Source organism: Trichosurus vulpecula, chromosome 2 (genome assembly GCF_011100635.1).
Source record: "Trichosurus vulpecula isolate mTriVul1 chromosome 2, mTriVul1.pri, whole genome shotgun sequence".
NCBI lineage: Eukaryota > Metazoa > Chordata > Mammalia > Diprotodontia > Phalangeridae > Trichosurus > Trichosurus vulpecula.
In genome coordinates this window covers 250,951,758-251,232,676 of record NC_050574.1, presented here as the reverse complement: position 1 = coordinate 251,232,676, position 280,919 = coordinate 250,951,758, and the positions used below count along the sequence as shown (strand labels likewise).

Below are 280,919 nucleotides of genomic sequence, written 5' to 3'. Positions count from 1 at the left end.
TTACCTGTCTTATCACTCTTCAGTCTCCTTTCCTAGACCTGGTCCATAACCTGGTCATCCAGGTCATAACCATTAGCCATGAGTGTCCCTCAAGGCTCTGTGTTCTGAGCCCTCTTCTCTTCTCCCTTTATACTCTCTTGGTAATCTCATCAGCTTCCATGGTTTTAGTTATCATCTCTATGCAGATGATTCCCAGATCTAACCAGCCCTCATCTCTCTCCAAAATGCTAGTCTCATATTACCAACTACCCCTTGGACATCAGAAACTGGATGGCCCATAGGCATCTCAAATTCAATGTGCCTCAAACAGAAATCACTAGATCTCTCTCCCCTCTTCTGAAATTTCTTATTCCTGTTGGGGGCATCTCCATTCTCCCAGTCACCCCGTCTTACAACCTCACCATCATCTTTGAATTCTCTCTTGAACTCATTGACTGTGTCCAATATGTTGCCAAGTCTCATCATATCTTCCTACCTTTATAGCATCTCTTGTACACATCCCCTTCTTTCCACTCACACAGCCACCACACTGGTACAGCCCATCACCTCATGCTTGAACTATTACAATAGCCTTGCAATAGATAATCTCCTTTCCTCAAGGCTTTCCCCACTCTAATCCAACCATCCATTTAGCTGCCAAGGTTATTTTCTTAAAGGACAGGTCTGAACTTGTCACCCTCCCTTTCCCCCCTCCCATACTTAATAAACTCTATTACTTCCCTATTAATTCTAGGATTAAATATAAAATCCTCTTTGGCTTTTAAAGTCCTTCACAGCTGTGCCTCTATCTTTCCACTCTTACATTTTATTTATTATAAGGTCATGTGTACTTTAAGATCTGCCTTCTTGCTGTCTTTCACACAAGACATTCTATTTCCTGCTTCCTTACCTCCTCGATGACTGTCCCCCATGTTTGGAGTGTTCTCCCTTTTTGCCTCTGACTCATGGTTTCCCTGAAGATTCAGCTCAAATCTGACTCCCAGGATGCCTTTCCTAGTCCCTAAACATTGTACTACCCTACCCCCTTAGCCCTCCATTCCCTCTGAGATGATGTTTATCCATTCTGGATATATCTTGTATGTACAGATTTATTTACATGTTGCCTTCCCCATTAGAATGTAAACTCTTTTAAGGGAAGAATTGTTTTGCCTTTCTTTGTACTCCCCTGCTTGGCCAATTCCTAGGAAATTGTGAGTGCTTGATGACTTACTGATTAACTGAGGCAGATAGAGATTTACATGATCTGCACAGGGTCATACAGCTAGTGTGACCTCTTCTAAGGTCCTTCTAGCTCTATTTCTTTGATCCTATGATTGCGCCCTCATCTTTTCATTGAATCCATAAGAATACTAAGAGAGATTTCTGTCAAATGCCTTCTGAAGCCCAGATTAAATAATATTTATAGCATGATATTTCCTTGATAAAAACATGTTGGCTGTTTTTGATCACCACTTCCTATTCTAGACATTCTCTAACCATCCCTTTAACAATATGCATAGCATTTTTCTCAGGAATCAAAGAAGCTTGCTAGCCTACAGTTTGGAAAAAATTTTGACAATGGGGAAATTTACTCCCATTCTGTCCTGTGGCACCTCTCCCATTCTCCCACAATTTTTCAAAGATCCCTGGCAGTGGTTCAGTGATCACAGTGGGGTGTAATTTGTCTAGTTCTGGTGATGTAAGCACATTGAAAACAGTTAAAAGTTTTCCTATTATCTCCTCATTTATCTTAAGTTTCAACTCTCTATTAGCCATTTTTGTTCAGTCCTTTCTAATCTAAAGATCTTTCTTCTTGGCAGAGGAAATAAGAAAAATAAATAATTCTGCCATCTCTCTGTTCTTTGTTATCATGCTCCCATCCACCCTGACCATCTTCTTTGATCTTCCTCTTCCCAATATTGCTTAAACAAAACCCAGACCCTTTATTGTCCTTAGCATTCCTCTCCAGCCTTGTTATCAATCATAGAGATTCAGCTCAGAAATTACCCTAGAGGTCAGAAGACTTGTTTCTGAAAAGCACTAGATTTTTATGTTTATCAAAAAGATATCTTTTTCTTATGAGAGTGTCCAAGAAGCTAGCAAGGACTCTAGTTTCATGTGATTCTGGGGGCTTGATCCTAAAGAGCCAATTTCTATTCCTTTGGTTCCTTGTTCCACACCTTGATTAAGCTTAAAGAGTTTCTAAAATAAAAATTAACTTGTGCCTAGAACATTACAAATGGGAATAATAGGGTCACTACATCATATATAGGTACTCAGTCTACAACATAGTTATTGAATATCATATAGGACAGCCTTTATTTCACTCCCACAGAAAAGGCACATGATATTAAGGAACTCATGGACAAATAGAGAAACATTAAATACTCAAATAATCCTTCGGGTTCCCATTAGGAGGGAAACAAATGTAGGGTTGCTCTTGGAGCGTCTGTCATTCTAATGAATCTCTCTTCTTCCTAGAACTCTCTTTCTAATCCAGTTAGTTTCCCCAAGACTTGTCATGTAACCCTCTATTGCCTCTTCCATTGGACTCTGAACATTAGACTCCTCTCAGAAGTAAACATGCTCCAAAGCCTTCTGAATAAGCAAATCTGATCTCCATTGTCTGAATAAGTTACCAACTTTGTTCTCCAAGTACAAGAAGTGGCAAGAAGTACATGTACTGTCTTATTATTTTTTCAAGGAGTATGTTGCATCTAGATCTCTTCTCTCTAGAATGTATAGCATCACATTTGTTTCATAAATGATTAATAGAAGTATGTATAGAATAATTTTACACACACATACATAAGCATATGTACATATCTATGTGTGTGAGTGTGTATATGTATGTGTGTGTGTGTATATATATATAAATATATATATATATATGTATATATTTGTGTCTAATGGTAGCCATCTCTGAGGCAGGGGAAGGGGGAGGGAGGAAAAAAGGGGGGGAAAAGGAAATTTACATGATAACTTTGTTGTGTATTTAAAAGGAATGGCAAACTGTACATAGTGATTTTGTGGTTTCATGTGCAATCATCTTTTTTATTATACTATGTTATGGAAATGCTCATTTTATTCCATAAACTAAAAATAAATAAATAAATTTAAATTTAATTTAAAAAAAAAAAGAAAGTATAGAATCTGTACTCTCAAACGCAGGAACTCTTGAATTTGGGTTATCCACAAAATAATTCCATAATTTGTGACCCCAGGAAATAGTCCTAGAGGATTATATTCTGGGGTTCTGCTACCAAGGGAATTAAAACTTCCCCCCACTCCCAACCCTTCTCGTACACAGTAGGTTGGAGTTTAGGACCAGTGTCCGCGAACAGTGTCTACCTCTTGGGTTTTCAGTGAGTAAACATTTGCTGTAGCCATGTGCTTCTGCTATGTTACCATTATTACTCCTGGCTGTGCATGCAAGAGAAATACCTTCCCTAGTTGCCGCAACCTGGAAGAACTGGGGAGGAGGGGAGGAATTACTGAAGAAGCTTCCAGAGAGTATCAATAGCTTGCTTTTATAATTCAAGGAGAGGTAGCTGATTCTCAGGCAGTCTGTTCTTCTGGAGTTCTCTGTATCCTGTCAGTTACCTCAAAAAAAAGTGGTCTATGCCTTGTAATCTGTTTGATTGTGATGGCAGTATCTTTCTCAAACCTTTCCATCCCTCCTCAAAACTCCCACAGCACCATTCCCCCTACCCTTTCTTCTATGGACCTTGTTTCATAGTTCACTGAAAAAAATTAGACCATTCACTGAGAGCTCCCTCTTCTCCTTATTTCATATCACTCAAATGCCTTGAGCCACTATCTCTACTTCACTTGTGTCTCACAGGAGAGGTGGCCTTTCTTGCCAAGGCAAACACCTGCACAGGTAATTCCCTTCCATTTTTTGTTCTGCAGCAGATTTTCCCTCTATCATCTCTACTCTTTCCCTAATCTTCAATCACTTTCTGTCTACTGGCTGCTTTTAAGGCCCATCATAAATAGGTCCCTTCCTTCCTTTCCAGTCTTCTTATAACTTGTATCAAAGGTATAAGACCTTGTATAAGGTCCATGTATTTTTTAGGCCCATTCCTGACTCCAGACCTGGCACTTTATCCATTGCACCACCCAGCTGTCCACAGGTCCATATATTCTGAGATCCAAGATCCAGAGACTTTGGTCTTCTTGCTGTTCTTCACACAAGACTCTCTACCCTCTTGACTGTGAGTTTTTACTCCTCTCATGCCTCACACCCTCTTTTTCCTCATCTCTATCTCCTTCAATGGTGTCCTTCAATTCCCAGCTAAAAATCCTACCACCTTCTATAAGAAACCTTTCCCCATCTCCCTTAATGTCAATGCTTTCCCTCTGTTGAATATCTCCAATTTATCCTGTATATCTTTTGTTGGTACATGGTTCTATTCATGTTGCCTCTCCCATTAGACTGTGAGCTCCATGAAAGAAATGACTGTCTTTTGCCTTCACACAGTGCCTTGCAGATAGCAAGAGCTGAATACATGTTTGATTACTCCATTGGGGACCTGTTCTATTTGACCTGAGACTAACAATGATGCCACACTCTATAATCTCATGGGATTAATCATCCTTGAGCTCCTGATCCACCTTTTCACAAATAGGCCTATAGAAATGTCTGCAGTGGGTTGATCTCATTTCAAGTCAGTTTAATAAATGTTTATTAAGTGACTACTAGGCACCACTTTTTTGAGGAAAAAATGTTTATTGAGGAAAATTGTTTATTGGGTCACACCAAGATACTGTAAATATTTTTAAATAATACCAAAATAATCCACAGAATAGATTACATGAAGATCAAATGATTTAAAAAGTTCTATTTTTAGTTTGTCCCAAATGCTATTAAAAGTCCAAAAGTTGATTTTTAAAAAGAAAGACGATTATTCTAATAACTTTGCATGTTCAACTCTTGCAGTGGTTGAGTCAGGCTTCCCTCCTTGTATAAACTCCTCCTGAAATTCATCATCTGCTGCACTAAGATATTGTTTAGTTTCTGCATTCTTATCCCCCGGCTGAACTTGGAATAGTTTAGTTTCACTTAGGGTTTCATCAGGGAGGGTGGCACTTGTCAGATACCAAATTACATCAGGATGTGAATGAACTTTCTTTATCATCATAGTGAACAGAGGTGTAACCATGGATTAAATTTCTGGGGAAGGTACAATACAATGTAATACAATACAACACAACACAATATAATACACATATATTAAGTGCCTACTATATGTTAGGCACCATGATAAATAGTGGGGATACAAATAAGAAAAAGAAAAACAATCTCTGCTCTCAAGGAGCTTAAATCTAATAAGGAACGTGAAAACACAGAAGGACACTGAGGATGGGAAAATGATGGTGGAGTCTGTTACAAGGAGGGCAGCCGAAAGAAAATGCAGAATTGACTGGGCTTCTGAGACTTCTCTAAGTGTATGCTTTGGGAGGAGTTTTTTTGCTCTTTCTTTAAGCTCTCCAATCAGAGGAACAGAGGTGATTGTGGGTACTAGTGAGGCGTGAGTACCAAAGCCGATGAAGTCTCATGATGATGAACTTTTCCTTGGGGTGAAGGAGGAGGGATAAGGGAGGGTGGAGAAATGATGATGCCAAGTCAAATCCAAGGAGTACAGCTGGTGGAAAATACCACATCTAATGACAAAGCATGATATTAGAAGAAAAAAAGTTAAAGAGGGCACTAATTTCCACAGGAAAAAAGTTAAAATTAGGGAAATAGTATTCCTGATGGGACAAAATTTTTACTGTTAATGCTTCAATGAGGTCTTTCAGTGACCAACGTTTGTATAATTGTTATGATGATATTGCCGATATCCCTCTCCTCATAACATCCTTTCTTTTCTTCACCTGGATATCTAAGCGCTTCTTACTTGGCAAATGAGGCAAGGGCAAGGGTTACCACACCCATACATTCTCTAGCAAATCTGTGGTTGTTTGTAAGAGTGATAGGGTGGGAGAGCATGAGATTGAATGGGAAAATGGTCCTGTGAGCTCCCTGAGAGCAAGAACTGTTATTTGGTTTTGTTTTATCTTGTTTTGCCTTTCTTTGTATCCCCAGCCTTAGCACAATGCCTGGCGCACATCAGATGCTTAATAAATGCTTGTTGATTTGTCTTAATTCTGCTGACATGCTGATCTTTTTGGAGGCCCTGAAATCTGTTTGTGTCAAGTAGGTGGTGCAGTGGATAGAGCACTGGGCTTGGAATCAGGAAGATTCATCTTCATGGGTTCAAATCTGGCCTCAGACACTTACTAGCTGTGTGACCCTGGACAAATCACTTAACCTCAGTTACTTATCTGCAAAATGAGTTGGAGAAGGAAATGTCAAACCACTCCAGTATCTTTGCCAAGAAAACCCCACAAAGAGTTGGACACAACTGAAATGGTACAGTGGAGGAAAATGGTAAATTCAAAGAGAAGAGATGGGGTTGGTAACTCGGTTGGTACACCTTGTGATTGATTGATTGATTGATTGATTGATTGATTGATACTACCTTGAGCCTGCCCAGAAATGGTTTCTAATTGGTTTTAGTAAAACATTATTCTCTACTCTCCAGCAATTAGAAAGCAGATAGGATTCCAAGCTCTGAATACAGGGAGTTGGTGAGGAGGTTGTTGTTTATGCTTTTATAAGGAATCAATGTTCCCTAGCTCAGAAATCACTTCCAGGACCCAAGTTCTCATACTCCCCATGCCCCGTACTCTTCTGGGAGACATAGTCTAGACGGAGAGTACTTACCCACCTAGGAAATACCTGTCCCTTATTAGCAACAGCATATAGTAATGTACTGGTCTGGGTAATCTTATGCAGAGCACAAGTACACAAAGATAAATAAGATCCTTTTCTTGCCTTGCAGGAGCTTACAATTATGAATCATTAAGTGTTTTACAAATGTGTACCATGATCAGATAAATTTCTAATGGTCACAAGACTACTTAATAGGGACAGTTGGACCAAACTGTATCCCTGAGGGTTTGATTGCTAATTTACTGTATATACTAAACCTGTTAAGAGGCAGTGGAGATTTTTACTTTGAACTTACTGATTTGAGAACCTGTTTATTTACCTCTTGCACTAGCTAAATAAAATACTGATTTCCTCTGATTGAAAATGAGTAAAGGCCAAGCCAGAACATGTGTCCTTTAAGATTATTTTTTTTCACTGTCACATTTGTTTCAATAGGTTTATCATTCCATGCCTGGAAACCATTTCCTTGGTTAAGTGAAGACAATGCATGTTCTGTGTGTCATTAAATAAACATTGGCTTTTGTATCATTAAGCTCATGATTAAAAATAGGAACTACTCTCAAACTCTATCAAGTATTTCTCAAAAGACTGAGAAAAGCAAACCTTATTCAATACCAGCTTAATCTCTTATTCTAAAGCATTGACTAGGTTGAATAAAGATATTTTAAGCAGCAGAAACCAAGTAAATTTTGCCACAGTCCCTGTTGAACATTATTTGTTGAGGTGTATGCAGAGCCGCCATTTTGAGACTTGAATCCTTTAAACTATTTTGAGTTCATAAAGACTTCCCTAACATGCCTGCCAGTTTTGTGTTTTGTTTTTATTTTAAATAAAGATATAACTAAGACAATAAATATTTAATATGACAGAGCAAGTTTGAATTTATAGTTCTATGAAAAACTAAGTCAACAACAGTTTCACTGAGCACCCTGTGTCTCTGTGTGTCTGTCTCCGTCTTTTTGTCTCCCTTTTTATTCCCTTTTAGGTCAAGTCAGTGGAAAATGGTGAAGAAAAACTTCATAGGGGTGGGTGACCTCCTCCTTCATGATAATCTTTTGCAAAGAGTCCCAGTGGAGCTACCCATAGCTACAGGAAGTGAAGAGACTTAATTCCCAGAGGCTTCTGCAGCTGTGGGGCTTGGAAAGGCCACATTCCTGGACCTCTGTTCAATTATCCTGACCAACAAAAACCCAAACATCTGAGTTTTCTTTTTTTAAAGTAAGGTTCTGACTCTTCACCCCCTAAAGAACACTTGCTGTTGTGTGATTCCATCTATTTTAAGAGCCAAACAAAACACTGTCCCCAGGTAAGCTAGCAACAGAGACCATTCTTCTCCAGCAGCCACAGTAAATAATCGGCACAAGGAAAATAGGCATAAGAGAAATAATATCGAACTGGAAGAAGGCCAAGATTTACACATTCTTGCTGTTTGCTATTTCCTGCTAGTAAAATTTCTTAACTCTCGGGATTTGAAACAGACTTGATAAAAATTCGTATTAATTATGCATAAGAAAATGTTTGCTATTTAGAGAAGCCCAAAGCCTTGGTTCTAGAGTTACAATTAGTAATCAGCTCTGTATTGTAAAAGTTATGTCGTTTCTAACACTCTAGGCAAACTGAACTAATAGATCAAAGTATGTCTACTATTGTTGCTCTTAAATAAGCCAAGTTGGCTTCAAGATCTTTCAGGAGAGGCAAAAGTTTTAAATAAAAAGAAACATACTAGATTGAAATACCAGGCCTTTTATTTTGGCTCTTAAAACCATCACACTTCTCTTTTACACTTCAGAGCTCAAATACAAAATAATTCAGAGCCTTCAAGGGAGATTTAAGGGCTCATCACTGGAAGGCACATTAACTTCTCTAGGTCACTAGGTACCATTAAGTAAATTACTGTTCCCTGAGCATTTAAAAGTACCCTTGGGGACTGAAAGAATTCTCCCCAAAAATGACTACATCTCTGAAGAGTTATGATCCACCTTATTCACTGGGAAGATCGGTTCTTATATATTTTAAACTAAATCTAATTCTTGAGTAGTAAGTATCCTAATTGCAACAGTGCCTTTGACAAATGTTTGCAGGATGGCATTCTGGATCAAGTGACCAGTAGTCATTGGGAGAAAGAGTTTTAACCCATAGACGAGTCTCTGTTCCTGCGGCTTTCTGATCTAAGGTGAGGATGTTCATTCAAACATAGCAAATGACCAGGAAATTTAACAAAGATGGGTTATAGAGAGAACCAAGTATACTTGTTAACTCCTTGAGAAAATCCCCAAGTAAATTATTCATTTAAAAATTATTTTTGCTGCCCCTTGTTTTGTGTGCTTACTGGGAGAAGTGATGGGTAAGGAAGAGGAGAAGGGAAAGGCTTAAACAGAGTGACAGTAGAAGAGAAAAGGACTGTGGGAGAAGATATGTCTGAGTCAGAGAGAAAACAAAAGATGAGTGAGAGCAGAAAACAAAGGGCTGAAAGTAAAGCCTGGAAAGAGTGATGGGCAGAGAATCAATCAATCAACACATAATTAAGCACCTAATATGTGCTAGGTATTGTGCTAGATGTGGGAATACAAAGAAAAGGCAAAAACTGTTCCTTATCAGAGTTAGATATATGAATTATTTCTTCTGCCCTCACCCCTTCCACATTTCAGTGACTTACCTCCATTCTCTGCTTCTAACAATGGCGGGCAGGCAGCTAGCCAGAGTAAAAAAATCAATGTTGGTTTTTTTTTCTTAAACATGTCTGCCAATCAGCTTCTAGATGAAAATGTCTCCTTCCCTGCGTTAGGTGACATTGTGACATACTTCTAGCCAATTGACAGCTTGTATTGGCAGTACTTAGCCTGGCTGAGTTGGATTGCTAGGTAACCTACCGGACATCAATCAGCCTTAGGGGTGGTTGCATCAATAAGCCACCTGCATTGGCATGTATGGGTCCTTCCACAATCTGTCACCCAGCATGGCACTCACTCTCCCCATAACTTTCTTATCCACCCACTGGAAAGATCAGCTCTAGATCACTGGAATCTCTGCAACCCTGCAATGATTCTCAAACCCCAGAAACCCAGCTTTGGAGATGGTGCTGAGGCAAGGTCTGACGACATGTGAATTCAAAAGAGCCTAACTTTGTTTTATCCTGAGGAATCTCCGGGCACTTTCATAGAATCACAGATTTAGACAGAAGGCACATTACAGGCCACCTGGTCCAATGTCTTCATTTTACAGTTGTGGAAACTGAGGTTGATTTGCCTAAGGTCATGGGCGTAAATGGCAGACGCAGAGCTATAACCAGCTGTTGTTACACCCGAGGCAGATAAGAAGTGTACCTCTCTTTAGGTGCAAGGAGGAGGGAAGGAAAAATGATCCAGACGTGGGGCTGTTTCTGGGCTGCTAAAGGGGGAGGAACATAAGGGAGGAGGAACCAGCTACCACTACCCTAGAGGGCAGGCCTGGATCCAGGCAAAGGAGGAAGTACTCTAGGGAAAAAGGTGCTTCTTCCCAGGGTTGAGGGGGTAAATGGAAAGGGTACCCTGAGGTGGTTTTAGAAGTGTCTTCTAAACTTCCTGCATGGGGTAAAATCCCAGTGGCCACATCCTTGTTATAACTTTGGACAGAGCTGGAATGGAAAACTAGATCTGCTGAGTCTAGACCCAACGGTCATTTTAACTTATTATGTTGTTTTAGGAATCCTGGACAATTCGAACAAACAATTGGAAAACCATTCATTTCTACTTAATCAAATGGGTGTTTAGGCTGATTAGAAAGTCACGGAAATACAAACTTAGAGATCTCACAGTGAATGAGACCTTAGAGGTCGTCTAGTCCAACCCCCTAATTTTGCCGATGAGGAAACAGGTCCAGGGAGGTTAAGTGGCATTCCGAAACTCACACAGTGATTAAGCGGCAGAGCTGGCATTTGAACATAAGTCTTCTTCAAATCTGTAGCTTTTTTTTCTTACTGCACTTATCTCTTCCCAAAGGTGGTCATAGGGAGCTTATTGTTATCCAGAATTGGCTAGACCCTTACTGGAATATTATGACTGGTGAAAGACTCTGTATTTTAAAACAGGTCCGGCCGTGCTGAAAGGGATTTAGGAGCTAGCTATGTGTCTATGAGGTGCTTTGCTTCTTTGCCTCTCTTCTTTATCTGTTTTTGGGGAATATTAATATATTTACACTACCTATAGGGTTGGAGTAAGGAAAGCATTTTGAAGACCTTAGAGTTATATAGACATAAGTTATTCTTAGAAGTATGCAACAGAAAGAATTAAAAGGATAGAAGAAGGGTCAGCTAGATGGCATAGAGGTTAAAGCACCAGCCCTGGACTCAGGAGGACCTGAGTTCAAATCCAGCCTCAGACATTTACTACCTGTGTGACCTTGGACAAGTCACTTAACTCCAATTGCCTCAAAAAAAAAAGGACAGAAGCTAGGATTATGAGGTAAGATTAAAAGAATTAAAAGTGATTAACTTGGAAAAAAGAAAAGCCAAGGTGACTTATAAATGCCCTTGTTTAGCATTATTATAAAAGAGGAGTCACCTACACTCAGCAGAGGAAATGGGTTTAATTGGTAGTACACTTGGTTGTGCTACACAGAGGACTAACTACTTATCTGTGAGGACAATCCAGAGACCTTAATCTCTATCCTTGAGAATACATAAAATTTAGAGAGAAAATAATACTATCCCTTATTTGGTGTTGCTAGAGAGCTACCTGATACAGGGGAATGGACAAGATGACCTCTTGAAGTCCCTTCTAATATTAGGAAGTAATTCCCCTCCCTGTGCCCCAAAGCTGCATAGCAGCAGCATAAACAGGTTCTAAAGGAGCAGTGTGAAAGGCAGTGGAAGTACAGTGGAAAGGCCACTGAACCTGAGTCAGGAAAGACTGGCCTTCATATGCCAGCTCTGGATGCTTGCTAGTTGTGTGGTCCTAGGCATTTAACTTTTCAGATTTTGTACTGACTACTTCATAGAGCTGTTGCTTTATCAATCAATCAATTAACATTTATTAAATGCATGCTAGGTACCAGGCATTGTACTAAACTCTGGGATTACAAAAATAGGCAAAACCCTTAAGGAGCTTACAATCTAATGGGAGAGACATTATGCAAAAGAAATGATTAACCAAGGGAAGACATTAGAATTAAGAGGGTTTAGGGGAAGCTTCCAGTAGAAGATGGGATTTTAATTAAAGGAAGCCAGGGAGGTCATAGGCAGAGTGGAGATGGGGAGAATTCCAGGCATGGGGGACAATCAGAGAAAATACCCAGAGATGAGAGATTGAATGTCTTGTTTATGGAACAGCCAGGAGGTCCATGTAGAGGTCAATAAAACTGAATCAAGGACTACATGTTGGGAAGTAAGGTATAAGAAGATTTAGGATGAAGGAAACTTTGCTGCCTATGGAACAGGCATTCCAGAGGGCACAGTGAAATGGCTTAGTGGCGTTTGGTTTAACTTGGGGGTGAGACGTTTGAAAGGGATGGGAATAAGGAATTGATTGATTGTTTAATCTTTTAAATGGAGATAATAACATTTGTATTAACTACCTATCAGGGCTTTTGTGAAGAAAATGCTTTGTAAACCTAAATGTGCTATAGCAATATGAGATGTTATTATTTTACACCGTAATGGGTGAAGGGCAGCTAGGTGGTGCAGTGGAAAGAGCACTAAGTCTAGAGTCAGGAAGACTCATCTTCCTGAAGTCCAGCTTCAGATACTAGCTGTGTAACTCTGGGCAAGTCATTTAACCCTGGCTGCTTCGCATTCCTCATTTGTAAAATGAGCTAGAGAAGGAAATGGCAAACCACTCCAATATCTTTGCCAAGAAAACCCCTAATTGGGTCATAAAGAGTCAGACATGACTGAAAACAACTGAACAACAACAACAACAAGCAATCTGAAGTAGAGGAATCATGTTACAACTGTTGAGGGTTGGGAGAAGAGGTCCAGCAACCCCAAGACTGGAGTTCCCAGACAGTGTAATTGAGGGGGAATACCCCTCAAGGACCCGAGTACTCAAACATTCTTCAAGTCAAGGTGGCAAAGATTTATTATGCTTTTCAGTGGGCAAGAGTTCTTAGGGAACCTGCAACCTTACAGGGGTGCAGTTAAAGTTTTTATATGAAGCTTTATATTTGATGGTAAAAACCTGCCAAATATGTTAATTTGGTGTTTTGGGGTGGGATCAGGGAGTGGTTAAGGGGTGGTCAGTTCTTCGAGAAACATATACTTTTTGTATCTACTGCACAGGTATCTTACCCAGAGTTCACTTGGAAATAGCCCAAAATGGGGCTGGAGGAAGGTGTGGTTTAAGGTCTGAAATATCACTAAGGCCACTAACGGTCAGGGCCAACTGGAAATATCCAGGTTGCTTCCATCAATGTCTTGTTAGACAAGATAAATGTAAGGGAATATGCATATGGCTAGGTCTAGCATGCACATGATAGGCCAATAAGTAGTGAATATCTTTATGACCCAGTACATGGCCAGTTCAGCACATACACAGGGAGTCCAAACTAATAAATTCTATAGGTACAGCTGGCCACAGTATGAGGAGGAGAGATAAGTATTTTGCTAGGGCGTGCAGCCCTTGAACTGGAGAAGAACTGAGACAGTATTTTGAGGTTAGGTAGAGATGTGATTTTAGAACTGGATGTGGTTTTGGAATTGGGATCCAGGCATAGACACCCAAGCAGAGGCTAAGGAGAAATGTGATGTTAGAATTAGGGTCCAAGCACAAGCACCCAAGCATCCCATCACAACCTCTATCTGAATCACAGAGATGCAATTTCCTTAAGTTCGGGTAAAATACAATGATATTTACTAAAAGCCATGATTAAGCAATGACTTGACAAATACAAATGAGATAACAACAGAGTCTTCTCTCCATTCCCTGGTAGGGAAGGAAACAAAGTAATACAGTCAATCCTGTCAATGTGGGGCTTTTAAAAATCTGTTTGTTAAGTTAATATAATGCAGGGGTGTCAAACTCAAAAGAAACAGAGGCTGCTAAACCATACAAAAGGATCCTTGGGGTTGCATATTGACTCAGAAAACTATATATTACATTATGTCCTATTACATTTTTATTTATTTTGTTAAATATTTCCCAATTACATTTTAATCTGGTTCCTCTGTATTAGGAATTGCTCCTGCTCCAGTGTGTGTTTGACACTTCTGATCTAGTGTATACAAAAGGTTTTAATGAACTGATGGAAATAGAGAAGGGCTTTTAAATATGAGACTTCTAAATTTAGCCTTCTCATGACCTCCCTGAAGCAATGTCTATACAAACCAAAGATAACATTTATCTGGGTGTTTTGTCTACATGAGCATTTCTCCCCTTGGTGTACTGAAGAAACTTAGTTGGTGTTTTCCAAAAAGTGGAACAATTGTCAGAATTTAAGATACTTGCCCTTAAGTACCTTCTGTATAAACATACCCATTAGCTTATGGTCAAATTCTGGACTCCTACATTCTCAGGCAAAGTTGTTTTTTTAATAGGACTATCTTATTCTTTGTTAACAATACAAACTTCTCTGTAGCTCCCAACAATATTGAGGCTTTTTGGACAAGATTTACACATGTGAAAAGAAAAATCAGCCTATTAGTAGATGCTCCTTTATTCTTGACCAGCTTAAACTTCAGTAATCATATTAATTAAACTTCAGCAAGGGAGTTCAATTGTTTAAAGTACAATGTGGGGGGGAAAGATTATAAAATAATTTAAGCAAGGCAGAAGTATGTACACTTAGGGCCATAACTAACCTCTGCTATATTCAGTTAATAGAGTAGGGGGGAGGGAAAGTGGCACATGGGTAGCTGGAGACAGATCCTTGCAAGGGTCAATTGCTAAATTTTCAATGTGGGCATTTTCATCTCAGCGATTGGCAAATGTTATAAATCAGGGCTTGATTTGTTGCTGTGTCGATTGTCTAGAACTAAAGTAGTAATGGAGAGAAATGGAGGAAAAGTTAACAATGCAGACATTTACCAGCATACCTCTGGGAGAGGACAAAAGACAGTATCATCATGGGTGTCATCACACAGGGCTGATCATCCTCCAGAGAAGGCCACAGGTATAGTTGTACCTGCAGGAACTTTGGGAGGAAAGGGGCAGAATTGGAACAGGGTCACCTCAAGGAAGAAGGGTAGAAGCATGAGCAAGGAAAATTATACCCTAACCCACCATGTTACCCTGGAGCAAAGTTCTATTCACCTTATGTTACTTATTGCTCTGAGGACACTCAATTTGTGGAAAGTTCAGATCTTCAGAAACCTAGATTTTTTATTTTTAAAATATTTAGTTTTTAGTTTCCTCACATTGAGCCTAAACCTGGTCTTTCTGCAGCATCTAGTTTTGCCCTTTAGGGTCCAAGGCAAGTGTTTGTAGAAGCATGAAGAACCTCATCTGTTTAGTATCAATCCAATCAAACTCAATAAACATTTATTAAGTACCTCCTGTATACTTGGCTCCATACTAAGTGCTAGGGATACAATTAAAAAGATAATCCCTTCCCTCAGGGATTTTCAATGGAAGGAGAGAACACAGAAAAGGAGACAGGAAAGTGGAGTGAGGAGTTGGAGTGGGAAGGCAGAATAGTTTGATCCAGAAAATCCATTTCTGCCCTCTATAAAGGAAGGCATTGGGAGGAGTTTTGTACTCTACCCTCCATTCTTCCAATCAGGGGGGAGAGAAGGCTGAGGGAGGTGGTATCAATTAAGATGAGAAAAAAACTCCCTTTACCAATGCAGGTCTGTACATTCCCTGCACTGGAAATAGAAAGACAAAAATGAAATGCTCCTTCCTCTGAAGCTTAAATTCTACTAAGGTTGGGGAGAGGAGGGTATGCTGGGTATAGTACATGGAAAATTCAGGAATGGCTTGAAGTCAAGGCCTAGTGATAATCTGAGGACCAGTCTATAAATGTGTAATCAATTACATTACCAGAAAAGCAAACACTGGGCACTAATTTTTTTCTGTATTAATATATGAAAAATTCCCACTAAGGTTTAGAGTGTTAAATCATCTGTGTAGCTGAAGGGAGTAGCCACACAGATGAGATCAATGATCTCTGAACCAGTGAAACAAATTAAGCATTCTTGCTATATTTATCCAACATATTTACTTTAGCTCACTAAAGTCAATATGTGTAATCACTATGAATTTAGAACAAAAATTCAAAATATAAGTTAACACATTGGCTTTATACAAAAAGTTGGTGACAGAATTCCTTGGAACTTGGAGAAAGAAACCCCAAGGAAATCTTGTAAGTGTGGTGGAAAGTAAGTAAAAGGAACTGGCACATCATGTCCAAAGTAAGTTCAGCAATTTTCCCAGCTTGCTGAATTGTGGGAACTTAGCTTTTCCAGGGAATAACTATGTTATTTTTAACATTTTTATTATACAATTTGTCACAGGCTGTCTCAAGAGAATATCAACAATCAGTTTCAAACAGAATTTTTTTTTTTACCACAAACACTTCTCCACATGTGATTTGGAACATCTGGCCGGCTCAAGTGTTCACCCCATGCCAGGATGATGCTGGGATTTCATTGTTACTGACTTAACAATCCGTGGTCCTACTACTCGTGCTGTAAGTGAAGTCAGACAAAGCTTAATCGAAGGTTCCTTCTCCACATTTACCCATCCTATGTCTTGGTCCCACGTTTATTCTCAAGAAAAGATGTTGACACTTTAGAGCCTGGAGAGGGAGCAGAGGACTGGGGCCTCACTGCCACATTCCTTGCATTGTTCTGATCTGTGATTTATATAGACATCGTACTCCCAAAGGTTAGATATAAAAATCTGGGCCTAGAAAAAATCTAACGGGAACCATTGAAAAGAGGCATTCATAACAAATATCCTATATAAATTGTTTTTGAAAAGAAGCAAAAATTCTCTCTCTCTGTCTCTGTCTCTGTCTTGTCTGTCTCTGTCTCTCTCTCTGTTTCTCTCCATCTCTGTCTGTGTCTCTGTTACCCTGTTGTACTGGCAAATATTTGTACATTATGAAAAAAAGGCTTATTATTGGGAAAAGAATAAAGAGAAAATGAACTTATTCTGTTTGTGAGAGATCTAAGATGATGTAAGGCTCTAAAAATAATATTCAGATGAAGTAGTAAAAATTAACAATTACTTTGTATGCATGAAGCTAAATATTATTTCATGCAAAAAATATCTGGAGGGTTTAGTAGACTGCAAACTCATTGGCAGCCAACAGCATACTATAGTAGCCCCCAAATAGGTTAACATGACCCTAAGGTACACAAAAACTATGCTTCTACACAGGTCAGGTGACCACTTGTATACTGTGTCCATTTCTGGGCCCCACATTTTCAAAGATATTTATGTTGAGCATTGTAACAATAACGTTGCTACTTGCCGCTACTGTGGCTATGTAAGGCCAAATATACCGGCACGCAGGAGGGCTGCTAGCACAGATTCTTTGATCTACTTTTCTAAGGAAAGCAACTTTAAGGGGTTAACAATCTTACTTTGATTAAACATACATATATCATTCACTTAGTTCAGGGGGAAAAGTTAGCACCCTGAACTTCAGAGAAAATATAAACAGAAATTACAAGCAGAGAAAAATAACACAAATCAACAGACAGGCTTCTAATTGTCTGACCATCTGACCATAGCAATGCGTACCAGAGAGAGAAGCACCAATATCTGGGTTTTCAAAGCCGGGGTGTGGGGGGCTTAACAGCTACCCAGAGTCTCCTCTGGTCAAATCACACAACACTCTTCCAGTAAGTAAGCCCCTAAGCAAAACCTCTTCTCCTGCAGTTCTGAGAGTTCTAGCTTAACACCTACCCTCAGTGTATATATACCCTTTTTCAGGGCCTGACGCCTTCACACCTCTCCAGGGCTTCACACCTCTCATGACCTAATTAGCAAAAGGGTATGGGCCTTCCTGCAAACAAGGACAAAACTCAGTCAAAGGTACTCGATTGCTTTAGTGCTGAGAAGCACTCCAAAACAAAAGACAACAAAAAGTCCCACTTTGCTTGCCATTACAGGCATCCTTAAATTGAAATACACCTTTAGAAGACTAGCAGGTACAATGGAGTGCCACTGAGATTCCCATGGTACCTTGTGTGTTTGTCATGTGTCTTCCCACCCTGTCCCCAATTACCTTCCCCACTCCACCTCAGCAATATAGCAGTAACATAATAGACTTTTGATGTTGTTCAGTCATTTCAGTAGTGTCCGACTCTTTGTGACCCCTTTTGGGGTTTTCTTGGCAAAGATACTAGAGTAGTTTGCCATTTCCTTTTCCAGCTCATTTTATAGATGAGGAAACTGAGGCAAACAGAGTTAAGTCACGTAGCTATGCCTGGGGCTAGATTTGAACTCAATAATGTTAGGCCCAGCACTCTATCTACTGCATCACCTAGATGCTCATATTATATATTACATATATATATATATGTATATATATATATATGGTTGTATATGTATATATATATATACACACACACATATACATATATACACACATTGTGTATATATAATATCCAACATTCATTGTACTTCTAGGAGTATTTTCTTTTCTCAATAATATTTTATTTTTTCCCCAATTACATGTAAAAACAACTTTTAACATTTGTTTTTTAAAATTTTGAGTTCCAAATGCTCTCCCTTCCTCCCCTCTGCCCTCCCTAAGAAGATAAGCAATCTAATATAGGTTATAAATGTCTAGCCATATTTTCAAACAAGGCTAAGTGCATTCTTATTTGTGATCACAGAAAAGAAAAGAAAGATCCTTCATCCTAACAGAAGCATGGGAAGAGACATTTCCCTACATTAAGGGTCCTTAACCTTTTGTTTGTAACATGGTTCCCTTTGGCCATCTACTAAAGCCTGTGCAGTGCTTCTCAGAATTGTGTTGTTGCTTAATGCATAACATAAAATATGTAGGATGACAAAAGAAATCAATTATATTGAAATACAATCAGTCAGACAATGAAATTTATTAAGTGCCTACTATTTTCAAAGGTATTGACTGCATTAAGTGCTGGGGATACAAAGAAAAGTAACAGACACTCCCTGCCCTCAAGGAGCTCACAATTTAATGGGGGATGCAACATGCAAACGATGATGTACAAATAAGCTATATATGGGATATATTGGAAATAATCAAAGGAGAAAAGGCCTCAATTAAGAGAGATGAGAGAGACTTCCTGTAGAAGATAGGATTTTAGCTGGGACTTGGAAGGAAGTCAGGGAAGCCAGGAGACAGAGATGAGGAGAGAGAGCATTCCATGCTTGGTGGACAGACAGATAAAATGCCTGGAGTTGGGAGATGGAGCATCTTGTACAAGGAACAGCAAGGAGGCAGGCCAGTGTCACTGGATCACGGAGTACATGGAGAAGTGTAATGAAGTTATGGAAGTATCTAGAAGGTGCAGTAGATAGATCGCTGGGCCTGGAGTTAGGAAGACCTGAGTTCAAATCCCACCTGGGAGACCCTGGGAAAGTCACTGCTTGCCTACTTTCCTCATCTGCAACATGGACACAATAATGGCATCTCCCTCCCAGGGCTGTTGTGAGGATCAGATGAGATAATATTTGTAAAGTGCTTAATACAGTGCCTGGAACCAGCAGGTCCTAGAAAAATGTTAGCTCTTTAGATTGAAATATTTATTAAAATCAAGTTCACTGACTCTACGTTAAGAATCCCTACTTTAGGGGCAGCTAGGTGGCACAGTCAGTAGAGCACCGGCCCTGGAGTCAGGAGGACCTGAGTTCAAATCCAGCCTCAAACACTTGACACATGTACTAGCTGTGTGACCTTGGGCAAGTCACTTAACCCCAACTGCCCTGCCAAAAAGCAAAAAAAAAAAAAAAAAAAAAGAATCCCTACTTTAGACTCCACCTTTAAGTGGATAAAAATGCTTGTTATTTTTGTTGTTCAGTCATGTCCGACTCTTCATGACCCCATTTTGGGTTTTCTTGGCAAAGATACTGGAGTCGTTATCATTTTCTTCTCCAGCTCATTGAATAGATGAAGAACTGAGGCAAACAGGTTAAGTGACTTGCCCAGGGTCACATAGCTATTAAGTAGCTGAGGTTGGATTTGAACTCAGGTCTGGCACTCTATTCATTGTGCCACCTACCTGCCTGGATAAAAATGATCAACACCCTGATCTCTTATGTCATGTAATCAATCCCAACTCATCTTTTCTACCAAGAAAAACCTATCACAAAGTTTTTCAATGTCTTAAGACTGAGGTATAAGCCCGTCTTTGAACAAATGTAGATTTCTGAATCATCTGAAGCATAATACTACACTCAGATGTTCATTTTTCTTTTAAAAACTGTTTAATTACATTTAAAGTTATTCCTTGGAATACCTGGTCAATCAATAGAAAGCTGAAAGCTTCACTGAATAAACTATGGCATATCATATTTGAAATCATTGCCTCTATAACCAGACATCTATCATAGCACCTCAGTCCTCCATCTAAATGTTGCCATGTTTGTGATCCTAAAGCAATTCTTACTTCACATAAACTACCCAGTGGTAATCTTTCAATATTTAGTAGGTAAGTGAACTTACTTCTTCCTTCAAGAGCAGAGAGGTACTATGGCATATTGAAAAGAACACAAGATTGGGGGTGGGGTGGGGCAGGAGAGGTCAGTAGACTGGAGTTCTAGCTGCTCTCTGCTTTGGACTTACTCTGGTGCCCTGAACAGGACACTTCTCTGGGTTTCTACTTGCATCCCTGTAAGGTAAGAAGGTTAAAAGACATGGTTTCTGAGGTCACTTCCACACTTAAAATTTTGTGGGAGACAGAGATCAGTCAATCGATGAATATTAATTAGAGGCTTATTATGTTCCAGGCACCATTCTAGAAGGTAGAGTTACAAAGACAAAAACGAAAAAGTACCTGCCCTGGAGTAGTTTATGTTCTTTTGGGGAAAACCACGTGTCTATATGGTTGGTTATTGTCCTTCATTGAAGGGGACTAAATTGACATCACTATGTTAAAGTCAAGTTGCAGTGTGTCTGACTGTGGCTGATCAGACCAATATGAGCTCAGAATGTTCTAGCACAGGTCAGGCACAAATAGTCCATGTGAACATTTAGGGTGCACATCATGCATTCTTTTGAGCTACTTCAATTCTGCTTTGCTCATAGAGCACAGTACCTTCTCTGATAAGGGCATGCCATGCTGGACAGTCCTGTGCCAGTATCTCCCATGTCATGCAATCAATTCCAAAGCTTTTAACAGAGACCTTGAGAGTGTCCTTTTATCATTTTTTCTGACAACCGTGTGAGTGCTTGCCTTGTGTGAGTTTTCCATAAAATAGTCTTTTAGGCAAGTATACATTTGGTATTCGAACAATGTGGCCAGCCCATTGGAGTTGCACTCTGTGCAGCAGAGTTTGAATGCTTGGCAGTTTAATTCCAGTAAGGACCTCAGTGTCTGGTATCTTATTCTTCCACGTGATCTTCAGAATCTTTCAAGGTCAATTTAAATGGAGTGATTCCGTTTCCTGGCATGGCACTGGCATACTGTCCAGGTTTCATAAGCATACAACAATGAAGTATAAGTATTTATAGAACAAATATGAGGCAATTTGGGGGGAGGGCATACTAGCAGCAGTGAAGGGTGGGGATCAAGAAATGCCCCCTATGTAAATCAATGTTTGAGCTGAACTTTATTTTTTTAAAGTATTTATTTAGTATTTTATTTTTTCCAATTACATGTAAAAACAATTTTTGACATTTGTTTTTAAAATTTTGAGTTCCAAATTCTCTCCCTTCCTCTCCATTGCCTTCGTTGAGATGCGATACAATGTGATATAAGTTTTACACGTGTGCTTTTTAAGCTGAACTTTAAAGGAAACTAAGGATTGATTCTAAGAGTCAGTGATAAGGAAGGGGTGGTTTCCAGGCATGGAGAAAGGCACGCAATAAAAAGTCAAAGAGGTGGCAGATAGAACATCCGGTGTGAGGAACAACACGCAAACCAGTTTGGCTGGACCATAGACTGTGTGAAAGTGAGTATGGCATAGTGAGGCTGGAAAGGAAGGTTGGAGATAAGTAGCAAAGAGCTCTACCTGCTGAACAGAGGGGTTTGTATTTAATCCTAGGAAGTAATAGGGAGCCATGAGTTTATCCAGTCACAGTCAGACCTGTGCTTAAGCAATACCACTTCAGCAGCAGTATAAGGGAAAGATTGGAGATGGAAAAATAAAGGGAGAAGCACAGTAAGTCACCCAAGGTTCTAGAAGTAGAAAGACTGGCATTTGAATCTCAACTCCCCATCTCTGGTTTAGCCCAGAGGCTCCCATTGCCTACTGATAATGTTGATATATGGTTTGCTAGTGACCTGCAGGGATCCTTATGTATCCTTGAGTGACCCCAATGTCTACTTGGGTTTGATACCACTGGCCTATAGCACTGAGAGAGTAAGTGACTCCTCGGAATGACACAGCCAGTGTCAAAGACCAGACTTGAACCCAAATACTCCTGGACCTAAGGCCAGCTCTTCATCCCTGAGGCTACGTGGCCTTTAAGCAAAGCAGTGCGGGATTCAAACTCAAAACTCCAAAGATAAATGGAGGGAGATAGTATGAATCTCTGTTATATTTTTCGAGGAATTTTGTATGATTTTGACATATGCCCAAGAAATACACTGTGGGATGAAAGTCTTTAAAGATGTATTTTGCCATAAGGAATATTTTCCTTTGTAAATTTTTAAATCATTTTAAACATAAATTAAAGTGAGAAAAGAAAAAAAAGAACATTTCCATGTACACAGCTGTTGCAACAATTCAGCTAGCAGCTGCTATGGGGGTGAAAGACCAACACAAGCCCAACAACAAAGATGCTGCCAGCATAGTTTCTTTTGATCTGCTTTATTAAGGAAAGCAGTGTTAAAGCGTTAACAATCTTATTCCAATCCAGCATACAAATATAATTCACTTGGTTTGGGGGGAAAAGCCAGCACCCTGAACTTCAGAGCAAATACAAACAAATTACAAACATACACTATAAACAGACCAAATACAATTCATAGTTACCAAGAAACCATCAATATCTGAGTTTAGGAGCCAGGGAGCTCATAACAATGGCTGGCCCAGAGTCACCCGCCACTCCTCCTGTGGCTCAGAGCACCCCCCCCCCCCAAATAGCTCTGTTCTCTCTTTTTATACAGTCTTTGGACATCTTCAAACATCATCTGAGTGACCAGAACTTAGGCTTCTACTATTGGCTCTGGTCTTAGCAACTCCCCTAAGGACCCCGAGGGCTTCACACCCACATAGGCTTAGCACCTAGTAAATAGAGGTTTGGACCTGGGGCTTTGCACCTAGTAAGGCTCTATCAAAGACACTTAACTAATTTAGCATTCTAAAACAGTAAAAAGAAAAAAGTCCCAACTTAATTAATATTACAACAGCAAAACATAAGAGAAGATTCAATATAAAACAATAAATTCCTGTTTCAAGAAATTTGATATAATAAATACTACACATTGTTTTCAAAGCTACTCCACTTTGCTTCCTTCTGGATTTTCCTTTGCTGTCTGCTGTACTTTTTACTTTATTTCTTTTTCTCCCTCACTCCTAATGAATAATTTTTTTAAAAAATCAACAAGTGATAAGCATAATCAGATCTTGTATTCTCTACACTTTTCTGGATTCTCTTTATTACATGGGTGCATACTATTCAAATGAATTGAGAGTAATAGGCCTTCTCCTCCAAGCAATTGGGTATGTTCCTGGGGGTGTGTGGGGGGGCCTACACTTTTTCAAGGTGGGGAAGAAAACCCAGTTGCCCTATCATGTCTTTCTTAGGGGTCTAGTGTCATGGTACTTTGCTAGGCCCAATGCATGGGTATAGTTCAACAGTGAATCATGGAATCCTCCTATTTTTCTTTTTAACCGCAGGGTTATGATCTTCTTTTAGGACAGAACATATTGTTTTTAAGGAAAACAGAAGGATGTAGTATCATGTTGCAAAATAGTTACAGAAATATTCCCTTTGCTTCCTGATTAGCTGCATAACAGTAGCCCCACATGTTCACAAGAAGAGGCCACAGTCCCAGAAACTACACATTGGGTCATAAAAAAAAAAAAACCACATGCTTAAATACACACCTGACTCATAATACTACTGAGGACTGGAGATTCTGGCAAATGTTTTCTTTTGAAAAACATGTTTTGTTTTGGATTTTTTTATTTTGGGGGGGGGAATTCACACATCATTTCAGTTATAAGAGCTACTGGGTGAAATGGTGCCAAATACTGAAAATAGGCTTAATTATTTTTAAACATTCTTTGGGGTCCATCTGTCAGTTACAAGCACATGAAGAAGTCATTAGCAATAGGAGGAAGCCAAGAGGGTTTCAATATCTCTAAATATCTAAATTCAATGCTCTGTCTCTTGTGAAGCATTAGGACCAAAAAAAAAAAAAAAGAGAGAAAGGAGATGCAGGATTTGCTCCCATAGGCATTGCTACCTCATTCTTAAGGGGAAAAGTAGCAAAGTACTCTTTAAGAAAGATAAATGAAACATAAATAAAACCCAGCAGATGTAGCCTTTATTTCCCTTTATAGTCCAAAGCACCAGCTGTGAAAGATCCAGACTTAGCTCCTGAGGCCATTTGCTAATTTCACAGGTATCAGCTGCCATCTCTATGATGTGTTGAAGGACACAGCTAAGATGCTAAATTAGCATTTGGCAACTCTAGCTACTGAGACTATTTTTTGGTGGGGGGGGAGGGGGAGCCTTTGGAGCCATTGCTCTTTTAAGAAAAATAGGGCTGATAAAATTATTTTGATTTCCTTCAATAACAGAAGTAGATCAGCTCTTAAATGTGATCCTTGAACATCAGAGGGAAGGAGATCAAATCTGTGTTGTGTTCTTGAGTGTTAGATACAACAGACAAAAAAACCCTCAAAACCCATCACTGAGATAGTACAGGATCACCTTACTTTTGCACAATCATAACTGACATTCATCTAGGACTTTAAGGTTTGCAAAGCACTTACTTCACAATAAGAGCTAGGAAATACAATGATCATTATCCCTGTTTTGTAGGTGAGGAAAATGACGTTCTGAGGTAAATGAATTGCCCAGTGTCTCACCACTAGTAAGCATCAGAACTAGGATTTAAATCCAAATCTCTTGATTCTATGTCCAGAATTCTTTTTTTTTTTTTTGCCAAGCTACATTGCCTGGATATGTTTGTGAAAAAATACAGACATATTTTTGAATTTTAAGAAATCTGCTTTTCTATCAAGTTAAATGACCATTTTATAGTATCACAGAATTTCCAATTTGGAGGAGACCTCAGCAGCTATCTGGTTCAACTGATACATGAAAAATTGCCTCCATAATACCTAACAAAGTGATTATATAAGCCTTGCTTTAAAACATCTATCAGGAAGGGAGAACCTACTACTTTTCAAGCCAATCCATTTCACTTTCAGATGGCTCTAATTGTAAAAATTCCCCTGTTCCCTTCCCAAATAAGTTTAAATATACATTGCCCCTACTTCTGCAATCTAGGGCCAATAGAAATTTTAGTTAAAAATGAGAACCCCAAAGTTTTGTCTTTTGTTAGACATAAGGATTAGAAACAGAGAAAGGAGGTATGGGATTAATTTCCTTATGCATCATTGCTTTGCTCTTATTAATGGGAGCAGCATTTTAAAATCTTAAATGAGGCATAAATAAAATCTAAATTACAATAATCATTTATTTTAGTTTGATTGATAACTGGCAATGGTTTCCAATACTCAGTCTTTAACTATCTCAGAAGCTTCACTCCCAACCACAGCAATTAGTGATACTATATAAATGACCACTTAATATGAGTTGGGAGCACCTAGGATCATAGGATTGTTGGAAGGGATCTAATTGTAGAGGAATGTTATAGCGAGTTCTTTTGTAAAGCAAATCATTCATAAAGTATCTGGTTTTGTAGGTCGGGACTTGTGTATATCTGTTTTTTTTTAAAATGGGTCAAAACTTCTAGGTGGAAATATAAGTAACTGTAAGGTCGTTCATAAAGAGTTATCAACCCTGGTACCCAACAGGAGAAGGAACCATAACATTGTATTCTCGAGAGATTGGTCTGAGGCTGGTACTTCCTCTCCCATCCCCCATTCATATTTTAATTGATTATCTGGATGGAACTCCTGCATTCAGTAAGCCTGAGTCTCTTCGATAGCAGTGTGACGATCTTCAGCCAAAAAATGAAGTGCTCATGGAGGCTGGGGCAGTAATGAGAGTTCTGGTTAAGACAACGATGTAAAAAAAGGATAAAGGAGCCTAACTTTTCCATTTATGCCCTGGCAATGATCCAAAAATGGTCACTAGGTAAAAAAAAAAGTTAAAGAAACCCACATGGAAACGTTCGTAAGCTTCTTCATCCAGCCCAGGACTATACAAAAAAGACGTTCAGAAGCTATGAGTGATGGGAGAAAGATCCCACCAGAAAGCCAATAGGGAGCTCAGGTGAACTGGTCAGGAGTCTGCAGCAACAACCTAGACTGTCAAAATCTCATGGGGGTTGGAAAATGATAGCAGCATCCTGATTGAGGAAATCCTAGGGGAGAAGGAAAATCACAACAGAGTACTGACTAGGTCACTGAAACCTGCTGGCAGGTTTGAGATAAGGACTAAATGCGTCCTGTCCACACCCTGTACAAGATTGCATAGTGCATGAGAAGGTAGAACCTAGCATTGGTAAAAAGACCCAAATAAGAAATTGAGGCAGGAGTTATCAACAAATAAAAGACACAAGCACTATGGAAAAATACGATGGATCTACCCAAAGTATTGCCCAAAATGAAAACGTAGAAAAAGAGAACAACTCAATAACAAGTGCAAGCAGAGATTCAGAAAAAAAGAACAGTGACTTGGCTGCAAGGACTATAGGAGTATTAGCAAGAAATGAAGTAAGGGATAAAAAAAAATAAGAGCTCTGGAGAAAAAAAATATATATAATATATATATATTATATATATATACATAAACACATACATATATATGACACAATAAATCACTTGGAATAGAAGATACAATACTCAAGTGGTAAACTCCTTGGAAATTACAAGAGACAAAGCAGAATACAATGACTCTAAGACAAGAAATATTAAAAAAACAAAAGATTAAAAGATGGAAGAAAATGTGTGATAACTGATATGTATGTATAGGCATGTGTATGTGTGCGTGTGTATCTCTGACCTGGAAGACAGATCAAAAAAAGATAATTTAATAATCACTGGACTTTCTGAAAACCATGATTCTTTCTTCATTCCCTTCAAAACCCTGGATATAATAATTCCAGAAAGTATAAATGAAAACTTCCCTAGACCTGTTAAAATGAGAGGTTGAAGTGTAAATTGAAAGAATCCACTGTTCATTTTCTGAAACTCTAAAATGAGAGCTCCTAACAATGTCATAGCCAAAATTCAAAGCTTCCAGTTACATACATGTGTGTATAGAAGATAAATAGATAGCAAACAACCAGAAAGAAATCAAGTTTCAAGAAAGTACAGTCAGTGTCACACAAGACTTAATAGCAGCATTATAAAGAAGAGAAAATCTTGGAATACTATAATCTCAAAGGCAAACTTTATTGTTTGTCTTGGAACTAAGAATTATTTAGCATGCAAAACTGAACATAATATTACAGGAGAAAAACTGGATCTTTAATGGAATGGAAGACTTTTAAGCATTCTTGATGAAAAATAATGCTGGAATCAAGAGAAACCTAGGTAAGTAAATAAATTTGAGCAAATGAAAAAGTCCAAAAAATGGTGATCAAGTGTTAACATTCTACTCAAGGGAGAAGTGACAGTGACCTTTCAGAATCCAAATGTGTTCTTCAAGGGTCGAATTGGGAATTGAACAAGACAGACAGAGAAACTGGGAATGGTTTTGTTTTGTGTTGATGGTCCTAAGAGAGAGAATAACAAAAAGAGAAAAAGAACAAAAGAGAAAAGGAATACTTTAGGGGAAAAAAATTTAAAAGGGGTAGGATTTACCATGCCTCATAAGAAGAGAATAAAAACATGGAGGAAATGGTGGAGGCAGAAAACATCACATGAACTTCACTCTCATCTGAACTGGACAAAAGAGAGTTGAACACACACACACACACATACACACACACACACACACACACACACAAGCGTGTATCCACATATCACTTTACTCTTGCCTTTCAGGATTTTTCCACCTTCTTCTCTTACCCCCTTCTCATCACAGTTAACCTATTCTCTCTCCCCCTCCTTTTCAGCTCCCTCTTATGTCCCCATTAGAATGTAAGCTTCTTGGGGACAGGGACTGTGTTTTTTACTTTCTTTATATCCCAGCAGTTAGCACAATGCCTGACACATACACTCTCAGCTCCTTACTTGCATCCAATCCATTGGCAAATCTTCCTGTTCCCACCTGCACAACATATATCACATACACCCCCTTCTCTCCACTCGCATAGCAACCTCCTTAGTTCAGACCTTCATCATCTCTTGCCTGGACTGCTGCAAGAGCCTCCTAATTGGTCTTCCTGCCTTGTCTCCTCACTCCAATCCAGCCTCTACTCAGTTGTTAATGTGATTTTTATAAACCATAGATCTGCCCGTGTTCCTCTTCTATTCAATAAACTCCAGTGTCTCCCTATTACATCTAGGTTTAAAGATAAACATCTTCATAACCTGGCCCTTTCCAGTCTTCTTACACTTTTCTCCCCTCTACCCACGCTATAATCCAGCCACACACTGGACTCCTTGCTGCTCCTCACAGACATTATTCGTCACCAGTCTCTGTGTTTCTGCACTGGCTGTCTCCTATATGTGGAATGTTTTCTCTCCTCACCTCCATCTCTTAGCTTACCCAGCTTCCCTCAAGACTGCTCAAACACCATCTTCTGCTAGAAGACTTCCCAGTTCCCCCAATGCAAGTTCTAATATTAATTCTATCCCCATCTATACAGTACATATCTTGTATGTAACTAGTTATTGACATGTCTTTCCCATTAAAATATGAGCTTCTTGAGTACAGGGAATGTTTTTGTTTTTTTCCTTTAGCACAGTGATTGACAAATGGCAAACATTTAATAAATGCTTGTAGGCTTGACTTTAATCACTTGGCACACAGTAAATGCTTAATTAGTGCTTTTTACCATCCATTCACTCAAATGCTGCTAGATAAATAGCTTCAGAGAACCTGCACTAATGGGTTCTGAGTTCTCATTCTAGGATTCCATATTCTGGCACAAATATTTTTACTTTTCACCCTAATGCTAACACACTGCTCTAGAATTGATAACCTGCTATAAGGTTCCTTCTAGCTCTGGTATTCTATGAAACTATGAATGTCCTTAAGACCTAAAATATCAAACTTTGCTGTGTCCCTTTGTAATATCAATTAAAGTGGGACTTACTGTTTTAAAATGATTAATTAAGTGTCTTTAATTGATCCTTACTAGGTGTTAAACCCCAGGCCCAAACCCCTATCTACTAGGTGCTAAGCCTATGTGGGCATGAAGCCCTCAGGGTCCTAACAGGAGTTGCTAAGACCAGAGTCAATAGTAGGAGCCTAAGTTCTGATTGCTCAGATGACCGTTTGATGAGGGTGTTTCAACAATCTGGCTAGCAGCTGCTGAGGGGGGTGAAAAACCAACACAAGCCCAACAACAAGAATGCTGCCTGCATGCTGCCAAAGCCCAAGTTCTTTTGATCTGCTTTACTAAGGAAAGCAATGTTAAAGGGTTAACAAGTTTACTTTAATTCAGCATACAAATACCATTCACTTAGTTCAGGGGAAAAGATGAGCACCCTGAACTTCAGAACAAATACAAACAAATTACAAAAATCGACGGACAGACCTTGTCTGATTCAAATCCCAATACATAGCTACCAGAGTTTAATAAAGTCCCAGCATCTGCATTTACGAGCTGGAGGGCTCTGCAACAGCACACCACCAAGAGTGAGAGCTCTGAGCAAATGGCTCTGTCCTCTCTTCCTATACCATTTCAGACGTCATCAAACGTCATCTGAATGACTAGAACTCAGGCTGCCATGATTGGCTCTGGAGTTAGCACCTCCCCCCAGGACACTGAGAGCCTCACACCCATGTAGGCTTAGCACCTAATCAGGGTTTGGGCCTGGGGCTTAGCACCTAGTAAGACTCAATGAAATACACTGAATTAATCAAAGGAAACAAAAGCCAAACTCTTCAAGTGCACTTGGTTGAACTGAGTGCTAAGAGCCCATTTTGCTTACCAACACAGACGGCTAAAGAGGGTATAAAAAGCTATAACATAGCTATTTGCGAGGGCTCTCACTCTTGGAGGTATGTTGATGTGGAGACTCTGGGCAGCTGTAGTTAAGAGCCCTCAAGCTTGTAGAGATGAAAGGAACCTTAGAGGCCATCAGGATCAAATCCATGATTTTACAGATGAGGAAATTTCAATTAAGGATGGTTAGCCAAGGTCACACAGGTGGGAAGCACATCAGATAGGATTTGAGCCTAGGTCTTCAGGGTCCAGATCTCTTCCCTGAAGGGTATCTCTTATACAACTGTCAAAGATATGAATTGATAAAGGACGTTGGCTTTAGAAACTTAGAGGTTTGGGGAATGTAATGGAGTAAGGTAAAACATCCAGAGGAAGTCGTTTACAGTTGCCCTATGTGTTATCATTTTTGTAGGTTTAACTTCTATTTGTTGGGGAACTTAGTTGAAGAATTTTCAAGAATGTTATCCTGACCATGCTGCCTACACCTCTCCTAAGGGCTTTCCCAATAATATCTATCATGATGCGTCTATGTCAGTGACTCTATACTATTTTCAATATGGATATTACTCCATGAATGATATACTTCACAACCCACCTATGCCGGCCTATGTTGTCACAAATTTTCCATGCAGTGTCCCAAGGACCTTCCTCACATTCGCATCACATTGCTAGGATACTACCAGAGAGAGCAGGCTGTCCATAGATTTTATATAAATTTATATAAATGACAAAACTTGGGTGCATATAAATCTAGGGGTTTAGAACAGCCTCATTATCCTTGCTGGTATCCTGCGGGCTTCTTGGTGAAAACTTTGAATTGTACCTCTTCATAGAAGATCAAGTCTTTCCCCTCTCCACTACATAATTCATTCTTACCACCCATAAATAGCCTGTAAATTTAGCCTTAAGCTTTCTATGAGAAAAACCCTCACAGACTATCTCACTGTCTGTTAGTAGGGGTAACAAAGTCTGAATGAATGAGTGAATGAAAGAGCGTTTATGAATGAATCACTATGTTCCAGGCACTGTGTTAAACACTATGGATAAAAGCATAAAAAAAAAGCAAATGTTTGGCCAAGCTGGTACTAAAATTGTCTTTACTCCACAATGCTCTATCCACCAGATTGCTATTTCCTGGCAAGAAAATGTCCCAAGATCAAAGAAAATTAATGCACATGACAGAAAAATAACCAGATGAAGGCTATCTCTGAGAGGCATATGCACCCAAGTGATAGGATTTTTTTTTCTTTCCACTACACCATGGCAGTCATCTTGAGTCATCACTCATTTTACCAATAAGGAAAGTGAGAAACAGAGAGGTTAAATGACATATCCAAAGCTACATAGTAAATTCGGACAGGATTTGAACCCAAGTCTTCCCATTCCTGAATTCAGCATCTCATCCACTCCCCACTTATCATCACTGCATATACTTTGGAAATGACTAACTTCTTAGAACAGAGGTGGAAATGTGTATCCACTTCTACAAAGCATTAGTAATGCCTGAAAAAAATTTTTAAATGTAAGTCTTGACTGATGCCTCATGTTGGCTGGAAAATTTAAACAAAACACATGGCATCTTCATTTGTGGTTTTTCACAGTGGAAAGAACAGAGTGGTTGGTAGATTTCCTTCCTTTTATAAGATCATAGCTCCCAACTGTTTTTCATTTAAAGTTGCCAGATTCCATTTATTTTTCAGATACAACTTGTGCCAGCAAGTGGGGACAATCATTACTTAACAAATTAGAAATAATCAAGACTAGACTCCACACCTCTCTCCACTTCCTGGATTTGGATGACTAACTGAGGTTAGGCTTCTAACAATACTGTTGTCATAGGGATGCCTGTGCGTTTCAATTTATAACTGCAACAAGAGGAAGATGATGTTTCCAATAAAAAGCAGCATCAGGGTTCAAATGCCTTTGTCTAGTTAGGACAGAGAATATTCCTTATATAATAATTTTAATGATAATTATTATTATTAGCATGTAACCACCCTGATTTTGAGGTCAAACAAATCTACTTCTTTGGGTGGGGAAAGACTTTACCTTGAAGGATAATTTTAACCAAAATCAGAATATTCAGGACTGATACACACTTTTATATTTTACTTCTGGAATTTTTGCTGGGAAGATTCAACTCTGTCACCCTCATTATCATTTCTAGACTTTTGCAATAGCCTAAGTACCTCCTCTCACTCCCAATGCCTCATACAAATACTGAAATAATACACAAAATAACATACAAAATCTTTTTTTACATTTAATTTTTATTTTTCTCAATTACATGTAAACAAAAATTTTTGACATTCATTTTTTAAAAAATTTTGAGTTTTAAATTCTTTCCCTCCCTCCCCCGACTCCTTGAGAAGGCAAGCAATTTTATATAGAGTATACATGTGCAGTCATGCAAAACATTTCCGTATCAATCATGATACAAAAGAAAACAAAGGTTAAAACAAAACAAAACCTAACCAAGAATAATGAAAGCTTTAAAAGTGTGCTTCAATCTGCATTCACACTCCATCAGTTCTTTCTTTGGAGGTGTGTAGCATTTTTTTTTATCACAAGTCCTCCACAATTGTTTTGGATCATTATATTGCTGAGAATAGTTAAGTCATTCACAGTTGATGATTATACAATATTGTTCTTACTGTGTGTAATGTTCTCCTGGTTCTGCTCATTTCAGTTTGCATCAGTTCATGTAAATCTTACCAGGTTTTCCTGAAAGCTTCCTCCTCATTTCTTATAGCATAGTAATATTCCAATGCAATCATATACCACAACTTGTTTAGTCATTCCCCAAATGATGGGCATCCTCATAATTTCCAATTCTTTGTCACCACAAAAAAACTGCTATAAATATTTTTGTACATATAGGTCTTTTTTCCTTTTTCTTTCATCTCTTTGGGGTAGACCTCGTAGTGGTATTGTAGAGTCAAAGTGAATGCACGATTTTATAACCCTTTGGGCATAGTTCCAAATTGCTCTACAGAATGGTTGAATTAGTTCTCACCTCCACCAACAGCGCATTCACTAGTGTCTCTATTTTGCTACATCCCCTCCAACATTGGTCATTTTCATTTTCTGTCATATTAGCCAATCTGATAGGTGTGAGGTGGCACCTTAGAGTTGTTTTAATTTGCATTTCTCTAATCAATAGTGATTAAAAGCATTTTTTTTCATATGACTAGATTCTCTGGATTATGGAGAAAGCAAGGGAATTCCAGGGAAACATCTGTTTTTGCCTCATTGACTACACTAAAGCCTTTGACTGTGAATCTCAACAAATTGTGGCAAGTCCTCAAAGAGACAGAAGTACCAGATTATCTTATTTGTCTCCTGAGGAACTTGTACATGGGTCAAGAAGCAACAGTTAGAATTGAATGTGGAACTACTGATTGGTTCAAGATTGGGAAAGGATTATGTATATTCTCACTTACATGCAGAGAACATCATGTGAAATGCCAGGCTGGACAAATTAAAAGCCGAATTAAGATTGCAGAAAGAAATATCAACAGTCTCAGGTATGCAGATGATACTATTCTGAGGGCAGAAAGTGAAGAATTAAGAAGCCTCTTGATGAGGCAAAAGGAGCAGGGGATGGCAGAGGATGAAATGTATAGATAGTGTCATGGAAGCAACAAACTGGGACAGACTTTGGGAGATAGTGAAAGACAGAAGGGCCTGGCATGCTATGGTCCATGGGGTCACAAAGAGTTGGACCCAACTATATTAAACTCAACAAGAATAATAATAAATAGGTTTGATTTCCTCTTCTGAAAACTACTTGTTCATATCCTTTGACCATTTATCAATTGGTGAAAGACTAGTATTCTCTTTTTTTGGAGGGGGGAAGGCAGGGCAATTGGGGTTAAGTGACTTGCCCAAGGTCACACAGCTAGTAAGTGTGTCAAGTGTCTGAGGCTGAATTTGAACTTGAGTCCTCCTGACTCCAGGGCTGGTGCTCTACTCACTGTGTCACTTAGCTGCCCCTAGACTAATATCCTTATACAGTTAACTAATATCTATTTGAGAAATGAAGCCCTTATCGAAGACACTTGCTGTAAATTTTTTCCCCATTTCCTGTTTTCCTTCTAATCTTGGATGCATTTGTAGTTTGTGTGAAACCTTTTTAATTTGATGTAATTAAACATCCATTTTCCATCTTGTAATGCTCTTTATCTCTTCTTTGGTTATAAATTCTTCCCTCATCCATAAATCTGACAGGCAAAATATTACATGCTCCCCTAATTTGCTTATGCTATCACCCTTTATGTCTAAATCATATACCCATTTTGATCTTATCTCAGTGTACATTTCAAGATGTTGGTCTGTACCTAGTTTCTGCCAAACTGCTTTCTAGTTTTCCCAACAATTTTTGTTGAAGTGATTTCCTGTCCCAAAATCTTGGATCTTTGGGTTTGCCAAGCACTAGATTACTATGGTTATTAACTACTGTGTATTGTGTGCCTAATCTATTCCACTGATACACCACTCTACTTCTTAGCCAGTACCAGATTGTTTTAATGATTACCACTTTGTAATCCTGTTTGAGATCTTATGCTGCTACGCCACCTTTCTCCACATTGTTTTTCAGTGATTCTCTTGATATCGTTGACCTTTTGTTCTAGTTGAATTTTATTTTTTTCTAGCTCTATAAAAATGATTCTTTGGTAATTTGGTTGGAATGGCACTAAATAAGTAAATTAATTTAGACAAAATTGTCATTTTTATTATATTGGCTTAGCCTACCCATGAGCAATTAGCATTTAGATTTGACTTCATTTGTGTGATGTTTTGTAATTCTGTTCATATAGTTCCTGGGTTTGTCTTGGCAGGTAGATTCCCATGTATTTTATATTGTCTAGAGTTATTTTAAATGGAATATCCCTTTCCAAGGCTTCCTGATGCACTTTGTTCGTAATATATATGTATGCTGCTGATTTATGTAATTTACTTTATATCCTGCAGCTTTGCTAAAATTATTTCAACTAGTTTTTTTAGTTGATTCTCTAGGTATATCATCGTTTCTGCAGAGTGATAGTTTTGCTTCCTCATTGTCTATTCCAATGCCTTCAACTTCTTTTTCTTCTCTTATTGCCACAGCTAGCGTTTCTAGAACAATACGGAATAATCATAATGGAAACCCTTGCTTTATCCCTGATCTTACTGGGAAGGATTATAGCTTATCCCCGTTACAGATATTTGTTGCTGTTTTAAGATAGATTTTACTTAAAGAAAGCTCCACTTGTTCCTGTTTTCTAGTGTTTTTAATAGGAGTGTTGTATTTTCTCTAAAGCTTTTTTTTTTTGCATCTATTGAGATAATGATGATTCTGTTGGCTTTATTATCGATACGGTCAATTATGCTGGTTTTCCTGCATCCTAGTATAAATCCCAGCTCATCATATGATCTTTGTGATGTTGTTGTAATAACCTTTCTAGAATTTTATTTAAATTTTTTACATCCACACCCACTAGGGAAATAGGTCTATAGTTTTCTGTTTTTGCTCTTCCTTTATCAGCATCATATTTGTTTAGCAAAAGGAATTGGTAGGTCTCCTTCTTTGCCAGTTTTTCCAAATAGTTTATATAGCATTGGATTGTTCTTTAAAAGTTTGGTCTGTACAAAAATCTCAAGTAGCTCCCTATGACTTACAGAATAAGTCTCAAGATCCCTTGCCTAGCATTCAATTTTTTTCACAGCCGGGCCCCACTCTAGCATTTCTTTTTTGTAGTCTTCTCTCATTCAGTCTCTCCTTCACTTTCTGCTCCAGCCAAACCAAAGTACCCTGTCCCTTAAACACGCTGTCTTGCTCCCCCCTGCCCCCCACCTTTCATCATATTGCAATGTCTCCCCTCCTCTTTCTTCATCCTGCAGAGTCCTACTCAAATTTTACCTCCTTCATGAAAAATTCCCTACTTCTCCATTTTAATGTTTTTTTTCCTGATTCTAGAATAGCTAATATTTATAGAACCAGAACTTTTACTTATATATCTGTGATCTTGTATAACATTGTTTTGCCCCTTTCAAAACTACTTATGTATTATCATTATCTGTGTTTGTTTTTGTCACTTTGTCTATCCCCTTATAAACTGACTGAAAGCCCAATGAAGATCAGGTAACTTTTTTTTTTAATCACCTCTAAGATGTTCTACATTTGGCAAAAAAAAAAAAAAAGTCTGAACTGAATTTCTCATTAACTGGACTCACAACGTAACTTTTTTTTTTTAATTTGGTAAATGCTGTTTTAAGTTTTCTCCAAAATAATGGAGTAAAAAAATGTCCCATCGTCTCCCCCAACCCCACACACACCAGGTTTGAAAATCTCCACTTCTGGAAAATGACGTGTGTGCCTTTTATGCCAACATTTTTTTAAAAGTGAAGTTAATCTTGGCTTTGTATATAGTAGGCAGCTAATTTAATTCCCAACATAAGAAAAGCTGAACTTGCAGATTGGTTTAGAGAAAGCAACGTCCTACACGTAACACACTCAGCAGTGGGGCATTGACTTGAATTTCTCAGAAAGGATTTGGAAAGATGAACATTTTTCAATAAAATGGTGGGGGGAAAGGAAAGGGAATAAGCATTTATGTGGTACCTGCCAGGGACTAAGCACTGTTTTACAAAGATCTCATTTGATTCTTACAATCCTGGGAAGAATTATCCCCATTTTATAGCTGAGGAAACTGAGACAAATAGAAGTTAAGTGACTCGCTCAGGGTCATACACCTAGCAAAGGTCAGAGGTCATATTTTAACTCAGGTCTTCTTAATGCCAGGTCCAATACTCTATCCACTGTACCACCAGCTGCCTCTGGGAAAATGAGTAAACCAATGTAGCCATGAATTTCACCTGTAGCATCTCTCTAGCTTCACTGATAAATAATGACAGTGAAACCTCAAAATAAAAGCAATTACCTCAGTTTCCTTATTTGTAAAGGGTAGTCAGTGCCCTCCAAGGCCCCAGTTCTAAATCTGTGATCTGATGATCCTATGATTTGATACATCCTCTGACAAGGAGTTAATTTTTCATTTTCCGCTATCATATCTGACCTTCCCCCCAAACGTGTATTTCATTACACCCCAGGAAAAGGCACCAGATCTAAAAAAGGGGATGGGAAGGGAATTCTATCTGAATGCCTGTGAAGTTTCACCCAATTTAGATCTGTCTAAGGAAGAAATACAATTTCATGTGCATTTCCAAGCTAGTAACTTTAGAGAGCCAACGTAGGAAAAAAAAAAGGGGGGGGGGGTGAGAGAGAAGAGAGAACTGTAATAGGGAGGTTAGAAACCACAGAATCCATGGAAAACCATAATGCCACAGAACAAGCACAGAACTCCTCTCTCCCCGGGAAACTCTTCTAATATTTTCCTTGCATGATCCCAACAAGAACACTCTACCCCAAAATGCCCCCTGAGGAAAAAAAAAAACTCAACTCCAAAACATGTGATTTTTATTAACGTTAAAGAAAAGACCTGATTCTATGCTCGTAGCTATAAAACTACTATGAAAAACTAGGTTTGCAAGAACATATCACATTCATTTGAATCGTGGAAAGTCAGGTCTGGTCCTTTAAGGCTCAATCCTTCATTTCTTCACTTCTCTGTAAGTGAAGGAACTGAAGTCTGGGGTGGTTGGTTATGTGACTTGCACCAAATTGCACATAGTGGAGGAAGCAGGATTTGAACCCACATCTCCTGACCGCCACTGACTTAGGGCCTTCCCTTAAGGTTGAAAGAGAAAATAAAAGTTATTGATTTCCCTTTTCAAGAATAAATTAAATCTATTATCAGTGAGGGGATAGGCAACCACTAATGTCCCCTCTGGCTCTAAATCTGTGAATTTAAGAAAGCAAAGGATAAGTGGGTTTCCTATTTGGTTGCCATTTTTGTTTGTTTTTCCTTTCACAAAGACAGCATGATATAGGGAAAGGTTCTGGGGTCCGAGAATTTGCCAAATCCTGGTGCTGACATTTGTTACATGACCCTGGGGAAGTGTCTTAACCATCTTGGATCTTAACTTCCTAATACATAAAATGATGGGGTTGGATTCAAGGTAAGGATCTATCTTCCAAATGATGCTCCAAAATATCCTCTTCAAGATCACTTAGAAGCTGAGAGGACTTTTCCTTGATTACAAAATAAAGATTTTTAGCTCAAGCTCCTGGTGTTATCATTCTAGGAACAGAAAACTTTTGAAAAAAGGTAAGGGTGGTTTTTGAAAGTTTGAAAATATTCATGCCAAATGAGAGTGTGTGTGTGTGTGTGTGTGTACACATCTGTATATATATATATATATATTCCCCAAGTCTTACACTGCTTGTGTATGAACGAGACCCTAATAAAGTATGACAGCCAAAGTCTGGCTACAGGACACTCTCTATTGAATGATAGCCAGCCATGATGATAGGTCAATATCAGACCCTCAAACAGACAGCAGATGCAATGATATTGACCTCCCCAAGGGATCTGCGGACATCCCAAATGGTGAGGTTTTGAACTCCTTAGCAGGCCACAAAACTGGAGAAGAGCCTAGTTGGTTTCTTCCATTTTTCCTGTATTTTACTGTATTTAAGCCTTCGAATGAGGAAATTTTGCAGGAAAATAACTGCTCTTTTTATCCTATGCTCTCCATCCCATTAATCCATATTTCAGGTAATGAGACTTCTTATTAAAATAAAATCATGTTTAAGTCTGGTATAAAGGAATAAATGCATTCATAAAAGTTAGTAATTTATCCCTGCACTATATTCTCTAAATATTTCAAAAAGCTTTACATTATAGATAACCATTTATCATGTCAAAAACAAAACAAAAAGATTAAATGAATTTTTGTAGTATGAAAAATTCTTGTATATGGTATGAACGGCATGGTAACTTGGCATATGCATTTCATGATAACAAGAATTCTAAATATCTATTTCATTACTAGCAGGTATTTCAATGACATGGTGCCAAACACAGCCCAAACTCCACATACATGTATAGAATTCAAACTGTAGTTAATTCAAACCCTTGGGCATGTGAGTCTGGGTCTCTGCTTTCCAGGATGCTGTTCTAACAGTCAAAGAGCAAAACTCCTAAAGGTCTTTCTTTTTCTCAGCCTTGTGGAGCATAGCAGAGTGTGGTCAGCGGTGGTTAATTCCAGCAGGCAGTTGTTGGTACCTAAACTTTGTTAACACTCAACTACCCCCCTATTCCCTTTTCCCACAGGAATGGAAACCTCTTTTGTAAGAGCAACTGAGTCAAGTCCCAGGGCTCAGGAAAGAATGATCTTCCATAGGGAGATTCTCTTCATGGTCAGAGAAGATTCCATAAAAATTCTGGAGCGTGCTCATTGCAATGTATCTCTCAGGTTCTTGCTAAAGGTAGGTATAAGTCTCTATGCTTGGCCACTGTAAGCACAAGAGCTGTTAACTATCTTTAGGGCTCTGCCTTGAACAAGCAGATGAGGTTAATAATGTGAAGAGTAGTTCCAGTCTTTTAAAAAAAAATGCTTTCTGGGTTGGCCAACTGGATTCTGGCTTCCCTCTTTATTCACAGTTCTGGTAGACTAGTCCTTGTCCTTCTCCAATCTTGTAAACCCAACATGGGGACCACATCCAGGAAGGGATGATCTGGCTAATTTAAGAGGCAAGCAAGCTTTAATTTAAGATAGGCCACAAACTTCTTATTCTTTTTACATGCTGAAAACTATAAAACGATTGCTTCAGGGGAATTTCAAGTTGGACTCAAATGTCTATTACATACATATGTATGTGCGTATATATACATATACATATATATATATATGTGTGTGTGTGTGTGCATGTGTTACACATACACATACACACACACACAAATTTGTGACTTCTTGAATCAGAGTCCCTAGGAGGCCATCTTAACTCCCACTCAACATTAAAGAGTATATCCTCCGGCAAGCTTGGACTAAAGAACTCTATGGAGATACTGATGGAAAACCAAGAGAAAGCTTTCCTGAGAAAGCCGAAAAGCCTCTTTTTGCCCAGCAAAGTCAAACATCACCATCCTGAGAATTCTATGGTTTTAAAAAAGTGACTAAAAACTATGTGAACTTTTATTGACAAGAATCTTTCATTCTACCACATTTGAAGCAAACAACAAATCTCTACTGGAGAAAAATCATTGTTAAAAACTTTTCTAGTTAGTAAGAAAGTGTCACATAAAAACATTCCACGAGGAGTTTGAGACTAAGTAGTTCATCTATAGGAGGTGAACACAGTATGGTTTGTCAATTTTCAGTGACATTATCATAGGATATGTGTGCAAAAAAGTGTGTGTGTCACACACATACATGTAGCAATAAAAGCCTTATTTTTTGATAGTATAAGAAATGACTTGAAAATAATGAGGTATTTAGTTGTTTTGAATTTAAGTAAACCAATGAAAAACTTGGATACTCCTGTCATTTTGGGCATAAGTATATTTATACCTATATTTCTACTCCATAATTCAGAGATCATCATCACTTCACCTATCACTGAAGGAATTTTGATATATCACACTGAAAAAACACCTCTCTATACATCAACAAGTAAAAATGACTTCAAGAATCTCTCCATGTAAATACTTCTTTCCATCTAAAAATGAAAAAGAAAACTAATATTTTCAACGAACATTTCTGGTTTATAAAGATAAGTGAAAAATCAGTTACACTGAAAACATAAAGTAAACTTTGTGAAGGTTTTTTTTTTTTTGTGCACACATATTACATCAGGCACAAAACAGAGAAAACAGTTTAAAATACAAAGTATGATTACAACATAGGAATACCAAAAAGCACCGAATTAGAACAACTTTATTATTTAACATAATACCAATTTATATACATCATCTCCCCAAATTAAGAAACTCTTTAATTCCAAGTATAGTTTCCAAATTGAGAACTTTAGTGTATATTTGAAAAAAATCCTACAGATTAATAACACAAATCCACTTTAATCCCTGCATAAAATATGCAAGCTGTACCAATCACCTCTCTTCTACACAAAAGTGTATTATAAATAACTTTCAAAAAAAAAGGTCTTGAATGCTTTATTGCACATCATAAGGACATATACCAGTATCTGAAAAGGCTCTCACCCTTCACTTAACTGTTTAAATAGCTACCTGAAATTTGATGATAACAGCACTCTGCAGGCATTAGCATTATGTAGACTCATCTAATGTTAACTGAAAACAAAGGAATATGCATCAGAGAAAAATATATTTTCACTGCACTGCTTTGGAAAATGAGAGGAAATCTACTGTCACTTCTTTTAAAATAAGAATATGACATTTTCTACAACTTAAAGGCATTACAAATAATCTGAATAAAATTCAAAAGTCCTTTCTAAACACCAGAATTTTCTTCTTCAAATAGAAACCATATGCACGGGCTTTCTTTGCAGTCTTACATTCCTTCTGCCTCATGGAAACAGTCCTTCTTGCACTATGTTCTATTAATGATCAGATTACGCAGCTTAATAATGCTGTTTACTATGAACAGAGTTACCATTTTTGTTTTCAACATTCCTAGTCTAAGAGTTAGCCAGCTCTTAGCACTAGTGAAAATGCCTGAAGGCAATGTGTTGGGGAGAAAAGTCCAAGTAAGGTTTCATTATCCTTCACAGTAGGACCTTAATCTACCTTTTAAGTCAGGTTTCTATGCTAACACATTAATGGTTTATCAGTCACATGTCAATTGACAGAATGTAGAACTAGCTGGTGAATGACTAATATAAGAGCACAAGCATTGTTAGTTTCTAAAATCCTGTCACTGGACAGTTTGCATTTCAGGGGTTAAAACTACGCCAGTAAGAAAAGGTTTAAAAGTTGATTAGTCAAAATATTTTGCCAAAGGTCTCTAACACTATTAGCCACTGGCAATCCCCAAGTGGTCAACTCTGCCTCCCCTCTGCCCCTGCCCCCAAATAAAACCCTAAAATTGCACTATGACAAAAAAAAAGAGTCTGTAAGAGACCAAGAGCGGGATTGCAGTTAAGGTACAGCCACTTCAAGGAGACGGTTGTTTTTTCGCTTGCAAGTTGGGACGCTACCATTTTTTTGGTTGCCCTGAATAAACTTCACACACACTTTGTCCTGCCTGAATTGAACCAGGAACCTAGGAGAGATAAGAAAACTGGTAAGTAAAGCACGCAAGCAGAAAACACAGATTATGCTAACCAATGATTTAAAAACAACACCCTGGTGGCGACCCTGGATAAAGTGAATAATTTCTCTTATGTCATTAGCACCCTGTTCTCCACTAGTACTTCTGATAATGTGATGTTATCATCAGCTTTATCTCTAATGAAAATTCTGCGTGCTAACTTATTTCATATTTATGACGTCCTTCTGAAGTCAGAAGGTATAGGGATGACTATTCTCACTTTCTGAGGTGGGGAAGCTAAACAGACAAAATACACTGTGTTTCCTCTGTGCAGTTTTTTTTTTTTGGCTTTAAATTTTGCACAGGTGTTTCATATTTAATAAACTGAAAATGGGGAAGGTTGGCACTTAGCAAATGTTTAGTGACTGATTCATAGGCATAATTCACAAATACATTAATAGGCATCTAGGTGGCAGAGTGGATAGAGCGCCAGGCCTGGAATCAGGAAAACCTGAGTTCAAATCTGGCCTCAGGCACTTACTAGCTGTGTGACCCTGGGCAAGTCACTTAACCCTGTTTGCCTCAGTTTCCTCATCTGTCAAATGAGCTGGAGAAGGAAAGGCAAACACCAGTCTTCATGACCAAATGGGGTCATGAAGAGTGGAACACGATTGAAACGACTGAATAAATGTGATTTTGTTTAGCAGATAAGTGCTAGTGAGCTGCCGGTTAAATGACTCACAGAGCGCTGCACAGCTAGCATTAGAGGCAAGTTCAATGGACCACAAATTTAAGAGCTGGGAAGAAATACAAGGTCATCTATTCTGATCCTTTCATTTTACTGATGAAGAAACTGAGGCCAATAGAAGATAAAGTGACTACAGTTTTAGGTCATCTGGAACTAGTAAGTGGTAGAGCTGGGTTCTGAACCCCGTTCCTCTGACTCCAAATCCTATATTCCTACCACTGCATCACAATGAGCCCCAGCCGGGATCTGAAGCCCAGCACTTCCTGACTCCAAGCCCTGTACTCTCTACACTATGGTAGACAGTCTCTATAGGCACAAGGCCGAATTAAATTTGATAGTATCTCCTATATGTTTCTTATGGAACAGTTGTATAAATGTTACTGATGTAAGTATACAGAAAGGAAATTGACACATCCACTGAGAAATCCATAGCAACAAAGAAGATGTAAACAGTTCTGATATTTTTAAGTTAAGTCTCAGTTTCAAAGGCTGGACAACCTAATTCTTTCAGACATTACATACTAGGATGAAATTTGATATGCCAGGCTCTGGCTCAGCTTTAATTTAAAAATACACCACTTCCTGTGGCTTTGAACGGGTTTTAGAAGCCAAGAGTGAAAGAGGAAAGGGTTTTATTCTCACACGCAATTCTGGACTACTCTTCCTGAAAAGGGTGGGGTGGAGGTAGGTGAACAATCTTTTAAAGTTCAATTAAAATATTGAAAGCAGTTAATTGACATCACAGACAGCAATACATTTTCACTTTTAAGGAATACTTACAGGGAAATTTCTGCTTAAGTCTAGGTGGGTTTGAACTGAAATGAACCCCAAGATCTCTTTCCAGCTCTGAGGTTCTATGAAATATATGGATGGCAACTGCTTTTTTTCCAACGTGTTTTTAGCAAAAGACCCCTTAAGAAGAGTGTATGAATTCTGGCAGGACTTATAAGTATGTGTCAGGATATAGCACAAATCTGGCCTCAGGCACTTACTAGCTGTGTGACCCTGGGCAAGTCACTTAACCCTGTTTGCCTCAGTTTCCTCATCTGTCAAATGAGCTGGAGAAGGAAATGGCAAACCACTCCAGTACCTTTGCCAAGAAAATCCCAGATAGGGTCAGAGTCAGACACTGTCGAAATGACTGACCAACAATAAAATATACACAGACTGATTGTTGTTTGAATTAGTAACATTTATAAAAATGCATGCAAAATTCATGAATCCTTAAAATCACTCATACTTGGGGCTTACAATAAACTCATTCCAAGTACTACTATATACTCCACAGATCAGACAGAAAAGAAACGTTCTATATATGTCAATTCTGTAGCTCAAGAGAAGCACAGGTAGCTGCGCAGTTGGGTATCTGCCTGCTGTAGCTATCTGCAGCCTTCCCTTGTCTCATCCGATGTCTACTTACAGAGACAACAACATTGTAATAAGAGATGGACTCGCCTTCTGCCATTCTCCCTGTAATTTGCCCAAACCATTGCTCAATGATGGTTACAGAAATTAGTGGTGTTGGAAATAACTGCTTCTACTTCCAAAAAAGATACTGAGTCCAAACCCTAAGGGTGTCTGTCTACAAAACAAATGATAAAGTGGAAATGAATCCATCTGAGAATTAAAAACACAGTGCTGTTCTGGGATGCTCGTCCCACCAAGTGGCTTTTGGGCAAATTTTTGTTTAAATCTGAAACACCTTCTAGATGGATCTGCTAACGCAAGGCCACAGAAATCGGTGGCCTTTGGAGAGGCCCAGAATAAACAGGAGGATCTCCACTGGCTCTTTCCTTTTTACAAAATGTTTCCTCAGGGAAAAACCAATTCAAAAATTGTTTTTTGAGGACTTAAAAATAAATAATAAAAACAGACATTTATATATGCTTTAAAGTCTGTGAAGAGTTTTTCCTTTATTGTTGCATTTGATCCTATGTACAAGTGATATACTAGGATGCCAAAAAATAAAAGCGATACCATCCTGGTGGGGGAAGGGAGCGGGGAGAGATGGGTGGGGCATTTATATTTCGTACTATAGGCAATGGATGGCCATTAAAAATGTTCTTAGAAAAAGGGCTCCACAGACAGAACTTTGTATTAGAAAGGTTCTTTTGGCAATGGTGCGAGGAATTAGTGAAGGGAAAAACTAGAGATGGACCACCAGGTTAGAGACCATTATAATAGTCTGGGCAAGAAGTAATGAGGGCCTGAATTAGGGTAGATAGTAGGAATGGTAATTCCACCCACTAACAACTACTGTATTCATTGGAAATGATGCACATAAAGTACTTTGAAACTTGTCTTATCATTATCACTAATGATGACGATATGCAGTCCTATCCTAGGCTCTGAGGTGACATGGACTAATTTATACCTTCCTCTGATTTTCATTTTCTTTCACATTTGATAGTTGTTCATGGTGTACAGAATACAGTACGGAACTCTTGGGGGAACGGGTGATACCAAAGATGATGATGATGCTAGCCAGCACGAACATAGCGCTTTAAGGTTTGCGAAGCACTTTACATCCCTCATCTTTTGCTCCTCACACAATCCCATTTTTCAGATAAAGAAGTAGAGGTCCAAAAGCCTGAACTCCTTTGCCCCGGGTCAAACAGCTAGTGTCTGAGGCGGGATATGAACTCATGTGTATCTGACTCCTAGATCCAACCCTCTATCCACTACACCTCCTACCAGTGTCTGAAAATAACAGAAGAAATGGCCCTTGTTCTAAATATGCCTAGAATCTATGCAGAAAGCTTAATCAGACGTTACTGAAGTAGCCAGAGTCTCATCCTTCCAGCCCTCTCTCTTCTTTGTAAGGAAAAGAGGCAAGTAAGGCAAACTACACAGTCATCTCCTGGCCTACACCAGCTCCAGTAGAATACAATGATTAAAGACATTAAAGATGGAGATTCTCAATGAAAAAAATTTGAATCAAGTTCCCTATATGCTTTATGTCCTAAGGGCAGGAAAGAGAAGGATATTATTTTAGAGAGATTTCCAGCAAAGATTGAAACACAGAGGTTCTCTGGTCAGCTCTTAGCTAAGCTGAAAAAATAAATTAACCAGAACTTATTAAACCTTGAGCTCTGTGGTTAATTTAGATTTAATTGCTGCTGGGAAGATTATGTACAGTGCACCTGCGTCCATGCACAAAAGTATGCACAACAAACCACTTGCTGAAGCAAGTAAAAATTAAAACAGGGATTAGCAGCACCTGTTATTTCATTAGCATAAGGAACTCCTCAATGAGGAAAATTCCCCTACCCAGGCAAGTTGGCATCTTCTCTACAACTAACAGTCTTAGAGAATAACCTGGGGGCACTGAGAGTTCAAGTTTTTGGGGTGAGACAAAAATTAAAACCGTAAATCAAAATATTTTTTTTTTAAAAATTACATCCATATACTTAACAAACAGGAGTCTTCTAACATTTCAACATTGTTCCCCCAAGTTAAAAAAGAACTTTCAAACGAATAAAAATGATGGTCCCTGCTTTATTCCCCAATTTCACCGGGTGATGAGTATTGACAATATTTAATTCTTAGTTTTAAAATCTTACTTATTCAGATTAATATAACCACTAGCACTCCAAAAAAAAATATTTTGGAAAAAGGATGTAGTTTGGAAGTCTTAACGGAGACAAAAGAAGCAAAAGAAAATCATCTACCAAGAGGAAAACAAACATACTCATCTGAAATTTCAATGTTGAGTTTCTGCTTGGTTTGGCTGAGAGTGGTCCGATAGAGTTTGGTGGCCATTTCAATGAGGTGGTCACTGCTGAAGAGGAAATCCCCTTTACTAGCTGCTCCTGAGCCCTGAAAGAGAGAGAGAGAGAGTGAGAGAGAGTGAATGAGAGGTTTTTAAAATGGCATAATTAGAGGAAGCTGCCAAAGAGATGTGACGGAGGTAAGTGTAAGGCTATCTCTGGCTTCACTTCAGAACTGAACAAAAGATCAAGAAAATTACCATGACAGTCAGGAAAGAACATGAGTGACAAAGAATATGTTTTAATAATAATACTGATAACACTAGCTAACATTTATATAATGCTCACTATATGCCAGGCACTGTACTTTATAATAATTTTCTCATTTGATCATCACAACTCTGGGAGGCAGGTGCTATAATTTTCTTACAGAAGAAGAAACTAAGGTAAATCACTTGCCCAGGGCCACACAGTTCTATCAAGTGTTTGTGGCTAGATTTCAACTCAGGTTTTGCTGACTACAGGTCCAGGACAGTAACCAAGGCACTACTGAGCTGAAAGGGACAGAAAGTCTCTTTATGTTGGGTCAATGTCATTATGGTTTACTGGCTAAACAATAAAGACACCGTACCTGGCGAAGGGGGTTCTTAATCACTTCTGTGTCATCGATCCCTTTGGCAGTCTGGTAAAGCCTATGGATCCCTTTCTCAGAATAATGCTTTAAAATGCATAATATATAATACGTGGGATTACAAAGGAAACTAATCATAGTGAAATAAAGATGTAATTTTTTCCCCATCTCAAGGACTCCTTATAATTTGGAGGTGTCTGTGGCATCCACATTAAGAACCCCTGACTTAAAAGATAAAAGGCATAGAATTCTGGCCCCTAGAGGGCAAGAGTAATTTTGTAATAGGTACTTGGGCAGCTAGGTGGCACAGTGGATAGACCTCTGGGCCTGAAGTCAGGAAGACCTGAGTTTAAATCCAGCCTCAGACACTTACTAGCTGTATGACCCTGGACAAGTCACTAACCCCTGTTTGCCTCAGTTTCTTCATATGTCAAATGACCTGGAGAAAGAAATGGCAAATCACTCCTCTATCATTGCCAAGAAAATCCCAAAATGCAGTCATGAAGAGTCAGACACAACTAAACAACAGATGCTTAGAAACTGCTTTTTTCTTGGGAGCAGACTCAGGCCTCAGACACTCTTGTATTTACAAAACCAGCATTTCTTCTAAGATGTTCAAAGTCCTAGAATGAGTTTACCCAGCATTCTCCTTCCAAAGTACTGAGAAGTAATCATTACATTTGCAAAAGGGAGAGGCTGGGGCAGAAAGAATCATGAGCTGAGATTACAAAGGATAAGATTCAGCGGTGTTATTGGTTCCTGAATTCATGTTCCTTAAAGGTCTAAGAGAGGAAGAACTAGTCAGTCATATGGTTCAAAACACAGCATGCCTGAAAAAAAAAGTGATTGTGGTAAGGCTTTCTCTCTTTGGCACTCCCTTATTCACATGTTCAACATTTGTTAATTGCATGTTGACAAGGAAGAAAAGGATATGTGTGTGTGTGTGTATTCGCATTACTTCTATCCACTAATCATACATACACGTATAAGAAAAAGTTATTCAATAAAGGAACAGTTAAGTGAACAACATATCATCAAACATGAGTAAAGTTGAGTAGTCATCTAATGACTAGAAAGGTCCACATCTGAGTCGTACAAGCTGGTTTCCATTCACCCAAAATGAGTAACTCAATAATGGCTAAATTCAGCACAAACCTCAAATTATACAATGAACCACACATGGAAATCAGACCTTCCTACTTCTAAACAATCAGCTTTGTGGCAGAAAACCTACTTCAAATTTACCTCTTTTAGGTGGACAGCAAAGAAACCATCATTTTGTGAGCTCATAGACACTTTTGTAACATCACCCAGAGGGACTTCCGATTTAATATGTCCAGACTTTTGATCAGCAAGAAGCAGATTATTATTTGTTAAAAGGAAAATCCTGGATGCACACTGAAGAAAAAAAAAGGCAAAATGAAAGACCAAGATAGAAATAATGAAGGATTTGTAACAGTAATGGATTGGCAACAGCCACCCACGTATTAAAAACCATAAGCAACACAGTTATTTCCAGAACATAATTTGATTCTATTATATATTACTTTGCATACAGATGTATAAATCTAGTGAACATGCTCCGTTGCATGAAAGGCAATGTGGTGTACTGAAAAAAAAAATAATGAATGCAGAATCAGGGAACTGGGTGGTAGCCTCACCTCTACCGCTAACTAGCTTGGGCGACTGACTTCAATTACCTAGGACTCAGTCTTCTCACTTGTAGAAACAGAGGGAATTATACTAAATGAACTCTAAGGTCTCTTAAAGCTTTAAAATTCTATCTTGGCTCTATCACATCGTCCAATCTAATGACACCAGGTGAGGAAAGATCATAGAATTCAGAGCTGGAAAGGACTTTAAAGACCATGAGCTCTGTGGTTCTCAAAGGATGGTGTGCCAGGGCAGACCGACGGGCCATTAAGTTTTGGCTAGGTATGTCACAAATGGTCTCTCAACTCCTTTGAATTGGGCCATAATTCCTCCTGGTAAAGAATAATGCTGTGCTGTGAATAAAAAAAGTCTGAGTTCCAACTGTTCTAATGTAACTCTGATGAAGTAGAGGAGGATAGAGAAGGGAAGGGCTTGCCCCAAATCATACTGGTTCCAAATCTCAGAGCCCTCTCCCCTACACCACACCGTAGCATCCTTCAAAGTGACCCTAATGAAATCCTTCAAAGTGACCCTCATGAAAGCCCAAGCAGAAATTTAAATCATTCATTAGTATCTAAGAAACCAGGTAAAAAATATTCTACTTAATTCACATTTTTCGGTAAGTCTTTACTGTTGGTATTTTTACCTTCCCATTAGCTCGGTTAACTTTGTTCACAACTTCAGCAATGATGATTTTTTCTTCAATGGCATCTTTGAGTTTCTTATACTTGGGGTCCTTACTGATCTCCAGGTAAGCCCCTTGGAACGGCTGGCCAACACTACAACAATAAAAAAGGAAACAAAATACTTTACTAATGGTTTTAAATGGACGTCGCACTGTTACAGGACAGTGGGGTTCAACGTTTAATTGAAACCGAATACTCCTATAGGAAGAGTGTGCCACCTTTATAAAAATGCAGACGTTCAATTTTTCGTATAGTATAGCATTTTATCACTTGCACCTGTGGTCCTCAACCCCCAGCTAGAAATGCATATTAATTCTATTCACATCAATTTTTTCATGTTGCCATAGCATTTGCTGGTGATAACAATTTCTTTACCCTATACCTCATGAGGCACTCAGCTGAGGAACATTACAGAGTAGGTGCGTGATGCTGCATGAAATAAAGAGTCGGACCTTGTCATCTGCTGAAATGAAAGCCTTACCCACAGCTGTCCCCAAAGCACTTATTAGCAGCTTTTCACAATGTGCAGTGACGGGAGAAAAGGTACAGATAATTACCACCACCTGACACAATGAAAAATTTAATTTTCAGTCTCCTAAAGGAAAGGAAATCAATAGGTGTTTCTGGGCATAGGAGTAAAATACATGTTAGAGTAACTCCAAGCAGAACAACTGATACAGAAGGAAATGCCATGCCTTTCCTCACCCTAGATCTTCTAAATAAGGCTCTGAATAGGAAATACATGAGAAAACTGCAATTCTATCCTCCTGGGACACATTAAGCCTCTTTCACAGAAAAAGAGACACAAGCTGCCAAAAGAAAAATGTTTTTACTTTACCTAACACATTCATTCTAACAACATATTCTGACAAAGTGAAATCATTTATATTGATAAAATTTTTGACTCAGAGTTAGAAGGGACCCTCAGAGAATATCTAGGCCAACCTCTCATTCTACAGAGAAGGAAACTGAGGCCCAGGGAGGTTAAATAACTTGTCTGATGTGAGAAGTAGCAAAGCCCAAAGGCAGAATTTGAATTCTACCCAGAGGCAGTTCTTTTGATCCTTTCCGTGTTCTTTCCGCTGATCTACAGCTGACTCTTAGATATAAAAGCCACAGGCTTACAGTGGCTAGTAGGGCACTGGAAGCCTCGATCTGAGCTGAAGAGTTCCCATAATTGCAAATAAAATTCTCCATGTTTGAGAACTGGTTGGGAGACTGAGCAAGAAAATTCTCTATCAGTAGTCATGAAACACTCGGTTCCCCCCAAGACTTGCAATGCCATAAAGAGTTTTGGGAGATAGGACAGCCATTCTATTCCTGTAAGTACTACACAACAACTAACTTACCAGCGACCAAATGACCAAGCAAAAAGTCTTAGGTTTTCGTTATTGTCATTTTGGCAGTTCAAAAGTTAAACCTCAAATTGAATTAATCAAAATGTTTTATAAATTCTGCTAATTAACTTCCTTAGCATTATTTGTTTCTAAATAACCACCCTTAACAAAACTTTATCAAAAATTCATTATCAATTTCCAAAGCATACTAACAAAAAATCAGTTTCCAAAAAATGACAAATATCCAATTTCCAATTTAAGTTAGTTACAATCCGATTATTCTATATCATTACTTTTGCCCTCTTTATTGCTCTAGAAGAGTGTGTCCAATAACTTAGGGAAAGTTCTGGAAGAGGAATAATATTCCAAACAAACTGATCTGTGTAATTCTCTCCGCGCAGACCTTCACATAACATAGGGCAATATATTTTCATTTTCAGGTGCTCTTTTTGGAGAAAATGATAAAATTGCCAAAAAAACATATTTAAAGACTTTACAAGGTACTTTTTTTTTTGCAATCACCAACTGAAAAAGTATACTATATAGTAGAAAAAATAACTGTAGAAAAGTAGGGCAAGGCAATAGCAGAAAAATGGCTTCTCTCTCTGCACCTGCAATTAGAAATTTGTTCCTTATTTATGAGAGCCATGGGCCTAGTACACAGGGAATCAGCTAGCTGCATGTCAATTAAGTAAGTTAGCAGAGCTAAAGGGCACCATTTATGGGGGCTCAGCAGCCCTCAAAAAGCTCCAAATTGATTCGCTCTTCTAATTTCATCACGTAAGTGCAATTCTGACCAATTTCATAGATATTTTAAAGCAAGACAATTTGAACAATAATTACTGTAAAAGAGCCAACAGAAATTTTATTTATTCTCCGGGAATTATGGAGACTGCCTCATAATCCAACATAAAGTATTCAATCTTGATGCTGAACAGCTCGTAATAATTAGGAGTTTTAAAAGATGGACCCTACCTAATTATTTCATAAAGTGTTGAGCATGTTACCAGTGGTATATTCAGTACCATTTCACTAATGTACTGCCATACATGCATACATATGTATGTAATAAATATTCTTATTTGTATAGTTAACAAATAATTCATAGGGAAATAATTATTTGCCACAGAACTAAAATACCTCTGGAATTACTGCCTCCACATCTACTTGTCAAACCTTTTGAATTCATTATTTTTGTGAGTAAAATAGAAACTACAGGACCTGGACGGGTATAAGGCCTTCTTGTCTTTGAAGAGTTCACTGGCTTCCAGTTTCTCTTCATAGATAAGCTTCCGTTGATCCGTGAATTGGTCTCTGTATTTTTTACACTGCAAGGTATCACATGAAAGAGAAAACCACACATGATGTTTGCCTTCTGGATTGTCAATCCCATTTAAATGGCACGGCAAGGTAATCTGAACAACCACCACCACAGAGATAAGCAACACAATGAAGTTTTGCTTTTAAGACCAATACAGCAAAAGTGATAGGCACAATGCTCTAGTGAATAGGGGTTGGCCTCAGAATCAGGAAGATCTCAAGTCATTCTCTAAGACTATAAGTCATCCAATAGTTGTAGGAACCATGAAGAACAGTAGTCAGCCTTGTTGGAGTCAGGAAGGTCTCAGATCTTTTTCTAAAGCTACAAGTTGCCCAACAGTTGCAAATTTGCATTGGTAAAGGGAGTTTTCTTACTGGGAGCTCCCTTTGTTATTCAGTCATTTCAGTTGTGTCCCACTCTTTGTGACCCCATTTGGGGTTTTCTTGGCAAAGGTATTGGGGTGGTTTACCATTTTTTTCTCCAGTTCATTCGACAAATGAAGAAACTGGGACAAACAGGGCCAAGGGACTTGCCCAGAGTCACATAACTAGTAAGTGTCTGAGGGCAGATTTGAACTCAGGAAGATGAGTCTTCCTGACTCTAGGCCCACTGTTCTATCCACTATGCCATCCAGATGCTCTAGGGAGCTCTGTACACAGAAGAAATTATAGATATTGCCTCCCCCTTTCCACCCCCAAAATTCTAAGTCTCTTGGGAAAAAAAGTAATAAAATATAATTATTTTCCCCCCATCAATATAATGCAGTTCTTTTCTGTACTATAGACAAAGTCCTCTCTCTAGGCATTTCCCCCCTCTCGGGCTCAGTTCACTCAAGTCATCAGCATTCCCTCATCTTTCTTCAATAATGTCAAATTGATGCTGCATGCAGACACTGGACATGGCTGGGAGCTGTACGAGGAGCCCTGGGGACCCTGAAGCTATGGCAATGCGTATGGAAGACTTCTTAATTTTAAATTACACCTGTGACACAGATGCCATTATGCAGCTCCTAAAGAGACTAACATTGGGTTGATGGCTCTTGCTAAGTTCACATATGGAGCTGGGAAGAGAAATCAGCCTGATTTTTTTTTTACATGCTGTTCTAATCCTATCTATTCAGTCGCTATCCCTGCACTAACAATAATAATTCACATATTAGGATTTACAATTCACAAAATGTTTCAATCGTAACAACCCAGGAAGACCTGGGATCCAATCTTAGATAAGACATGTGCCAGCTGTGTGATCTGAACCAAGTCCCTTAAACTTTCAGTGCCAGTTTCCTCATCTGTAAAACGAGGAGCTGGACCTGATGACCTTTAAGATTATGATCCTAGAGGGACGTGACAAAAATACAGGATATGAAGGGACCATTAAGATTAGCCAGGGTGATGCTGCTTTTACAGATAAATAAACTGAGGTCTCACAGTTTAACTGATTTACCCAAGGCAGGGATATGTTGGTAAATGTTTAACAACCAGCTCTCTGAGAAAAAAAAAGTATGAATAACAGTTTTAAAGTTAATCTGCATTATTGACATTTTCTCCATCACTTTCTTAAGTCTAGACAGTCAACAAAATGATAAACGAAGCCCCTTATTTGTAGCTTTTGCCAATTTCTGAGGTAGGAGTGCTGACACTGAAAATATACAGAGAGCATGTGGTGCGATGGACAGAGCGCTAAGCTTAGAATCTGGAAGACTCATCTTCAAGAGTTCAAATCTGACCTCAGACACTCACTAGCTGTATGACCCTGGGCAGGTCACTTAACCCTCTTTGCTTCAGTTTCCTCATCTGTCAACCGAGCTGGAGAAGGAAATGGCCAACCACTCCAGTATCTTTGCCAAGGAAACCCCAAATGGGACCAGGAAGAGTCAGATATGACTGAAATGACTCAACAACATTCTTGTATAAATGCAGCAGATTATACATTCCCCATGCATGTCGCCTAAAGAAGGCCTCTTCAAACACACATTTCAGGTTCCTTTTTATTCACTGCCCTAATCTCACCTTATCTGAGTGGGCCTTTCTTACAAGAAACACTTCAGTTACCCATCGTGTCGTCAGATAAAATGCAGATCTGAAAGGAGGTCATGTGGAAAGAGCCCTAGGTTTGGAGTCAGCAGGCATGGGTTAAAATCTTAGTTTGCAACTTCCTATCTGTGTGAGTAACCTGGGCGAGAGTCAACATCCTTATCTACAAAATGAGGGGGAAGAGACCAGAGAGCCTCTGAGGTCCCTGCAGACTTTACATCTACCTTCCAAGCACAAGATTATATAAAAATAGACTTTGGGGATTAACTTCCTTCACTTGAAGGAAATTTACACAAATGCAAGGGACTTTAAAGTCCTGTTGCCTTTCTGTGGCAGAGGTTTATAAATCCTATGATGTGACTTATACAATCTGAAAATCTAAAATGTGTCTTCTATGCCAGTGGCCCTCCATGGTCTGAATATGCTCTAATTCCATGGCTTTGAGGCCCACAGCATTCCTTCCCCCAGGCATATTCTTTGAAACAACTGCATTCAGCTGAAAGCAAGTGGAAAAGAGAAGCTCCGTTTATAATGTAGACCCCAATTCCTCCACTAAAAATAGCTAGAAATAAAAAAGGGCAGGTTACAGTGAATTTGTAAAAAACTGCCTAATGCATGCACTTCCTCGTGCCATAGGAACATGGACAGGACTGATTAGTTTCTAGACTCTGTGTTGTGTGTATGGAATGGGTCAGCAGGGAAAGGTGGGAAAAGGTTCAGTACCTATGACCTCATAGGTGTAGGGAAGCTCCAGTGTGGAAGATGACTTACACCAATACTTACCTGTAACCTATCACCTGAGAGATGCGCCTGGGGCACTTGCCTACAGTCACATATATTGGAGGCAGAAATGGAACCCATCTTCTTGACTCTAAGACACTCCATTTACTACCAATAACCCTAATTCCTTACAGAAAGAAATTTTAAGAGTAACTTGATTGTGAGGGCTGCACAGGGAGCTTTAAAAGGCAGAAAAAGGAAAAAGCAACTCTCACGTTCACACCGGCTAGATTTTCGCCATCTCCATGATAACATCTAAAACAAACATGAATTAGTTCACAAATGGATGATTGCTTCATCCAATTTTTCCAGGTGTGCAGAATATTAACGGACATGAAGATAGTTAAACTGAAACCAACCCACCCCACCTAGGGGAGGGGAGGGCATTTCTAATTAACAAGCAGCATGGGCTCTTACAATACCCTATTCTTACCATTAGCTGGACTATGTGGCTCCAGGGTGGCTATCAGACTGCTGCTATGAGGCGTGTCAGTGAATAAGCATTTATTAGGAATAAGCATAAATACTTCTGCACAACAGGCACTGTGCTAAGTGCTGGAGACTAAAAAAAAAATTGGAAGCACCGTCCCTGCCCTCAAGAAGCTCACAGTCTAACAAAGGAAAACAACATGTAAATAAGTATGTACACACAAGACATATACAGGGTAAATGGGAGAAGTTCTCAGAGAGAAGACACCAGAGTCAGGAGTGAGGGGTAGGTTATCATAGCAAGTAAATATAAAGAACAAAAGGAAATGGCAGCCTAAGTCCTGGGACTGTTCTCTGAGATTCTGGAAGGAATATTTCTCAAAAATATACATTTAACATAAACTCAACAGAAAGTCAAATTCTCTGAAAGTGGCAGCATATGGTACCCTACCCTCCACAAATGGAAAATCCTTTTTAGTTCCTTGTGAGTAGAATCCAAGAAGAGGTAAGGTCTTGCTGGCCAATTTTTGTCTATCGGGGATAAAGAAGGCATCTTATTTTTCATTTCCAAGAAGTATTTTTGCACCTGTGTTGAATTTAAGAGAGATTAGATCATTTGCGTTAACAGTGAAAATGCATATTTTCATATGTAAAACACAGCCAAATCTCTATATAGTAGCTCACGTTGTTTGCCTACCTTCTGCCTGAAATTCTTTAAGCCCTCCTTTAAAGTTTTCTGAATAGCTGTTTTAAGCATGCTTTACCAATTGGTTAAGGAACATTAAGGAAAGAAATGGAACTCCAGGCTACCTCTTGGTGATGCAGTGATAAGAGTACAGGACCTGGAGTCAGGAAGACCTAAGTACAAATCCAGCCTCAGACACTTACTGGTTATATGACCTTGCAAAAAGCCTGTCACTGTTTGCCTCAGTTTCCTCAACTGTAAAACATGGATTAAAACGGCACTTATCCTGCAGTATGGTTGTGAGACTCAAATGATACATCTGGAAAGTGCTCAATTAGCACAGTACTTGGCACAGAGAAGCTGATACATAAAGGTTTATTCCTTTCCCTTCCCCTTCCCCTTGCCCCCTCTGTATAGCCACACAGACCCCTCCTTTTCACTTGCTTTTCTCATCACACCCTTAACTTTGTGTTCCCACCCTCTACTTTTAGCTCATTAAGTTCTGCTGCCTAGGGCTAGTTTGTTTTCCATCTATTCTGTAAATACTTATACATATGCATGTCTCCCCTGAGAACACATACAGCTCCTTGAGAACAGGGCTTATCTCACTTTTCACTTCTTGTCTTTGTATCACCAGAGTCTAATCAGTCGGTCAGTCAATAACAGTTAAGTTCTTCCTATATTCCAGGTACTGAGCTAAGAGCTAGCAATGCGAAGAAAGGCAAAATCACGTCCCTGAGTCTGAGAAGGGAGCTCACAGTCTAACAGGGGAGAAAACATATAAACAACTGGGGGAATACAAGATATATATACAGAGTAGATGGAACATATACTTGGAGGAAAAGGCATCAGCTACTGGAAGGACTGGGGAAATCTTCCTATAGAAGACAGGATTTGAGAGGAGTCTGGAAGGAAGACAGGACTCAGGTGAGGTGGGAGATTATGCCAGGCATGGGGGATGGCCAAGACAAAGATTCAGGTGTGCTGTATGTGAAGAACTGTAAGAAGGCCAATCCAACTAGACTGTGCAGTGAAGGACGAGGAGTAAAGTGTAAGAAGACTGGAAATGTATGTTTTTTCTTTTAATATATTTTCATACATATTTTATTTTTATGTTTTAGGAAGAGAAAGTACATATGGGCCAAAATCTGTATTGGTGAGGCAAGTACCCAAGATCACTGTCTTTATAGCAGAAGTAATTAACCTAGGGTCCATGAACTTGGTATTTTTTATTTTATGATTTTCAAGACATTATTCTGAAAAGGGATCCATCGATACCAGGCTGCCACAGGGATCTAGGACACAAGAGAATCTTTGCTCCATTTGCACTGTGCCAGAGACCTTCCATGACAATGGTGAACACTTTGGGTATTTGTCTATTTCATGCCTAATTTCAAACTGATGATGAGAGGATGGCTGAACAATGTTCTCTCTGTCCTTGCATCTATCAAAGAATATTTGTACGATCTTAACATTTACATGGGACACACCACATTGGAACAGACCCTTTAAGGCTGCGTTTTTGTCTTATCCAGTCAAATGCTTTTTTGGAATCCACCAGTGATAAACACAGCTGTAGCTCATTATCTGCAACTTTTAGTCAGCTGTGTGACTGAAGTGGGTGATCATGGCCAAAGAATTCACCATGGAGTGGCTAATCTTCTGGTGGTAAGTCTCTCCATAATCTTGGTAGGCTGGTATTCAGACCACAGACAGAGGCCCTTGTAAGACTTTAAATCAGCAAATAACGTCCTACCTCTATTTCAATTTAAGTTCTGCTACTAGAAGTTTCTTCTACAGATTCACAAGTTGAGCATGTACACAACTCTCCCTGTGCCTCTTCAAGCAAACAGCACCCTCAGAGCTGGAGGGGAATGAACCCAGAGATCATCTAGTCTAGTCCAATGTGTATCTGGTTAAAAAAAAAAAGCCCTCTACATTAAATACTCCACCAAGTGGTCATCTATCTAGCCTTTGCTTACAGACCTCCATTATGAAAGAATGTACGAACTTATAAAATCCACTTTTGGATAGTTCTAATTATTAGGAAACATATCCTTACATCAAGCCTAAAGACACCTCCCTGCAACTTTCCTCCATTTCTCACAGTTCTGACATCTAGGACCAAGCAGAAAAAACATCAAGGGTCTTCTATGTGGATAGTCCTTCAAACACCTATAGGTAGCTATGGTGTCCCCCATCCCCGGCCTGCACAACCTGCGGCCCGCCAAAGGATTTCGGGTGGCCCAAGAAAAATATAGAGGATGTTTTTCTATCCTATCCTATCCTATGCCCAGTCTTTTCTTCTAGAGACTAATATTCCTAATTCCTTCAACTGATTCTCATGGGCCATGATCTTAAGGCCTTTTACCATCTTAACTGTCCTCTTCAGGGTATTGTCAGGTTTATCAAGGACTTTCCTAAATTGCTAACTGGCCAGGACAGAGCCCGGCAGAACGATCCCCTCCCAGTCTTACAGACTATGTGTGCATCTCTTAATGAATGCCAAGTCTGATTAGCTTCTTTCCCTACTTATCAAACTGTAGACACACTGAAAGAAGGGAATATGCATTTTTATACAGCATCTACTGTGCTAAAAAACGTGCAGCGGTTATGTCATCTGATCCTCACAACCACCCTGGGGGGTAGGTGCTATTGTTACACACATTTTACAGCTGGGGAAAATGAGGCACAGAGAAGTTAACTGGCTTGCCCTGGGTCACACAGCTCTATTAAGTGCCTGATGAGGGATTTGCACTCAGGTCTTTCTCACTCCAGGTCCAGTCTCTATCCACCGTACCACCTAGCTGCCCACACACTGAGCTTGCATTTCAACCACACTTCCAGACCTTTGTCAGATAAACTGCTGCTATCTAGCAGCACACCTCTACCCGCCCCTCAATTCATAACCGTGAAGTTGGTTATTAAAAAAAATTCAAATGTAATACTTTAGATTTATCTATTCCGACTTTAATTTCACTAGATCAAGTCTGAACTAATATTTTAGCCTAAGATCTTCTGAATTCTAACCCACTCCCACAGCTTTTTGTGACATATTTATACATTTGATAAGCAAACTACAGGGCCTTTCTCCCAAGTTATTGTTGAAAGTATTAAACAGGGCAAGAATATCTGCGAGGCACTCCATTAGAGATCTCCTTCTGGGATAACATCAAGTTATTAATGACTTCTCATTCAACTATTCCTGAATCTACCTAATTGTACTATAGTCCGGCCAGAAGAATATCATTAAAAACCATTATAACTCAAGTCGGAACTAACCAATATTCTTTATCCTCCCCCAAACCTGGAATCCTCTTATTTTACTGTTAATACTCTTTATCATTTATATGGTAGTCTTAATAAGACATAAAAAAAGTACAAATGGTCCGAACTTACGATTCTCTGAAGTGTGAACTCATAAATTTTCTTGCCAGCATTGGCCCGGAAGAATTTCCTGTATTCTCTACGTACCTTAAGAGAAAAGGTTAGGATGATTAAACAGATTAACTTCTGGAATTTGCTAATAAAAGGTAGCATTTTTCTACTCAAGAGAAAAATATTAGCAAAGTGTGAACTTATAGACATGCTTTCCAGAAGGAACCAAAATAATTCAAGCATACTAAAAAAGTGGTAATTAGGTTAAAAAGGGAGGGGGGAGGAGTTAGAAAAAATGTCAAGAGGCAATAAATACTTGATTTTTTCAAGAGTTTTGGTATTTTTTTTTAAGACCCTGATTAACTTTTTAAGAGTTCAGCATTTTAAAAATACTCTTAAAAATCAAGTGTATATATTTCAGAAAACAATACACACAATGGTGTTTTAATGTAACTATTCTCTAAAAAAATGAATGCTAGAAAACTACTTGGAATAGATTAAATAAGAATATTTAAATTCTAAGACATATACAAATGGCAAGATAATTACAACTCCAGTGAGCCGTATGGCCTCACCTAGAACCAAATTTTGACAAAAGTGAATATAAGTATTTTAAAATATACAAAAATACAGCACTTATAGCTATGCTATCATTACCTACTATAAGAGAAATTAAATTATTTAACCAAAAGGAAGAGATTTTCCTTCAAATATTCATCATCATATTGAAATGAATCCAAGAATCAACATTTAGATATTAAAATTTTGGCTTATTTAAGAACAATTAAAAGGAGAGATACCTTCCTTTATCTTTTTTAAAAATAAAACACAGTAAATTTTATAAGTCCAAAGTTTCATGCTCTAACCAAGAGCTAAATATACTTCTCTACATTTTACAATCACCTATCTTTTACTTTAGGTCCTAAGAGATTAATAGGGTAACAGAGTTACCGGATCAATAGAATTTTTTAATTTACACTCTCTAATCATTTTTGGCCACAAGAAAAACGGAATAAAACTGCCAAACTTTGAAATCTAAAGACTACTTATGAATAGCTCTTTTCACTATAGTACGGTTTGTACAAGTGGACAAGGCATATATGTTTAATTTAGCAAGAGGAGAACCCCATCATAACATAGCTCATTGGTACCTCATGTTATATAATACCATATGAAAACCATTATCCTTAAAACAGAAAAAAAGCCTGTAAAAGTTTATTAGAATCTGGTTAGCCTGCAAAATGAGAGTTAGATCTAAAATTTGATCCAATTTGTGAAATACAGTAAATTACTGACTTGTCCACTGTCACAAGATATAAAGGGGCTTCTAATATACTGTGAAATTATTTCCAAGTGGTACTAACTAAAGTAGCAAATCAATCCATAGAATAAAAATACTCCCCACTAAAGTAGCAAATCAATCCACAGAATAAAAATACTCCCCACAGGTTCTTTGTAAACTTACTCTGGATAAAATTCTTGAACTTGAATGGTTAGCTCATATCACTTAGATAACAATTATTTTAAAATGGGGAAAACCCATTTGATAGCTGTTATTTTTAATATTTCCATAATGCCAGGTGAAAAATGAATTAGACTACTCAGATGAAACAAACGAATCACATAATAGTGACTAGGAATGATTATACCTAACCAGCATCTCAGTTTAATGTGATTTCTTTCTTATTTTGAAAATCACTGATTACCCAGCAAGAAAATAAGCAAATTACAACATATAGATGAGAAAACAAATGAAAGGTTTAGTTAATTAATGAAAAACAAAATGATTGTATAGTTTATTTCCTGAGTATTCGAAAGGTAACATTTGTCAAAGATTTTCCTTTCCTTTCTTTTTTAGCTTAAGGACATAATGTATCTACAATGAGAACACTGGGTTATTTGTCAAGGCGTTTTGTCAATGCTCCTTAGTTAACTTCTCTATTTTTTAATTTCAGATATATTAATTGAAATAGTAATCTGTTAAAATCTTATGCATGGAACTAGTGATTAGAATCAGATTCTTCATAGTAGAGATTCAGAATTCCTACGGTTATTCAAATTCAAAAACTTGTGGATCTTACAAAGAGTGCTTAAGTCTTATTTTCATAATTAATTTCCTCTTCTTGAACTGGGCTAAAAGTAAATTGCAACATACTTCACTTTGCTGACAAGACGTAATTGTCAAATTATTGATAGAAAGATAAGAGGGAAAACAACCTATACCAGAGAGGGCAAAAATAGGTTGCTATGGCCAGCGGCTGTGTGCACCCACCTCACTCTAATGTACCTGGGGAGTCCTCAATGTGGGTATTCCCTCCACTGGTACAGAATGAAACCTATCCATGCCTTCTCAGCCAGCATCCTCCTGTCTATTTCCTTCTGGAATCCTCCCCAGGTGGAGTCTGCCCAGGATGCTGAGGGATTTTCCTAGAGCTTTTTAACACTGCTGAACATGAGTGGAGCATACTTACTCTTGCTCCACAATAATAATAACTAGCATTTATAGAGACAGCACTTTGAAGTTTCTAAAGGGTTCTGAAAATATGATTGCATTTGATCCTCCCAACAACCCTGGGAGGTAGGTATTATCATCATCCCCATTTTCCAGATAAGGAAATTGAGGCAGAGAAGTTAAGTGATGTGCCCAAGTCACACAGCTAGGAAGGATTGGAGGCCAAATTCGAACTCGAGTCTTCCTGATTCTAGGTCCTATGCCACCTGGTTGCCGACCTCATAACTAGCTCTTTTTACATTCATAAACCTCTGATAAATTTATTTATGACCTTTTTTAACATAAGATTTTTTGCTTGTATTTTGATATGGCCTAACCACACCTGCCATATATGTCTTCATGTCCTGATGGATGATAATTCTTCATTTTAAATTATTAAATTAATAAATTAATTAAATAATTAAATTATATGGAGACTGTGATGTGTCATGATTTGTGTTCGTGCAGAATTATTAGAATTACTGTTGTTAAAAAGAGAAGTCATTGGTTCTAGGAAATTTTTGATATCACTGAAAAGACTGCTATGGTTTCCTAAAGCTAATTCAGGTAATTCTTCTTTTTTTTTTCTCAAGTTCTGGGTCTAGCTTACTACCTAAGCCATATATACTGACCACAGGCATTCTTAATCTACTTGGTTTTGTCTCAATGGAAAGTTGGACCAAACTCTTCAGTGACGATGTATCTCCTTGAAGAGGTTCTGCAATGTTCCAGGGCTTAATTCAACTGGCATAATGACATCTGCAAAAATGATCATTTGGAATACCTCTGCATCTATAGGGAATTCCTCTTTTATTGATACTCGATGAAACTCTGCTAGGAGGGTGGTAAACGGTTCTGATAAGTATAGATTTATCTTCCTGTTTTAAACCTAATTTGACATTCATAATCAGAGGAACAAAGTTATTTCTGTAGTTACTAATTTCAACAAAGCTTGCACAATTCTGACACACAAGGAAGGAAAAATCCTTAAAAATGCCCCAGAGTGGATCATTTGGAAAGTTTTATGAAGTATAAAGCCATATTTAGTTTGTACACCATGATTCCAATGCCACAACACTTGCTCTAAAGCAAACACATTTTCTGAATTTAGTGTCCTGGTTTAACTTGAGTGGTCCATTAGCCAAGCCTCCAGGGTAAACACAGATTGCCTTTCTTTCATCTAAATGTAGAAATGTAGCGAAGCATGATTTGAATTACATATTGAACTTGCTCTCTGATGGATGTTTTAAGGAAAGCTGTGCTTTGGGGGATTCTCTTTCTATAAATCTTAAGGCATTAAAATCAGGCTGATCAAAGAAATACTATTAAAAGACATTGATTTAACTGAACTGATGTTTGAATTTTGATGAAATAAAAATGTCTCTAAAGATCATTCTACATGTGTCACTTAAAATAAGATTATCGAAATGTATGTTAAAATCAGAGAATTTTTAAATGGCTTATCTCCCCAAAAGAAAACAAAACAAATTAGGTAAGACTAGTCTAAAAGATAGTGCAGATCAACAGCAAGCACAAAAAAAACAGTTGTCGACGTTAGTAGGTGCCACGCTTTACTGAGTTCATCGTTGAGAGGAAGGAGTGGTTGAGAGAGTACCTTCAGTCCAAGCCAGTAAGCCCAAATGACAGCAACTGCATGCTTACGCCTAGCCTCCTCCTTCAAGCGTTTCAATTCCCTTCGAGCCTAAAAGGTTTAGATAGTGAATAAAAGAGACAGCCCAATGCGGATAGCACAATGTCCAGAAAAAAAAGGCACTCCCAAACAGAATAGCTGATTTATGAATGAAAGTTACAGAGTGATGGAAGAACAAGATATGACCATTTAAACCCAAAGGATCAGTGTGAAAATAGTGCAAAGGTCACTAGTGTTTTCAATGGAACAACTGTCTGCACAAGAGTCAACTTGGGGGACCTGAGGCCAAAGAATGGCGGCATTCTACCACTATTCCCTTTTTCTTTTTGTCTTCTACCTTCCCTCTTTTCTTTCCTTTCTTTTTTCCCCTTTATTTCTTTTTCCTTATTCTTTTGCATTCCTTGCACAACTACCCCTCAAAACACTGGGGACACTAGGACTAAAGAAGCCATAGATCTTGGGTTTTATTAATTAAAAAGTAAGATTTTTAAAAGGAAGCACTCTTAACAGTGACTGCAAGGGGGAAAATACAAATAGAGTCTGTTTCCCTGAAGATTGAACTTTAAAGTAAAGAAAAATTCTTTTCTATTAAAAATCTGAAGTGTTCTTTAGTCATTATAGCCAAGTACACAAAAGGAAACATACGAGTTAACTTCATACCTCAGTAAGTGTGAAATAAGAAAAAATTGAAGAAATTGCCCATTTTTACAGCTAACTATAAGCAATCAATTTAAAATTAAGATTCAAGTATTTATTCTGCCATAGAAATAAACAATGATGGACTGGTTAGGTGGAAGATGATGTTGGATATTTTTTCACGTTTCAATTTCATGTACTTCACTGAAATTGTACACAAAATAGAGAATTCTACTTCCCCCTTTTAGAAGTTCATGACATTTGTTTTAGCTTTTGAGACAGGTTTAACTATTAAATTGATTTATGTGTTTACGTATTTTTAACCATCAATAAGGTAGACCTAACCACGTACTTACACTATTAAGAATTATTTTCTTTTAAAATGAGTGGTTGACTTGTTTCTAACTGTGTACATCTCAAAAGAGGTATATATGCGTGGCTCAAGGAGAGAATCATGGAGTCCACTGAAGAATATAAGCCTCATGGACAAAAGCGTAACTAAATGAGTAGGGTTCCAATTACAGTTGGAATTTCAAGAAACATTTCCTTGATTGAGAAAATAGATGAGAATAACTTTGATTTAAATGAAGAAATATGAACTATTCGTTCTGAAGTTACTGGAATAACAGAACCTTGGACAATTTATTATAAAATTATTATAAAATTCTAAAACCAAACTAAGTAAACTGCATCGACTGGGCTGAGACACTATTGAAGGTTTTTGTTACTCTTGATATACGGAGCTCGGTCACTCCCTGTCTTCATTTTGACTTCCATTTATGTGATGTCTTTATCTATTAAGAATGGAAAATCCTTGAATGTAAGGGGCTGTCTTACTCACTTGTATGTGTGGACTCTGTGATTACACGAGCTGGTACACAGTATAGGCTTAATAAATGCTCTACTGATGTATACATAACACAATGGGTTGTGTGTAAATCTACTGTAGATAGCTTTGAGCTCTTCATGACTTTCCTCACTGAGTTTGCAGTGATAATAGTAATAATAACTGACATTTATATAGCATTTCGAAGTTTGTGTCAGATGTAGGCCCTGAATCAAGGTCTTCCTAAGTCCAATGCTCTTTTCATCATGTCAGGCTGCCTCAAGAGGGCCACACCAACAATCTTAGCTTTAAAAAGGAATCCAAATTTTAAGCAAAGAGACCTTTAGCTGTTTAAAGTAATAAAAATATCTAAAATATTGCTCCCTGGAGTATTTTCAGTGTTCACACAGCCTCCAACTCTAGTCTGGGGATTAGCAAGAGTATTTCAGGAGGACTTTGTTTCTGAAAACAAACAGCTGATGCTAAAATTCCAGGGATTCCTTGGGGGCCATAAGCCTAGTTCTGCACGGAAACAGCATTCTGTTAAAACTCAGATGATAATATTTTATATTTATAATGTTTCTTTCCCAATAGCTGGTAGTTGCCTCTGTAAGCCTGGTAAATAAATTTCACTCTTAAACTTCATTTAAAAGTTGTTTTTTTTTTTTTTTTAGCTTTTAGCATTTCCATTGTAAAAAGATTGCATGAGATACAATCCACGTTAAGAAAAATACCATAAAAAATAAATGGCTAGTAGCCAAGAGAAACATGCATGCTGCATTTTAGTTCAAACAATTTCAAAACCTATTCTTTTAAATATAAAACATTTTTTTAATCTACACTAGCAACTCATTAGTAAGTCATTAGTACTGTTTGTCTGGACATGCTTGAGTTTCCTACAAACACTATTGACATTAAAAGTCTTTTTGTGGCATCAAATGCATGCACCAATATTAGCCAACTTTAACATTAGTCATTAATCCTCTCTATATGCTACTGAATAGGTTTGGGGACCATCAGTCACACAGGGGAGTGATGGGATGTGTGCATGAAGTACCTTCAGTCCAAGCCAGTAAGCCCAAATAACAGCAATAGCATGTTTATTCCTAGCCTCCTCCTTCAGTCGTCTCAGTTCCCTTCGCGCCTGTGGTGTATTTGAAAAGGAGTTATAGAAAAGTTTAAGGCAGAAATGGTTACTGCTGGTTCTCAATGGAGAAAGAAAAAAAGAAAGAGAGACGAGTCAGTACAAAACAGTTAACTCGAAAGCATGTGCTGCTGTTCCACGCCCAAACTGCTGAAAAACAAGCAAGCAGCAAAAAGGGAAATCAATGCAAGTTTTGGGAGTGCGAGCCAGTGCCATATTTATCTGTTCCTCATTAGGGAGGGACCACAAATTCTGCTCCCCTGTCTCTCCCCAAATCACGGGCTTTGTAAGGCAGCATCTTGCCTACCTGTGTACCGTGCCAGAAAGCAGCGATGGTGGTGACAGCTTCCTGACAGCGTTTCTCATGTTTTAATTCTCGCAGAATCTTTCGAGCCTAGGGAGCATCCAAAAGAAAAAAGAAAAATGAAAAAGTAAAACAAAGACTGTCTCCCACCCCACTCAAAACTTAAACTGTTTGCCCCAGTTTCTTCAACGGCAAAGTGAGGATAATAATATCACCTATCTCCCAGGGTAGCTGTCAGTATGAAATGAGTTAATATTTGTAAAAAGTGCTTAGCACAGTGCCTGGCACCTAATAGGTACAACATAGATACTTCAAAAATAAAGATAATAATTTTAAAAATTTCAAGAGATGATCATTGCCATCCATTCTCTTTTAAAAGTCCCAAAACAGAGATGAGAGAAAATGCAACGCACCCCCACCTCCCTGCAGAGGTAGGGAGGGGATGATGGGTCCAGAAACACTGCATATACTGTCAAGATTCCACTGATGGGTTTACTTAGTTTTAAGTTGAACCACTTCCCTCCCTTTCTTTCATTCTTTGTGAAAAATGATGACTCTCTGGGTGGAGAAATATGTTTGGAAATTAAGATGATGGAAAAATGAAAGATATCAATAAAGCACTTTTAAAAATTAACTACCTTTTGAAAGTTTATTTTTTAAAAGAACTAATATCTATATTAATGTTAAGAAGTTATTTCATTGCCATTAGTTTTATATGAGTCAAAAAACGCAATGGCCAATTCCTCACAACAACTCTGGGAGGTAAGGAGTGCAAGTATTCTAATCCTATTTTACAGATGACTAAATGGAGGCTGGGAAGTGAAGTGATTTGTCTCTGGTCATTTAACCCATAAGTCCACACCCACATTCACACTCAGGTCTTCTATCTTCACGTCTCGCCTTCTTTTTAACATATCCCACTGCTTCTACTCCAGAGCAAACCGGCAGAACAGTCATAGATGACAAAACCAATACCTGAGAGAAGGATCTCAGACTACTCTATGGTAACACGATGGTTCTCAGAATGTGGGCTAAGGACCGCCAGTTGTCCTACAGGTCGTTAACAGTGTGATTCCATTTAGAAGTGATGTGTGAAATGTGACAATGTCTATATCTCCATTTCTGGCATGACCAACGCCTAGGGCATTTTATACAGACCCGAAACATCACCTACTCACTGGCATCTTAGAAAAAGCAATGCTCTTTTCCTGACAGGTCTGGGGCGTCCTGCTGGCTGTGATGATGGTAACTGAGAGCAGTGTCTCTGTCCTAGCTATACAACATGCAGACCAAAGGAATGTGACCATCACTTGAGCAGGGAAAGGAAGTTTTGACTAGCTCTGTCCTTACACATCAGACAAGCTGGGGTAAATAACCAGAACTTTTAGACAGATCATCTAAAGAAAGGAAGAATAACCACCATGAAAGGGATGTCTCCTTTGTTTGATGTCTCCTACTAAAATAAGCAAACAAAAAACTTGCTTGTGTAGCACAAAGAATAAAAGATTTGGCAGAGGTGGGGTAAAGGCATGACCTTCAACCAGAAAAGAGCTGAAAGCCAAGGCTGGGTTGATATGCGCAAAAAAAGGAGCTAGAACCACAGGGAGTGGGCCAAGGAAAGAAAAGTGGGTAAATGTGGCTATCAGGTGAGAAGAGAAGCTGTTGCTGGGACAAATAATGTCAGTCAATGGTGGTAGGAACCAGACTTAGGAATGACGGTAGGGAGGAACTATACGGTGTAGCCATTTATTTATTATCTGGACTCAGACTTCCACTTTAGCATTTACTATAATGTAGAGTATTTTGCTTTCAGGAAAATCAATCCCAGCAGTCCATTCCAAAGGCCAATCATGCCCACGGCTGGCCCAAGCCTTTGGCCCCTACAGAAATTCCACAACTTTGGAGAGAGCCTGCAGTGAACCTGAAGCGTAATCTCTGAGCCTGGGCCATTATCAGAAAGTTTTATCCAGGCCTGAGCCAGGGCAATTTGAGGCAAGGCAGTAGACAAGTAACAGTCTAGAGTGTCTTGGAACAAGGACGTAAGCCTTTGAACTAGCCTGGAATTAATCGGGACCCAGAACACATCACTCTATGATAGCTCAGGCATCCTTCAGCCTACACCAGGGCCAGAGAGTGAGGAGAGAAGAAGGGAAAAATATAGGTGTCCTATAGCCTGGCAGGATCAGAGGGCATGGCAATAAGGCCTTCTGAACCAGAGGTGTCAAAACACGCCTCAGGATGGCCAAAATCAGATTGAAATGTAATTGAGAAATACTTAACAAAATAAAAAATATAATGAAACATCAATAACATTACATTTTTAAACTGAGACAATATGGCACCGCTGCTGGGGACCGGAGCTTCCCAAGTACAGGCCTCTGGCCAAGCAATTTTTCAATCACCGACCTTACCGAACGAAGCCTTTCTCAGAGAACAAAAACAGTAAACCTGGCAATAGTGAAGCATGAGGTCACCCGCTTGGCCACCAACATGCATGACTGTACATCTGATTGATTAAGGGGGTAGATTTGAGAATAAGGAGACTTCCTCCTCCTCCTCAACCACCTCTAGGGCCTCATCGTTTGTAAAGAACGGGAAGATTACAAACCAGGAAATCACATTCCATCCAAACTTACCTTCCATCCTCGGATGAAAGACTGTACCACAATGGCAGAACTCTTTATCTGTTGATATTTCTTTTGTTGCTGCAGGTTTAAAAAAAAAAAGGTGTGAACACTTCTATTTACAGATCCATAAAATACACAAGCTTTAGGGCCGAACAAAGGCAAGTGTTGACTCTTGGGTAGGGGAGAAGATGAAAGGGAACTGGTTCCTCTGACTTCTAGATATGACTTCCCCCAACCTGTGCTGAGCAGGAGTGGTAGTAGGGCTACCAGGACTCATGTCCACAAAAAGGTATGCTTCCACGGTTAACACCAGACTTGAAGTCATATTGGTAGGCAGGCCAGAGGGTACCAACGATGCTAGGTCCAATGACCTTTTCTTTATCCTCACATCCTGATTTCTCTACTTGGCAGCATTTGACACCGTGGCTCTCCTGGATACTCTCTCCTTTGGTTTCCATAAGTGTGAGACACTGCTCTTTCCCGTTCTCCTTCTACCTGTCTGCTCTTTCTCAGTCTACCATGTTAATCACCAAGCATTTCCCACCCACGAGGCACAGGTGCCCCCAAAGCTCTGAATTGGATGCTTTTTTCTTCTCATTCTATACTCCCTCCCTCTCTCCTTCCCTCCCTCCCTTCGTGACAGAATCAGTTCTTACAGCTTCAATGGTCATCTACACATATGACTTCCACAGGTAATATCCATCCTTAATCTCTTCTCCACTCTGGTCCTCCATCACCATCTGCCTACCTGCTGGATAGCTTTGTCGCACAGACATCTCAAAACAGAATTCTTTGTCCTAAACCTGCCTATTTTCTATAGGAGATATCCAAATCTGCCACCTCAAAGTCATCTTTTGATTTTTTTCCTATCCCCCACCAGTATCATAGGCAATTTGTTCTCAAGAGTTACTAATTTTATATTCTCAGAATCTCTGTCACCCATCTCCTTCCCTTCACTCACATGATCTCAGATTGAGCTCTTACCACCTCTCACCTGAACTACTGAAATAGCTTAACCATTTCTCTCTGTTTTGAGTCTTCCCTATCCAATTCATTCCCACACAGCTACCAAATTATTAACCCTATAGCACAGATATGACCTCATCACACCACCACTCCAACCTTATTCAAAACTGTTCAGTGGTTCCTCATTAATTCTAAGATAATACACAAAGTTTAAGGTTTTCCATAATCTGGGTCCCATGTTCCATTACAAGTTTATTTTATATTGCTCTTCTTCACACAATTTACAAACGAAAGGTTCCTGAACCCTAATGAGCCTTTCATAGGCTGTCCTTCATGACAGCAATGTAGTTCCTCCTCACCTCCATTTCTTACAATCTATAGTTTCCCTTAGATCCAGGTACTTTGAATCCTTTCCTGATCTCTCCAGTTTTTGACGCTTCATCCTTTACTTAGCTGGTATTTGTTTATCTGTCTACACATGCTCCAATCTCTGCCCACCCTCAGAATGTAAGCACCTTAAGGACAAGGAATGTTAATGTTTTATCTTTGTATCTCTGGCACTCGGCACAGTACTAGACACAAAGTAAGTGCTTACTTAATAAACATTCTTTGACTTGATGCTTGACTAAATGTAAAAATGTACCAGGCAATATGTATTTGTGTATATATATGTGTATATATATTGAATAGAATATGTATGTATACACCTATATGAAAATATATAACACTCTCTGAATACATTTTGCAAAGAAATAGAGAAATTACTCAACACATAACTTTTGCTAACAAAATAACACTTTCTTATAATAGTTTTTTTTAAATGAAGAATGTATTTAAATCAGATGGTTTTCTACCAACAAAAGACAACATAAATGAGGGAGGGTTCTACTTTATGGTTGCCTCTCCCCTCCCTGACAGTCTCCAGCACAAAAATGAGGATACAATATTTTGCTCAATCCCTGTGAAATACTGAACACATCTGCCCTTCCAGTATACAGAGATTATCTACTTTCTCTAGCTCAACAAGGGTAAACGAGACACTTAGACTATTTCCCACAGATTCTACCTCCTCAGTATTCTCTTCCTTGAACTACTGAGAAAGCTTTAAAATTCTGTCATCTTTAAGGCATGCTATAAGACCAACTCTTTTTTTTTTTAAATCTCAAATGAATGAGCAAATCAGTGGGTATTTTTGGCTGTATGAAGACCACTCATTTACGTTTTAAAGTTTTTCTTAAGGAGCCATAGGACCTTATTTATGTACTGATGTTTATAAAAAATGAACTGAAATTTTATCCCATAAATTTGATTTATCAAATTGGTGAAAATAGTATCATCCCAATGGAACTAATAGCCACAGCAGAAGGAAAATATTTAATCTAATGACTGGAATAGACGAACAATGTGAGGTTTAGTTATCGAACCGTCATAAGCTCATAGAAAATTTAGTCTCCTTAGAGAATAGGCCATTCTTAGTACTTCTAAACCTAAAAACATCACTTGGACATCCAACCACTGCCTAAGCAATTAATAATACAACAGCCATAATATTATTGCGTGTCCTATTTTTCATCTCCAGTCATGATTTCAAAATAGGAAATAATATTATGGGCCTACGTAGATCTGACTCTACACTGTTATTATCTCAAATAAATACAAAGCACCACATTATAATTTTTAATCCAGTCAAGTGGAACTAGAATTCTCCCCAGTGGGAAATCCATTAGGGAAGGATCATCTAGTAATAATGAAGCCAAACAATCCATCTTTTAAGAAAATGCCATGAATGAATCAAGCATTAACTTGTCTACACGCATTCACATTTGAAGTTCTGCTGTGTTTGACTGCACTATATTAAATCAAACAAATACTCTGTCTTCAAAGGGCTGAAGATCAAGCAGATTTTCTTTTGCTGCCTAGGGTAAATCAATAAGTAGTTAAGTACTTCATTAATCCCACAAACTTCAAGATCATTTGTACTATACTAAAAGGCACTATGGGACTACGTCAGCAACATCTGTCATTGATTTAACATGGCCTTAGTGTTGAACATGTCTATTGACTAAAAATAAAAATGCTCCAAGGGAGATATATGCACTCTAATTTTCATTTTCCAACCCACCTGCTAAGGAATTAAAAAAAAAAAAAAAAAGATGAACAGGTACCTGAAATCTGATTAACTGTAATGACAGATCTTTAATCCATGAGAAAAGCAAATTACTGCAATTCTTCACCAGTTAGATAACCATACTTTTACACATATAATCAACACGATGAATTTTCTCAAGAACCAAAAGAAATAAAATCTTTCAGTCCAGGTTTGCAACCTGAGATAGCATGTGTGCAATGGTTTGCCAACCATAAAGCATTACATTATCACTATTTTTATTCATCCCAATGCACGAAAATGGAGTCTGCAACAGAGATTTTAAACCAGAATCATTAGGCCACCATCTACTGAAGGTTAAATGAACCAATGCAAGGTCAATGGTATTAGATTCCATTTTTGGTGTTGATTTCCCATGTCACGGTTTCATAAATTTAAGAGATAGGAAGAACATCAGGTAACATCTAGGACAACTCCCTCACTTTACAGATGATGAAAATGAGCACAGGTAAAAGTGAAGACGATTTATCATACAACAAGGAAGACCGCATGTTTAAAGAGTGCCAGCTCACCGAATATCTTCTGTACCAGGCAGCGATAACAATCTGACTTTTTTTCATTAACAAGAAATGTGTCCGGCACTTCCAACCTCGAAAAATTTTTTGAATGAGAGTGGCCAGGTCCTCAAGGCGCCGTTTTCTTAGGTCTTCTAACTTGAATAGCTGTTGAGTAGTGTATTAAAAAAAGAACTATTTAAACCCAGAATATCACATATGAAGGTAATTCTTAAGAAGCTAATATAATGACACAACATTCAGCTACATGAATGTTTAAATACCTCAATTTTACAATAAACTAGGGACTAGCTTATGCAAAAATTATGCTGGTAAATATAGAAAAAGTAAAACCTCTTTAATGTGGAATTTACCTGTTCTATGGCAATATATTGGGGATGAGCTGAAATTTATATTTGTACAATTTATAAAATTTAATGCATTGTACAGTGGTGGATTTAGAAATGGAGGACCTAAGTTCAAATCTCAGCTCTGCTACTTTGTGACCCTGAGAAAGTAATTTCCTCTATCTGGGCCTCATCTTTAAAAGTGAAGGAGTTGGACTGGGTCCTCTTTAAGGTGCTTTCCAGCTTGAAATCTTATGATCCCATGAATATTTTTATTAAGGACCTACTGTTTACAAATGTTGAGGAAAATAGAAAGCTAAAAAAGAATCTCAGCTCTATCACTTATAGCTTGTCTGTGACCAGAGACACGTCCCTTGGTCTTCTTTTATGCCTCAGTTTCCTCACCTGAAAATTGTGATAATAATACACAACCGTTGTGAACTAAGAGCTTTCTATATCTCAAAGCATTGTATACAAGTTCACAATTATTGCTACGCTAATTATATATCATTCTGATCAAACCATTAAGGTAGGCCCCCTAAGGATCTGGAATAGGCGATCCTTTGTTAGCCTCATTCCAGTTTCTGTATGACTTTTAAGTAATAAAACTCTATTGCAAAGTATTTCATAATTCTAACTCTCCATGAATAGACTGGCTTTTCTCTAGTGTTTTCTCTAAGTCACATGGCTGTGAGGCCGCCCAGTGATGGAGATGCTCCCAGGCACACTGAATCGCAGCTGAAATTTTCTTTGAAAAACACTGCTGGTTCGACATCGCTATTTACACAGTTGTTTTTGCTTTCCTTTCCTGATGTTCTACATATTCTAACTGGCCTATCAACTACCACTGGGTTGGCCCATGTGATCCTGGCTGGCCCCTGGGACTTCTCAGGAATTAAACAGGCAGTGTGCATATTTTCAAATAGAATGGAAAGCAATGATTGGCTGAGGTGCTTTACCAAGGTCATCTAGGAGCAGAAACCTGCAGCTATGTGAGAGACTCAGAGCCCCATATGAAGGTGAAGGTGACAGTATCATCAGGAAAGGAAAAACAACATTTTAAATAGTGACTGATGATGTGAACATTCTGATAAAATTCTACTAAATTTTATGGTACCATTCAACTAATAAATAAAATCAAAGCTATGCAGACTCTTCCATTTTCACTGGAAATATTCGTATTATGTATATTATTAAAAAAACTTTTAAAATGTGTTATAATCAACAGGTCGTGTAAAAATTTTCTGCTCAAAACAACAGAATATTTGTGTACCTATAAAAAAAATAGAAGAAACAATGCATTTCCTCCAATTAGCGTATTAGTAATATTCCAGGTAATGTTTTAGAGTTAGTCTTTCTTCATGAACCTGCCAACACACATCTATAAAACCTCCGAGAAGATGGTCTGGGTCACATACCGTTCTTGGATTCCGGATAAATATCTTTGATCTACCAAAGGAATATTCTTCCACAGGGAATTCTAATTCATTAAAAAGAACTTCCACACCAGCTCTAGAAAATAAAAAAAAAAAGAACGAGGCTTTTTCTCTCTCTCAGGTTTTAGCTACAAAAAATTCCTTTTCCAACACACTATACTGTCTTTTAGCATTTTGGTACCGAAAAAACAAAACAAGCAACAAACAAAACTTTCATGCTTAAATGTCTATTATTCTTATAAAAAACTTTCTTACAAGAAATTTCTAAAAACAATTCTATTACTTTTTTTTTTTTATAACTTGCAATGACATTTCTTCAGTGTAAGCAGCACTTCTTTCTACCAATACAAATGCTATACAACTTCAAATGCTACCTGGGCACCGAGGTACCCAAGGTCACATAGTCGGGACTTGAACATATGTTGTCTAAACTCCAAGGTCAACCCTACATCCACTATACCAAGACGCCTCTCTATTTATAAGGACTCAACTATATGAACAAGAACAAATGAATTACAATAGAAAATACGGCAAGCGAGCCAAAAAAAAATGATTTAAATCACTGCTCATGTGACCATGCATTATGTTATTTACTGAGTGCTAAGGGGAAAAAAAAATCTGTGTATCAACTTTATTTTTTTTTCATTTTTTGCTTTTTTAAAAAGGCCTTCTTTTAGTCCTTTCATTGTTATTTATTTTATTTCATTCCTCCCATGCTCTCCTCCCCCAATTTTCAAGGAGAAAGCCTATCAGAGACTTAATATCACAGATTAACTCAAATCCTCTTAATCCCTTGTATATACTATGTATTTAGGTTTATCATTGATTTTTAAATGGAAACCCAGACCTACAGTCAATTTCTTCTTGCATTTGGCCAGTAATAGCAATGCCCTGCATTCATGTACCCATATTTATGTACTATCCAGAGGTGGGTTTGCACAGAAGGGATTATGCAATGCAGAGAAGAGGACTGTCAAATATGTGCAAGGATTTATTCTGAGCCCCCTCAGTTAACCCACTGAAAATATTTTTAAAACATTCCCATCCCCTAGGGCATGAATGGGGAAACAAGGTGGTGGGAAACTCAGGATACAGACCCTACTTGGGCATAGTAAGTCCTAGGCATGACCTACACTATCTGCATAATGCTTACAATATTTTATTTCCATAGTAAGGAGTTGCGCAGGCAGAGGTATATGCTTTCATTGTTTCTTCTTCTTCATGTGTGTGTGTGTGTGTGTGTGTGTGTGTGTGTGTGTTAAACCAGACCTATGATTTCACTGGTAGAGGGTAATACCTAATAAAGAAGATCCAATTACCCAGAACCTACTCTTCAATTTATACTCTAATATGATTGCCTTGGGGGCACCAAGAGGCGATGTCTTGCCCAGGATTTCACAACCAATGTATGTCAGAGGCAGGATCTGAATCCAGTTCCTAATTCTGAGGCTAGCTCTATCCTCTCAGCCTTTGTTTCACAGGTGGGAAAAAATGAAACACAAAGAAATTAAATCACTTGGATACAGGGAAGGATAGAATTAACATAAAAAGTGACCTCTGAGCTCATTTAACTGAACTTCTCACCCTTCCCCCAATACAGAAATTTTATATCATAATACTCCGAAAATTAACACCAGAGTCTGATATGGCACCAAGCGTGCCAATCAATGGTGTGATGAACTCTTCACTAGACCACACCATCTTTCTATGGTTTTCTATCTCTAACTGTGAAGTTATCAACAGGCACAAGGTAGACATTCAAAATGAGGTTAAATGCTGATGGCAAGCTCCTTAAGGGCAGGTATTAGTCTTTGTTCTTCTCACTGTCCTTGGCACCTGGAACAGTATATATCCCTTACACGTGGCAGATGCTTGAAAAGGACTTGCTAAACTAAACTGAAGGAAGAATAACATAACAGAAAGAACAGTCTTTTTTTCTTAATAATCTCAAAGTTGTGTCATTGCCCATCTCTGTCAACAACTAACAGTGTCCATCTTTCTGGACTGCAAAGCCTCACCTGTAAAATGAAAGAGATGCTTTGTAAAGTCCTACTAGGAGTCATTGATCAGTTCTTTCCTCATCTACCACACGCCTATTTTAAAAATTTCCTGATAATATAACCCAAAATAGAATTGAATCCTCTTTGATTTCCAAAATTAAATGACAGCCTCAAGAAAGAGGGAGCAAAGTGGAAGTTAACCTGTTTTGGAGCATGGCATAATGGAGAGGCAGAGCCTTGGACTTGGATTTCTGAATTCCTTGTTTGAGACTCTGCTCTACCACTTGTGATGGCAAGCACAGTCTTGTGATGCCAGTGATTAAAGATTCCACACCCCCCCCCATTCAATAGGCCTCAGGTGGGGCTAGTTAATTGAGGCTTGATTAGAGGCAAGGCTACACCCTTTCACTGACTGGCATGAGGACCTTGGGCTCTAAGAAGAGTGTATATACCCAGAAGGTAGCCATTAAGGTCAGAATTCTGCCCAAGGAGAAGAAGTATGAACTCCGAGACAACAAAGCTGAGAATCTGCAGATTAGTGAGCTAGAGAACTCATGAGAGCTGTGGAGAGATGAGAGAGAATGGAGAGTGGAGACCAGAGAACTGAGGGGGGAGAGAACACAGGCAAGCAGACAGCTGGGATTAGTGAGTGTTTACGGGAAGGCCCCAGCAGGGGGGAAGGTTACAGGATCACTTGGTTCTTTGCTATAATACTGTATTGTAATTTCCTTATTGTTACATTGAGGTGAACTTACTGGCTTTGGGATACAACTGTTGCTATCTCAGGTTGGAGTTACTGGTTTTGGGATTTAATCCTCTGGTGTCTAAATAAATGTTATACTTCCCCTGCCTTCTACCTAGAGAATCTTTTATGATTTGCGATTCCAGACTATACAGGCATGTTCATGGTCATCTTCAAGGTCGTGAATCTTGCCTTACTGATATACCACTAAGAAGCCGTTTCACCTAATCTCTCTGAGCCTCTGCATAAGAATCATTGGCTACTTACCCTTCACAGTTGCTCTGAGGAGCAGACTCTACCTTCACAATGGTAAAGTATGTATAAATGCTAATTATTATGATTATCATAGTCAAAATCTCACTTTAACATTTTGGCTAACAGCATGAAGGGAATGATGAAATATGCCAATTCCTTACCTGGCGGGCCCTTTCCAATGAGGCCATGTTTGTTTACAAAGCATCTTGTACCTTTCTAGACAAGGCTCATAAGCCTGCCTGAAGGCATAGCCTGCCCTTCTTACACGGACATTCTCCAAGAGACCAAGGTATCTGATCTGGTGACACACTAGGGCATCATTGAAGATATGGGCAGCTTTTTTGTCATTAGGCTTGATGCACCTGAAGAATGAAGAGTATTTTGATTTTAATCATTCAACATTTCTTAAAAGAAAAATAACCTAATGGTACATTACACTTTCTTACAAGTCTATTTTTTCCATATATTGTAAGACAAAAACATGTAACTAAGAATGAGACTTTCTTACTTTATTTGAAATTCATTTAAAAGAACCCTATAATAAATCCATGGGAACAGCTACTGTAAAACATCTACCATTGCTTATGGCCAGGCTGGGATTATCAAATACATCTCTCACACCCACACACTTACCCCCACACACAAACACGTACCACTGATAAATATCCATAGAATTATGGCTCATTTCATTTATTCTGATATGCCAATTTCACCTTTTCCCCATTATGTTTAAAAATATCCGCTGTCAATCTAAAATGCCAACAGTATTTATTTACAGGTTTTTTTAAAAAGATCATATTCTTGTCATCAACGTATACATCAACATGTATATACATATATATACATATATGTGTCCGGATGTATGTATATAGATATAGATTTGCAAGAGGGCCCTTGACTGTAATGAATTAGGGTGCAAAGTGCTTTATCCATTAGTCCTGTCAGTACAGTAGCTTTATTAATTAAAAGTAATTAAAAGTATTAAAAGTAATTCAAGAGGCTGGATATTCGATATGATGTCTGCTCCACCAGAAATATCCCTTTTGGCACAAAGTTCACATATACTAGGCTTTACCGAATCCATAAGCAAGGGTGAATATGGAATAATCTGCATTTGTTGCTTAGGGGGAAGAAGAATGGGCAAACTAACTTCTTAAGGAAATTCCTTCTATTCCTGTGATGGGAATTAATTCAACAGTACACAAACTTGTCTCTTTCTACCCTCTTCTTGGTTTACAACTCTCACAGGAAAAATCTAGATACTTTCCCCCAACAAACTCCTCATCTGTAACTAGATCCAGTTTTGTGTTCATTTCAATCAACAAGTATTTTTTAAATGTCTAATGTGTGCTGGGCCCTGAGGATACAAGCACAAAGAATGAAATAATTCTTGCTGGCAACATGGATAAGGCTACTGACGATTACTATCACTGAAGCAATAGTTTCCCCTAAAGCTCTGTTCAGGAACAAGTTTAAGAATATATTAAATATGCAGGACTATGGGTGGACAAATAAGACATGACAATATTTTACCCTCTAGCACAGGGGTCAAAAGCAACCCAACCAGAAATTAAAATGTAATTGAGAAATGTTTAACAAAATAAATTAAAGTACAGTATAACACAGATAATGTTAATTTGTGGTTTAAGTCAATACAAGTCCCCAGGGACCTGTTTCTATTTGATTTTTGACATCACTGTAGCTTTACAAGTGATTTTCCAGAGTTTTTGATAAGCCTAAAGTACCTAATGTAGTTTGGATTTTTGGTCTGTAAATTCTTCATCAGTGTGGCCACTGAAGCCTTGAACTGGGATCCAGCAGTAGGTGGTCTCTTCAGGTTGATTTTGGCAGGATTTCCTTCAGGGAATAAGGCCTTTATTAGAGAGTGACTGGCCTTCCACATGGCTTGAGACAGATCACGGTAGAGCAGATCATTGTTCTTGTCAACAAATCCTTCTACCTGATACATAACCTGTAAAAAATATACTGAAGTTGGTGGCAGGCATGCTGAACCCGACAATGTTAAACTCTTTAAAGAAAAATTTCAAGATAATCTCTGTTTTTTGGATACCTCCCTCTCCATGAAACAACCCAATGCTTTAGTCACAGTATAATACCAAATTAGCTCCAAACATTCAAGAAACCTCTAAGTTTATCTCCCATCTGCCTAAATAGATATATCTCAAAGTATTTTTTTTTGCCCTCCAAGATTTGCAAGAACTCCAAATATGTTATCTTAACATTTTCCAAGTTTAGCTCTATTACTGCCTAAACACATCTTCTGAGGTTCTATTTTACCTGCTAAGTCACATGTGTCATAAATCTGAACCTCATCAAAAAACAGGAGAAGGGAGGAACAGTTCAGATATTATTTGTGTTTTCTTAATTAGGTATTCTGTACCATTATATACACATACATATGATATCAGGAAATATACTTTTGTCAGAAGCCAGGGGAAGAAATAAAGGAATGTCATAATATCTCACTGCTTTTTAATTGCACTAATTCACAATGTATTTTAGTTCAGACACAGAATACATGTTTCTGAGGAAAAAGTTCAAAATAATTTCTCCTCTAAATTTTTAGGGCCATATTTGTAAATAAAGAAAAACTGACTAAAATTAGTAACTTTCTTGAACCAATGGCTTCAGAAGTTAGCCAAAGAGCTGCCAAAGTTAGTTTACACCACCTTTCCTATATGAATAGCATCAAATCTTTCCTAATGATTGGTGATGAATTATGGATTCCTGTAACATGCCTTCAACTTCTGGGCCTAGAAATGAATTCTTGTACTCTATATTACTTTCTGAGTTTATACATTAGTGTTCGTTCATCTATTGTCATTTTCAATTTTTAAATTAGCATGTGTAGTTTATCAGCAACTTGTTTCATTTACTAAGTATTTATAAACCATCTATACATATGGCTTGAGATACATGGTTGCATCTGAGAGTAGCTGAATTTCTTTTTAAAAACCAAGACATTTTTGTTAAAAGCAGAGTGTCCAGTAAATAAGAAGGCATTATGTAAATGTTAGCTATTATTATTAAGGCAAACTGGCTTGCCTTCCAGTGCATGGTACATTAAAGGAATTTACCCTATATGGTAAATACGATTTTTGTTGAACTTTCAGTGATCTGAAAACTCTCACTATTCAATCATTTTCTTACTGCTATACTCTTTTACCCTCAAAACCTTGAAATCAGTCAACAGTGGTGAGACGAGACTGCCTAACCTGGAACATGACCTTACCATAGATAAAAATAAGGAAGGCTCACTAGTCAGGGGCTCATACAGTACCTTGCCCGCATAATGCTGAATTCTGAAACAGCTGTGAGGCAAAGAGGTATCATTTAGGAATCGTGAACACTTGCTCATTCTGCTCTCAAAATGCTGATGGGTGGCACAGACTTGGTTCAGCTTCTCCAAAAAGGTGTCATCGGTCACTGTGCCTGGCCTGAGGCACTCTTCATCCAGCATAGCCAGGATTCCATTTGTATTCTGTGGTTGTGAAAAAAAAAAGTTTCCTTCCTTCCTCAGTCAATTGTTTTAATAATTATTTGTAATGAGTACATTAAAAAACAATTAACTTAAAAACAAAACCATTCTACTAGAAGTGTTTAAATCTAAAAACACAGAAGCCATTTTTTTTTCAAGGTCAAAAGAACATAACTCATAGGACTTTGGGATCTTAACCCAAATTCATTCAGGGGAGAGGAATGGGTTTCTCCACATCTGGCAGATTAACACCATTCAGTTGGTTAAAAAAATAAGAAAAGCTTTATTTGAGACTTATTTTTTAAAAGTGAGGTAGCAATTAATCTAGAAAATGGAAATCAATGCTCACTGTTTTATTTTTATATTATGAGATTTCAAGTCACACAGCAGAGCTCAATGGGAATTAAGTCTATGAAAGACACTTTTCAAGTCATCATTTGATTTTCTCTTTGGGAGCGAAACGTGGGAAATTTGTTTCAGATTTTTACCAAACTTCCCAAACAGTTAACATAGAACATAATTCTCATTTTCTTTTAAAGAGAAACACATAAACACATGCATGTGTTTGTAATTGTTCAGGGATGAAAGATTGAGCTCTAAGAGCTCAATCCAACCAATCTAATAAAACCAATTATCAATCAACAAATGTTTATTAAGCAATTATTATATGTCAGGAACTTCAAATACAAAAATAAATAAAACTCCCTGCCCTTAAGGAAGCTTATACTGGTGGAGACAACATAAATATACAAATATATGGAAATGTATACATACACATATGTTTACATATGTAACCACACATATGTATATGTACTCAGTGTCCCAAAAGTCTTGGTGCAGTGTTAAGCTTAAATAGCCTAAAACCTTTTTCTCCTCATTAATATAAATGTAAAAATATTCCCCTTTTTGGATATGAGAGAACCACTTTTGTGTGCCTTCAGAATCTGTCACTTTTTCATTAAACTGAGACACAATACTCACATCCAAACTTAACAGGAAAACCCCAATTGTATACTTTATGAAGGGGTTCATGTGTCATTCCCTCCCCAAAGAGATGGTGATAGCTACCTCAGCTCCCAAGGGTACAGCCCTGTGATACTTAAAAGAAACCCCCACCTATTTCCATCAGTGCGAATTTCCCCATTCTCTTCAAACTTTCCCCACAGGAGTCAGGACATCCTTTCAACAGTATGTATTCACTCCAGATGGAACCAAGGGGAAGTACTGGCTCTCTTGAAGTACAATGTAATTACAATAGCAACAAGGATAAACAGGATTTCTGAACTTAATGTTGGAAGGAAATAGTTCCTGTAGGTATCAAGGTTCTTTCTTAGGTGAACATGCGTTTCTTCCATCATATGTACAATGTAGGTATTCTGGGCTGAGGTAACTTGATTGAATAAGCACATTACTACAGGGCTTTCCCTTCCAAAACTTAAAGGGAAGTAATTAAGTGTGATGTTATGTTTAAGAAGGGAAACGTGCTAGTCAGGAATTTCACAAGTTATGATTCCTGGAGCAAACCGACTCACTAACAAAATAGATGAGTTACTGTTTATTGTAAATAGTAATGAACCAGCATGAGTACCAACAAGTTGGGAACCCTTACTCATTGAATTTTAGGGCTCATGCTGAAGAAATACATCAACACTCATTTTAAAGGTTAATCAGAAAAAAGGGAAGGGATGGGCGACACAGAACGTCAATGAAGATTGCTCATCATTTTAATTGTCATCACTGTCAAGAATCAACAGACACAGGGAAAAGCTCACGCCAAGAGAACTAATGATCTTACATACATATTAGGATATCATGCTAGTATCTACCAGAGGCCTGATTTCCATATAGAATAAAGAGATGAATCTCCCATAACGCTTTCTACAGAAACATAGAACTTCAGAGTTGGAAGAGATGTCGGAGGTCATACAGTCCAACTCATAGAGGAATCCTTTCTCTATGTAGCCATCCAGCTTTTACCTGAAAACGTATAGGGAACAGGAAACCCCCTAACTTCCACAACAGCTCATCCTATTTTAGGACAGCCTTTCCAACAACACACTGAAAGAAATCAGACTCTTGGACTCTAGCAGCCCGAAATGGACACAGAAAGCTTTCTAAAACATATCATAGGGTGGTTTTGCATTCTAATCTCCTAGGAAATCAATTACCTTTGCATAATAAATATGTTAATGTTCTTAACATTTCACATCATCACAGTACCTTCAAGTTTTGAGAATTTTAGAACTGGTAGGAATGTTACACATAAGGAAACGGGCCCAGAGAGAATCAGATATCTAGACAGGCTTCCAAGGCTGGTGTGACTGGGTTAAGGTCCCCTGGCTTGGTCCAGTCTATTCCACTATATCTTGCTAACTTCTACTTATTGTAGAAAATCTAACAGGGTTAACAATGATTTGTACACAGTTTACAGTCTGTACAGACTAATGTGTTTTTACATGATATAAGTTTTATGGGGAGAGATGGGCTAAAATTGATGTCACCAAGGATGGCTTTTGGGTAGTAATAAGGGGAAGATAAAATATCCACCGATTGTTGTTTTAGTGATATAAAAATGACAGAAAACTGGAATGTTCCATGGCCACCAGATACATGGTTGGGCCTACAATGAGTATGTGCCACCAGGCTACAGCTTCCTTGAAAAGGCCATTCTAGTTCTGGATTGGCCTTGAGGTATATACCCAGGAGAAGTGAATGAAGGTCTAAGGAGGACAAAGAAAGTAGAAGTTATCTACTATGATACCACTTTCCACACTCTGCCTGGAACTTCACCATTTCCCAAGCAGAAACTCTAAAAGGGACCCTGAAACTAACCCATCCCCCGCAGATAAGCCCTGCAACTACCATGAAACCAAAGGTTTGATGTAGCAAACAGATGGAACTCACTATGATCTAAGCCCAAAATGTCAGGAGTCTTGAATTTGGCCCAGGCTCTAAAAAGGCAAGTAAGGGGTATTCAAAGACTTGATGTGCTGGAACGGAATGCTTGCCAAAGCAAATGATACCCAACAATTCACCTTGTTTTATATGTCTGTTATGGAGCCTCAAGAATTTTCCAGCACCTATTTGGATTCAAAAGCAGTCCTGCTTGGTATTTAATAAACATATATTGACTAATTCCTAGAATCAAGTAGTCAAAACAAAAATCGTAGAACTCAACACAATGATATCTTTCCATCTGTAATTAAAGATCATTATTGTAACAAAGGCATTTTCAGAAAGTCGTGTATCTATCAGGTACTCACGTTTTCTATGAGGTCACAAATTACAGCGTTATTGAAATAGTCAATGTGAGTCCATTCTATATCCTTAAAAAAAAGAAAATAATGCCATCATATATGTAGAATGCCATCAACAATGCAGATCTTGCTCCTCTCAGGGTATTCAAATCCACCTCATTTTGTTACCTTTAAAGAATCACTTCTATAAACATGGTTTTGGGTCCCCAAATGTTTATCTGAGTGAAGTGGCCCACCACTGACATGATCTAAGCAAAATGAATGCCCTTGAACTGTTTCCAGGCTTGCTTTCCATTCCATTCTCCAATCTGTGTCAATTTCCCATGCACTTCATTGGCAAGGGGCCAAATATTTATACTGAGAATCCTTGGCTCAATAATGCTTTGTGTATACTTACAATGTTTATAAGGAAAGAAGTCAGAATTAGAGCGCAAGTATCTGAGATCCCAGAGAAAAAATTAAATGGAGATACAATCTTACGAGTATATGCTTAAAAAAATCAAGGTTGATCAGATATTTTGGAATTTTAACTACACAATAACTAACTACTTCAAGTGTGAAATGACCAAATGTTAGTCCACAGTGCACATTAGAGGGTTGGTTTTTTTTTTTTTGGTGGTGGGTGGGGGGTTGGTTTGGTTTGTTTTTAAAGGCATGGAAAGCTATGAGTCTTTTCTATCAGGTCATAAAACCAAAACTTAAATGCAAGATACAATCATTGCAATCATCAAATCAAAGTCCACTTCCACTTTGTATATTCAAGCTTCATATGAATAAACATTTATTTTTCTTCCATGGAGATGAAATTTAATTCATACACCCCACTACAGTTACTTGTAAAAGTGTTCTAGTCAAACTATACAAACAACTTTAGGTTATAGATCAAAGCTTCACCATTTTCTTTACGATGGAAGACAGGAAGAGAATGGACCCAGGCTTATAAAATGTTTACACTGCCAGAAGGTGCCAGACACTTAAAACATATTACTAAAGTGTAAAGACTTCCCTGTAAAACAAAGACAAAATATTTATAATCTATCCTCAAAGCAAAAAAGTAGATGGTTTGCTTTAGGAATTCACTGGGGGAAAACTACCACAGTAGAAAAATCAACATGGGGGTGGGGGAGGAGTCAGGAAGGGGGATAAAATTCATATCCACAAGGGATGTGAACACCAAAGGAGGCTGAAGAGAACAAATAGCCAACTTTTGGGGGGCCTGAAGAAATAATAATGGAGAAGTTTTCCTGGCGATTTTTTTTTCACTGATCTTGTGATTTCATTAGGAGAGGGCACTTCTGGAGAGGAAACTCCCCCTGCCAATACAGACTGGCAGCTGCTATATAACTCAGCATCTTAGACAGTTGCTTGGGACACTGGGTCACATAGTCGGTATATGTCAAAACGTAAGACTTGAATTTAGATCTTCCTGACTTTGAGACCATTAAGCCACACTGCCCTCACAATAATGGTATTATTTAGTAAGCATAAGGCAAATAAACGGGGAAAAAATAAGAAATAAAGTCCCGGGGACTCCAAAATTTCTTCAAACTAAAACATGTTCATACTTAGAAAATACAAGAATATTGAAGTGCGGAGGGGTGAGGAAAGGGGAATCAAAATATTCTTTTTTAACTAAGGCTGAAAGCACCTGACAGATGTTACCTATTAGTGATCTGAAATGGATATTTTTAGAAAATGAATTTTTTTCTTCAGGAAATGAGCCAAAAGCAAGTTCTCAGGACGCTTTTCCAAATACTCCATTATTTCAGAGCTCTATGTATGAGTTCTTCCTGTTCCACTACATAATAAATAAATTAACAATAGCTCAATTCATATAGTGTTTTCCTCACAACATCCCTATAAGGCAGGTGGCAGCACAAGTATTAGTTTTAAACTGAAATTCAGAGAGTTTAGTAATGTGAATGGCACCATTAATAAAGAACAGAACCAGAATTCAAACCCACATCTTACTGTCCAAGTCCAGTGGTCTCAAACATAGTACAACTAAATAGATCATAGCTGATATTAACAGTTTTAAATGCCCATGTATTTTTTGGAACTGGCAAAAGAAAAAGAAATTTTTTAAAAAGTATTTGGACATTACTTCTCGGATATACTCCTCCTGCTCTTCTTTGAGGGTGAGTTCAATGAAGATCTGCTGCAGTTTTTCATTGCAATAGTTAATAATGAATTGCTCAAAGCTGTTGTCCTGTAGGAGAAGAAAAAAAAGCAACAGTGGTTTTTTTACAAAGCATAACTTAGTGTATTTATAATGCCCACACTCTGACAGTTCAGCTGATGAGGAACAAGCTTTTTAGATTTAGCTACAGTGGGGTAAAGGACAGTGACTTAGGCCCAGCAGGCACAACAGTAAATGTTGGTTGAATAAACTGGAAAAAAAAAAGGGCAAGCAAATGATGCCATTTGCAGGGATGTAGGTCAGCTTTTGGTCTTGCACAAGAGTGGAAGAAATATGAACCTTGGTTTTTTTGTTGTGTTTTTTTTTTTCCCTTATTTTAAAGGTCAGAAAACAGAGAGTAGAATTCATAATCATGTGGTCTAAAGTTCTCACACCATAGGCATTTCTATGCCTTCTAATATGAAGGATGTAAAACCAGCAGATGGGCGAACTGAGATCCTAACAGACATCTTATATGGATCCAAAGTCTTCCCAGTAGAGACAGCTACTACCTTAACCTTGACTAAGGTAGTAGCATCACTTGCTTTTTTTCCCTTTTTGCTGAGGGGTGATTAGCGCATATGGGATGGTGGTGGTATGGGAATAAAGAAGGCAGGAAGGTGCTCCTACTCTAACTAACCCTTATATATTAAGTTTATCTCCTCCACTCCAGGTTTGTTGGCATCTATTTATTAATCTAGTCTCACTTGTGACAATGGGAGCTCATCACAGAACTTCCATTCATTTTCTTGATGACAGAAACTCTGGTTCCCTCACTACAAGAAGGGATGAAGGTAGGAACCTTAGAACACTGCAGAAGCAGCTGGGGAAGGAACTAGGGCAGATGCTGGAAGAAATTAGAATCTGGTGCCTGAGAGGAAGACCTGACCTAATTTTTCTTCTGGAAGGCAGTCCAGGATTTCTAGTCACCACTGATGAGCTGGTGACAGAAAATATTCAGCTCTAAACCACAAATGATATGAACATGACATTATATAGTGTGATCCCATTTGGACTGTGTTAAGGAAGAAAAAAAGGAAAGGTAGAAAGATCCTAAATGCTAACTGAAACACTCAACTAAACAGGTGAGAGTCATTTTTAATGTTTTCTATGGATACAATCACAGGTTCATAGGATCAAAGGATTTAGAGCAAGAAGGAATCCTGGAGATCACCTGATCCTAACCCCCTAATTTTACAGATAAAGAGACTGAGATTCAGGGACAAAGCTAATATTTGAACCCAGCTCTTTTGGCACCAAATCCAGCAGTCTTTTCTACTACACCATGCACACTTTAAAGTATACTCTCCCTGACATTAATTTTTATGCGAAGTTTTAAAAGTGCTTCTAATTCCTATTTAAAAATATTGCTTTGGAACAATTATGTGCCCAGAGAATTTATTACCGTGATCAGCCCTACCCTAATAACACTATTTACTTCTCTGATAAGAGAACATTTAGAGTTCTTAAGTCATAAAAAGGGTAGCCTTAAGAAAAAAAAAATTCCCTGAAAGCTTAATGGAAGGGACAGACATTTGACTAACTCAGAAAATGTATTCACAGAATCTTATACAATGAGCCACGAAGGCCTTGATGTTATTCAGGAAGTCTCCATGAAGTAGCCATGATGCTATTTACAATACTCTTATTATGCTGACAAGTTTTAAGTGAGGTGGGAGAGGCAATGAGTTTTCTTAGACATGAGAATATAACCTTCTCTGGTTGCTAAGCTACAAAACAAGGAATATGAAATACGCACACGCAGATTAGAAACAAGAACCAAAGCTGCACAAATTACCCACAACAATTAATTAAGATAAAGGCAAACTAAATTTGCCCTTCAAACTTGAATGTATATGTGTGTGTGTGTATATATGCGTACACACACACACACACATATACATACACACACTTATTCCTGTTGGATTCAACGTGCCCTAATGGCTACGTGCTTAACTAAGGTTTATTTGCGGCAAAATTCACACAGCTGAAGAGATTAACATATAGCATGCAACAAAGTGGCACCGCAAACAGGTCATACTTACTGCATTCTGATGCAAAAAAGATAAATTATATAAGATGCTGTCAGTTCTTAAGAATAAGGAATTTCAGAAACAAAACAGTCGGTGGTAAGTTATTCACGGTGGCAAATACGCACATCTCAAACTTTGTCTATATTACACAGAATACGTGAGTATGTGTCACAGATCAACCAACCATTTAGGACTTAGTCCTACTTCCCACGCGGTAAGCACTAACAGCACGAAGATCCTATTGTGACAGGTCTCTCCAATTTTTTTTTTTAAATGGGTTTGACTGAAATAGTGTTGAGTGACTGTCTTGACGCCCTGAAGCATGCTCAGTACAGGAGGGTTAATGTCCTTCTATTCTTAGGATAAATGAAATCTATGTGACACAGGCCCACAACACAGCCCACATCCACCTGCAATAAGAGCAATAAGAGGAAACAGACACCACCAAAGGAGGTGGGATGCAACAAGATTCAGGAGCAAAGGTTTTCTTTTCCACCTTGCATAAGACAAAAACCTAAACAAAATGGAATTTTTTTTTCTCCAGGGTAGTTTCTAAGAAGAGAAATTTATAACCAATTGTATTCTTTGGGCTTAAAAAACTGAGCATCTCAATGTGAAATATAATTGACTATTATCCTCTTTTAGAATTACAGAGACACCCAATGAGTTTTGTCTCTGCGTGTGTTTCTCTCTAACACACACACACACACACACACACACACGCACACACAGCACTACAAATGGATAATATGAGATTTACTAATCCAATACATAACAGTTTTGATCTGAAAAATTGTGGTGAATTTTTATTCTAAATCATTATGCTTTTCAATGTAAAGCAAGACTGTACTGCAAAATGTAACCATGGTGTCTTCAGTTCCATCTAGAACATGACTATTTCCTCTAATTTGTACAACATTAAATAATGCCAAGTTTTTCACTGGATATCTCTTCTTTTTTAGGATGCAACTGTCTGTGTTTTACAAAAGCTATGAGTTCCAATCAATTTTATAGGGATCAATCAATTTGTAAATAATAACGACTCAGAACATGAAAGAACAAAGTTATTCATGAGCAGGGTACTTCTTTCCAGCCTTTCTGTCTCAAGGCCCAAATCCTAGGAAGGACTACGGTGACAGCTGGTTCCATTAATTTCTTCCTTATTCTTCTCCCTCCATTTCTACTTCAGTTGTATACCTGTAATTGCTAGTCACCTCTCAATTTATCCCTCAAGGCTGAACAGAAAAAGGAAATTAAGTCTTTAGGAGAAGCTGAGCCACACTCTATTCATCTACCATACACCCCACTAGATTTAGACTATTTTATGTTATACACTAGAGCCCAGCTATAGCTCTAGCCTTGGGATACATGTGATGGGAATGTTGAGGTCTTCTGGTACTTGAGTAATTAAACTCCCTTAAAATAAAACCCAAGACAAACTACCTTTATTTACTTTTGCATTTTAAATGGTGCCACAGCAAAGTTCCAGTTTACTATATAAGATTATTCTTGACTTAGCCACCTATAACCCCATATGAAGCCAATGGCCACATACACTCCTGACTCAACTGTGAGGCTTGGAATTTTCCTATTCTGATGGCTGCTGCCTGAGAAGCCTTTTCCCTTCCAACCTTCCTTCTTAGTCCTCAGAACTACAGCTAGTCTTTTGGTTTTAGCTCTGCTCTCCACAGTGTCTCCAGACCAGTCTTAAAATCCCAGACGTCTCTCCTCAGTCACACCAAGCCGAACTCTGACCCAGTTCCTGCAATGTTCATGATTAGGCAGAAAGGAGATTCATTTTTATTTCAGTCTTCCGTGCAAAGTCCCACAATTTAGCACCTACATGCTTATAACTTTTGGGGAGACTAAGTATCTACTGTCAGTGGCTCCCTACTGTTTAGCTAATGAAATATGAACTCTTAGTCCTGATATTCAAGGCTCAGTACAATCCGAGGTCAACTCACCTTTCCTGTGTTGTTTCATATTATTCCTCCTCTTAAATCCTTGAGATTCTAGTCAAAATTGACTTTACACTCCATCCCTACCTTTAAGGATCTCGCACTGTAGGGAAGTATATCATAGAAGGTATCTTTAATGTTCTAGGTTTATTTTTTTAGGATGGGTGAAAAGCAGGTTGGGGAGGGAAGAATATCTCCTAGCGTGTGTCTGTGGGGCGGGGGGTAAGCCAGAGTATGTTTTGCAGAAAACACAGTAATCTGCTCAAAGCTTCTTTTGACGTGTCAGGCAGACAGACAGAACCATTTTGGCAGAGCTGGCTGTGACAAAAAGTGAATGACCTGAGTGACAGCAGGAAGTGCCCACTGGCTATAAGTTGGTCTGAAACTAAACAACCACGATTCTTTTCCAATTCAATTCACTTTGGAATAACTGGAAGAGACACGAAAGGGGCAGCATGTTGGGTCAGCCTTTAATTTTTTTAAAATGCTTTTCAGTGGAAGAGATATGATAATCGCCATCATTATAATTTAATGTCAAAAAGATGTAAGTAGGTATAAATTGAGAGGCTGAACTAAAATTTACCAGGCTATGGCTAGCTTGAGAAAATCTGGAGCTGCAGAAATCATAACTGACAAAGCTCAATTCAAACCATTTGGAGAGAGAACTAAAGCATACCATGCTTGAATGTGCCTTTGATAACAAAAGCATATCAGTTTTGAATATTTTTGTTACAAGTAGCAGTTAAATTTATAAAGTAAAAGCACTCTTATAATGTAATCAACATTAATAATCATTCAAAAACAAATTACAAACCAGATCAACAAGACAGACACTGAATTTGACAGACATGGAGGTAACAATAAAAAATGAGATGACATTTTTATATTTCACAAATACCTGGGAAAATCGGTAGAGAAATGCAAATGACAACAAAATGTACTAAATATCTGGATGTTAACCTACCAAGACAAAACAGACATAGAAAAAATTGTTGACAGAAAGAGTGGAAAATAAATAATTGCAGGGATGTCCCATGCACATGGCTAATCCAAGCCAATATATTAAAAATATCAATAATTCCAAAGCCAATCTAAAGATTTTGTAATGTTCCAAAGCAGCAATGTACTACTCAGAATTAGGCAGAATAATAAAATCTGCACAGAAAAACAAATGGGAAAAGCTTCCCCTGTATGCTTTCATACACATACCCTTTACAGTTTGGGAGACTGAGGTTAAGTGACTTACCCAAGGTCACACAACTAATAAGCCTCTGAGGGTGGATTTGCACTGAGGTCTTCCTGACTCCAGGCCCAGTACTCTATCTACTGCACCATAACTAGCTACCTTTAATGATAAGGGAGGGTTTTTGGGGGGGAGTAGAAGGTCAGTAGTGTATGTGAAAGCATATAGGGGGAGGCTCTTAAATGACAGGCTGGAGTCTACGGTCTATTTTATCCTTATATACAACATTTCTGGAGTGCTTAGGATAAAACGAGACAATATTTGTAAAGCATTTAGCACACTGCTTGGCACACAGTAGGTGCTTAATAAATGCTTATTCCCCTTCCCCTCCTGATTTTCAATTACTTCACTCAATTTTGTAAGTTTCCTAGTTTTTCACTGTGTAAAAGCCCAGTAGAGGCTTCAGACAAACATGGAACAGATGAAAAAATTCTCGACTTTCATTTCAAAGAAAAGATGAAAGAAACAAGCCAAATCTGTCCTGGGACTTCCTGAAAGGAAATCAGATGACCCCCTCCCCCCGTTATTGAGCACTAGGATATCTGAAGGATTAATCTGAGGAGGCATAAAAACGGCAAATCACAGAACAATCAACTATAAAAACTTACATTTTTATGTTTCCCAAAAAACAAAGGGAAAAGAGGAGCAGAGAAGTCAGCTCAAAGAAAGACAATTAACTTCTATCAACCTCATGGTCTTTAAAGAGCTTTATGTAAACAATATGGTTTTTAGCCTTAGCTCATAGTTCTGATTCAGAAGAATCAAAATTGGTCCTTTAAAAATATATATACATATATGTGTATATATATGTATATATACATATATGTGTATATATATATATACATATATGTGTATATATATGTATATATACATATATGTGTATATATATATGTATATATACACATATACATATATACATACGTATATATAGGCACACACGTATTCACACACAGAGACTGTGGATGTTGGGAAAGGGTATGTCTTTTGGTCTAAAATGGAAGGAATTCACACTCGCAGAGGACAGATTAGTGCTGAAGGGAGGTCTTTTCAGAGAAGTATGAGCAAAGCCTTTAGAAATGCAGTGTAAGTAAACTAAGAGTTTGTCTTTGAAAAGAATCCCATATGCACGCCCTGTTAAGTGTTCTGTTCCCCTGAAGTTCACATATCTCTATGCTGTAAGGTTTTCTGGGCTGGGATTTTGCTTGAGGTAGTTTTGCAATAATAAAAGGAGAGTCATGTGCCTGGCTCACCCCAGGCCCATTTACTAACAGTCAACAAAACTTACAGGCTTGAGAAAAGGGTGACTTCATCAGATGCTCTAAGATGACAGCTTAAGGTCCGGAAAAAACAAGGGCCCCAGGTGAAAAACCTTGTTTCTACATCTAATCAGAAGACTGGTTCCCAGAATCACATGGTTAGAGTAAAGAGATACCTTAAATACCATCTAGTCCAAGCCTCCCCCACCCTCGTTTTATAGATGAGGAAAGTGAGACCTATAGAGGTTCAGTGACTTCCCCAAGGTCACTTGGGTAAGTCATCCTGAAGCAATACCAGGAGCTAAAACCAGGTCCTTAGCCTCCAAATGTAAGTATTTTCATCCCCTACACCAGGGTTTTCAGGACAGAAATATCCCTGAAGCAGAGAAGGGGATGCCACCAGTTAGCTGGATGAGATACTCCTGAAGCATATCTAACCTCAGCTGCCTCAATCAAGTAAACATATAACCTTCAGATAAGGAAGGTTATCTGAGCTCCTGAATGGACCCCCCACCTAATGCAGGAAACTGAACCCAATCCTCAGTTATCCGGACAAATTTATACATCCTTCCAGTTGGTAATAACCTTCCTCCAAGACTTCACATAACACTTCTCTAATGGATTTATCACGTAATAATTATCTGTATGGATTAGCCTTCCCCAGACTATAAGCTTCTAAAGAACAGGGATCGTGTTTTTATCTAAAACATGTATCTTCCCAAAGGTTATCACAATGCTTGGCAAACAGTAGGTATTTAATAAATGCCTATATGCTGGATGGCTGCTGGTTACACAACACTACAATCCCTAAAGAAGGGAATTTGAAGGTCATCCAAAGCACAATGGGTGAAACATATGATGGGTATGATTAGGTTGCAACACATTATAAATAAGGAATTACAGAAGAAGTGACATGAAGGATGTCATCAAAGAAATGTATGACCAGGAAAAAAAAAGGGGAGGGAAGAGTTCACATAACAAAAGGGAAGACAAGGAAAATAAAAATAAGACTAGATAGCGCTGTACAAATATCATTTCATTTTATCCTCAGAACAACCCTAGGAGGGAGGTGCCATAATTATCATCCTCTTTTACAGATGAGGAAATGGAGGCAGAGTTTAATAAATCACATAGCTAGTAAGTATCTGAAGCAGGATTTGAACTCATGCATTCCTGACTCCAAGTCTACACTGCCTGGATGCTTGCCTGTTTGTTCCACCGGCATCCCTCAGCCGCATCGTGAGATCAACAAACCACTAGGATATCCTACTATGTATTTGTCTCCTACCATAAACGAATGTGCTGCCTCTAGATATATAAGGCAATCTCTTCTAAGTTTGAGTAGTTAAGCCTGTTAAGAGCAGAGCTTAAGCTTTTCTCACTCCATCATCCTCTTAATTATAATAGAATCTGAAGCACTAATTCTGTCAAGAAGTTGAATCCCAGACCACTGTTCTGGAACAAATGAAATCTCTTCTTGGAAAAAGAGGTATCTTCCCTTCTTCCAATCCCAAGTAGGAAAATGAACAGTCTTCTTCCTTACTCCTGGTTCTTCCTCAAAGTCAAAGTTACCGCCCAACAAAGTAAATAACAAGGGTAAAGTTCAGTTGAAAGGAATGACTTATCTACATTTGCTTTAATGAACACAGAAAGGGGAAAACCTGGAGTCTGTGTGGACATGAACATAATGTACTTATCCCCGGCTAAGGTATGAGAAGAGATACCGATCGCTGCTCACACTCTGAAGCAAGGAAAAACTCTTGACCTTTGCAAGTGTGGACCTGACAAACAAGACCACGGGAAAGTTGATAGCACAAGGGATACACACAAAACACCTAGGAAACTAAAAGCACAATTTCTTTAAAGCTGTTCTTCAAGAAGCAATTATAATTTCCTTGTTATTTGTTTGAACAAGTAACTTGTTTTAAAAAGTTTAACTTTGAAAATAAACAATTTCAGTTGTGGAAAAAAAAATGAATGAAACTATCACATTTTCCATTAAAAGAGTTCTCCCGAATCTCAAATCAATCACTCAAAAACATTTCTTCAGTGCCTGCTTTGTGCCAGTCACAGTCAGGGAGCTACGGTTGGGTTAGAGCCCATATATTTCTCCCTACGTAGATTTGTTTTTACTAGATGTAGACACAAAGCACGTTAAACCAAAATTTAAACAAAAGACCAGAATGTGTCCATTATGAAGCTGTATGATAGGGTATAATGCAAGAAAATTCTCCCCAACTAATTCCAATTAAATTTGGGCTAGTTTAGAAAATAGGTCACAGAATCCAGAATTGGAAGGGATTTTAGAAATTATCTAAGAGATACTGTGCTGAGACAGCAAAGAAAATCTCTTCCAGTTTCCTTGTTTTCCAAAACATCAGGAAGCACGTTCTTTTCTTTCAACTTGCTTCAAGTGAGAGCTCTGCTCACCATCTGCCCTGTTATCAAAAATGCCAACATTCAGAAAAGCTGTATGCCAGGCTGAGCAATTCTATCTCTGCCAACTATGAAACACAATGCCTCCCTCATTCTTCCCATTTAGTGGGAGTGAGGTGAAGTCTTGCTAGAAAAGGGCCATGTTCCGTACGAGGCTTTGCTGGGGGGATCAATGCAGACAACCCAAATCTGCATCTCTAATTCTCTGCTCATACAATGTGAAGATAGCAATTGTTTCTTGAATTCAATTGCTTTACTGTCCTTTGCAAAGCAAAGGTCAGTTAAAGGATGATAGATCTCTAACTTAAGGAAAGATTATTCTGAAGTGCTTTATCTTTGATATGCTATTTAGGAGCTGGCTGGTAAATGTTTAACAACTGGCTCACCACGGGGAAAATATATGCACAGCATACTTCTAAGTTTAATCCACAGGATGAACATTTTCTCCATCACTTTCTTAGGTGAGAAACTTGCAAAACAATAAATCAAGCCCTGATTTGTATCATTTGCCGATTTATGAGTTGTAAATGCTCACAATGAAAGTCTAACAATTGGCTGCTGGTGTGAGCTGGCTATAAGATACCCCTGGTGCTCTTTCAACCTTACAGGATCAAAAATTCCAGAGCTCGAAGAGACCACAGAGATCAATTGGCTCAACTTACTCTCTTTACAAAGGAGGAGAGGAAAGTCTGGACATGAGATGGCAAGCAATACAAGACTGATCTGTGGGGGCTGGTCCCAAGCCGCAATCACAACACACAGCATCACCAGTGGGCAGGTTCTAGGTACCAGTCTAGGAGTCTGCTTTCTCACTCCCGGGGAGTGACCTAGGATTATGGGATAGCAGTTGTACTTTCCAACTTTACTTAGAGGCATGGACGGTAAGGGGGAGAGAAGTGAGGGATTAATACTGGTTTTATCTGTGTGTGTGTGTGTAGCCTGATGCAGTGGTTGCAATAAACTCTCTCATGCTAGAAAGCTCTTAGAGGAGGACCCCTGCCATGGACCAAGTCCATTCCATTCAACTAATCCTTTGAGACAAATATTAGACGGAAGTGCAATCAATACAGATAGAATATCTTGTCTTTGAAAGGTCTTTTGCTGACCCTGTGCAGTGCTTAAACAATTGTAGGAACAGGCAAATCCATGGGGGAAAAGAAGGTTATTTTCAAAGTTACAAGAGATGTTGAGGGACACACAAAGACTTCAGTCTATCTCACTTCTTTTTAAACAAGGAACATAGGAGTTCTTAGACTTTAATTAGCTATCCCATATCTGCATGCAAATTATTAACATTTAGTCACATAATGCTGAATTATTCTTATAGAATACTTATTACTGCATTATCAGTGTTGAACTGTGTATGAACAAGTAGAAGATAGTGTTATGCACTGTCATATTTTCCACAGATGTTGGTCTACTCGTCAGTGATGAATAATAATACATACAGTAGAAATTATTTCAGCCTTCATAGCATATAGAATTATGTCTATAGCATCAAACAGACCTAAGAAGGGATCTTAGAGATGATACAAGACTTTTTTACAGATGAGGCAATGGAGACTCAGAGACATTAGATGACTTTCCCTATAGCACGTAAGTCGTTAATGACTATAATCTAGGCCTACTTTTCAAGCTAGTGTTCTTTCCATAGGACCATGGACCATGGATTATGGAAATGCACACACAAACTAGCATGCTGTAAATATCTAGGTACTCAGTAGGTGCATGATCACAGTACAAAGTTTGAACTTATGCTTTTAAAATTTCCTTGCTATTCTAAGAAGGAATTAAGAACAACATTGCATTCAACATGGTGGTGCTCAACTTGAGGAAAATCCTACACTAAATCTGCATGAAGTTCATGATACACTCAGACCTGAGGCTAATGGATACTAAGGGATACTCTAAGTTTACCCCCAAATAATCTGATTCTCAGTCAACTTACCTCAAAAATCTCAAAGCCATAAATGTCCAAAACTCCCATAACCTTCTTTCTCACTTTTGTTTGTGCCTTAAGTAAGAAACAAGAGCTGTAATTTCAGCATGAAATAAATCATTACCATAAAAATAACAAAGCAAAAATGAGGTCTAGCGACAAATCACATGAATTCATTACCCCATGGTTTTTTTTTTTTTAACAAAGAATAGAACAGTAATGAAGGACATGAGCTTAATTTGTTGAGTATATGAAAAAGATTATAAATCAGCAATGATTGTTCCAGAAATTTTATTAGTAGCTAAGTCAATCCATGTGACATAAAAGTCTTTTTAATTTAATAAAACAGATTTATAGCATTTTAGAGCTAGAAGGGTCTCTCAGGTTCCTGGCTCCAAACAAAAGAGACATACAACAACACACATGCATGTCCAATAAAAGGTTTTAAGATCGTGCACTGCATGTTACTATATATCAGAGACGTTAAGCCTTCACCACAATTTAAGACTTATAAGATAAATTCCTCCTACGTGCCAATGAAGAGTAGACCTAGTAGCATTAAAAAAAACAAAATGTGCCTATGATAAAACTTGCAGCTTACTGCACCCCTCTCTACCTTCCGTGCTCTAGGCAGCAGGTTGCCTCTCTTTTTCCTACTCTTAGCCCTGAATAAAACTCCCTCCTCTCCTTATTTTATTCAGAAAAGTACAAATAAGCTCAATGATTTGCTAATGGTCACATAGCTGGTTAGCAGCAGGAAGAGCCAGTATCCAAGTTTTCTAAAACCCATTCAGTCTATTGCTTCTTTTACTAATTGCTTATTTCTACTGAGATATTTTAATATAATGGTTAATAATAGCTATTTTTAAATGTTTTGATATTGAAATTCAAAAATAAAAAGCAAAAGAGGATGGGATTATTTCAGCTATTTACCGAAACTGACTGGTATATAACAAGTATTTAATAAATGCTTTCATTCATATGCCAATCAAGTCTCCTTTAAACCAATCTCTACAAAATTCTTTTTTTTAAATACTACTGATCACTTAAGAAAATGTTAGGTTGAATTTACTTAAATTGTAATTAGTACTTTTAATCCATTGGTACCTTAAAGTTTTCATCGTTATAACAACAGATTTATTTATGTTTAAACAGTTATTACCTTGATGCTTTCATTAATTCGATTCACCAGCCAGGAGAACAATCTGCTATAAAGGTTCTTAGCCAGGGCATCTCGGGCATAATAAGCCTATTAAAAATACACATATACAATTATTACAATCACTACTTTCATAGGCATTTTGAGAAAAAAAAAACATGTTTAACTGTTTAAAACTAGGCAGAAGGATCTGGTGCCTTTAAAAAGAGTTTTATTTCCTTTCAGATGCATGAAGACATCCATGGTGAGGGAATTAGCAATAGCTCATGCAAACACAGTAATATGAGTCTCATCTTTAAAACACAATTCAGATCTAACAGGAAGTTAGTACGCAGACAAGCAACAACCACTGTGTTCTGCATCCTAGAACTTTGGTTAAGCTAATGCCAGGAAAAACTAGACCTTGTCTGTCTTTAGTGCTCATTTTGACGAGCACAGAGGAGCTAACCAGGTATTTAATACCTGTATTCTAACTAAGAGCTAAATATATGCTAAGCTATTAGAACTAAATAGATGCTAAAACATCCCAGCAGTAGCACCCAACAAATAGGATCTGTTAGAACAGCAAGATCTTTCAGAACAGAACTTGGAAGAAAGGTCAGGTGCCAATGTGTGTAAAGAGGGGGATAATCAGAGTTTATATCAGTAACAAGGTGTAACATTTGTCCTTGAAAGTTCTTATTTCTATAACATGTTCTGGGGGTGCGTGTCCTTCATAGTTATTAAGTAGGAAATTAATTTGACTAATTAATGTTGCTTAAATTTCTAAAGATTATTTTATTTCATAAAACCGTAAGTGAACATGTCGGATTTCCCTGTTTTTCTCAGTTATCAATGCCTGAAATAACTAATTGCTATGTGACTCTACTATATGAGGCTACTAATTACTTTTCCTTCCCTGCCTAAACCTAGTCAAATGCCATGTCTTAGCAGCAGCGGCGGCAGCAGCAGCAGCAGTAGTAGTGGTGGTAGCAACAGCAAACCTTTATTTAACATCGTAAGGTTAGAAAAGCATTTTACATATACTATCTCATTTGATTCTCACAAGAACCCTCTGCTATAATTATTCCCACTTTACAAATGAGGAAACTGAGTCTGGGAGAGGTTAAGTGACTTGCCCAGTTGCCACAGCTGGTAAGTATTTGAGGAAAGATTTAAACTCAGGTCTTCCTGATTCCAAGTCTTGCATTCTAACCGCTAAGCAACCCTGCTGTCTCTTCTACCTCCACAGTGTCTCTCATGAGTCCCTCCTCTCTCCATACCTAAAACAACTGCCCTAGTTCAGGCGATCATTACCTCTAGCCTGGACCAGCCATCTAATTGGTTTCTCTATCTCCAGTCTCTCTTCTCTAATCCACTCTCCACATAGGCATCAAAATAATATTCCTAAATCACAAGCATGACCATGTCATCCTTTGCTCAAGAAATTTTACTATTTCTCTTTGGCCTCTAGAAAGAGGTCCATGGATAGATTTCAGGAAATCCACATGCTTGGATAGGAACATGCACGCGCGCGTGCGCACGCGCATACACACACACACACACACACACACACACACACACACACACCCTTTCCATCAATTAGTTTAAAACAGGATTCTAAGAAGAGTCCTGCAGGCTTCACCAGACTGGCAAAGGGGTCCATAACATGAAAAAAGATTAAGAACCACTGCTTTAGAACAACGTGTAAAGACTTCTCCATTTGGCTTTAAAAATCCATTCACAATCTCCGTTCTATCTTTCTGGGTTGATCGCACATTTACTTTCCTTCATGTACTTTACATTCCAGTCTGCATAATATTCTCTGTAGAGGCCATTTCTGCCCAGGCTGTCCTCCAAGCCTGGAATGTACTCTATTCCTCCTCACCTCTGCCTCAGAGAGTCCCCAGCTTCCAAAGCTCAGCTGAAGTGACAGCTCCCATAGGAAACCCATCCTGATTCTCCTCCCATTCTCCAATTACCAGTGCCTTCCCTGAGGAAATTATTTTAAATTCACTTTGTATATAGTTTGATTTTATTTATTTGTGATCCTGTTGTTTTCCCCAAATAGAATATAAGGCAGGAGTTCCAGCTTTTTTCCACTTTGTATTCCCAGTGCATACCACAATGACTAGAACACAGTAGGCACTTAATAAACGTTCATTGAATAAATAAAATTGTTTAGTAGCAGCTACAACAAGAGAAGGTAGACTGCCTGCACCTGACCTTAACTTAGGTCACATCTCTAGGTCCTAATGTTGAAATAATAAAAATGGCTGACATTTATATATGTTACTACGAGTACACGATATGTTAATCATATACAGAAACCCTTTCCGGCCTATAAAAAAGGTAATAGATGCATCAAAGGTCTAGTACACAATTGTGAGACAAAGATTTCTTCAGAGGATCAGATTCTATCCATAGAAAACAAAACCAAAAGAAAACAAGAAGAGATAAAACTGTCTAAATGCAGCGGAAAAAGAAAAAATGAATAAACAACAAGTAAGCAAAGCAAACACATATACACATACACTCACTAGAAAAGTTTTAAAGAAATTTCAATTATATTTTTCTTTCCTAAACTTTTTTAGGAGCCAACCATAGATTCCTTTAACAGTTTCCTCTTCCTGAAGACTATTTCTAAACTCGTAAGAGTCTTGGTTTTTGTTTCTTTGTTAAAATAAGCCTTTACTACCATTCGCAGTTCTGATGCTAAGATTAGGAAGGTAGGTGGTACGATGAGTTAGAGTGATGTACCTGGAGTCAGGAAGACTTGACTTCAAACCCTGCCTCAGACACTTACTAGCTGTGTGATCCCAGGCAAGTCACAAACTCTCTCAGCTTTAGTTTCTGTAACACCTATATCACAGGTTTGTTATGAAACTCAAATAAGATGACACGCGCAACACTCTGCAAAGCTCACAGCATGATAAGTACTCTTCCTGTTGTTGCTATTACTAGTAAGTTTCAAAGGTCAATAATAGAAAAAAGGAAAACTAGGCCTATTTTACAGGTACTCGCTTTCCTTTTTCTCTATAGTTTAAAGTTTTACAAGTCCCCTAAAATGCACAGGCATTTTGGTTTTTTGCAAAAGAAATCTATACTCCACAGCTGAGAAAATCTAAAGAGCCGATCAATCAACTCATCAATAAACATGTATTAAGTATCTAAGATAAGGAAAGAGAGCAGCCTATGTAAAAAGTACCGGGACTCTTCTACGAGGTTAGAGCAATTCTGCTAGCTGTCATACGTACCAAACGGGTAACCTACTTACGGCAAACTGATATTCCAACGGGGGAACCAGGGAACACACACCGTACTATTGATGTCAGTATTTCCTGGTTGACCCTCCAGACCTCTACTCATCACCTCACCAGGCTTCACGTGTGCCATGCTAACTGCTTTCCTTGAATAACATCAGGAAAACGGGGCTAATATCTAGATGCCTTGCCTATCTTTCACTGTCGCTGTGAGGAGCAGCTGTGAGAAGAGGTGCAAAAGTGCTCTTAAAAGCATCAGGGCTGATTATTCAATCAAGGCCAAATAGAATGGGCCTTGTAGGTCAGAGCCGTCAGAATCAGAACTGGGTCTTCACAGAAGAAAGTTCAGTCATGCTAAGGTGTAGGGCTATAGAATGAGATCAAAGGTGATACATGTTGGAGACCTTTGAGTATATAAGAGGAACAGAAGAAACTACATAAAATAAAAGTAAAGAGTAAAGATATTCTAACAAAGTGAAAACTGGGAGAAAAGAACTTTGGGGCAGTACATTTGGGGAAGTATCTGCAGGGAACCTTGCAACATATTTGGGTCTCCTACTTCTGTTTCATGTACAAGTATAAGAGTGACTGAGTGTGTCTGAGTGTGTGTGCGACACACAATCAGTTAAATGCTTCCTACAGTGGAGTCACTGCCTTCCTTAAACCAGTGTTAGGCAGGAGAATTTTACTGTCAGTTTTTGTGTTAAACAGCATATTTGCTGCTCTTAACTGGCAGAGAGTGTACAGACTTGGGATGGTGAGAGTATGGCCGGGAAAGTGTTAAATGGAGGGAAAGGAGGAAGTCTGAGAAAGGAAAGTCCACTTCTCTGCTGAGGTCTGGAATGTCAACCAGGAAATATTGAATTAGAGGGTCCTTACTGGGAAATGGTGGGAAATTATCTTGGAGAGCCTCAACGTTCCAGCTTTGAGAATTGGTGAGAGGAAGCTGGACCATGGCTCAATATCATATTCTAATTCCGTATGAGTCACCATATCAAAGAAAAGATCTGAATACTTCAGGGAATGAAAGCCATGGGGCATTAAAAATGATAATAGTTTGGAAGAATGTAAGCTATGAGGAAAAGTTAGTAAATTCGACTCCTTACTCATTGGTGGGGAGTGGAGAGAGAAGAAACCCTCCATTTGACATGAAAGGATCAGTAGAAATATATATATATTTTTTAAATGCTCATTACACATTAAAAAAAAAAACCAATCACTATAACTGAGTTTTTCAAATAAAGCTAGAGAAGCTACAGACAAAAAAAATCTGTGTTTTGGGAAGAAAGCTGGTCTTGCTAAACACTGAGCTACCTTCCAACTCTAAGCCTATGATTCTATTAACTATTTCATACCAGACATAAGGAGGGGGAAATGTCCCTTCAAGCTCGAATTTCATGATCCTATAAGAAAAAGGTAACTACAAGACAGTACAAACTACGATAAAAAATAACTTCTAAAATAAGAAACAGCCAACCTTTTTTAAAATGGAAACTATACTGCTGACATTTCTTGGGGGTTGTTAGACAAGACTCTCCTCTAATTTATAAAAAGTATAAATTATACAAAGTACATATAACATATATAGCATATATTATATATCTATATATGATATAGTATGTATAATATAGAAGTATACATAAATTATACAAAGTATAAATTACAATACAAAGCATGTATCATGGGGGGGGGGCTTAAAAAGCAGTATTTACCTTTGTAAGGAATACAGAATCGTGTGAAGCTTGTGATCTGAATCTATCTTTACTCTAGGTAAAGCACGCGGAAGACTGACCAGTGGAGGCAAGCGGCCGAACCGCACCCTGCATTCCACTACTCTGCAGGGGATGGGCCTAAAGCATCCAAAGGGACTAAGAAAATGCAGTGTGTAGTAATGGAGAGATAGGAAATCCTGGGTCTAGCTCTGCTCTGGTCTGCTGACCGGTGGGAAACTGGACAAGAGACACAACCAGGATCCTAGTTTCCTTCATTTTAAAAATGGGGATTAGAATTACCTATATTCCCCCCTTTTTTTTTAACACAATAAAGATCAAATTATACCATGCATGTGAATGCACTTTGAAATACAAAAATTGTTCTACAAGCACAGAATATCATTATTAGAAGGAAAGAAAGAAAAAAACCCATTTAAATATGCAGTTAGTAGAGCCAAACTCACTGTGAGAAAGAATAGCTCAGTAGCACATAAAGGAAACATTCACTTTAACATCCTTTTTGTAAGAGAAAACTAAAGCCATGCTTACAGTTCTTGGTCTGATTAAGCTAGAAAAAAATGAAATGCAAAGCTGATTTAAATAAGATTTTGTTTAAACAAACATAAATAAAACAGACACCATACATAAAGGCTATGAAGACTACTACATCGGACTGTCTTTGCTGCTGGACACGGGTGTCCACAATGTTCATGAAAATTAAAGTAAAAAAGGGCAGTGAAACCATTCTCTTTACTCAGACAACAAGGGAATCCAGTTGGGATTTGGGATTTTACCTGAGCCACATTCAGCGTTGTTGAAACTTTCTCCTGTTTGGCTTCAACTGTTCGGAAGCTGAAAGCCCTTTCTAGGACTGACTGATCGATGCCAGTCAACTCACAAATTTCCTTCAGCTCTGTGGAGGAAAAAAAAAGAAAGAAACAAAAAAAACCCCAGAATGTGACTCTGAGTGTTGCAAAACACACTCTAAGAATTCCTCCATCAACTTCCACTACCAATTCATTCCAACTGACTTTTTCCCAAGCATTCATACGCTCAGAATTTACTTTGGATTAATAGGTGTAGCTTAAATACCATGTGAAGTAACATTCAGATGGAGCTACAGAAAAATACAGGTAAATTTCATGTTTGAGACTTAAAACTGGGCAGCAGTTCAAAGCAAACTTGCCACACAAAAGTTCACCGACTTACCATTTTTATCTTTGATTTTGCTTTCATCTAAGCCATTCACTCGAGATTCGGGCTTGAACTCAATGTTCCCCAGTTTTAACACTGCTGCTATTACTTCCAAGACAGACTGGGCTTCATGATCCATAAAGCCCACGATCTGCATGGCATTCTGGGAAAAGGAAGCATGTGATTTTTGTTAACTAGAGAAAATTGTTTTTAAAAGTCATTTGAGAAAAGAAATACACATTAGGGGCAAAAGCAATGGAAAAATATGAGCTTTCCAAACTTCTCTATTCCTGTCGAGGGCATCATCATCCTCCCAGTTACTCACAATGTAGGTGTCATCCTCCATTGCATACTCTTACCCACTCCACTCCCATATCCAATCTGTTGCCAGGTCTTGTCACTTCCACCTTTATAAAATCTCTGTTATTACTCTCCCTTGGGGATGTATCACTCAATTTTGATGATGAAAACATATGGAACTAAAGCATAGTTGAAACAGTGCTGGACTTTCAAGTCCAACAAATTTTGGGTTCAATTTCTGCCCCAGACACCTAAATATTTCAGTTAACTTCTCTCTGCCTTAACTTCACCTATAAGATGAAGGGGTTGGATTCTGTGGCCTTAAAGGTCCCTTCCACCTCTAAATCACTAACTGAGCCTATGATTCAATGCTCAATAATTCCCAAAGACCGGAACCTCAAGGTAATTTAAGAAGGAAATGTCTTACTCCTTTTTTATAGTGATAATGGTACTGAAATGTCAACCGTACGGCATGGAATTAATTTGAGCTAATAAAGTAAGGGAGAGAGGGGGCAGCATGGCAATGGATAGAGGCAAAGACTTGAAAATCAAGAGGTCCTGGATTCAAGTTTAGCCTTTGACAAGTTCTATATGAGTAAGTGTAGCAAGTTCCTTAACTTCTCAGTTCTCCAGACAGCTCTTTAAAACTATAGGTTATAGAGGAGCTGCTAACTTGCATGGGGGAGGGAGAGTGAATTTCACCAGTTCCATCACCACTGGTAAACCATCAAAAATAAATAATTTTTTAAAAACTTGAAGCATTCTTATAACAACTTACTACCTAGGAGTTTCTATCTTATGAAACAATCTTCATAGACACAGGGTGGGTAGATCTATCATTATCAATAGGAGTACTTACCCTAACTGTTCTGAAATTTGCTGCATCGTCCACTCCATTCACCTTGGCAGAGTCCAGGCTCAAATAGTTATATCTGCTGAAATCCCGCTCCAGTTTGAGTTTATCTAAAGGACCATAAACACAGAGATACAGGGGACATCAATAAGGTGCTTGAGTTCCACTCATTTCTACGATGCCTCCCTCCCTCATTCTACCAGCTCTTCCTCCTTATGGTAATTCAACGGCAACAAAGTGAGCGCACTTGAGATACTGCAGGCACTTCCTGCACATGAAAATTCAAAGGAAATAAGAAAGTGGGTGGAAATCACGGACACCCTCAAGGTCACTGTTAACTGTGGCAGCTTCACTAAGAAGACAAATACTTACGAAGCAGATCTTCCGAGGCTCCCGACAGGAGCTGATAGAAAATGTGGAAGTTCCTTTCGCCTCTTGGCTGCTTAACAACACGGGACTTTTCTAAGAGATCTGAAGAAAAAAAGAGACAAATGGTAGAACGTCAGTCACCTTTATCTCAAATTCTGCATGTTCTTCTTCTTTGTTCTTCACTTTCTATGTCATCTCACTCAGATCCTGTAACCTAAGATACTGATGGCCAGGACTGGTTTCCATATTCGGCTATGAAGTGCCAGACAGAGTTCCACATAGGGCCATGTCTAAACAAGAATTCACAACCACAAACATAAGGCTCCATCTCAACCCTTTATAAAGGGGAAATCTGTGGAGACCAGAGGACCCAAAGGGAGAAATAGAATTAGTATGTTTTTGGTTGCTTGTCATCCAGACACGACAGGAGCAATGAGCCCTGAGAACAATAGAGCTTTGGGGGAAAGGTTTTTAGGGATTTCCAATGCCAACCACACCTACCACTGAAAAAAAGTCATCTTTTGTACCACATATGCCATAGGTTGGCAACTCCTAGCATGAAGAGTAGCATCTTCAGACTTGCACCATTCTTTGGCAGCATGAATGAGCTCAAGTTGACGTAGGTACCAGCAATACCTTGAAACTCACTAAATCATAACTCCCGACAATGCAGCATAATTATGGACCGCAACAGCAACACAGAGACTGGCCTCACCATCAGCAATCAGTCATCAGCTGGCTCTTTTGGAACAAAGACAACAGCTGTGGCCACAAACTGAAGAATGGTATTCACATGTGCCCAGGGCTGCTGGCCTAATCTATCTATTCGGCTGCCTTTTCAATACTTACAAGGTGGGGGCGGGGGGGGGGGGGAGAGAGGGAGAGAGGGAGAGAGAGAGTGTATGTGTGCGTGCGTGCGTGCAACACACCAGATATACAACCTCAATTCACTGAATACAAAAGACCTCTTATGCCTGCTGAGTGTTACATCTAAACCACATTTTAACCACAATAATACACATCTGTTACTGTACAGCGGACGAGGATGATTACTCAACAAATACTGCTCCTTTGAAGTTTACGATACCCTTTTTCTTCAGATGCTTGTTGCTACCATAATCTTCAGGATGCTCTCTCGCTTTCCTCAATGATTTCAGGACTCTGCTTACTTTCTTCTCTCCCTTCTATCCCCATCAACATCTTTGATAATAATAATAATGTTCAATCTGATGACCCTCCCAATATCCCTTAGTCTCTCGACCTCTTAACCTGCTCAGCAACCACGACTTCCATTTCTGTCCTTTTGACATCTATAGGATTATCACGCTCTCGACAGAGCTCACCATCCAGGAAGCAACTCGATCTCCAAAATCTTGATTTTTTTTTTAACGTTTTCTTTTCTTAACACAACCTGCGGTCTTCACACCCTCATACACCTCCTAAACTTGCTCTTTGTTCTCAGTGCGTCTTCCTGGATCTTCCTCCCATCTACCTTTGACAGTTTTGAACCTATAGTGAGGCATTTCAATGATGTGCCTTTGTTCCCGCCTTGAATCCTTAGCCTTCTGAGGATTTAATGATGCCTACCCTAATAAAACCAACCTCAGATCACCTCCTTTACCTACTTTCTTCCCTTCGACTGCAAAGGAGAACAGCGGTGCCACCGGATGTCCCGAGCAATGCTGAGACGGTCCACTATAAATGTATTACTAACTCCCTGTCATATCCCCCGCAACAGCTGTTCTAAACCTCAAGACACCCAACCCCAACATCTGCTCTCCTCCCTTTTAACAGATGACCTTAACTTTTACTGTAATGTGTAACTGGGGAGATTCACCCTAGTGTCTTCATCTTTCTACCGCTATACCTCAAAACTGCCCTGTGTTTTCTATCCTATTTTCATGTCTGAGAGGATAAGGTGAGCATCTTCACCGGATCCCTTGCACCCCCCTCCAATATTTTCTAGGACTTAATAATAATAATAACCAGCATTTATATAAGCATTTTAAGGTTTGCAAAGCACTTTACATATATAATCTCATGTGATCCTCATAACAACTCTGTGAAGTAGGCAGTCTTATCCAGATTTTACAGATGAGGACACCAAGTCTGGGAGAGGTTAAGTGACTTACACGGGATTATTTCAATATTTCCATATAAACACAGTCAGATCATCCCTGTCCTAACAAACAAAAAGCCTCCTCTTAACCCAGATACCATTCTTCAAGCTATAATTCATACTCTGTCTCTTGGCCATTTTGCTACTAAACTTTCTAAGATGAATAGTCTCCACTTGATGCCTCTAATTTCCTTACCACCTACATAAAGTCTTCTAATCTCACCATTCTACTGAAAGCTGTTCTTTCCAAGGGTCACCAGTGAACCAATGACTTAACTGCCAATCTAAAATACAGCCTCATCTCAAATTTCCTTCTCCTTGACCTCTCTGTTGCTTCCTTCACAGCTCAAATCCCTTCTTTTGCAATAGGACTTTCCTGGTCACTCCAGCACCTGGTGTCTTCCCTTTGAGATTTTTTCCCAACTATTCTGTATATGTCTTGTTACTTACAGGTGGTCTTCTTCATTAGCATCAGAGCTCCTTGAGGGTAGGGAGTGCTTCTGCTTTTCTTTGTACCAACAGCACTCAGTTCAGGTCTGGCATTTTGATTGCTTTGATGTTGTACTCCTTGATTTGAAGCTGGATTTTTTTATTGAAGCCATTTTTTGTGAAGTTGTATTCATTTGTATTTCTTGATACTCTCTCCTCTCTTGGTTTCCATGACACTGCTTTCTTACTCCTCCTACCTCAATGACCAAAGTGACCAAAGTGGCTGGTTTCTTTTCCTTTTCTTATCACCTTAATGTGGGCATCCACTAAAGCCCTCTTCTATCCATTCTCTTTCCACTGAAATTTTATCCACTACAAAGGTTTGTCACCTCTCTGGAGAAGACTTTCAAATGTATATGTCAAGTCCTGACCTCCTTTCTGAGCCTTAATCCCTCATTTCTTCCTCCCTGCAGCTCTATGTAAATATCTGGCCAATACTTCACATTTGACACATCCAAAATTAAACAAATCTTCCATGCAAAACATGGTCCATCTAGATAACTTTCCCATTTTTTCCAGTGTCTCAGGATAGGAACTTTAGGCATCTTTAAATTTCCCTCTCCCTCACTCCCATGTACAATAAGTTGCCAAATGTTGCTAATAGATAGAAAACCTAATGAAGAAAGCAGAACTCAGATGGAGAAAAGGGAATAAATAAAAGCACCTTGAAAACCCCAGGTGAGACAAAACAGATTCCTTCCTCTAAAATACCTTCCCCATTTTTCCAATCCTGCCTACTTTTACTGCTACCCCCCCTAGTTTGGGACTATGCGGACCTTCTTTTAGATTATTATAATGGTCTCCTAACTTTTTTTCCCTGCTTCTAGTTTTTTTTCCACACCAGAATTCATTTTTTTCACCACTGCCACAGTAAATAATGCAGGAGTCTAACCAATCACATCATCCCCCTTTGCAAAAAGCTTTTAGAGGGCACCCATGGCCTTCAGGATAAAATAAGAACTCCTTGGCCTGGTTTCCAGGGCTCTTCGAGACCTTGCTCTTCTTGACCTGGTACCTTCCTCCCAGTCTCATGAACATTTTATATATAGTAGATAGCTTGTACATTCAGTTATTTACATATTGTCTCCCCCATTAGAATGGGAGGTACTTGAGGGAAAGGGCTGTTCTTTGCACCCCTAGTGCTTAGCACAGAGCTTAGAATAGAGTAAGTGATCAATAAACACTTGCTGAATGGCTGGACTATATTTATTCCATAATTTAATTTTGTCCTACTATGTCATCCATGACCAAAATGTGCCTTCTCTTCAAAGTCCACCAGTTGACAGCCTTCCAGTAAATGCTTGCTGAACTGAACTGAATCATTTTCATTCAAAAAACCCAGCTCTGCAATTTGGAGCTATGCCCAAAGGGCAATAAAACTGTGCATATCCTTTGATGCAGCAATACCACTACTAGGTCTATATTCCAAAGAGATCATAAAAAAGGGAAAAGGACCCACATGAACAAAAATATTTATAGGAGCTCTTTTGGAGGTGGCCAAGAACTGGAAATTGATGCCAATGAATTGGGGAATGGCTGAACAAGTTGTGGTAAATGAATGTAATGGAATACTATTGTTCCATAAGAAATGATGAGCAGACAGATTTCAGAAAAACCTGGAAAGATTCTCATGAACTGATGCTGAGTGAAGTGTGCAGAACCAGGAGAACATTGTACGCAGTAAGAGCAACATATTCAACGATTAACTCTGATAGACTGGGCTCTTCTCAGCAATACAATGCTCCAAGTTAATTCCAAAAGACTCATGACAGAAAATGCTATCCACATCAGACAACTATGGAGTCTGAATGCAGATGGAAACATACTATTTTCTTTTTTTTTCTTTTTCATGGTTTTTCCCTTTTTTTTTTCGACTCTTCTTTTACAACGTGACTAATGTGGAAATCTTAATAGGATTGTACATGTATAGCCTCTATCAGATTTCATGCCGTCTTGGGGAGGCAGGATGGGAGAGAGGGGAGAAATTTTAGAACTCAAAATCTTATATGTGAATGTTGAAAACTAATAAATAATTTTTAAAAAATCCACCTCTACTGACATTTAGCCCAGATAAAACTGATCTTTCCCTTCTTTTATCTTTTAGTCTTGTTTCACGTACCTAATGATTTTCTAACATACGTTACACATATTTGCATTATATCTCATTTCTTTGCTAGACTATAGGTTTTCTGTGGGTAAGGACAGTATTGATTTTCATCTTTGTACTCCCAGCACCTAGCATAGAGCCTGTCAACCTAGGATGGGGCTTTGCAACCCTTTGCTGAATCAAAATGAATTATAATGTTCCCAGAGATGCCAGTTTCAAACTCCCTGCTCTCTTTAAGAAGTTATGAGCTGCTAGTTACAGAAGTAATTTGTTTAATAAATAGCTTGTCCAAAATCGATGCAAATATTTAAAAGCATTCATTGGCGCTTTCCACAAGCATGTGTGCACACTCACAATAGAACTGCATGAAGTCACAGCAGGTGATTACTTTAGGTACCGAGCATAAATTCAGTTCATTATTTACAAATAGCCACCACCTGACCATTTTCATTTATCTGAAAGCTTCCCTGCCTTATGTCTAAACAGAAAATTGGCACAGCACTTTCTTCTGCTTCAGGCACTTTTTGCCTCCACTAACAAAGAGATCCAATATAGGAAAAAATTTGTAAGCACTTCACGTAGCTAAATCCTAAATCCCCTTTCATATTAGCGTTAAGTTTAAGCTACCAGTATATGGACCTAACCATCAAATTCTGGGAGAAGGAGAAAAATACTAGTACTAGAATGTTCCACAACCTGGGCATCAGCAAAAAAAAAAAAAAAAAAAGACTCTTGTTCAGTCATTCTGCAAGTATTTATTCAGCGTTTACTATGTGCCAGGCATTGTGGAGGCACCACACAATCAGGTGCTGCTTCTTTTCAATTTTGACCATTTCCTGGTGTCTACCTCACATGGTAATATCATAATCATCTGACATTTTTATAGGATTTTAAAGTTTGCAAAGTGATTATGATTCATATACAATCTGTCAACTGATCCTTACAACAACCACTCTCCTAAGATAGGTTCTGCAGGTTATTAATCATCATCATTATCATAAACTAGGTGGTACACTGGATAGAATGTTGGCCCTGGAGTCAGAAAGACTCATCTTAATGAGTTCAAAACCGGATTCAGGTATTTACTAGCTGTGTGACCTGAGCAAGTCACCTCACCCTGTTTGCCTCAGTTTCCTCATCTGTCAAATAAGCTGGAGAAGGAAACAGCAAAATATGCCAGCATCCTTGCCAAGAAAACCCCACATGGCGTCACAAGGAATCAGACACGACTGAAAAATGGCTGAACAGCAGCGCTATCATCATATTGTTTTAAAAATGTATTGTATACATTCTCTCAACTGATCCTTACAACAACTACCTTCCTGAGGTTAGTTCTGCAGGTGTTATTATTCCCTTTTATCAAATGATAAAACTGAGGCTCAGAAAAACTCCTTTATGGTCACAGGAAATGAATGACAGAAGAGGGGTTGCACTTTTATCACCACTGAATCCACCATTTTCTTTCCTCTTTGCCACAATGCTTCTCTTTTGCATATTATATATGCAGAACAGGGACAGAAATAGGCTTCTCTTTCAGACTTTGTGGAAGGAGGATGTTTGTTAAAAGGTTAACAGGCCTAACGGGACACAGTTATTGCCCACAAGAAACCCTGTGGCTTGAGGCCTGCCAAACTACTGCTCAGGTCCCATGGTAAACATTTTCTCTGTTACATATCTTCTTGGCAACAGAGATAGGTAGGGTTTAATGGGTAAGCTTGTTATTGGGACCTAAGGCATGAAAATTAGCCTGGGTATTCTTTTTACCCTTCAAACCTGAAAGGATAAGATATATCCAATTCTATACGCCTCAGTTTCCTTGTCTGAAAGTGAAGGGGACTGGATGAGAGGGTCCTCAACAATCCCTTCTTTCTCTAGCATTTTAATCATATGATTTCTGATGCCAAGTAACTCTATTCTCTCTCCATTTTCTTCCTGTCCCTCTGTATAATTAAAATAGATGAACACTTTTTGAACACTCAGTGGGTGTGTTAACAATTTCCTATGTTATATTATAAAAAGGTAACTTCCACATGAACTGCAACAGCCAGGATGTTTTGGTCAATCTAAAAGTAGTTTTCTAGTTCCATTTAAAATTAATTCTCTGTGTCCTCTGCAGAAGTAGCATCTTCAGAACTGAAAATAAGGATGTCTGACAAATAATCTGAAATTCAAAGGCAGAAAACTGCCTGCAATGTCTTCTTACATTTACAAGATAACAAAATGCTGCACAAAATATGCATTTGTTCAGAGAAAACAGGTCTTGGTTGTAACAAAGGTTCAGCCTTGCCAACTCTGTGTGTAGTCCAGCTTTTGCACTTTAGTCATGTATTTGCAGCTTAAAATCAAACTGACAAAAGTGAGCTAAAACATCTGGCATAAAGTAACAAAAGAACCATTCCCCCCTCTCCCTTCTCCCAGAATTTTCATAAATCAACCAAAAGTCTTAACTAAGTCACCATGACAAAGGTATCCAATTTAACCTCCAGACAGCTGCGTATGCTTAGTGACAAAATTTCAAAGATATTACATTTTGTGCTCATGAAAAATTAATGTGGGTTTTGAGTAAATATGCAGAAAAGTTGGCACAGTGTCTGTATAAGCTCATTAATTTTTAATTTCTAACAGTTTATCATGTACTTGATATAGATTTGGGGGGGAGACTAATAGCAAAAATGCAACTATAAGAAAAAAGCAGAAATCATTTTTAAAATAGTCCTGTAGGCAGATGTGCTCAATTATACATGTATAAATTAGTCATAAAGGAATGCCCTGTGTATTTAATGATTTATTACTTTTAGTTCAAAGTTAGCTGAACTAGATAGAGAGTTTCTTAAGGTTTTTAACCAACTCTTGCTTTCCAACTGTTTAAAATTTTGTAAAGACTAGCGTTATGAGCCTGAAAATCTTTTCTGCCTAAATTGGATGTATGGACTCACTGAGGTGGACAAACGTGCATTGTAGATTGCAAACCTTTGTTCCTGAGCCTATGCTATTCTTGTTCATGTCTTCTCATGAATTGGCCATAGAAGACCTTCCCAGCGGGATGGAGCCTTTTCACTATACCTTTTTCCATCTCATGAGTAACAATACACCATTATGTTACAATGAGTTCCTTAGGTTTCTTAGCTAATTCCTGTTTTCCAATAGTTGAAACATTGTGACAAGTTCCAAGTGTGATAGTCTCACAAATTTTTAATTTAAACTTTATTTTAATAAAGTTGTTCAGAAGTGAATTGGGTAGCCTTGAGAAGTAGTGAGTTTTCTACCACTGACCATCTTTAATGTGAGCTGGGAGGGGCATAGGATCATACATCAGGAAGCAGAAGGGATTTCAGAAGGCATCTACATCTAATCCAAACCTTTCAATTTATTGATGAGGAAACTGAGTCTCAGGGAAGTTAAGTGACTTCTCAAAAGTCATATTGGTCCTACATGGAGCATGGCCATAACTTATCTGACACCAGAGATAATATTCTACCTAGTATACCAAAAGGCTTCCTGATGACTCCTAATAAATGGGGTTTCTTTCTCAAGTTAGTCTAGATCACAGGTGTCAAAAATATGACTTAATCAGATTAAAATGTAATTGGGAAATATTTAACAAAATAAATAAAAATACAATAAAGCCCATAGGGATTGGATGTGCACCTGCTCTTTCTACTTCAGTTTGACACTGCTGTTCTAGATGATCTCTAAGGTACCTTTGAACTCTAAGATGCTGTAAATTTAATTCAATAAATATTTAGTAAGCATTCTCTATATGAGGGCTGTCCAACCTTAGGTTTTTATCAAAACAATAGACAATATATTTTAATTTGCCATTTTAGTGAGAGCTCTGTGGTAGCTCAGCCTCGTTTACAAAAGCATTTATATAAATTTCTATACTTATAGGCGGGCCACATAAATTGCACTGCGGGCCACATGAGGCCCCATTTTGGACAACCCTGTACTATATGTATAGTGACCTTTGGCCCAACTCTGGGGCACCCTGAGCTCCCTCACCATCAGGGATCTCTACCACTTCAGAGTTGCCTAATTAGCATAGCAGGATTCAAGCTTCATACCCCACTACCAATCAATGACAGCTAATAGATACCCTCTTCACTGATGTCTCAGTAAGGCTACTTTGGTATCAGGCCCTGGTCACATCTAACTCCCTTAACTAAGGGTGAACAAGAAAAGAGGGAACTGCTCTGTGTTAGCACCTATGAAAAGTCCCACCCCCACTCTCCCACACCCCTGGAAAACTCTCTGGTGCCATTTTTCACTGGAGTTTGACCCGTCATGGTAGCATCTCTTCCCCTGCCCAAGTTATTTGAGTATGTGAGTATGTATGTGCTGAATAAACCTACTTGCTTTACCAGCTTGCTGCCCCTGCAGTTCTTGCTGCTTCCCAAGTGCCTCATGAGAATTCATTCCCCTTGACAGAGCTGACCTCTGGCACTGTAATTGGAAGTTCCCTCTTTCCCCCTCACCTCCTAAGCAGAGCCAGGAGGAGCAGGACAGTACACAAGGCACAGACCTAGGTAAACAAAGCCAATGACAGACTTGATTCTGTACACATTGACTTACTGTTATTTATTTCTTCGTTTAACTGACTCACAAAACTCAACTGTGTAGACAATGAATGAAGCTAATATCATAATTCCTTATTTTTTAAGCCTTTGGGGAACAACTTTATAACTTGTCCCTTGTAAGTCAACGGAGTCCATGACTGCCCACTGTGTACAAACTACTGTGCTTGGCACCCAAGGTGCTAACAAAAGAAATGAGCCATACCTTCTGACCTCCAGGAACTTAAGAGTTTAGGGGACACAGGACAAAATGAACATAAAGGAGAGAAGCATAAAAATGGCATACTTCATTAACACACTAGAGAGAGTGTTAGTCACTGACACACAGAAAGTGAAAGGGGAAAGAGGGGGAAAGAGGGAGAGAGGAGGAGGGGGGTAGGAAGGAAGGAAAGGAAGGAGGGGGATGGAGAAAGAAGAGAGAAAGAAATGGAGGAGAAGGGAAGGGAAGGACAGGGAAAGAGCAATGAACTGTTTCACTTCATCATTGGCTCTATCCCCATTATTTAGTTCAATGTCTAGCATAGTGATGGGGAGACAGACAGACACAGACACAGACACACACACACACACAGACACACACACACACACACACACACACACACACACACTTTTATTACACCTAAGTCTCCTGAGGAGAAGAGAAAGAGGAGTTCATAGTCTTCACTTTTTCTCTCCAGTCGTTTTCATTCCCATCCCAAGATCTTCCCAGTCAAACTTCATGCTGGGAGAAGGGATAGGGTAGGATCAGTAAGCAGAATTCTATTTTCTGAGGACACATAAGGAATCTTGAATATTAAAGGTGTCTTTTAGTGGTTTTCCCTTGACACCTTTTCCTTCTCCAAACAAACGCCCAACAACAAAGATACAAATCTCTCAATATTTTAAACTGGCATATAGTGAGTACTCTTTGGAAGGCTCAGAATTTACCTACCAAATAATGTCTTCTGATATTTTTGAATGTGGGGTGAGGTGCGCACACACACACGCGCGCACACACACACTCAGGGTCACAAGTTGGCATTCAAGATATACCCTTAAATAAAACACCACCTTTATTGCTTATTTACTGACACAAAATACAGCTGTTCCACTTTACTTTAGCTGATACAGAGTATGACACATTATGGTGATCCATTACACAGTTACAGCCTTTTTCATTTAAGCAGAAAATGCAATTAGGCCATACTATTACTCTGTCTCATTTTATACTATTACTCTGTCTCATTTTTTTTACCAATGAACTTATAAAAAATAAATATCACCCTACATCTGAAAAAAAATTCTTGCGCTGTATTATCATTACCTCAAGAAATAAGAATGGCCTACCCCTCAATGTCGCTCTCTTTGAGTTAAACCTGTTAAAACACTGCAAGAAAGGTAAGCCAATAGAAAGCAGTATGGTGATTCATCTCTATAACTGAACAGCACATCTTTTTTTTTTTTAAATATCCAGAAATAGCAACCATTGTGTTTTTCCCTAGTGACTTAAAAAAAAAATCCATTAATTAACGTAACCGGATGTAAGACATAACTGAGAAAATAATTTACTTTTTTTTTTTTTTTGGATATGGGACCTGTAATTTCAGTAGGGTTGAAAGTTCCCACTATCAATGCAGAACAGCGATTTCTCTGTAATTTATAGTCCTAGAACATTGCCAGGGGGCACTGAGAGGTTAAGTGTCAGAGTCAGGACCTAAACCCAGGTCTTCCTGACTCCAAGGCAGGCTGTGTATCCATGTACTATGCCACGCCGCTGATCACTTGATAACTTTAATCTTTACCTATTTTGTTCAGCCATTTTTGGTTGTGTCTGACTCTCTGTGATCCCATTTGGGGTTTTCTTAGCAGAGGAAACTGAGGCAAGCAGGGTTAAGTGACTTGCCCAGGGTCACACAACTACTAAGTGTCTGGGGCTGGATTTGAACTCAACAAGATGAGTCTTCCCAACCTCGGGCTGGGCACTCTATCCACTGAGTCACTTGGACATCTCAGGAAACAATAAACAACATTTATTTATTAACAGTTATAAGAAGACCTTAAGAGCAACACTTGATTGTTAAAAGTCCCCGATGACATGGTCCTTAAAAAAATGAGCTATAAATACAGAGACAGCATCCTGACTATGCATGTGTGTGACATTAGAAAGTCAAAAGATTGAGACAACTGAACTGAGGTATGGAATATAAGGGTTAATCTGGCTGAGTACATCCAAGTATTCACCTGTCAGTGCTTTTCTTAGCAGAGGCTCCATGGAGTTTATTCTTGTTATGTGATAACACTTCAGGGCCCAAGGCCTTGCCCTTCCCACTGTTCCAAACTTATTATCAACCACAGGAGCCAAATAATGGACGATGATGACTGCACTCCATATATATATATATATATATATATATATATATATATATATATATATATAAAATCTATTAAAAATGTCAGTTATTTTCTATTATTTTAAGAAACAATGACAACCAGAAAATGTTATTTTTATGGCAGAAAGGAGCAAAATGTGAAAGCGAATTAAACCTCAAACATACAATACATATTAGTTAAATGACTGAACTGACTTGGCTGTCTATGTCTGAAGAGGTGGCAGAGGTTAGAGAAATATTTTGGTCAAGGGAAGGAGAATGTGTATTTGAACTTGTTGAGACAGGTGCCATTCCTCCTCTCCCTTTTAGCCTCAAGATCAAAACCCACAATTTACTTACAGATGCAATCTTGCTAAGTTTGCCTTGGATATAGCTAGAAAAAAGCAGCTGGAGCTAACAAGAATTGGTTACTTTTTTATCAAAAAATTCATAATTGGATTCAAACTAATTAAAAATAAAATGAAAGCTCAAGAATTCCAGGCTTGTTTTAATTTTCAAAGTAAGTAGCTGTATCAAATTTTAACGGCCATGAAATATTTTTAAATGTTTTAAAAAACCTGAATATTTTAACTTCCCTCATACAGATCTAAGAGGTCACTGGATTACACAAAGAAGAAGAGAGGCTCAGTAGGGTGGCCAAAGTTACTCATAGAGTAATGATAATAATAATGGCCAACATTTATATAGTGCTTATTATGTGCCAGGCACTGTGATAACCACTTTGAATTATTATCTCATTTAATTACTAAAACAACGCTGGCAAGTAAATGCTATTATTATCATCCCCATTTTACAGATGAGGAAACTAAAGAAAAGGGTAAGTGACTTGCCCAGGGTCATACAGCGAGCGTCTATCTGAGGTCAGATTTGAACTGGAGTCTTCCTGACTCCAGGCCCAGCACTGTATCCACCACACCACCTAAACAACAGAGGTGAGATCTGGATTCAAGCCTTTTAACTACAGACCCAGTGTTGTTCCCTCTTTATCATGTTGCTTAAAGAAATGATTCTGAAAGGGATCTTAACTTCCACATCCAAAACTTGCCTGTAATTCAGAATTCAAGTTTTATAGTATAAAGATACTTTTATTATCTTGAGAAACAATGTTTCCAGTTTTCTTGTGCCTAATTAAACTCAATAAACATTGACTGTGCATCTATTAAGTGCAAAGCATTGTACTAAAGTAGAGGGCCTTGAATGCCAACTTTCTGTGGTAGGCAATAGTGGGTGCAGCAAAGAAATGGTCTATTAAAAGCCATTATGATAGTCCTAGTCAAGAAGCAGAGGCAGCTAGGTGGCTCAGTGAATAGAGCACTGGGGCTGGAGTCAGGAAGATCCAAGTTCAAATCTAGCCTCAGGTACTTCCTAGCTGTGTGACCTTGGGCAAATCACTTAATCTCCATTTACCTTAATCTACTGGAGAAGGAAATGGTCCCCAGTATTGCAAAAAGTCTGACACAATCCAACAACAAAGTCAAGAAGTATAAGGGACCTGGAAACTAAGGGAGGGTGAGAAGTCAAAACTGACACAGCACTCTTACTTCTAGGCCCTTTGTTCAGAACGGGAGAATTCCCCCACCCTTTCGGCTCACAAACACAACCTTTAATCAAAGCCCAAGAAAAAGGTTCCCACCTCCAGGAAGTGTTGCCTGATCTGGTCGGTTGATAAATCAATTGACAAGCATTTATTAAGGGCCACCATGTGCCAGGCAGAAGCTTATATTCTATCAAGGGAGACAACCTGTATATTTATAAGTATATACAGAGTAATTAGGGGAAGGAGGGGAGGAACTAGCAGCTGGTGGGGACGGGGGCACCAGGGGAGCTTGAGGAGAAGGCAAATCAGGAGAAGTCTCATGTAGAAAGTAGCACTTCAGACAAGTTCTGATGGAAAAATAGCTGATATTAAGAAGCAGAGATGAGGAGGATGTGTATTCAGCCCAGGCATGGGAGTAGGATGGGGTAAGGGGAGAGCCTGGGCAAAGACACAGAGACAAGAAATGGAGGGACTCGTGTGCTGGGCAGCATTAGAAGGCCAGTTTGAACTGCAGAGTGTGTGAAGGAAAGTAATGCATAATCAGGCTCTGAAGAGGGTAGAGTGGAGCCAGGGCTTTAAAAGCCAGGGGAATCTATAAAAATTCAATAAACACCTTCCTCCTCAGACCCCCACAAAGTACCTTGTTTTCTAAGTTTCTTATCTGCCTCCCCCTCCCCCACCCCCCAGACTATATATACAATCTCCCAGGAGACAGGAGATGAATTTTATCTAAACTTTTGTACCCTGTTGGGGCCACTGATAGTCTGGTCTAGACTTTTTAAAGTGTTAATAATGTGGATTAAACTTTAAAAGTGTGTTACGGGCACACTTCGGGTTTTTGGAGAAAAATGTGAGAGACAGTTGTTAAACACTTACCAGCATAGCCCTGCTGTTCCCCATCCCCCCATAATAAGCACACTGTAGTCGAGAATGGTGGTGACAATTACAGAAAATGGGAAGCTGGGAACTGGGATAGGTTCTGGGAAGAAAATTATGTGTTTGGTTTTAGATTTCAGTTTGAGAAAGGAAGTGGAGCCAGGTCTAGAGCTATCGAAATTTATTTCAGAAAGAACTGAAGCTCTGGGGCCATACGGGGCTTGGGGATCATCTGCCCAAAGATAACTGGATAAGATTGCCCACTGAGGCTGTTTTAACAGAAGAAAAGATAATTGGAGATTTGATTTCACATCTTTCCCCAACTCTCTTAAATAGGACCCAACTGGCCAGAAAGAGGATTAAGTAAGGCTTAGAAGAATCCTTTGCATTCCCTGTGTGAAAGCATTACAGTCAGCCCCAGGGATCTTATCTTCCTTTCAGGATATAAGGAGTATGTGGGGGAGGGGAGGTAGAGGGGTTCAACCCAGTACTTCTATTTGTATGCTTGTATTTCAGGGATGTTCCACACATTTTGGAGGAAGGAAGCACATTTCTCTATTGTTTTATATTCCCTTAGATAGCCTGCCCATCTGCTTATAGAAACAGGGCTGATTACTACCCTCATGAGCATCCCATGAAACGGTGATGCCTAGAGGAAGACATTTCCTGCTTTAACCACTAATTCATTCCTGTGCTTCCCAAGAAAAGGGAAAGGATATTTAGAAATGATTGGGTGTTTCCCATTACTACAAATATCAAAATAATTTCATTATGAAAACAAATGCTAGGAAATACAAACATGAAATACATTCCCTGAAGACAGATAAACTCTAATGACTTGCTTCTTCTTCTCCATATGCTTCTTCAAGAAAATGAGAAATCAAAGGCTAATTAACCTGCTGATTAATCAATCCATATTTATTAAATGCCTACTGTATTCCAGGCACTGTGCTAGGCCCTGCGGATTCAAGAACAAGGGATAAAACCAGTTCTCTTCCCCCTTCAGATTATATTCTGATAGGAGACAACAATTAGATATAAAGGCATGTACAACAACAAAAAATAAAGTAAATAAATACAAATACATGTGGAGTAGCTAAATAAGAGGTCATTTGGAAGAGAGATCACTAGCAGTTGTGGTGAATTGGGAAAGGCTTCAGGAAGGAGATAGTACATGAATTCCATCTAAAAGGAAGAGAGGGCTCTTGAGTCCAGGATAAAGAAAAGCCTAGAGATGGGGGGCAAAATCAGAAGACTAAAGGGAAGGTCAATTTAGCTGGCACGAAGAGGGGAGAGTAGGGCAGTAATGTCCAGTAAAGATGGAAAGATCAAGTTGAGTAGTACATTACAAACTAAATACTTTATATTTTATCTTGGAACATTTATAAATATTATCTCATTTGATCCTCACAATAATTCTGCGAAGTAGGTGCTATTATTATCTCCATTTTACAGTTGAGGAAACTGAGGCAGACAGCGGTTAAGTGACTTTGCCCAGGGTCACACAGCTAGGAAGGGGCTCAATTTTAAAATATTGTGATACTCGTATTCCTGCAACATGTCATTACTGTGTTTACTGTGCTTATTTTTCCATAAAAACATAATGTAACACTTTTATCCAAGGGCAACTGGATGGTGCAGTGGATAGAGCATTCGACCTAGATTCGGGAAGACCTGGGTTCAAATCTAGCCTCAGATACTTACTAGCTGTGTGATCCTGAACAAGTTACTCTCTCTATTTGACTCAGTTTCCTCATCTGTATAATGAGCTAGAGACGGAAATGGCAAAGGATCTTTGCCAAGAAAACCCCAAATGAGGCAACAAAGAGTCAGAGGACATGACTGAAACAACCACGACACCAATATTATTATCAACTAAAATTTTTCAGTTATCTTTATACATAAAGGGAAAGGCTGGAAACTTATAAACACATTTTGGAACCAGATTTTGAAAAAAGTAACCCTTCTTAGAATAATATTCACAAACCACTGCAACCTACTAAAGACTTCTCTTCAGAGTCAAGGCCCAAGGTCAGGAGCTACCACCTCCCTGAACCTTTCCCTGCTACAGCTACCCAGAATACAAGCCATCCCTCCTTCCTCCTATCTCACTCACTCCTCAAATGTACTTAATAATATTCTGACTTGCCCTGTGGTCATCTGTGTATGTGCCTACTACATTTTAAGCCATTTCTAAACAGGAGCTATGCCATCCATCCTTTTAGCTCCATCTCTGTAAGCCCAGTGCCTTGAACATTTTTGGTGGTGAGAAGGCTGGATCTGTGACATCATCAGGCAGAAGACTTCCCAGTGAAGAAACTCCCTCTATCGATGCAGAGAATTAATTGCCTTGGACAGTACAAATGTCTGACAAACATTGATTCAGAACATTCGTGTTTGTGTATGTATGTATGTATAATATACATGTATACGTATATATAAAATGTGCATATGCATGTGTGTACACACACATACACACACAAGTTTTTATACCGAACTATGAATCACCATAAGAGGCAGCTAGGTGATACGGTGGATAGAGTGTTGGGCCTTGAGTCAGGAAGACTCATGTTCCCAAGTTCAAATCTGGCCTCAGACACTTCCTAGCTGTGTGACCCTGGGCAAGTCACTTCACCCCGTTTGCCTCAGTTTCCTCATCTGTAAATGAGCTGAAGAAGGAAATAGCAAACTGCTCCAGGATCTGTGCCAAGAAAACCCCAAATGGGATCTCCGAGAGTCAGACATAACGGAAACCACTGAACAACAACAAAAATTAATCCTAAGATGTCATGGATTTGGAATAGAGCCAGCCTAGATAGTTTGTCAAGTGTAACAATTATATCCTTTTTGCTACATCATGAACTGTCTGCATGAACATTCTTGTTGTTTTCCCAGATTTGGTGTACACAATGATTCATGGTAAGTCCATCAAGATGCTAACCATTTATAATAGTAATGTATCTCCCCAGTCATCTCTTTAACAAATGGCTGATTCTAAAGTAATGATACAGTATAAGTCTACGCAGGTGGAAGAAGAGTTACATGGAGAGACAACTGTCAGATGAGCAGAGAAGCAGAAACAAAGAGAGTGAATTTGAGATTCCCTCCAACACATCATGAAATTTAATTCACCTAGACATAATGGTGTCAAAAGGTCTCCCAAAGTAAATCTTCAAGTTCAGATCTATTTTCCATTTTATACAACAGATATTTTGCTAAATAGTCTGGTAATTAAAATTGGTGTAAATTTGATAATATTCTAAATACACCTGCCATTTAAAATCCTCTAAATATAAACCTTTTTATAAAACAAATTTTATATTTTCTTTTAAACTCATACTTTCATACATTAGATTTCCTTAAAGAGGGGAGGAGGAAGGCAAGGATAAGAAAGGATACCATTTCCAATGTGCATTGCCGTTTTACTTCTAGAGTATGCCTTGCACAAAGCAGGTGCCTGACACATTTTTAAAAGGGATTTATAGAAAATAGTCAAAGAAAATGAGTGATTTTAGAATTCATCTTACCTTACTAGTTTAACAGCTTATTATTTATAATTATTTATTTATTATATTTATATTATTATATTATATGCCTATATTTCCTTCTCCATATATTGTTATATTCATATTATTTATATTTATTAGTTTATTATACATTTATATGAAGAATTCAAATGTCTATATTCCGTATTTTACAATGTATGGGAACAAAAGACAAAATAATCTGAAATTCAAATCTCCAAATTCTGTGCGCAAAAGGGAAAATGCCACTGTTCTTATAATATATACCTTATGGCATACAACATTTGTATTTTGAAATCAAAGCTCCAAGCTAAACTTTTACTATTTTTTACCGTTTATTACTATTGTATTTTTTATAAAACTACTTAGAAATTTTCTAAATGAAACCAAGAATACTCACAGTTACTTATCACTCCTCCCAGTGGATCTCCTTTGAAGTCAAATTCAATATCCATATACTTGCCCTGTAAAAAGACATTTTATGTATATTTAGCTTTGAAATCTAGATAGATAAATCTATCTATATATAAAATTAAATTTTTATCTCCAAGTTGTATTTCTTCTAAGACAATAACCTTTCCTAAAGCCCTTGACCACATTTTATGTGTTAATTTAAATGTAATAAGGAAAGAGTGAAGGGTCAAGTAATAATAGCCTAGTCTCAATACAAGGTATATATGCTATTTTTATATCTCCCATAAGATACTTCTGGTAAAGTACAGCACTGGCTCAAAACTAAATAAATCATTTCATTAACAGAAAAATTGTTCTCTCATTTGACCTCTAGGTCAAAGTATTGTTTCAAACTCCTAAGTAAATTAGGTGATAGGTATTTGGTTTAATAATAATAACTGTTGAAAATAAATAATAATTTTTATTTATATGCTGAAGGAAAAAAAAATGATAAACACAGGAAGGAAGCTTTTGCAAACCCTTGAAACAATCTCACGGCTTTTACTTACTCACCTATCTATCCTGTAGCAAAACCAGTGGGTACAGGGTATGAACAACTGTCAATCACTGGCTGATGGAGAATTTTTCCTCTGTTTTGATGGTGATTATAAAATGATCCATGGTGCAATGTCATAGCATAGCACACTTTGTAGGTAAGACAGACACAGACAGACAGACAGACAGACAGACACACACACACACACACATATCCAATCTCACACTTTTTTTTTTAAGGGCAGACCTATAAAGTTAAAAGTAACAAGTAATCCTTTTGGCAGTTTCTCCTTTGAAGTAGGATATGTCGAGATAATAGTCTGGTTACATTTTGCTTCCCACTTTAGTTAGAGTCAAATATTTTTTAACTACTTCTATCCAAATTTCAATTTAACAACAGTTATTGAGTACTTACTATGTGATAAGACCTGTTAAACGCTAGGAATAAAACTCCCCCCTCCTACTTCCCATTCCCCCAAAAAACACATTCCTGCCTTCAAGAAGCTTGCGTTGTTAATTTTTAATTCTCAAAATAACTGGGGGCAATGTGAACAGGTAGAGAGAAAATTTGCTCACGGTCTTCAAAGATGCCTCTTCCAAACCACAGCTGACATTGTAACTACTTGAGTACAGGCTGTGATTTTTGCATTAGTAGCACACTGCCTTCCACATAGTTGTTGTTCAGTCCTTCAGTCACATTTGACACGTGACCCTGCAGACTTGTATATGGGGTTTTCTCAGAAAAGATTATGAAGCAGTTTGCCATTTCCTTCTCCAGTGTGTCCCCATTTTACAGATGAGGAACTGAGGCATATAGGGGTTAAGTGACTTGCCCAGGGTGACACAGCTAGTGATTGAGGCTGGATTTGAATCCATACCAGTGCTCTATCCACTGCACCACCTAGCTGCCCCATATATTCACATTGTACCTGTTCAATTAATAAGTTGATATGAACTTACACTCATTAAACACCCAGTAAAAGTAACTGGATTTCAAAAATTATTGTCACAAACATGGGTGGAGCTCTATTTAGACCAGTCTGTCCTGGAGGTTCCTATAAACTTTAGGGTCCCATAATGCTATGTAACATATGGGATTAAGAAGTAATGACCTATTAAAATGAAAAGTAGTCATTTACGCCTAAGTGAAAGAGGTATCAGTTGGAGGAAAAGGTGGGGGAGAGACAGGGGGGTTCAGAAATGGAAGAGAAAGGAGGAAAGGAGATACAGAATCATAAGGGCAAAAATTGCATTTCTACCTGATCTCTAAGTAGAAAAAAAAAAGCTGTTTTTATTCTACTCCCTCTTCTGTGGTTGATCTGAACAGATGTTGAGGTGCTGCAGGATGTATGAGAAGGATGATGATGATATTACATTGCTGTAAACCCTGGACCCATTGCCGTAAACACATTTTGCCCTTAAGAATTGCAGGTAAGCAAAGCACAAAGGGAGATCCATGGTGGATCGAAGTAGGCTTCAGCATGTTTTCCAATAACAATCTGTACATAAGAATATCTTATTCTTCTAGCATGCAGATAGAGGATTCTGGTAAGATAAGGATATCTTATTATCATCCAGGAAAGGCATTATTAGAAAGGACATGAGACAGTCATTTTGGCAAGAGTCAGGGATTAAGAGACATACAGCCTGGGTGTTATACCATCACACAAAATGAGGGGAAACACACACACAACCCCCTAGAGCAAAGGTTCTTAACCTGGGTCCATGAAAGCCTAAAGACGATCTAGAAAGGAAAATGGACAAGAATGACATAGGATGAGGTATGGGCAGGCTATGACCCGCAATGATGAAGGAAATACTCGAGACAGCATGATCATCAATTCACTGAAATACAAGTAAAGGGAGCAGGTAAAAGCCAGTAACGGCCTTTTGGCAAGAAAAACCCCTATGACTCCTGGAACTGGGGTCATCTCACCCAGTAAGCAGGCAAGTCTAGTTCCTGATGTGGTCTACACCTTTGCTCACCTGGTCCATTCATCTGAATCCAGGTCACGGACTGGCTGCTCTCAGGCTACAACTTGCACAAACCAAAAGCTTTTACCCCATTCTGCTTGACAATTTCTACAATTTTGGAAACACCTTGTGAAGGAAACATGAAACGTCATCTCTAGTTATATGGAAGAAAGTCAAGCACAACATAAACTAATAGAGATGGGAGAAAACAGGTCCCACCACAATTCTAACTTGGATTATGATGATTTGTGTATGTTTCCTTACTACATTACAAACTCCCTGGAAAGCAGGGGTCACTCATTTCTCCTTTTTCTTCTTTGCACTTCATCCAGCACTTTGCCCAGAGGAGATTCTTAACAATTACTTGGCAGTGTAGAGGGTGGAAAGATCGGTGGATTTGGACTCAGACAACCCGAGTTCAAGTCTCAGCACTGCTCCTTATTACCAGTATGACCTTAGATGAGGAAGGCACTCTACCTTCCTGGGCCAAGCATTCCTCCTCTGTAAGATGACAGAGTTAAATGATGCACTTTAATGTACCTTCCAGCTCTAAACATTAGTTTAGATCATTAGATCCTGGGAACCTGAAATCTGCAAGGTACTTTATGCTTAATCAAGCTGAGTAATCCTCTTTAGTAAATTAATAGGACACCATTCAAATATATACTTACATACAAAAATATGTGCAAGTATATATGAATATGTATATGTGTAGGTATATATGAATATGTGTGTATGTATGTATGTATGTATGTATGCAGGAAGGTGATACAGTAGGTAGAGTGCTGGGCCTGGAGTAAGGAAGACTCATCCTCCTAAATTCAAATCTGGCCTCAGACACTTACTAGCTGTGTGACCCTGGGCAAATCATTTAACCCTGTTTGCCTCAGTTTCCTCATCTGTAACATGAGCTAGAGAAGGAAATGCAAACCTCTCCAGTATCTTTGCCAAGAAAACTTCAAATGGGGTCATGAAGAGTTGAAGACAACTAAATGACAATAACACATATACACACACATTTAGGTATTAGAAAAATTTCATGTATAACAATGTTGGTGTAACACAGCCTTCTGACAGCTAATGAAATTAAAAATATCCTACTGAACTGGTGTCACAAGCTGTCTTTATTCTACTGCCAGAGGTTGAATATTTTACTAGGATGGCTTTTAAATGAATGGTGGGTAAGCCCTTCTCAGTGATGTCTAATTCAAATAGAAAGGGATCTTTTCTGATGCTTATTGATTTAGAAATCCACAAATTAACACCATCTATGTCAGAGATCATGCTTTTTCCCAATTTCCCAATGACATTTTAATCTGGCTTAAAGTATTGCAGCTAGTTTGACACTTCTGTCCTAGATCATCAGTTAAGGTATCTCAAAGGATTCAAAGCTGGCACGGAGCTTAGAGATTCTAGTCAATTTTCCTTATTTAACAGATGAGAAAACGAAGATCTACAGAGATTAAATTATTTCCCCCAAGGTCACACAAGCAGAAGAGAGCTACGAGAGAGATTAATATCCTGCTTCTGTATTAAATATGCTAAAGTTTTAGGCAACTTCAACCAAAGTAAGTCAAATCTAAAAAATACTGGAGGAAAAAAAATAAAACTGATGATGAAATCTCTTGCCTGGGCTCTTCTTTCTGTGACCATAAGGGTTGGCCAATGGAGTAAGAATAGCTACTGAACAAATTAAGGCATAATTAGTTCATTTCCTTTCAAGTGAGGAATCCTCACTTCTTGTGAAAGAACTTTCCAAGCATACAGTAAGTACAACCATGTATTTCCCCTAAGTATGCTCTTCTATAAAGGTCTTCTCTTTGCCCACCCCCTTCCCCACCCCAGACACAGATACCTTTACCCAAATTATATCTACCTTCCATTCACCCTCCTCTATTTTACATGGCACAGAGGAGTAAGTTCTTCATGGAACTATAGATTCTCAAGCAAGTCGATGCCCTCCCTACTTCCTAATGAGTTCTCCTGTAAGTCTGGAAAATGGTACCTCTAGCTGTTTGCTGCAAACTATGACCACCTCATTTCAAATAAACACAACCATGTTAAGTACCCGGTGTGTGGAGAATTTTGCTAGAATTAGGGGTAAATACAATATTTGGTGAAGACATACCCTCATAGAGCTTAAAATACAATAGGAGAATAAGGCGCATACACAGATAATGAAAATATATGACAGTATATAAGAGGTGCACCAGAGAATACAAAATAAAATCCTATATAAAGTCTAAGGAGGAAAAGACTGCTCTCAGTAGGAAAGATCAGAAGGAAGATTTATAGAAGAAACAGCACGTTCTTTGCTATCCCCCTCTTTAAAGCTCAATTTACCAGGAAAAGATGGAAAGGCAAGGCATTCCAGGCACAGGGGACAGAGTAAACAAAAGCTGAGAGCAGGAAAAGTACAGGGGTGTGTTCAGGGGGGAGAGAAGAGGAAGAGTGGGTCCATTTGGCTGACAGTTAAAATGCACAGAGAGAAGTATTAGCCAGCCAGTCAGTCAGTCAACAAACATTTATTAAGTACTTGCAATGTGCCAGGCACTGATCAAAGCCATACGGATAAATATAAAAGTAAACCACGTGGTCCCTCACCTCAGGGAGCTAACACTCTACTGGGGCTCCATTAAAGTCGCATTAGAGCTGTTCACATACAACCAGGCACATAGTTTTTGAGTCTTGGCTCTGCTCCTTATAACCTTCGTAGCCTCAGGAGAGGTTCTCTTCCTTCTGGGCCTAGGCAGAGAGGCCCAGATGACTATGTACACACAAAGCAGACACAGGATGCACTAGCTGTGAGGGAGCCCGAGAGGCCTCCTGAAGAAGGTAGAATTTAAGCTGAGCACTAATGGAAGCCAGGGAAGCCAGGAGGTAGAGGTGAGAAGGAAGAGCACTACAGGCATGAGGTTGTGTTTTGTTGTTGTTGTTGTGTTTGTCCTTTGTTTTTGAAGAGGACCATGACATCAGGGAGATGATGACATGACTTGCAGTTGACTTTGATTTGAGTGAGGGAGGGCTGTGCAAGGTCACCAGCCTCACTTTCTCCTCCAGAGCCATCTGGGTCCAGTGGCCTCATATTCATCAGGACAGCTGGAGATGACCCAGGGATGCAATGGGAGATCCTGGCCCTTTCAGGCTAAGGGATTTTCAGGTTCTCACTTAGAGTGAGGTGACACCTATTCAGTGAACAGGCCTCTTTAAGAAGCAAGTTGAGGGATGGCTCTTTTAATTAGAAAAAGGAAAAAAAAATCAAACTGAGAGGAGAAGATCCTCAAGGTTGCTGTTCAAAGATTAACAGTTACCAATGACATTCATTCTGAGCCAAGAGGGCCCAAAATATAGCCATTAGGTGGAGCTTGGGCAGGGACCTATTGTGGTCCAATCTATGAGTCTCAGAATGATATGGGCCAAAGGTTTAGTATGTGAGAAAAGAAGGGGAGAGAGGGAGGAAGTAAGGGAGGGAGAGAGAGAGGAAGGGAGGGAGGAGGAAGGAGCTTCTGGGCATCAAAATTTGCCTTCCTTTGGAGAGGAGAAGGAGTTGGGTAACTCAGCAGGCATGAAGACAGCCAGTGAAAAGGCAGAGAAGGAAGATGGAGAGCTGTATGTGAGGAACAACATGAAGGCCACTGGAGCTAGATCCTAGAGGACATGGAAGGGAGCAAAATGTAAAAAAGACTGGAAAGATTACATGAGGAGGATTCAAAGGTAGGGTGGCACCACATTTTGGAAGGCATTCTATGCCAGGTTAAGGATTCTGAATTCTACTCAGGAGGAAAAGGGAACCAATGCACCTTTTTGAGTAGAGGTGTGACATGACAAGATCTGGGTATAAGAACAACTATTTTGGCGACAATACGACCAAGGTTTTAGAGTCTCCTTCATCTTTATGCTATCTGAACTTGGCGCCAACATTTCATCTTTCTAGCTCTCAGTTTCTCATCCATAAGATAATGAGGGAGGAGGAGTAGAGAAAGAAGAGGGAGGTGGAAGAAGAAGAGGAGGAGGAGCAGGTGGCAGAGGAGGAGGGAGAAAAAAGGAAGAGGAAGTAGAGAAAGAGGAGGAGGTGGAAGAAGCAGCAGAAAAGGAGGTGAGAGGAAAGAAGATGATGAAGAAGAAGAGGTAGATGGAGGAAGAGAAGGGGAAGGTGGAAGAGTGAAGGAAGAAGCTGAGGAGGAGGAGGAAAAACAGGGGGAGGAGGGTCCCTGGAAAAGCCAATAAGAAAATGCAAGACCCCTGGTCTCCAAAGCCGTAAGCCTGGATTCCTTTAAATCTTCACCAAGTGAGAATCCATCTAGCACGAAAATAACTTATTAAGAAGAGCTTGGGAATATTAAATATGCCTTTTCCCTTCTCTTCTCATATCTGTTAGTTGTCTGTTATCAATACTAATATCAGCAGGTTACGGGCTTCAAGGCAGATGGAGGAAAAATGTTACTTTGGTAAAAACCTTGCCTTACTGGAACCCTTCAAGATCAAGTGCTTTAGAGACCTGATTTCCCATATAACCACAGAACCTGTAACTATGCTGGATGGAATGTGTGACACTGCACCTAAGTTTTTGTTTTTTTTTTTTCACAGCGGATAATGAACATAATCTAACCTTTTCTGGATGAGTCTGGCTCGCTACAAAGTATCACTTGTTGCCCTGCGCTCAAATATGATTCCTTCAGGGTCTACTGAGATATGCAGAGCTATATGATTCCATACCAAATGGTCCCAGATGACTATTCTGAGTTTCTGTGGTCTCTTCTAGCTCTAAAAATCTATTGATTCTATGACTGGCAACTCAAGAGTTCCTGTGGTCCAGCCCCCTATTCTCTCTTGCAATTGCCACTGTGACACTGCTTCACTCTTCACTTAATCTGCAGTTAGCTTAGAAAGCAAAGTTTATTAGAACTGTGTAGTCGTTGCTGAGTCGTTTCGGTCATGTACAACTCTTTGTGACCCCATTTGGGGTCTCCTTGGCAAAGATATTAGAATATTTGCCATTTCCTTCTCCAGCTCATTTTAAAGATGAGAAACTTGAAGCAAACAAAAATAACTCGCCCAGGATCAAACAGCTATTAAGCGTCTGAAGTCACATTTGAACTCGGGTCCTCCTGACTCCATGGCTGGTGCTCTATCCACTGCCCCACCAGAACTGTGTATAAGAAAGGGAATGATGATGGATGAGGGCCTGTTGGGTCCTTGTACAAATTAATTCCTGAAACATTACCATCAATGTCTGGACTTTGTAAAACGTAGCCAGGCATTTTTCTTTGTTCTATAACCCTTAGGGCAAGTCAATTTACCCCTCAGTTTTCTCATCTGTAAGGTGGGAATAATTATACTTGTATTACCTATCTTACAGAAAATTGCATTGTAAATTTTAAACTGCTGCATCAATGTAAGTTATTTTATTTTAGTTAGGAGGTTTTGGGGGGATTTTTTGTGGGGGGTTTTTTGGCTCACTTCTTGACTCTTGGCTGAGTTTCAGTCAGGTGAAGGTGAAGGTGTTATTACATGCCATCATATTAAAACTGTCCTTGAAGTTTATAACAGTCATCATGAACAAGGAGACTGTGATACCAGAGTGGTTTGCTACCTTTCTAAAAAAAATTAAAGGGTAAGATATCAGAGGGATCAAAGCATTTCCCATCCTAATCACCGGTGTTTCAAGAGTTCTCTTTTTATATGTTAAAGATAGACATACACACACATATACACACATCAAGACAATATTAAACAACTCATTCATTTTCAACATGAATGAACCAAACACTGGTGTTAACTCTTCTGTCTATACAAATACTTACAAATCTAGAGGAGTTGTCATTCCTTACAGTTTTGGCATTTCCAAATGCTGTAGGAAACAAAAAGATAGAATTTGACATGATTAAAGATGCTGACAATCTCTGATAAAAACTGAAGCAGGAAGATCAAAATATAAACATCCTATTTAAAAACTCAGTCATGTTCAGGAGTCTGAGCATGTAGAATTGATTTAATTTTCCCCATGAAATTTCCCTGGAAACATCCAGGTTGGAAGGTTTTAAATGAAGTGTTTAAAATTTGCAAGTCTCATTATTAGTTCAAATTTCCAGGTTAGGGGGCATAGTGGGACTTCATTGTGTTTCATAAGATGTCACTTATTTCAATGACTCTGAGGTTTCTCTAATATTAGTCAATTTAGTAATGTCAAAGCTCAGTGACTATGTCTTTGTATCATCATTAGTAAATATAAGGAGCTTGGGGTTCTCACACTGGGTGGGGGCTATAAGATCACAGAAAAGACCTCAACACTTTATGTATTTTTAATGGAAAAGAAAAGCAATCTATTTAACCAAAACTAACTACATAAGTCCCCCAACGACAGAGTGGGGCCCAGAACTCACCACTAGCACTTAGCACAATGCCTGAGAACAGAGTAGCTGGTTAATAAATGCTAGTTGACTGACAACCAATCTACAATGAATATAACCACCATGCTGCAGAGGATCTTATTTTCTATTCCTGTGAAATATGCAAAAATTCCTGGAGTATATACAAAACTCCTGTGGGAGGCAACTGATTCATCCTAGCTCAAGCTCATTCCAGCAGCTCCACGAAGAAGAGGATAAAGCAGCCTCTTAAATAGAAATCTCCAGATTTCCCCTCTAGTACTGCCCTGGGAACATCACATGGGTGATGACATGGTGAGGAGATCATGAGACCTTCACACTAAGTCATAAGGTGTGCTATATTCTAGGAAAGAAAAACGGCGAGGAAAAGGCTGGAGAAACGCAAACATCTCCTAAGTACTATCAATAAACAAATCCTTAATACAGGGTGTCACATAAGTCTTAGCACGGCTTTAAGTTATTAAAGCTTATGGTCTAATCTTAATAATACTTAATAAATAATCAAGTGTCTACCATGCACTATACTAGGTGTTCGGGATACAAGTAAAAACAATGAAACAACTCTTACCTGTAAAGGACAAGTAATCTAAGCATCAAACCAATTTAACAGTTTCACATTTGATTGGTTTTTATTAGTGGTTGTTTTGTTTGTATGTCTGCACCTGAGACTTGATGGACATAGGGGACTCCCACTGAAGAAACTCTAACCATTTCAGGTCAGCATCTGATCTGCAACTCATAGTCTTAAGAGAGTTGGGGATAGGGTGGGGTGCTGAAGTAGTTAAGTAACTTTCCCAGGGTCATATAGCCAGCAGCACTTGAATACAGATCTTCTGAACACCAAGACCATTTCTTTATATTTGATAAATGCTACTTCTCTTGCTTCACTTAGAAAAACAGCAAAAGAATTCATGCCCAGAGTTGAGGACTTTGGGCCTAGCTGAGAGCTACAAAGACTTAGCTACCATTTTGCAGGCAAATAACCAACCAAAGGCCCAAAAGGTATGTCTGGAGAGGAGAGTGACCCTTGAGTAGGAAGTATCTAAACCCATGAGGGCAAGGCTCATTCTATTTTACTTTGGCTGGCTTCTTTGTTTCGCATAAAAATGTTTCTGTTTTATTTGAACTAAGCAAAACGAACAAGGCAGGCCCAGACAAAGTTTTTAGAGGACAAAATTCAGTTCACGGATTAGAATAACAACTCTCAGCAAACAGTTTCATTTGAACTAAAAATCAACTGTAATATACTGCTTGATACGGAAGGAAGAGGAGAAATCCTATTTAAAAACCAGGCTTGATGAGAAGGGTAGGAGTCGAGTCAGCCACCCAGCAGGCTAATGATTTTCATAAATGCAGTGTTGATAATGGTGAGCTCTGACTTGCTTGATAAGAAAAACCTAGCATTTTTGGTATTTCTCATAAGTCTCAAACTTCAGTGGGTGGGAATATACATAGCTCCCTAGTCAAGAGATCCGCATAATTTTAGATCTAACTTAAGGAGCTGATACCATAAAAAGGGAAGGTCAGGGCCAAGTGAAAGAACCATTTAAAAAAAAAAACTTTACTCGGTGCCATTTGTGAGCCATAAATCATCTTTTCATCTAGCAAATCTGAGCTACATATTATTAAGCATAGACCTAAACACTGAAGCTTTTCATTGTGAAGCACCGACTCCAACACAAGCACTCTATTCTAAAATGCTTGAGACACATTCCTCAATTGTTTCTCTAAGTTCATTGTTTTCCATGTTTCATTTACAGTAGCTGCTCTAGTTAGAAAGCAAAGAGCATTCCCTTAAAAGAGAACACATGCCCACCAGTGTACATTTCTCCCATTTCCTGGGTTCGAGTCTAGTTTCAAATACCATTGAATAAAGGAATGGATTCTAAACACAAAGGAAGATCAGAGAACCATACAATGCTCCTACTCTGGGGCACGGCATTCTTAAAATAAGCGCATGGAGATACACAGCACATACCTTGAACAAAATATTAAGGCAAGAGCCTATGATTCAGCAGGAACAGAAAAGTCAATAATTGAAAAATCCAAAGAATGGAATGATAGATCATAAAAGAACTGGCATTCCATCCACAGCAGCACAGCCTTGAAGTCAGGAAGACCTGGGTTCAAGTGGCCCATGTGACACACACACTGTGTGATAATGGACAAAAAACTTAACCTCTTAGTGCCCACAAGCAACTTTTTTTTTATAGTCAGCATATATTTATTTTTTAAATAATATTTTATTTTTCCCCAATTACATGTAAAACAATACTTAACATTCTTTTTGTTTGTTTTTTTAAGTTCTAAATTCTATCCCCCTCTCCCTCTCTTCCCTTAGATGGTTAAGCAACTTGATATAGGTTATACATGTGCAATCATGTAAAACATTTCCATATTAGTCATTTTGTCCACAGGCAATTTTTTAAGGCTATCTTGCAGATAAAGAGGGAGTCTGGTTCACTCCTAAAACCTGGTTTCAAATGTCATATCTGACGCTCACTACCTGTGTGACCTTGGGCATATTATGCATTTACCTCTCTTAGCCTCTGCATCTGTAACTTGAAAGGATTGTACAATATAGTCCCTGAGGTCTCATCCAGCTCTTTTTCCGAGTCTACAAGTTAGTAATCTGCATGAGTAAAGGGAGTTTCCACACCAAGAGTTCTCTACATGGGTTTCAGATATGGAAAGTAATAGAAGCTGCCAGTAATAACACCTTGGACTCTTCAGCAATATTCGTATGCAGGCCTCAACATATTTTTATGCTTATTGATGGGGTGGGGGTAGAAGGTATATCATCTTTTTACAATTTGGGAAACCCAAGCACAGAGAAGCCATCCCATCTACACAGCGAGTTAGTAATGGCATTAAGACTGCTCACTTCCTAAATCTACTGATTGCCCTCAAAGACTATATAGACCAGAAGATGACAGCAGTGACTCAAGTCATATGGTGTGACATGTTTTTCCACTAGTGGTAACTGATTTCTGCTGACCTAACTCTTGCTTGGTTTCGTATGAGACTAAGGGCACTCACTTCTGACTTTGTCCAAGCACATGCAATTACAAGAGGCATGTTCAAGCTTAGGGATGACCATTTGTGGCCAAGGAGAACAAATTAAACCTTCAGAATTTTCATATTTAAAATCTGGGTCTCATTAACAACTTGGCTAGCTAGTTAACAAGCTCCCACTTTAATTTTGCTGCCTTTTGCTCTGTCAGATTTAAGTTCCTTGAGGGAAGGGGTTGCTTCAATTTTGTCTTCATATACCACGGGTCTGGTTCTTAATGGGTATGAAACTGAATTGTAGCAATGTTGTTCTTCCCTTCTGGATTCTTCTTAGCTAGCAAATCTAAGCCACAAATGTCAGCGAGATTTTGGAGTTTGGGTTTTTCTTTTCTTTTGGTGGAAAAAAATTTAAGTTACATGGTTAACCTTGAAAACGAAAGACAAATAATTACTTAATAGTGGGCAAGTTTCTCTCACTTAAAAAAAACTGGTTTCTGCACTCGGAAAGTGCACAGCTCAAAAGTATGCAGGCTGGGGCTTATTTACTCTGTAAGATTTGGTCCAAATTCTCTTACTTCATTCCTTTATCCCAAATGCCAGGTGTTTGAAGTGTTCTTAAAACGAACTCAACCATAAGGACTACACTGATACCTGAAGGAAACAGACCTAACATATGCAGATATAGGAAAATCATACCTTCTAGTACTGGATTCGACTGTAAAAGTTGTTCTTTGACCTGGTTAACTTCGGCTCCTTTTCCACAAACCGCAGCAACATAGGACATCACAAGTTTGCTGGCTTCTGTAGATGAGAAACAAGCCACCATAATGAGTTAAACAGAAATCTCAAAAATCCTTAATGGGTGGTGCTAACATTAAAAGTTTGTTGTTAGGTTTTTTTTTTTTGGGGGGGGGGGGTACAGAACAGGAGGGCATAAGCCTATTCATTTTTGAATGTAGCATATTCTCAGTGTCTTTTCTGAAAAGTTTAAAAAAATTTTAATTTTCAGCTAGACTAAATCTTTCTTAATTCAGACCTCAGCTAGACTAAGTTCAACTCTACATTATGAAAAAAAAAAATGGTTGCTAAGAAAATATTTCTTCTAAGATCTTTATGCTAAGCAAATTGTAACATAAATATCTAAGAAATACTTTTTTTACCATAAGATTTTTATTGATATCTTTTGTTTTTACATCACCTACATTTGTTCCTCTACTCCCCCTCTCAGACAGTCATCTCTTATGACAAAGATATATTTTTTAAGCAAGGAATAAAAGGGGAGAAAAGTAGCAAAACCAATCCACACGTTAAAAAATATGATGTTACACGCAATGTTCTGCACCCATGGATCTCTACTTCTGCAAAGAAAAAGGGGAAGATGTGCTGGAGGGATATTTAAGAAAAAAGAACTTAAAGACTCCATGTTTAAGTGTAATCACTAGTCTAATTAAAATTATCCTTAAAACCCTCATTAAAGTAGCCTTCATTACACACTCATGCCTATTAGATAATCTGCCACAGTTTGGTAAACCTTGTTCTTGCTGCTACATAGACCATTTCTTCAACATCAGTCTCAAGCCATATGTACTAGAACTCCTCAAATCAACTTGAATTAGTGAAATATTGCTGACTATTCATGGTTGTACAGTTCTGCCAGAAGCAAATATTCACTCTTCAAATTAAAAAGTGACCTAACCACTCATTTCCTATGATTTATACCTAAGCTGGGCAATGAAACAGGTAACAAATCAGGCCATAATTCAGCAAATACAACATACTTTCAATGCTAAAATGTAATGATTACAGCTCCAAGTCAGCATCAATTAAACTTTCTATTAACATTCTAGATCCAACAGGCATATTCTAATGAACTGGACAGAAGAGCAAATATAAATTCTATAAACTGTAAAATGTTCCACAAATGTTATTATAAGATCAACTCAAGGTTTTCTAATCTTATTATATGAACTGTGGGGAAAGAATACATGAACTATATTACATGTAGGCTGCTTAAGCTCTAAAACAAGCTCTCAATCCTAAACGAGAATTAAATTGCTTGACCTCTTCAGATTTTCCTTAGGAGTTTTGTCTGGATCCCGCTTTTGTCCCCATTACGCTCTGCTGTATATTATACTTAGTTGTGTAAATTTCATAACCATTCCCTTTCCTAAGAAGAAGAATGTTAGCTCCCCGTGGGCATTGTCATTTAAATGTCATTTAAAAACAAACAAATAAAAAAGCAAAAAACCTTTTCTCCCTCAGCAGATACTTAATAACTTGGCATATTTATCAAAGCCTCATGCCCACATGGCTTTAGTTACTGAGGATACACAGAATCTCTCATACACAACGGTCCCAGAGACCTTTACCCCAGTGCATGCATCTAAAAACAAGCTAGAACGGACTATAGTGGATAATTAGCAAAGATATATCCAGGGATGTGTAACAGTAACCACAATGGCATACCCGGGATGGCTGCTAGTGCGGTTTCTTAGATCTGCTTTACTAAGGAAAGATAACTGTTTTCAAGGGTCAACAATCTTTCTTTTTTAATCACATAAAATACCAACACAGGAAATACAGAGGAGAGAAATGAAGACCAACAGACAGGACTCTACTGCCTGAATCAAAAATTTATATCCACCACTGAATCAAGAGAGCTTTTAACTCCAAGGAGTCAGGGAGCTCTGAACATGCAACCACTCAGACTCTCGACCAGGGAATCACAAGATCCTTCTTGTAAGCGAGCCCCCAAAGCAAAAGCTCACCTCTCAGAACATATATTCTTTCAGCTAATAGGCTCAGAGCCAGGAGGCATCACAACCCGACTCACTGCCTAATTAGCATATTAACAAAAAGTGTATAAGCCTTCCTACAAGCAAGCTTCCCTTAATGGGCTCCACATGAGGCCTGTTAATGGGCGGGGAAGATCTTATACTCCCCCATTAACATTACGGGATGGACCCCCCAAAAAATTGTGAAGGAAGCAGTTTGGTTTGGGTGCATTCTTCTTGTTGTATCTGTATGATTCTCCAAATTCCTTTTGATACTATTTATTCTACTTATCCTACATACTATTCTTGCTAAGTTTCTAATAATTCTCAAGTGTGTGTATATGTGTATATGTATATGCATGCACCTATAGAAATGTAAGTATATTTGTATACAAACATATGTAAATGTAAATGCATATACATAAATATAAATACATGTGGATTTACATATGAAGGTATATCTATCAATAAACAATTAAGTGACTACTACATGCCAGGCAGTGTGCTAAGCACTGGGGATAGAGAAAAAGGCAAAAGACAGTCTCTGCCTTCAAGGAGGTTACAATCTAATGGGGGGAGACAATATGCAAAGAAATATATACAAATAAGCTATAATACAGGATAAATAGGAAACACCTTAGAGGGAAGGCACTAGAATTAAGAAGAAAGGCTGCCTGTAAAAGACAGGATTTTAGCTGAGATTTAAAGGAAGCCAGGGGCACAGGGTGGGCCTGGAGTCAGGAAGACCTGAATTTAAATCCAGCCTCAGACACTTACTGGCTATGTCACCCTGGGTAAGTCACTTAACCCTGTTTGCCTCAGTTTCCTCATCTGTAAAATGATGCGGAAAAGGATATGGCCAGCCACTCTATTATCTTTGTTAAGAAAACCCTAATGGGGTCACAACAAGTCAAGACACAACTGAAACAACAGAACAATGACAACAACAAGGGAACAGAGCGAGAACATTCCAGACATGGGGGACAGCCAGAGAAAATTCCCAAAGACGAGAGATGGTATCTTGTTTGTGGAACAGCCAAGGAGGGCAACGTCGCTGGATCAAAGAGTAAATGTCCGGGAGTCAAGTGTAAGAAAACTGGAAAGGTAAGAAGGATCTACGTTATGAAAGCCTCTGAATGCCAAACAGAAGATTTTGTATTTGTTCCTGGAGATGACATGGTCACACCTAGGCTTCATTTTAGGAAAATCACTTTAGTGGCTAAATAGAAGATGGGTTGGAGTGGAGAGAGTTGAGGCAGGCAGACCCAGCAACAAGCTACTGCAAAACCCAGGTGTGAGGAGATGAGGACCTGCACCAGAGTGGTGACAAAGGAGACAAGGTCTTGGCTAGACACACCCAACAACAGCTTCCAGGGGCAACTACCAGCCAAGAAGTGAATAAATCAAGGTTTGGCATGCTATCTGTAAACACCAACTGATCTACTGCTAAAGTCTTCTAGCTAATGTAAGGCTAATCTGAAGGTTCAATGACACATAATCTTACAAAACGTAATGGTGGCTGCCCTTGAAGAAGCAGTATCTTACAATGAAGATCATGTGGGAGCTCTTAGGCAAACATTAATCAGGAAATACTAAAAGAAAGGTTAGGTCAAATGGAAGAAATAAAACATGATGACTATTTTCCATTGAAACCTATTTATATAATCCAATGACAAGATAATTAAAAAAAAAAACTACAGTATTTCTAAGGCACTCATTTTAAAGTTTCAGTTCAGAAGTTCTTGGGTTCAGGTTGGTATATGTCTTCAGGCAAAGATTCTGGAGCTGTTTTTAGCAATTCATTTTTGGAAACAGGGCTTAAGGGTAATTATCTCCAAATAAGGGATTGTTGACCAAAAATGTCAACTCGTACAACTATTTTTTTTCAGTGTGATACCTGATCTTCAAAACTCAAGTCCAAGAGACAGTCACTACTTTAGAAAGATGAACAAATCAGTAAGGCAGCATTTTGAGATCCAAGAATGCTTGGTGAACATAATTTTTTACAGTCTGTTCTCAGTGTTGAGTCCTTCTGAAAACAGGAAATAATAGTAATCTCAGGAGGTTTTCTGCTCAATTTCCTTTCTGTCCATTTGCGCCAAAGTTCAGATAAATTTGGATCGGTGTCCAAATACTTAAGACTTTATCCAAATCAAATCTTTACAAAATCATTTCTATTAATGACCAGAGAGTGGAAAAAGCATTGGCTATGGAGTCAAGGCCAAGGGTTTCAATTTCTGCTCTGTCATCTACTCTGTGCTTTTGAACAAACTACTTTAATTCTCTAGGCCTTCGTTTTCTCATCAGTAAAGTGAGAAGGCTGGATGAGCTCCCTCTAGAGTTCTCAATCTATGATCCAATGAACTGAGAACAAGAACCAAACGTGGCTATCAATTCTTTTATGTGAAAGCCTAGTTCTCAGGTAACTTCAACTGTTGTTAGGCACCAGCCAAACGCATGACCTTGTATACTTACAACTCTTCAGGGTCCTGTCACTTGTAAAAGCCCAACACATTGTTAGGAATTTTAAGGATAATTCAAAACAAATACTTAAATATTTTAGAATAATAGAAGGATGCATAGAGTAGTATACAAAGTGCTGGGTTTGACGTTAGGAAGACGTCGGTTCAAAGGTGGTCTTTGATACTTCCTAGCTGTGTAATGGGGCAGCTAGATGGTGCAGTGGATAGAGTACCAGGCCTGCAGTCAGGAAGATTCAACTTCCTGAGTTCAAGTCAGGCCTTTGACACTTATTAGCTGTGTGACCCTGGGAAAGTCACTTAACCCTGTTTGCCTCAGTTTCCTCATCTGTAAAATGAGCTGGAGAAGGAAATGGCAAACCACTCCAGTGTCTTTGCCAAGAAAACCCCAAATGGGGTCACGAAGAGTCAGACATGACTGAAACAACATGCACTTAATGAGTGCTTATTGGACATGACTGAACAACAAAAGCCATGTAAAACCTCTGTAAGTCACTTAACCTCAGATTCCTCACCTATAAAATAAGAGGACAGGACATAATGGCCTCTGAGGTTCCTTCTAGCTCTAGATCTAGGTTTCCTGACCCCAATGTGACCTCGACATCATGATGTCATTTTGGTTCTCTTTGGGCGTAAAGGACATATGACAACAACCATATATGATTCCTATGTGTAACTCTCCTGGAATATCCCACACTGACAGGATCAGAAATCTCCACTCTACCGCATGCCCACGTATACTCTGTAATAGCGGGGAAATACTCCATTTAAGGACAGGAGAATTCTTGCTAACCATCATAATCTAAAAACCTTTCACCCGTTTGAGAAGGAATATTAGGTTGGTTTTTTTTTTTTTAAATATGCTAACCAAATGGAATTTAAAAGGACTATTTCTAACAATTCAACAGGATTTGAAAGGATTCTCTTCTCCAACAAATCCCCCCCCCCCCCCGCAAAAGTCATGTATATCCATGTACAAATATACAGCAATACAGCAATGTCAAGGATTTCTGATTGTGTAGGTGTGGAACCTCCCTTCATCAAGCCAGATCACAACTATCTATGACTTGCTAAGAAATCTTAGGGAACTGGCTCAGGCTAAGAGGTTTAACTATCCATGATCACATTTCAGAGGCAGAATATGAACCATGGCCTACTGCAGAGAGTGCTGGACGTGGGGGAGACCCTGGAGTCCATTCAAATACTCCCCTCAGCAACTCACAAGCTGTGTGACCCTGGACCTCCCTCTGCCTCAGTGCCCTCATCTGTAAAATGAAGAAGTCTCTTAAGGTCTTGAAGGTTCCTTCTAGCTCTAAAACTACAATGCAATACTCCAAGATGAACACACCATCCATAATGCCATGATATTTCTCTTCATCTACCTACAAGAAAGACAGTGTGACACAGTAGGCCAGCCTTGGCCACCTTGGGACTCACTCACTCTCAGAACTCTAGGCAAATCTCTAAACTGCAGAACAGCTGCCCATCTGCATTGGTAGAAGCAGCTCCCCCTCAGGGAGTGCCTTAACACCAATGAACAACCTTCTACAAGGAACACACTTCTACAAGGCACTTTACAAACCAAAACAATAATTTTGAACATGCTGATGTAAAAGAGAATCTTACACTGCATCAGGAAAGCTATGTTTTCATCTCTAGCCTCTACATATGCTTCCCAGAAGGGTGTGGGAGGAACAATACAGTATATAACCTCACATTCTTTTGGGAACATGAGATTTTTTTTGCACCTCATGAATGTATCATTCTGTGATGAAAAACTGCATCAATATTTGGAATAGGATTTCCCCCCTAAGTTTTAGCAAAACGTTTATTTACTTAATGGGTTAAGGTCATGGTAGACAGAGACAGAAATCACATGGAAGAGAGCAAATGCACACACAACAACAAAATATGCTGGGGATGTATGAGTAAGGATGAGCATCTCAGTTGCTAAGACATCAAAGCAGACAAAGCTTTAATTGAGCAGATCCTAAGTCGATTGAAGCATTACAAAAAGGTTGCAGATAGGAAGTTTTGTCTTTTTCTAACACTCGTTTGAACATAAATTCTTCAAAAGCACTTGCTATAAGCCAGATACGATGTGAGGTCCTGGGGATATAAAGACTGGTGAAAAAAATAAACCAATATGTGCTGAAGGTCTTCTCATGGTCATTCTGGAATGAAGTAATAACTGACCTTTATACAGCACTTTCATGTTGGAAAATCATTTTCTTTCATCTGAGCCTCACAACGACAGTGAAAGGTCATAGCTGTATTATTATCCCCAGGGAAAATGAGGCTCAGAGAGAGAGGTTAAAATGACCCAACCACGATCATACAGCTAAGAAGTGTCAAAGGTGGGGTTCGAACAAAGGTCCTCCTCCTCCTGGCCAACTGTCTGCCCCCCTGATCTGACTTTTGAGAAAATGAAGCAAAGCAGCCCGTTTTCTTCTGGCCTTTTGCTTGGCCACTCTTCATTCAACTTGGTCATTTTCAGCTTATGTGCAATGCCAGTCCATGTTTAGGCTCTGGTAAACTCAAGGCACTATCTTTTTACTCCAACAGAGCAAGGGGACCATCTCAAATGAGCAGCACAAGGTCACCAAGGGTTTGGAACCAAAACAATGAATCCAGCAGCCAACAGAACTCATGTGGAAGGTTCCACATGGAGTTCCTAGAAGTGACTGTAAAACTCTAAACCAAACAATTAGCAATATTTTCTTAATTTCAAAAATTAGGCAGGCTCACTCTGCTGTCCTTGAGCAGCATCCTTGTATTCATTTATTCCCTCTGCGTTGTTCACTGTAGGTCTGTGTTTCCTCTCACCACTCCCCCTTTTCTCTCCCTCCTTTCCCTTTCTCTCTTCCTTCCCTCTATCCCCACCTCCCCCATCTCTCTCCCTTTCCTCTCTCTCTCTCTTTCTGCCTGAATGACTCTTTACAAATCATTGGTACCTGGAGCAGACATTTGTTCAGTGTAGTGCCTGGAAACACTTGGCCTTTTCTCTGAGGCGTGAGGAGCTAACTGCCTTTATTACAGCAGCAGCTCAGCACCAAACAAAGCTGTCGAGGCCTAGAAGACATCACGGCCCTCCCCAAATGCCTGGATCATTAACAGAAAGTGACCCAGGCACAAGGGTGAAGGCAACGTTCGATGTTTAAGAACAGATGTTGCCTACCCCAATAAGCACTCATTAAGTGCACATCACTGTGTTAAGACACTGGAGATACAAAGTTGTTTGGGGTTTTCTTGGCAAAGACACTGGAGTAGTTTGCCTTTTCCTTCTCCAGCTCATTTTACAGGTAAGGAAACTGAGGCAAACAGAGTTAAGTGACTTGCCCAGGGACACACAGCTAGTAAGTGTCTGAAGCCAGATTTGAACTCAGGAAGATGAATCTTCCTGACTCTGAGCTCAGCACACTATCCACTGTGCTACCTTGTTGCCCCACAGTAAAATTCTAAAACAGATTATTAAATCATTAGACATCCTTAGAAAACTAGATTTGTATTTACTAGAAGGAGATACAAAGACAAAACAAAAAGGTCCCTGTCCTCATGGAGTTTACCCTTGGATACCAGAGTGATACAACATGCAAATATACGCACACACACACACACACACACACACACACACACACACACACACACACAGACACGTGCTTCATAGAGCTGGGCCTGAAAGCCAATCTTCCATCTGTTTTCTCATCTGAATAAATGATTATTTATTCAATGTGCCTTCAGGAGGAATGTGGTAGAGTTGAAAGAATATTGCTGTGGTTTAGAGGCTTGGGCCCCAGTGAGATAAGGCAAAAGCTGATCTATCAGAGCCCAGGGACCCAGGAGCAGAGTCCAGGTTATGGAGGAGGAAATGGAAGACAGTCAGTCAGCAAGCATGTGTTACGCCATTCTCCCATGCTAAGTTGATCTCTAAAGTCCCTTTCAGTTATAAAAGTACATGATTCTGGGTAAAGGATTTGTTGAAAGATATTGCACTGTTTGGGAGCAATTACACGATGTGAAAGTTTTAGTGCTGAAACTCACTCAAAAGAACTGAAGAATGGCAGGAAGGTGAGACTTCATTTCCAAAGCGAAGCAAAAAGTCTGTGTACATTTTATCTGGAATTTAACATCTTAGAAAAAGAGTGGATTTCCTTTCTAAAAGTACTTAATACTCTTCCTGCTACATTACTGCTTGATCTCTTTTCATGTTTTCATCCTCCAAAATGTGTGTGTGTTTCAATTTCTATTTCAACAAGACACAAATTTTAGATTATCTTCAAATTTAGAATCTAACAATACTAATTAAAGAAAGCTGTGATAAAACATTCTTGGGCAATCCCTACTTTATTGTCTTCAAAATGAACAGCCACGAAAACAGGAAAGAAAGGATAGGCAGGTAGGTGGGTTGTGTGAGCCAGGCAACCACTCAAAGTGTTGCCCAATTTGCTAACATTCTAAAGGAAGGAAGGAAGATTAGCTAGAGCTGGAAGACAGGGCAGGGGCAGGGAACCTATGGCCTCAAGGCCACATGTGGCCCTCTAGGTCCTCAAGTGCAACCCTTTGACTGTTCAAACAAACAGGCCCTTTGAACAGAGGACCTAGAGGGGCAACACGTAGCCTCGAAGCCACAGGTTCCCCACCCCTGGACTAGAGTGAGTATGTTTAATTCAAAATAAAAATGATAAGCTTCTTTGATCCAGGATAAGTATAAAAAGTCAATTTAACCTAGAGTTTATTGAGGCAGGCACAAAGGACTCCACTACAACTCATCTAAAGTTGAGGAAACTGTTGCAATGACATGCAGGGTATATGTTAAATTGGTCTTCTTGCTGGAGGTTATTACACAAACCGGTTTCCCTGATATATCAGAGATCATTATGTTTGCCTAGTCAAAAAGTTAGAAACAATTCATGGCAGAAGCCCAAGAACCTGGGGTTGAGGGGGTGGGAAGAAGGCAGGGAGGAGAAGAGGTATTTTAAAATTACTTTATCTAACTAAAACTAGGCATAAGGAACAAGGAAGAACAAGTATGTGATACAGAAGTGACCAGAACATTGTATCAAAATAACCATGTCATCTTGGAGCTGATCTAAGTGAAGAAAAGGAATCCTGAGCACAGCCAGACATTACAAAAAAATTACACACACACCCCAAAAATAAATAAAATAAAAACCAGAGAAAAGATACATAAAAGCTCATGATTAGAGTGTGAACAAAAGGGGTTCAAGAAGGATGGGAGGGGCTAAAAGCTGAAATTCTCTTTCTACTACTGTGAATCATCCCCAAGAGGAAGAAAGCAGCTAGAAAAAATATATAATACGGCCACAGAGGAAGCTCTCTGGATAATAGCACTAGGAAGGCCAGGGTCCAGAATGAAATGGGCCTAGCAAAAAAATGCCAAAGTCCAAAGGAAAAATAAGGCTACTTTTTAGCTGTAGGTTCTGGGCAACAAGATATACAAAGGCTGAATAGAGACAGGAAAAGATGATTCCCCTTTTACCAACATATAATAAAATGTTAGTAGATAATAGATGGGAAAAGTAGAATTATCCTATATATCCAAAAGGAAATTCAAAATCTTCACCCCCAAATCTGTGGATCCTCCCAACTTCCCCATATCTATTCAAGGTTACCACCATATTTATACAGTTTTCCCTTCTACATCGTGGGGGTTGGGGTTCAGTCCTACAATCTAATAAATCCGCATAAAATTTTTGGCCTTCCCTTTGTACCAGAGAAAAAGTCTGAATTTTTTCTTTTTTTTAATGGGGCATTTACAATACCTTATTGTAAAACCTAGGTTGATATTATACCATATTATACATAGATTTTATGCATTTTATGTTTATGAGCCTTTTCTGCATCATCTGCTGGCCTTTGCATGTCTGCAGTTTCCACAAATCTTCCCCCAAATTCCCATTTAATTTCTTATGCTGACTCATAATGTATCAAAATGGCAATGGGGAAAGTCACAATGTGGAAGGGATAACTCTAGTTACCCACGAAAGTAAGCTCAGGGTCACACGACTAGTGTATGTGAAAAGTAGGACTTGAATACTTAGCTTTCTGACTCTGTCACATTACTTTTTGGGCTTGCTTATTTCAAAAGTACTTAAATGCTTAAATCTGAAAAAAACATCTAGACATAATAAAAATAACCAGCATTTATATAGCGCTTTAAGACATGCATAGCACTTTGTAAATATTTATTACCTCATTTGATCCTCATAGCAATCCTGTAAGATAGGTGTTATTACAATAATTCCCATTTTACAGATGAGGAAACTGAGACTGAGAGAAGCTAAGTGACTTGCCTAGGGCAATAAAGCTATTAAGTGTTTGAGAAGGGATTTAAACTCTGGCCTTTCCTAACTCCAAGGCCAACATTCTACTCACTAGGCCACCTGGCTGCCCCAGAGCATCTGGGTGATGCATTTATATTCAGTTACTACTAACAGAAGTGGCATTCAAATCCAGGTTTCTGCTGGGAAAATTTTAACTATCAAAAAAAGAGAAAAGGGAGATTATTGAGATAGTAGATTCAGAAGTATAATTCCAATTCCCAGTAAACTCCTAGATCAGATTGTTAAAACATTTGACACCTCAGAAAAATAAATTTGTAACTGCTAGAAGGCAACATGGGTTTTTTTAAGAACAAGGTTTAAAAAAAAGCAACTTCATTTCTTTTAGAAATAATATAATCCAATTCTTTTATGTTACAGAAAATAAAATTAGGGATCAAGAAATTCAAGTGATTTGTCCCAAGTCCTGCAGCAGACCTAGGACTAAACATAGATCTTTTCCCTCCAAGTTCAGGGCATCTGGACCTAAACTCACTGGGAGAAGCATGATACAACTGCTTAAAAAAAAAAAAGGCGAATATGGTTTGTGAATGCATTAAAGATGTATGGTGTCCAGATCCCACAAGGTATTAAGTTCCACCCCAATCTGCACTGAGTCAGACCACAACTGCAGTATTGTGCTCAGTTCTGGGTGTTAGATTATATGAAGAGCAATGAAAAGTTATAGCACACTTAAAAGAGGGCAACCAGGTTGGTAAAGGGTCGGGAAAGAATATCACATGTGGCATGGTAGAAGGAACTAAGAATGTTTAAACCTATAGAAGAGGAGGCTCCCAGGGGACACGACAGCCACCTCCAATTAAGATGAAACAGTGTGGCAGAGGAATAGGCTAACCTATGCTACTTTGTACTCCCTACTGTAGGGCCATCTTCTTGACAACTCCACTAAGGGCCATATTTCTGGACCAGAAACCAGGCCCTGGAGGTTTTCAATCTTTCATCTCCCAAAATTCCAACCTGGGGCTCCTGCTGCCTTGGTGGATGACCATTTCATCTGTCTCACTACTTCAGAGGACCCTGCCATCCTTCACTTCACTCCCTGTCTCTCTATCTTTCCTTAATGCCCCTCACCTCCCACCAGCCTCCAGTTCTAGAACTATGATCAAATGAACTGTGACATTGTTCCTGTGCTAACCCATCCCTTAGGGCACCGTTCATCATCACTGTAACCTTTCAGACTAAAGTGGTCACAACTTTTCTGTGGGTGTTGGGTCCTCCTATTAGAAGGTAAGCTCTTTGAGGGCAGGGACAAGGCTTTTGGATTTGCAATCCCAGCCTACAGCACATAGTATTTAATTCCTTCCTTCCTTTTTTCCCCTTTCCTTCATTTTTTCTTCCTTCTTTCCTTTTTTCTCTCTTCATCCCCCCATGGCAGGCCTAGGACTGCTGGCCAGAGGTTTCCAAGGGAATGGGTTTGCCTCAACAAAAGAAAAAATTTTCTAATGATTAGTTACCCAATAAGGAAATGTACTTTGTTATTAGGAAGTGAGGTCCCTATTACTAATGCTATTCAAGCAGAAGACAACCATCTGCTGAAAATATTATAGAATTAATGCTGCACTGGGTAAGACACTGAGCCAGATCACCTGTAGGTTTCCTTTGAAATAAGAGTCTATGACTCTCAATGTTCTGCTTACTAAAATCCCTCTTTGCCAATCTCTGTTTCTCTATTATTCAGGGGACAGAAGAGAATGTCCACCTATTCATAGTTCTCCTGATCCCTCTTAATTCTGGTGCCTTCTCTCTGCTTATTATTTCTCATTTACCCTGTGTATAGATTGTTTGTTCATAGTTATTTTCATTGTGAGCTCCTCAGGGGCAGGTACTGTTTTTTGCCTTTCTTTTTATCCCTGCTGCTTATTTAGCACAGTGCCTGGTACACAATAGGTGATTAATAAATGTTTGTTGACTAACTTCCATAAAAGGATCACTAGGAATGGAATTGGAACAATTACCATCACTTTCTGAAAAGTGAAGTGAGCTAGAAATAGACCTAGGAAAGAAAATCATGGATAGGAGGGAAAACACAGACCCTGAAAGTATCTTATCTGGCTGAGGTCTAGTGACCCAAATAATTGGGCTCAAGAAATGGAATGAAATACCAGTGATAGCTGTTCTTCTTTTGGTCAGTGGAAATGGAAAATGTTATAGTTAACTAAGCAGCCTCTCAAATGAAATGGAGACAAATTAAAAAGCATGTTGCACATAACTGGTCCGTTTTTAAGCTTTTAATTTTGTGTATACTTTTAATTTCAGGCTGCAAAAAATGCTCATGATTACTAAAATTCTTTTCTGGAAAACGACAATTTACAGATTTAAAAAGTTTTGAAAATGCCATTTTCTCCTCAGTACCCTCCTTCTTTTCCTCTCCTCCTCCTCCTCCTCCTCACCACCACACCATTCCAATCAAGTAAGTTCACTGACAGTCACCATTGGAGTATTCCCCTTTGGTCCCAGAGAAAGCAACTGCTTTGAGTCTTTTCCAGGGTAGCTGGGCACCATGTGTAAGATAAGTTTCACAGTCAAGATCAATCACATGAGATGCTCTGAATAAGGAGCATAAGAGAAACCTCTACATTTGGAGTGTCTTTTAAGGTGGATTACATGCCTAGCAAGAAACATACAGAATAAATCTCAATGCCTAGGGAACAGGGGAATCAACACAAAGAGAAATCAAGCATTTGCCTTAAAGATTTTTCCAGAGAAGAGGAGTTAATATACATGGTACTAGCATCCAGGCAACTTTGGAGAGCAAAGCGAAGAATGTGAAGCCAAGACCCAGAACTGCATAATTCGGGGATTACTTGGTAAATCTCAACATCAATCAAAATAATTTAACTAGAATAATGGGGTTAAAGACCCAGAGCTAGAAGGACCATCTAATCCAGGCCCCTCACTTTTATAGCTAAAGGAAACGAATCTCAGAGAGGCTTATGTAATTTGCCCAAAGTCATACAGGAAATGGATGTCTGAGGCAGGATTTAAACTTGAGATCTCTCTGACTCTAGAGCCAATGCTCTTCCCAATGTACCATACTGTCTCCTAAATAACAGTGGTGGTTTTTCATCCTTTGAACAATTTTCCAGTTGTCCAGATCAACTGTAATCTTTCTAGTCATCTTTGTTCACCTCTGAAAAGTATAGCCCAGTGGTGGGAAGAGCCAACATTATGGTGACACCTTTAAACATTCCAGAACCCATCCTAGATGGCCAGGAAGTAGGAAGAACCACCACTACACTAGGCACTCTCCCCACCTGCCTGACCCCTTCACCTTGACTTACTGACTACTTAGTAGACTTGGGGAGTCAACAACTCCGTTCCCTCTGAAGGGCTGGAGGGCCACCAGGTGCTACCATCTGCCCTGCCAATGTCTCCTGAGAGCCTCTTTACCATCTGCCCTGCCTCAATGTTCAGTTTCCTAGCACAGTCATCTTAACTACCTATATAACCAAATGACCTTTGGGCCTTGTCATCCATCCCACCACTGCCCCCCTAAGACTTCTAAGTCTTCCCATTTTCCCTTCAGCTGACCTTTCTTTTAAATGTTATCTTCACCAACTAGAGCATGAGCTCCTTGAGAACAGGGATTGTCTCCACTACTATATGTGTCCTCAGTGCTAGGCAACCTTTCAGTCATTCATTCACTCATGAATTTGTTCATGCTGGAGAGAAGTTAATATTAGATCCAGATTTATCATAGAAGCAATCATAGAACTGAACATAGTGAAAAGAGCACCTGTCTGGGAGGCACCAGCATTTAAAGTAAAGTCTAGTTCTAGGTCTAGGGCACTTATGTGACCTTAGGCAAGTCACATTCTTTGGACTTTGGACTTCAGTTTTTCCATCTATATAATCAGATGACCTCTGAGGGTCTATTCAATTCCAAAATCCAATGATTCTGTTTGCTGAGCTAACACAAGAGAACCTCACAACAGCACAACAATGTTCCATCTTCCCACGATCAACAGAACACAACCTTAACTTGCCCTGTATCTCTTTCCTTTATCACAGCCATTCTGTCTACCATTTCCCTTCTTCAAGAACGAAAGGCGACAAAAAAAGTTGTGGAACGATCTTACCTGTTTTCCCAGCTCCACTTTCTCCAGTAATAAGAATACATTGGTCTTTATCTTGGTCCCTCAGGGATCTGTATGCTTCATCTGACAGAGCAAAGCTGTAAAAGCATGAAGAAACAATCCTTAGAATTTATTTAATCCGATCCAACCACTGGTGGTAGTGGCTGATTCATAGAGATAGAATGATTAAATACTTAATGAAAGTCAACTAACGTTGTTCAGAGGGTTCAATGGATAATGCACCTGGGGATGTTTCAAGCACTTCACAAACCAAGAAATACAACAAAATATTTTCTCCAAGTTTTAAATAGCTACATTGTCTATGGCTAATTACCATTTTTGCTCTAGACATGTTCTATGGATTGAACTTACTCTAAAAAAAGATTTATTCACAATGAGAAATGTGACTGTACTTTAACGATATCTAATGCATCAGTCTGACATGCCGTATTTATTACACCTGTTATTAAAACCCAGGAAACCTGGAAAAACAAAGAGATGAGTCATAATCCAAGCCAAGAACTATATAATACCAAGATTCGCCAGCTCGTGCCAATCAGAGAAACTAACAGGGATATTCTGTCATGTAGAAGAAAAGATTTGTTCCAAGCATTACTCAAGCTAATATTAACATTAGTCAAATGGCAGGTAGTGTCAGCAAAGAGCTAATGAGAGAACTGCCCACTTTCCAAATACATGGTAGACACTGATGATTCACCTGAAACAAAACTGCTGAAATGCAGGAAAAGTTCACCATAGGTACCTACAAATGCAGTGGTCCTCATCCCTGCCCCTGCCATTGTACTCAAACCTGATCCGACTTCCCCAGATACCCTTCAGGTTTGGATCCTCTACTCATCAAGAGTGAGTATTCTACAATGGAAAGAAAATTGGTCTCTGAGTCCATATCCTAACCCAACTGATCCCTGGCTGTGTGTGATGCCAGAAAAATTCCTTGTCTGTACATACAAGGATAAAGATGCCTTTGTTGACTACTTCACAGGGTCATGGGGGGAGGGGGGGAGGGAGGGAGGGAGGGTCACTCTGTTAGCTTCCTAGCCTATGTGAATTTTTACCAAAATATGCTTCTTTTGGGTCCTACCCTTGGTTAGCTAATCTGAGAAACTAATCCATTCTAATATATACTCCAAGCAAATCACAGAATTTCAAAGTTGAAAGGGGGCTACGCAGACCCCTACTACAATGAAAAAGAACCCCATCCCCCTAAAAAAAGAATTGGTTATCTTTGCTTGGTCCACTGCCTCCTGAAGCAGCCCACTCCACTTTTGGCTCTAATTATTAGGCCATTCTTCCTGCTGTCAAAGCTCAATTTGTCTCTTTGAAATTTCCACCCATTGCTAATGGTTCTACTCACTGCAGCCAAATAAAACAAATCTAATTCTTTTTCCATGTGACAACCTTTCAAATATAAGGAGAGTTATGAATGTCCTTGTTCATGTTTCTTTTTTCTAGGCTAAAGCTCATGACTTCTTTCTACTGATCCTTGGACCCATAGGCCTTGACTATTCTAGCTGCACCTTATCTGGGCAGTATCCTACTTATTAACGTCCTTCCTAAACTATGGTACACAAAATTCAATACGATAACACTCAAGACTTGTAGCTCCCCAGGGCAGAACACAGTGGGACCATCACCTCTTTACTTCCCAAAGTTATTTATTCCTCTCTTAAAGAAGCCCAATATGACATGACCTTTTTGGCTCTCACATGAAACTGATGATTCATTCTGATTTCCAGATTAAAGGCAGTCTAACCGTCTCTCCTCTAAAGACTCTGATTTGAGCCTATCAGCACACATGTTATCTCCTGGGTAATAGAGGTGCATTTTAATAGTAATTAGTTAACCTAAAGCAGTTGATTCTGATGCCAGGAACTTCGTGTATTGAAAGGTGGTGTGGGCCATCTTTGGAGGGAGAAAAGATTTTTCAGAATCCCTGCAATCACAAGACACAGGTACTGACTACTACACCCATGCAGCGGGCTACTTCAGTATCAGTGATGTGGGTAGCAGAATATCACCTACGATGTGGACTTTACTAATAACAGTAAAATATCCCTGGGTCTTGTTAGCTAATAGATTATATCTATTACAACTGATTTTGAATTATGCCTCAAATATTTAGGGGTAGAAATTATTATGGTGCTTCATTTTTTAAGAATTTTCTAATCAAGTTACTGGTCTCTTTGTCCTTGAAAAAGAACGTTTAATACTTCTTGCATGGCAAGAGTATATAGGATCACTGCTGATCATTTTACTGTGTGTGTGTATATATATGTGTATATACATACACATATATGTATGCATATATAGAGGGCTTTATGTGCATATGTATACACACACACACACGCATGCACACACCACTTGCCCAGGATCACATTGCTAATAAGTATCTGAGGCTACATCTGAACTCAGGAAGATGAATCTTCGTCACTCCAGGTTTAGGCCAGCACTCTATCCACTGTGCCACCTAGCTGCCCACACAAATGTATATTTATACATTAACTTTAAGGTCCAAAAGTAATTTAGCTTTTTGGTTTTCATTTTTGCCTGAAGACTATAAAATATCTAACATCTCTGAAGGACTACCAGTAATAAGTCTAATAAAGCACTTTAAAAGCTTCATATACATGATGATCTCATTTGAATTCCACAGCAACCTTGTGAAGTAGTTACTACAAGTATTATGAATTCCCATTTCCCAGGTGAACATACTAAGGGTCTGAAAGGTCACTGAGCTAGCTGTCAGAGGAAGTATAGGGAACTGATGGTCACTGGCTCCAAGTCCAGAACTCTAGCCATAACAACAAGCTGCCTGCAGATAGTCAAAAGGGGTATAACCTAGAGGGAGGTGAGAGAGAAGGGCAGTTAACCCAAAAGCAGGCCCTAACATGGAAGTACAAGTATAGACTGGGAAATAGAGTGTTTACCCTTTCATGGTTCTTACCCTGAAACTGGCTCAACCCCCTCCCTTAGATAGGGAGTAAAGCTGATGAAACAGGAAACCAGAGTCACAATGTCATCCCTGATTGGTTCTTGCCCCATTCTCTATACCCTGATCAAAATTTTGATCAAATTCCTCATTATCGTCTAGCCAAGTGCTAGCCAAGATTGGTGGGGACAATGTTGCTCGGGAGTCCACCATAGACTGTATTAGTGACACCCAGGTGGTACAATCCCAAAGCCTCCAGTAGAGCCAGAGTTGTAGACTGACTAGGAAGTCAGTATCTGTCTAACTGGTAAGTAAAGAAATTAAACTGGAGAAGAAAACATAAACACAGAATTCGGATGTCCAAATGAGGAAATAATTTTGAAAAATATAAATCTTAAAAAAGAAATCTACACCAGGCACAAGTCACATACAACTGGTTTTTTTTTCTTCATTCTGTAACAGTAGATATCAAAGGCTAAAGAGAAAACCCTGACATATTCAAATTTCATATTTTGTGGTTAGTGAAATTCATAAAATCATTTAATGTAGTAACATTCCTTTGATACACTTCTTAACTTTTATCCTGAGGCCACTGCATATGAATTTGTTTTCATATAACCAAATCCTAGGATATTTTAATTCACCTGAAAAAGAACTAAAATGCACACAAAACAGCAGTCGGCTCCCCGTAACCTGAGGACAAAAAAATGAAGTCAGTCATAATGTATACATTGCATTATATTTTTTAAAAAATAAGAGTTCAGCATACACTGCATCTCTGTCAGCTGCTAGACGAAAAAGGCCCATTCAAGTCTACCATAACTACAAAGGGCCAAGGTCAATTCTTAGCTTGGGCAAATTCTATATGATATTATGGTAAGCATCATTAGGTTCTCATTAATCAACAGGCAGTCATAAAAAAGCCTAAAATATTAAAAAGAGGACTAGCTCTCCTCAAAGAATTATACTTAAATCCCTTTACTACTATTTTTATGCTTATGAAACTATGAATATATATTCCCCTGTACTCATCTTACAGCAGAAGGAAACATAAAAGCTAAATAGGTATCATTAGTTTTTTTCCCCACAATTAAGAAATGAGCTCTCAAGAAAATGTGTCTTTTAATGAAGTTTCCTTCTTCCTCCACTCTTTTAACTCTCAGAACAATGCTGAATTAATCAGTATGACATAAAAACACCTCTCTCAATTATTTCTAAGGTTTTTATTAGAAGACCCCTTTTCATATTTTTTCCCTTTATCTCTTACTAAGAAAAGTACCAATAGCAAAGAGCTGACCTCAAAAATGATGAAGAAGGATGTTCACCTGAAGAGTCTTTGGGAAAGTGGCAATGAAAATAGAAAAAAAGCAATAAGAGAATAATGGATCATAAGCAGAGGTGGAGTAAAAGATCTAAGAAATTAGAGGTATTCAAGACTCAGGCCTGGATGGGATTTCCAGGAAAATGAAGAAATGAGAAGATGCACAGATGCCTCCTTCTTCAATATCCCCTTCAAGAAGGAAAGAAAGAGAAAGAAAGAGAGAAAGAAAGAAAGAAAAGACAGAAGGAAGGAAGGAAGGAAGGAAAGAAGGAAGGAAGGAAGGAAGGAAGGAAGGAAGGAAGGAAGGAAGGAAGGAAGGAAGGAAGGAAAGCAGGAAGGAAGGGAGGAAGGAAGGAAGGAAGGATGAAAAAGAAAGAAAGAAAGAAAGAAAGAATGAAAGAAAGAAAAAAGAAAGAAAGAAAGAAAGAAAGAAAAAGAAAGAAGAAAGAAAGAAAGAAAGAAGAAAGAAAGAACAAAGAAAGAAAGAAAGAAAGAAAGAAAGAAAGAAAGAAAGAAAGAAAGAAAGAAAAAAAGAAAGAAAGAAAGAGAAAGGGAGGAAAAAGGAGGGAGGGAGGGAGGAAGGAAGGAAGAATAGGAGGAAAAGGAGGAGAAGGAAAATAGCTACCATATAGTACTTACTAAGTTCCAAGCAGTGCGCTAAGCGACTTACAATTATCATCTTGTTTGACGTTCAAAACAACACTATGAAGTAAGTGCTATTTTTTTTTACAATTTTATTATTTTTTTACAATCGAGAAAAAGAGGCAAATGGAGGTTAAGTAATATGCCTGGGGTCACACAGCTAGTAAATGTTTGAAGTCAAGTCCTCCTCACTAATAACAACAACAGGGCTGCTAGATGGTGCAAAGAACAGAGTGCTGGTCCTGGAGTCTGGAAGACTTGAGTACAAATCCAGTAGCAGTAGTAGTAGCAGTAGTAATAGTACAAATTGCATACATTTGCAAAGCACCTTACATACATAATCTCACTTGGGCCTCAGAAAAGCCTCATGCCGCAAATATTATTCCTCCCATTTTCCTGAAAGAAAATTGAAGTTCAGGCTGCCGCGATGATAAGAACCTAATAAAGGATTCATACTCAGGCTTTTCTAACCCCAAGCCTTGCACTCTGTTCAGTAATTCATCCTGCTTCTCAGCCGTGTGACCTTAGAAGTTCCCAATCTCTCCAGGCCTCCATTTTTTTCACCTGTAGGGCAGAGAGAGAGTACTAGCTTCCTTGCGCTGATTAAACAACGTCACACCATCACTTATGCAGATCTGGTTGGACCTCAGAGGCCGTCAAATCCAATGCCTCCATTTTATAGAGGGGAGCATGTGACTTGCCCAAGGTAGAACGCATCAGAGACAGGATTTGAACTCAGGTCCTCTGATTCCAGAGTCAGCGCTCTTTCTACCATACCCCATCGTCCATGGATGGTAAAGTCCTATATAGATATAAGGCTATGGCACTATTGTTAGGGAAATACTAATTGTAGACTCATGCCTGGAAGCTACTAAACAAGTCTGGCTACCCTGGGGAGGACACCCCACTACTCAATCGTACTATTCCCTAGTCTTCCAAACATACATTATTATCCTGAATAAAAATTATTCAAGTCTTATTCTAATTTGCATAGCCATTGATGTGAAGCTTTGATGTATCCGTGTGTTTCCTAGGCCCATCAGGTCTGACTAGGAGAATACTTCGAAGAGACCTACGTGACTGCAGTCAGTGAAAGACGACTGCATAAAATGGTGCATCTCAAGTTAAAATGTCTCGGGTGCATTTAACCATTTCCAAGTAGATGAAAAATGTACATGGTGCTCATCACTAAGTCTCTCTCTCCCAATGTGAGTTATTTCTTAATATCTTAGATATTTAAAAGAGATGTCTATCTTTCCAGAGCCAATGATTCCCAAATGAGAATCACCTGAAAGTTAAGGGGTGGGCTGAAGGACAATCTCCTACGATGACCTTTAGGCCCTAGATAGGAACAACCAGATCAGTGCAGAACATGAATTCTCTGAACTGGCAGCACCATTTGAATTTACATATTCCCCTTTGGGCAACAACCAATCACCATATTTTACCTACTTACAACTTCACATAGTAAATTCAAATCCATCAGACCACTTCATAGGATTCATTTTTTCCGACTGCTAGGCCCTGGCTATAATTTATAATCAGGGCCAAAGGAAGCATACATCACAAGCACAACTGTTACATTCCTCCTGTTTCTAATTTGTAGACTTAGATTTTATTCCAGTGAGTACTGTAGGATTTGTGGTCTTATCAATGTGACTATTCCCGCTACCTACGGGAATCTTAATTCCTTAAAGGGGGGTGGGGGCACCACATGTCTTGGTAGGAGCTGACAAGAATTCTTGGGATCTTACCAGCCTAGCCTTAGAGACACAAGGGTCACCCCACCACCCCCCAATGAAGCAGGAAAGGAGGACCCCAATCAAGTTTTAATTGTTTAAAAATTTTTTAATGTGGCAAAGTGTTAGGGAACACAAAGAATCCTCCCTATCCATCTTCCTCTTCCTCCTTCTTGGAAAGATTAGCCTATTATCCATCACGAAGGCCAACACTACAAACGGAGACCACATGCCACTCTTCCAAACCACTACATAATTACTGAATCTAAATCAGTCTTTTGAGAAGTTCTTAAGTTAAAAACAGTTGTGAGCCATATGCTTCCTATTATTTTATGAGTGTGTCAGCATTGTTATTTACCACACACAAAAATGAAGGGTTTCCAGTAATGAAGATAACGTAAAGGGCGAGTGTGCCTTCTCTCCGACCACATGAAGGGCACACCAAATGTGCTCCTGTGTCCTCTAGTTGAGCTCTAAGTATAGGGGAATGGCCCTAAGTTAAAGTGCTGCCTTTTCATCAGCTTCCCTTCAGTCCCAGATCAGCTCAGAAAGCCACTCATTTGGAGGCAGACTTTCTGTGGCACAAGCATGTCGGCGTATGCTTCCACACAGCTGTATCTATTGTTTGTAGGTTTCAAGAGTTTGATTTGGGGCTCATCTGTCACTTTTTGACATACTGGAATGCTGGGTTGCATGTTCAAAATTGTCTTGCAGGTATTTCTGTTCCTCCCTTTTATTTCTGTTCAGAATGCTGATCTCTATAAAGACTCGGGGTACCCATGAACAAAAGAAAGGCACATAGTCCTTCTCCGACTCCAAATCTCACATTCTGCCTTGGCTGTTCTGAAGGCCTTCACTTTCCCTCAACTCCAAAACACAAATGATTTTGGAGTATCTCAAGTCTAGTAGAATCAATGTTATCATTATCTTCATCATAATCTAGCATTAATTATGTAACAAATGTTTATATTCACTTAAATTTATTGCATAATGTAAAGTATAAGCTTTACTTACATTATCTCACTTGACCCTCCCCAACGCCCTGTGTCACAGGCACGCTTACTCTCCCCACTCTACGGATGAGGAAACTGAGGCTGAGAGAGATTAAGTGACTTGCCCAGGGTCATACAGACAGTAAACATCTGAGGCAGGACTTAAAACTCAAGTCTTTCTGACTTTAAGCCCAAAGATCTATGTACTACGTCACTTTACTGCCCCACCACTTGAATTCCTTAATCTTTCCCTGATGCCCTGATGATAATGATGACGATGATAGCCCTTACATACCACATTACATGTTATCTCAGTTGGTGCTCACAACAACTCTTAGAGAGATAGGTACTGTTATTACATCCAATTTACAAGTGAGAAAACTGAAACAGAGAAAGGTTAACTGACTTGCCTGTATTACACTGCTAGTAAGTATTCTGAGACAGGGTTTGAACTCATATCTTCCTGACTCCAAGTCAAGTGCTCTATGCACTGTGCCACATGGTGAGGAAAGTTATGCTCTGGAACATGTTCAGAAGAACCCCCACTCCTCTGATTCACTTGCCATCTCCAAAAACATAACTTCATTCCTACTGACAATAATCTACCACAGGAATCCTTTCCCAAACTTAGAAAGCTGTCAGCATGATTTTTATCCAGTATCTCTTTGCTAACAAAGGCTCATGAAAGATTTGCTGACCGTGACATTCTCTTTCAGTCTCTGCATTTTTCTTTTTTTTTTTTTAAAAAAAAAATTAACTCATTTTAAAAATTCTCAAATTAAGCACCAAAAAAAGCATTTCTATATACATAGCAGAATTAAAGATCTGCTAATTGTAAAGCACCTTTCCAAATACAGCCTTTTAAAAAGACCTCATTCTCAAACAGGCCCTCCATTAATCTAATCACGCCTTTCAGGTCTTGGTGCAGTTCACATCCTAAAGACTCAATGATGCCCAAACTGAAAAATAACAAAAGCCGGATAAATGCTTTCTAAATTTAAATTTCATATAAAGCCCTACCCAAATATTGAGGTAGTGTAGCACAGTGGCAGGCCTTCTTAACATGTGAGGCTCAAGAGAGACAAATCTAGCCTCTTGACACTTACTGAACTGTGTTTAGTTAAGGGCAAGTCACTTAAGGTATGGGAACCTCAGTTTCTCACATGAAAACAGAGATGTAAATGTGTGTGTGTGTGTGCGTGCGCGCAGGCGCGCGTGCATGTGTAAGTATGTATGTAGGATTTACCTATTAGGGTTGTTTTTAGGATTAAGCGAGTCTGTAAAAAATACTTCGCAAATCTTAAGAGTATATAAATGTTAATTATTATGATCTAGGTTTACCATTCTAGTTCTTTGGGGAGCGACATACGGCACAGTGAACCGGGGGCTAGGACGCAGACACTCCAAATTCTCTAGTTCTGCACAATAACCTCAACTCAGTAACTCTGCTCCGTTTCCTATGTGAAAAAGGAACAGTAACCCACGCTTCATAAGATAGAGTTGTGTCAAACAGGTGCATCTTTATCTGCCTCGTGTTCTTAGTTCAGCAAATTTCTGCCCGCCTGATGTACGCTATTATGGTTAAACTGTAATGACAATAATAATAATAATAATGATGATGATGATAGTAAGAGTTAACCTTTATATAGTGCTGTCCATGTGCCAAGCACTCTGCTAAGCATTTTACAATTATCATCTCATTTGAGCCTCACAATAACCCTGGGAGGCAGATGCCATTAATATCCTCATTTCACCGATGAGGAAACTGAGGCCAACAGGTTAAGTGATTTTTCCAGGGTCATACAACTAGTTAGTGTCGGAGGCTGGATTTGAACTTGGGGATTCCTGACTCCAAGCCCAGCCCTCTATCTACTCTGTCATCTAGCTGCCTACTTTTGCCTGTGCACTCACTTCCTCACCCTGTCACAGCTTCAGCTAAGACTTGGGAATGTTGCCTATTATTTCTGTTCCAGGAGGCATTACTATCTTCTTGTAACATGTTAATACAAACACATTATATTCATGTTTTTCTCATTATACAGTCATCTACTTATAGCCAGAGTACTTACTGAGGAGCATTCCTAACAATCCAAATGTCGGAGTGAAAAAAAGATAGAGAACAAAATTAGGCTATTCTTTCAGAATAAACAGCAACTGGAAAAACGTCTGCTATGAGATTTTTATAAAAAGCCATTTATCTACCTTTAGGGGCATGAGTCAGTGAGGTTCTTCACGTGTAGAACAAGAAATGCTGAGGAATTTGTTTAAATATTTGCTTGGTAAAAAAAAACAACACATTTTTTTTCTTTAACCCAGAAGTTTAAGGTATTCATAAAACAGAATGTTGCAGAGAGACATTTTTAGGTCAGAGTAAGGGAAAACGTCCTAACAATGAGAGCTGTCCAAAAGAAGCATGGGGGGCTTTAGGAGTTAGTGGCTTCCCTGATACCTAAAGGTCTGTAAGAGGAGAGGCTGAGTTGAGATTTCACTTGAGGAAAAGGTTGAATGGAATAATCTGCAAGGTCTCTTGCTTATTAACAAATAATGTGGCTTTGCAATAACATACATTGTTAAGTAAACCTCATCATAAAGCCACAAAATGCTAGTTGATCTCACAATGAAACACTGGCAGCATTATTTCTACAAAACTTGAGTTCTCCTTTAACTTGAATTATTTAACATGGCATTATTGTGGAACTGACTGAAGACATCAAATTGAGAAGAAAGGCTACATATTAGGAAAAAAGAAAAGAATCCCATCACTACCACCTCCTTTTCAAAATATGGTAAGAGCAAATACTAAGATCTTATTATCTTATCATTAAAATGCAATTTGTAAAAAAAAAAATAAAACTTTTATAACATACTTTTTCCGAGGGGGGGAAGGGAAAAGAGTAGACCTGTAATTGCCTTAGCAGAGGGAACTCCCAGTATGGAAATTCCCTTCATCAACACACAATGGTAACTTATATTGTCTTGAAAAACTGGGGCACTCTGATTTGCCCACAATTAGCCTATTAAGTATGTTTCACTGGCAGGATTGAAATCAGGCAGAACGTATGATCTCTGAAGGCTAGAACTGCTTGTCTTTCTATCTCCAGCACCTAGCGCTGAGCCAGATATACAGGAGGCGCACAATAAATGCTTGGTATAGTGGAAAGAGAGCGATTTGAATCCTGGCTTTGGCGTGACCTTTCTTCATCTATAAAATAAGAGGGTTGGATTAGATGATTTCTAAGGTCCTTCCCTGCTCAGCATTCAACTGAGTTGTATTACATTATGAGATCCTTATATTCAAGGCAGGTCTGCAGCTTTCTCTGAAGTTCCTGAAAAAGACTATTCCTTAATAGCTACAAAACACAGAAATAATATCTCAGTGATGATTCACTTTGAGATGACATCTGTTTTAGAATGCCACTAACAAAAACCATCAAAGCTGGGCTCTAAAATAGGACATGACGAATATTCAGAGAAAAGCATCTGCTCAGTTTTAAATGATTACATAGGTCTTTGGAAAGCAGAAGACAATCTTTAAACAAATTGAGTAAAAACCTGATATGGTGTCATGCACACTAGGCTGTTTAAATAGGATTTGATGTTCTTGCAGAGTGAAGCACTCAAGAGCATACCATAATTAAGAAAATCCCATGTAACCACTAACAGAATATAACGACAGTTTCTGAGAATGTGACATACATATGATGCTTTGCGTATGTTACAGTTTACGTTTGGAAGTGGGAAGGATGGGCCCAGGAATATGCTGGAACAACCAGGAAAATACAATGTGACTGTGATGCTTTTAAAATTTTTTTTATTATTTTTCAAATTACATGTAAAAACAATTTCTTAACATTCTTTTTTAAAATTTTCATTTCCAAATTCTCTCCCTCCCCTCCACCCTCATTGAGAAGACAAGCAATTTGACACAGGTTATACACGTACAGTCATGCAAAACAGATTTCCATATTACCCCATGACACATACTTTTAAGTTTAATCTGTATTATTAACATTTTCTCCATCACTTTCTTAAATCTAAATAATCAACAAAAGAACAAATCGAGCCTTGATTAATAGTGTTTGTTGATTTCCAAGGTGTAAATTCTCATATTGAAAATTTTTAAATCATCGGCCTGTTAGAGCTGGTTCCAGCACAACTCTGGTAGGCTTATTTTAAAGGCTCAATGGACAAAACACTACACTTACACTCCAACATTTTAGCATTTATAGAAACAAAACTGATTTTTAAAATTCACAAGCTGGCTATGTAAAATAATCCAAAACCAATGGTTATCTTTCAGGACCTTAGTTTTCCTTTCGATAATCTTTGAAGCAATTATTTGAAGTTGTTATTTCAAACTCCGAATTTCCCTACATTTCAAAACTGACCAGGATAACTCCCCAGTGAGGTTTGAGGTTATCTAGTCTGCAGTTCCTCCTATAGAGAACACCAGCACCTTTTTTCTATGAGAAGACAGACCAGAATAGGTCCTGGGCCAAAGTGATGAGTTATTTTCAAAGATAAGGTGAAAAACAATCAGGTGTTAGAGATTACCACTAAGAAGCAGATATAAAAAAGAGATGAAATTACTACAGGAAGGAATATGACTTGATAAGATAAGAAAGCAAATGATAGGAAACAAAGAGAGGAAAATAGTTAAGGGAGAAACAAGGTCACCAGGGCTTAAAAGCTGTTATTTGTAATCCATTGTTTGGCCCTATACTTCCCCCTCAAAATGGAAGACCAGAAATTGATGGAGCAACCTAATTTAAATACCACATAAGGTTTCTCAAGCTGCTCTAGGACGAGAGTAATGTAGCTGAGCTTTGCAAAGAATTAGTCATAAGAACATAGATCTAGAGCTCAAATGAACCTCAAAGTTCAACTAGTCTAATCCCTTCATTTTTACAGATAAAGAAACTGAGGCCCAGGAAGGTTAGGTGACCTCTCTCAAAGGTCACGTGAATAATGAACATCAAAGGTAGAATTTGAACTCACATCTTCTGGCTCCAAAGCCAATATTATTTGCAATGTAGTACTTTATTTGCTCTACTTCTCCAATAAATTTCTGCACATGGAACTGAGGAAAGTCAGGAGACCACAGATCCAAGACCTGCCATATCTACTTCAACTCTATTCAATAGTATTTATTTAGTTGTTGTTGTGGTTTGTCCTTCATTCTTGAAGAGGACCATGACATCAGGAAGATGATGGCATGACTTGCAAGTAAAGTGGATTTAAGTGAGGCAGGGCTGTGCAAAGTCACCAGCCTCACCTTCTCCTCCAGAGCCATCTGGATCCAATGGCCAGATACAGATCAGGACAGCTGGAGATGTTGCAAGATGCAGTGAGAGACCTTGGCCTTTTTAAGCTAAGGTTTTTCTAGTTCTCACTTTGACTGAGGCAGCACCCATTCGGCGATTAGAGCTGTTTAAGAAGTCATAGGACATTACAGTCAGCTTATCAAGGCTGGGACAAAGGGACCTTTGACGGATACACAGATAGCCTAATGAGCACAATGGCCAAAGGCTGATGGTCTTCAATCTTGTGCTTCAGTGACAGATAAACTCTTTCTGTCTTTTGAGATGCCTGAGTGCCAACTCAGGCTTCCCCTAGGTTTGGACTCACACACTTTCTCAATTCCTAGCCACTATTTGTACACTGAAAGTGACTGGATGAATAAATTTTCTTGTTGTTGTAGTATCTGTTTAAAAGTAGCTAGGAGGTACAGTAGACAGAGAATGGACTACAGAGTTGGGAAGATTCCGTTCAAATCTGGCTCTAGACACTTAACTAGCAATTGTGAGACCCTGAGAAAACCACTGCCTCAGTTTCTTCACCTGTAAATCATTGTTGTGAGGATAACAGGTAACATTTTTATAATGCTTACCATGCACTAAGCACTTCACAAATATTATTTCATTTGGTCCTCATAACAACCCTAGGAGATAGGTGCCATTATCCCCATTTTCCAGATGAGGGCACTAAGGATAAAATGAGATGCTATTTGAAAAGCACTCTGTAAAACTTAAGGTGCAACCTAAACGCCAGCTACTGTTTCTTTAATGTCTACAATGATTAAGGTTAAAGACAAAAAGACAAAAATGAAAAGTCATTGACTGCCCTAAGGATCTCACATAGACATTTACAACATTTAGCAGCAAGGTAGCCAGGCTTTTGTTTCCATCACAAGTGGCTATAATTCAACAGGTATAAACCCTTATCAATTAGGCCTTTGCAAATATAACCGTAGATGAAACATTAACAGGGTTCAGGTGGCATATACACAATGTGACCAACGGGGACTCTAAGGACACCATGGGGGACATATGACACGGCGGCTCAGATCACTGGCCTCCTTTGTGCTTCAGGGGATCAGAGGATCTGTGATCGACTCTCTCCACTGTACATCCTGCCTCATAGGTTACAGAGGTAGAGTTTGGTTCTAATATATTAATGCCATTGTGCAGTTACCAAGGTTAAGAGATCCAGTGAAAGGCTCCCAGTACACCCTGTGGACCTCGTGTGAAGGACCTATAGGAAGAAGGGAAGGGGAAAGGAACAAGCATTTATTAAGCACCTACTATGTGCTGGGCACTGTGATAAGCACCTTCCAAAAATTCTCTCTGCTGATCCCCACAACTTCCCTGGGACGATGTCATCATTGTCATAATCGTCAAAGCAGCTAACATTTATATAGTGCTTACCATGTGCCAGGCACTGTGATAAATACTTTACACTTCTTACCTCATTTGAGCCTCACAACAACCCTGGGATGTGTTGTTATTATCTTCATTTTACAGATGAGGACACAGAGGCAGAAGTTACGTGACCTGCCCAGGGTCACACATCTAGTGTCTAAGACTGGTTTTGAACTCATTTCGTCCTGCACCCAGGGCTAACACTCTATCCACTGTGACACCTAGTCACCCAGGAGGTGAACAAGAGTCCCACATTGGGCAGGCACTGCTGGACAGAATCTGCATCTCTTAAGAGAATAGGCACATCAGTGAGATCACAAACCCACTGAAGGGTCAAACATAATAATGACATAACGTTGGGCAAGACAGTGTTAGTCAGAGTATGATTTACCTAACTTTATTTGGGGGGAAAGGTAGCAAGGAGAAAGATCCACCCAAAAAGTCAAACCAGATTTTTTTAACAAGCCTGTAAGAAATTTTCCCCCTCTTTTAATGCATGTATTCCACACTAAGTCACATTTTCCACAATATCAGAATCTCAGCCAAAACAATTAAATATTTCAATTTTTATAAAGAACAGGCTTAGAAGTCCAAGGTAAATACACTCCAAACAGAAACCACAAAAGTACTTCAAAGGCTTTTTTTTTTTCACAAATGCAGATTATTTCAAATACTTTTAATAGTTTGATTTTCATGGTTATTATTAGCAGCATCAATTCCAGGTACAACTTTACTGACCTTTTTATTTGTCCTTTGGCTTTAATGTGAAGTCTACATCCATTTACTTTATAAAGATGCTAATACAACTGCCCTCCCCCCACCCCAATTCTCATAATTCATACAATGTCCTCTATTGATGTCACACACACGAAGAGATAGCCCTGATCATAGCTGTTTGTATGTCATCTCCCCCATTAGAACATGAGTTCCTTGAGGGCAGGGGATCATGTTTTTTGTCTTCTTTGTATCCCCATAACTTAGCACAGTGCCTGGCACATAACAAGCACTTCGTAAATGACTTATTGCTCTCAAGAGACATAAGGTTAACTAACAAACAACATTAATAAAGCATTTGAACCTTAAAATAACAAACTATGGGACTATTTGGTTTATTATGGTCTAACTATTCAACATCATTCCAATTTAAAATCTTTAGGGATAAAGAGATAATTCATTCAATAAATTTCTGTTGAGTACCTACCAGGCATAGAGCTCTATAACATTACAGTAAAAAGCTAAGTAACTTACAGACAAGGATTGTGTCTCTTTTTTTATTTTTAAATTTTAAATTTTTTTCAATTACATGTAAAAATTTTTAACCTTCATTTTTTTTTTTAGAATTTTGAGTTCTAAATTCTCTCCCCTCCCACATCAGTGAGAAGGTGAGAAAATTGAGAAAGGTTATACATTGTGCAGTCATGCAAAAATATATTTCCATATTAGTCACGAGGTAAAAGAAAACAGAGACAAGAAAAATAAACAAAGTAAAAAACCCATAATATTTCAATCTGCATTCAGATTCCATCAGCTCTTTCTCTAGAGGTGGATAGCATTTTTTATCATAGGTCCTTCAGAACTGTCTTGCTCAGAATAGCTAAGTCAGTCATTGCTGATCATCATACAATGTTGCTATTACTGAGCACAATGTTCTCCTGACTTCAGTTTGCATCATTTGATGTAAGTCTTTCCAGGTTTTTTTTTTTCCTGAAAGCATCCTGCTCATCATTTCTTATTGTGTTTCTTTTTATAAAAGAAAAATTTGTATGTCTAGTTCCTGGCAGGTTGTAGTAGCTTAATAAATGTTTTTGAGTGACTGCTATAACATCCTCCCAAATAGTTTACTGCCTAGTAGGCTACACAAGATAACTACACAAAATAACCACTGTAAGAGGCAATACATGAGAGAAATTATATGGTGTTACAAACTAAGTGCTTCAGTAATACAGACGGAAAGTGTGATTATATCTGTCCTGGGTGATCTGAAAGATTCGCATGGAAATAAAGGATACAGAACAACTTGGGAAGGTTTCCATGAACTGATTCTGCATGAAGTGAACAGAACCAAAGGACTAATTTACATAATGATCACAATAATGTAAAAGAAAACAACAGCGAATGATCAAGGTCTCTGGAGTCAAAAGGACCCGGATCAAATGCTGACATGACCCTGGGCAAACTAACCTCCAAGAGTCTCCCGTTCCTCGGATGAGAGGGTGGGCTAGATGGCCATAGAGATCCCTCCCAACTCTCGATCTGGAATCCTAGCAACTTATGACTCTAATAAATGATTATCATTGGCTCTATCCTCTCAAGAGAGAAGAGGTCCATTAAATGTAAAGAATGAGGCTGGTCAAAGTGTTAGCATATTTTGGATAACTGTACTCTGTTGTTATAAGGGAGGGTTATCCTGGGTGTGAGGTGGGAATTAATGGGAAGTGGCAATGATGCTTTTTTTTTTTTAAGGATAAGCAAAATTTTTATTTTTTTAAAGTGGCATTTGAGCTGACCTTGGAGAAGAAGATAGTTTTAAGAGGGGGAGGAGATGGAAAGGGAGAGACATTTTAGGCATGGTATAACCAGAAGTCCTGAGGGAAGGAAAGGCAATGTGTGTTCTGGGAATCAGACAACTGGCTGGAGCATAGGGTTCACATACAAGGAAAGTGACAATTCGGGTTCAGATTGCACATTTGACTTGGAGCAATGGGGTGCATAATTTGGGAGGATGCTTAAAAAAAGCAAAGTCATTTCTATTTAGAATCAAATTGAAAATATATTCCATAGGGAAGATACAAAACACCAAAGCACTTCTGAATACCAAAGTGGAATTACAGGAAGTAAGACAAGCAAAGAAAAATACAGTTCTTCCTGTTTAATAGCTAAGTTAATCTTTCTATATGCTAATGAAACAACATCTGAAAAGAATTTCACAAGGCAATTCAGTATATAGAGAGAAATAATGCAAACTATAACTATATACTACATAACTATATACTTTTGTAAACAAGAGAATACATTGGTCTAAGAACGTGTGGCCTGCCAAACAAACAATATGACTTTTAAAATCCTAAATATTGGAAGCACACTGGGGCCAAGGACATTTAGTTCAAAGTTAAAATAATACAACAGTTCTACAGTCTTTCTTTCAATATTTGTGTTAACCAAACAGAAAATGGGCATCAAATTGTCAAGGACATAACTGTTTATGCTTTCCAAAGACTGAGCAAGAAAATGAAAGGTTAACAAAAAAGTACATATATACACTTAAAAATATAGAGTTTTTAAGTTCCCAAGATTATTTTTAAAAAACGCAATACAAAGCTCGTTTAGAAATCTATTTCAATCCCATATTTGAAATTCTTTATTTATGCTACTCATTGAGATTCAGAAGTCCCACTAATCACATTTGCATTATAAGACGCCGTTAAGGCTTAAAAAATACAGAATTTCTTTTACTAGTGTGCTCAAGGGGAGTTGTCAATGATGATTCTCCTTTCCCTTCTTTCTTGAAGACCCCTGAATATTATAGAATCCTTCAGTACTTCCTCAAAAAAAGTCTTTTCTAGTCTGCAGATCCATTCTTAACCAGTATATATACCTTCCTGAAGACTCTTCATGTGTCAAGCCACCCCACTGACCCGATCCAACTTCCTCCCTGCTGGTTAAACTACAACTCCATCCTAACTTAACAATCATCGTCATATTCTATTTCTGGGTCAAGGTTTCCTGAAGTAGTCAGAATCATACCTACTTTGCCCCAGCCCCAGGAGACATGTTATTTAAAGGGATTTTTTAAGAGCAAAAGAGTGGTTTTTAAGGGTAGGGCCTTCATAAATCTTTGTTCAATAAATTCAACAAAGTATCCAACATATCTTTGTGGTAAAGCTGTAACTAAGGTAAGATAATGAGAGCTTAGCCCAAAGTGCCAAATTTAGGGGGCACGTAATTTTGAGGGTACTGACAGTATCTGAAGTCCTTCAGAAGTACAGAAAACTTAGTTTGCCAAGTAAAGAAGCCATCAATTGTCAGACTAAAATGAGCAGCTTATATATTTCAGGTGTGAATTGTGGTACTTGTCTGGGGCACAGAAAATTCTAGTTGCACCTTCATAGGTTAATTCTAATTTACTGGAACAGAAAAATCTTCCCATAACTATGCTACCTTAAAAACTCTTCCCTCTCCCCCTCACCCAGATACTCTTCCCATTTCATTTAGGCATGATAAGGATTATTATGCCACAGGTCATTCTCTAGAAACTTCCTTAATGACAGTCTGTATGATTAATGACCAGTCACAGAATCTATGGTACAATGGGAAATGTGCTGGTACATGGGTATAGACCAGAGAATCTGCATGCCAATGTCACATCTGATGCTCACTCCCTTGTGACTTCAGGCAAGATATTTATCCTCCTTGGACCCCCATTTCCTCTTCTATAAAATAAGAAGGCTAGACTGACCAGGAGATCCTCTTCCAGATTTAGGCCTATAAACCAATGTAGTCAACCTCTCTCCTTTGACTTTCTTATTAAAAAAGTCTGAAATTTGTGAGAAGGGTAATATATTGCAAAGAATGCTAGACTAGGAAGAAGGACCTGGATTCAAATCCCACCTCTAATATTTACTATGTCACCATGGGCAAGACTCAATCTTAGTCTTCTAATAATAATAATAACACTATGTCAGAGAATTATTATGAGGGTCAGGGCACAGAAAGAGCTTTGCAGATCAAGTCAACGGGCATTTTTAAGTGCCAATTATGTGTTAGGAACTCTGCTAAGCACTATAGTGCTATGTAAGTGTGAGCTATTGTTATCATTATTATTATTATTAAGCAAAAGGCCAACTGAATGAAGGTCCTTCATAACCTAAGGGTGCATCCTTCATCATGGCTGTCTAAACAGCACCACAAACTAGTTATATGCCAAGAGAAATGGGTATTTAATTGATAAATGGTCAAAGGATATGAACAGGCAGTTTTCAGTGGGAAAAACAACCATAAAGCTATCTGTAGTCATATAAAAATGCTCTAAATCACTATTGATTAGAAAAATGAAAATTACAACAATTCTGAGATATCACTTATCAGATTGGCCAATATGAAAGAAAAGGAAAATGACAAAATGTTGGAGGGAAAAATGGGACACTAATGCACAGTTGGTGGAGTTATGAACTTATTAACTATAACCATTCAGGAAGGCAGTTTGGAACTATGCCCAAAAGGCTATAAAACTGTGCATACCCTTTGACCTAGCAACACTACTACCAGATCCTTACTCCAAAAAGAACAAAGAAAAGGGAAAAGGTCCTACTTGTACTAACATATTTATAGCAGTTCTCTACATGGCAGCAGTGAACTGGAAATTGAAGGGTGCCCATCAATTAGGGAAATGGCTGAAGAAGTTGTGGCATATGATTGTAATGGAATACTACTGTTCTATAAGAGATGACAAGCAGGACAGTTTCAGAAAAACCTTGCAGATACAGACTTATATAAACTCAGGCAAAGTAAAGTGAGCAGAAGCAAGAGAACATTGTAACAGTAACAGCAAAACTGTAAAGATGATCAACTGTGAAAGACTTAGCTGTTCTGATCAAGACAATTCCAAAGGACCAATTCCAAACGAGGCTATCTACCTCCAGAGAGAGAGAGAGCTAATGAACTCTGAGTGCAGACTGAAGCCATACTTTTTTCACTTTATTTTCCTTGGGGGGGGGGGGGGGGGGGGGGGAGGAGGGTGTGTGTGTGTGTGTGTGTGTGTGTGTGTTTTCTTTTGCAGCATGGCTAATATGGAAATTTGTTTTCCATGATTTCTCATGTATAATTGATATCATATTGCTTGTCTTCTCAAAGAATGGGGGAAGAAACGGAGGGAGAGAGAATTTGGAACTCAAAAATTTAAAAATGAAGGTTAAAAATTTTTTTAACTATAATTGGGAAATATTTAATGAAACAAAATATATTTTTAGAAAGAGAAATGGATATTCACAGTGTATCTTTTTAACTGCAGAAAGAAACGAAAGGTGAAATGATTCAACAAGTTTGGCTGAAATCCATTTATTGATGTGCAGGTCTTATAATGAATAATGATGGGGGTGGGAGGAACACTCTCCACTCTTGACATCACAGTGTGCCAACTAGATCAAAAGCATAGATAAGAAAAACAATGGCCAGAAAAATTTTCATTTATTCTCTTCTTATTGACACATTCAAATATATTCACAAGGCTAAGGAAATCTATTTAGACCAGAACATCAAGATTAGTGCACAAAATAGGCTATAATTTTAAAACCATAGTACTAATGGGCTGGAAATAGCTACTAAAGGTCATTGGGTCCATTGCCTGACCTCTGGTTGTGAATATGGAAAATTATTTACTCTGGGAACACTCATACTTTAGTGCTGAGTCACAGTTCAGATAATTCATAGATTTCTATTCCCATGCTTTCTCTTTCCCCCTTTTTCCTAATTCTCTCTTTCCAAGAAGGTACAAAACAATCCATGTGACAAGCAACAGCAGGCAGAAATAAAGTATTCAAAGTGGAAAGGGGATCATGGATGCCCAAGATACCAAAGAGGCAAAAATGGACAGGGCTTGGCAGCTCAGTAGTCATGTGAGGAAACGGGGGAGAAGGGCAAAAAGGACCCCAAGATTTCTAACCTAGATGGCTAGGAAGCTAATGGTAACATCAACAGAGATAAAGGAGTTAGAAGCGAGTGGAAGAAATGAAGGGATTCCATTTTGGACATGCCAAATTTAAGGTTAAGGCGGGACATCCGATGGAACTGTCCAAAGGACTACTGGAAATGCTAGACTGGAGGCTCAAGGGACAAATAAATATGAGAACCATCAGAACAGAGGTGAAAACCTAAACCTTGGGGATTAAGTGAAATTGACAAGGGAGAAAACATACACAAGAAGATGGAAAGAGACAAAGGAAGAGGAAGACTATGGGGCAGAAGGAGGGGAAAGCTTAAGCGGAGGAGAGTTGAAAGGAATAGCCAGAGAAGACCAGATAGAATACTGTACAGAAGCCAAAGGAGGAAAGATCATCAAGGAAGAGGACACACTGTCAAAGGCAACAGAGAGTTCAACAAGCCCAAGGAATGAAAAAACGCCATTGGGTTCAAAGTCAAACGAGCCATCATTGCAACACTGTTAAAGTAAACAAAATTGCCATTCTTTAATGCCCCTAATATAGGTGAGACTATGAATGGAGACATTCTGCATTCTACCAGCAACTATGAATATGACATATTACAAACAAGACATAGTTCATACTAAAAAAATCTGAGATGATTCCATTTCCTATTACATGTCGACATTTCCTCAATATTGCAAGACTACCAGGAAACACCAATGATTTTTCAAAAGTCTATTTTTCCATTTGTCAAGCTAATAAAATGTATTCTATCCAAAACTCTTTTCCTTCAGAATTCCAAGCACTTACAGCAACCGCTGCGACTCAGCCTGATACCAAGTTTTCTTTTACAGCACAACAATCTATCAACACATAAATCTCAAGTTATCATCAGGGTTGGCTATCATTAAGTCTTGGTTGTTTAAGCCACTTTGCCAAGTTAGCTGTTCTTTGCTGTCAAAATAAGTCACACTTCCTAGGTTTTAAAATACTGTCCTCAAAACGTTGTAAAACTTATTTTTTGTAGATAAGATTTAGAATGCAGCCCTTGATAAATATCATGGTTAATAATTCTATTTTTAATATGGACTCATAAATAAAGTTATATATGTATCATACATAATTTTGTTCTAACCAATGACACCAAGAAATAATAAACAATAATCTACCATAAAGGCACCAACCCAGCTGTAATAACAAATAGTCAAATACCTGAGACAAATAAAGTTCAATCCTTTCTCTACATTCCATATGTCTAGCCCCTAATTCAATGGAGCATCTTACTAATTTCCCACTATCTTTACCTTGTAGGGAGATAACAATTCGGCTGAGTTCTACTCCTATGAAACTAATATTGTTCTTACCTAGTACCATGCAGTAGTAATGGGTAGCGAGGTGGCACAGTAGACAGAGCACTGGGCCTAGAGTCAGAAGGACTCATCTTTCTAAGTTCAAATCCAACCTCAGACACTTAATAGCTGTGTGACTCTGGGCAAGTCACTTAACCCTGTTTGCCCCAGTTTCCTCATTTGTAAAATGAGCTGAAGAAGGAAATGGCAGATCACTCCAGTCTCTTTGACAAGAAAACCTCAAATGGCTCACAAAGAGTTGGACACAAGTGAAACAACTGACAAACAACAAATGTAGTAATGAGGCCAATTAATGATGCTGAAGTATATGTGCGTGTGTATATCTGTATATACACACGCACATATACGCATACATACATATGTATAATATGTGTGTGTGTATATATATGTATGTATACCTTTCCTGGCTTTCCCATTTTTAGGGCACATTGTTTTCAACAGTTTGGCTCTTCCAACCTCAGGACCACAACCTTGGACTTCATTCTAATATCATCGCTCTAAGATCAACTGAGCCAGAAGTTCAACAACACAGAGTGAGGATTACTATTCAGAAAGGGAAAGCAGCAAAGTATAGCGAGCTTGGGAAATCAAGCTACGTTTGCTCTGCCACTAATTTACTGGGTAACCTGAGAGCAAGTCACTTGACTACCTTGGGCTTCACTTTCCTTTTCTACAAAATGATGTTATATCAAATGATCTCTCAGATTCCTTCCAGCTCTAGCATCCTCTGGTTCCAAGAGTCAACAAGAAGTACTTCCCTGTCAAAGCCCAGTTATTTCAGCTCCCTGAGAAAAGAACACTGTATCTTTATGACTCCTCTATATATTAAATGCCATCCATGAATTCAGGAGACAAAATGCCAGGCTGGTCCTGGAGACAGGAAGACCTGGATTCAAATCTAGCCTCAAGAGATTTGTTAGCTATGTGACCCTGGGCAAGTCACTTAACATCTTAACATCTGTTTGTCTCAGTTTTCTTATCTGTAAAATGGGAGTAATAATAGCCCTTACCTCTCACGGCTACTAAAAGGCTCAAATGAGAAAATAACTGTAAAGTGCCTAGCACAGCGCCTGGTTCATAGTAAGTGTTATGTAAGTGTTACCTATCATCATTATCATTATTTTTATAGGGGTAGTGGGTAAACTTCTTAAACTGAAAGTGAGGGTAATAAAAGAAACGTCAGTCACAGAGCAACAGTAATTCTTATTTGGAGTCAAATCTTTCTGTCATGTTACCAGTAATACAGCAGGGTATTAACAGGAGTATTTTTCTCTTCCAAATCAGTGTCTATTAATTCTTACTCCCACCTATAAGTTTACTGCAGGGAGGTGGCACAGGGGATATGATGCTACCCCTGGCATCAGGAAGATACTAGCTCAAATCCAATATTACTTAGCTGTGTCACCTTGGGCAAGTCCCTCGATCTCCACCTCAATTTCTTCATCTGTAAAATGGATATAATAATAGTACCTACCTCCCAGCATTGTTGTGAAGATGAGATAAAATAGGTAAAGTACTTTATAAACCTTTAAGCACCATATAAATGCTAGCTAATATTACGATTAGTAATAATTAATGCTACAGGAAAGCAAGGGGCCTTATCTTATTTTATTTACTTTAAGGGGCCTTATATTGAACCAAATCAGTTCTCAAACGGAATGAAACCATGAACACGGCAAAAGAACTCCAATACAATTCATTTCAACTCTCTTAGCTTAGAATGGCGCCTTTGTTGGCCTATAAGGTTCAAGGGGAACACTGGGCATGAAGTAAGATGAATAAGCCGGCCAATTTTCTATCACATCCCTAATCGGGTCTTCAGAATTTACAAAAACCGTTGCGATTTTTATGATTTGAGGGGATTTTTTATTAAGTGCTTCCAACGTGCCAGGCACTGCTCTAAGCACTGGGGCTCACAAAGAAAAGCAAAAATCTGATGATGATCTATTCTGGACTAATTCATATATTCACCTATGGGAACTGAAACAATCAGCCTTGAAACTCCGATGTATCTTCTTTTTCCCCTCCAACAATGAAGTATATTTTCTGATAATAAAAGTAGAGCAATGCAAGGTTTGCAAAGCACAAAGAAGATGAGGATGAAGCTTAAAGTATAGGCAGCCATTCATTCACTTTTTCAACCATCCAACTATGACTGAGCTGTACTTGAACACAGTGTTGAGGCAATCAAGAGAATAGCATGGAATAACAGATGGTGAGCCTGGAAACAGAAAGAACTGGGTTCGGTTCCTGCCCCTGACCCATACTAATTGTGTAACCACAGATGAAGCTCTCCATATCTCAATACTTCCAGCACCTAATTCACAGGGTCATTGTATGGCTCAAATACGAGGTGTCCCAAAAGTCTTAGTGCAGTTTTAAGGCCTCACTCTCTAATGATGTCTAGTATAGATGTTTTTTCTGATCTGAATCAGTGGAGATATGGGCGGGGGGGGGAGAGGGAGGGAGGGAGGGGGAGAGAGAGAGAGGGAGAGAGAGAGAGAGAGAGAATGAAAACAATAGCCATTATACATTTGCAAATTACTGAAATGCAATCAGGTATCATTTATGTAATATGGGATACAACAGAAGAATTTCTATAAAAGACTCCTGAAAAATAAATGGTATCTCACAATGAAAGTGAAATCAATAAAACCCAAGACGATTGTAGTACAACTTAAAATGTTCAATTCACAAGCCACTTGTACTTCTGTTGTCAATTTACTTTCTAATTTAGGACTGTTTCATTTTCCATCTTTGAAGGCTTTCATATTTTTTGGGGGGGAGGACTATCAATAAGTAACAAGCAGTTATTATGTGTCTATGTGTTATAGGTTGATGCAAGAACAAAAATGGCACAGCTCTGGTCCCTCAAGGAGCTGACATCCTATTGAATAAAAGTCAATACATTATTTCTTGAGGTAAAAGAGGGAGGGGGCTAGCAACTAGAGGTACCAGGAAAAGTCTTCATCACAGAGGGTTTTGAAGGATTAGCTACACTTGTCATTAATCACAGCATTAACAGAGCACATGCCCTTGAGTTTTCTATATTCATCACCCATTGGAGAAAGGAGTTAACATTCACTGCTTAAAGTTTCCAGGATGATGAGAATATGTTGCCACAATTCCTGATAGGTGGACATGTGGATCAATGCAGAATAGATCAGCATCTAATTTCAGAAAAATTCTCATAGATTTTATTAACTATAGCCAGATATATTGGTGCCAGGAAAACCAATGCAATGGAATCCAGCAAAAAATGGAATCTTAGGTTGGACTATCAGAGCATCTTCAAATAATTACAAAGCAAACTACTTCAGGAACAAGGGATGCTAGGAACCCTCACTGACATGCCACTTGCCTACAATAAATCAACAGTTAAGGCTGAGGCAGGCACATGTGCCAAATGGCATGACAAAAAAAATAACAAAGAACAGAAACATCTGAGATGGAAGAAAATTTTTACCTTTTTTAATATAATCTCCCCCAGACATAAGACTATGAAATGAAAAAGAGAGGTAATCACAGTCATTAAAAGTTAAGTATTTGAAAATATTTTAAGGGGAGTTAAATTTCATTCCAAGTTGTAACCTGAGGTTCTTTAAACAAAAAGTCATGCATTTGTTACTTCATATGGTGCCCAAGTGTCAAAAAATCAAATCCACATTATAATAACTTTACAGAAATGAGTACTCACTGAAGACCTTCTTCACCTCCTCTTCTCCCTGAAGGAGGCAAATCCCTTGCCAGGGCTCACTTGGATTTAAACCTCACTCTGATCCTTCCCAGCGGGTGAGAAGCACAAAGAAATGTGGAGTTGGCCAAGAGTAACTTGGGGGGGCTCAAAAAATATTTAAATAATTGCCTACCCCTGCCTGGATTTGTGCTAGGCATTGTGGGACATTAAAAAAAAAAACAACAGACAAGATTTGCCAATAGTAAAGCTTAAATTGTTTGTCAGGGAGGCAAGATTTGCATGCACGTATGCAGCAATCAGACACAGAACTATCCCACCTCTGACACTTTCTATCTATGTGATCTTGAGCAAAGTACTTAACATCCCTGGGCCTAAGTTTCTTCACATGCAAAATGGGGGGGATTACATTCTAAAGGTTCTTCCAATTCTACAATTACGGTTCTAATGGATAGCACAATAATAATAACTGATATGTCTATGGTACACTATACTTACAACGTGTTTTACGTCATCTCACATTTGTGCCTTACAACCTGCCTTCAGGCCCAGCACTCTATCCGCCGAACCACCAGCTGATGCATACAGGTTTCTACTCTTCTTGACCCTACCTCTTCTCCAACAGATCATCTCTGCCTCAAATTTATCACATTACAGTTACAAGTTATCAGTGATTCAGTTTTAAATTCAAATCTCCAGTGACTCTGCCCCTCAGTAACATTTTCCACCTTCTAGTAACACTTTAAAATACATATATGCCCTTGTCTAAGGCCAAATGCATGTTGCCATTTTGAATCTTTGATTTTGTTTAACCAATGCTTCATTCAATTCAAACAAAATGTATCTGACATCACAGTTTATCTGGGCTCATGACATTGCTAACATCAGTTCCTGGTTTTTATCATTCGATGTTAATTATCACATCTCTATGTCTATTTGTAAATGTCTTAACATAAATTTAAACCATTCTATATACACAGAGAAGTATATTTTTAGGGCAAACTCTATTTTGAAAACTCACACCTGTAGGGAGTTGAAAACCCACTCCTCCTGGGTTGAACAGATTTGAAGCATTGCCCTCAACCCAAACATTCACCCTTTTACTGGAACAAGGAGATGGCCAGTGGGCCTTCCAAGTTCCAAATAATCCAAGCAGATTGACAATGTAATGCTTGTATCACAAGGTATTATTTCTACACATAGTGGCTTGTTTAATGTAACTTTTCATCATACCTCTGCAGTCCTTCATTCTCAATTAGTGTAACCAATGAATTCAAAGAAGTCTTTGCAAATATATTTGAATGACTAGTCAAAGTTATAAATGTATAAAATATACTAATTGGTTCTATCTCCATGGAAATATGCAATGCAAATTCGAATGATGTGGCCACTTTATATTCTAGGTTACATTAATCACCTAGTCTCGTAGTAGTACATTGTATAGAACACTGGACCTGGAGTCAGGATGAACTCGAGACCCAATCTAGCCTCAGACATTTACTAGTTGCATGACCCTGGGCATGTCACTTAATGCTCTCTGCCTCAGTTTCCTCATCTGTAAAATGATCTAGAGAAGTGAATGGCAAACCACTCCAGTATCTTTGCCAAGAAAACCCCATTATGAAGAGTTGGACTCAACTGAAATGACTGAACAACAGCCTCACAGAATCAGAAAATAGTGGATTGGGTAGGCAGCAGGGTTAGAGAATGCCCGGGGCAGGGGCAGGGGTGTGAAGAACTTTCTAGTTCAACTTTATGGCTTATTTTTCAGTTGAGGAAATTGAAGTTCCAAGAGATGAAGTGATTTCTGCCAGCATAAGGCTAGTAGTAAGGAGCAGTCAGGTCTTAGCCTCAAGGAGAGTGATGCCCAGGGCACTGGTCCGACCTGCAGATCCTGGACTGAAATACTAATCACCAGCCATGTGGCCAGGATCTCAAACCACATTCCCTTGCACATAATCAATTTCTTCTTGATGTTCAACAGGTTACTGCCAACGCCCGTCAACAACTTCTAATATTTTTGTCAATAACTCTCTAGCCCCCCTCCTCCTCCATCTTAACTTTGAGCTTAAAAATACACACACGTTAGACAAATGTACTTTTCTTTAAAGGCAACTTTTCAGGAATACATTTGAATTTCCAGACCAGATGAAGATTCCAAGAATAGAAGAGATTTTTACATAATAAGCCTGTTTCCACTACTGACAATCTCATTATTCTGTTAAAAAAAAATCAAGGTGATGTATGTGGCGACCTGTCCTCCTATCAATTACAAAAACTCCCCAATCTGAGAAATAAATTGTGCATCTCCAGTACAAATTCATGTATTAAACTGGTAAAACTAATAACTGACATACATATTTCTTTAAGTTTTACAGTATATTTGACATATATGACTAGAGCTATACAACCACCCAGAGAGGGCGAATCAAATAGTTCCCGTTATCCCATTTTATAGATTAGTAAACTGAGACTCGGAATGGTTAAGTGACTTAACCATAGTCACAAAGCTTTAAGTGACAAAGGAAGGATCTGAGCACAGGTCTTTCTGATTCCAAATCCAGCACTATAATACGTTGTTCAAAAAAACCCCCAATGTCTTATCATGTGTATTTAAAACGTTAACTTAATAATTTTAAGAGCTTACAGATCCATCAAATTCAGGGGTTATTAAGAGAGGATCCATAGACCCCTAGAGACTTCAGGGGATGCATAAAGTTGGATGGGAAAAAAGTTGCATCTTTATTTTCACTAATCTTTGGTTTCCTTTGTAAGCCTATACTGCTTTATACACTTAAAAACATCATTCCAAGACAGGGTCCACAGGCTTCACCAGACTGCAAAAGGCATCCATGACAAAAAAGGTGAAGGATCACCAGCCTAATTCAAGCCTCTCCTTTTTACAAGAGACACCTGCAGACCCCGACGTGGCCAGGAGATATGGCCAATGTCAGTTAGCTAACCAACAGCAGGCTAAACACCAGAATGCAAAAAAAAAAAAAATCCTTTCACAAAGAAGATAGGGCTCTAGATTCTACTTTCCCAAAAAGTTATGAGAGAATCTCTGAGGAGGCAATGGAAACTGCCCAAATTTATCAGATTCTAGAACACACAAAGGGGAAGATGAAATCTACAAGCCAAGCAAAAAACATCTCTCAGATAAACAGAGTCCGAAAGGACAATTTTGTTTAGAATTTCTTCTGGAACACTGATGACTTAATTCAGTTTCATTTTCTAATCAACTACTTTAAAAAACCATTAAAAATATTCTTTTCTCCATAAGTAACAGAGGAAGAATAGTGAAATGACCTTAAGAGACAGCAGCAGTTGTCTTTTACAAGGGAACCTTCCTAATATATGTTAACTGAAAACCTGGAAGAAATTATTGTGGCCTTGTTTTTCCAGAACCAAGTCTCCAGCCAACAGTGCCTGTATTCACTGCCCACAAGAGTCAGCCTTGAAAGAAAGTGGGTAATTTTATCTATTCTGAAGGTGATTATTATTTTCTTAATATAATGCATAGGAAATATCCATAAAAATGGAGTAAGACATAGTTCTAGTCTCCCTAGTTACTACTCAAAGGTGATAGATAATCTGAGATCATTAGGTAGCCTTCTTAACTCTTTTAGGCCATACCAAATTCTTTTGGGGCCACCTTTAGGGGAGTAAAATGAGAGGGAAAGAACACTATATTTAGAGTCAGGGGAACTGTGTTCAAATCCCTCCTCATTACTACCTGCTTGTAAGTCACTTAACCCATCTCAACCTCAGTTTCCTCATCTAAAAATTTAAAGGGTTAAAGATACGAGTTCTTGAGGGTTTTTCCGGTATCGTGGACTCCTTTGGCAGGCTGGTGAAATTTATCAACCCCTTCTCAAAATCATTTTTTCAAGAGCCTAAAACAAAACATGCAGGATTACAAAAGAAACTAATTACTTTATACAAAGGATATAATTATCAAAATATTTTTTTAAAAAAGTTCAGGGACCTCAGGTTCAGAACCTCTGCTCTAAGGTTTTAATCTTCCAGCTCTAAATGTGACCTTATGATCTTAACAACAGTGAGGACAGTAACAAAAGGCCAGTGGATGTTGGGATTAGAGGTCAATGATGACGTACAGATTCAAGTGTTGGGAAATCAAATATAATTCAATAGCCCACATCAGGACTTGTCTATAATTTTTATCAGTCACATAAAGTTTCCAAACCTCATAAACAATAAAGTGCTCACTGACTACCTATCATGAGTTGGGGGCAAACTAGGTGGCACGGTGGATAGAGTGCTAGGCCTGAAGTCAGGAAGATTCCTTTTCCTGAGCTCCAATCCAGCCTCAGACACTTACTAACCCTGTGACTCTGGGCAAGATACTTAACTGTTTACCTCAGTTTCTCATCTGTAAGATGAGCTGGAGGAGGAAATGGCAAACCACTTCAGTATCTATGCCAAGAAAATCCCAAATGGGATCACAAAGAGTCAGACATGACTGAAAAACACCACAATTATGAGTTCAGAGAAGAAAGAGAAAAACATACCTATAATTATCAGGTAAGTAAAACTGAAATAAGGGAGTTTTCTGAACAAATGCCACATGAATAACATTTTAAAATCTACTTTTTCAAGTAAGAGCCTTCCCCACCCCACACCATTATTTCCAGTTGTTTGGGTTTTTTTCCCTTCTAGTTTATGCATTATTTCCACTATCTGAAAATTAAGGACTTAAAAGGAATTTAGGTCTAAAAGCAAAGGTTTATCTGAAGAAGATAGATTCCAGGCTTCCTCCAAAAAGCACGTGGCTTTCATGTAAAGTTACAAGTTTGGACGATTCAATGGAGTAAGCCTAAACCACAGTTCCAATTCAATTCCAGTGAGGTCTGGGCTGAAGAAACAATTAGCCAAATTTTCAGAGCATGGTCAGTGCTGTGTTTAAGCTAGTTTTGATTTAAACTGAAGGCAAGGCCCAAGTTTTTTTTTTTTTCTAAGATGTCCCAAGTGGAGCTTATGGTCTAGAGTTTTCCAAAAAAATTAGAAATTAATCTTGTAGCAGCAGCTAGGTGGCACAGTGAATATAGCACCAGCCCTGGAGTCAGGAGGACCTGAGTTCAAATATGACCTCAGACCCTGAGCAAGTCACTTAATCCCGATTGCCTCACTCCCCCAAATATATATGTATATACACACACACACACACACACGCACACACACAAATATAAAATCTTGTGTCTCATAAAACTAAGACTCCTTTGTGTAAGAGTCAGAGTGAGTTTTTATTTAAGCAGATGTGGCTAATTTTACCTCTTCTGTTTTCAGATATTCTAAGACAGAAGGTGAGGCCAGCACATTGAAAGAAAATTCATCTCTCAATTATTCTCAACAACTGAAAAGTTACCCCGAGAATGAAGGAAGACAGGTGCTGCGTGGCAAGACTGCAATGTTGGTGATGTGTCCTATGTGGGCATTCCAAGGGCAGGTACCCTCAGGGCAGAAAGGAATAAAACTTTGTTCCAGAGTTTGTGTTCTTATGTTCAAAGCTTGATTTATTCAGCAGAAAGAAGAATGAAGTGAGGGTGGAAACTGGAATGCAGAATGAAATAAAGATAAAAGACAGGGGAATGAAATATGGCAATCCAGATGGGTAAGAAAACATACAGGGTGGATGAGCAGGAGTTAGATGCCCAGGGACACAGGCATTTTCATAAGTACCTCTGAAAAGGAAAAGCATCAATGACTGTTCTTAAAAGGTTGTTAAATCCTGTCCGACTCTTCATGGTTTCATTTGGGGTTTTCTTGGCAAAGACACTGTACTGATTTGCCATTTCCTTCTCCAGATCATTTTGCAGATGAGCAAATGGAGGCAGACAGGGTTAAGTGACTTGCCCAGGGTCACACAGCTAGTAACCGTCTGAGGCCAGATTTGAATTCAGGTCTTCCTGACTCCATCCACTGTACCATCTAGCTGCTAACATTTATCTAGTGCTTACCACATGCCAGGTACTGTCCTAAGCACTTTACTATTATTATCTCACTTGGTGTTTACAACAACTCAGGGAGGAAGGGGCTGTTATTATCTCCATGTTAAAGAAAAGAAAACTGAGGGGAAAAGATGTTTAAGTGACTTGCTCAGATCACACAGCTAGTAAGTATCTGAGGCCAAATTTGAGCCAAAGTCTCCCTGACTCCAGGCCTGGCACTATCCACTGAACCACCTAGCTAGCTGCTCTTGTATCAAAAACATGGGTGTACCCTAGAAGCCCAAGGCTACTGCCAGATGTGATAGCTTGTGGCCTGGGTTAGGATATGGGGAATGGATATAGTGGTATAGTGAACCTCTTTCTAAAGATTAGATTAGTATAAAAATTCCGGCATAAAGCAATGGATTTATTTCACAATAGAGGACTGAATAGACTGAAGAGTTTATAGAAATTTTCAGATGCTATTTTTTTCCTGATACACTTTAAATGTAAAGCTAAATGAAATTTTGTCTGGTCTTGCCAGCACACCTGGAGGACAATTCAATGAGTTTGAAACAATTATTCACAAGTGGGTTCTTTTTTTTAATGTCTAGTTTCATACAGAACAGTAATGTCATTTAGAGACATATCAAGGGATACAAATAAATACTTGGAAGTGAACCAACTGCTTCAAAAGAAATGCTTTCATATCTATCAAAACCAACTGAGAGATTCTTCAACCTCACAAAGTAAATCTTCCTCCTGCTATGACGCCATCTATGACTCTACCAGGTCCTTTCATTTAGTCAGTTGTTAATGAGTGCCAGGCAAACATCTAAATTCCAGAAAACAAACGCCTTGTTCAACAGCCTGATAACTTTCAAATATTCCTCAACATGTGCCCCTGGCCAATGCTTCCTTTTCACAATACATCACACTTGCCAAACAGCTGCCCATTGATGTTTTCAATTCCATTACAACAGATGGGTCTTTAAAACTGGAGGTGGTTTGGGTTTTCAAGGAAGGGGACTGACTCCATTGATAGGAACACCTCTACCCTCCATAACCCATAACCCTGCCAAGACTTATTGGTAAACACTCCACATAATAATAACTTTAACAGGGCACTTTAAGGATTACAAAACATTTTATCAATATTTTTCAATTAGTTAATTTATTTATTTTTAGTTTTCAACATTCACTTCCATAAGTTTTAAATTTTCTGTCCCTCCCCAAGACAGCCTCCAATCTGATATACAGGCTCTACCTATACGTTCCTATTAAACATATTTTCACATTAGAAGAATTTTAATGAATGGGAGAAACCAGGAGAAAGAAAAACAAAACAAAACAAAAAAAAAGAAAATAGTCTGCTTCACTCTGCATTCAGACTCCATAGTTCTTTCTCTGGATGTGGACATTTTATAAATATTATCTCACTTGTTATTATCCCCATTTTATAGATGAGAAAACCAGTCCAGAGCTTAAGTGACTTCCTTCGGATTACACAGCCTGTAAATATCTGAGTCAGCATTTGAACCCAAGTCTTCCTAACTCAAAACTCTATCAATTGTACCTCCTAGCTACCTCTTCAGTCAAACAAGTTGTCACACATAGTCACTGAAATTCTCATCTTCAAGAGACTTCTCACTTTAACGGACTGACAAGAATTCAAACATTAATTCTGGATAAAAACCAAGTAGAAGGCTAAATTAGTAGCTAGAGAATACTTGGGTGTCCTGGGAAAAATCTCGGCCATTTTTTTCTCCTTATAGACATCTTGAAAATGAGAGAATAGGGAAAGACAGAAAGATCTATCCTAAAGAACAGCTAAGAGCACATCACCACTTTGCCCGAAAAAAAAAAAACAAAAACCAAAAACAAAACTTAGATCACTATCATTCTTTGAGCTCTTTCTTTGCAAAGTTCTTCATCTTTATTATTTCTAATCTCAAAATCAGAAAATGTGGGGATCCAATTCCTGATCCCACCACTGATTTACGGCATCCAGAAATACTATGGTGGTGTCATTTTAATTAAATCAGAATTATTAATTAATCAGAAATGAAACCAAAACTATCATTGATTTAACCCCCTTTGGAGGAGGTTGGGCATTTCTTTAAGCCATTTATGAAGAGTTCACTTTGAGAATATGGATAAACAGAGAGGTAGGGTGGTGTAATGGATAGATTGCTAGTATTGGAGTCAGGAAGACAAGGTTGGAATCATGCCCCTCAATACATATTCGGTGACCATGATGAAGTAATTTACCCACATCTGTCAAATGGGGATAATACCTGTGAGTTCCTACCAAAAGAGATTGTTCTGAGGCTCAAATAAGTTAGTGAACGTAAAGTACTTTGTAAACTTTTAGGTGTTATACAAATGTTAGCTATTATTAGGATTATAAATTCAATCCAGTGGCATTCCTTACCCAAGAATTATTTACTCTAAGGAATAACTCTATTCTCTCTTACAAACAGAAGAACAGCCACACAAGTGACTTCAGAGATTGCAGCATCACACAGAGGCAGCATACACCTGGGTCTCTGTGACACTTGCAAATTCCTTGACTTCTGTCTATTGTAGAAATATGCCAAGAATTGGATAATGTCCCTACAGCACTGAAGAATTTGTCTCAAAAATGTACTGTATAAACTGAAGGTAGCATTCAGTCCATTCACTCAACAGCTATCTACACTTGGAGACCTTTCTCAGGCCAACTAGTCTTTGAAAACACTGTGTATGCTCTTTTAAATAAACAAATAAATCCCAGTATTACTTTTTATAGAGACACAGCAACATCTGTTACTACTGTCATAGAAAAATACCAGAAAACTTTTGTACACAGGGAACTAAATATTTCAGAACTCAAATGGAATAGGAAGACACTAAATGAAATGGCTTGACTTTTCCCTTAAAAATAAAGCAATGTCACCAAATGAACTCTGCAATCTTTTATCTTGAAAACCACAATTGATAAAGACATACTTTCCTATGACTCACGGAAAACAGCTGGACACATCTGTCAATGACAGAGAACCTTAAAGCTTTGATATCATACTTACATATGAGGACTCAGCTCATAAAAATTTCTATTCCTGTAATCTTCCACTTTCTCCGGGGAATAAATGGGCAATGATCGATATGGGTTCACCGATATAACCACACTTCCAATGTATGTCTGCAATGAGAAAGAAAAAAAAATTATCCATTAGTGTGGATAAAATGATTGGGCTAGAATTTTAGCACTCTTTTTATCTTTCACAAAACAGCATTATTCCTAACATTTGACTATTACTCATACACTCTTCAGGAAAGCTTTAGAGTCTCCTAACCAATGATCCATCTTGTTTATTCCGTTAGATGATGAATGAGAAGCAGAGATCTATTCTCTTAAAGAACTTAGGGTGGAATGGGGGTAGTTGGGGGAGGAAGGAAGGAATTAAAAAAAAGAAACTTATATGATAACTTAATTATATATTTAAAAGGAATAGCAAGTTTACATGATAGATCTGTAGTTTCATGTGCAGTTATCTTTTTTATTATACTGTGTTATGGAAATACTTGTTTTATTCCATACATTAAAAATACATTAATAAAAACTACAACTACCCAAAAACACAATGAATGCCACGTATACCAAAGATAGCCCTATTTTCTCCAACATGTTATGTTGTCCCTTCTGTTCCACCTCGAGCACAAGCTAGCAATGTAATTAAGATCTTCACAATCTCTTCTTTGCATTCTTCAATAACTGGCAATCAATTACTCTGTTTACTTTGGTGCCTTTGCACAGGCTGTTCCCTCTCCCCATCTCAGAGAGTCAGCCCTAAAAATGAAACATTTTTCCAAATAAAAAGTTTTTAATTTAGCAAGATCAATTGATATGTCAAATTTATGTAATGTTCTACACCCACAGACCCCTCCACTTCAGCAAAGCAGGTAGGGCAGATGTCTTCTCACAATTTTCTGGGGGTCGAGCTTATTCTTTGTAATTTTGCAATATTCTTTTTTTTATTTTTTTTGTGGTTGTTGACCGTTATATTTACATTGTTGTGGATAACGTGTATATTGTCTTCTTGGTTCTCCTTACTTCACTTTCAGATTTCACCATCAGATTGTTTAAATCTTTCCACATTTGTCTGTATCATCGTATTTTTTAAAGTAGCAAATCCACCAAATCAACCACATTAACATACCACACTTTATTCAGCCATTCCTCAAATCCATTGGGTATCCACTTTGTTTCCAATCCTTTGCTACCTCCCCCCCACCCCACCCCCCGCCCCCGCCAAATGCTACTATAAAGATATTAGGGTACATGAAGGCTTTCTTTTTGTCACAGCTCTCCATACAATGCACGCCTAGTAAAGGAGTTTTCAGGTCCAAGAGTCTGGGCATTTTAGCCACTTGATTTGCATAATTCCAAATTGCTTTCCAGAATGGTTTAACTAATTAACAATGCCACTAATAAAGCATTAGCACGTCTCTCACAGAATGGGAAGTGAGGAATTAGGAATGCTATGCTGATTTTTTCCCAAAGAATCTGCCATAATCAGATAATTTTCTCAAGCTAGAAGACTTAATGTTTCGTTTTTTATTCTATTGACCTTCCATTCAAAATGGCCTGATTCACATAAATATACAATCATACATCCCAAAGAGGTCAGAGGTTCCATGCAAACTTTGCATTTAGCCGTAACTGTAATTTTAGAGAATAATATACAAGAAATATTTAAGTCAGACTTGTAAACAGCCACCCAAAAGCTTTTTAGCCCACATACATTTTTACAAAAATCTCTTCTCCCAAAAAAGGAACTCTTTTTAGGTGTAAATGTGGAGGGAGAGGGGAAGAGTGATATTTTATTGTTTTGAAATAAATTTATCATCTACTTAGTAACAATTTCCACAGAAATAATAAAAAAAATGAGGAATGACATCTTAAAATCGTAGATTTGCCACTTTTTACATGCTGATAAAAGGAGAAAAATCCTATCTAGCAAAAGAATAAAAATAGCATCTTTATTTCTTTTTTTCTTTTCTTTTTGGTGAGGTAATTGGGCTTAAGTGACTTGCCAAGGTCACACACCTTGTGTCAAATGTCTGACATCACATTTGAACTCAGGTCCTCCTGACTCCAGGATTCTATCCAAACATCTTTATTTCTACCCTCTTTTGTTTATGTGCTTATGTCATTGCTTTTTCTATATAACGTAGTATCCACAATACTGATTTTACTTTCTTCGCTCTGTCTCACTTATGATCAGAGTATCATAGGCCATCTACTCCAACCTCCTCCCATCCTCATTTTGCACATCATATAATTTCTTCCATAATATTTTGTATTTCTCATATTTTCTATTTCTAGAGTATTCCACCTAATTTCTATATCCCAGTTTATTCTAACATTTCCCAATAGCCAGACATTCAAAAGAGCTGCAATAAGAACATCTAACCCCTACGCCATGGAGGCTAGTTTTTCCTTAAAAGGTAAGAAAGTGGTATATTAATGTAACAGAATATTACCATGCTGTAAGAAACAACAGATATAATTACCACGGAGAAGCCCAGAAAGACTTACATGAACTGATGAACAGTGAAGTGGGCAAAGGCAAGAAAAAAAAATACACAGTTATTATAACATTGTAAATGTAATAGATAGCCATCACAAAGCAATTAAAATGTTGCAAAATTGCAAAGCACAAGCTTGCCACCAAAGAATAGATATGAAAAGACACTTCTTCACTCCCTCACACTCCTTTGAAGGGGTAAGAGAGCCTGGGTAGAATACTGGACATACTGTCAGATTTTTTTCAATGTATTAGTTTTGAATGTTCTCCCCTTCCTCTTTTTCCTTTTAAAAAAATCTTATTTTTTTGTTACCAGCAATGGCTCACTAGGAGAAGAGAGTGGGAGAGGCAAAGGGAGAAAGCTAGGCAATGAAAAAACAAAAGATATCAATTTTTTTAAAAAATCTATTTTCAAAAAAAGCAATGAAGTAATTCTTGAGACCTAATTGGTCCAGACGACTAAAGCTCAGACAATCCCAGTTATCTAATTACAAAAAATGCAGTGAAAAAGGTATTAACTGACTCCTTGGATTGGGCACATGCTTCTGACCTGCATACCAAAATGACCAAAAAAAAAAAAAAGCCACAGAGGAGCTATGCCCAAATTAATCCATGCCATATTTCTTGCTAAATATCCTTTAAATGTTATTAAGCAAATTTCTTCTTTGTTGGATATCAGATGGACTACAAGTGTTTCAACCCAACCCAAGACCAAAAATGAACCTCAGAGGTTGGTATTCTATTTTTCACTAGATATACAAATAAAACCTCTCTACATCTTTTTATATAGATAAGCTCAGTTTTCTTATTCCTTTTAATAACTTTTCATTAGGGAGATCACTACGTCAATGGATACAATCAGTCACCTGGTAACTTATATGCTACCAATGGTGGTAGCTAGCCATTTTATTTTTCCTGTATTGTACAAAGACTTCCTCCCCTCCTTCCCCGTTGGGCAAGGCAATGTGTGTCTATTTCTTCAACAGATTTTAACAGAATGATTTTTAAGTAAGAGTCAAGAGAATCTATTCGTTGCCAAATGGAGACCTTCCCATGGTGGATGGGAAGAATTAGCCAAAGATAGGCTAAGAGGTAAGTTCCCTTGAGGTCTACAAGGGGAAAACAAGGTACTGGAAACTCTCTTTATCCCTCTCAGTTATTTCTTAAATACATTGTTCAAAAGAAAAAAGAAAAAGACTCTGTCAGGTACAAAGTTTCCTTTAGCATTTAGACGTTTAACATTCCCTTTAATATTGAGACAGTGGCTAAGCCCTTGATAAAATCTGCCTTGGTAGCATTATTGCAAAGAAAAGAAACTATATACAGCCTCCACGTCTCACACTCCCAAACCGAGGTTTACAGATCATTATACTCAGTTTACCTAGCGCCGAGAAAATGAACTGCACAAACCACTGCTGACAAGTTATCCTAAGTATCCCTGGGCTGAAACTGAATACTAAGTAAACTATGTGTAATGTTCATGGTTTTTCAGTAAACCTGTTCTCCATCTGTTAGCACTGCATGGATCCCTAAACTACATTATTCTCCCTCATTTTCCCTTGTCCCACATAATTTAATAGCTGGGAAACTGGCCAGCCAAGGCTAAGATTCTAGGTCCACAGAAAACAAGAGTGTCAAAAACTGAACTATTACAATAAAGAATGCTGGGAAGTTCAGCTTTTTTACTCAACAGTCTCTCCCCTAGGTAATAGGTCTGTCATCTACTATGATTCCCGGACTCTTCATTTAAACAGCTTCTTCCTTTAGAAAAAAAAATCTATGTGTGCTAGCCAAGGCTTTAAGTAATCCCATGTGTACTTTGGGAGAAATCTGACTGTTCATGGTGACAACCCTCACTAAACTGAGTCACTACCAGAAAGCAGCTGACAGGGTGGGGTTTGGGGAAGTTGTCCTGGATTTAGGCCACCGGGCAGATCCCAAAAATTGTCAGGGAAGGGCTCCATTTAAGTCACTTCACTGCTTGGTTAAACCTCAGAGCTCTTGAAGGAACTAACCATTCTGGCACAGACCAAAGCAATTTCTCCCATGGTTGATTATGTGGAAATGAGACTGGCAAGCATGTTGGGTTATACCAACAATAACAACTGGGCACTGGCTTTATCCCTCTAAAACATATCATTTCAGAACACAATCTAAAGTTGTTGTTTTCTAATTGTATCATACTCCAAGAGTACAAAATACTCACTGGTACACAGGAGCCTGACCAAAAACAGATTATCATAAAGCAATCGATGTTTCTCAGAGACACAGTCCCATGTCTAAAATGGCTGAGTGCCACATGCCCATTTTAGCACTAACTATACCAAGAAAAAAATTATGGGCTGTCTGGAAGAAAGGCACCAATAGCATTTAAGTCAGTGATGTCTACGTGAATAAGCTAGAAAGGAATTGGTGCGGCCCTCCACAGGGCATTAGTGATGGAATGAGGATCCAGGGCTGTAAAGGCAAGCAAAGTGAGACTTTTTGTTGTCTTTTGTTTTGAAGCACCTCTCAGCACTAGGGCAATCAAGTGCCTTTGATTGAGTCTTGCCTTTGTTTGTAGGAAAGTCCACACCCTTTTGCTAGTTAGGTAATGAGAGGTATGAAACCCTCAAGAGGTGTGAAACACTCTGACCCTGAAGAAGTGTATACATACTCTGAGGTTAGCATTTTGTTTGGGGCTCGCTCACCGGAAGAGCGTTGGTGTGGATACTGGGTAGCTGTTAAGAAGCCCCTCGGCTTTGAAAACCCAGATGTTGGTGCTTCTCTCTCTGGTAACTATGTATGTATTGTTATGGTCAGACAGAAACCTGCTTATTGATCTATTTATATTGTTTCTGTTTGTAATTTCTGTTTGTATTTGCTCTGACGTTCAGAGTGTTGAATTTTCCCCCTGAACTAAGTTAATAATATATGTATGTTTAATTAAAGTGAGATTGTAAACCCCTTACAGTTGCTTTCCTTTAAAAAGCTGATCAAAGAACCTATGCTAGTAGCCCTCCTGTGTGCTGGTGTTGTTGGTCTTACACCTCCACAGCAGCTACTAGCGACATTGTTGTTACAAGGGCATATGAAAAGAAGAGTTCCTAGGAACTCAGCTAGGATTTTATTGACCCAGCCAGGTAACAAAAATTTTGAAAAGAAAAAAAATAAATAAAATCTTTCTACATAATGCCCAGCATTCCAAAAATTAGGTCCAAGAAACTAGTCCAACATCCTCATTTTACAGATGAGAAACTGAGGCCCAGAATGAAAAACTGAGGTTAACTGACCTGCCTGGGTCCATGTAACTATAAATGGTTGAGATGAGACTGATTCAGGTTCAATGCTCTATTCAATTTACCATGGTGTGCCTCTCACATGAGAGGATGTGTTATTAGCAAATTAAACAGATTAAATAAAAGCACCACAAAAAGCTACTCTATTCAGTAACATTTTTAAATGAATTTGTCATGTATCAATCCTAACAGCACCACTATATGTATGTGTGTGTATATGTTTGAGATGTTTACTCAGTAGAAAGCATTTTTTGCATATTTATTATACCAAATCATGCTCCATATTTTGTAGGAGCTAAATAAAGCTCAAAATGATCCTGCTCGGAGTACACTGGTATTCTCAAACTCCTAACAATGCCATGGACCCACAGGGGCCCCGCAGACCCTAGGAATAGCTATTCTAGTTCAAACCTCCATTTTACAGAAGATAAAACTCAGGCCCCAGAGAAACCATGTAAACTGCCCAAGCTCTGACGGTACAGACTGTGCCCCTAGATGTGCCACAGTTTGGACAGATCTCTAGATGACTGACTCCACTTTTTATTTTTTCATCAAAATATGTTGTTGTCCCATTACAAGCCTCATTCTCTCCATACTCTTATCATTTGATTTTATGATTCTCTGTTCAAAAAGACGACATGATGGGTCAACAATTTAATCTTTTGCCTCCATCGTCAAATCAAGAGAACATAGAACATTCCTAAGCCAAATAAAACAACATCCTGCCTGACATTCATAGTCTTTCTAGAGACAGGTCATCAGATCTTTAACAATAATACTCACGTTACAGCTGCTTATATGCTGCAAGTGAGCAACACCTTCCCAGGCTGAGCTCATATAACTGTCAACATCAACCATCTAGAACACAACCAAGAACCCAAAAGCATGCAGTCTTTGCACCATAATGTCAGCTGGTACAAATCACATGCCTGTAACTCTGTAAGACAGTTCAGAAGGAACTCACGCAGCACCTAGTCACTGTTAATTAAGACAAAAAGTCTTCAAGGGAAGGGAGGGATGGAAGAAGAAGGAGGAGGAGGAAGAGAAGGAGAAGAAGAAAGAGAAGGGAGAAAAGGAAGGAGGGAGAGAGGGGAGGAGAAAAAGAAGGAAAGAGAGGGAAAGAGAGAAAGAAAGTGAGAACGGAAGGGCAGACGAGGGGAAGGGAGTAAAGGGAACCTAGAATGTGAATGTTTATGAATATTAGCTCATTTGACCCTCACAGCACTCCTGTGAGGTAGGTGCTATTATTATCCCCATTTTACAAGTGAAAAAAACCTAAGCAAACAAAGGTTAATTGACTTGCCCAGGATCATACAACTAGTGACTGTCTGAATCCAGATTTGAACTCAGGTATACCTGACTCAAAGTCCAGGACAGCCCCCTGTCCATTGCACCACTTAGTTGCTCTAGAAGGGAGTATACTGAGAAGAAGCAGGTACGTCTATTGACAGTTTGACCATAACAGAGGAGACTCCTGTCCTTGTGAGATAGAGAGCCGAACAAGGATTATCTTGCTCATGTTCATGTGGCTGACACTAACGCAGAAGGTAAGTGACTTGAATCATACAGTGAATGGTGGAACCAAGATCTGAAGAACCCCAAGTGTCTTGACTGATCTAGATTTTTTAAATGAACCCTCCCTGCAACACACACACACACACACACACACACACACACACACACAGAGCCATAGCTGTGTTCAAAGCACTTTGGGTAGGGGGAGGAAAAACACCTGTCAGGATGTTTTCCTGCATCACAGGAAACCGGTCTGGTATCAATGCTCTATGGGAAGAATTGCCAACATTTTTGCAGTGAGGAGCTTTCCGCCTGCTAAGTTGTAATATATGATTACAACATTCACTATAAAAAAAACAAGAAAAATAGAAGTGAAGAACTTTTTTTAATGCTTTTTTTCCAAAACCCAAAGTCAAAAAGAATAAAGCAATGTTGGAACAGTATTTTACTAGTTTTCTTTGTTATGGTTAAAAAAAATTTGAACAATCTCATAAACTAACCAATAAAAACTGGAGATATCTGTTTAAGCATATTAATGAAGTGATGAAGAAGCAATGTGGTACAGTAGCTAAAACACTAGGCTCAAAGACAGGAAGACCTGGGTTCAAATCTTGCCTCTAACACATATTGACTGTGACTCTGGGCAAGTCATTGAATCTCTCATTGCAACTCTCTAACACTATTTCTTTTCTTTTTTATCATTTCTTTTAACTTTTTTAAAATTGAGTTCCAAATTCTCTCTCTCCCTCCTGTCTCAATATCCTCTCAATGGGTATTAAGAAGGCAAGCAATATGTCAATTATACACGTAAATCATACAAAATATATTTCCATATTAGCCATGTGGTAAAATAAAAGCAAGAAAAATAAAGTGAAAAAAGTATGTTTCAATTTGCACTCAAGAGTCCATCAGTTCTCTCTCTGGGGGTGCACTGACCATGATTCCTTTGGAATTTGAAGACCGTAAGGGTCAAAGAAACTGCCAAGATGCATTGGTAAAAGGTTTACAGAAGTTCCATCTAGCAAGTCCAGCTCCTAACCCTGTGAATTCACAGGACCAGATCCTATGCCCCCATGGGTAGATATCAAATACTGACTACTGAGTCTCAACTGCCACCAAGGGGATATGACAATAACCCCATAGAGATCTCCAAATATTGCCTTTGCCTTCAAAAGCCTGAGCCTGGAAGGAAAAGGATTTTGGTCATGTTACCGATAAATGGAGTCTTTCACCTAAAAACGTGATGCTAAAATACAGTTTCTGCTGGTAGTCTAAGAAAATCAATCCATTCCTGTGGCTGTATAATGACTTCCATGGAATAAAGCAGTTGTATAGTGTCACCACTGATCTCTAACCAGTAAATGACCAGGGCCCCATACACAAAGTATGTATGTACACACATACCATGCATACATGCTATATATGCATGTATATTATATGTGTCTGTATACACATATATTGCACATATGTATACACATATGTGTTGTGTGTGTGACTAAAAGCCATGATCCCTGTCCTCGAAAAGCCTGGAAAATGGTTGGCTGTTGTCCTTCATTCTTGAAGAAGACAAAATGACATCACTAATTAAATAACTAACTAAAGAACAAAGACATCAGATTACAGAGTTACACCTGCCAAGTCCAACTTCTTCATCTTCAAGATAAGAAAAATGTCTGAGAAAGGTTAAGAGGCTTGGCTCGGGGTCACAAATTTGAACTCGGGTCTCCCTGACTCCAAGCCCAGTGCTCTATCAACCTATCCACTACACACCATCAATGCTAGAATTGTAAAATCAGTGATAAAGTGAATAAACACAATGAGTTGAAGGAAGAGACTAAAAAGACTAAAATGACCTGGAAAGATTTCACAGACAAAAGGGACTTGAACTAAGGTTTTTAGGATGGCTAAGTTTTGAACAGACAAAAAGGGAAGGAGGGTCTTCGCAACCAGGGAGGAGAGCACGGGAAGCAAAGAATTTATGAAAAAGAATTAAAGGATAGAACACTAGAAAAATATGTTGGGGACAAACTTTGAAAACCCAAGTATCAAGTCAGAATTGCATCCTGCAGAAGGTACATATTCATCAAAGATTTGTTGTAAGAGGAAAAACCTGAATCAGAAGTATTTGGGTTCAAGTCCTTCTGATACATACCAGCGTGGCAGCCACGGGCAAGTGCCTTAACTTCTCAGTGTCCCAGACAACTCATCCTAAATAACTTCTTATACAGACTAGTGGCTGGATCGACATTGGTGGAGAGAGCCTCCACAGTGAGAATTCCCTAACCCCCACAACCTTGAAATCGCTGGTTCAGGATGGGAGAAAAATGATCAAAAATAAAATTTTTGTAAAGATTAATTTGGTAGTGATGTGGAAATATGGCCTGCAGGAGGAGAAAGGCTGGAGGCAGGGAGATAAGTTCAAAGATCTGTGGCTGCAGTAAGCAGTCCACCCCAGTGCAAAATCAGAAAGGAGAGGAGGGAAACCTGCAGTCCGACACAGCCTTCCTTGTAGCTCTGTAGATAAATTCACCTAAAGAATCTAAGGCTAGACACTGATTAAGAACTCACAGTTAAGTAAACAGGTTTTGTTTTACTGTGGTTTTACATAACTTCATTTTTTTAACCCCTACATTAGTGGCAGTAATGCAGGTACACAAAACTGGCACAATCTGCTACACTGCTTTTTTCTAATCTGAGATTCTGTTTTATGAATCAACATTTTCCTATGACACTCAAATCTAAATGCAGCCAAATGAACCAGAGGCAATAGAAAAGAACTTTAAAGACCAACTGAAGTGGATCCTAACCACACTTATTTATTACATAAGCTCACAAAGTGCTAGGTGGCATAATGCACAAGAGTAGTGCGCCTGGAGGTAGAAAGAACTGAGTTCAAATCCATCCTCAGACACTAGCTGTGTGATCCTGGGCAAGTCACTTAACCCTGTTGGCTTCAGTTTCTTCATCTATAAAGTGAGCTGGAGAAGGAAATGGCAAACCACTCCAGCGAATCTGCCAAGTAAACTCAAATGGAGTCACTAAGAGTCAGACGTGACTGAAAACAACTAACAACAACAACACGCATTATTTCGTTTAAGGCTCACAACAATCTCATGGGGTACATACCGTGGGCATTATTATCCCCAATCAAAGAGCACCTATTAGGGGTCAACCTATGCCAGAGCAGGACTAAGCACTGAGAATAACTAAGAAAAAGTCAACAGCCCCTGTCCTCAAGAAGCTTCTATTTTAATGGAGAGGAGGGAGATAACATGTATAGAAATGGGTGTATGCCTGTAAGTGCTAGAGAATTTATATTTTACTATATTATTTATTTACTATGCACATATATACATATATATACATACACACATATATATTTAACTATACTTATTACTTACATAGTAGGACTATAAGCTCCTTGTACAAACAGAGCAAGGCAAACAGAGGCCTTTTTTTTTTAAATGACCTACCCTGGGTCATAAAGCTAATGAGTGTCTGAGATAGGATTCAAACTGGGGTCTTCCTGACTCCTAAGTGTGACACCACATACATTGTGCCACCTATTAGGCAAATTTCCTAATCTTGTGAGACTTAATTTTTATATTCCTGTGGTCTACCTCGTAGGGTCTTCGTGTACAAAGTACCTAACAAATTGGCATGTGCTTTATAAATATGGACTACTATTATAAAGCAACTTGTAAAACTTATCTACTAAGGTATAGGTAGGTTATTACCACCAGGGAGATCACTGATCTTTGGAAATATTTAAGTATTGTTAGTAATAATTTATTAAATTATTAATTAAGCCAAGCCAAAGACTCAACTTTTCTAATGATTCAGAACAACAACTGACTTCTCATCATTTTCCCCCACCCCATGACTTACTTGTTGTTAAATAGCAACATTTTCCCAGTCATTTAGACTTAAAACCTCAGGATCATCTTTAACTCCTCTCTAATCTGAAATCAATTTGGGGGCATTACTTCCTTTTTTGTTTTCTATGCCTTCTTTCTTTTTCCTTCAGCCAATTCCCTAACACAGGTGAAGAACCTTTTCTCATTAGACTAAAAAGTGTACCACAAGGAGTGCACTCTTCTGGACAGAACTGTATGTACAATTTTTAAAAGGAGGGAGGGACTATGTTATCTCCATATATTACATGTGTAAAGAAATGGAGAAAATATTACATTTATTTATAATTACCAAAATGTGTTTAAAACTATAGGGAAGGAAACATAATATTAATGAAAATTTGGGGGTCTGTTTTTGACCTAAGATTTGAGCACTGGGCTTGGAATCCACAAGATGTGGGTTCAAATCTTTCCTAGTTCTGTAACACTGGACAAGTTATTTAAACTATCAGCCTTAGTTTCTACTACTGTAAAATGGCAATCTTATAAACCCCCATGGGTTCAACTATTATCTTTATGCAGATGATTCCTAGATCCTATATAATCAATCTTTATCTCAAGCTCTGGTCTCACATCACCAATTGTGTATTGAACATTTTGAAGTGGATGACCTATACACTTCTCAATTCCATATGACCATAAGAGAACTCATCATACTTCCCCTCAAAACCACCACCCTGCCAAATTTTCCTATCACTTTCCTGTCACACTACCATTTTCCATCATCCTTCCAGTCACCCAGATTCACAAGCTCAGCATCATCCTCAATTCCTCACTCGCATTCTTCCCTCGTATCCAAGCAGCTGCCATAAATTTGTTCTTTCTTCCTCTACATTTCTTGGATGCACCTTCTTCTCTCCACTCATAGAGCCAATGCTCTCTCATTTGGGTCCCTCTTCCCTCCCATCTGTCCTATTATAGCATTCTCCTAATCCATCTTCCTGCTTCAAGTTTTTCCCTGCTTCAATGCATCATCAATATAGCTGCCAAAATGGTTTTCCTCAAGTTCAAGTCTCACCATGGTAACTTACTCCTCAATAAACGCCATTGGCTCCCTATTACCTCCAGAAGAAAACATCCCCTTTTTGGCATTTGAAGTTCTTCACTACCTGGCCTAATTCCTGCTTAGCCTTTCACGTTGATTACTCCTCTCCTTGCACCCTAATAGACCAGCCACATGTAGAAGCAAGCACCCCAGGATACCCATGATGGCCTGCTAGCACAGGTTCTTATACCTGCTTTTAAAGGAAAGCAACTTTAAAGGGGTCAACAATCTTCTTTAATTGCATTCACTAGTTCAAGGGAAAAAGCCCCCTGAATGTCAGAGAAAATACAAACAGAAAAAATACAAGCAGAAAAAAATACAAGCAGAAAAATTAGCATAAAGACCAACGTACAGGGCTCTCAACTGCCTGAACCAAAGCAATATTGCTATACACTTTACACACATCACTGGATCGAGAGAGTCTTTACATCTGAACAGTAGGGGAGCTCTGAACACATGGCTACTCAGTCTCGACCAGGGAATCAAAAGGTCCTCCTCATAAGCGAACCCTCAAAGCAAAATACCAACTCAGAGTCAGAAGGCATCACACCCCTCTGATAAGAGCCTAATTAGCTTTAGTACCAAAAGGTGTGAAAGCCTTCCTATGAGCTGCTAAGCAAGCTCCTCCTTAAGCAAGTCCCACCCCAAATGGGCTCCAACTGAGGCATATTAATGGACAGGAAGATCTCATTAGCCCTTTAACATTACACCACACTAGCCCACTTTCCATTCCTCACACATGGAGCTCCATTTCTGTCCCTGTGCATTGGGTGTTCCCCATACTTGTTCTTCTACCTCACTTATGACTTTTAGTATCCCTAGCTCCCTTCAGGACTCAACTGAAATGCCACCTCCCAGATGTTGGTGCCCTCCCTTCTAAGGCTATCTTCCACCTACTCTTTGTGTATCTGGCATTGTGATTGCTAGGTGGTATGGGGGATAGAGCACTAGGCCTGGAGTCAGGAAGCCCTGAGTTCAAATCCAGCCTCAGATCTTCATGAGTTATGTGACCCTAGGCAAGTCCCTTTGCCTCTGCTTGTCTCGGTTTCCTCAACTTCAAAACATGGATAATAATAGCACCTACTTCCCAGGGTTGTTGTGAGCAGCAAATGTAAAATGCTCAACAGTACTTGGCACATAAAAATTAATAACAACTAACATTTATGTAGCAGTTATTCAATATTCATTCATTCTTTCAATAAATATTTATTAAGACCTACTATGTGTCAGGCATTGTAAGTTCTGGAACTACAAATACAGGCAAAGAAAATAAAGATTGCCCTACCTTCACTAAGTTGCTTACATACTAGTAGGGGAAAACAACAAATGAAAGGCTGCCAAAAGGGGATTTGTGGGATAGATAAGGCCAGAGAGTCAGGAGCAGAAATGGGTGACAAGTGAGCATGGCTGCCTTGGGAACTGCCTCAAATGTAGCTTCCAGGACTAGAAGGGACCTCGGTGGTCATACAGCAAATAATTTTAAAGATGAAGAAACTAAGGCCCAAAGTCTGAGTGATATGGTCAAAGTAGACCAGTAGTAAAGGATAGAACCATGATCTGAAATTATGGCTGTCCAACTCCAAAACCAGCATTCTTTCCATTATATGATGCTTTATTCTACACAAGAGCAAGATATCCAAGTAGAAATGTCCAGTATGTGGCTCAACAACTGGGGAATGGCACTCAAGGAAGGATAGATATTGGGGGGTAATAAAGAGAAGAGATAAGCCAAAGATGCGGGCATATTTGACATCTCCGTAAGAGAGAGTATATACACAGAAGAGCAGAGGACTGAGGATTAAAACTAAGAAAAACCCCTCAATTTAGAGGGTTAAATGAAGAGCCAGCATGGAGGCCACTAAGATGGAGTGAGGAGATAGTCTGACATCACACAGGCCAAGGGAGGAAAGGTTATCAAGGAGGAACGGTTGGTCAATAGTTTAATGTTACTACAGACACGTCAAGGAGAACACAAACTGAGAAAAGGTCATTGAATCTAGTGGTTGGGATGTAGGCAATGACCCGTGAAAGTGTAGTTTCAGAAGAAGAGAAGAAGCTGAAGTCAGATTGGTGTCAGCTGAGTAGAAAGTGGGTAATGAGTAAGTAAAGGCAGCGGCTAGAGTCAGAATTCTGGGAGGAAGAAGAAAGAAAAATAAAATGTTGACTAAAGGAAGCAAAGTGGCAAAGTCATTTAAATCCCACAAAGTTGAAACAGTAGCATCTCCCAATTAAAACAGGGCTCATCTTTGCAATCTCCAGGAAAAAAAAAATGAACGAAAAAAACAAGTCGGGTCAGAAAGGTGTACAAAGACCAGTTTGTCTATCTCCCAGCAGAGCAATGCAAGTCAAGATTAAGTTTAGTAACAAAGAAGAACCTTGAATAGCTTCTGAGGACACCTGTACCCTCAATAACTCACTAAAAATCTTGATCACAAAAGTATTATAGGGTCTTAAACTTAGGAGTTTTACTGTAAACAATCCATGATTGCCAATCCATTTTTCTTCTTTGGTTTTGCCTTCTTACCAGAATTGTGACAGATATAGAAAAGTTCTAGTAATAAGGGAATTCCCTATACCAGTGAAGATCAGCACCTGCAATTTACTATCTTAGAGCATGACTCGAGGAACACACAGTGATTAAATGACCTGCCTAGGGTCACAGTGGCAGTATACCTTAGGAAAATGATGCAGACCCAAGTCCCTCTGATATCTTTATCCACTGTACAATCCTATTTTTCCAAAGTTATGACCTGGTAATCCCTAAATATTTTTTAAACACTAAATTGGGGGAGGTGGTGGTGGTCTATTTTTCAGGTCTTAAGGATTCTATCTTCAGTATTCTTTAATTCACCTAATGCAAGATATATCCCCATTTGTACTTTCTCTAACTCAGTGAGATAAACACAAATGAGACCAAACTATAAAGGACTGACAAAAGGCCTTTGTGTATAGAGCACTTTCACTGATCAGATGAAAGCATTGTGAATATTTCAATGAAATTAATAACACACGGATGGATGGGTGTTCCAGGACATCAGACAAATGACAGCATGAGGCGGACCAGTGAGAACCTTCAAAAATGACAATATAGGCAGTCACTGTCAAAACAAGGACTCTTATCTTCTTGGGCTTGAAATGCTGGGAATTTGGTCACAAGATGCTAGGTACCACATTGTTTTTATTAGCCAGTTACCAGACTTCCCAAAGTTCCTTGAGAAGAGATTTTGGATTTTGTCCATCCCTTGAGCTGCTTTTTTAGCCAAACAGTTCAAAAATGTGCATAACAGCATGTCTGCAAATTACAATGCTACGGTCAATAACAGAGTTAGGTTTGTTTTTTTGTTGTTTTTTTTTACATTGGTCTTCACAGTATTTCATAACTGTAAGTCACCATACATATGCTCCTCCCAGAAAAAAAAAAATTGGGAGTATATAGGCAATGTGTACATTAGAAATAAGAACAGGGGGAGTGTCATAGAGGAGGGCAAGGAAGACCCAATTACTGGTTACTTTCAACTCCTCAGATTCTATTTCAGTACCCTTAATTATCCAAAGCCTATGTTCCACATGACAACAAAGTATTGATTAAATCACCATAAAGGGTGTCATTTTATTTTAAAGCTAGATACTACAGCATGGTTTATTCCTTTGTGATAAATTTACTGTAGAGCTTACTTTCTTATAATTAAGGAAACAAACACTTCCTCATTTGGGAGAGGAATCCTATTCTCTAGCTCTGAATTTAATTCTCTGAACTAACATAGATTATCATAAGTCACAGAACTTCCTACCATATAATTTTATAATGTAACATCAGAAGGAAAATACAAACACTAAACAAATGGACTATGTCTAACAAATGCATTAATCTCTGGGCGTGCATGCTTTTCCTTGGCTTTTCAAAAAAAAACAAAACAGGAATTCTAACTTCAAGAATAGTTCAATGATTTAAAACTTGGGGAATAAGCTGCCCCAGTTGAATAAGATTTGCAGATTGCTAAGGATCCAGTCAAGGCAGCTAGGTGGTGCAATGGATAGAGTTCTGGGCCTGAAATCAAGAAGACTCATCTTCCCAAATTCAAATCTTGCCTCAGACACTTACTAGCTGAGTGACCCTGGGTAAGTGTCCCTGTTTGCTTCAGTTTCCTTAACTATAAAATAAGCTGGAGAAGGAAACGGCAAACTGCTCCAGTATCTTTGCCAAGAAAACACCGAATGGGGTCATAAAGAGTCATATGTAACCGAAAAACAACAATAACAGAGGATTAACTTTATCAAGCATCAACTTCTAGGTTTCAGTTATTTCTTGAAGGTATTCCTCTATTTCTTTTGTGTTTTCAGTTTTGTTGGTCTCTAACAGTACAGAATAGGCTGTTATAATTCATTTTATTTCTTGTTTTGTCATGATTTCACCTTGGGGTTTTTTGGGGGCTATTTTCTTGATTTAATTTTTGGCCCTCTTTTTAAAAATCAGATTAGCTAAAAGTTTATCCTTTTTTAAAAAGTCTGATTTTCAAGGGAAAAAAAGGCTTTTAAGACTATCATCATTCAATAGTTTTTTGATTTCCAGTTTATTTCTCCTCCAATTTTTAATATCTTCTCTTTTATGATGGTGTTAGGCCTCTTAAAAATACCAATTCTTGAAGTTGACAAATAGAGAAGCTATTTCCCCATGACAGAAATTTTCCTGGGGCCATCACTGTACAGTTCATCATTGACCGTTGCCTTCCTTATGGTCCTATTTGCCTTTAAAAATCTCTTCCCTGGGTCCAAGCCCTCCACTTCTTCAGGATGTCAGCTCACCCTGGAGTGGGATGAGTGGTGTCTCCAAGCACCAAATCCCTGCAGGTAGTAATCACTGGAAATCCCCCATCTGTTTTTATAGAATATCTCTTTTCTCCCATAGGACCATGTATGGCCAATGCGATATTCACAGAGCCTATGGCAACTACGAATATGCTAGCGTAGTTCTGAATCGCAAAATATAACAGACTCTCCATATGGAAGACAGAACCAAAGCATTTATTCGAACTCCAGAAAGCCAAATCTATCGCAGCAACAAAGAAATCCATTGGCAATAACAATGCAGGGGGCACCACCATCCCAAAGCCTTCCCCTCCCCCCCCAAGGCCTTCCCACAAACAAAAACACACAGCTAGCTGCTTGCCTGCTTCCCCTCTCTCCCTCCCTCAGCTCTAACTGATCTGAATAACTTCCTCTTTCCTGCTCCACCCTTCCTGCTCCACCCCTTCAGCAAGCTCCTCCCACCACAGGCTTCATGTGATTTAGGCTTCCATGTGACTGAAGCAGATCACATGGGCCTATTAAGGGATGGGAAAGATCTTCAAATTAAGCAAAAATAAATTAACCCTTCCCACAACTAAAACAAGATTTCCCCCGCTTTCTTTTCCTCTTTTTTAATCTTTCCTTTTGCCTCCTCTCTCATAAGCTCTCTCCTTCCTGAGAGACTACAGGAGTTATTTTCCCTTCCTTCTTGACCTTTGATTTGATTAGGCTAGATTACATATTCTCCAATTTATACACTCTTACATTGTGTAATTTAGCCGAACAAAAAAACCACTAATTCACCTGTAGGCAGGGTATAGTAAGGCCAGTTTCTATAGTCTTGACTTCTACTTAACTTTTACTTTCTCTCTTATCTCTTCATTTATGCTTAGAAAGTTAACTCTTTAATGGTCTCTTGGTCATTATTTTGTTATTGTTAGTATCTTCAGTTGCTGCATCTGTTTACCTTTCCTGTATTTCGCTGTCTGGGGTGTTTGGGAAGCAAATTTTATTATTCGCATCTGGTTTTCTTTTTAGGAATGTTTTGAATGCCTCTTTTTATTGAACATTCATCTTTTTGATCTGCAGAATGTCGCCTTTTAAACTCCTTTGTTCTTTAAAATATATTACTACATTCCCTCCTATGCTTGCTGGTAGATGCAGAACAGTCTTGTGTTACTCGAAATGAGAGTTTAAAGCATATGGGTTTTTCCCCCAGAGGAAATCTGTGTAGTCTTTGAAACTTCATTTTATTTTCTGTGTTCAGAAGTTCCAAACATTTTTCTTGTATTATTTCTTGCATTAGGGCATTCAGTTTTTTGGGCTTTTTTTTTTTGACTGGCCCATGTTCTTTCAGTAGAAGTATAATATAATCCTTAAGTTGTCGTTACAGATCTTGTCTTTGAGAGCAATATGTTTTGCATGTATGGAGATCATGCTTCTTTTGTTAGTGTTTTTTACTTCTCTTCTTCCAGATTGTCCTTTACTTTGGAATATTTGCATTCCCAATTAAGTTAGCTACTCTTTTGTTTCTTCAGTGAGACACACCACTGTGGATTCAAGTTATTCTATTCTGCCAAATTATTTCTTCTGTGCAGGCCATAAATTCTGCTCTTAATTTCTTTTTTCTCTTTTAAATCATTCAGGAACAATCTGCTTGTGGCTCTATGCTCTCTTGGAAATCCACAGGGTTCTCTGCTGTATCAAGTGCTGATTCATTTTCCTTTGTCTTGAAATACTTATTAAGAGATGCCTGAACTTAAATTTTACTAGAACTCGAAGCCATATTCTCTTCTGTTATTAGTATCTTCCCTGCTGGTTTTCCTGCTTATATGGTGAAGATTTTAAACTGAATTCCTTCTTCCTGAGATCTTTGCTAATTCTAGTCTTTTTTTTTCCTTAAATTCTCCTATTGTTTACTTTTTTATTCCTTTCCCTTTGAATGCAGTTTCCCAGAAAACTAGTTCTTAAAGGCTCTTAAACTGTCTACTTCATGGGCCCAGCCTCAGTCTCTGTCCCAAGGGTCTGCTAAGGAGAACAAAAATAACCTCACATAGATGCTGCGTCAGTTGCTTCAGGAAGGCCTGGTAAATTCACACACACTCTAGTGTCAAGCCCCCATTGTCTTTCGTCCACAACTCTTTAGCAAAGTACTACTCAGCAGCACAGGGCACTACAGTCCTAGCCTGAGTAAGCTTCTTTCTTTTGGTTTTCCATGGCAGTGGACAGGGCTGGTAGTGGTGAGTTATGTTACAAGTCCATGGGTTGGTTTGTTAAGCCCAGACTGAATTCGGTGAGTGGTGGGAGAGGGTACTGAGTGAGTTTGTCACTGGTATTGATTCATCAGGTTTCCCCACCTCATTTTAGGATTCTTAGAGCCCTAAAACATAGAGGTAGCTGGAACCACTTTATCTCTAGTGCAGAATTTCTGCCCAAGAACAGAGAGGTCTGAGAGATCATAAGAACTGGAGAAAATATCTAGTCCTCCATCTTGTTAGTCATATGACCTGGAAAATTAAGCTGGTTTTTTTTTTCTTCTCATATCTTCTAAAATACATTTTCCTGATTTCTTTCAGATACTTAACTAAATACAGATTAACCTCGGCTTGATGACGATATGATTAATCACTGAGGTCATCAATATCATATACTCATGGTAAAGATGCAGACAGACATGCAGATGTAGATAGGTGGTCACGGGCACTGCACTGAATGAGTAATGAATCTAGTCAACCCTGGAACATGCTTTCTTAAAAAGATTCTGACACAAGTTTGACCTGGGTCATTTGCCTCTTCTGTATAAACGAAGCACATAGCTGCAAGGCCGCCCAGGCAGTAAAATATGACTGGCTTTCTGAAAATCTAGTAAGAGGATCAAAAGCCGAAGATGCTTTCTCCCAAGTTATTTTTTCAGCATCCAGAAACTTTTTAGTCTCCCTTTACTCAATAAAATTCAATTCCCTATTGCCTCTAAGATAAACTGTAACTCCTCAGTCCCAATTCATCTTTATATAAGTCTCCAAGTCAAACTAGCTTTCCCTCTACGCCTCACACAAGACACTCCACATGTCTAAGTGCCTTAGTACTGGTTGTCCCCCATGCCTGGAATTCACTCCCTCCTCACCTCTGACTCACAGAATTCCTCACTTCCTCCACTGCGTTGCTCAAGTACCACCTTCCATGACGCCTGAGTTTCCCAACCAACTTGTGTTTAGTTGGTACATATTTATTCGATATATATTAATATATGTACACATTCTTTCCCCAGATATGATACAAACTTCTAAGATTATTTCCTTCTTTTGTTACATTCCCCAGGGCACATCACGGTGCCTTGTTCATTACAGGCACCTAATAAATACTTATTGAGTTGTTATCATTGTCTGTCTTACTATCATCATTCAAAACACTATCTATGACTCTTCCATCACTAAGCCAAAAGACCAAAGATAGTTTTTTTAAAATTTTTTTAATTTTAATTTTAAATTTATTTATTTTTACTTTACAACATTCAGTTCCACAAGCTTTTGAGTTTTAAATTTTCTCCCCCTCCCTAAGACAACATGCAATCTGATATAGGCTCTACATATACATTCATATTAAACATAATTTCACATTAGTCATGTTGTAAAGGAGAATTAGAACTAACGGAATGAACCACGAGAAAGAAGAAACAAAACAAAAAAGAGAGAGAACAAATAGTATGTTTCAATATGCATTCAGACTCCGTCATTTTTTCTCTGAATATGGATAGCATTTTCCATCATGAGCCTTTTGAAGTTGTCAAAGACAGTTCTTTAAAGGTCAACCTGCACCCATTCATCTATTTCACTTTGTAAGTATGTTAATACAGTGAGAAGGGGAGGGCTTAATCCCAAAGTCTACAGATTCTCTATCTTCATCTAAATCCAAGTCCACAATTTTCCACAAAACTCCCCTTAATGCTTGTCTTAGAGGAATTTCATGCAAAAACAACTTTTAAAATGGAATCTTTGTTTTTACAATGTGATCTACCATCTATCTCTGCACTAACATGTCATATGGAATACAACCGTTAGGTAGGATCAGAGAATTTACATGGCAAGAAGATGGTAAAAAAAAATATTTCTACATAACTGGCCAATGTTTTCTTAAGGTGAGGTAATGGGTTTTCTGGAACAACTGGCAAAGTAGAACATGGCAAATATCACCAAGACAGACCAGTTTTGTTGGTATTGTTAAAGGACTCAAGTGATGGATGGTGCGCAGAAATGAGCTCCCTGAAGAAGTTTGCTTTGGAGTATTTGCGGTTTTCCCACTTTCTAATACCATGCTTTGTTTGGTTCAGTCAGGAGCACTTGATGATTTTTTTAAAAAATTCAATTTTATTGACAGTGGGACCAGAAATAAGAGCATCTTCAAAGTCTTCTTTGAGAAAAACCACTTGCATGGCCCAGGTGCTTGATAGCAGCCATGTACACCTCACAGAGCTGCTCCACAATGTCTGATGATTCAAAATCATTTAAAAAAAAAAACAACAGATGCCCTAAAGATCTAGATTAGACTGATTCATCAGCATTTTCTCATGCTTACCATTTTCAAGGCATCTCTCTTAAGGTTACTAAGACCTTCACATAATTCTGCCATTTGCCTTTCACAATTAGAAACAATGAGAATCTGCCATAGGATGGTTTCTAAAATACAGCTGACTCTCGTGTGTCATGCAAGTATACACCATGGACAACAGTATTATACTGTAAGTCCTCCCAGAAACCTAATTTGTACTGGTTGGCAGAACCTCAGTATCAGATGCAAATTCTTTCAAAAGCACTGTCCTGAGGTGCCACACACACAACAGAGATGCAATGTGATTTAAGGTCACTTGAGAGTGTGGGTGGCCATCTTCCTCCACCCTAATCCCCCAAACTCTTTAGAACTTGATCATTTTTATCTTTGTGCTAGCTCCTTTTCTCCATCAGTGTCTACTTCTAATCTCTACCAGCACTACTGTAAACCCTGAGCTCTGCCATTCTCCAGCTCCATTATCTTTGCTTTTACTCCATTTTTTTGTCTTCAGCCTCCAGCTCCTCTTCCCAGATTTTATTCAGAAAGGTCAGCCTCTTGTAGACATCACTAGCCAATCAGAGAACGTCTTTTGTTCCACAAGTCAAACAGACCAAATACCAGTGAATTTGGTGTAATTTTAAGGGCCTCTGTTTCCCAAAGGGTTTATATGCTTAGGGAGCTATTTCTAAGGGCTAAAGAGATATGTCTTATTTTACAGATTCTTCTGAATCTGAAAGCACCATTTTAGAAACCTGAGGGTTCTGGAAAGCTGATGTCTAAATAGCTAATATATTACTGAATTTCACATCTGCTAATATTTTCTAGAATGTCTCAATATGGAAGGAAGATCTTCTAGGACCCTAGAATAATAGCTATCATTTATATGGCACTTTGAAGTTTACAAAGCACTTTATAAATACTCTGGGAGGTAGGTATTAATTATTATTTGCATTTCACAAATGAGGACACTGAGGCAGACACGTTAAATGGTAAGGCCACACAACTTGGGACACCCTGACTCCAGGTCCAACACTTGTATCCAATGTGCCACCTTGCCATTTTCAAACAGGCCCAGTCGATGATGGTCCAAGCCAAAATTCTTTGTAACAAAATAGAGCTATCCCCTCCATTCAAATAAAATGATTCCAAATGTTTGCTTGGTAATTGGTCCATACTGAGGATGTGGAAACAGTATTATTGTGATACCCAAAAAGTATCTGGAAGAGTAGTACAATGACTTCACAGCAGAAAAGACATTCCTGGGATGGCTTAAAAAATAAAATTAGGAAGCTGTGGAACCCAGACATCCCGTCTGCGGAAGACCAACAAATCTACGGCTTGGCACCTGGCTGAAAAAGCAGTTGTTTTTACTGGCCACAATGGATCAGGTATTTGAATGAACTCAATGTTCCACTCTCAATCCTCAGGCCTATTTTCAATTCATGTAATGGTGAATTGTACTTTTTTGAGGCCAAAAGGAAAAATGATCAGTAAAGTTGGTTGAGATTTAATTTATTCCTTCTACCCCAGTGACAAAGACTGGTGTTGAAAGTCTATCTGTGTTTGAAGGTCTTTTATTTGGCATCAGACCAGACATTACAACCAAAGCTGTGTAACTGCTGGGTTTTCCCACCTGGAAGGCAAAATGCTTTCTGTACTTTGAGGGAAGGTGACACCACATGTCACTGCCAACCCAAACAATGAAGCTAATTGCTTGGCAAAGGCACGTCCTATCTCCCCCCAATAAAATAAGGGCTTTGAAGAGCTCCCTATCTTAAAGTATAACAAATCTGTCTTTGTGTTGGGGCCAGTTGTCAAAATCCTCGGCAATTCTATGTTAACTGTCATTGCCTCAAGAAAAAAAAATACATCAGATGGTTAATTCTTATATCAGGGGTGGAGAATCTGTGGCCTCGAAGCCAAATCCAAGGAGATCTGTTCTGCGAAGTTTGGATTCAGTCAAAGGGCCACCCTTGAGGACCTAAAGGGCCACAAGTGGCCTCGAGGCTACAGGTTCCTCACCCCCGTCTTAGATTATACTATTATTTTATTAAAAAAAAAAGCAATATAGAACCCCAACATCACATGGAGCATTAACCTTAAGGCCATGAGTATGAGTGTGGGAAGGAAGGGCAGGCATAGCAGAGTCTTTACAAATAGGTTTCAAAACTCATTCATAATAATGTCCATGATTCGTGTCATTCCCCTATCCACTTATTTCAATGTTTCCTTCTACTGATTCTCCTGTAGTCAGATAGAAAACCACAAACATGTGTAGCAAACACACCCAACTTTATCCCCTAAACATAAATGTTCATAAAAACCAAAGAAGAAAATATGTTAGAAGCTTTGTTTTGGCCCTCTCTGATTTAAGCTCGACACGGGTTCTAATAATGCCTATTTTCATGGCTGAATTTGTACTTTTTTTTTATTTTTCTCACTTATAAAAGTATGGCGCTAGAACAGATGATTTCTAAGGGCTCTTCCAGCTCTCATTTTCTATGATCCTATGAACTGCATGGGTACATCATAATTTATAAACTAGATGTATTCCTAAAAAGCTACAAGTAATTCTAAGTTTCAATTGATTTAAATCTATTTAAAGGTACCAAAGAATACTTGAATTAACACTTTGGTAGAGAAATACTTCCACAAAATGAGGAATCCTTTTGGAAGACCAAAAAAAAAAAATCCCCCTTCTCTACTTGGCACTTGGCTGAAAAAGCAGTTGTTTTTACTGGCCACAATGTCTAGTCTAGCAGTTTCGTATATGAACTGTTCATCCTATCATATTTCCTTAAAATAGGGCATGACTGTATTTCCCAAATTTTCCAGGCACCAAACACATATGCCTACTTAATATATGCTCGTGTTCCCAGCATGTAAAAAAGAGCCAACTAAGTCAACATACCTTGTGAAAAGAAGTCAGTGGCTCACATTTGATTAGTGATTTGGCTATTAGATACTACATCCAGAAAGGAGGTACCCCTGGAAGGCAGCCACCAGAGATTTTAAATTGGTTACTATTTTTTCTTCTGACTATACATAGTTTCATTGTAAGGTCCCTCTAATCTTCCCATGACACCCACATCATACACGATACATAAAGGTTGCCGAGCAAATTGATTGAAGGATTGTACTCACGTATATTTCACTGTGGTCAAACCGCTTCTTGAGGTTATCAATGAATGATTCCTCATTGAGAGGCTCTAAAAGAACCATGTCTCCCACTCCAATCATATTGTCCAGAAGGGATGTCTTCACCTCCATTTTGGCCATTTCTCTCCACTAGGACCAAGTAAAAAATAAAAAGTCATCAAAGATGAGCAAAAATCACTTCCATTAGGTACTTAGATGCCTCCCAGATAACAGTGACAGTGAACAAATTATAAACACCCACAAAATCACAGATTTAGAGCCACAAGGTACACTAGAGCTTTTCTAATTCAATCCCACCGTTGGACCCAGTCGGGATCTAAATTCAGATTCTCTGACTCCAAAACCACACTGCCACATTGTACCCAACTTACAAACAACTGATGCAAATACCAAACCCCACACCTGGTGCCGCCACTAGACTTCTCACTTCCTCACAAACTCCCAGGAAAGTTCCCAGCCCCTCCAGAACTAGCTGACCCCTTGGTCCACCACTGCTCCAGCCTCACAACCAGAGAGTCTGTCCTTCTACTTCACCTTCTTCTACCCCAGCCATTGTCCATCCCCATGGGAAGGAGCCTCCACCCCTACAGCAAATGTGTCCTTAGCATCCCAAGTTATAACAACGTACTCTCTCCACAGAAACTCCAACGAAAAGTGTTTGATTCCACAGTTCAAATGTATTACAAATGTAATAGATTTTTGTGGGATAGCCTGGGTAAACAAATCTCTTCTTATTTCATTGTTTCTTACAGAAAATGCATTCTGAGCTCTAAACAATTAAATTATAAACCAACTTCTGGGGCCAAAGCTATTCACAAGAGCTGGGGGCCGCCCAATTCACAAGGATTACAGAACACGCCAATAGTGACCTCAGTGGTATCAAATTTCATTCAAATAAGCATGTGCTTCTTGGTACTAGTAAAATTAAAATACCACACAATGTTATTATGCTAAATCTTAGTATTTGCACAAAGCTAAAATAGCATACCAAAAATACTGACTTTTCCTTTCAATGTTATAGAGATTCTGACAAGTAGAAAAAGAGACACACTGAAGAGGAAAGAATTCTCCATCACCCCTTCTACCAGTGTATACAAAAGTTTATGTCGAAGCCAGTGTATACTGCCAGCGTAGAAGCTAGCTACCCATCTATGAAATGTGCCATCCCTGTGGCTACTGAACTGAGTGTTCTCCGGAGTACAAAATGTTTCTCTTAATCATATGCACACAATTATTTTTTAAATGTTATAAGGCTCTAGAACCAAATTAAGTTGGGTCCTCAGGCTCTCTAAATTGGTAACATGATGGCTCTGAACAGCTTTTGTACCCTTATCACATAATACAAGAAGAAAACACCTTTGAGGTCTTTCCATTAAAGAATAACTCACTGAAACATCTTCTCTCTTACAAACAGTAGCTTAGGTGCTCTGAGTTTTAGCATAAAAAGATGCCTGCTGGATTACTATTGCCTTTCATACCCTATGGTGTATGCCTCTTAAAGGCAGTCAAACTGCATTAAATCTGTACTTCCTTCAAAGAAGAAAAGAATAATGGCCATTTCTGGTAATTAACTTGAACTATCACCAGGGCTAAAACATACCATTTCTGTCGCTATGAGGATAAATAGTCCACAGATATCTGCTCTGAAACAACTAAAGATATAAAACCAAGATTAAGCCAGGGCATTCATCCTCACAGGTGGGGGAAAGGAGGGGGAGACAAATAAGGAAGTATTTAACATTTAAAAGAAGATAATAGAAATGCTTTTCTAAAAAAATTGGTGGCATTTTAAAGATTTCATGCCAACCAGCCTATTAAGAAATGGCCCCCAGACACTACAGTTAAAAAATAATGGCCCAGGGTGGAGTCTAGAGCCTGTTCAAGGGAATGAGGCACTGTACTCCATCTCTGAACGGATGATGATGGGAGGGAGGAAACAGTCATTCCCTGGTGCTATAGGAAGAGCCAAGCGCATCTTTGAACAAGCTGGCTTTGCTCTAGGGCTTAACTAAAATAGGAAAATTACTAACTTTTAGCGCTTTAAATTAGCACAAGTCAAATTTTCAGGCACTCAAAAATCACACTGACACCAACCCACAACCCAACTTGAGATGGGTTATTTCGAATCAGACATATATGAAAAGCAATGGGTGTGGAGATTAGGTTTTGGGGAGTGGGATGTGTGGGAGAATATGGGAGAGGAGAAGAGGGAAGTGAAGCTGAGAAGAGAATTTAAAATATATACAACTTCACTAACATTTAAGACCAGGGAGAGTGAACTGGATCAGGAATTCTGAATTTTTGGTCTCTTGGTGGATTTCTATGTGAAAGTCCTTTTTCACAGTCACACCTGGGGAAGAGGCAAACTGAGGTTTTTAATCCCTATGGGGAACACAAACCAAACTTCCCTGTCACTCTCCCTTCCCATCTAAATATCAAAAAAGTTTATGTTTCCAAGAGCTCTAATGTTCCTACTATTTTCACACAATTTTGTGGTAAGTCTAAAAAAAAGAAAAACCTTGAGGTACAATAACTGCTAAGTCCAAAGTACGTAATGAAATTTGGTCATCTCTGAAAGTCTGAGGCCTAGTCATGAAGCAAGGCTAACTGACAAAGTATGGAGAGGCACTCCATCAATAGGGCATCACAGGTTTTAAAAGGACCTTAGAGAGCTCACCTAGTCCAACTCACTCATTTTACAAAAAGATGAGAAATTTCGACTTTCATTTCAACTTCAGAAATAGAAGATCTGGGAGTTTTATCAGGCTGAGTTCAATAAGTCAAAAGTGTAATGTCTGAGCCAAAAAAGCCAATGCAAGGTTAGTCTTCATGCGGTTCAATTCAACAAATACTGATGAAGCAAATACCCTATACGAGAGTCTCTGCTAGGCACTGCTTTAAGAGACACTGAGTGTCAAGAACACAGGAGATGACTACCTTACTGTATTTTGTCATGGCCACTCTATGGCTAGAACAGAGGTTCTTAACCTCAGATCGATGAACCTGTGGAATTTTTATTTTTTAATATAATTGCTTTCCTTTATAATACTATATATTTCATTTTATTTGTTTTAAATCATTTTTTCAAGAGTCCACAGACTTTATCAGAAGTTTGCCAAAGGTGTTCATCACACACACCCAGTTAAGAATCCTTGCACTAGAGTTACATATTCAGTTCTGGGTAACAATTTTTTAAAAAGGATGCCAACAAGCTGAAGGACACACAAAGGAAGTCAAGAAACAGGATGACGAGGGACCGTAAGACCAGGCTATACAAAGATTTCTTACAGGACCTGGGAGTATTTAACCTAGACGCAAGTCTTGAGGAGAATCCAATATCTCTTTTCAAGTATCTGAAGAGATGTCATATAGAAGGGAAAAAGGAAAGGAAAGAAAAGGGATAGGGAAAGGGGAAGGGAATAAGCATTTATAAAGTGCTTACTATGTGCCAGGCACTATACCAAGTACTGTTTACAAATATTAATAAAAGCTAACATTTATATAGTGTTTACTATGTGTCAGGTATTATGCCAAGTACTTTTTAAAAATATTAATAATAGCCACCTTTTATATAGCACTTATTATATGCCAGGCACTATGCTAAGTACTTTTTACAAATATTCTCATTTGATCCTTACAACAACCCTGGGAAGGAGGTGCTGCTATAATCCTCACTTTTCATTTGAGGAACCTGAAGCAAATGGAGATTAAGTGATATGCCCAGGGTCACAGCTAGTAAGAAAGATTCTATGCTTGGACTCAGTGAGTAGAACCAGGAGCGAACACGAGGAGGCTACAAAGAGGAAGTCATAGGCTCCACATAACTAAAGCTATGCCCAAAATAAGATAGGCTGCCTCCCTTCATTAGAGATCTGGACTGGATGATCCCTTGTCAGGGATATTACAGTCAGGATTTCTTCCTAGGCAAGTAAAGGCTGGAATGGAGTGTTCCAAGTTTGACATTCTGTGATTCTAAGACTGTAATTCACAGCTCTAGTCCAGTAGCAAGATGATGCCAATGCTGATAGTCAGAATAGACAATATTACATGATAAGTGCATGAAAGCATTCTAAAACAAACTATTTTATGAAGACTGGTCTGTTGTGTTTTTTTTCCTTCAGAAGACAATAGATCTTCCAAAGCTTCCTGAAGGAGACAATATTTGAGGGGTAAAACAGCGAGTTCAAAGGCTACTACAATAATTCAGACAAGACTAGACAAAGTCTAGTCTTGATATTGGTCTAGGCTCAACTACTAATTAGTTGTATGCCCCTGAGCAAATTACTTAGCTTTGCTTTTCAGTCTTGGTTCCATGATGCTGGAGTAGCTAGGGTGCTGAACCAACCTGGAGTCAGAAGGACAAGGGTTCAAATCCCAACCCTGACTCCACGGGATCATGAGCACTTTACTTAGCTTTCCAAAACACAGTTTTCCCCCCAGTAAAGTGGGGGATGATCATAGTAGACACTTACTATGTAACCTTGAGCAATTCACTTAACCTTCCCAAGTCATAGCTTTCTCTTCAGGAAAGAGAGGGCCGTTAATAAAACCTGTAACACCTACTTTGCAGGACTGTCGTGAAATCATGTATACAAATCACTTTATAAACTTCATAATGTTACACAGATGTCAGTTATTATCATCATCTGTAAAATGAGGGGTCTGGCCTCAAGAACTCTCAGCTTTATTTTATCCTGTTAATTAAGGAGAAATTGAATGAAGAGGGTGAGAATGGTAAGAACAGGAGGGATACAGAAAATACTTCAAAAGGAAGACATGATATTGACTAATTATTGACTAATTTTCTGTGGGGTGCAAAGAAGAGGCAGAAATGTCCAGAAGACAGGCAGAGATCTAGGACTGGCACTATAGAAGAGGTCTGGACAAGAGATGTCTACTGTGTATAGTTAAGGACCAAGAGGCAAGAATAGAAGATGTCAGGGAGACAGAGAGCGTTAATATGGAATGAGGTCCCCATAGATTCCTCTGGAGGAAAGCTCTTTCAGGAGGAAGAATCAATGAAGGAGAGGAAGGTAGAATGATCAGAGCAAAGGGCAGTGCTATATTGTGGAAGCCACTTGTGCAAGCCAATTTGCAAAAAAGGCACAAGTGGTCAAAAGTCTCAAATACTACAGCAAAATTAAGAAATATTTAAGAATAGAGAAAGTCATTGGATTTGGAGGTCACTAGTGACCGTTCAGAATGTAGTTACAGTTGACTGAGAGGCCAGATTACATAGAGATAATATGGAGTGAGTGAACAGGGAAGTCATGGAGAACCTAACACTTAAGAAACAACAGGCAACAAGAATGTAATGAGGAGGAAGAAAGGGTTTTGGTGCAGTAGGGGAAGCTACTGAAGTTTTACTTATTTGTTTTGGGGGCTTTTTAAAGAGGTTTCTTTTTAAGATAAAGAAAAAGGGAACTAAGTGAGTTCAAGAAGGATGGTTTTGATTTCTGTGGCAAAGTGAAAAAGCAGGGTCATCCCTATATGTACAAAAATATTTACTGCAGCTCTTTCTGTGGTGGCAAAAAGTTGGAAATTGAGGGGATATCCATCACCTGGTGGATGGTTGAACAAGTCAGTGGTATAAGATTGGGATGGAATGCTACCGTGCTATAAGATACGACAACGGAGATGTTTTCAGAAAAACCTGGGAAGGCTTAGGTGAACTGACGCAAAGTGAAGTGAGCAGAAACAGAAGACCATTTGTTTCAACAATCCGGCTAGCAGCTTCTGTGGGGGTGTAAGATCCACCCACAGCCATCACCCAGAAAGCTGCCAACAGCAATTGATCTGCTTAACTAAGGAAAGCAAGGTGAAGGGGTTGACAAGCTTACTTTAATTCAGCATACAAATATCATTCACTTAGTTCAGGAGAAGAGACCAGCACACTGAACTTCAGAGCAAATTGCAAACAAATTACAAACATCAACAGACAGACCAAATATAGATTCATAGTTACCAACATCTAGGTTCAGCCCAGGAGCTCAGAACGAGGGTTGGCTCAGGGTCACAGGCCACCACTGCTGTAGGGAGGAGCTCCGAAGAACAGATAGCCAACCCCTGGTTTTATATTTTTTTCAGGGTCAGGGGTGAGTCACACATGCGACTCACCCACATGACCTAGAATCCTCACAAAGAGGAGATTTAAACCCACGTGGTCTAAAAGCCTCTGCTATCCCCGACTGACAGTAAACTAGGCCCTCCCCGGAGTTAGCCCCACCTTAGTTGCCAATCCACACCCACATAGGTTTTACACCTAATAGGGGTTTGGGCCTGGGGCTTAGCACTTAGTAAGACTCAATGAAATATACTGAATTACTCAAAGCAAACAAAAGCCAAACTCTTCAAGGGCACTTGCTGAACTTACCAACACACCATTGTATACATAACAGCAATATTTTAACAATGATTGACTGTGAAGGCTTATCTACTCTAAATACAATGATCCAAGCCAATTTCAAAGGACTCATGATGAAAAATGTTATACACCTCCAGAGACAGAACCCTGAGTATAGATTGAAGCATATTTTTTTTCATTTTCTTTATATTTCTTGCTTTTTTTGCAATATGGCTAATACAGAAATGTTTTACATGACTTCACATGTATAACTGATCATATTGCTTAACTTCTCAATGGTTGGAGAACGAGGAAAAGGAGTTTGGAACTCAAAATTTTTTAAAATAATGTTAAAATATAATTAAAAAATATTTTTTAAGAAAGCAAAGTCATCTAACCAAGGCAATGACAGTGTTAAGAGCTTTAAGAGAGTAGAGGTGATTTGGAACAACTGCCATGAAGAATCTGATAAGGAATTAACAAGAAGTTAATTAAAAGAAAATCCAGCAGCAACGAAGACCAATACAGGCAGTAGGCCCTGTGAACTTCTAGCAGACCCTGCTGGCATATTGGGGACTGGTGGGGCTGGAGGTGGGGAGATGTGGTATTCCTAGCAGTACTTGGAAGCCTTCAAAACAAAGAAAACAAACCGTTAAGGTAAGCAGTCAGGGTCTACAAATAAGCAGAACCAGCCTAGTGGAATTACTACAAAGACTAATAACCATGAGATCCCAGCTAAGACAAATGAAACCAGAAAGAGAGACTTTTTATGGACTTGGACAACAGAAAGAAGCCAAGAGAAAAGAAGCTGAAACAGAAAATTCCTGAAAAGGAGTTTCTGTAGAATTGAGAAACAAAGTAGAAGAAAGGAAGGAGCCCATCAGAGAAATTTCAGAGATTAAGACATTGGGTAAGTCACTTCACTTGTCTAGACCTCAATCCATCATCTGTGGCCTGCTTTGCCTCTCAAGTCCCTTCCAGCTCTGAATCTACTAACCTCTATTCTCAGAGGTGGAAGAGTATGAAAGACAAACTATCTATTACTTGCCAAAAGAATATACAAATTTCTTCTTCATGGATTATTTTGAGAGGAAGTGGTATGTTTTCTTCCCCTCCCCCTTTATTATTAACAATAGGCTCTACACCTGGTGAGGTGAGCAAAAAGGTGTGAACTATTTCAATTAAATACTGTAGGCTAAAAATAGATGATTTCATCAAGGGTCATTGGGTTCTACATTCAAAGGGGTTATGTTTCTGATTGCCACAGCAGTATCAGGAAAAATTTTGCTCAGATATTGCTGTCAGAGTTCACTGCTTAGAAACAATGTCCTCACATAACCATGGAACCCCACCCTGGTGTTACTAGTAAAATAAATGAAGAAACAAAGGCAGAAATTGTTCACAAACCCATGAGTTAGAGAGCTGGTTGACTTGAATTAAGCCTATGAATTTACATACTTGGCGGGTGTGTGGAAGACTAAGGTAGAGAGAGTTTACTACCTTCACCACCTGTAGGTGCAGAGGTTATTCATGCTTCCCAAGCCAGTGGGACAGGACTCAAAATGGGCCAACATGATGTGGTGAATTAGAAAAAACACACACCAGATGACAAGACTGAAGAACCAGATAATAGTCCTGGGCTCACGACACTAACCAAAACACTTTCCTCCTCTGCCTTAGCTTTTTTATCTGTGAAATGAAGGGACTAGATTAGGGAACAAATAAGGTTTCTTCCAACTCTGACATTTCATGATTCTATGATACCTGGACTACTTATTGTAGCAAGCTTCTAATTAGTCTCTTCGCCTCAGGTCTCTCTCCACTGCACTTCTTCCTCCACACAGCTGTCAAAATAATTCACCTAAAGCACAGGTCTGACCATGTCAGTCACAACCCCAGTGGAACCCTATTAGCTCCAAGATGATCTGATATGAAAGTGGGTGGGGGGCACAACCTGTCCTCAATCTACCTTTGCAGCCTTCTTACTCATCTCCACACACACTGTGGTACAACCATAGCTGCTCTCCCTTACACACTGCACTACCTTGCCTCTGCATTCCCTAGAAGATTCTCCCTCCTTAACTATGACTCTCAGAATCCCTTCTTTCTGACAAGGCTGAATTCAAAATTATCTTCTATTAGAAACCTTTACTGATCTGCCTGTTAGTGTCTTCCCTCTGGTCCCATCCCCTCATTTTACCCTCCCCCCCAAAAAATTATCTTACATTTATTTTATAATTAGGCAGCTAGGTGGCACAGTGAATAGAGTGCTGGGCCTGAAGTCAAGAAAACTCATCTTCATGAGTTCAAATCCAGCCTCAGACACTAGCTAGTGTGACTCTGGGTAAGTCACTTAACCCTGTTTGCCTCAGTTTTCTCATCTGTAAAATGGGCTAGAGAAGGAAATGGCAAAGCACTCTTGTATCTCTGCCAAGAAAAATTCAGTTGGACATGACTGAAAATTTTGTAAATGGTCAAACAAGTAGATGTATTCTCCCTGGTTAGGATGTAAAGCTCCTTGAGAGTAGAGCCTGTTTTATTCCTTGAATTTTCATCCCTAGCACCTAATACAGGCCCCGACATAATTCATAAATGTCCACTGTTTGACTGACAGCCTGTATCTCTATGTCAGTCTCTGAGACATGCACAAAAACTTCAAAGTTGGCTGACAATTCACCAGTTGTGAGGGTTTCTTCCATTCCTAAGGCAAGGAAGATGTGTTTTCACCATGGCACCCACAGATTAAACCCACTGCTTTATTATTTTGGCAAATGTAAGCATTTAAGTAATTTGCACACATTGTGTTAAATTGTTTTTACATTCTTTGTACAGCATACCCCTTATCAGGTCTATACACCATTCAGTCTCTTGATCCTACCTATATGCTATAGCATCTAGGATAACATTTGGGCCATATTCAAATAAGAAACTGTCTAGAAACCGGTAAGATTTTGCATGTTAACAATGCAAGAAAAGATTTTACATATTTCAATCCATTTATGCCAAAACTTTTAAAAAAAAAAGTTGGGTTTTTAAAATATCATATTAACAAGAATCACAGTCCCTAAACTTCTTATTAAATACATTTAGCTTTTCCCAAAGCATCAGAGTCACTCATAACACCTAGACTTACATCTTTAGCTCTGTGAAAGTTTTTCAGCTTGTTCTTTTCACCATTTCCTTGATCTAATCTTTACTGATCTTTAAATATATATTTATTCCACCATAAGACATCTGTTTTTCAGTCTTTAGCAAACACCATTTCAAATATGAAAAATGCCATTTCAGAAATCTCTTAACATCCAAAAGTGTAGTTCAAGTATCATATAACATCTTAAAATGGTATTCTGTACTACAACATTTAAATATAACTTGTCTATCTCTCAGTTACCACCCTGAAATTACAAGCCACCTACCAAGCTAGCGTCATCAGCGCTCTGGAATTTCCAGACCATCAGTTGCCAAGCCATTAACCCACACATTCAGAGATTGCTAGACCAAATGGCACTTCTAAGAGAAATGCACAAACAGTCGACCCATTATTCAAAACCAGAGTAGCATTGAAAACCTAGCAATGCTACTCAGAATTGATAATAACCAAGTAAGAATGCACCATGAACTGGAATAATGCATCTGGATCGTTCCCATTTAATCCGTTTCCAGAGTAGATTAAAATAAATGTTACTTTAAATTTGAATCCCATCTATTCTGGGACTTGAATTAAGGTCATGCCAATCAAAGCTGATGTTAGATAAACAATGGGAACCAATATTAAGTCACCAAAACTGTTTAACTTAAAGGGGCATTGGTCCAAAAGGCGGGGGAAAAGTTATAGTTACATGAAAATGTATCTAGTATTAAGTTGCCTGCCACAACACAGGTAGGTAGCTGTTGAATGCTGAAGCTCAAATACCCACAGGGTCAAAGATCGGTACCCAATTTTGATGTGGAAGTGCAAGTCAAGAGTGTCCTCGAACACTACGTGTGCTCACACCACTCTTATAATAGCTCACATTCATATATCCTGTATTATCCCATTTCACAGATAAGGAAACATGCTCAGTGGTTAAGTGATTTGCCCAAGGACAAACTGTCCAAACTGGGATTTCAACCCAGATATTTTGAATGATCCTGCCAAGGTTCTTTTACCCATATCATATTCTCTTTCTGTCACTTCCTGCTTCTACTAACTGCAATTTTTGTTTACATCTCTATTTCTCCTGTTAGACTCTAAAAGAAGGGAGTTTTTATTCTTCCTTGTATCTCTCCTAGCACCTGGCAGACACCTTTGCACGTATTACTTAAATAATCCAATAAATCAGTGACCTCATTAATTTGGGAGTTCTCTCCAACCATCTGGATGAAAACTCATCCATGCCTACTAATTCCATGGGACTCTCATACATTTTTTTCCCACAAGTTCACTCCAAGAGTCCTCCCAACGTCCTGGAGGCCTTTCTCATTTTCTGCCAGTATCATGGAGACATCAGTGGAGTAGATTCTGCCTGCCTACTTGTCATCCTTCATGCTGACTCTTCATGGGTTGACGTGACCAACCTATCTTCTCTTTCTACCGTATAATTTCTTGGTGACATCCTTCACTTCTGTTCCTGCTCAGAGGTCATCCTCAGTTCATACGCTGCTAATGCACTTTTCTGTTGCCCTGTCAACTTTAGAGGATCACAGAATTCTAAAAGTGGCAGGTAGTTCAGGGGCTAATTCACCCCATATATGGAAGGAATATTCACTACAATAAACCCAACAAGTGGTGGTCCAGGTACTGCTTAAAGATCTCCAAAGAAAGGGAAATCCAATACCTCTCGAGGAAACCATTTAAACTTTTGGAGAGCTCTTATGGTAAGAAGTTTACCCTGACATTGAGTCAACATTTGCCTTTTTGCAACTTCAGCCCATTACTCCAGGTTCAGACCCTTGGGCTAAGCAAATCAAGCCTCCATAAGACAGCCCTTCAAATGCTTGAAGGTGGCTCAATCTTCTCCAGGACAAACATGCCCAATTCCTTCGATGGATAACGCACATGTCATGGACTCAAGGCCCTTCAGCTACCCTAGATGACCCTTCTGAAAACTCCAAGAAGCTTATCAATATCCTTCTTAAACCTTGGCTCCTAGAATTGAACTCAATACTCCATATGAGGTCTCACAAGGGTAGAGAACAGAAGAACTCCTTATTCCTCGAAGCTATTTCCCTCTCAGGCGGCTAGATGGTGCAATAGATAGAGCACCAGGACCTGGAGTCAAGGAGACCCATCTTCCCAAGTTTAAATCTGGCCTTAGACACTAGATGTATGACCTTGGGCAAGTCACTTAACTGCTTCAGTTTCCTTATCCATAAAATGAGCTGGAGAATAAAATGTCAAACCACTCCAGTATCTTTGCCAAGAAAACCCTGAATGGGGTCATGAAGAGTTAGACGTTGCTAAAAAAAAAAAAAAAACAAACAAATCAACATGTCCCTCTTAATGCAACCCCCAAATGTTAGGTTTTTGGCTGCCACATTACACTGCTGACTCTTATTAAGCTTGTAGCCCACTAAAACCTTCAAATCTTTCCCAGAATAACTATCTATTCATGCCTCCCCCACTGTATACCTGTAGAACTGATTTTTTGTAAGTAGGTGCAAGACTTTACATTTAACTCTCTTGAATTTCATCTTACAGCACAATAGTATTCCATCGTATTTACATACCATAACTTGTTCAGCATTCCTCAATTGATAGAAAGCCCCTCAGTTTTCAATTCTTTACCACCTTAAAAAGGTGTGGTTAAAAAGAACTGTAAATACTTTTGTACAGTAGGTCCTTAAGAGTTTGTTTTTCTTAGGACTAATCCCTCCTATAATCCATCCTCCCTTTGCCCTTTCCCTCCTATTTCCCCATTGAATTAAATGTATTTCTGTACTAGTTCCACTATTCTTGATGGAGGAAAAAAAACGGTTGTAAAAGTTTTTGCAAGTACTTTCCATTTCTCTTCTTTTTGTAGTCCTCTTTCTATTTTCATCCTTTAATACTCCTGGGATAGCTTTGCTCAGCGGACTGTCCTGCCAAACTTCATTTAGACTGGCTTTATCCTTCACTACTTCTCTCTGCATTATGAGACAATACTGCTCAGGATCATCTATGCTTCACGATATTTTACAAGGGAATTTATATTCTAACCCAGTGTTGACTATGACATCCATCTCTGGTCTGTTCGGTAAGAAGTAAATCAAATGTCTACTAAGAAGCTTTTCTTGTCATTGCGGTAATTACAGTAATTTAATTTCTAGGTGAAATCATTATAGTTGGTGTAGATGTTGCTCCTGTTATCTATTTCCCATTTTATTTTCAATAGTTTGTTCAAATAAGTCAGGATTCAATCTTTCCTCAACAACAGATGTTGGTGCGTAAGCTGCAATTATTTTCATGGTGGCCTTTTTGCATATACTTACTATAACTACTGCAACATGTGATGACCAAGTATCCCATGAAACAATATTTCTTGTAGCTTTTGGGCATACGTTAAAACTCACTCCATGAGAACCATTCTTCACGTCCCTACCACTACAGTTACCATCATGTCTGTATCTATTCAAAAAGTCACAGAGAAAAGCAAGAAAACACAAGAGAACATACAAAGAAGTCTTTATTACAAACCAAAGCGTATTAACATACCACTTAGGAGAAACAAAAACATGACTCTTTTTCTTATTAACTTCAAATAAAGAACAAGAATCTTTCCATATTATAGTCCCATAATGATAACTACCCAATGTTACCAACATTAAAAAAATCGGTTACTTGGAAATCTATTCTTTTTTGGCAGTGTAATTCAGATGTCAAACTCCACCAAAATCCCCAGTGCAGGGGAAGACAATTAAATTGTAATTGGGATGTTTGACTAAATAAGTAAAAATGCAATACAATATAAATAATGTTAATTTTTTGTTTTCTAAGTCAATATGCACCAGCAGGGATCCATTTCTATTTGAGTTTGACACCACTGGTATCAGTTATTTATGTTCACAAAATATAGTGAACTGGCTTAAATACGCAACTTGTATTGCCACACAAGAACATGAAAAGAGTAAGGTATAGACAGCCCTCGCAGTCCCCCAGTATCCTCACAGTATCAAGAATAAGGATACCCTCAAACCATTCGGTAAACCTAATGGCAAAGGTATATGAGAATATGGACAAGAATTGCACAGGATGAAGAGACATGGATAGGTTAAAGCCTACTCCTCCAGACAGAGTCTCCCCCACCATTAAGTTCACAGGTCCATTAATAGCTGAGTGGTATATTCCACAGCATTTTCAAAGTCACAGTATGGTATATGTATGGTATACTTCCAATGAGTAGTATGAATGATGACAGAGAAGAAATGAAATTCACACAAAAAGCCACAGAGATAGATGATGGGTATAAGGAGGCTGCAGTATACCACAAACAAGGAATTATATGGGAGAACCATATCATTAAGAGAAATATATGCATGAAAAAATGATGGAATAGTCACATGGCAAGTGTAAGGGATAACCACTGTATGGCCCATATGCTCCACTGGTCTTCCCCATGTCAAGAAAATAACAAGACTCTGTGATCAATTTATGGGAGAATATGGACCACAGTTCAACAGAATGGGTAACATGGATGGGTTGGGATTGGCATCATTGAAGGGAATAACCATAGTGATAAGAATACAGATGTAGTGGAGTAGGTAAACATTAAAAGTCCCAAAATGTAAGGGTCTTTTTCCTCTAGAGCACTCTACAGTGAATGCTCTGTGGGGTAACACTGCCAACTTGTTGAGAGCCCTGATGCTCTGCTATGATTACTAATGTTGACGTTTCAGAGTATATACATAATGGATTTGAATAGGGAATACAAACAAATAGGGAGAAGAAATATGTTCAGCACTAAGGCAAGACAAACACATAATAGAATTGCTATTTGGCACACCAAGGAACAGGAGCACCAGTTCATCAAAATTCCCATTAGCCAAGAGCCCATTCATGCTGCTCCTAGTGCTATCTGTTCTCCCCTGGATTTTCCTTCCAAGACCTTCAATATAGAACTAGGGCCCACTGTGGAATGGAAAGATTATCTGAAGGAACAAGAATGAATATACATATACTGGATAAAGTGGTTTCTGCTCTAGATAACTTTGTTATTGCTGTTCTGTCACTCAGTCATATCTAATGCTGCATGACCCCATGGACCTTAGTACTCCAGGCCCTTCTGTTCTCCACTATCTCCTAAAGTCTGTCCCAGCACCTATTTGTTGCTTCCACGTCACTATCAATCCATCTCATCCTCTGCCATCCCCTTCTCCTTTTGCTTTCAGTCTTTCCCAAAATCGGGGTCTTTTCCAATGAGTCCTGTCTTCTCAATATGTGGCCAAAGTTTTATTTAAGCTTCAGCTTCAGTAGTATTTGTCCTTCCAATGAGCAGTATGACTAAATTTAAGTACTGACTGATTTGACCTCCTTTCTATCCAAGGGACTCTCAGAAGTCTTCTCCAACACCACAATTCAACAGATTAATAAATTGGTTGGTGGTTGTCCTTCATTCTCAAAGAGAACCAAAATGACGTCACTATGTTGGGGTCAAGGTACAGTGTGTCCAACTGTGGCTGATCAGACAAAACCAGCTCGGAAGGCTCTACCACAGTTAGGACACAAATAGTCCATTTGAACATTTGAAGTGGAGATGTGTCTAAATTTCTGCATTTCACATCTCTTTTGAGTCACTGCAATCCTGCTTTGCTCACAGAACACAGCGCCTTCTTTGATGTGGGCATTCCATGCTGGGTAGTCCTTTGCCAATGTCTCCCATGTAGAGCATTTATTAAGTGCTTACTGTATGCCAGGCACTGTGCTAAATGCTAGGGATACAAATTTAAGTAAATAAAATAGTACCCCACCCTCAAAGAAGTTATTCCTTTGGGGGAAAACTAGCACATAAAGGGAAGCTGGAATAAGGAAGGACAGAATACTGTCCAAAAGGAGGGGAGATCAAGAGTGAAATCAGTGAAGTTTAGAAAAAGGCTAATCCCAAACTCCACACAATCTGCCTGTGAAGTGCTAGGATGCAATTACAAAAGATTCAAATATCTGCTTCTAAAAACTTTCTCCTTGGCAACATGCCAGAAAACACAGCTCTTGTGCGCTCTCTCTAAATAAATAAAAAGTTCACACAATGAACATATTAGAAATAAGCTAATTTGAGAATTTCTGATAAAACAAGATCACTGTAGGAGTGAGCTACCACGGCTATTTTTATAATAACCAGCAGGGTTCTGAGTTGTGTAACAGAAGGAGGTAACCATTTGGAATTATTAATGCCATTTCAGATCCCTTGGGCTCCATCTTTAAAATCACAGACTAAGAAGGGGCCTACGACAGCGGCATGACACAGTGGAAAGAGCAACGCATCTGGAATCAGTCCCAGAGCTACCACTTTCTCTCTGTGTGACCCTGAGCAAGCCCGCTGTTTCTGTAAGCCTCAGTTTCCTCCTCTGTCAAATGTAGATAATAACAGATGCCTTACACTGGTTCACAGGATTACGATAGTAATCAAAATGAAATAAAGGCTGTGAATATGCTTCATGGAGAATGAAGTGTCCTACCAAGTATCATTAGCATCCAGGTGGGAGGTAGCAAGGTATAATGGATGAAGAGTCCTCCTTGGAAGTAGGAAGCTCTGGCCTCAAGGGCTATCTACATCTACATCTACATCTACATCTACATCTACATCTACATCTACATCTATATCAGCTGTAAGCCATTAGGGATAAGTCACAAGGTCTCACTGCCTGAGGTAACTCTTGAAGACGTCAAGTTAGAGGATTTGGAATGAAAGGATCAGGGTTCAAGTTTGGTCCTATGGCTTGAGTACTGACTGATTTGACCTCCTTGCTATCCAAGGGACTCTCAAAAGTCTTCTCCAACACCACAATTCAACAGATTAATAAACTGGTTGGCTGGTTGTTGTCCTTCATTCTCAAAGAGAACCATTCAGTACAAAACGCTTTGCAAGCCATGAAGAGTCGCATCAGTGGTTCTCAAAGCTTTTAGTCTCAAAACCCCCTTTATACTCTTTAAAAAATACTGAGGACCCCGAAACAGCTTTGTTTTTGTGAGTTATATCTATCAGTTAAATTAAAATGACTTAGTATTAGTATGAAAATAGTTTTGACCTCTCATACCTCCTGAAAGGGTCTCTGAGAACTTCAGTACTTATAGAAATGCTATTACAAGACACGTACACAAAAATAACGGATACATAATAATTCCTGGGAGCAAAGTTAGGCAAAACCAGGGGCCATGTGTGAAATCCAAGAAGGAAATTAACGCTTGACTTAAGTTTGCACTAAACCCAAAACCCAACCAAATTTTGTTTGCTGGAGTAACAGCTATGCGAACTCCCAATACGCTAGGTTAACTCACCAGCCTATTTCCACTCAGACACATAAATGCATGTCCTTTCTCTTCTGATATCAAAGGGCAAAGGATACTGGCACCAGCATGCACAGTGCCAAGGACTACACAGAAAGGAATTGCCTAACCCTGAGGAAATGTACCTGATAGAATTTTTCTAAAGGTTACACAAGAAACGGCTTAAAAACAGCACTTGTGGAGCAGCAAAAGCAGTACCAGATTTGGATTCAGGAGATCTGACCCAGCATGGTAGTGGGATCTGGAGTCGGAGCCGTTGTTGTTACTGCTATGGTTCAGTCATTTCAGTTGTGTCTCGGTCTTTATGACCTGATTTTGGAGTTTTTTGGTAAAGATACTGGAGCAATTTACCATTTCCTGCTCCAGCTCACTTTACAGATGAGGAACTGAGGCAAAAAGGGTTAAGTGACTTGCCCAGGGTCACAGAGCTAGTAAGTGTCTGAGGACAAATTTGAACTCAGGTCCTCCTAACTCCAGGCCCAGCACTCTATCCACTGCACCCCCTAGCTACCCCTGTACAAGGGGATCTGAGATCCAATCATGACTCTGTTCCTTGCTATCTTTAAAACCATAAGCAAGATGCCCAATTTCTCTGGGTCTCAGTTTTCTGCTCTGTCGAATGGAAAGGTTGGGCTAGATGATCTAGATAACATGCTCCTACGACTCCCGTGTGACCCTGACTTAAGTTGCTTAACCTTACTGAGCTATTTCCTCATCTGTCAAGTACGAATAATGATAGCCCCACTACTTACCTCCCAGGGTTGGCGTGTGGACAATGTGCTTCTGTAATGCTTTATGGGCTATACAAACGTGAGTCATGATGATGATTGTGTCTGCATAGGGCTAACTCGTCCACGAGGACGGTCTGCTAAATCTCAGGCCCCCTCAGAGCCGATGAAATCCTTGGCAATCCTGGTCCCTATCAATGACCGGGTCTAGGATGTCCAATGTGGTTATGACCACCTCGAAGAAAATAGAGTTTCAAGCCAGCACGGGTGAATTTGGGTGTGACTCATTCCCAGTATGGGATCCACTTACTTTGAACTCGCCTCAGTGGGTGTCTGGCCAATCAACCCATGGGGCTGACCTCAAATTTCAATTTCACTTTAATAGATGGGGTTAATATGGAGAGGCATTTCATTCCTTTTTAACTCACTGGAACGTTACAAAGCCTAATGAGATAATGTCTGAGAAAAGCAGAGCTCCCGCAGGACAAAGTAGCCTAATGCTAGAACACTGTTCTTATCAGTAAAACACAAACTCGGTTAAGCAAAGGTCACAGTAATTCCACTGCACACAAGCACAGCAATATTTGCCCACCAAATTAAAAAAAAAATTCCAAGAAAGAGAATTTATTTGAATTGGCACTCCTGACCCTGAAACCCCTGAGTGAGTGTAAAACCCCTCCGATATAAATGACACACTGGAGACTCCCCTCCACCAACATACTACTGGCTGAACTACCAAAGCATGTTTCTAAGATAAAGTGTGTGGAGTCGTATATACAATGACTATTAGTTAATAAATCCAGTAAAGCTGTTGGAGAAGGGGTATGCCTTTAGCTTTATGCCTTCTTCCTTCTTAATTGTTACAGATCCCTTTTCCCATTCAGTCTCCCTTTGCATGCTCCAGCACAGGTTGTCTTGCCCATGCCTAGCTGTTCTTCCTCCTCACTTTTGCAAATTAGGATGCCAAGCTCCTTGCCTTGCTCAGCTCAGGCACCACTTTCCTACAAAATGTACTTCCCGATTCCTCTCATCCCAGTTAAGTTACTCAGTATATATTTCCTAATAGCTCCTCTGCGTATACGTTGTCTTCCTCTACCACCAATAGCATGTAAAGAAAGATCCTTAAAGGCAGAACTGCTAATTGCTTTGTCTAATTCTAGTTCCTGGTACACTATCAGGCATAAAAGAAGTATTTATAAATGTTTGTTAACTTTAATTGCATAATAATGTATTTGTTGGTGTTCAGTTATGTCTTGATTCTTCACGACCCCATATGGGGTTTTCTCGAAGAGATACTTACTTAAGTGGTTTGCCATTTTCCTTCTCCAGCTCATTTTACAGATGAGGAAACTGAAACAAATGGGGGTTAAGTGACTTGCCCAGGGTCACACAGCTAGTGTCTGAGGCCACATTTGAACTCATGAAAAAGATCTTCCTGACTCCAGGCTCAGCACTGTATCTACTGTGCCACCTGGATGCCCTAATAATGTATAATAATAATAATAATATATCCCCAGTGCTTAGAACAGTACCTGGCACATGGTAGGTGATAAATAAATGTTTACTAATAAAATAATTAACTAGTAATAAAAGCTAGCAATATTTATGGGATGTCTCAAAAGTCTTAAGTGTAGTGTTAAGCTTTAATAGTTTAAAAGCTTTGGCAGTTTAAAATTACACTAAGACTTTTGGAACACCCTACATAGTGCTTTCAGGTATGCAAAGCATTTTACAAATCATAACTTACTCTAAACTCACAATAACTCTTGGGAGACAGGTACTATTATTAAACCTATTTAACAGGTGAGAAAAGTGAGGCAGAGGTTATATGACTTGCCCAGGGTCACAAAACTATTAAGTGTCTAAGGCTGGATTTTACCTCAAGTTTCCCAGACTTCAGGCCAGGGTTCTATTCAGTCTTGCCTTAAATCTCACCTACTATTACATCTTCCAATTTTCCCCAATCAATAAATATTCATTAGGCATCTACTACGTGCCAGGCACAATATTAAATGCTAAGGATGAAAAAGGGGGCAAAAGACAGCCTCTGCCCCCAAGGAGCTTACAAATACTTCCCCTCCTCTTAATCCACTGGTAGATTTGACTTTCACCCCTCTAGACATCTAGTCATCCCCTCCCCGCTCACTAGTATTTCATCATTACAATTTATACTGGAGACTCTTCACCGCCAATACAGATTACGATACCTCCATGTCGGTACATCATTTCCTGAATTAAGGGGCTCCCCACTCCCACATCCAATCAAAAAGTCACCAGGTAGCCCACATTTGGGTGATAAGCATGTCCAAACTTAGCTAAGCTGGCTCCGGTCAACAGTCTACCCCTCCACTCATCCTTGGAAGACTTAAAGAAAGGCCTGGGGGTACCAATCACATACTGGTTTGCTGTACTCATTAAGAACCCCAAGTCTATTCCATGCCATGCTGAGGCGGTGGAGTAGGACTTCCATAGACGATTTAAGTGACTGAATATTAAGCTAAAACAAATTCACCATAAAACCTAGAACTTTCCCTATACTCTTAGGATACTAATGAGATCTTGTCTCCAGCAAGAAAAGGCATTAGATTTGAAGGGTGATAGGTTACCATAATGGACAAGCGCATAGAACAAGGACTGGCAATTCTAACCACTTCCAACTCTTATTTCATGCTCTGTAATTCAAATACTTCTTTGAAGGCATCACCCTATGTATCTGGTATTATGCTAATGAATAGAAACAGTAAAACAGGCAGTCTGGTACAGAGTATAAGAGCGCTGCTGCTGGAATCAGGAAGGCCTAACTCACCTCAGATACTTACTACCTGTATGACCCTGGGCGAGCCATTAATCTCTCTCAGCCTCAGATTCTTCTAGGGTTAATAACAGCACCCACTCTCAGTATCAAAATGTCATAAGGATCAAAATAAGTTAATAAATGTAAAGCACTACATAAATATTCATTTTCTTGGTTGGTTCTAATGAGGCCTATATTATTCATTCATTCAACCAGCATTGTTGAAGCCACTACTACCATACAAAATCCTGGGGTTACAAAGACAAAAATGGCAAAATAGTCCCTGACTTCAAGGTAAACTCCTAGTTTATTCAGGGGAGGGGGAGTGGTATAGAGGAGGGAGAGAGAAGATTCATATGTAGACAAAGTAGATACAATGTAATTTTAATTCTAGCACTGGCCAGATAGCTTCATAGCAAGAGAAGCTCATTAAAAACTTATATCCTCATTCCACCCAACTACCTCAGAAATTCATACGAGGAACAATGTATAGATTCCAAATGACCAGGGAAAATTTATTGTAAGTACTAAAAATGTATCAAAGGAACATCCTAAATATTAATTGCTCATGGGTAGGCTGAGCCAATATGATAAAAACAACAATTCTACCTAAATTAATTTACTTATTCACAGCCACACCAATCAAACCACCAAAAAATTTTATAAGGCAAGAAAAAATAATAGCAAAATTCATCTGGAAGAAAAAAAAAGTCAATCATATCAAGGGAATCAAGGACAAAAAGTGTGAAGGAAGGTGGACAGTACCAGAGCTCAAACTGTATTGCAAAGTGGTAATCATCAAAACAATATGGCACTGGGTAAGAAACAGAGTGATAGATTAGTGGAACAGATTGGGTACACGATACACAGTAGTACATAATCATAGAAATCTAGTGGCTGATAAACCCAAAGATCCAAGCTTTTGGGAAAAGAATTCACTATTTGACCAAAACCGCTGGAAAAACTAGAAAACGGTCTGGCAGAAAATAAGTATTGACCAACATCTCCCACTGTATAGCCAAGATAAGGTTGAAATGGGTACATGATTTAGACATCGAGGGTGATATTATAAGTAAATTAGGAAGGCATGGAATATTTTACCTGTCAGATCTATGAATATGAGAAGAATTCGTCACCAAGCAAGAAACAGAGACCACTACGAGATATAAAATGGATAATTCTGATTACATCGAATTAAAAAGGGTTTGCATGAACAAAACCAATACAGGAAAGATTAGAAAGAAAGCAAGAAAGTGGAGGGAAATTTTTTACCACAAGTTTCTCTGATAAAATTCTCATTTCACAAATATATAGAGAGAACTGAACCAAATTTATAAGACTACAAGTCATTCTGCAATTGATAAATGGCCAAAGGATACGAACAGAAATCAAAGCTATCTATTGTCATATGAAAAAAATGCTCAAAATCACTATTGATTAGAAAAATGCAAATCAAAACTACTCTAAGATACTACCTCATATCTATGCTACTAGCCTAACAGGACAGAAAAGGAAAATAACAAATGTTGAAGGGGATGTGGAAAAACTGGGACACTAATGCACTGATGGTGGAATTGCGAACTGATCCAACCATTTTGGAGCAATTTGGAACTACTCCCAGAAAGCTATTAAAACCGTGCATGCCCTTTGATCCAGCAATGCTAGTACTCAGCCTATATCCTAAAAAGATCAAAGAAAAAGGAATGGATCCTATTTTTACAAAAATATTTATAGCAGCTCTTTTTATAGTGGCAAAGAACTGGAAATCGAAGGAAACTGAACGACTTTGAATGAATAAAACCTATTTTGACTAAATACCCAAATTAAATATACAGGACATATGATGAAAGATGCTATCTGCATCCAGAGAAAGAAGTGATAAACAGAAGTTTGTATGGAATAATTTTACATATATGTATATATACTTATTTGAATCTGATGGTAGCCATCTCTAGGGTGAGGGGAACAGAAAAAAAGGAAATTTATAGGATAATTTTATTGTATACATGAAAGGAATAGCAAGTTGTACATGGTAGATTGGCAGTTTCATGTGCAATCATTTTTTTATTATACCACGCTATGGAAATGCTTGTTTTATTACATAAATTAAAAATAAAATTTAATAACAAAAAAGAAAGAAATTGAAGGGTTATCCATCAATTGGGGACAGGCTAAACAAGTTACAGTACATGACTGGGATGGAATACTACTGTGCTATAAGAAATGACCAGCAGGATGGTTTCAGAAAAACCTGGGAAGACTTACATGAACTGATGGAAAATGAAGTGAGCAGAACCAGAAGAAGATTGTACCCAGTAATAGCAATATTTTAACAATGATCAACTGTGAATGACTTAGCTATTCTCAGCAATATAATGATCCGAGACAATTCCAAAGACCTTATGACGAAAAATGCTACCCACCTCCTGAGAAAAAAATGATGGAGTCTGAATGCAGGTCGAAGCATACTTTTTTTTTAACTTTATTTTTCTAGGTTTTTTTCCTTTTTTTGATGTGTTCTCTTTTGCAACATGGCTAATATGGAAATACGTTTTGCATGACTATACATGTACAATCTAAATGAAAATGCTTGCCTTCTCAAGGGGTGGGGAGAGAGGTAATTTGAAAAACAAAAATTATAAAAAACAAATTTTAAAAATTATTCTTACATGTACTTGAGAAAAAATAAAAACATTCTTTAAAAAAGAAGAAAAAAGGAATATACTATTGGTTGTGGGTCATCATTGTTATCTTTATAAAGAACCCATACACACAAGGTTAAACAGCAAAAATTTTGTCTAAGATTCAAATCTAGGTCAGCAGGTACATGCAATCAGCTTCCTTGTTTAGTTATTCTGTAAGTGACTTAGTCCTGACATTTCAGTTCCCTAAGAGATGTGCATATTAGCAGTATATGAAATTTTAAAATGAGACTAACACATCTAACATAACAAACTACCCATGAATCCCCTTGGCAAAGTACTCAAGAATTTAATTAACTTCATCTCCACACAACTAACCTTTTAAAAATTCAGCATTGTGCTTTAAAACATCCATCAAATAAATTATTCAGTTTCCAGTCACTGCCTAAAGGCAAGCAACAAAATCCAAGGAGAAAATAAAAATAAATGTGTGGATTTTGTACACTAGCTGTATACCTATAGGGTAACCATGGATGGGGGTTTGCAAAGCCATTTAGTAAAGGCTCAAAATGTAATCTGTTATGTCTTCATGTGTGCTTTGTTTTACTTTTCAATATAAATCCCATCGTGAGATCAGGAAATACACAGTCACTTGTACAACACAGTCAGTCAACAAATGTATCTCCTAGACCTGGAATTCTCTTACTCCTCATCTCATCCACAGCTTCCCTGGCTTCCCTTCAAGTCAAGTCCCAGCTAAAATCTCACCTACAAGAAATCTTTCTCAATGCCACTCCACGCCAGTTAAAGCAACCCTCTTACTGGTTATTACCAGTTTATGCTGTGTATATGAGTTGTTTGTACAAAGTTGTTTCTACATTGTCTTTTCCATTACAACTGTGAGCTTTTTGAGAGCAAGGGCTATCTTTTGACTTTTTTTTTTTTTTGAGCACAGTGCCTGGTACATAGTAGGGGCTTAATAAATTTTTATTAGCTGACTACAATGGGGTGAGGTTGCATAATTATCTATGTAAGTGAATTTCAGTGAAATACCACATGTTAAAGTTAACACTTATTCAGAGGCCAATGAATCCTTACTCATGAGAACACACTTTTGTGGACAATTTGGGGATAAGAAGGTCTGGTCAAATCTTCTTTCTTCAGGTTTTAATTGCTGATTGTTCTAGAATCAGCACAAAGTAATCCAGTATAACTTTCAAGGCACTGGAAGGAAATTAATTATCCACTGAAAAAGGTTCTTCTGAATGTTGTCCACTCACCTGTCACTGCCATTCCAGGCATACCCAGCTCTCTATAGTAACATAGCTTCTATTTTGAAAATGAACTTCATTATTTATAAACTGAATTTACTATATGTGTTGTCTTTCTCCAGTATGAGACTGTAGACAGCAGGGACTGTCCAGTTTTTTTCTGTGTGTGTGACTAGAAGCTAGGCACAATGCTTAGCACGTAATAAGCAATTAATGTGCATATATCTACATAGATATATGCACATTTATATATACATTATGTACTATATACATCTATTATAATGTATACAATGTGCTACATAATATATACATATATACCTATGTACACAAAAATGTGTACATATATGCATGCATATATACACACATGTATATACACAATGTATATAATATATACATACACTACATATAATATATACGTATATACATACAAACATGTGTATATATAGAATACACTCACATACACACACATATATAAATACACATGTCTATTTATCTTTTTATTTCAATCTAAAGTGACATTCTGCCAGCAACCAGAGAATGTCTGTGCCAAACCCAGGGGTATGTTGCCATTTTTCCTACCAACCCCACCCCACTGCTATACACACACATACACACACACACACACACACACACACACACACACACACACACCCCTCCCTTTATAAAATAATCACTTCAACCTCCCTCTCTCAAACCCACCAGAACTCGGGTCACAGAACAATTCAATCTTTCAGGTTGATCAGCTGGAAGTACATTGCCCAGGGCCAAATGAAGAAGCCAGTCTAGGCAATAAACTAAGTCAAAGCATTTTTCCCAAGGGAAGATCCCACCTGAGAGAGAAAAAAAAACATTCTATGCCAAACTTTACAGCATTTATAAAGAAGATAAAAACTTTCATTTCCCTCTTCACATACAATTTATCACTCATGTCCTTTAAAAGAATGACATTTAGGGAACCATCAAAAGCCAGGATCCAAGCTAGAGAACATAAAAATTCAAATTTTATAACACATGTAAACACAAACTATTATACATAAGTTGAATTAACTATGTTTTCCTACAGCCCTAAGTTAAAAATCTATTCCCTTCGGCCCAAGTATCAAAAAAGTCACAGTACTTACACTACACTGTCTTTTTTTTAATCATACCAACTTATGAAAGAGATGCATAAAATAATCGAACACAAGTTCCCTTTAACTTTGGAGATCGGACCCACTTACCAACTGCTTTTCCCCTCCATTGTTTCTTTCTGGGACTTGAGTTATGCTGCTCTCATTTAATCATTCACATAAAGGGGAGGGGAAAACACTGGTTTCGAAAGACAAAATCCACAAAGAACAACAAATATTTTGCAAATAGATAAGAGGGGAACCATGGGGGAGAAAACAAATTGCGTGACATTTTCAACAGAACTGACTCTTTATGTATTTTTGGCTTTTAAAAATTCATTTCCACCCGGTACAGTGATCATTCTGACTCCTTAACTAATCCCCCAAAATGATAAATCACTTTCTGTAATAAAACACACTAAGTGGAACAGGAAATACAAAGAATGTTCCCTGTACCCAATGAACATATAAATTGTTTTTGTTCAGTCATTTCAGTCGTATTTAACTCTTTGTGACCATTTGGGGTTTTCTTAGAGAAGATACTGGAGCAGTATGCCTTTTCCTTCTCCAGTTCATTTTTCAGATTAGGAAACTGAGGCAAATAGGGTTAAGTGACTGGCCCAGGGTCACACGGCTAGTGTCTAAAGCCAGATTTGAACTCAGGTCTTCCAGACTTCAGGCCCGACACTCTCTTCATTGTGCCAACTAGCTGCCCTGAACTTATAAAGTACTTGGGGAAAGAAAGACATAACAGATACAAAGTGAAATAACAACGCAAGAGTTTAATAACAATAAAAGTCAAATTAGAGAGAAGTGGTGTGGTATAGTAGAAAGGACACTGGATTTAGACTCAAAGGGCCTGAGTTCAAATCCTGTGTGACTTTAGGTAAGTCATGAAAACTCTCTGGGACCTAATTTCCTCATCTCAAAAATGTAGAAGTTTGGATACTGGATGTCCTCTAGGGTCCATTTCGGCTCTTATCTAGACTCTTATGATCCTAAATTATCACAAAGCAAAAAAAAACTATTAATTGGCAAAAAAAAAAAGTGATATAGCCACTAAGTGCCATGAATTCAGAGAAGGGAACCCTGATGGGCTTGGTCTGGCAGAGCTATTAGGAGGAGAGGCAGGAACTCCCACCCCCCTACTACTACTAATAGTTTACATTTAGATAGTGCTTTAAAGGTCACAAAACATTTTACACAAATTTTAGGATTATGGTTCATAGATCTAGAACTGAAAGGCATTTCTAAGTTCATCTAATCCAAGCCCCCTCATTTTACAGATGGAGAAACAGATATTCAGGGAGATTTAAACTTGTCTAGGTCACATGGCTATGTCTCAGTTTGGCAATCCAAATACCTAGAAGGGTGAGATTTGAATAACCAAAAAAAGAAAAAGTGAGTTTAGAAACGCTATAGTGGGGAATGAATGAGAGAAAGAAAGGAAGAAAAAGATGGAAAGGAGAGGAAGGAAGAAAGGAAAAAAGGAAGGAAGGAAGGAAGGAAAAAGAAAGAAAGGAAGGAACGAAGAAGGAAGGAAGGAAAGGAGAGAAAGAAAGAAAAAGCACTTAGTAGGTACTTTTCATATGAAAAGCACTGTGCTAAGTTCTGGAGATACAAAAAGGAAAAATATCCTCTGGTGGTAGCTCTTCCAGCCAGATTTCCTTCCCAGGAGTTAGAAATGTGTCTGCTCTTTAAGAAAGCCCTTCCAGCATTTGGTATGATGATCCCAAGATTAGTTTGAGAGCAATGTATGTACAAGATGAATTAAGGAAAGGAAAACTAACGGGGGAGGAGACCAGTGAAAGAAGCTATTCTAATAACGAAGGCACAAGGTAAGGATTTAAAATAGGACAATAAAAAGGAAAGAATGACTGTAAGAAATGCTATAACATAAGACTCTTCAACACTTGGTGAATGACCAGATGTGGAAAGAAAGGTCAAAGATGAAGCCAAGGTTTAGAGGCTGGGAGATAAGGGAAAAGGAGGGTGAAATGAATGTCATGTTACCAAAAGTTAGTAATCTAGTTGGTCTTTCCAAACTATATTTGTTGTTGTTGAGACATTTCAGTCATGTCCTACTCTTCAGGACTCCATCTGGGGTTTTCTTGGCAAAGATACTGGAGTGAGTGGTAGTTTGACATTTTCTTCTCCAGTTCATTTTACAAATGAAGAACTGAGGTAAAGCGGGTTAAGTGTCTTGTCCAGGGTCACACACCAGTAAGTGTCTGAGGCCAGACTTGAATAGGTCCTCCTGACTTCAGCACAAGCAACACTATCCACCGTCCTCTCAAACTATATTTATGCTACCCTAAATGCACAGCAACAGATGCCCAAGGTATTTAAGAATGAACTAAAATACCACAACCAAAGTCAAAAATGCAGTCTCTATATAACCTGGCTCTTAAAAAAGAAGGATAAACAAAGAAGTAACTATTAAAACTATATTTAAATTTCACACTTTAAAATTATCTGTGTCTCTAAAACAGTCACAGAAAATACACTTTCCTTGAAAGGCAATCTCGCATTTCTTAGGAAAACAAAGATTTTGCTGAAAAGCAATCAATTCCACTAGATAAACATTTTAGAAAATGGGTGCTCATGCTTAGCACAGTGCTTCACACATAGTAAACAATTAATAAATGCTTCTTGACTGACTGAATGACTGGAAACACAGAGATGACAAATTTCCTGACCTCCAGCTTACAATCTGAGGAGGAGAGTGAGATATGGAGGACAACAAAAACACAGACAAGTAGAAAGTTTTCCTCCCAGAAATCCATCCCTTATACCAGACCTGCACAACTTGGCAGTAGGTAGGGACCAAAATTAAAATAGGCTAAACTTCTTTGGGATTCAGACAGGTCAGACTAGAGACAGGCTGATGATGGTTGACTGCCACAGGTCATGTGACAAACAGGAAAGAGTAGGAAGTGGCAACTCTACATTTTTCTCCCAAAATCCTTTGGTAGGCCACAAGTGGCCCAAGGGCATATGTTGTACAGGTCTACCTTATACCAAAGAATATAAAAAGAGAGATCCCACCACCACCAAAAACAAAACAACAAAAAAATACAAAACAGTGCATGCTGCCAAGTCCATTACATGTAACATCCTGAGCACATGATCCTATCTCCTACATCTGCAAACAAAAAGGGTACATTCTGGTATCTTTTCTTTGGGACAAAGCGTAGTCACTACAATTTCACAGAATTATTTTGTTTTTGTCCTTCCTTTCATTGTTAGTCGCTGGTTATATACTGTTTTCCTGGTTCTACTTATTTCTCTTTGCATCAGTTCAAAGGACTCTTCCTGTCTCTCCTTATTCTTCATAATCACCGTTTCCTAGAGCACATTAATATTCTAGTACATCAATGTACCAGAATTTGTTTAGTCAATCCCCAGAAGACAGGCATCTATTTTGTTTCCAGTTCTTCATTACACCAAAAAGTGTAGGGTATACGTGGTAACTTTCTTATTTTATTTTTATTTCCTAGGGGTATATGCCCAGCAGTAGGATCTTAGGATCAAAGTACCTGAACTAGTCACTTTATCTGCATAATCCCAAATAGTTGGACCAATAGCTTTATGCTTTCGACCTAAGTACACATGAAGTTAATCCACTCCTAATATGCAAATACATTTTTAAGATTTTTTTTGGAAATTTAGCACCTACATGAAGGGCATGGAACTACACATTGGAAGATATATAAAGTTTAGATAAAACATGGACTTAGGCATTTACAGCCTACTAGGAAGCTAGGACACCATTATATAGACTAATAATATATAACATTACATGATAGGTACATTAAAAACTTAAGAAACAAGGCACTATGTATAGTATAAGGGGGAAATGAGACATTTTAAAATATATATTTTTATTTATCGTGTTAAATAATTCTGAATTACATGTTTAAAAACTTTTTACCATTCTTTTTTTAAATTCCGAGTACCAAATTCTCTCTTTCTTTCACCCCTCCCCATCCCTTGAGAAAGCAACCAATAAGATATATGTAAAGTCACACAAAACATATTTCCATTTTAGCCATGTTGCAAAACACACACACACAGATACACACACACACACACACACACACACACACACACACACATGCATGAGAAAGTTAAAAAATATGCTTCAATTTTCACTCAAGAGTTCGTAAATTCTCTCTGAAGGCAGGTAACATTTTTCATCATGAGTCCTTCAGAATTGTCTTAGATCATTGTATAGGTCAGAGTAGCTAAATCTTTTACAGATGAATCATCCTTACAATATTGCTGTTACTGTGTATGATGGTTTGCTCACTTCACTTTGCATCAGTTCATATAACTCGTCCCAGGTTTTTCTGAAACCATCCTGCTGGTCATTTATAGCACAATAGATTTCTATCCCAATCATATACCACAACTTGTTCAGCCATTTCCCAATTGATGGGCATCTCTTCAACTTCCGATTCTTTGCCACCACAAAAAGAGATGCTATAAATATTTTTGTACAAATAGGACCTTTTCCTTTTATCTCTTTGAGATACAGACCTAGTAATGGTATTGCTGAGTCAAAGGGGACACACAGTTTTATAGCTCTTTGGGCATAGTTCCAAATTGATCTCCTGAATGGTTAGATTAGTTCACAACTCCACCAATAATGCATTGGTGTCCCAATTTTACCACATCCCCTCCAGCATTTGTCATTTTCCTTGTAAAAGATACTTTGATGAATATACAGTCTCTCTGATAGGAGTTGGAGAGGCTCATTTACACCTTCTTATCCTATGTCTTGCCCATATCTTCCTGAAAAAGATCTTCCTTCCTTTCATAAAGGAGTGGGTGTGGATCTAATTCACTGTGTTGGGGTTTACTTCTAGATCTCTTGCTATGGCATGGATATTGGAGGTCCACTGGTCATTGTCATCAGGAAGGTCTGGAATTCCCTTATTTCGCTGAATGTCCATCTCCTTGCCTGGAAAATTATGCTAAGTTTTGCTGGGTAGTTGATCCTTGGTTGTAGTCCCAGCTGCTTTGCCATTCGGAATATCATATTCCAATTTCTCCTGTCTTTTAATGTAGAAGCTGAGAGATCCTGCGTGATCCTGACTGTAGTTCCATGATATTTGAATAGTTTCTTTTTGGCTGCTCGCAGTATTTTCTCCTTGACTTTGTAATTCTGAAATTTGGCTACAATATTTCTTGGTGTTTTCAGTTTGGGATCTCTTTCAGGGGGTGATCGGTGAATTCTTTCAATGACTATTTTGCCCTCTGGTTTTAGGACCTCTGGGCAGTTGTCTTTGATAATTTCTTCGAAGATACTGTCAAGGCTCTTTTTTTCATCGTGGATTTCTGGTAGACCAATAACTCTTAAATTGTCTCTCCTGGATCCATTTTCCAGGTCAGTTGTTTTCCCAATCAGATATTTCACATTTTTTTTTCTATTTTTTAATTCTTTACATTTTGTTTTACTACTTCTTGATGCCTCATAGATTCATTAGCTTCCACTTGGCTCAACTCTAATTTTTAATGAGTTAGTGTCTTCATTTTGCTTTTGAGTCTCCTTTTCCAATTGGTTGATTTTACCTCTCGGGGTGTCATTTTCTCTATTTAGATTCTGAATCTCCGCAGCCATTTCGCCAATCTTATTCTTTAGGGACTTGATTTCATCAGTGGATTTTTTTTTTCCATTTTTTCTTTTACCTCCCTAATTTGGTTTTTAAAATCCTCCTTTAGCTCTTCCAGCAATGCTTTTTGGGCTGGAGACCAGTTCACATTACCTTTTGAGGTATCAGATGTGGCTATAGTGTCATTGCTATCCTCTTCCAAATTGGTATTTTGATCATGCCTGTTTCCATAAAAAGAATCAGTGGTCCTCGGTTTTTTTGTGTTCTTCATGTTGGTTAGCCTTTTCCTGGCTTTACAATAAATTTCTGCTTTTGGGGCTCAGGGCTCTCTGTCCCAGCTTTCTTATTCTGGGGATTGTGAGTCCAGTTGTTGGCTTTGTGAATTATAGCCTTCAGTTTCCTGAGGTGTGGGGGAGGGGTCTGGCTCCCTGATGTCTCTTTCCCTAGGGTTGCTCTCCAGCACTGTTGCTCTTCAGCAATGGTCTCAGCTCTTTGTTGTTTGAGCTGGTGTCGGCACTTCCCCTGGGGGAGCAAGATTTCGTCTGGGCTCCTGGTTTTGACCCCTGCTGGCTTTGCCCCTCTGGGACTAATGAACTTCTACTATTTGGCCACTGAAGCCCCACTTCTATCTCCTCTATTCCAGCGTTCTTTTTTTCCCGAGGAATTCTCTGGGTGAGGGGTGGAGGTATTAGAGCCGTTTACCTGGCCATTATGTCTCCCAGAAGTTCAAGAAGCCACGTTTCATACCTTTGGGCTGCAAGCCTCAGGAGTTGATGTTTCACGGCTGGTGGCATTACACTGCCGCTTCCACAGAGTGCCGTCCTGTGTTGGGAGGCCTGGGGATCTCCACCAGTTTCAGGCGCCCAGCTTGCTCCCAGTCTGTCTCCCATGTGGGTTTCCCTGCCAGCCAATTCCGCTTTGGTGCCATCTGGTCCACTGGTCATTCCCACTACATGATGGGCAACCTCCTTTTCTGTACATATCTTCCTCTAATCATATCTTTTACATTGCTCTTGTGCAATAATTAATTCTTTGTTAATAATAAATTTGCAGCCTACACCTGCTCACTGGGTGCATCTCCACTGCCCTTTTGATTATCTACTTTAATTCTTCAGAAATTGTGGTTTTCTATAACTAGGAATTATAGATCACAAGAAAGCTACTGATTCTAAACAAGTGGGCACCTATTTCAGGGAAGCATCAGAGTTCATTAAAAAAAACAGTTCAATTTCCCAAATGCAATCTAGCCTGCTTCTTTCCTATTATATTGTAGGCTCTATTCATCATACAACTACAGTATCAAGCTTAAGGCCACCAAAACTCCCAAGTGCAACCTGAATCACAGTAAAATATAATGGAAAACATTTAACAAATTAAATAAAAATACAATTAAACATAGATAATGTTGATATGTGGTTTTCTAAATCAATACCCAGCCCATAGGGATGCTGAGGACTTTCCCATCTATAAGGAATTACTCATCCATCTGGAATCTGTGCTAGATATCCTCCCTTGACAGTGACAAACACCTCTGGTGAGTTTACATCTATCTGCATTATAATTCACAAGATTTTATCAGAAATTCAAAATAAGGCATCTCTCTGTTACATGACTTAAGGAACTTAGTATGACTGTAACACATGTTATATCCCTTGTTGAAGGAAAAGCCAGGGATTCTCAACCTGAGATCTACATAGATCCCTGGACAGATTTCAGGGGGTCTGTGAACTTGTATGGGGAAAAAATTACATCCTCATTTTCTCAAACCTCTAACTGAATTTTCCTTCAATTATTTAAAAACACTCTTCTAAAAAGGGTTTACCCAACTTCCAAAGGGATCCAAGACCCAAAAAAGATCAAGAACCTATGCTTTAAAAGAAGAGCTTTGCCCACAGAATCAAATGTCTTTCCTTTGAAAGTCAACAAAAATAAGCACAAGGAGAACCTTGCATAGGTACAGAGGTACCTTTCAGTTGACTGTATAACTATAAAGAAGCAGTCGGCTGTACGTTTCATTTGTGAAAGCATGCCTGGTTCCCTCCTAATACTTTCATCAATGACACTCTAATATGCCTTTACAAGAGTCTCATAAAAAAGTCATTAAGATGGGAAAACAGGCATAGGGGTTGGTAATTTCTGGTATCACGCAAAAAAAAAGGTGCAATCCTTTAAAAAGAAGGTGAACCAGTCATGTAGCAAAATCCAGGCCTAACATAAGGACAGAATAATTCACATTTATAGAGCTCGTTAAGGTGTTCAAAGAGCTTTACATACACTAAGGTAGCAGTGCTTTGGAAAGATCTTCCGTGGAGGATTTATGGGAGGAGGAGAGAACCAGCAGATGGGACGCAAGGTACAAGCCACGGAAGGCAGTGTCCACCCAGAGATCACTGGCCCACTGAAAATGCTGATGACAACATATGAGAGAGAGATAAAGGTTCTATGGCACGCACAGATCACCGTACACACTATGGACACAAAAGAAAAACTTAGAGATCCAGGAATAGCAAAACAATTGTCAAAATGCCTTAACACAAATTCCTATCTGACAACCTATAACTTTGCAAAAACATTAATAATACTCAAGTCACAGAATCAGAAAATCTCAGAATTGCAAGGGACGCCTTAAACCATTTAATGCAAATTAATTCTTAGGAAAGAATCTCCTCAGTAATACGCAAAAAGGTCACACTGTTCTTGTTCAGTCTTTCTAAGTTGTGTGCAACTCTTCATTGATCCCATTTGGGGTTTTCTTGGCAAAGATACCGAAGTGGTTTGCCATTTCCTTCTCCAGCTCATTTTAAAGATGAGGAAACCCAGACAATACAGTGCTGAGTTAAGGTCACACAGAAACTAAGTGTCTGAGGTTGGATTTGAACTCAGGTCTTCCCGATTCCAGGCCCAGCATTCTACCCACTGTGCCACATAGTTGCCCAATAAAGTCACAGAATCATTGATTTACAGATGGAAGGGACCTAAGAGGTCACTGAATCACACCTCTTCATTTTATGAATTGGGAAACTCAGTATTTAGAAAGGTTAAATTGAATTCCCTAAGATCAGGGAATCCTGATAAATGTTTGAGGTATGATCCAAACCCAGGTCTTTCCAATTCCCAGGTCCAGACCCTATCCATGTTGCTTTGTTTCCTTTGCTTAACAGTCTCCAATGAATCTTTAAAAAGTTCAGCTCCCACAACACTTCAATTGCAGAGAGAATTACATTTTGGAGGGAAAACAGAAACTTTCTCCAATATAACCCTAGCCCTAAGCTCTACAGAGACTGCTAATTTCTTAAAAGAGTTATTTTTAACCAAGGCTAAGGTTTGAACAATCCTGAACCATGAGCCAAAATCAGACTAAATTGCCTAAACTGTAAACTGCAGCCAAATCTTTTTTTTTTTTTTTAACATACAGTACTCAATCTCAAGCTTGGTGATCATTCCCCTTAAAACTGAAATTCCCATTAAAACCACAAACTGGATATCTGAGCTTACCAGAAACAGTTTAATGTTATAATAAAATGTTACAATAAAATTTACCTGCCACATTATGATCTATAAACTTTGTTTGTCTGCACACTAATTAGGGATAAGCAAGAAATTCATGGACATGGTTACAAAACAGTACTGCTTTTACCCTCCCTAATCAAACCCTCTGGGATGAGCCGGGGGAAGGAGAATTAAACAGGCAGGCATACATCTAAGATTTTTAAGCCAGAAAGCCTGACCTCTCCTGGAAAATGATAAAAATCCTTCCCCTGCTGACCTATCTGATGTAGAACTTGTACACAGACATAGGCCTATGAGATAACCCCATGGCATAATGGATGGACTTTCAGGAAGACCGTGTTCAAATCCCACCTATACTCTTACTAGCTGTGTGACCAAAGGCTTAATCACTGAAGACTGCTCAGAATCTCAGATTTCTTTCTGTAAAATGGGAGACAAGGAAACCTGGAGTACCCAACCTCAGAAAACACATTCAAAGTCTAAAGTGCTACAGAAATACTTAGTTAATATTCCTGACTTGCTGAGAAAAGTAATGCCATCTCTTCTAAGAACCCTATCTCACCTAATCCAAAACTCAAGATCCCTTCCATTTTTACCAGTTCCTATTAGTTGCCTACAAACATTCTACCAAGGAACCTTAAATGATTTTAACGAATGCATGAAAGACATCTTGTTGGAGCGTAGCCTCAGAATTTTGCTCTGTCCAATTAAATGTTTTTTTATAGTTAACAAATAAATATGATGGGAGCCTGTGCTCGCTGTACTTTCCAGTTGGCTGTATAACTATAAAGATGTGTGGTCTGCTACTGAAAGTCAATTTTAAAATGCCAAGGTTGTCCTCTTACATGTATAAGCTATTCTGAATTTTTTTTTATATTCTCATTTTTTTATTTATTCTGAAGTTTTTATTAGAGTTTAGCATACAGCAGGTATTTGTGACTAATGTTCTGATCACTTTTTTGGTAGTAATAATGAACATGATTTTTTTTCCAAGTATTTTCATCTTCCCTTTTCAGATAACCAGAAACTCTGTCCTTCAGCACCTCCCAAACAGGCTTTTTCTGGGTACACTGAGATAGTTCGTTCTGTTTCCTTCAGTGCCATTTATACTTTATTACGCAGTACCCTCAAGGACTGTGATTTTAAGAGTCCAACTAAGAATGCTCTACTGTTACAAATGGGGGAAAAATAGTACGCAATAGAAATCCTGGCAGATCTTTTCTATTTTTTTCCCCTTTGTTATCCTTCCAATTTCATCTTTAAATGACTCTCGGGATGATCTGAATTGGGTCTCACACTAAGCTTTCATTTTTCATTTCACCACTTTTTTATGTTTTATAAGGCAATTACTCATAACATTTCACCATTCTCTCTGTAAAATATGAAACAGGCATTAATAGTCTACACTGACGTTACCCTTTGCTACATGTCTCTGGTTAGCAAGAAAATCATGGTTTGACAGTCTCTGGGCTACTTTGGCTTCCTTGTAGTAACTGTTGGTGTTCGTTGTTTTTGTTGTTCATCCTTTGTTTTCAAAGGGGACCAATGGCAACATAGGTGATGTCTTGACTTTCTTGTGAATTGGATTTAATATTTCTTGTGAAAAGGATTTAAGTGGGTCACAGTTGTGCCAAGTCATCAATGGTCGAACTTACTTAGCAAAAGGCGCTATAGTCCATATCGGTATCTGTCACTTTTATGAATTTCCCCTTTTTTTCCAGGGTCAATCACCTGTTTACCTATGTCAGAGTAATGAATCTATCTTAATGATACACCGTGTCTTCTTATTTTCATTATTCTAATTCAGTGTTAATTTTGGTCTTCTGCTGTAATAGTAGGATGTACGCTCCCCAAGGGCTGGGTTCATCTTCCATTTCCTAACACAACGCCCCACGCTTAATAAACGCTCATTCTCTTTGATGGGATGGTCTGACTACAGACGATAGGATCGGAATTAACTCTCAAATCAGCAACAAGTCCTTTCCAGGCATCATTTAAGTATGATCGGTTTCACATTCTTTTTGTGTTATTTGGTTATTATCGGGTACTCTACCTCCCAACTCTTTTCTTGAAATAAATATTCATGATATACAGGTTTATTTGTAATCTGGCCACTTTCATTTCTTGATCATAAACCAGATTTTCTTCATATCTCTATGGAGGCTTTAGCATTGGATTTACCAAGTTTTAAAGTATGTGATAATTAAATTTGTAGGGGGTAAAACACTCCAAAGAATTTCCCTATTTCCTCTATCTCTTCATCCTTTATTTCTGATTTGAAAAATGCCTGGAAGTTTCTTCTGACCCCCAAGATCAACACAGTATAACACAATGGCTGAAAAGAGAGAAGAGAACTTTCCAGAAAATAAAACCGTTCAACAAGGGAACCAGCTTCCTTGTTCAACAGCAGACTCCTCATCACTGGAAACATTCTTGCAGAATCTAAGAATGATGCAGAAAAGATTCTTACATTGAGAGGAAGGATGAAACCCTTCTAAGGTCTCTGCTAAATCTTAAAAATCTATCATTCTAAAGTGTAAGAATGGATGTCGATCGGTCAAAAAAAAATGACCCCTCACCCTCAGGGAGCTCACAATCTAATGGGGGTAACAACATACCAAAAAAAAAAATGTATATTCAAGATATATATTAAGTGAGAGGTAATCTCAGACAGTAGGCACTAGCAGCTAGGGTGAGGCGAGAGGGGGTTGGGAAAGGCCTCCTGCAAAATGGCAGAATTTGAGCTCGTCTTGAAGGAAAATGGGGGAGCTAAGGGGAGGAGATGAGGAGGGAGAACGTTCCAGCAAGCCGGTGAAAAGACACAGAGGCTATAAGAGGTATCAAGAAGGTCGGTTTTGCCAGAGTGGGAGGAGGGGAGCAAAATCTAAGAATGCTGTAAAAGTAGAAAGGGGCCATGTTGTGAAGGAGCATAAGTGCCAAACAAAGGATTTGCTATTTGATCCTGGAGGTAATAGGGAGCCACTGTAGTTTAATGAGTGAGGGTAGTGCTGAGGGTATAAGACTTGTTGTAGCCATAATGGCTTTTGTTTTCTTTGAATGGCTCAGCTTGCCTCATTGAGCCTCTGGACACTGTGGCTTGCTCTTCCGGGGCAGGAGGCCCGGGGAGCATGCCGGGAGGCAGACGGCTTCCTGTGTGGGGAGTCATGGGGCTGGCTGAGGGGAGGTGTTAGCTCCAGAACCTGGTCTACCCTAGGGGGAGGAGCCAACTCAAGAACCAATCAGCCCTGGTCATTCGGGCGGAGCTTGATGATGTCAGAGACCCTATAAGAGGGGAGAGGACAGCTCGGAGAGTTCTTCCTCTCTTTCCTTTTCCGGTTGGAGCCAGAGGCAGTTACAACGACCGTTACAGAGGCAGTTACGACCGTTACATCGTCAGTTTCAGTTGCAGCTTCAGTTTCAGAAACAGACACAGCTGAGGCAGGAGCTGCCAGCAGCAGAGCTGATCTACGGGAGGAAGCTGAACAAAGACTTCAGTCCAGTGGGTAATCTTATTACCATCAAGGGGGAAACATGATTTTGCTTTACGCAATCATGTTTCTCTGTAGCCTCCTGGTTACTCTTTCAAGGCGTACCTATTGGGCCTGGAAGATTATGACCAACATATCAAAATGGGGCTTCTGGTTCATGGGTTGGTTACTGTGGAGCCTAAATAAATGTTTTGATTCTTCTGCCTTCTACTTTGAGAGTTTCTTCTATCCGGCGATTCCGAACCTTTCAGACATGTTTATGATCTTCTTTGAGATTATAAACTCTGCCCTCCTGATACATTTGGCGTCACGAACAGGATCGCTAGGTATAAGATCTCTATTTAGAAGCAGAACAATTCCAGAGGAAGAGATAAATATCCCAGGATGGGAGGATCCATTTTATTCCTCCCTAGCAAAAGAATTGGCTAAAAAAGCTGGACCCTGTGAAAACTGGGAACCAAGGCTACGGAGAGGAGATCCTAGGGATTTAGAAAAGTGTTTACGAGAAGTTGGGATTCAGTCAGGGGCATCACTATCTAGGCAAAGCTGGATAGTGTTATCAGCCTACCGTCTAGTATACGAAAGATTGAGATTAAGTGAAAGACATGGGGGCACTCCTACCCCACAGGAAAAAGGGAAATCTCAGATAGCAGAAGACCAAACTGACTCAAATGAGAACTTTTCTATTAATGTGGCTAAGAGCAACAGGAGACCAAAAAAGCCCAGAGTGCATTTCAACCCAGCCCAGAAAGAGCCGGCTGAGGCACAAAACACTACTGGGGTTCAGGATGTGCCTCACATAGAGAATAGGAGATGGTTAAATGATCAGACAAGGGCTCGACCCATACAAAGGAGGAAGACAGAAACCCGAGGTGAAGATTCAGTTACAAGGGAAATTCAGGAAGATTTCTCACCGCAAGAGGTCACAGATATTTTGAGTAGATTCAGCCAAAGAATAGGAGAACCATTGATATCTTGGATGGTAAGACTCAGTGATCAAGGGGCCGGTGGAATATCAGTAGATGGGACAGACTGCATGAGATTCATAGGTATCAGCCATGATCCTCTAGTTCAACAAGCTTTTAGGGAACATCATCAGCAAGGAGATGGTGATAGCAGGACTACTCTGTTGGCATTAGCCGCTGTGGGATGCAATAAGAGATATGATACTGATTCTATGTGGCCCACTGAGCACAGACCCTGGTATTCACTTAGAGATTGTATCATGAGACTAAAGGAGGAGGTAATGAAGACTGCCATTATGACAGGAACTGCAGACAAATATTACAATGATTCAATGGAACTGTCTCATAGGAATTTAATAATTAGGACAGCTCCCCCTGCTTATAAACAACTAATTTTGAATTTATTGCTTGGAGAAGTAGGGAGCCGTCTTACAACAGTGATAAATAAGATTTTACAGTTATATGACTTAGGTGACTGGGGAAGGGATAGATCTCCTCGAGAGAGAAGAGTGAATAACCAGCAAACTTGGCGCCAAAGGAGAGTAACAAGGAAAGAAATGTTTACTACTTTATTGAGAGCAGGGGTAGGTTTTGAAATGATAGATGGAATTCCAACCAATGAATTATACAGAATGTATAGAGGACTTGATAACACGAGAGATAGGGAAATCAGAACTGCTCCTGCAAGCCTACAAGCCACTCAGACTGAAGGTGACCTTGTGTGATTAACGGATGAAAACTTGTACATTTGGGGAAAGGCTGGGAGGACAATCTTAGTCTATATCTAGGGTGGGATCCTCTTGGCTTCCTCATTATGTTCCTTTTGAAAAGAAACATTTCCCACCTGAGTTTGGCTCTGATGTTGGATCTTTGCATAACTAAAATCTCAACCAAACTTGAGATGATTTTATTTGAAGAATTATAGTCCATACTTGTCTATTCTTTTTGTCCTTTGTTTTGGCTAACCTTGTTGCTAGTTTTGTTTCCTTCAGGCTTAAACACCCTGCACTTTCCGGTGACTGCCTAAGCATGTAGCATTCTTGGAATTCCTGCCAGCTCCTTAAAGAAATGACCTCTGGAATGGGACTTTTTGGGGGCAGGGCCATCTCTACATCCAATTTCAGCATGAAGAAGCTATGGAAAATGAGACCTTCACCCCTCACCCCAAGATTTTGAGCCCCAATCGTTCAAGGGGGGTGGAAATGATGATAGTGTTCTGTTTACTTATTTTGTGTTATCCTTGCTGTGTTGTTTTATTGTTATGATATTATTGATCCTATGTAATGGATACAAGGATTTAGGGGTGGACATTTGAATTATTAATAATTATTTTGGAGATGATTGATTGAAGAGATTATCTTGCTGGGACCTAGGGGTGGATCGCATTTGAATCGTTAAACCAATGTTTAGGAATGTCACCAAATGATATGTTTTGCTTTATAATGAATGATATGTTTTAGTTTCCTTTGTAATTGAATCACAATGTATGTTCTAGGATACATGGCTGATTAGATTATGTATCCTATAACAAGGGGTGGAATGTAGCCATAATGGCTTTTGTTTTCTTTGAATGGCTCAGCTTGCCTCATTGAGCCTCTGGACACTGTGGCTTGCTCTTCCGGGGCAGGAGGCCCGGGGAGCATGCCGGGAGGCAGACGGCTTCCTGTGTGGGGAGTCATGGGGCTGGCTGAGGGGAGGTGTTAGCTCCAGAACCTGGTCTACCCTAGGGGGAGGAGCCAACTCAAGAACCAATCAGCCCTGGTCATTCGGGCGGAGCTTGATGATGTCAGAGACCCTATAAGAGGGGAGAGGACAGCTCGGAGAGTTCTTCCTCTCTTTCCTTTTCCGGTTGGAGCCAGAGGCAGTTACAACGACCGTTACAGAGGCAGTTACGACCGTTACATCGTCAGTTTCAGTTGCAGCTTCAGTTTCAGAAACAGACACAGCTGAGGCAGGAGCTGCCAGCAGCAGAGCTGATCTACGGGAGGAAGCTGAACAAAGACTTCAGTCCAGTGGGTAATCTTATTACCATCAAGGGGGAAACATGATTTTGCTTTACGCAATCATGTTTCTCTGTAGCCTCCTGGTTACTCTTTCAAGGCGTACCTATTGGGCCTGGAAGATTATGACCAACATATCAAAATGGGGCTTCTGGTTCATGGGTTGGTTACTGTGGAGCCTAAATAAATGTTTTGATTCTTCTGCCTTCTACTTTGAGAGTTTCTTCTATCCGGCGATTCCGAACCTTTCAGACATGTTTATGATCTTCTTTGAGATTATAAACTCTGCCCTCCTGATACACTTGTGCTCTAAGATGTAGTGGAAAATTGGGGTTGAGGAGGAGGGAGTTCTGATCATGTGACTCTTCTAGCCCCTTGGCTTTGGGACAAATGCAAATTTTCTGTATAGTATTCCTCTTTCTTCTACCTGTAATTCATCCTTCCCATCCTATCTGTCCTAAAATAAGCAATACCAAATCCTAAAATACAATCCTAACACCTAATAAGAACATACCTGTAACCCACAGCATGGGCTTGCATACTGCTGATTACTTCTTTCAATAAATCCAACTGGACAGAAAAACAGCTGCACGGCTGTACAACCGGCACCTCAACATCTGCTAGTTCTACTAAATGCACTGACAAAATGATCACCCTAAAGAAGCTATTCTGAACACAGAACTTCAGGCAGGTAAAGGAGAAGGTGGAAAACCAGAGAAAGCAAAGTCCACATTCTTAATCTAACTGACAGGAAAAGGGAGGCAGGAGCATTTTCTCTACTTCAGGGAGCAGAATGTACAAAGGCCAAACGGCAGTCAAAAACGTAACAGCTTTCCCATTGGTAGCTTCTATGAAACACCTTGACAGGTCACCTTGGAAGCGAAGGCTGAGAAAGAATACCACCACTTCTATAACATAATACCAAAAACAAACAAGTAAGCCTTGGCAAAGGTTTAGCAACAGGTTTAAGCTGGACTGACACCTTGATTAAGTCTGCTCCTGGAACCTAGGATAACGCCCCCTTAAAGCCCTACTCTGCAGCTGCCAACACCAAAAATCAAAGGCAACTAGATCCTGTGAATTGGCTGAGGATGGTAGGAGGGGCCCTGAACCAGGAGGAAGGATAGCTGCGTTCTAGGCCCAACTTTAGTCATTAACTAGCTATGTGATCTTCAGGGGGGGAAATAAAAATCATTTGCTGTCTCCTGGGTTTCTATTTCCTCATGTGTAAAATGCATCTGGTTTAACTTGCACTATAATATACAATATTATACTTACATATGATATTATACTTATATACAATATTATAATTATACAATAATAGAGTTCTACTGCATAAGAAAAGATTTCTATAAAAAACGAATCTCACACCTTTACACAGGGGGCCAAGCCTCTTCTCATGACTGCACGGTAACATTTGTATGGAAGGGAAGCATGAAACCACATTAAGCTTTTAGAAAAAGCCAATAAAGTAAAGTGCTTAATACAGGGTTCCTTATCAATGGGAAATTTGCCAAGCCTGATGTAGCTTTTTATTTTTTAAACTCTGGTGATTTTCCAGAATGTCTTCTTTTTGTCTAATGGTTCTACTTTAGGGGAAAAGAAAAATTTAAGAAAGCAATGTTATCTCTACAAATTGGCAGCTACATGCCCTGCCCCAGGCAAAACCATGAAGCAGATAGAAGACATGCATTTCCATCGGATTACCTGATAACTTCACCTGATACTCAAACTCAACATGCCCCAAAACAAACTCAGCCCATTTTCCTTCCCTTCCCTCCAAAGACCTTAGGTGCCAGTTTTTTTATCCACCTCTCTGGGCCTCAGTTTCCACACTCATAAAATGGAGAGTTGGATCAGATGATCCCTAAGGCCCTCTGATCAATCAAGAAGCATGTATTAGGTGCCTACTGCGGGCACTGTATTACATGCTGGAGAGAAAAAGACAAAAATTAAACAGTCCTTGCTGCAGGAGCTTCCACTTCCTGATTCCACATTTTAATTGAATCTCAGTGATCCCTGACCTTTTTACATTTTCAACAGTTTATTTTTACTTGACTTGAAGTGATCCCTCCCATTTCCCCCTAGAATTTCTACACAGAATTTCTTTTGTTAAGCTGAATTAAAATTTAGTTTAATAATTTCAGAACCCCCATTGATAGCACGGAAGATACCTAGAAGATACTGAGAAAACAAAATTGAAAATCACTGATCTAAGCAAAGCTCTAATTATAAAGTGGTTTCTAAATAAGGGGCTAAGGTAATGACAGCTGGCTCCATCTGTCTTGTCCACCTCAAGAGAAAGTGGGTGAAGCCTCTCTCCCCCAGAGTCCACTTCTTCCATAATGAAGATGGCATCACTCTTTATTAGGAAGCAGCAGAGCCTCCAGCTCTAAATATTGAACAGGGGTCAAGAGGAGAATCTAGTCAATCAACAGATATTTATTAGGGCCTCTGTGTGTGGTTTCTGAACATCCTACTCCAACAAATGAGTGATTGCCAAATAAGTGGCATAGACAATGAGCCCCATGAGCTCAGAAGATGGTGAGATCATTGTGGGCTCAAATGGCCTGGGAAAGCTTTGCAAGTTAGTGGGTTGGGAGCTGGGCGTTGAAGGATGGGCAGGATATCCATGGGGAGAGAGGAGAGAGAAGAGTATTGCAGCGCCAAAAAAAAAAAAAAAGGCACAAAGTGTGCTTGTGGGATGTGAGGAGATGAGCTAGGGTGAAGCATTCACATCGAAGAGCAACAGGATAGAACTCCAGAAAGGTGGGTCAGGGACATTGCCTATAGTATAGTCTAGGGGTCTAATGTTAAGGCCTTGAACTGAGGAGCTGGCAAGGAGGAGGGAGAATCAGCTGACTGGCTGACTATGGAAAAGGAACAACCAAAGTTTCCAAGACACTAAGATTGAGGAAACTGGGAATGTAAATGTACCATCAATACAAATGGAGAAATAAGGAGGAGAAGCTTCCTTGTGAGAAGTAGGGCTGAAGGTGACATTCAGTTTGGCTTGAGGCAGATTAGACTTAAAATGATCAGGGAACATGTAAAAATCTGAGCAAATGCAAAAGAAACACTTAACCCAGAGGACAGCAAAGTTCTGAAATCTACAATAGGTAGTAAAATAGAAAGTTTCAAAGGAGTTTTAGATCAAGGCTTCTTAAGTTTTTTTGTGTGTCAAAGACCCCTTTGGCAGTCTGGTATAGCCTATGGACCTCTTCTCAGACTAATGTTTTTAAATGCCTAAAATAAAATACAATTACCAAGAGAAAACAATTATACCGAAATTATTGAACTATATGAAATATCTGAAAATATGTGAATAAATTTGTATTCATAAGAATAAATTCAAATGCATTTCAAATAAATTCCTACATTTGAAATATATGAAATAATGTTGAAGTTATTAACATATTTTTAAAAACAAGTTCACAGACCCCAGATCAAGAATCTATAGTTTAAAGAGATTCATGGTTAAAAGACCTAAAACAGGTTAAGATAAGATAGAAATACTTAAGGTTCCTCCAGTGTAGCACAGTAGAAAGAATGTTAGATTTAAAGTCTGAGTACCTAGTTCAAAGTTATGAAACCTATTATATGTAGAAAAATAAAAAAATTCAAAGAGGGTCTAGATCAGGGTGGGGAATCTGTGGCTTTAGAGCCACATATGGCCTTCTAGGTCCTTAAGTGCAGCCTTTTGACTGAATCCAAGTTTTACAGGACAAATCCTTTTAATTTGGATTCAATCAAAAGGTCACACTTAAGGACCTAGAAGGCTACATGTGGCCTTACGGCTGCAAGTTCCCCACCTCTGATCTAGATGAAGAGTTCTTTACCTTTTTTGAATTGGCAGATTAGCATAGCCTATGGACCTCTTCTCAGACTAATGTTTTCAAATGAATAAAATAAAATATATGAGATTACCAAGAGAATCCAATTATATTGAAAATAGTCTTTAAAATATTTCAAAAAAACAAGTTCACAGGCCCCAGATCAGGAATCTATAGTTCCAAGTAGATTCATACATAGAAAACACATAATAGGTTAACATAAGATACTTGAATGAGATACTTCCAGTGTGGTACTGTGGAAAGAATGCTAGATTTGGAGTCTGAGAATCTGGGTCCAAATCTTGACTCTGCCACTTACTAGATGCATGAACCTGGGTAAGTCACTTAAATTTTCCAAACTTTAGTTTATTCATCTGTAAAAGCTCAAATAACACATGCCTGTGATTTCCTAACCTCTTAAATTTGACATCACATAGGGTCATTGTAACCAAGAATCACAGAATCTTACAACTAAAAAGGTCCTTAAAGATAGATCACCTAGTCCAGGAATGGGTAACCTGGGCCCTCTGGGTCCTCAAGTGTGGCCCTCTGGGCCCTCAAGTGAGGCTCTTTGACTGAATCCAAACTTCACAGAACCCTTAATAAAAGGATTTGTTCTATAAAATTTAGATTGAGTCAAAAGGCCACAGCCCAGGGCATAGAAGGCCACATGTGGCCTCAAGGCCTCAGGTTCCCCACCCTTGAAGTCAAACCTCTTTCCAGATAAGGAAACTGAGACCCAAAGGAAATGAGGCTTGCCCAAGGTCACACAGCAAATTAATGACAAGACTAAGATTGGGACAGCAGTTAGTGTCACGTACTAGATAGACCAGTGTTATAACCTAATAGAACAGTGCCTGTTACTGACCCCAGTAAATGATAACTTCTGCCTAGATTTAATCTGTCAGTGATCAAAAGTGATGGACCTCCAAGGATTAAATAACACTGCAAAATTAAACAGACACATGAATTAGCACGTCAATTGACTCTAAGACATTAAGTCTGTCATAAAGAATCACAGAATTTGGCAACAAGAAGGGGGGAAGCATTCAGCCTAAATAACCCCAGTTCCTTCAAGCTGTCTTCAAATACCAGGACCTCAAAGTCCTTCATTGTCCTTACCAAAGTCTTTCCTAAAAAAAAGCTGAACACTACACTCTAGGTATAGTCAGACCAGGGCAGATACATTCAGCAGGACCAGCATCTCCTTCCTGCTCAACTCTATGCCTTTTCCTAAAACAACCTAAGATCACTGGAATAAAAGGGAGAAATTATGAGTCTCCTCTTGTTAATTTTTCACATGACCGATTAGGGAATTGTGACTATCAGCCACATGCAGTTTTCACCACCTAGCAGTACTGGGGCAGGGGGGGAGGTGGAGAAGGGGGAAGAATCCCAGAAAGGCAGAGAGGGTGTGGTAATGAAAAACATAGGTTGGAGCCAGTCAAAAAACACTGCCCACAAATTTCTGTATCTAAAACAAATTTACCTGGTTGATCAAAAATGTAGCAAGATGAAAATGGCTAAGTGCTTTTCTAAACACAAATCAGTTATCATCACTACATTCCTTACAGCCAGACAGTCAATAAACAATTATTAAGAGCCTACAATTCGCCAAACACTACACTAAGCCCTAGGGATCCAAAAAAAGACAAAAGATAGTCCCTGCCCTCAAGACAGGTTTGGGGGAGGGGGTTGTTGGGCTGTTTGTTTTTCAGATAACCCTTTTTTAACAGGTGCTTAATGAGCATTCTAAGGGGCACCTCTGATCTTTGCAGGTCTCCAAATCTGCTATTTGATTTCCACAAGCGAAATAACGTCGGCATAGCAAAATACAGAGGCCAGGAAAAAGGTGAGGGGAAGTCCCACTCCAAGTGTAGAGGCTGTGTGACCTTGGGGAAGGCAATGAACTCCTGAAGGAGCCCTGGGGCAGCCGACAATAAACTGCAGAAAAGGTGCAACAGACCTGAGCTGGTAGAGGGAGTAGACTGAACATGGGGAGGAACGGACATCATGCCAATTACTACTAACCCACCACCCCACCCCACCCCCCAGTCGCTATCACTATATTAGCAGTATGGAGCTATGGAGCACTACGCTCCAGTTTCTATAACATTTCTCAAATCTATACAGCATTTTTCCGGCAGAAGGCTTATAATAGGAGTGGTTAAACTGATAATTAGTTTGTGAAAATATGAAATGGGGGCAGACATGCTTGATTCTTCAGGTACTCTCTGGGGTGGTCAGACTACCTCTCATCTTTGCCACCTTGGGGATAGTTCATTAACATATCAGATCATCTCAAGGTTTTGAAGTTTTAACTTCAAAGTGAATATGTGATGTCATCTCAACATCAACTCCATGTGGTGTCATCAGCCGGTCTTTACTGTGGAAGCCTGGAATTTGTCTGGGATTGACATATAGGACCAAAGGGCCCTGACAGCAGCACCCTGATGGATTCTGCTGATTCAGCACATTACCAGGACGTGACTTTAGGTTACTATATGATACAATGTGTAAATGATGCTCCTCTGATCTTTGGGACAGTTTATTCGTGACTTCTAGGTTCCCCTTTGCAATCTCATTTTTTACTATCGTCCCTTTATACTGGCTATTTGTAAGCTTTCTACACTGACTAGAGACATCTCCATTCCAAATGTTTATACACACTATTTTATTTGTGCCTGAGCTGCGGTAGAGCCTTCTGAGCTTGTACTGGTCTGATCAGCCACAGTCAGACACACTATATGTTGACTCCAAAATAGCGAAGTCATTTTGGTCCTCTGATTACTAAGGACAACAACCAATCACAAAGAGGTGGCCGGGCAGATCAGAACAAGGTATAATTTTAATGCAGTGGTGTAAACATCTCCTTTTTCGGATGAGGAACATGAAGTTCAAAGGTCAAGGGTCTTCCCTAGTCTCACATAGCTAGTAAATATGAAAACCATGACTTGACACACACCTTGGTCTTTTCTCTGACACACACCTCCTCTCACTCCATTACAGGATCACTTCTCCACCTCTGCTCTGGGATTCTTATTCCCTTGGCCACAAGGCAGGGATCAAACTCTCATTTATTAATTCCACTCAGCCCAGTCAAGTATCTAAGTACCCAAAGGAAGAAAATTAAGACACTCCATATGCTGGTCTTGGGGTCGACACCAGCCCCCGTTCTCTGAGAGCTACTTGAAGGCAATCTGATTCCTGCAGAGAGGCATATTTGAAACACACCACCATAGGAGAACAATAAATACCATATGGCAAAGGTTGGCAACCTGGCAGAGGTAGCAGCCAGCCTTTCTGGTCCCTGGAAGCTCTCCTCTATTTGAAAAGGATGAGTGTGTGAGGTGTGCAAGGGGAGGTGGCAGGCTCCTGCAGGACATACCAGGGGAAACTGGCCCAGTCAAGCCTGCCAGTATTATACTGAGGCCACAGGATCAAAGATTTAAGACCAGAAGGGCCCTTAGAAACTGTAGAGCCCAAATCCTTCATTTTACAGGATCAGGAAACTGGGCCGATTTGCCCAGGGTCAAGCAGCTCGGAAGATTCTGAAGATCTGAAGTCAGGCCTTCCTGAATCCAAGTCCAGCATTTTATCTATCATTCAATCAATCAACATTTATTAAGTACTTATTATACTGTGCTAAGCACTGGGGATACAAAAGGAGTCACAAGACAGACTGATTTCAAGGAACTTATAACCTAATGGCGAAGACAACATGCAAACAGATATGTGTAAAGCAAGTTATACACAAGATAAATAGGAAATAATTAACAGAGGGAAGGCAGCAGGATTAAGAGGGGTTAGGAAAGGCTTCCTGTAGAAGATGGGACTTTAATTGGGATTTAAAGGAAGCCAGAGAGGTCAATAGTCGGAGCAAAAGAGGGAGGGTGTTCCAGGCATGGGGACAGTCAGAGAAAACTTCCAGAGCCCAGAGACGGAGCATCTTCTCAATGGTCTGTGTCACTGGATGGGTGAGTACGTGTTAGGGAATAAGGTATAAGAAGACTGGAAAGTTAGAAGGCGTCTAGGCTATGAAGGGCTTTGAATGCCAAACAGAGTGTTTTATATTTGATCCTGAAGGCCAAAGGAAGCCACTGAAATTTGGGGGGTTTTTGTTTTCTTTTTTGGGGGGGGGGGCGGTGCTGTTACATAGTCAAACCTGCACTTTAGGAAGATCACTTTGGTGGCTGCATGGAAGATGGACTGGAGTGGGGGGATACTCGGGACAGGCAGACCCACCAGCACCCTGTTAAAACAGTCCGGGTGTGAGGTGAAGAGGGCCCATACCAGGCTGGTAGTAGTGTCAGAGTAGAGAAGGAGATGTATTCCAGACATGCTGCAAAGTTGAAATAGACAGGCCTTGGCAACACCTCGGATATGGAAGATGGGGTGAGAGATCATGAGGAATCCGGGATGACCCCTGGGTTTCAAGACTGAGGGACTAGGAGGATGGTGGTGCCCTCTACAGTAACAGGGAAGGTAGGGGGGAGGGTTAGGGAAAAAGTCTGGACAGTTTGAGATGTCTGAAAAACAGCTGGAAATGCAAAATTAGAGGTCAGCAAGATCACTAGGGCAGCATAGATAGATGTGAGAATCAGCAGCATAGACAATCCACAGGAGCTGATGAAATCATTGAGTAAAATGGTATAGAGGAAGAAAAGAAGAGGACCGTGAGGGACACCTCCAGTTAGAGCCTATGTCACCCAGCCGCCGCCTTAGTGACAGGGTCTCTAAGCCTTGAGTTTTCAGCACCAAGGCGAAGAGGACTGACTGACCTCCCTCCCCTAGCAGGAACATCTCTTTTTAAATAGTGATGCAGTCGCCATTCCTGGAGCTGGTCTTAAAAATGGGCAGCTCATTCAACCTAAACACCAACCCTACAGTTTATTATCCAACCATAACAGCCTCATCCCTTCCCTTCCCACCCCACCCTTCACCTTAGGTCTGGAAGATTTCCTTAATCTTCAAGAATATCCTTTTAAAATTCAAGTATCCTACTGAAAAGGGCTAACATACTCATTTGTCCTTACAAACAAATACTCAAAGACAAATAATGAAGCTGGGGTTTAAATACTTTAGCCACGTAATGAAAAGACAGGACTCATTAGAAAAGACTGATCTGGGGAAAGACCAAAGGCAAAAGGAGATGGGGACAGCAGAGGATGAGATAAATAGTGTGGTGGAAACAACATACATGAACTTGGACAGACTTCAAGAGATGGTGGAGGACAGAAGGGCCTGGTGTGCTGTGGTCCATGGGAAGAGTAGGACAGGCCTGAACAACATGTTAACACCTATCCAGGGTCTAACTCTTTATTGGGGCAGAAAGAAAGGATTCTTACAAAAGATTGGTGGGGGATGAGAAAATAAGAGAAAAGGACAGAGCTGACCTCACGCCTACCAATTTGTGAAAAGTAAAAAGATAGTTGTTCCTTGGAGTCACAGGAGCATAGATTTGGATCCTTAAGGAACCACAGTCTAACTCCTTCATTTGAAAAATGATGAAACTGCAGCACAAGAGGAAAAGGGACTTCCCCAATAGTGAAGATTTTGTATCCAAGCAAGTCTTCCCTCTCAAAACACTTCTATGAAGCTATCTTGCTCACCTTGTGCCAGTTAACCTCTTAAAAGGAAAAAAAAAATCCCTAATTCCAAACCAACACTGATTTTTTTGTTTGTTTCCTTTGTGGCACATGATGCTATCAACTCCCGTCCATTTCACCAAAGCCTCAGGTGTTGAATTCACCAGCATCAGCTCAACAGGTGCCTAAACTTGTGCCCCTTGGGGACAACAGACTTCCCTAATGCTTTCACATTTTTTCCCATGCTGCTTCCTAAAAATACCTACGCCAGGGTCCTGCACTAAACTGTATGCCTTACGAGATACGATCTGACAAAGATGAACACTTTACTGACAAATGAAAAGCAATGGATGAGAAGTTCCATGAGAAGCAGAGTGGATAGAGGGGAAGCCTTGGAATACGGATGACCTGGGTTCAAATCCTGTCTCGCACATACTAGCTATACGAAGTCACTCAAGTCTTAAAGCACTGTCTGGAGCAATGAGAGCATGTTAGTTCCTGCTAAATGGGGGCTCGGCATTGGTGGAGGGGAATTTCCACACTAGTAGTCTTTTACACAGCTGTTCCAAGAAAAGGGAGGGAAAAAAAAGCCCCAGGAATGAGATGCTAAAAAGTTTCAGAAGAAGCTGAGAGTACAGCCTGAAGAGGAATCAGACACTGAGACAGGGTTGGCCTAGGCCCCCTGTTTAAAGCAGAGGAGCCATCCGATCTGAGACAGAGACCACAGGGTTGGAGGGTACTTCCAACGAGTGAATTTCCAAGCCAGAGTGAGAAGTCTGGATGGAGAGCTTGGGCACGATAGAAGGTCAAAGTACAACCTGGAGAGCGGTGACCTGCCCTTTCCCTACCTTTCCAAACTTCTTAACATTTCATTCACCCCTCCACAAATTCTACAAACCAGCTGCGCAAGCCTACTTTCCGTTCCTTAAAAACAGGACATTCCATCTCCTGCCTCCCATGCTGGGCATGTGCTCTGTCTTCATCTTTGCCTCTTAGAAGGCAGCTAAGTGGTGCCATGGACACAGCTCTGAACCTGGAGTCTGGAAAACTTGAGTTCGAATTCAGCCTCGGACACCATGTATGACCCTGGGCAAGTCACTTAACCGACGTCTACCTAAGTTTCCTCATCTATAAAATGAATATAATAATTCCACTTAAGTCCCAGAGTTGTTGTGAGGATTGAATGAGATAATAATTGTAAAGCGGCAGCTACCTCCAGCCCCCTTCACTAATTTCTGCCCACATCTCTTTCCATCTTTTCCATCTTCACCGTTAGACACCTAGTTGGATATGAGAAGATCCCGACCTATCTGCCAGACCTTGCACCTGCCTCCCCAACATAAAGCTGAATTTGAAAGTAAACAAAAGAGGATTTTCTGATACCGGAAAATATAAAATAAGACCTAGGCCACCCGCAAAGAACTCAGGGACACCAAATGGACTTTTTTCAATGGTGAAATGGTTAAGTACCAAATAAAATAAAGATAACCTTTCTAGACTTGAACTCATCTTGGATACATAACAACAAATATTGACCTTTTGTCTTTGATCCAATCCCTCGAATGAAGACATAAACAATTTAGGGTATCCAATGTTAAAATTTCTTCTGTGTTTGCATTGGTGGCTACTCTCAGAACAGCTTTCTCCTGAGGCTCTCTGAGGTATCTCCTACCCATCCATAACTCTCCATTCTGCTCCCATCTTCCACAAATGCTAAAAATTCCACTTCTGCTCTTCCTTCCTGCTGCTTCCTAAGTGGGCTCACTTCCTCTGTAGGGGAAAGATGAGTACAGAAATCCTCCTGTGGGATTTCGTTCCCACAGAGCCCAGAAATGTGATGATCTCAGAGGATCTTGTAAAGAGAGACCCTTGACACTTTCCAAAGGAAAAATGTCTTCTACAAAGGGGCTGCTGCCAGGACTTTTAAAAAGCATGTGCTGGGAAAAAACTAAGGACGACCACTTCATATGTTTCCAATTCCACTGAACCACTTCCTCCTTCTATTAACTGCCTGCCTTCCCTCTTTCCCTGTTCCTCCTTTAAAAAAAAAAATCTGCATACTAAGAGAAACTCAAGTTCGAAATCTCCCCCCATCATGGAGCAAATTTTAATGTCCTAGGAAATGCCGTACAAGGGTTACAGGTTGTCTTTCACCACTGCAGAGACACCTTGAAAAACAGATGCTTCCACCGTAAAAACAAGCAAATGTGAAAGCTTAAGAGCTGTGATGGATGCAATGACCAACCACAATTCCAGAGGGCTGATGAAGCATGCTCCCCACCTCCTGACAGGGAGGTGAAGAACTCAGTGCAAAACTGAAAATACATTTTTGCTTGACTATGCATACTTGTTACAAAGCTTTTGTTTTTGTTTTTCCCCAATGGAGGAAGGAGTGGGAGAGAAAGAAAACAATTTTTGCTAATTTAAAAAAATTAATTTCTTTAAAAAAAAAGTAATGCTTTTTCTCTGTTGTTTTTATACACCTCTCCTTTTTACACAAGCTTACTGAAAGGGAATGGTGTGTTTTTACATATTAACAGCCTAACAGACTCTTTCAGCTTCTTTTCTTTTACCTTAATCACATTATTGAATCAATAAGGATTTATTAAATATCTACTATGTGCCAGGCACTGTGCTAGACACTGGGAGACAAATCAATGCGTACTCACAAGAAGCTGACATTCCAGTAGGTGGCAAGTGTTCGATATGAGACTTTTCTATATATAAACATATACATACATACACATATAAAGAGAGAGGATAAATACAAATTAATACCAAGTAGTTAAATACAAGGTAGTTCAAAAAGGAGGGCGTGAATAGTTGGAGGGATCAGGAAAGGGTTAGTACTTGCAGTAGTAGTAGCAGCAGCAGTAGTAAGTAACTTTTAATCAGTGTAGATAACTCCCCAAGAGACAAACTCCCTTTACAAAGGAAGATCTGTAACTCATCTATAACTTAAAGCTTTAAGAATAGCTTGGGGCAAAGAGACATGAAAGCCTTTACTCAAGGTCCTGGGCTGGGTCAGAGGCGGAAGACAACCCCGGTCTTCCACTGTGTCTTTCAACCTCATCATAAAGACCATAATTCTGAACATACCAATTTCAGATCCGGACTTCCAAATTTCACTAATGCCTTCCTAAAGATTAGACAGAGTTTGAGAAATTAAAATTCACACCTCCTGTTATTAGTAGTGGGGGAGACTAGAAATCAAAGAGGGAAGAGATGCTAAATCAGTCTTCATTCTGATAGTCTCAATCAATCTAATATTAATGTCAATAAATTATTAATATCAATGTCAGGCGCTGTGCTAAGCCTTGGGAATGCAAAAAAAAAAAAAGAGGCAAAAAACAATCCCTGCCCTCAAGGAGATTACAATCTAATGAGAAAGACAGCATTAATTAAATATACACAAAGCAAACTATATACAGGATAAATAGGAGAGAATTAACAGAAGTCTCTTCTTAGATCCTCTCCTCCAGCCCACCACCCCCATCCCATTTCCCTTCGGAGGTCCCACTTCACAGCTGGGGAAAGCCTGTTTTTGATACTGACAAAATGATGATTCATTCAGAAGGGGTAAGCCTGTCGCAGGCCTTAATGCTGTATATAATCACACAATAGGATAGCCGGATGCTGGAAAATCAGTTCTCCCTCAGCAACACCCCCCCCTCCCTCCCCCCCCCACCATGTGTTTCCTTTGTAGCACTCATTTTCTATTGTGGTGTATATTTCATTAAAGAATATTTCAATTGTTATTTGCGAAGCTAGATAATCGAATGTGGTTTTTCCCTTAATGATGTTGTGAATTATTCTGTAAAAGTTAAAAATGATGAAACTTTTTGAAAAAGTTACTTTGTTAACTGTAGAAGGCAGAATGTTTTGCCCAGCTTTGTGTTATAATAACAAACAGCTTGCCTGGTTGGAAAAATTCCCACTTCAATTTAAAACTCACAATGGCTTCTGAGGACGTGTCCCACTGCTTTGCAGGCAGGCCCTGAAAAGCTGACCACATCCCCACGTAAAAAGGCACACACTCAGCAGTATGTACAATGCTTTTCCATTACCAGTTAGTGGGTAGAAAACATTTTTCCAGAGCATGCTCCCAATTCTCCTCCTAAAGTCAACTTTCAAACTTAGTTCACCTTAAAGAGATGGACTGAGGTGAAAAATAGGGTAGCGGTCTCTCTGAAAGAACAAATATTGCCCCCTTGCAGTTAAGGGCTGTCCCAGGACAAACACCAATCTTATTGTCTGTAAAGAGTCTGCCCAGGAATTCTGCAGAGTATTACTGACTATCTCTCTCTATCACCACAGCAGTCCTCACACATTCAGTAAAATGTTGGGCCCCTTCCACCAGTGTCCCATGGGCCCAGGCCATGAATGCCTGGAAATTTCAGGCTCCTCCCAGACACGGTTTTGCTTGAAATATCCCATTCAAAAATATTGATCATTCACTCACTTCCTCTCCCCTAAAACACAGTTGCTTCTTCATCAGTCCCCCTTGTGTGTCAATGCTTCCAAACCGAATAATCTTAATTAATACTTGACATGCTATATTTAAGGGGGATGTCCCCTCAATAAAAGCAGATTTCCCCCAACACCCAAGTGTTATTTCTTCCTTTATCCAGAGTCTCATCATACTTAGAGTAGAAAGCACAACTGAGGAATTAAAAAAAAAACTATTCTCTAATGAAAAGTACACTTCCTCTCAACTATTTTTGAAGGGTTTTTAAAAATACAAATAATCATTATTATCATTTGCTGGGAAAGTCCTTGAGTTGAGTTTTCCTAGTGAACGTTACATAATCTGATTCATACATTTAGCAATGCCTGCCTGTCCCTTTGGTGGTTTTCCCCCAGACATTCCTGAGAGATTTTTTTTTATACTATTCTCCATTATGATGTATAAAATTAACCACATGTGAATCTGACTGCATTACATTTGCTTTCCATAATGTATGTGGATGCAGTTTAACACCTTGGACGCCGATAATTCCAAGGACACAAAAAGAAACCTCCAGGCTCACGCCAAAGGCTCCCCTCTCTCTCCAAGATACCTGGGAAGCTTTGATTTCAACAAACTACTGAAGAAACTCTCAGTGGTACCACAAAGCACACAACTTGTTGCAGCAATAAACATACGGTTACAACCTCAAGAAGGCATTTTTTTAAGCCAGCTCTAGAGACTCAAAGCCCCTTAAACGCAAGGTTTGCCGGCTGGAACAAGCACCCTCCCTCCCCCCAAGCCTCTCATCACCCCTCCTCAACTCCTCTGTACCCCCGTAAGGCATACACACACCATCAATCTCCAGCCCTCCCCCACAAGTGGCTCAGATGTAAATTTTCTCCACTTCCTAATCTGGTTTCAATCCATCTCCCTCCCCCACCCCACCCCCATCCCCGTCATGAATCAATCCCATCCCGGCAAGGAAACAGGACCCAGGGCAACCCCCGCCACAGTGCCTGAACAAAGGAGGAAGGAGCAGCTGCATGCAAAGGAAACCCCATCTTGCTCTTACCATCCACCCACCGCACACTTCACCTGGACCCCTAATGCCCTTGCCCCGAACACGCCCCCCTACCCTATCACCCCGCTTTATTCTTCAATTTCCCTCCCACACTGAATGAAATGAGAGTATGTTCATAAAAGAGGGACAACGAGAGGCAATCAGGTTTTGTTTTGGGGTTGGGGGGTCTACAAGGAGAGAGGCGATACGGACTTCTCTTTCCTGGTGGGCAGGAGGGAGACGCGGCCACTCAGAGCGCAACTTAATTCTTCCTCTCTGTCCTTTCCGCGCGCCCCCACCGAACAACCGAAAAAAAAAAAAAGACAGCAATACAATATATAGAGAATCTCCCCTTCCTCCCAATCTCTGGCTCCCGCTCCCGCTCTTTAGGGGGTCCCCCGGCAGCAGCCAGCGAAGGCTGCCTCCTTGGCACTCCCTGGAGCCGAGGTCTCCATTCCCGGCTCCAGCTCCGGGGCGCAGCGGGAAGCGCAGAGGAAGGACGGGGCAGGAAGAAAGGGATACCTACCTCTCCGCGCCGCACACCTCCGCTCTCCCCGCAGGACGCGGGCACACACCACTGCCGCTGTCGCTACCGCCGCCGCCTCCAGCGGTTCCGAGCCCCGTGTCCCCGCAAAGCTGGCCAGGCGAGAGCGCGAGCGAGGGAGCGAGCGCTCGGTCTGTCCGTCTGCCCCGTGCGCAAACAGAACGCAGGCAGGCTAGCCTGGGGCTCTCAGGAGGCAGTCATTCAGTGCCGGGCGGCCACTCCCCTCGCCGGCTGCAGAAAGGGAAGCCGGTAGGGGCGGAGGCGGAGGCAGGGGCGGCGACCTCACCACCCGGGAGCAGCCCCTTGGTGAGGAGGAGAGCTGCAGAGGGAGCCGCCGTGGACGAGGTGGAGGAGGAGGAGGAGGCAGCTAGCCTCCCTCGCTCGCAGCCGGCCTGGCCGCAGGCTTGGCTTCACAGCGCCCTCAGGTGAGCGCAGAGCGCAGCCCTGGCCCCACGCAAGCGGTAGCCTCTGCAACCAACCAGCCTTCCATTTATCCAATCAGTCAACATTTATTAAGCACCTACTCTATGCCAGGCACTGTGGTAAGCGCCAGGGATACAAAAAGAGGCAAAAAACAGCGCCTGTCCTCAAGGAGCTCACAGCCAAATTCTGCACCCACACGCCTCCTCCCAATTCATACACACCCATAGATGAAGCTATTATTAAGTGCTTGTTGTGTGCTAAGCACTACGGGATAGATAGATTCCGCGCCCCCTCCCCCCCCATTCTGTACCCTGCAGTAAAAGCGCTGAGGCTTTCCAGGATTGTGTTTAAAAAAAAAAAAAAAGCAAGAGGAGAGATTCTGCGGGAAGCCTTCCCCACCTTTTTAATTCCAGTGCCTTCCCTCGGTTAATAATTTCCTATTTATCCTTTATATGCTATATATTGTATTCATCTTATATAGCTTGCCATACACACAAACACACACACACACACACACATATATATATGTATATATGTGTGTGTATATATACACACACACACACACACACACACACATTTGCATGTTGTTCCCCCCATTAGACTGTAAGTTCCTTGAGGGGAGGGACTGTCTCTTGCCTCTTTTTGTATCCCCAGCACTTAGCACAATGACTGGTACAGAGTAGGTGCTTAATAAATGCTTATTGAATTTAATTGAGTCCCAATGATGAGTGTGCTGGTAAATATTTGATAACCAACTCTCTAAAATAAAAATGTGCCCACAATAGACACTTTTTTTTTCAGTTTAACCTGCATTATTGACATTTACTCCATCACTTTACTGAATCTATAAGTAGCATCGAAATCCAGGAGTATGCTAGAAAATGTTTAACAGCTGACTCTCCAAAAATAAAAAATGTACTCAAGACACATTCTTAAATTTGATCTGCATTGTTGACGTTTTTTCAATCACTTTACTAAATCTAGACTATCAACAACACTATAAATTTAGCCCTAATTTATAGTTTCCTTTGATTTATTGAAATAAATTTTTACTTTCACCTCAGCAATATGTAGATGTCCATGTATATGCATATACATACATATATGCAGATATTCAAAGAAATTCATTCTGCACATTATATGATTTTATTTGAACCTACTTAATCATTTTAAGATTAAGTTATCAATGTCATATATGAAATATATATTCAGATTTAGTAAATAGTGGTGGTTTTCTGAATGCATCCACCATGGATTATTAAATTTATGGACAAAGATACAGGATGGTAATTCCACATTAGTGATTTGAACAAGTATATAAAATATAGTGAAACTTGAAATGGATGGTAAAATATAAAGATATATACATATAAGTTAATATGCCATTGAAAACTAATTTAATCTCTAAATGATAAAGTAGGCCCACATAGAATTATAGCACTTGCAAAATCAGTTTCTATGTTATTGCAATTTTGTAATCCACCAATTCAATTCAACAGACACTTAAGTGCCTACTTTGTGTATAGCATTATGCTAGCTGCTGAATATATGAAGACAATTATGAAAGCAAAACTTTTCTCAAAACAATTATATTCCACTAAAAAAATATGTTCACATAAGTATGTGGGGCAGCTAGGTGGTGAAGTGAATAAAGTGTAGGCCTAGCGTAGAAACATTCCTTTCCCTAAATTCAAATCAGGTCTCAGATTTTTTCTAGCTGTGTGACCATGAGCAAGTCACTTAGCCTGGTTGCCTCAGTTTCCTCATCTGGAAAATGAGCTGGAGAAGGAAATGACAAACCACTGTAATATCTTTGCCAAGAAAACCCCAAAACGGGGCAGCTAGGTGGCACAGTGAGTACAGCACCGGCCCTGGAGTCAGAAGGACCTGAGTTCAAATATGGCCTCAGACACTTGACACACTTACTAGCTGTGTGACCTTGGGCAAGTCACTTAACCCCAATTGCCCTGCCTTCCCCACTCCAAAAAAAAAAACAAAAAAAAGACTCCCAAAAGGAGTCAAGAGGAGTCGGTCATGGCTGAACTCATTTCAAACAACAAAAATAGTTTGCTAATTTCCAAGGTGTGAAAGCTCACCTGAAAATTTGATGAGCTGAAAAGTTAATGAACTGGCAGGGTGGGCTGGCCCCAGCATAGCCTTTGGATCCCACTCCCTGCCAAAGGCACAGGCCTAGTCAGTCAGTTTGTTAGTCAATAAACATTTATTAGGGGTTGACAGTGTAGCATCATGCTGAAAAGAAAGACGAGAGACTGGTTTCAAGGAGCTCGTAGTCTAATGGGAGACAACATTGAAAACAACTGTCTACAAGTATATATGTATGTGTGTATATGTGTGTATACACACATCCATGTATATATGCGCATACATGTGTATATTTGATGATACGTAATGTATACAATAAAATGGAGATAATCAACAGAAAGAAGGAAATAGCATGAAAAGGGACCAGAAAAGGCTTCCTGTAGAAGGTGGGATTTTAGCTGGGACTTGAAAGAAGTCAAGGAAGTGAAGAAATAGAGATGAAGAGGGAGGGCATTCCAGTCAAGCCCAGAGATGGGCGATGCTTGTTCCAGGAATGGCAAGGAGGCCAGTGTGACCTGGTCCAAGAGTCCTTAGGAGTAAGTCAGGTGTAAATAGACTAGAAGAGTAGGAAAGAACCAGGTTTTGAAGGGCTTTGAATGCCAAAAAGAGGATTGTATATTCAATCCTGGTGGTCTTAGGCAGTCACTATTGTTTTTTGAAGGGGAGAAAGGATGTGGACCAGCCACACCCGCACTTTAGGAAGATCGCTTTGATAGCCAAGTGGAGGGTAGACGGTGCTGTCAATGGAATCTTGGGGGTTATGGTCCAGAGGCTGAGTTCTCCACAACTGACCCCGGCACCCCTGAGGGCGCACAGAGTAAGAAGGTAAGCACTCTGGGCAATACTTTTCTCTCTTTTACTAGAAGGAACAAAGTTTCAACTTTCAAGAAAAGGAATATCAGAAAATTACTACTAACCCCATTGATTGGGAAACCAAAGGAAATTATGCTAAATCGTACACTTAGACAAGTTTCAGTCCTAAAGAGTTTTGTTTTATTTTTCATAACATGGTAAAAAGAAATGGGTAATAAGTAGTGTGCACCTTTACAGATTTTTTTTTTAAATAAAAGGAGTGGACTATACAAATGCCTATACTACCTGAAAATAAACATCTATATTCTTTAACCATTTAAAAATCTGCATGTAATTGACTTGTACTAGTCAATAAAGTGATGTAACTCTGCATATATACATTTATTATTGAATAATAAGTATAGATATATAAATATATATGGATGGATGGGTGGATATATACACATATATGTGAATATATACATATACACATATACACAGACACACATTTACATACACACACACACACATATGTGTCCATTGATGGAAACCCAGATCTTCCTGGTCTCAATATGGGCTCTGCCTCCACTACCCCATGCTGAGAATCAGGATTTCCACATTGTCGTTTCTGCTTTGCCACTGACTCACTTTCATAAGTCATTTAACCTGTGCCCCAGTTTCCTCATCAATGAAAAAGGTGAGGGTGCTGCCCTAATCCATCAGGGGTGAGGTGAGAATTCCTTAGCTAAGGTGTTAAAAGGCATTGTAGTAACAGTGGGTGTTACTCATGATACTATCTACTTTATCCTTTAATAACATAAATTGCCATAAATGGGGACGGGCTTAAATGGGCTGTCTTATATTTAGAAACAGTCAAAATGAGGTGAACTAGAAACTTTCAAACCTTGTATAGCAATATGTGTTGTCTCTCTGAGGAATAAGAAGCACATGCATTTCTCAGAACCTTTAAAGGAAACTCCCAGCTCCTTAAGAGTTCTGAAAGCCAACGCCTACCCTGAAGGGTATCTCTTAGGTAGGGTAATCACAGCTCTAATCACCATCATCTTCAATTAATATATGTGGAAGGCATTATGGCATCTCTAGAGGGTCCAGCCTTCTCTTCAATACATCAAAAATGAAGATTTCTTTCTCTTTCGTGACTCTTCCCTTCACTGAGACAGACCCATGGATCACAACCTCTCTCTATTTGACTAGATTTAATGGACTCTTGTGGCCAAAAAAATGTCATCTTTTGGTAACCAGTTTACTAATGAATCTCTCCAAATTCAACTAGCTCTTTCCTTGGACTATACAGTTTTTACTTGGGAGAAGCTAGCCAAAGGTTTTGATTCAGTGATATGACCAAGTATTTGGAATCAGCATACCTGTGGTTGCAAACCTGGTCTTGTTCCTTTCTACTTTGGGAAGTTTGGACAAGTCATTTAATATCTCTGGGCCTCAGTTTCTCATCTGTAAAATGAAGAGGTTGGGCTAAGGTACATTTGAGGTCCCTTTTTGCTCTATATCTACAGTCATATAAATCCAGGAGCAAGTCTAGATCACAAAGAGCCCTCCAAGTAGGATTTTAATGAAGACCTAGTCTTTTTAGCAGACAAATAGACTTCTGTATAATACCAAAACTTTTCAGACTTACTCTCCTGCTCATCTGATTTTAGGTTCATAAGAGGATGCCTTTGAGTCTCTCTGACCTGTAGGAAGCCCTTGGCCTCTCAGTTCAACCTTTCTAAATAGCACAAATTCACATGGCAGGTTCACAAATACCAAAATGTAAACAAATGGTCTGAAGAATGGGAAAATTCTATAACCTTTTGATCTTGGAAGTTGGCCAAGTTTTAGCAAAAGGCAGATTTGGGTCTGTTTTCTTGGTGGAAGAAAGATATTGAGAGAAACTATTAGGAGAAAGCTTTCGGGAACTCCTGCTCTAAGTGCAGGGTTGAAAGCATGCATCAAGCTGGATCGTTTTCTGGATGACAACCTAAAACATGTTACAGTATTAAGACTGTCTTTTTAGCAACAGTCATGAAAGGCAGAGCAGAACTGAACTGAACTGGAAAGAGACTGAACGCGGCTACTTGTGAATGACTAAGGCACAAAAGAAGGCATTTCAGAGCAGGAAGTGAGTTTAATGAGGCTCTCACCTTCCTTGGGTGGATGCAAAAGGTTGGCAAGGTGTCAGCTGGCGTAGAAAAGAATGGCCACAGAGGAAGTTGCAATATAGCACAGAATCACAGAGTTAGAAGGAACCTGAGGCCATCTGGTACTACCCTTACCTGAGCAGAAGTCTCTAAAATGTCCTCAACATGTGGTGATACGTCCTCTACTTGAACACCTCAAGCAAAAGGGAACTCACCACCCTCCAAGGTGGCCAATTCTACTTTTCACATCAAGCCAAAATATTCCTTTCTGCAAGTTTTATTAGTCCCAACTTTGCTCCCTGGGACTGGATAGAATAAATCAATTCCCTTCTCCATCTTCTTATTCCCAATATCAAATTTGTCAATGAATGTCCAAAATTTCTCTCAGCTATGCTGCTTCTCTATTCCCACTGCAACCTCCTGAGCCAGTTATTTCATACTCTGATTATTCTGGTTGATCTCTTATTATACCACCCCCCTGCTGAAGGCCCTACACTGGCTCCCAGTGACCTCCTGCACCAAGTATATACGTATCCTTTGCTAGAAATCAAGGTCTTCCATAATTTGGCCCCACCCTTGATTTATTCCTTCTGCTCCAACAACTGCCCTCTAAACCAATCAGACCAGTCTCCATTATCCTCCCACATGTATCATGTTCATTCGCTTGTTCTTTTTGTTCAGTCCTGTCCAACTCTCTGTGAACCCATTTGGGGTTTTCTTGGCAGAGATACTAGAGTGGTTTGCCATTTTCGTCTCCATCTGATTTTACAGATGAGGAAACTGAGGCAACAGGGTTAAGTGACTTGCCCAGGGTCACATAGCTAATTTGTGTCTGAGGCCAGCTTTGAACTCAGGAAGATGAGTCTTTCTGACTCCAGGCCTGAGCCTTCTATCCACTGCCCCCTCTTTCATTCACTGCCCTTGTCCATATTGTTCCTCACCTCCCTCCCTCTTCTCTATCCCTAACTCTGGCCTTCTTCTTCTTTTTCTTGTTCTTGTTGTTCTTGTTCTTCTCCTTCTCCTTCTCCTTCTCCTTCTCCTTCTCCTCCTCCTCTCCCTCCTCCTCCTTCTCCTCCTTCTTCTTCCTACCTCTGAAAAAGAAATATCAAATATAATTTTACTTCAGATCTAAAAATAAAAAACCCTTGGACTAAACTATTATCAAACCATTAGAAGAAAAAACTAATAAATACATAACTAGAGGAAGTCAATATCATTCTTTTAGAAATTGTCACTAATATAAAATAGATTCAGAGATTGTTAGAACTAGAAAGAACCCAAGATAGAGATTATTTAGTCCAATGTGCTTCATAAACTCTAAAGCAATATATAAATAAAAGATATTATCATCATTACAAGATAAGGAAACTGACCATTTTTCATAAATCTCATAACCCAAATTAATGATAAAAAGACCTTGATTCTTGAATTCACTCTATCACTGATTCAGCATGTGATTGTGGGGCTTAACTTCTTTATATATAAAACAAAGTATTTGAGTTAAATTAGTTTTGAGAAACCTTCTAGCTGTAATAATCTATGGTTTTATGATCCTAAAATTTTATCTTGTGTTGAGCCCCTTTTTCTAGGTGATACAATGGATAGAGTACTGGAATCAGGGAAACTCCTCTTCCTGAATTCAAATTTGGCCTCAGGCATGTACTAGCTGTGTTACCCTGGGTAAGTCACTTAACCCTGTTTGTCTCAATTTCCTCATCTGTAAAATGAGCTGGAAAAGGAAATGGCAAACTACTCCACTATCTCTGCCAAGAAAACCCCATATGGAATCACAAAGAGTCAGAAAAGACTGAAAACCAACTGAACAAACAAAACTATTCTCACTCCGCATTTCAAAAGGTTGAATGACAGAAATTTGCATTGAGGTACTGCAAAAAGAGGGCTAATTGAAGTTGGAGGACTTGTGTTTATATTCTGGCTCTGATACTACCTGGGTGACTTTGGGTAACCCCTTAGCCTCCTTCAGTCTTACTTCCCTCATCTTTAAGATGAGAAAGTTGGAGAAGATGGCCTCTGAGGTCCCCTATGACCCTCAATCCATGATGCTCTGACGAGAGAGGAGCAGATAAAATGTTTTCTGCTATTGTCAAGAATGCATGATAATAATAAATCCATCACTAAGAATGGATGACTTTTTACTGTCAGGTTCAGTCTTCTGAAAAAGATAATCCCCCCATTTATACCTTGATGCAGAAAGGGTGCTATTAAGATCTGGGGGTGAAAAATATAAATTATCTAAATACCTGAGTGAAAGAATGTTGACAAGTCGGAGGCTTGTTCACTAGAAAGAAAATATCAAATGATTTGGATAAAAACAAGTGAAACCTTGCCACTCTTCTACAGAGGAAGAATTTTGAAATCTAAACACATCTATAATAATCTCATTAAATTGTAGGCATGTAAATACCACTTTACTTATTTGTTTTTCGCAGCACAGTATAGTACAAAGGTCACTGGAGTTGGAGGATCAGGGTTCAAATTCTACCTCTAACTCTTAGGACTTGTGTTCTTCTCCTTGGACAAGTCACAATCTCTCTAGGCCTCAATGCCTTCAAAATGAATGGAGTTGAACTATATGGCCGACAACATCTGTGCTGCCTGTAAATCGAAGATCCCAGGAACCCTGTAAAGCAGGTAATACAGGAATAATTGTTCCCATTTTCCAGATCAATCAACAATCAATCAAAAAACAAGGTATAGGTTAATAAAAATGAAAATCTGAAGAATCATAGTCCTAGCTGAATGGTTTGACTCAGTGGAAGATTAAGATCTTGAAGTCACTTTGAAGGCAATGGAGGGAGGGAGTGGTAAAGATTTAACAGAGAAAATATTGTAACTATTTTTTACTAAACCACCAGATCCAAAAAGGAAAGCTCCCCTGAAGAGTCCCCCCCACCCCCCCAACACACATCTTTTCTACCAATTTGTATGAATTCCCTTCTTTTGAGACCAAGTTCTAAGCAAGCTTTTCCTGAATAAAGCCATCAATGATTAACTCAAATGCCCTCTGATCATATCTTTCCATTCCCTTAGTATTCAAGAATTCAATTTCTGCTCTATCATTTTGCAATTACTAAAATGAAGGTTGATAATTACTCTCCTGAATGCATGTTTTCTGTCCCCATCATCCTGTGGGATGCTGGAAGCCTGGGTTCATGACTTTTATTTCTTTTGTATGTAATCTAGAGCAGTGGTTGTTTGTTGCTGTTTAGTTGTTTTTCAGTTGTGTCCAACTTTCTGTGACCTCATTTGGGGTTTTCTTGGCAAAGATACTGGAATGGTTTGCCATTTCCTTCTCCAGCTCATTTTACAGATGAGAAAAATTAGGCAAATGAGGTTAAGTGACTTGTCCCCAGGTCATACAACTAGTTAGTATCTGAGGTTGGATTTGAACTTGGGGAAACTCTATCCACTAGGCCACCTGGCTGCCCGAAACAATGGTGTCAAACTCAAATAGAAACAAGGCTATTAAACCTTACATATAAAGCTCTCTATGGCCACATGTTGACTTAGTTTGAAAATGTAATGCTATGTATGTTATCATATTTTTATTTACTTTGTTAAATATTTCCCAATTACATTTTAATCTGGTTCTGCAGCCACTCAGGTTGCATGCCTGTCTCTATGTTTGACACTTCTGTTCCAAATACTGTGGGCAATGTATATACCTGTTTTTAAACTCAATATTTCCCTGTAGCAGGGCATCAGGAAGGAGCATGGTTACAATAGACTAGATCTGTGATTTGAGGGCCTGAATTCATAGGGGACAATCAGAGAGAATGACTGGAGCCAGAGATGGAGTGTCTTGTTCATGGGATAGCCAGGAAGCCAATGTCACTGGATGGGGGGGGGGGTGGTGAGGAGGGAGGGAAAAAGAGAAGGAGGCAGGAAGAGGACTGGAAAAGTAGGAGGGGACTAAGTTATGAAGGGCTTTGAATGCCAAACAAAGCATTTTTTATTCGATCCTGGAGGCAACTGGGAACCACTGGAGTTTGTAATTGCAAAATCTTTGTGCCCAGTAATTGGAGGATGGAAGAATAAATTATGGCACATGATTATAATGAAAAGGATTTTTTTTTTAATCTTTAAAAAAAAACAAAACAAGATCTGCACAATGGAAAAAGCACAGGTTCAAGAGTCGGAGGACCTGGGTTCAAATCCTCTTTCCGATGCATACAAACTATATAACCTCGGGGATATCACTTAGCCCCGCTCCCCTCCCTCTTACTTTCTTCATCTGTAAATCAAAAGTGTTCTAGTAGAGGCCTCCAGGTCCCTTTCAGTTTGGTTCACATTTGCCTCTATTACATAATTTATTATTTTAGAGAGTGCCTGGGGCACTGAAAGGTTAAATGACTTTTAGGGTTAGAGAACTAATGGGTGTCAGAAGCAAGACTTTAACCCAGGTCTTCCTGATTCAGAGACCAATTCTAGATCCCTATGCCAGGTGGGGAACTGCGGCCTATGCCATAGCAGCCTTCCTTTTGTGCAATAAGGGGCAACAAACAGGAAGTCAAAGAAGGATTGTTAAGGTTTGTATGAAGTGACAAAAGTAGGCCCTGAAGAATTCTGCTGATTATTCTATGTTATCGATTAGGCTAATGTAGCATCCATTGGGCACTCTTTGGGTACTCTCCTCCCCCTCCACTTTGGAGCGTGTTTAGGGGCCATTTGTGTTCACCACATGGAAGATGGAGGATTGGGGAGAACAGCTACCATGATTCATTACTGGGTTGAATGCCCTGATCAACAGCCAAGCCAGAACTCCTGTGGGCTTATATTAAAACCGCTGACCCAACCCTTAGCTAACTAAGTCTCTCTCTTCTGGCTTCTTAAGTGAGGAGTATGATTCTGGGGTGTCCAGAAGGTCTGGCGGCAGACGCTTCATCATACGTGTCCTGTCTGAACAAGCTGGTGTCTGGGATGGGGCCACCTCCATTTTGTGTCTTCTTTCCTTTGGTACAGAACCTTTGGTCAGTGCTGGCAAGACAGCAGCCGTGGTGTCCCCTGGAGCAGCAATGGCTGATGGCAGGGAGAAGCACCTGTGTCAGGTACTTTGGCCAATGATGGGAGAGAGTCTAAGCAGGAAAGGGCTGGTATCAAGGAAAGAGTAAGAGACCCCTAGAAAGACGACAGAGGTTGGGGTAGACACCCAATACAGTTTGGTCACTTTTCTTCTATAATTCTAAACTGGTATCTAGAAGACTTTGATCTCTTCACAGCTCCACCATATTAAATAAAGGATTATAGATATTGAGTTGGAAGGGACCATAGGGGTCTTCTAGTCCAACTCACTCATTTAATAGATGAGGAACTAAGGTTCAGCCAGATTATTTACCCAAAGGAAAGGCCAGGGCCAAGATTGGAAACTAATCCTCTGACTCCAGACCCTGTATTCTTTCCTACTGTACCACATTGTTCTCTATAGTGTGCCTGTCTTCCCCCAGTCTTTCCAGCATTGACTCATTCCCTTTATTTGTCATCTTTGCCAAATTTCAAGGCGTGAAATGAAACTACAGTTACTTTAATTTACATTTCTCTTACCATTAGTCATATGGAGTATTTATAGTCTGCAACTATTCTTTTGAAAATTTTTTGTATCTTTTGACCACTTTCAATACAAAAGAAAGTAAATACTTTTTTAATGCCCCCTGAAATTTAGATGGAATCTTATAGAAATAATTCTCTAACATTTTTAGCATCCTTTTACTCCAAGAATCTTGTGATCTTAGTTATAAATGACAACATGAAATTACTAACTTTAAAAAATTAATGGAATTTCTCAGACACTGGAAAATTAGAGTTTTTGAGGATGGAAAGAGGGGAATTTGAAGAGAGGAATTTTATATGTACTATATTATTTATTATTTTTATTTACATGTAGTATATTATTTTATATGTGTTATAATATTTAGAGATCAAAATCAATGTTTCTTTTAAAATATTATAACAAAATAAAGTATTAAAATTGCACAACAGAACTCTACCTCTTTTCTTTTTCAGTTTAAATGCTTCTGGGCACCTCAAACAATTATAGAACCATTTGTCAGTCAAATTCAAATTGCCCAGAATTTATTTTCTGGTAATTTAGCTTTTTGTTATGTCCACTAGTAAAATAACTGTTTTTATTTTTTTTTTAATTCCCTCTTAGCGGTAGTAACAAGTTGTTTCCATCATGGCAAAACTTTGTTATTAAAGCATAAATCAGTCTGAAAAAAGTGACTGTCAACCTTTCTACCAAGTTATTTTACTGGAGTTGTTGTTTGGAGTACTATAATTTTTCTAATTACAGTTTCTTGTCTAGCTGCTTTTTACCCCAGACCCAAGGAGAAATGTAGGAGTGAGAGACTTGTTATAACTAAGGGTGAAATCAATTAATACAGCAAAGAACTATTAGTTAATTCACAAATTACCCTTCAGTTTATAGTTCTATTCTAAGTTATAGGTATTAGTTTTTTTTAGCAAACTTTATTCCTTGATTACAGGTATTAGCAATGGTGAAGTAGCTCAAATTCTTGGAATGGAATACAAACCTAGCAAGTAACTTTGTAGAGGTGAAATGCAAAGGAATTTTAACTCCTTAAGGCTATTACGGCCCACTGGAAAAGGTTCTGGATCTATTTGTTAAACAAATAAATGAGTGTGTGTTTGTTTGAAGTGTAAACAGGAGAGAAATAATGCATTTGCTAATTTTCTTAGCTTCGAACTTTAACCAGCATTCTTTAGCCTTGGCATTTGCAAGATCATTCAATCAATAAACATTTATTAAGTGCCTACTATGTGCCAGGCACTGTTCCTGTGTATTTTTGTTTAGTCGTTTTCAGTTGTGTCTAACTCTAGTGACCCCATTCTGGGGTTTTCTTGGCAGAAATATTGGAGTAGTTTGCCACTTCCTTCTCAAGATGATCTTACAGATAAGGAAAATGAAGCAAACAGGGTTAGGTGACTTGCTCAGGGTCCTACGGCTTGTAAGTGTCTGAGGTCAGATTTGAACCCAGGAAGATTCTGACTCCAGGCCTTGTGCTCTATCTACTGTACCACCTCACTGCTCCAAGCATGCATAAGTTCATTTATATACTGCCCATCTTCTAAGAAACTCTACTTTTGCCTTTATTCCCCAAAATCATTTTCACATATGCTGACTTATCAATATTAAAGTCATCCCAGAGAACTAAATAAAATGAGAAAATTTCTTCATGATCAATGATCAGCATAGGAAAAAACAAGTGGCACCAGGAAGGACAAGCTGTAGAAAAGATAGTGTAGTGACCTACTTAATCTCAGTTATGGCTCACTGTAAGAATCAAATTTCATGATGTATCAATCAATAAACAATTTATAAGCA

The 280,919-nt window shown here is 39.0% G+C and overlaps 1 protein-coding gene across 7 annotated transcripts; it reads right to left on the bottom strand.

The window, feature by feature from the left end:
* Positions 1 to 40,669: 40,669 nt before the first annotated feature.
* On the bottom strand, positions 40,670 to 268,480 carry MYO1B (myosin IB). 7 transcript variants are annotated; one of them, XM_036745516.1, is made up of 31 exons: positions 268,065 to 268,480; positions 211,666 to 211,809; positions 186,935 to 187,050; positions 151,875 to 151,969; positions 136,876 to 136,980; positions 132,583 to 132,629; positions 124,257 to 124,320; positions 106,265 to 106,363; positions 105,899 to 106,002; positions 104,755 to 104,902; positions 104,340 to 104,458; positions 98,595 to 98,681; positions 97,442 to 97,507; positions 86,493 to 86,597; positions 84,395 to 84,457; positions 80,934 to 81,134; positions 79,378 to 79,604; positions 77,794 to 77,994; positions 74,618 to 74,711; positions 72,871 to 73,020; positions 69,235 to 69,303; positions 66,602 to 66,688; positions 66,208 to 66,294; positions 63,653 to 63,739; positions 59,568 to 59,642; positions 55,935 to 56,069; positions 52,142 to 52,248; positions 49,544 to 49,676; positions 48,490 to 48,642; positions 46,595 to 46,722; positions 40,670 to 42,167 (listed from the first exon to the last, which is right to left on the bottom strand). In XM_036745516.1, exons 2-31 carry the CDS (start codon positions 211,798 to 211,800, stop codon positions 42,044 to 42,046), a joined length of 3,411 nt encoding a protein of 1,136 aa, XP_036601411.1. In that variant the 5' UTR covers positions 211,801 to 211,809; positions 268,065 to 268,480; the 3' UTR covers positions 40,670 to 42,043. The 7 variants fall into 7 exon arrangements, with proteins under 7 accessions (XP_036601411.1, XP_036601410.1, XP_036601414.1 ...); XM_036745515.1 differs by lacking the exon at positions 268,065 to 268,480 and adding an exon at positions 237,138 to 237,159; XM_036745519.1 differs by lacking the exon at positions 66,208 to 66,294 and having other exon boundaries at positions 268,065 to 268,283.
* Between the last annotated feature and the right edge of the window lie 12,439 nt (positions 268,481 to 280,919).

Bases quoted from the DNA above. Each gene is read 5' to 3' on its own strand.
- MYO1B (XM_036745516.1), bottom strand. From the start codon at position 211,800: ATGGCCAAAATGGAGGTGAAGACATCCCTTCTGGACAATATGATTGGA. The intron at 81,135-84,394 runs GTGAGTACCTGA...TCACAACCACAG, and splicing joins TTTGTGACCTCATAGAAAAC to AATACAAATGGAATCCTGGC. The intron at 56,070-59,567 runs GTAAGTTCGGAC...AATTCAACACAG, and splicing joins AGTTCACACTTCAGAGAATC to GTGCAAAAATACTTCTTGGA.